General features: G+C 51.9%; 71 protein-coding genes and 2 non-coding genes across 73 annotated transcripts; 33 read left to right on the top strand and 40 right to left on the bottom strand.

Annotated features, from left to right (window-relative positions):
- Nucleotides 1–2,219: 2,219 nt before the first annotated feature.
- BDP81DRAFT_494718 (uncharacterized protein) lies at nt 2,220–3,261 on the bottom strand (the record flags this gene model as incomplete). The annotated part of the gene is made up of 3 exons (XM_060595390.1): nt 2,220–2,827; nt 2,858–2,933; nt 3,000–3,261. 3 exons carry the CDS (start codon nt 3,259–3,261, stop codon nt 2,317–2,319), a joined length of 849 nt encoding a protein of 282 aa, XP_060442079.1. The 3' UTR covers nt 2,220–2,316.
- A 1,373-nt stretch (nt 3,262–4,634) lies between these two features.
- Nucleotides 4,635–7,957, bottom strand: BDP81DRAFT_463227 (uncharacterized protein; the record flags this gene model as incomplete). Its single annotated transcript, XM_060593993.1, has 9 exons — nt 4,635–4,906; nt 5,015–5,378; nt 5,447–5,551; nt 5,621–5,823; nt 5,862–5,974; nt 6,060–6,694; nt 6,965–7,451; nt 7,503–7,717; nt 7,847–7,957. 9 exons carry the CDS (start codon nt 7,955–7,957, stop codon nt 4,635–4,637), a joined length of 2,505 nt encoding a protein of 834 aa, XP_060442080.1.
- A 3,202-nt stretch (nt 7,958–11,159) lies between these two features.
- On the top strand, nt 11,160–12,818 carry BDP81DRAFT_326327 (amidohydrolase; the record flags this gene model as incomplete). The annotated part of the gene is made up of 1 exon (XM_060585055.1): nt 11,160–12,818. One exon carries the CDS (start codon nt 11,160–11,162, stop codon nt 12,816–12,818), a length of 1,659 nt encoding a protein of 552 aa, XP_060442081.1.
- A 997-nt stretch (nt 12,819–13,815) lies between these two features.
- BDP81DRAFT_326342 (cutinase) lies at nt 13,816–14,655 on the top strand (the record flags this gene model as incomplete). Its single annotated transcript, XM_060585057.1, has 4 exons — nt 13,816–14,124; nt 14,178–14,271; nt 14,335–14,414; nt 14,476–14,655. The coding sequence occupies 4 exons, from the start codon at nt 13,816–13,818 to the stop codon at nt 14,653–14,655; spliced, it is 663 nt and encodes a 220-aa protein (XP_060442082.1).
- Nucleotides 14,656–15,116: 461 nt separating this feature from the next.
- BDP81DRAFT_433854 (major facilitator superfamily transporter) lies at nt 15,117–17,619 on the bottom strand. The gene is made up of 6 exons (XM_060590900.1): nt 17,043–17,619; nt 16,548–16,979; nt 16,243–16,470; nt 15,922–16,183; nt 15,637–15,857; nt 15,117–15,573 (listed from the first exon to the last, which is right to left on the bottom strand). Exons 1-6 carry the CDS (start codon nt 17,294–17,296, stop codon nt 15,339–15,341), a joined length of 1,632 nt encoding a protein of 543 aa, XP_060442083.1. The 5' UTR covers nt 17,297–17,619; the 3' UTR covers nt 15,117–15,338.
- An 842-nt stretch (nt 17,620–18,461) lies between these two features.
- Nucleotides 18,462–20,142, top strand: BDP81DRAFT_66830 (oxidoreductase). The gene has a single exon (XM_060596133.1). It carries the CDS (start codon nt 18,561–18,563, stop codon nt 19,863–19,865), a length of 1,305 nt encoding a protein of 434 aa, XP_060442084.1. The 5' UTR covers nt 18,462–18,560; the 3' UTR covers nt 19,866–20,142.
- Nucleotide 20,143: 1 nt separating this feature from the next.
- BDP81DRAFT_452092 (hydroxyindole O-methyltransferase) lies at nt 20,144–21,694 on the bottom strand (the record flags this gene model as incomplete). Its single annotated transcript, XM_060592713.1, has 5 exons — nt 20,144–20,457; nt 20,519–20,976; nt 21,102–21,225; nt 21,288–21,414; nt 21,467–21,694. 5 exons carry the CDS (start codon nt 21,692–21,694, stop codon nt 20,144–20,146), a joined length of 1,251 nt encoding a protein of 416 aa, XP_060442085.1.
- Nucleotides 21,695–22,802: 1,108 nt separating this feature from the next.
- Nucleotides 22,803–24,977, top strand: BDP81DRAFT_433862 (uncharacterized protein). The gene is made up of 6 exons (XM_060590901.1): nt 22,803–23,273; nt 23,348–23,723; nt 23,781–23,898; nt 23,960–24,024; nt 24,073–24,103; nt 24,164–24,977. Exons 1-6 carry the CDS (start codon nt 23,094–23,096, stop codon nt 24,564–24,566), a joined length of 1,173 nt encoding a protein of 390 aa, XP_060442086.1. The 5' UTR covers nt 22,803–23,093; the 3' UTR covers nt 24,567–24,977.
- Nucleotides 24,978–25,203: 226 nt separating this feature from the next.
- On the top strand, nt 25,204–27,153 carry BDP81DRAFT_483102 (uncharacterized protein; the record flags this gene model as incomplete). The annotated part of the gene is made up of 5 exons (XM_060595040.1): nt 25,204–25,530; nt 25,603–25,756; nt 25,795–26,284; nt 26,340–26,524; nt 26,609–27,153. The coding sequence occupies 5 exons, from the start codon at nt 25,204–25,206 to the stop codon at nt 27,151–27,153; spliced, it is 1,701 nt and encodes a 566-aa protein (XP_060442087.1).
- Nucleotides 27,154–27,487: 334 nt separating this feature from the next.
- On the bottom strand, nt 27,488–30,920 carry BDP81DRAFT_452095 (family 2 glycoside hydrolase; the record flags this gene model as incomplete). The annotated part of the gene is made up of 4 exons (XM_060592714.1): nt 27,488–27,612; nt 27,665–30,321; nt 30,370–30,492; nt 30,556–30,920. The coding sequence occupies 4 exons, from the start codon at nt 30,918–30,920 to the stop codon at nt 27,488–27,490; spliced, it is 3,270 nt and encodes a 1,089-aa protein (XP_060442088.1).
- Nucleotides 30,921–31,387: 467 nt separating this feature from the next.
- Nucleotides 31,388–32,395, bottom strand: BDP81DRAFT_452096 (family ergot alkaloid biosynthesis protein; the record flags this gene model as incomplete). Its single annotated transcript, XM_060592715.1, has 3 exons — nt 31,388–31,636; nt 31,695–31,891; nt 31,948–32,395. 3 exons carry the CDS (start codon nt 32,393–32,395, stop codon nt 31,388–31,390), a joined length of 894 nt encoding a protein of 297 aa, XP_060442089.1.
- A 749-nt stretch (nt 32,396–33,144) lies between these two features.
- Nucleotides 33,145–33,738, bottom strand: BDP81DRAFT_473698 (riboflavin biosynthesis protein RibD domain-containing protein; the record flags this gene model as incomplete). The annotated part of the gene is made up of 1 exon (XM_060594662.1): nt 33,145–33,738. The coding sequence occupies one exon, from the start codon at nt 33,736–33,738 to the stop codon at nt 33,145–33,147; it is 594 nt and encodes a 197-aa protein (XP_060442090.1).
- A 2,236-nt stretch (nt 33,739–35,974) lies between these two features.
- BDP81DRAFT_326364 (uncharacterized protein) lies at nt 35,975–37,177 on the top strand (the record flags this gene model as incomplete). Its single annotated transcript, XM_060585059.1, has 4 exons — nt 35,975–36,249; nt 36,328–36,561; nt 36,633–36,707; nt 36,769–37,177. The coding sequence occupies 4 exons, from the start codon at nt 35,975–35,977 to the stop codon at nt 37,175–37,177; spliced, it is 993 nt and encodes a 330-aa protein (XP_060442091.1).
- A 206-nt stretch (nt 37,178–37,383) lies between these two features.
- BDP81DRAFT_354193 (uncharacterized protein) lies at nt 37,384–38,101 on the bottom strand (the record flags this gene model as incomplete). Its single annotated transcript, XM_060586264.1, has 3 exons — nt 37,384–37,500; nt 37,556–37,945; nt 38,045–38,101. The coding sequence occupies 3 exons, from the start codon at nt 38,099–38,101 to the stop codon at nt 37,480–37,482; spliced, it is 468 nt and encodes a 155-aa protein (XP_060442092.1). The 3' UTR covers nt 37,384–37,479.
- A 1,397-nt stretch (nt 38,102–39,498) lies between these two features.
- BDP81DRAFT_66947 (uncharacterized protein) lies at nt 39,499–39,879 on the bottom strand. Its single transcript, XM_060596134.1, has one exon. The coding sequence runs from the start codon at nt 39,780–39,782 to the stop codon at nt 39,570–39,572; it is 213 nt and encodes a 70-aa protein (XP_060442093.1). The 5' UTR covers nt 39,783–39,879; the 3' UTR covers nt 39,499–39,569.
- Nucleotides 39,641–41,449, bottom strand: BDP81DRAFT_433868 (uncharacterized protein). The gene has a single exon (XM_060590902.1). It carries the CDS (start codon nt 41,105–41,107, stop codon nt 39,977–39,979), a length of 1,131 nt encoding a protein of 376 aa, XP_060442094.1. The 5' UTR covers nt 41,108–41,449; the 3' UTR covers nt 39,641–39,976.
- A 1,181-nt stretch (nt 41,450–42,630) lies between these two features.
- BDP81DRAFT_379665 (uncharacterized protein) lies at nt 42,631–44,730 on the top strand (the record flags this gene model as incomplete). The annotated part of the gene is made up of 4 exons (XM_060586824.1): nt 42,631–42,956; nt 43,026–43,089; nt 43,158–44,326; nt 44,382–44,730. 4 exons carry the CDS (start codon nt 42,631–42,633, stop codon nt 44,503–44,505), a joined length of 1,683 nt encoding a protein of 560 aa, XP_060442095.1. The 3' UTR covers nt 44,506–44,730.
- A 1,326-nt stretch (nt 44,731–46,056) lies between these two features.
- On the top strand, nt 46,057–46,932 carry BDP81DRAFT_463239 (cutinase; the record flags this gene model as incomplete). Its single annotated transcript, XM_060593994.1, has 3 exons — nt 46,057–46,503; nt 46,563–46,680; nt 46,748–46,932. 3 exons carry the CDS (start codon nt 46,057–46,059, stop codon nt 46,930–46,932), a joined length of 750 nt encoding a protein of 249 aa, XP_060442096.1.
- A 1,839-nt stretch (nt 46,933–48,771) lies between these two features.
- On the top strand, nt 48,772–50,691 carry BDP81DRAFT_452103 (uncharacterized protein; the record flags this gene model as incomplete). The annotated part of the gene is made up of 1 exon (XM_060592716.1): nt 48,772–50,691. One exon carries the CDS (start codon nt 48,772–48,774, stop codon nt 50,689–50,691), a length of 1,920 nt encoding a protein of 639 aa, XP_060442097.1.
- Nucleotides 50,692–50,785: 94 nt separating this feature from the next.
- On the bottom strand, nt 50,786–51,649 carry BDP81DRAFT_326156 (formyltetrahydrofolate deformylase; the record flags this gene model as incomplete). Its single annotated transcript, XM_060585040.1, has 1 exon — nt 50,786–51,649. One exon carries the CDS (start codon nt 51,647–51,649, stop codon nt 50,786–50,788), a length of 864 nt encoding a protein of 287 aa, XP_060442098.1.
- A 929-nt stretch (nt 51,650–52,578) lies between these two features.
- BDP81DRAFT_494783 (uncharacterized protein) lies at nt 52,579–54,569 on the bottom strand (the record flags this gene model as incomplete). The annotated part of the gene is made up of 3 exons (XM_060595391.1): nt 52,579–54,378; nt 54,415–54,502; nt 54,564–54,569. 3 exons carry the CDS (start codon nt 54,567–54,569, stop codon nt 52,850–52,852), a joined length of 1,623 nt encoding a protein of 540 aa, XP_060442099.1. The 3' UTR covers nt 52,579–52,849.
- An 864-nt stretch (nt 54,570–55,433) lies between these two features.
- BDP81DRAFT_396880 (para-nitrobenzyl esterase) lies at nt 55,434–57,110 on the bottom strand (the record flags this gene model as incomplete). Its single annotated transcript, XM_060588248.1, has 1 exon — nt 55,434–57,110. One exon carries the CDS (start codon nt 57,108–57,110, stop codon nt 55,434–55,436), a length of 1,677 nt encoding a protein of 558 aa, XP_060442100.1.
- Nucleotides 57,111–57,680: 570 nt separating this feature from the next.
- On the bottom strand, nt 57,681–59,067 carry BDP81DRAFT_433873 (uncharacterized protein). Its single transcript, XM_060590903.1, has 3 exons — nt 58,562–59,067; nt 58,269–58,474; nt 57,681–58,202 (listed from the first exon to the last, which is right to left on the bottom strand). The coding sequence occupies exons 1-3, from the start codon at nt 58,995–58,997 to the stop codon at nt 58,053–58,055; spliced, it is 792 nt and encodes a 263-aa protein (XP_060442101.1). The 5' UTR covers nt 58,998–59,067; the 3' UTR covers nt 57,681–58,052.
- A 1,082-nt stretch (nt 59,068–60,149) lies between these two features.
- BDP81DRAFT_326243 (uncharacterized protein) lies at nt 60,150–61,340 on the top strand (the record flags this gene model as incomplete). Its single annotated transcript, XM_060585046.1, has 4 exons — nt 60,150–60,781; nt 60,867–60,940; nt 61,049–61,083; nt 61,164–61,340. 4 exons carry the CDS (start codon nt 60,150–60,152, stop codon nt 61,338–61,340), a joined length of 918 nt encoding a protein of 305 aa, XP_060442102.1.
- A 1,307-nt stretch (nt 61,341–62,647) lies between these two features.
- On the bottom strand, nt 62,648–63,322 carry BDP81DRAFT_326426 (carbonic anhydrase; the record flags this gene model as incomplete). Its single annotated transcript, XM_060585064.1, has 1 exon — nt 62,648–63,322. The coding sequence occupies one exon, from the start codon at nt 63,320–63,322 to the stop codon at nt 62,648–62,650; it is 675 nt and encodes a 224-aa protein (XP_060442103.1).
- A 2,258-nt stretch (nt 63,323–65,580) lies between these two features.
- BDP81DRAFT_396884 (uncharacterized protein) lies at nt 65,581–66,663 on the top strand (the record flags this gene model as incomplete). Its single annotated transcript, XM_060588249.1, has 3 exons — nt 65,581–65,920; nt 65,979–66,589; nt 66,649–66,663. 3 exons carry the CDS (start codon nt 65,581–65,583, stop codon nt 66,661–66,663), a joined length of 966 nt encoding a protein of 321 aa, XP_060442104.1.
- Nucleotides 66,664–67,344: 681 nt separating this feature from the next.
- On the top strand, nt 67,345–68,740 carry BDP81DRAFT_67026 (40S ribosomal protein S7). The gene is made up of 3 exons (XM_060596135.1): nt 67,345–67,589; nt 68,001–68,083; nt 68,140–68,740. The coding sequence occupies exons 1-3, from the start codon at nt 67,431–67,433 to the stop codon at nt 68,504–68,506; spliced, it is 609 nt and encodes a 202-aa protein (XP_060442105.1). The 5' UTR covers nt 67,345–67,430; the 3' UTR covers nt 68,507–68,740.
- An 82-nt stretch (nt 68,741–68,822) lies between these two features.
- Nucleotides 68,823–70,561, bottom strand: BDP81DRAFT_326347 (dynactin Arp1 p62 subunit RO2; the record flags this gene model as incomplete). Its single annotated transcript, XM_060585058.1, has 2 exons — nt 68,823–70,215; nt 70,272–70,561. The coding sequence occupies 2 exons, from the start codon at nt 70,559–70,561 to the stop codon at nt 68,823–68,825; spliced, it is 1,683 nt and encodes a 560-aa protein (XP_060442106.1).
- A 1,045-nt stretch (nt 70,562–71,606) lies between these two features.
- On the top strand, nt 71,607–73,502 carry BDP81DRAFT_473709 (uncharacterized protein; the record flags this gene model as incomplete). Its single annotated transcript, XM_060594663.1, has 5 exons — nt 71,607–71,754; nt 71,840–72,076; nt 72,148–72,518; nt 72,607–72,681; nt 72,894–73,502. 5 exons carry the CDS (start codon nt 71,607–71,609, stop codon nt 73,377–73,379), a joined length of 1,317 nt encoding a protein of 438 aa, XP_060442107.1. The 3' UTR covers nt 73,380–73,502.
- Nucleotides 73,503–73,852: 350 nt separating this feature from the next.
- BDP81DRAFT_463248 (uncharacterized protein) lies at nt 73,853–76,474 on the top strand (the record flags this gene model as incomplete). The annotated part of the gene is made up of 3 exons (XM_060593995.1): nt 73,853–73,993; nt 74,082–74,672; nt 74,723–76,474. 3 exons carry the CDS (start codon nt 73,853–73,855, stop codon nt 76,472–76,474), a joined length of 2,484 nt encoding a protein of 827 aa, XP_060442108.1.
- Nucleotides 76,475–77,255: 781 nt separating this feature from the next.
- Nucleotides 77,256–78,300, bottom strand: BDP81DRAFT_67046 (uncharacterized protein). The gene is made up of 3 exons (XM_060596136.1): nt 77,657–78,300; nt 77,507–77,588; nt 77,256–77,435 (listed from the first exon to the last, which is right to left on the bottom strand). Exons 1-3 carry the CDS (start codon nt 78,186–78,188, stop codon nt 77,336–77,338), a joined length of 714 nt encoding a protein of 237 aa, XP_060442109.1. The 5' UTR covers nt 78,189–78,300; the 3' UTR covers nt 77,256–77,335.
- Nucleotides 78,301–80,161: 1,861 nt separating this feature from the next.
- Nucleotides 80,162–82,080, bottom strand: BDP81DRAFT_67067 (uncharacterized protein). The gene is made up of 2 exons (XM_060596137.1): nt 81,501–82,080; nt 80,162–81,450 (listed from the first exon to the last, which is right to left on the bottom strand). The coding sequence occupies exons 1-2, from the start codon at nt 81,667–81,669 to the stop codon at nt 80,330–80,332; spliced, it is 1,290 nt and encodes a 429-aa protein (XP_060442110.1). The 5' UTR covers nt 81,670–82,080; the 3' UTR covers nt 80,162–80,329.
- Nucleotides 82,081–83,436: 1,356 nt separating this feature from the next.
- Nucleotides 83,437–86,149, top strand: BDP81DRAFT_433890 (uncharacterized protein). Its single transcript, XM_060590904.1, has one exon. It carries the CDS (start codon nt 83,911–83,913, stop codon nt 85,714–85,716), a length of 1,806 nt encoding a protein of 601 aa, XP_060442111.1. The 5' UTR covers nt 83,437–83,910; the 3' UTR covers nt 85,717–86,149.
- Nucleotides 86,150–86,909: 760 nt separating this feature from the next.
- Nucleotides 86,910–89,702, bottom strand: BDP81DRAFT_433892 (uncharacterized protein). Its single transcript, XM_060590905.1, has one exon. The coding sequence runs from the start codon at nt 89,648–89,650 to the stop codon at nt 87,320–87,322; it is 2,331 nt and encodes a 776-aa protein (XP_060442112.1). The 5' UTR covers nt 89,651–89,702; the 3' UTR covers nt 86,910–87,319.
- A 9,151-nt stretch (nt 89,703–98,853) lies between these two features.
- On the top strand, nt 98,854–100,325 carry BDP81DRAFT_326298 (Haloacid dehalogenase-like hydrolase-domain-containing protein; the record flags this gene model as incomplete). Its single annotated transcript, XM_060585051.1, has 3 exons — nt 98,854–99,497; nt 99,557–99,764; nt 99,828–100,325. Coding segments are annotated over 3 exons (1,350 nt in total), but the record flags the coding sequence as incomplete, so codon positions are not given.
- Nucleotides 100,326–100,588: 263 nt separating this feature from the next.
- On the bottom strand, nt 100,589–101,119 carry BDP81DRAFT_433897 (uncharacterized protein; the record flags this gene model as incomplete). Its single annotated transcript, XM_060590906.1, has 1 exon — nt 100,589–101,119. A coding segment is annotated over one exon (306 nt), but the record flags the coding sequence as incomplete, so codon positions are not given.
- Nucleotides 101,120–101,321: 202 nt separating this feature from the next.
- Nucleotides 101,322–102,277, bottom strand: BDP81DRAFT_463251 (uncharacterized protein; the record flags this gene model as incomplete). Its single annotated transcript, XM_060593996.1, has 5 exons — nt 101,322–101,381; nt 101,440–101,784; nt 101,851–101,870; nt 101,932–101,954; nt 102,018–102,277. 5 exons carry the CDS (start codon nt 102,275–102,277, stop codon nt 101,322–101,324), a joined length of 708 nt encoding a protein of 235 aa, XP_060442115.1.
- Nucleotides 102,278–105,891: 3,614 nt separating this feature from the next.
- Nucleotides 105,892–107,870, top strand: BDP81DRAFT_483118 (S-adenosyl-L-methionine-dependent methyltransferase). Its single transcript, XM_060595041.1, has 8 exons — nt 105,892–106,084; nt 106,161–106,207; nt 106,274–106,323; nt 106,369–106,408; nt 106,472–106,538; nt 106,597–106,637; nt 106,722–107,360; nt 107,443–107,870. The coding sequence occupies exons 1-8, from the start codon at nt 106,001–106,003 to the stop codon at nt 107,519–107,521; spliced, it is 1,047 nt and encodes a 348-aa protein (XP_060442116.1). The 5' UTR covers nt 105,892–106,000; the 3' UTR covers nt 107,522–107,870.
- Nucleotides 107,871–108,433: 563 nt separating this feature from the next.
- Nucleotides 108,434–110,380, top strand: BDP81DRAFT_473717 (S-adenosyl-L-methionine-dependent methyltransferase; the record flags this gene model as incomplete). Its single annotated transcript, XM_060594664.1, has 9 exons — nt 108,434–108,595; nt 108,678–108,721; nt 108,774–108,908; nt 109,017–109,083; nt 109,137–109,177; nt 109,266–109,907; nt 109,990–110,006; nt 110,088–110,194; nt 110,264–110,380. Exons 1-9 carry the CDS (start codon nt 108,449–108,451, stop codon nt 110,378–110,380), a joined length of 1,317 nt encoding a protein of 438 aa, XP_060442117.1. The 5' UTR covers nt 108,434–108,448.
- A 394-nt stretch (nt 110,381–110,774) lies between these two features.
- BDP81DRAFT_494810 (S-adenosyl-L-methionine-dependent methyltransferase) lies at nt 110,775–112,352 on the bottom strand. The gene is made up of 5 exons (XM_060595392.1): nt 112,199–112,352; nt 112,052–112,127; nt 111,852–111,989; nt 111,343–111,762; nt 110,775–111,285 (listed from the first exon to the last, which is right to left on the bottom strand). The coding sequence occupies exons 1-5, from the start codon at nt 112,341–112,343 to the stop codon at nt 111,213–111,215; spliced, it is 852 nt and encodes a 283-aa protein (XP_060442118.1). The 5' UTR covers nt 112,344–112,352; the 3' UTR covers nt 110,775–111,212.
- Nucleotides 112,091–112,980, bottom strand: BDP81DRAFT_67207 (uncharacterized protein). The gene is made up of 4 exons (XM_060596138.1): nt 112,649–112,980; nt 112,552–112,583; nt 112,270–112,490; nt 112,091–112,127 (listed from the first exon to the last, which is right to left on the bottom strand). The coding sequence occupies exons 1-3, from the start codon at nt 112,832–112,834 to the stop codon at nt 112,361–112,363; spliced, it is 348 nt and encodes a 115-aa protein (XP_060442119.1). The 5' UTR covers nt 112,835–112,980; the 3' UTR covers nt 112,091–112,127; nt 112,270–112,360.
- Nucleotides 112,981–113,575: 595 nt separating this feature from the next.
- BDP81DRAFT_t255 lies at nt 113,576–113,657 on the bottom strand. Its single transcript has one exon. It is a non-coding gene; the product is annotated as a tRNA-Ser (tRNA).
- A 3,063-nt stretch (nt 113,658–116,720) lies between these two features.
- BDP81DRAFT_326493 (uncharacterized protein) lies at nt 116,721–118,104 on the top strand (the record flags this gene model as incomplete). The annotated part of the gene is made up of 6 exons (XM_060585070.1): nt 116,721–116,867; nt 116,929–116,965; nt 117,020–117,111; nt 117,180–117,553; nt 117,606–117,688; nt 117,746–118,104. The coding sequence occupies 6 exons, from the start codon at nt 116,721–116,723 to the stop codon at nt 118,102–118,104; spliced, it is 1,092 nt and encodes a 363-aa protein (XP_060442120.1).
- A 5,911-nt stretch (nt 118,105–124,015) lies between these two features.
- Nucleotides 124,016–124,495, bottom strand: BDP81DRAFT_452124 (uncharacterized protein; the record flags this gene model as incomplete). The annotated part of the gene is made up of 1 exon (XM_060592717.1): nt 124,016–124,495. One exon carries the CDS (start codon nt 124,493–124,495, stop codon nt 124,016–124,018), a length of 480 nt encoding a protein of 159 aa, XP_060442121.1.
- A 7,905-nt stretch (nt 124,496–132,400) lies between these two features.
- BDP81DRAFT_396899 (uncharacterized protein) lies at nt 132,401–133,708 on the bottom strand (the record flags this gene model as incomplete). Its single annotated transcript, XM_060588250.1, has 3 exons — nt 132,401–133,196; nt 133,253–133,467; nt 133,526–133,708. 3 exons carry the CDS (start codon nt 133,706–133,708, stop codon nt 132,401–132,403), a joined length of 1,194 nt encoding a protein of 397 aa, XP_060442122.1.
- Nucleotides 133,709–135,012: 1,304 nt separating this feature from the next.
- On the top strand, nt 135,013–135,935 carry BDP81DRAFT_396900 (uncharacterized protein; the record flags this gene model as incomplete). Its single annotated transcript, XM_060588251.1, has 2 exons — nt 135,013–135,220; nt 135,274–135,935. 2 exons carry the CDS (start codon nt 135,013–135,015, stop codon nt 135,933–135,935), a joined length of 870 nt encoding a protein of 289 aa, XP_060442123.1.
- A 437-nt stretch (nt 135,936–136,372) lies between these two features.
- BDP81DRAFT_433929 (Extradiol ring-cleavage dioxygenase, class III enzyme, subunit B) lies at nt 136,373–137,444 on the bottom strand. The gene has a single exon (XM_060590907.1). It carries the CDS (start codon nt 137,398–137,400, stop codon nt 136,780–136,782), a length of 621 nt encoding a protein of 206 aa, XP_060442124.1. The 5' UTR covers nt 137,401–137,444; the 3' UTR covers nt 136,373–136,779.
- Nucleotides 137,445–137,936: 492 nt separating this feature from the next.
- Nucleotides 137,937–139,066, top strand: BDP81DRAFT_494835 (uncharacterized protein; the record flags this gene model as incomplete). Its single annotated transcript, XM_060595393.1, has 2 exons — nt 137,937–138,034; nt 138,091–139,066. 2 exons carry the CDS (start codon nt 137,937–137,939, stop codon nt 139,064–139,066), a joined length of 1,074 nt encoding a protein of 357 aa, XP_060442125.1.
- A 360-nt stretch (nt 139,067–139,426) lies between these two features.
- On the bottom strand, nt 139,427–141,973 carry BDP81DRAFT_473725 (family 81 glycosyl hydrolase; the record flags this gene model as incomplete). The annotated part of the gene is made up of 2 exons (XM_060594665.1): nt 139,427–141,640; nt 141,752–141,973. The coding sequence occupies 2 exons, from the start codon at nt 141,971–141,973 to the stop codon at nt 139,616–139,618; spliced, it is 2,247 nt and encodes a 748-aa protein (XP_060442126.1). The 3' UTR covers nt 139,427–139,615.
- A 4,483-nt stretch (nt 141,974–146,456) lies between these two features.
- Nucleotides 146,457–147,872, bottom strand: BDP81DRAFT_408638 (uncharacterized protein; the record flags this gene model as incomplete). The annotated part of the gene is made up of 1 exon (XM_060589052.1): nt 146,457–147,872. Exon 1 carries the CDS (start codon nt 147,756–147,758, stop codon nt 146,457–146,459), a length of 1,302 nt encoding a protein of 433 aa, XP_060442127.1. The 5' UTR covers nt 147,759–147,872.
- A 1,263-nt stretch (nt 147,873–149,135) lies between these two features.
- Nucleotides 149,136–150,471, top strand: BDP81DRAFT_408639 (uncharacterized protein; the record flags this gene model as incomplete). The annotated part of the gene is made up of 4 exons (XM_060589053.1): nt 149,136–149,569; nt 149,674–149,778; nt 149,876–150,270; nt 150,378–150,471. Exons 1-4 carry the CDS (start codon nt 149,366–149,368, stop codon nt 150,469–150,471), a joined length of 798 nt encoding a protein of 265 aa, XP_060442128.1. The 5' UTR covers nt 149,136–149,365.
- A 744-nt stretch (nt 150,472–151,215) lies between these two features.
- Nucleotides 151,216–156,685, bottom strand: BDP81DRAFT_326095 (acyl-CoA ligase; the record flags this gene model as incomplete). Its single annotated transcript, XM_060585033.1, has 2 exons — nt 151,216–151,996; nt 152,046–156,685. The coding sequence occupies 2 exons, from the start codon at nt 156,683–156,685 to the stop codon at nt 151,216–151,218; spliced, it is 5,421 nt and encodes a 1,806-aa protein (XP_060442129.1).
- A 2,605-nt stretch (nt 156,686–159,290) lies between these two features.
- Nucleotides 159,291–159,824, bottom strand: BDP81DRAFT_433942 (uncharacterized protein; the record flags this gene model as incomplete). The annotated part of the gene is made up of 1 exon (XM_060590909.1): nt 159,291–159,824. A coding segment is annotated over one exon (179 nt), but the record flags the coding sequence as incomplete, so codon positions are not given.
- Nucleotides 159,825–160,156: 332 nt separating this feature from the next.
- BDP81DRAFT_326382 (acyltransferase family-domain-containing protein) lies at nt 160,157–161,823 on the top strand (the record flags this gene model as incomplete). Its single annotated transcript, XM_060585060.1, has 2 exons — nt 160,157–160,439; nt 160,499–161,823. The coding sequence occupies 2 exons, from the start codon at nt 160,157–160,159 to the stop codon at nt 161,821–161,823; spliced, it is 1,608 nt and encodes a 535-aa protein (XP_060442131.1).
- Nucleotides 161,824–163,252: 1,429 nt separating this feature from the next.
- BDP81DRAFT_433946 (uncharacterized protein) lies at nt 163,253–164,075 on the bottom strand. Its single transcript, XM_060590910.1, has one exon. The coding sequence runs from the start codon at nt 164,059–164,061 to the stop codon at nt 163,330–163,332; it is 732 nt and encodes a 243-aa protein (XP_060442132.1). The 5' UTR covers nt 164,062–164,075; the 3' UTR covers nt 163,253–163,329.
- Nucleotides 164,076–165,371: 1,296 nt separating this feature from the next.
- Nucleotides 165,372–166,275, top strand: BDP81DRAFT_433948 (uncharacterized protein). Its single transcript, XM_060590911.1, has one exon. The coding sequence runs from the start codon at nt 165,404–165,406 to the stop codon at nt 166,019–166,021; it is 618 nt and encodes a 205-aa protein (XP_060442133.1). The 5' UTR covers nt 165,372–165,403; the 3' UTR covers nt 166,022–166,275.
- Nucleotides 166,276–170,095: 3,820 nt separating this feature from the next.
- On the top strand, nt 170,096–172,096 carry BDP81DRAFT_396910 (cAMP phosphodiesterase class-II; the record flags this gene model as incomplete). The annotated part of the gene is made up of 2 exons (XM_060588252.1): nt 170,096–170,161; nt 170,588–172,096. 2 exons carry the CDS (start codon nt 170,096–170,098, stop codon nt 172,094–172,096), a joined length of 1,575 nt encoding a protein of 524 aa, XP_060442134.1.
- Nucleotides 172,097–172,473: 377 nt separating this feature from the next.
- Nucleotides 172,474–173,439, bottom strand: BDP81DRAFT_326416 (nitrilotriacetate monooxygenase component B; the record flags this gene model as incomplete). The annotated part of the gene is made up of 2 exons (XM_060585062.1): nt 172,474–172,611; nt 172,687–173,439. 2 exons carry the CDS (start codon nt 173,437–173,439, stop codon nt 172,474–172,476), a joined length of 891 nt encoding a protein of 296 aa, XP_060442135.1.
- Nucleotides 173,440–176,356: 2,917 nt separating this feature from the next.
- BDP81DRAFT_433956 (uncharacterized protein) lies at nt 176,357–179,997 on the top strand. Its single transcript, XM_060590912.1, has one exon. It carries the CDS (start codon nt 176,506–176,508, stop codon nt 179,938–179,940), a length of 3,435 nt encoding a protein of 1,144 aa, XP_060442136.1. The 5' UTR covers nt 176,357–176,505; the 3' UTR covers nt 179,941–179,997.
- A 1,664-nt stretch (nt 179,998–181,661) lies between these two features.
- On the bottom strand, nt 181,662–183,352 carry BDP81DRAFT_326078 (glycoside hydrolase superfamily; the record flags this gene model as incomplete). The annotated part of the gene is made up of 5 exons (XM_060585031.1): nt 181,662–182,258; nt 182,322–182,935; nt 182,999–183,113; nt 183,180–183,221; nt 183,299–183,352. The coding sequence occupies 5 exons, from the start codon at nt 183,350–183,352 to the stop codon at nt 181,662–181,664; spliced, it is 1,422 nt and encodes a 473-aa protein (XP_060442137.1).
- A 2,310-nt stretch (nt 183,353–185,662) lies between these two features.
- BDP81DRAFT_433959 (glyoxalase) lies at nt 185,663–187,159 on the top strand. The gene has a single exon (XM_060590913.1). The coding sequence runs from the start codon at nt 185,882–185,884 to the stop codon at nt 186,749–186,751; it is 870 nt and encodes a 289-aa protein (XP_060442138.1). The 5' UTR covers nt 185,663–185,881; the 3' UTR covers nt 186,752–187,159.
- An 83-nt stretch (nt 187,160–187,242) lies between these two features.
- On the top strand, nt 187,243–188,479 carry BDP81DRAFT_433960 (uncharacterized protein). Its single transcript, XM_060590914.1, has one exon. It carries the CDS (start codon nt 187,298–187,300, stop codon nt 188,093–188,095), a length of 798 nt encoding a protein of 265 aa, XP_060442139.1. The 5' UTR covers nt 187,243–187,297; the 3' UTR covers nt 188,096–188,479.
- A 334-nt stretch (nt 188,480–188,813) lies between these two features.
- Nucleotides 188,814–189,203, top strand: BDP81DRAFT_396916 (uncharacterized protein; the record flags this gene model as incomplete). Its single annotated transcript, XM_060588253.1, has 1 exon — nt 188,814–189,203. One exon carries the CDS (start codon nt 188,814–188,816, stop codon nt 189,201–189,203), a length of 390 nt encoding a protein of 129 aa, XP_060442140.1.
- Nucleotides 189,204–190,343: 1,140 nt separating this feature from the next.
- Nucleotides 190,344–191,709, bottom strand: BDP81DRAFT_433962 (short chain dehydrogenase). The gene is made up of 2 exons (XM_060590915.1): nt 191,194–191,709; nt 190,344–191,116 (listed from the first exon to the last, which is right to left on the bottom strand). The coding sequence occupies exons 1-2, from the start codon at nt 191,511–191,513 to the stop codon at nt 190,636–190,638; spliced, it is 801 nt and encodes a 266-aa protein (XP_060442141.1). The 5' UTR covers nt 191,514–191,709; the 3' UTR covers nt 190,344–190,635.
- A 1,793-nt stretch (nt 191,710–193,502) lies between these two features.
- Nucleotides 193,503–194,945, top strand: BDP81DRAFT_67522 (uncharacterized protein). Its single transcript, XM_060596139.1, has one exon. It carries the CDS (start codon nt 193,695–193,697, stop codon nt 194,490–194,492), a length of 798 nt encoding a protein of 265 aa, XP_060442142.1. The 5' UTR covers nt 193,503–193,694; the 3' UTR covers nt 194,493–194,945.
- A 30-nt stretch (nt 194,946–194,975) lies between these two features.
- Nucleotides 194,976–197,138, bottom strand: BDP81DRAFT_433965 (general substrate transporter). The gene is made up of 9 exons (XM_060590916.1): nt 196,934–197,138; nt 196,765–196,874; nt 196,584–196,712; nt 196,446–196,528; nt 196,348–196,387; nt 195,570–196,293; nt 195,384–195,513; nt 195,256–195,322; nt 194,976–195,201 (listed from the first exon to the last, which is right to left on the bottom strand). The coding sequence occupies exons 1-9, from the start codon at nt 197,014–197,016 to the stop codon at nt 195,089–195,091; spliced, it is 1,479 nt and encodes a 492-aa protein (XP_060442143.1). The 5' UTR covers nt 197,017–197,138; the 3' UTR covers nt 194,976–195,088.
- A 278-nt stretch (nt 197,139–197,416) lies between these two features.
- On the top strand, nt 197,417–200,087 carry BDP81DRAFT_433969 (cytochrome P450). The gene is made up of 7 exons (XM_060590917.1): nt 197,417–197,559; nt 197,611–197,778; nt 197,840–198,393; nt 198,465–198,735; nt 198,808–199,090; nt 199,150–199,384; nt 199,448–200,087. The coding sequence occupies exons 2-7, from the start codon at nt 197,647–197,649 to the stop codon at nt 199,602–199,604; spliced, it is 1,632 nt and encodes a 543-aa protein (XP_060442144.1). The 5' UTR covers nt 197,417–197,559; nt 197,611–197,646; the 3' UTR covers nt 199,605–200,087.
- BDP81DRAFT_396921 (pectate lyase-domain-containing protein) lies at nt 199,722–204,338 on the bottom strand (the record flags this gene model as incomplete). The annotated part of the gene is made up of 4 exons (XM_060588254.1): nt 199,722–201,224; nt 201,380–201,532; nt 203,378–203,696; nt 203,794–204,338. 4 exons carry the CDS (start codon nt 204,336–204,338, stop codon nt 199,722–199,724), a joined length of 2,520 nt encoding a protein of 839 aa, XP_060442145.1.
- BDP81DRAFT_t254 lies at nt 202,522–202,616 on the bottom strand. Its single transcript has one exon. It is a non-coding gene; the product is annotated as a tRNA-Gln (tRNA).
- A 1,350-nt stretch (nt 204,339–205,688) lies between the features above and the next one.
- Nucleotides 205,689–209,543, bottom strand: BDP81DRAFT_483137 (uncharacterized protein; the record flags this gene model as incomplete). The annotated part of the gene is made up of 4 exons (XM_060595042.1): nt 205,689–207,371; nt 207,408–208,883; nt 209,044–209,047; nt 209,434–209,543. 4 exons carry the CDS (start codon nt 209,541–209,543, stop codon nt 205,857–205,859), a joined length of 3,105 nt encoding a protein of 1,034 aa, XP_060442146.1. The 3' UTR covers nt 205,689–205,856.
- A 366-nt stretch (nt 209,544–209,909) lies between these two features.
- Nucleotides 209,910–212,484, bottom strand: BDP81DRAFT_379747 (P-loop containing nucleoside triphosphate hydrolase protein). Its single transcript, XM_060586825.1, has 2 exons — nt 210,757–212,484; nt 209,910–210,704 (listed from the first exon to the last, which is right to left on the bottom strand). The coding sequence occupies exons 1-2, from the start codon at nt 212,368–212,370 to the stop codon at nt 209,976–209,978; spliced, it is 2,343 nt and encodes a 780-aa protein (XP_060442147.1). The 5' UTR covers nt 212,371–212,484; the 3' UTR covers nt 209,910–209,975.
- Nucleotides 212,485–212,753: 269 nt separating this feature from the next.
- Nucleotides 212,754–214,342, top strand: BDP81DRAFT_433976 (EB1-like domain-containing protein). Its single transcript, XM_060590918.1, has 4 exons — nt 212,754–213,043; nt 213,145–213,216; nt 213,318–213,430; nt 213,545–214,342. Exons 1-4 carry the CDS (start codon nt 213,030–213,032, stop codon nt 214,078–214,080), a joined length of 735 nt encoding a protein of 244 aa, XP_060442148.1. The 5' UTR covers nt 212,754–213,029; the 3' UTR covers nt 214,081–214,342.
- A 1,174-nt stretch (nt 214,343–215,516) lies between these two features.
- On the top strand, nt 215,517–216,626 carry BDP81DRAFT_463275 (PX domain-containing protein; the record flags this gene model as incomplete). Its single annotated transcript, XM_060593997.1, has 1 exon — nt 215,517–216,626. The coding sequence occupies one exon, from the start codon at nt 215,517–215,519 to the stop codon at nt 216,624–216,626; it is 1,110 nt and encodes a 369-aa protein (XP_060442149.1).
- Between the last annotated feature and the right edge of the window lie 3,781 nt (nt 216,627–220,407).

Here is a 220,407-nt window from a genome sequence, read left to right on the forward strand (position 1 = left end):
GGCCTGCTGACTGAAGCCCTTTTTAATCTTTCTGAACAGCAGTCGTCGAGTGTTGTGGTCTGGACTGAGCTCTGTGAATAGCTTCAAGTGGCCACAGAGCTGACCAGCTTTCTGTCTGGCATTGATAGTCACTGCCCCAGCCTCTGCAGTCTTGTTTGGCGGTGTGGATGGGCTGGCGATTATCAGTGGGCTGGTGAGTGGCTTATCCATGTTGATAGGCCATAGTCCAGTTGCCCTCCAGCCACTTCGTATATTATGTGGCGTCAAACTAGCCAAACGAGCTTTCGTATAGCAGGCCAAGAAGTGCCGCTTTCCAACGATAGTAGAATTGTCTATTATATCGTGGTTTCCGAGCTCCTTTCTGTAGGTAGTCTTCACTGGTCCAAAGACTGCTAGATCCAGGGGCTGGAGGACATGGGATGTATGTGGTGGCAAGAAGAGCAAATAGACGTTATTTATAAAGCACTCCCACATAAATTCAGTCGTCGTATAACTCCCATGCCCATCCAGGACCAACAGTCGAGGCTCCTTTCGCTTGTCGAGTCCCCTAAGGGGGGGGGGGGGGGGGCTCAGTCCGGGGCAGGAAGACCTTTCTCAACCATCGAACAGCAGTATCGTCTATAGTCCAGCCATCATCTGTTGCTATGAACTTCCAACCATCGAATGGGGCAAGTTAAGGGGGAACCACTGCTGCTGGACCGACTTTCCCTTGAATATCACCAGTGGTTTAATAGCTTTGCCCTCAGCTGAGATACACTCGATAATCGACACCCAGGCACGCGATCCAGGCTCTTTTTCCGCACTGCTTTAGTCTCTGCCATGCCCAAGACCAGCCCATTAGATCCCTTGCCTTCCAGGATACCAGTCTCGTCCATATTATACCTTTTGGCTTGTTTGATCTTCCTGATCTCTGGTATGTCGAGTAATCGGAACCAGGGCCTAATTACCTCAGTAGTTGCTCCATTAACACGTCTAGAGTCGATGGTTCGACTTCTCTGGACCTTAACTGAGGGGTTTCTTCTCAAGAAAGCTTCGATCCATCTCTTGCCAATGGGATTGTTATCCCCCTGGGCACGCAGAACTCGCTCAGCAAATTCCCTGACTTGTTCATGTGTTGGTGCGACACCCAGAGTGTGCTGAATGCGAACCCATTCAGCCAGCTTATCTTCCTGCCAAGGAGGAAGCCTCTGAAGCTCAGCGAAAGCCGTTGCTCTGTTCTGGTGGCCATTCATACGAATACGAAGTGTTGATCTTGGTATTCCGAACTCAATCGAGGCCCTCTTGATAGAGAGACCGTTTCCGATAGCCTCAAGAGCCTGAGCAACTTTATTTTAGGTATATGCGACCATGACATATCGATAAATAAGTGTGCAAAAAATAATTGTATTTGGACGATTTTTGCAATTGTTGTGGTGGTTTGTACATTGGGGTATGGATAATAATGCGGTGGCTGGGAGGGATTTTTGGGGTGGCCCAATGCAGGGGGGGGCCAAATGTGGGTGCGTTGACTTAGTTAGCGTTATTGGGGGCCCTCGATATTGATGTCGCCAATGATAACCAGTCCACACCTCTGACGAATCATCATGACCTTGAGACGCCGAGGGTTTGCTGGAAAGCCAGCACCAGAAGGAAACGCAGTACCCATGATGACGATGACAATGTCATTTTCTTGAACTTGGTACCCATCGATAGTTGAGGCGCGGGGAGTTCCTTGGCGGGCCTGTGAATTCTCCAACTTCTTGATCATGCGAGAAACAATCTCGGGCGTGGGCTGCCAGGATCGTTATGCGGGACGGATCCACCTGTTTAGGCTTGACCAAGCCGACAGTGAAGTCAAGGGCAGCTCGGACCAGCTCTACTGGCGTGTAAGTAGACCAACAAGTGGCCGTTCTCACAACTCACATCGCCCTCCATGATGTGCCTCTTTCACCTACCGCTGAATATCCTAATGGGGCCTTTCCGGGTCTGGTCAGACGTAGTTGAAAGTCCAGGGTGTTTCGGGACTGTATCAAATACCTTTCTCATCTGCAGAGAAAACGTGTTTCAACGCATTTGATTCCGAGATCAAGCCATGCTGACGATGTTTCGTTGACATGGAGACATGCCATCCACAAAACCGAGCTACACAGATTCATCCTCGTCGTAATATTCCGAGTGGTCGTCATCGTATATCCCCCCCCCCCCCGGTTCAACATCCTCCCCATCTCGACGTCATCGTAAGGGTAGATGCGGGGATCCGGTGCCCCAGATAATGCGTGAAGTCTCATAAGCAGCCACCTGAATTCAAGCAAGTCCCTATCTGGAAGCTGCTCCTGGCTATCGGCCGAAATTTCGATAACGGACCCATCTTTGATCGGGCGAGAGTTGATGGTCCTCCTTAACGAACACATCGCGAGGGTCAGCGGAGAAAGACTTTCCAATCCTGCTTGCCATGCACGTAAACCGAGTCCGTCTCAGCCAGTGAACCCTCAGTCGCATTGTCGCCATGGACGAGGAGTCGTCGTCGAGTGGCTCAATGGGCTCCAAAGCAAAGAGTCCTTCGGACCAGCTGGGTTCCAACCGGCGACCGAGACAGATCATGTTCGTCATCAGGGTCGTGATACTCCCATTACCCTCCTCCTTATGCAGGAGCTTTGCTCTGAGCTTGGTGTAAAAGTCTTCACCCCATCCGAAGAGTCCAGAAACCTGGATAGATATGATAAGGCCGCTCAGTCCCGGGGGCCAGATGATGGGAGCGACAATGTGACAAATGACTGGGTCGAAAGCTCCAGTAGCAATGCATAAATTCCCATCGCGATCGCGTGCCTGAGACGGAACTATTAGTAGGCTTCAAAAAGAAGCAAAGTTTTGTACTCACCTTTGTTTATTCAATTGCAAGTTGAGAATAACGCCAAAGCGCCATGTTACCTGACTCTTCAGCAGGTACCCATTGACTAAGGACTGTTGTCTGATTAGCATGCTAAAGATACGATTCAAATGCTTAGGGTGACACTGCTTACATAGTCTGATAAGCTGCGGGAACGTATTCGGCAAACAATCGAGGATATTTAGGAGCGCTCTCCTCTCCTTCTTCTTCGGAAGAGTTTGTAGTTTGTGCAAGAGGTCCAGAAGCTGAGCAATATCAAGCATCTTGAGAATGGTCCAGAAGCCCACTCTATAGATGCCATAGTAACATGACAACTTCGTGGGTTCGATTTCCTTCCGAATTTGCCGTGCTAGGCAGATTCTGGTTTGCATCTCGTCGTCCACCTTGGTATCCATGTTATCGTGCTAGGCCGCAGCGTATCGGTGACTGTCCTTAAGTGAGTTAGAAAGCTGCGGCAATCGAGAGCAAATGAAACACAGTTGGATGGAATTACCTGGAGCATACGATGAATGAGATACTTTACTTGTAGGCTCTCGTATGATCGCAGTCAGGCTGTCGAGAAGTGTAAGGGAGATAAGCTCGTGATCGGAGGTAGGCAAAAAAAAAAGAGGGTAAAGTTCAACTTGAAAAGAGTACAAACAGCCGAGCGCCCCCTCAACAGACTGGGGCCAGCAAGTAATGATGTGATTGGAGTGTGACGTGACAAAAAGTCAAGAGGAGCGTATTCAACTACACAACCGGAGATGGCGGGTGGCGTAGGTAGTAAAGGTGGTGCCTTATGTTTGTTTGCCAAACTTAAGTCACAAGCAGACTGAAACTTCGGTCAAGGCACTTAAGGCAGCAAGACCTAGAAGCCATTATCATACTCCACCCTCCGTTGCATTTCAATTTCTACGCAACACCGCTTTCGGACTTTTGACGACCTTGTGACGCTCGGGGCCCTCCACCACTTTGAGAACTCTGAAGAATTGGAATTTGTAGCATCAAGATGAAAAGAGTGTTGTTTCTTCGATGTCTCTCTGCATTCAAAGAACACTTTGTGTAGTTGTTACCGCAAAAGTTCCCGAGCTCGTTATCATTGTCCCTTTCGTCGTTCCCTTCATTGTCACGCCTGTCCTAGACGGGGACACAATGATATTTTCACTCCACAACATTCTTTCATGAGTAGATTTCCATCGAAAGGAGAGAAACCATTCAGCTAAGGTTTGACCACACGCATTATTGCACACATGACCCTGCAGCTCTCCTTTCGGCTACCCTCTCCCCCCCTCCGTATGAAACTCAAGGTTTGACTCCGGTGCCTAAAAGTATCCTTATAACCGTTTCACAAGGTCATATAATTCACCTGTCGTCTCCCAAAATCGGACTTGCTCTACGCCTGTTGGCGATGAGAATTTCTTCGCCCCTGTAGGATGGGTTTACAGGCAGGCAACCAACGACGTTTTTCAATACAAGTACTTTACGCCATAAGGTAGTTTGGGTTAATTTCTTAGTCACTTCTAGCCCGTTTTGATGGAGGATATCTGTTAGAAACAATGGTCATTTGCTGGTTCCGTGACTGGGTGTGGGCTGAGCCGCGGTTCGCATAGATGGTCTCATTGCTCGATCCATCGGTCAGTTTTGTTAGACATCGGCCTCTGGATCAAAGTGAACCATGGAATGCGAGATAAAATGAAGTCTAATAATGCTAGTGTAGCAATATTGTCCCCAGTGGACGCCTCCCGATCCAGTTGCCTACCCAGCTCAGTTGGAAGTACCCCAAGCTCATCTAATACTTAAATCGCTCCGCAGCACGCTCCAAGAACTCCAGAATCTCCCGCTTAGACGCCTTCTCACGACGACGTCCTGACTCTTGCTTTTCTGCAAGCGCAAGCATGTAGTCGCCATCCATTGTCGCTCCAATGTTTCTGATATCGGCCGCCATGTCTTCGCGGACCATCTTCAAGCCGTCCTCGAGAACGTCTTTGACGTTTCCAATCGCGTCGCGGAACATCCTGATCTTTCGAATATGGATATAGTCCTCGATCTTGACTTTAAAGCCTTTTCAGTGATCCACGTCCTGTGTAAGTTTGCAGTCAGATCAGTATGGAGTTTCATAAGCCTTTCCAAGAGCAAGAGCTTGTAATAAGTGTCGCGAAATGTACTCACCACGCATCATACCACACTCTTCATAGCCAGGAGCCATTTCTTCGGCGACTGGTGTAGTCAACACTCTGCTGGCGTCTTTCTGAGCATCGTCGACTCCCATCCGACATTGAGCGGTAAGCCGCACAATCTTTTGTCTATGTAGGTCGAGCTGCCGGTTGAGCTGGACGATCGTAGATAATTCATCATGATCGCAGTCTTGAATCCCGAGTTGCTTCATAACATCGTCGTGGAAAGTGCTTAGCAGGTTGGTCGGAGAGACTGTGAAATTGTCGAGTATGCCAGGGAGACTGAACTGAAAGAAGGATTCCCAGGTCTCTGTGAGGTTTTCCTTGATGGGCTTCAACAGATCTTCGTTGGAATTGTGCTTCCTCATATGCCGTGGCGACGATACGTTGCTTTCAGCGTCGAGTGATGAATAGAGCCTCAGCTAACGGCGGTGGGTACTGCCGCACGACTGGCTACGGTGCTCAAGCGATTCATCTCCTCGTACAGAATGGTCTCTGCTGCCATGTGCAATTTTTCGCGGCAATCCCTCGACTTCGCCGTTCATATTCTATCGAGTGTTATTTCTTTGATTTCATTCGACTAAGAAGGAGGCGCACTCACGGCATCAAAGCGTGTCAACATCCCCTTCAGTTGCTCCCCATCAATTGTTGCCGTAGTCCCGGCCCTCTCCTGCGCCCAAATTGCAATGAAGTTGAGAACTTGGCATATGCCATTCAGCACCTCTTGGTACTTCGTAACTCGAAGTTCTTCGGTCAGCTTCTGAGCATGAGCTTGTAGCTGAGGAATTTCCGACGTTCCGTGTCCTGCTCGGTATCAAAGCCAGGAGTCTCGTCATCGTCACTGGCCACGAGGCCTTGCATCTTCTGATATACGAGGCTGCTGGTGCAGAAGACAGGAGTCGATGCGGACATTTCATCATAATCGCGGCACTCCCTGACAACTTGGCCCTGTCCACTGGATTTCGATGTATCTTGCCGATCAAGACTAAACGGGTAGTCAGTAAGTTTCCAATGGCCTTTAAGCTTCCCTGCTCACTCACTCTTTGAAACTTTTGGCGAGGTGTCTTTTGACGGCATCTCGGCAAATCTCGTTGCGTCTTCGAATCAGACGTGCATGGGCCTCATCCACCAGCTCTCCCTTTTCCTGTCGCAATTCCGCGAGCTGCTTATGCTTCTCGGCATTTGGGTTAGAGTCGATGACGGAGTCCTTGGTTAGTTCGGTGGATGTATCGAATGCCGATTTCTCCGCGTGCCTGTTTGGTGACTCGGATTGCGCTCTTTTGGCTGGGCGGTCCGCGTCAACGTCATTAGTAGAGGCGCGAGATGTCTTACGCCGACCCCGGACGACCATGAGCTCCTTCTCCAGAGCTGTTATGCGGCGACCAAGGACTTGAATCTGGCTCCATGCTGTCTTGGTATTCTTGTCCAGTTTCGACTTCATGCTGTCCATTCCAGAGCTAATCGTCATGTCATCAGTCTTTGAGCAAATGACGGTCAAAGCCGAAAACGCTCCATCAAGTTTGAGTTGACGTTTGATGGAATTGCTCATGATGTCCTTTGCCGTCTTGTTATCGACGGCTCTGTTGATTGGGGCCACAACCCAGACTCCCGAACACGACTTGATGTACTCGCTCGCTACCGCAGCTCTAGCTGCATCCCAATCCTGGTGGTCGGGCTACCAAAGCGACTGTTAGCAGCACTCCATACAACCGGGTTGCTGTCAAGTTGGGGTGTTGACGCAGGGTGGAAGCTCTCAGAGGCCAACTGCAGTTAGGGGTAGAATGATGAATCACTGAAATCTGCTCCTCCCTCGACGTGTACTCCCTGCGCTGTATATATATATCTTAGCTACTCCTTTGTTGCTTGGACTCCTTAATACCTCTAACTAGCCCCTGTCCGGGAGGGCTCTGACAGTTGCCCACAAAGTTTGACATATCAGTTCTACGATTGTGACACCGTTTACGAGCACTCTGGCTTTGGTAAAAAGTCTGACAACTTTTACCAATGGCCAGTACGCTGCGGTATCGTCGTCTTTGTCTTTGGAGTCAACATAAGGCTCGAGTTGCTCGCGCATCTCCTGCGCATTGTTGCATTTCAGCGTCATGGTTGTACCCAGAAAGCCACTGACATTTTGATGGGTAGCCAACTGGGCTGAGGTGCTGCTGGCCAAGTCTTGGGGGGTCATTGACGGATACACCGCTTCAATCTTTGATTGAGCTTTAGCGGCATCACTCTCCGGGTCTAGGTCATCCTTTTCTGCTGCATCTTCGACGTGAAGATCCATAAGCAGTATGTTGACCTCCCTTGACCACTCATCTTGAGAGATGAACTCGATTTCCGCGCGGTATGGGTTCTCTTGGTCTTCATCATGGTTGTAAGAAACCTCGGTGGCGACGGCGGTACATCCACGCATGCAGTTCGTGGGAAGCAAACTAGAAACAATTAGTTGAGTTCAGTCCTCCGAGGCCAGGATCCGCGAATGCTTCTCTTCATCCAGCAGGGCATTGATGGTTGAGCTTTTGCCATCCCCGGTATTGCCTAGAACGCCGATGACTGTCTGCTGGGACCGCTTCGCGCGATCACGAAGATCGGAGATTTGGTCACCCCAGTGTGATGCTGCCGTCTTCAGGGCAGGCTGAAGCTTACGAGAGAAAGCAATGGTCTCGCAAGCGGGCTGAAGTTTGTCCAAAAGCGGAACCTTCTCGTAAAATAGCTGCCAGAGATCTGGGTCTCTGATCTTTCTCATCTTCTCTAGGTAGGAGAACGTCAGTAGAGCTCGCTGCTCCAGAGGTCTCCATTGCTTCTTGATAGGCGCATATGCCGTGACGTCTTCATACCGCTCGCCCTTCACTTCGACTTCTTCCTTGATGGAAGCATCTGTTTTGATGTTGCCATGCTGCTCTTCCTTCACCCCAATGACTGCCTGACTGAGGTTCATTGTGCGACTGTGAAGAAACGTTCCGAGCGTCAATGTAGGTTGTAACTGGTAAGTAAGTGAATGGTGATGCTTTAGAAGAAATGGGGACCTGAAATATTTTTGACCCGTTAGCCAGAGCAATTACCATGGGTCCCAATTGAAATGACGTCGCAGCTACCTTTTGCGGTTTTCATGAAATCGAAAGAAGGCTAGCAGTGCTAGTGATCTTTTATATCATATAGAGCTCCTATGATGAAACGATGTCGAGAAAAGGAAGTTGCTTGTCCAGATGCAAATGGGCGCAAAATCAGAACGATGACGCAAAAATTGCGCGCCGGGGATATTGATTGCGACGCCAAATATTGATGGTGAGGAAAAGAGGAGATAGAATGTTCGAGTGAAGACTGAAAAGAAAGAAAGAGTATCGAAGAGATTGGGGGAAGGTAAGAAGACGGAGATGTTGGGTTGAAGTTGTCTGGGGGAAGTGTAGCTGAGAGAATCGGTGGGGTTAAATACCCGTGGAAGTTGAGAGCCGCCTTCGGAATCTGGCTGGTTGAGAAGGAAAGAGCAAAGAAAAGCAAGTGTGGAGACAAGTCTTCTTGAGTGTTTTGAGAGAGAAGGTTCGCCTGACTTTCAAAAAGACGTCAGAGGGGGGTGTGAAAGAGAATGTCGATAGTCGCAAGCCCGTCTTTCAGTAGAGTCTGGGTCCTCAAATACCAGGAGAGAATCGAATGCGGCTATGGTGATTAGTATTTAGGGTTGACGTCGGGATCCCACTGCACCTAGCTGCCACCTCCCCTACTATTATCCACCTCTGTCTTGATAATACTGGAGTTCTTAACTTCATCTCAGGGTTCGGACTCTCTCCAGCTAGCTCGCAAGCGGCTATGCTGGAGATAGTCGACCCTTAGCAGGTAAGGGATATTAAATACCACTAGACGCCCGGATATACCGGGATACCTGGAAACGAATTGGCTGATAAGCTCGCTAAGGAGGGAGCCGTACTCCCGCTACTATCCCATCGAGTGCCAATTGGCAACAGATACATGCCCTTGAGGGGAACTGACCACTCAGGAGACAGCCAAGACTTCTTCTAGCCAACCAAAAAGCCTAGATTATGGATACTTCTGTTGTCTATATACTCTGACTATGAAAGAGGTACCAGCAATCATCCGAGTTACAAAGCGCTACTCCACACTGCAGGCACCCTGACCTCGTCTTTTTTCTGTGGGATCGTGAGTGTTGTTGAACAGGGCCTCGTACTGCGGCTTCATTGGTCCACTGTACCCACGATTCAACCAGCCTCAAAGGCACATACTGCTGAAAAAGCTCTAAAGGGGTAGTAGATAGACCCCGTACTGTTGCGGCGCGGTAGGGCACGTCGAGGGGGTTGAATTGGCCCGGTGTGCCCCTTTCTAGCGGAGGCGATTCGTGTGGGCGTACAGTTGCGTTATCACACCTCTCGGGCCTACATTGAGCTGTACAGGCGCTATCAAGGTCTTCGGGAAGTACTGCGACGGTGATATGTGAAAGCGCTGACGAATCAGACGCATCAGAGTCGCTTGAGGACATCGCGACAGTTGCCCATCTGTAGAAATGTTAGTTGTGGTGGTGAACGCAGCTGGGAAAATATAGGGGTTGATGACGTACCGTCATGTATTCCCGCGGTGAGGGGGCAAAACTGGGTCAAAACTGGGCATAATGTACCTGTTGCCAATTGGCACTCGATGGGATACCCCCTACTGTAGGCCTCTTATGCTGGAATAGCGAAGATGGTTTGCGCTAGAGCCTGCGAATATTACTCGAGGTAGTGGCATATATCTAAGTAGAAACTCAAGTTTGGCTACAGGAATACTAACGCCGCCCTCTGTTGCCTACCGGAGTTAGACCTACCTCGTCCACTGTTGCACCACCTGCTCGCTGCCTGCTCTAGCCATGGCCACTTCTTCGCCTACTATAAGCGTTTTTAGCACGACGGGGACTTTAAATATAACTGCAGACGGAAATTATCACCTACCTATCCAGTATATTACGTAAAAAACCGCCGTACGGCGGTATTATGGCCGATTACCGGGACTAAAAAGGATCCGGGCCCCTTACCGCCCCCGAAGGGCTAGACCGAAGCCTATTAGTACGCCCTAATTGGAGATCCGGGCGCCTTTGAGAAGTTCGAGCGCTTGATACGGTACTTCGAAACGTACTCCCTGTGAGGGGATAGCGAGCCCGAGATAACACGCCTTATACTTTATTATATACCTACCGATACCTCTTGGGCTATAGCCCTACCTCTACCCTCCCTCTCCCTCCTTTATTTTTCCCGATATATTCGAGATAATACTGATAAATCTAATACGCCCGCGAGGGCCGGCCTTTTTGTTATAGCCCGTCGTCTGTGAACGATGTAGGGCTACTTAAGGCCTATTCGCTTTTGCCGAGTTAAGAAACCCCTGCTGGCGTGCTTTTTGGAACTGAACGGACCTTAGGGATTAGCTAATAATCTCTACTGCTTTAGGTACGACAAGAAAAGTGTATATTATAGATTGTCTGACTTGTCGTATGCTGTTTAGATAGCGGTACGGCACATTATATGCCTAAAGGGCGCTCTGGTTGATCGGGCTTAGTTAGTTAGATAGCTAGGCTCCTGTCCCTGATGTTAAATACTACTACTACTACTACTACGACGACGTCGGGATCCCTAGAGATGGAACGAAGAAGTCGGAATAGCCTCATTTCAAGTGAGGCAAGGGCGGCAAGTAACGTTGCCGCGATTGGCTCTTATTCGGCCCTCTGCAAACTTGCCCAGATTACTACCCGCGGTTCTTTCCATTTCCAGCTTCTCGCTACGCAGTACTTGAAGGGGAAGGCGCCAATCCATTCACCTCGGTGAAGCGAATCCTTCACCACGGCTTGACCGAATCCACCGAGATAAGGCAGTAAAGATAAGTGACGAGCCGGACAGGGGAAAAGACCTCATATCAGATCTTATCAGATCCTTGCCAGCGCAACCCCACCATACGAACCCCGCGGTCCGCAATCCGCAGCGACGCAGGGCGAGGCGGGCTGCCCCTCACCAGCAAAGCCGACCATATCCCTCTCTCACACCACCCGAGTCAATAACGACACATTGCAACGACACACGCAGGCGCAAACGGATTTCCTCTATCGCAAAGCATTTTTAGCGTACGAAACTGGGCGCAAACGCAAGGAAAGAAACATCACAGTCATGGCGCAAGTTGAAAATCAAGTGGGAGGCGCAGGGGAGCTCTTCATCAATGGGCGCATCTTCCTGCACAACGCCGAAGCCGGCCTCGAGACACAACCCACCTTTGCCGAGAGCATGTTCGTCGCCAACGGCATCATTGAGAACATTGGCACAACAGAGGACCTCAAGGCGAGACACGCATCAGGAGAGGTCACCACACACGACTTGGAGGGCAGGACAGTCCTGCCGGGCTTCATCGACGGACATGTGCACCTTCTCCTCCTCGGCCAGTCGTTGCGCAAAGTGAGCCTCGAGAACTGCACATCACTTGAGGAGATCCGCGCCGCCATCAAGGCATACGCCGTCGCCAACCCGGACGTCCCGCGCATCATGTGCAAGCTGTGGATGCACTCCATGACCCCCGACGGCGTCGACAAGACCATGCTCGACGACATTGACCCCCGACCAATCTTCATCGACACAAAGGACCTTCACTCGACCTGGTGCAACACAGCCGGCATCAAGGAGCTCGGCATCGAGAACATGCCGGACCCGTCAGGAGGCAAGATCCACCGCGACGCCGAGGGCAAAGCGACGGGTCTCCTCAGCGAAGCCGCCGTGCTCACCATCGTGTGGCCTCATCTTGCCCAAGTCGCCCCCAAGCGAGATCGGATGGACGCCATGAAGGATGCCGTGCAGACCTACAACGCATCAGGCTACACAGGGCTGATTGAGATGGCCATGGACGAGCCAGCATGGGACGCAGCGTGCTCGCTCCGCGCCGAGGAACCCAACTTGCCCATGCGCATCCACGCATACTGGCTCATCAAACCATCCGAATCCGAAGAGGAGCGCTTCAAGCAGGTCGATCGGGCCATCGAACTCCACAACGAGCTGAACAAGACCACCTCCCCCGACCTGCGCATCGTAGGCATCAAAATCATCACCGACGGCATCATCGACGCCTGCACCGCCCACCTGTCCGAGCCCTATGCCGAGGTGGGTTCCCCCCCGCCCTTCTGGAGCGCCGAGTGGCTCGGCCCCGTGGTCGCGAGGGCAGACGCCGCCGGGTTGCAAATCGCCTTGCACGCGATAGGCGACGCAGCCATCAAGAACGCAGTCAACGCCCTCGCCAACCACGCCACACCGGGCCGCCGCCACCGCCTCGAGCACATCGAGATGGCATCCCCTGAGGACGCAAAGCACCTGGGCGAGCTGGGTCTCACGGCCTCGATCCAACCCGTCCACGCCGACCCGGCCATCCTCCGCGCCTGGCCGCGCCTCATTGGCGCCCACCGCTGCGAGCGCGCCTTTGCCTACCGCGAATTCGCAGACCACGGCGCGCTGCTCGCACTCGGCAGCGACAGCCCCACGGCTCCCTGGGCGCCGCTGCAGAACGCCTACGTCGCGACGACGCGACGGTCCGCCAGGGAACCGGGGTACGACGTGGTCGTCAACGAGCACTTCAAGCTGGGCGTGTGCGAGGCCATCACAGCGGCCGCATTCGGAACTGCAAAGAGCGTGTTTGCAGAGGATCGGACGGGTTCTTTGCAGATTGGCAAGCGCGCGGACTTTGTGGTGGCGGAGATGGATTGGACGCCGCAAGGCCTGCTCAAGGGCGAGATCAAGGCCACCTGGTTTGACGGGCGGAGGGTTTGGGCGTCTTCACCCGATGCGTAGAGTGTTATTGGGGAGATGGGAACTGCCTCCATCCGTTCATGTTCGAATCAGACTTTTTTCTTTTTGGCCGCGGTCGCTGCTATTGACTGCTGCATTTCAGTACATATGCCCCGTATATGCAGCCGAGAGGCAACATCAAAGCCAGCCAATTGGTGGTGTTCGTGTACAAGTATTTGTCGGCTCCCACATGTTCAGATATTTGTAAATAAAGGTTCGTGTGTGTGCTGTGCGTTTGTGTGTGCCTCTATGCGAAAGAGAGAACGCAAGTCAGTGTGAATTATGTGAGTAGGAGTTGTTTGTGTGTGTGTAAGTCAGCATGCCAGCCGGCGCAGTATTCTGGGAATAGTTTCATCCCATCTCGTGCGTGTTTCCGGCTCTGCGGCAAGATGGCACTGGCCGCTCCCCAGTCCCGCAATCCCCCCAATCCCCAGTCTCTCTCACGCAATGCCCCGATCGGGGAAAGGTTGCAAATCCACACCAACTCGGGACAAAGTCGCGCTGAAGTTCTCCAGGGGTTCTTCGTGAGTGGCTTGGACAGTGGGCACGTCAAGGGTGTTCTCGGGAGGAAGAGAAAGCTGCCTGCCAAAGGGCAAATAGCAAAACCAGACAGGGATCATCCCGTGTGCTTCTGCATGTCTGTGATATCAGAGATTCCAAAAGAGGCTCTGGCAGCGGATGTCAAACCCCCCATTTCAGCACATGGAGGGTGTGGTGGTGGCCCACTCTCGAGATGCCGAGGGATGGATCGTTCTCTCGTCCCAGACTCTGGATGGTGGTCAGTACAAGAAGACGGCCATGGCCCCACGAACTTGGACGGATCGGGCCAACCAACCTTCTTTCTCCATTCCGATCTCCTTCTCGACTTTGATCCTTCCAAGGAAACACACGGACACATTTCACATCCTCTCGTGATCCACCTAGTCTGTTGAAGCACAGCCTCTCATAGCACACGATGCAGCCTCAAATCAGCCTGTCGGCGCTCGCCGCCCTCGTCCCCATGGTTCTGGCCCTGCCCCAACAACAACAACCTCCTCCTCCACCGGGTCCGCCAGCCGCTTGCGCACCGGTCAACATCATCGTCGCCCGCGGTAGTCTTGAGGCGCAGGGTGCCGGTCTCTTGGGCAATATCGCCATGAACGCGTCGATGCAGATTCCCGGCTCCGTCATCACGCCGTTGGTGTATCCGGCACAACTCGATCCGTATCCGCCCTCTGTGTCGGCTGGTGTCATGAACATGACGACTCTTCTCAACCAGCAAGCGCAGCAGTGCCCCCAGTCAAAGCTCGTCTTGATGGGATACTCTCAGGTATGTGGTTTCCGTGAAATTGACGTGTTGCCATTGTGTCTGACGTACTGTAGGGCGCACAAGTGTCACTTGATACCCTCTGCGGTACCACGGATGGCCCCAACTTCAACACGACTGTTGCTCAGGCACCCATGGTCGGAAGCAAGAGTAAGTCCACGGAGTTTCGATCCCGCGTGACAGTCATGACCAGTTGCTGACATGGCTCAACAGTCGCTGCCGTCGTCCTCTTCGGCGACCCAACTTTCATCGCTGGCCAGCCCTTCGCCAAGGGAACCTCAAAGAAGAATGGCGTATGTATTCTTGACATCGATCGTTAACCCCGTCCGCGGTTGACTGACCATTGCCTCGCAGATCTTCCCTCGCATGGATCTCGGCCCATGCCAGGCCTTGCAAAGCAAGTTCGCGTCCTTCTGCGACGACACGGATCTCTTCTGCGCCTCGGGCCAGAACTTGACCGTCCACCTCGGCTACTTCTCAAAGCAGGACTACATCTCCCAGGCATCGACCTTCATCGTCCAGCAGACCAAGTAAGCCAGACGTATAGACAAATGTATGTGAGTAGTGTGACACCAGAGAAGCTGGCGACTCGGGGAGTGCTTGTCGATTAGGCCAGGCACCTAGAATGACTACGGGTTGTAATGCTTTTACGATTCTTGACGATAAACTTTCTTTTCTTTCTGCTGCAGTAGCATTTTCAGTCCGGTCTTGATGATCGACGCATGGAGTTTCGCGGTGGAGGCAAAAAGACACACTAGTTGTAGCGTTTTTTTCTCTTACATATCAGCAGAGGCCTTCGAGCCAGAACAACTTGAATAAACGAAAAGATTAATTATCAAAGGACTGGAACAATTGTTGTCTGTGCTCGTTTCGTCACCGAAGGATGTGGGTCCACTGCAGAGAAACAGGGTGGGGGCGATGCACCTGCCTCCTAGCCGAATGCGGAAGCGAGATGGTAGTCCGTGTGTCATTAGTCATCGCTCACCGAACGATCTCACCGAGCACACCTCAAGAACTCTTATCGGTACTGATAAAGGGCCACAGGCGATAAGCAGCGATAAGCAGCCACAGTGGCTTCCGACGAAGTCCTCGTCAGATTCCTTGCAGACAGTTCATAAGCTCACTCGAACGATCACCCATCAAAGTGCCAGGTGCTCTGATTCCCAATTCGATATATAGGCAAGTACCTCGTCTCGCGTCGATATATCACCGACTTTCTAGTACACAAAGATAAAGTCCTCGTTCTTCAGATCCGTCATGTCCTGCAGACCGTGATCCTCCTCAATCGCACGGTGCTGGTGTTGAGGGTCCTCCTCAATCTCGACCGCCTTGCCCTCCTGCTTATCCTTGTTTCGCATCATCGACTCGTCAACGATCAACGTGCTCTTGCCGAGTGCTATACGGCGCTTGGCGTGCTGAACGTTGAGGTACTTGAGGTAAAGAGGGATCAGGCTGTACGAGGACCAGTCAGTCAACATTGTGCAACATGGAACAGGGATAGGGAAGATGACTTACGCTCCCATGATGGCTACGAGGACAAACATGATGAGGTTGGAAATCAGACCAGGGCGGTATACCGGGGCGTCATCAACGGAGTACAAGAGCGGTCCGATGATATTGCCCGTGCACATGCCGATAAAGACGACGGCAGAAGTGGTCTTCTTCTTGGTGTCGCCGGCGGTGTTCTGTGCCTGCCATGTGAAGATGAGAGGCGTGATGGCAGCTAGTGCAGAGACCTGATTATCGCAAGTTAGTACGTTGCGCGCATGCATGTTGTTGCTTCATCCATTGGAACCTTACCAAGTAGTACCCAAACAGCAGAACCCCCTTGTGCTCACGCGGTACGGTGAGCATCAGGACGGTACCGATGGTAGGGATAATTGCCACGCCTGCGATAACGATGCCCTTCTTCTGGATTCGAGTAGCGATCCAGCCGCTTCCCATGATGGCAATGATCTGGATGGCACCGAAGGGGATGTTGAATAGGATGGTTGTGAAACTGCTGTATCCGAATGACTGAACAATCAAGTTACCAAAGGTTGAGATGCCACCACTGGCGATGCTGTAAATAACTTGTTAGTACCGCAACAGTACATGTAGAAGATGGTCCGAGAAACGTACGAAATGGCGATGATCAGAATGAACCAGCACCATGTCTTCAAATCCAGGAACGTTTCCCAAACGTGGTCCCAGCGCCAGACTCCAGACTGAATACCCATCTGGTTTGCACGGAGTCTCTCAACCGCAATGACCTTTTCCCTCTCGGTCAGGTACTTGGCAGACATGGGCGAATCGGGCATGAATATGAGGACGACAACGGAGTAGGTGACGGTGAGCAGGCCGCAGAACCTATGTCACGGGCAGCATTAGCAAGGCATCCTCGGCGTCGAAGCTATCCGCCTCAAGATCCTTTTTTCATGACTTACAAAAAGATAATCTGGTACTTGTAGAGCTTATCGCTATTGATGTGGCCCAGACCGTAGGTAAAGAGACTTCCGACGATGAACGTCACGCCGTTCATGGCGTTCCAGGAACTCGTGACCAACGTCTGTTCGCTTCTTCTCCACCAGGTAGTCGTGACAGCCAAGCATGACGGCGCAATCATGGCTTCGAAAGAACCGAGCATGAACCGCAGGCCGAGAAGGGATTTGAAGTCTGTGCACGAGGACATGATGGCCAGGGAAGAGCCCCATAGGAAGATGGCGGCAGCGATGACCTTTCCGTTGGGCAGCTTGACGAGGATCCAGGCGGCGACGGGTTGCATGACGAGTTGGGCGATGTAGAGGATGGAGCCGAGCCAGGAGTACTGCTTCCCGACGAGGTGTGCGTCTTCTTTGATGCCGAAGATGGAAACATAGCTATTGGTGTTGACCTGTTAGTAACCTGCACGCGTTGGACGGCCTAAATACGGATTGACTCACCTGAGAGAACTCTTGTCCATCTGCTGGAAGAAATACGCTCCGAGAATCAAGGGCAGGATACGAAAGTTGATCCTCTTCAGAACGGCTTGCTCTTCCTCGTACGTGAAAGTCGTGTCACCACCTCCGTGCTCAGCAAGGAACTTTGCCGCCTTCTCTTGGACCGTGTTCGCCGGAGCCGGTGTTTCGGGGACGGGCTCGATCGCGTCGACGGTAGGACCGCCGACCCTATCCTCGGCCGGGGCTTGTGATGCCATGTTGGATCTTCGGTCTCGCACGAAAATGACCCTAACAGGTGTCGTTGAAGTAACGATCAGAAAGGTAGTGCCGTGCTATTGGTACATATGTCGAGCACACCGTTTAAAAATGACACTGCAGCACCTTGATGGGAAGAAGGAGAGTAGCAGACACCTGACGTTGTGGTTCGAACTCGTTCATCTTATCCGTCATATACCCTCAAGCGACAAGCCCCCTTGTCCGCCCCCAACAACCGGTTTCCTCTCAGGCTCTCAGCCGAAGACGAACTGGAAACCCGAGCTTGGAGGCACAACATCGATCTACCTTGGCAACACCTGACTCCCGCGTTGCGTATGCCCATCGTGTGGTGTCTGTTCATCTTTCTTGCTAATAGCCGGAGATTAAGTCTGCCCTCCAAGTCGGATGGCACGTTGCCAAGATTGCTTGCCGGTTGCTTGACAGAACCCAAGAGATCCTTCGGAAACACCCCAGTCCAAATTTCAATGTGGTTTCTCATTGGAGGGAAAACTTCAGGCAATATGCGAAGCCGAGACATCATGGGTCTCTGTCAAATCAAATCTCAGCCCAACGCCTGAGGGTCATCGTTTACCTTACGAGTCGTGCGCAACCCTGCCAAGTCAATCCAAGTCTAGTTCAAAAGAGTCTGGGGTAACGATCTACCGTTTACGAGCGGGTGGCTGGAATAGCCAAGTTGAGAGGACCAACAAGGGGCTTTCTCTGGGCTGACGTTGCACCCATTCCCACTTCTACCCCAAAATCTCTCCGCACGCTACTCTCTCGAGTCTCCAGTCCTCGGTTTACCCCAGTATCCCCGACATTTCCGACAATTGAAGCGGAGAGCCACACCCGCGTTCCGCTTCATCGTCTCCCCGCATTGTGGGGATCGTGAGCGTCGAGTGACTGGTTCACGAGTCGGGCATTCAAACCCCCGCGCCCAGAAACGGGTTGCCATTTTGGCTAAATTCGGGCGTTTGGGATATCTGATCCCGAGTGGGATATCTGATCCCGAGTGGGATTCTTGCCGGGGGCCGGGACTGCATGAGATCTCGAGGATTTTGAGTGCCATCTGCCGAAGTCATGACGACTCCGATAACGCGGGTTTCGGTCTCTCAATAAACTCGCTGTGCCCGTCACAGTCCAGCGTCAGTTCCATTCTCTGCAATTTCAAGGCAGTTTGTGAACTTCCTGAATCCGACAAAACCTTACCCTAGCACCTCGAAGCACAGCAATCAACACGAACCGAGTACATACCTGACCTCCACAATGGGCGAGACAACACAGAAGAAGCGGTATGCCATCGTCGGCACCGGTGGCCGATCGGGCTTTTTCTACACGGCCATTGCAAAGGACTACAGCAGCACTTCAGTCATTGTCGGTCTCTGCGACACGAACCAGACGCGCATGGACTATGCCAACTCAAGGTTGAAAGACCTCGGGCACGGCGAGGTCCCGACCTACATCGCAGCCAACTTTGACCAGATGATCAAGGACACCAAGCCGGACGAGGTCATCGTCACGACCATGGACCGTACACACAACATTTATATCGTACGAGCAATGGAGTTGGGCTGCAACGTCGTCACTGAGAAGCCAATGACCATCGACGCGCCCCGGTGCAGGGAAATCTTTTCGGCAGTCGAGCGAACAGGCCAGGAGGTGCGCGTAACGTTCAACTACCGCTACGCACCGCACAACACAAAGATCTTTGAGATCATCAAGTCCGGCGCCATTGGCAAGGTGACGAGCGTGCACTTTGAGTGGATGCTCAACGAGAACCATGGCGCCGACTACTTCCGTCGCTGGCACCGCGATAAGCGCAACTCAGGCGGCCTCCTTGTGCACAAGTCGACGCACCACTTTGACCTCGTCAACTTTTGGCTTCAGACGCGGCCGCAGACGGTTTACGCCCAGGGCGATCTCAAATTCTACGGACGGGAAAATGCCGAGGCGCGGGGCGTGACGAAGTTCTACACCAGAGCGCACGGAAGCGAGGCAGCAAAAGACGATCCCTTTGCACTGCAATTGGACCAGAACCCGCAGCTCAAGGCCATGTATCTGGATGCGGAGCACGAAGATAGCTACTACAGAGATCAGAGCGTGTTTGGCGACGGCATTAGCATTGAGGATACGATGAACCTGCTCATCCGGTATCGCAATGGCGCGGTGATGACATACTCTCTGACAGCATATGCGCCGTGGGAAGGATTCCGCGTCAACTTCAACGGCACGGGCGGCCGCCTCGAGGTTGAGGTTGTCGAGAAGAGCTACGTGAACTCTGGAGGTAGTCAGGCTCTGGAGGGAGCTATTGAGAAGCGGACGATGCTGCTTAGGCCACTGTTTGGACCTCCTCAGGAGATTGATCTGGGCGAGGCCAAGGGTGCCCACGGCGGTGGAGATCTTGTGCTGCTGGCGGATCTGTTTGGCGAGCCGGTCTCCGATGAGTACATGCGGGCTGCCAGTCATATTGATGGTGCCGCGTCGATCTTGACTGGTATTGCCGCCAACCGATCACTGGCGACAGGGCAGGCCGTTAATGTGGATGATATCCTGGTGGTGCCTAAGAAATGAGAAAGATGGAAGCGGGAGTCAACGACTGAATGTGTTGATAAATATGCAATGGAACAGGATAGAATGAACCAAAAGTAGACACGGATTCTAGCAATGGCACTCACTTTTAATAACAACATCCTCTGCTGGGACTGGTGAAAAAACAGAAACCAGATAAGATGGCAACGTCGCAAGAATAGGACTATCTATCATGGCTTTCTAATCACCTCTTACCTGATTTGGAGGGATAAACGAACGTCAAACGCGGGATATTGACTCTCTGTGGTGATACCTGCATGCTATGCCAACTCACATTCGATCAGACTTTCGACGCCATTTCCACCACCGTGGATGTCCAAGATTCTCAGTCCGGCCTTCTCTAAGAGACTCTGCCACTCCACGCGTGTACGCTCCTTGCTACTAACCAGCGTCAACATCATGATATCCTGTCCTGTGTTTTGCCAGTCGGCACCAGTATCGGTGATGCAGTTCTCATTGACCAACAGTTTGCTGTATCCGGGCTTCATCGCGGCCGTGGTGCGTGCCAGGATCTCCTCGCACTTTTTATCCGGCCAGTCATGGAGGACCGAATGCATGTAGTAGGCTCGGGCACCTGGGTACGTGGCGCGTTAGGCTTGGATGTCTGTGACCAGAGAGTGAGGGGGGTTTCTTACCTTTTATCGGTTGTTCATTGAAAAAGTCATGTCCCATCCTCTCAATCTTCTCGTCAAGCTTTTCAATCTGGCTGATGACAGTCGGCAGATCCTGGACGACAAGCCTACCAGGAGCCTGAGGGTGCTTCCTCCGGAACTCATCAACGTCATGACCAAAGCTCCCTCCGACATCAACCAGAAGAACGCCGTTCTCAGAGTCGTCAAACCCGTCAACCAATCGTGCCTTCACCGGGTAAATGCCTTCGTCCATCCAGCTAGGTCGGCCCTGACGGTATGCGCCCATGTGCTGAGCGAATTGCATCTCGTATGGATGGTTTGCTGCAAGCCAGCTGAAGCAGTCGAGTTTGGTGTTATATCCGTACTGTAGGGGTCCGTTGAAGACATCGTGAGGCTCGCGGTAGTTGGTCTTCTTGGCGAACTCGTGAAACTTAGCCAAGGACTCCATGCAGGCTCCGGCGCTGGTTGTTGACGATTATCAGCTTAAGTAGGTACAGGATAGATGTTTGTTAGGGTATGCGCCAAAGAACATTGGTACTTTGATATTTCGAGTGGGCTGGGTGAGTAAGAGGTAGAGTTGACTTACACACAGGGGTAGCCAGCGCCCATGCTAGTGATCGTGAGCGCATCCGAGAAGTTGGTCGATTTGTACTCGTCAGGTCCGGTCTCAGTGATATATAGCATCGCGCCGAGATGCCTCATGATCCGTCCTGTTGTGAGGAAAAAGAGTAAGCAGTAGCCCAAGAGTCTCATCTCGTGGGATGCGACACACCCAATAAAGCAGGATCGTGTCCTAGTTTCAAAGCTAGGTCGGAGACTTTTTGAGACTTCTTGCTCTGCGCCAACAACGCAAAGAGACCAGAGTCAACTGCGTACGTAAGGGCAGTGAAGGCGGCTGGCTGTGGCGATCTTTAGCAAATTTGTTGAAGGTTGAGAGAAAGGTCGCCTTACTTGTGCCCAGCAATGTTTGATCATGGTCTCGCGCGGTGTCTCCAGTGCATGTACGAGTAAACGGGCGCTCTGTAGCATGCTTAGACGTGCTGTGTCGTTACCTTTGGCGACTGCGCCAGTGAGGTTGGCAATATTCTCTACATGTTGTTCTACGTTTGGAAGGTCGCACGCAGCCAAAGCAACAGATATGTCAACCTCGCGGGGTATCTCGCTCGGGATAGAACCCATGGTGTTGTATGATGAAGGTGATTTTGGAGGAAGGCAATTGCTCAATCGTTCAGGTGACGGGCGGTTGTAGGGTAGCAGTATGAAGAAACCAAAAAATAAATCACCGCAGATTACTAGGTAAGGGATTAAAGTCCAGTGCCCTTCTTTCGGAGAAATGGCTGGGTGCCTTAATATGAGGAAGGATTGACCAGCAAGTTGAGACGCCTCCCCAGACATTTCCAATAACGTATTATGCAGAGGGGATACACCAACCTCGAACTGGCGAGACTGGTGCACAATGAGGGAAGGTACCTGGCATGGAGTCACAAAAGTCACAGGGAGGCGAGGAGGGACTAGGCCAACATGGGCCCGCAAGATGATGTGCACCTTCGAATCGTCTACTCACGATCAAGCTCTGCTAACCTTGACGTACCTTAGTAACAACTGGTCAAGACTCCGGACCTAGGGTCAGAAATAAGGGGCTCATGGCCACAAATTTGTCTGTTGGAGACACTTTCGTGTCCTTGACCCTGTTCCAACAGAGCACGATTTGAGTGGGGATGAAATCGTCTTGTCCGACAAAAGTACCTGATCAAAATGAGAAGGCGTGTGACTGTCCCGAATCTCTCGGATTGGGCTCGTAGTCCACTCATGCACAGATGGGTTCTCTCACTTTGTTCTTCAAGGGTGCTGTAGCCTGTAGGCCGAGAGTAGATTGTTGTTCGCCGTTGGTTCTGAAGTCTGTCAACAAGACTGTCTTATTGGTGACGAAACCCATGCCGGGTGGAGAGGAGCGAGGGTCCCTAGAGCTTTCGGCGGGGCCGCCGGATGATGTCCACCACGTCCGGGCCGATATTGCGCAACAAACAGCCCACAATATCCCTTGGATTTAGATCCAACCAACAAGACATTTCTGCTTTAGGCAGATTCTGTTAGTTGGAAATGGGTATCACTATCGACTTCGGTCGCAGGCACAACAGATGGACAGCAATCTGGCCGCGCGTTACTGCAGGATGTAGTCTCGATTCTCGACTTCTAGAGATAGCCAGGGGCTACGCTATCTGGCCCTCCATGCTCTTTGTTGGAAACATCAGTAATGTTGTGCTTTCTTGTCTCTCGTCAAGGATACACGGGCCGGCTCAGGTGAGCGTACGTGCGTCTGCACGAGGAGTCTGGGGTGGAGCTCGTCGCCGGACCCCCCTTGATGAATGTTCGTGCTTCCAACTGCGGCACGACATTTTTCGAGTCTGATCCGACACCTCCTTGGCGCATATCTCTGCAGAAGGTCATCAGCGGGAAGCGCAAGCCATTGGCCTCCGCCTCCTGACTAAGACCATAGATTCATCACCCAAACGATTCCACATGCCTGGGCGAGTTTTCGACTTCATCTTTGGCCGTCAAACAATCACCATTCTGGAAGATGGCGAGTGATAGCTCGACAACAATATCCTACTCAACAGAGGATAAAGGCCCTGGGATTATTGTTGCAATATGTATTATTGTTGGAATCAGCACTCTCTTCGTTGCCATGCGGCTATTTGTTCGCATCAAAATCCTTGGTCAAACCCATTTGGATGATCACCTCACGGTTGCATCTTTAGTGAGTTCAATTTTTCTCCCTTGGATCCAGCAGCTCTACTCTCAAGATCAAGAAGCTAACACATCCTGGCGTAGTTGCTCAGCTACGCGACAGTAGCTCTCGAAATTTGGGCTATTCGTTGCGGCAATGGTCGACACGCCGACACGCTTTCCCAAGACCAGCAATCCGCCGCAATCCTCTCCACGATTTCAGGATTTCCTCCGAATGTCCTTGCCTATACCATACCAAAGTTCGCCGTCGTGGCACTACTCGTCAGGATTCTGAACCCAGGAAGGAAGCATCAAGTTATGCTCTGGTGCATGGCGACCGGATGCTTAATTCTGGTGTCCCTCTGCATCATCATTTTGTTTGCTCAGTGTACACCGACTCGGGCTCAATGGGACTTCACGGTGACTGAAAAGAGCTGTTGGAGTCCTTGGATTCTCGTAAATGTTGCTATATTGACAGGAGGTAAGCGCTGTGTCTTTTGCTTCCGAAGTGACTATTGCTGAAACCAATCCATGCCAGCTTATTCCGCTGCCCTGGATTTATACCTTGCAGTCTACCCTGCCACAGTTTTGATGAGACTTCAGATGAACATCAAGAAAAAAGTCATCCTAAGCACTGCCCTTGGCATTGGATCCATGTATTGAACCATGATTGAACGGGGCTGTTCTCAGTTTAAACATGTCTAACGAACCCTTCAGCTCTTGCTTTATCTCCATCTACAAAAGCACACGCCTACCATCTCTTGCAAGCAAAGACTTTACTTGTAAGAAAACATTACTCAGCGTCACCGCTTTAGCTAACAGTCGAGAAGATGATAGCGCTGAGCTTGTTGTATGGACCATGTGAGTACCGAAGGAATTTGACCGTGAATGTTGAGTACGCCTAGTTAACGCTCTTGACAGTGTCGAGGGCAATACTTTAATCATCGCCGCCTGCATACCCATCCTCGGGCCCCTCATAGAACTCGCGCTTGGGCGTCGCGTTCTAAGTTCAACTGACCGAAAGTATCAGAAGCAAAGCGACCCGGCGGGATTGCGGTCAGGCGGAATTGAGATGAACGGGTCTCGGTCAGTGCCGAGGAACGGAAACGCCGTTGGCAAGACATCGACAACTATCAGTTCAAGAATCGACTTGGAAGATGCGAGTAGTCAAGATAGTATTGTCGGAGCGGAGACTGGGTCGAGCTCTAGAGTTCCTGGGATCATAAGGAGGCAAGACATCACGGTTTCGTATGAGAGGGCAGGGGCAGGCTGTGACCAGGAACATGAAGACAATATGAAGTCTCGAAAGTGGGACTCATTGTAGAGCGAGCTGCTGAAGGCTGTTGCCATGAGAATCCAAGTCGCTCAAGGATTTCTGGGCTTTCCTTCTTTGCTTCATGATACTAGGTGGCCCATTTCCGCCATCTGAACATTTGCATCTTTCGATTGAACATATCTAGCACGGCCATGGATCTTGGAGCTTCTTACGTTACGGCCGTGCCCAAGAATACAGGCACCATTCTGACCGTTCCCGGCCATGAAGGTTCATTGATGCAAAGGCTAACTGAGTAAATAGCATGATAGTCGCCAATGTTGAATGAGCCAAGGCAACTTAAGGTTTTGATGGAGAAACTATGCCAACACGCCAAAAGTCCCCGGCTTCGCCTTTTGCCATTGGCCGGTGGGATCTTGTATATGACCAGACTCGGCATTTATGAGAGACCTATGTCGTAGGGTATATATGGCGTTAATTGCTGCCCGTAATTAACGGCGTCGTTTTTGCGACAGCATCCAATTTCAAGAATGCGTGAACATAAATAAAACATCTGCTTTTTCATGGCCCTTTATCCTTTAGCGCTTCCTTCTGTCTTCTTCCATCTTAGTTGACATCGCGACTGACCTCTTGCCCTTGGACCAACTTACACGACCTCAGACCCACAAGTTCAGCTTAGCCATTTTAAATGCCGCTCCGCAACATTCCCTTCCAGAATGTCCGTGTGTCATCGCCCTTCTGGTCCAAGGTCCAGCAAAATGTCCGCGATTTTACGGTGCCGTCCATCATCAAGGCGCAAAAGGAGGAGGGTCACTGGGATTGCCTCACCTTGAAGAAGGGCCACCAACCGCAGCCCCATGCCTTCTGGGATAGCGATGTTTACAAGACAACAGAGGCAGCCTGTAACTTGCTACTCACTGATCCAAATGAGAATATGCTCCGCGTTGTGGAGGAGACGGTCGAGATGATTCGCGAAGCCCAACACCCTGACGGCTATCTCAACTCTTTCTATACGGTACGTGGCGTTGAAAGCCGGTGGACCAACCTGCGCTACCTCCACGAGCTCTACAGCCTTGGCCACCTGTAGGAGGCAAACGTAGCCTACGAGATGCTCACGAAAATCGGACGCCTGCTTGAGGTGGTGATTAAATCCATGCATCACCTGGACCCGGTCTTTGGACGTGAGGAGGGCAAAAAGCGCGGGTATCCGGACCACCAGGAGATTGAGCTGGGCTTGCTCCGTCTCTACGATATGACGGGCGACCCACTAGCCCTCAAGCCAAGTGCTTCATTCTGGAGCGAGGCACACACAACGACAACGGCGAGACATGTTTTCATCACGAAACATTTGGGCATGGTGCTGATCCGTACGATGGGCTGGGTAGCGAGGTCAAGGGCTGGTTTCATGGACCTCCAGATTACGCCTACAATCAGGCTGACCGGCCCATCCGCGAGCAGACCGAAATCAGAGGGCATGCCGTACGCGCAATGTACTACTACACGGCTGTTGCGGACCTTGTTCGTCTCGAGGCCACGTCGGATCCCGAAGTGGTCGAGTGCAAGCAGGTGCTCAAGCGGCTTTGGAGGGACATGGTGAACTGGAAGATGTACGTCACGGGTGCTGTTGGCGTCTACCGTCAGACCGAAGGGTTTGGCGAAGCCTTCGTACTCAACGATCTCGAGATGGAGGGCTGCTACGGCGAGACTTGCGCATCCTTTACTCTCATTGTATGGTGTCAACGGATATTGCAGATCGAGCTCAGATCCGAGTGCGCCGGATGTTATAGAGAAGTGCCTGTACAACGGCTTCCTCGGCGCCATCAGCTCAGACGGCGAGGCCTTTTACTACCAGAACGTATTACGCAACAGAACGGGACAGCCCAAGGAGCGTGAGCGCTGGTTCGGCGTCGCCTGTTGCCCTCCTAATGTGGCCAAGCTCGTCGGTTCGCTGGGTTCCCTTCTCTACCTTACTCGACCGATGATATTAAGGGTCTCGTGGTGGTTCATCTGTACGTACAGAGTGAGGTTGAACTGACGCTGGCAGGCAAAAGCGTAAAGTTCTCCGTCATGACCGATGCCATGGTCGGGCGAAGTCATTATCCGTGTTGAGGGCACCACGAGGCTGGCACTGCGGATTCCTGACTGGATGCAGGATCAAGGGTACACATGCTCTCTTCAAGGCGAGCTCGAACAAAGTTATCTGCACATCACCATCGTCCTAGTAGACACCGAGGTCCGCCTCTCACCATCGACAACAGCCCACCAGCTGTATGCACACCCTAGGACGGACAAGGACAAGGTCTGCCTTCGCCGAGGACCGCTAGTGTACTGCGTGGAAGATGTGGACAACGTGGGCATCGATATTGACCACATCGCTCTGGAGGATGAGCGAGCACTGAAGGAGGGGTTGCCCGTATCTATTGCGACCACGCATGGTGTGACTCCCCTATTGGTCACGGGCCGGAAGCTGGCGTACATAGGCGTTATGACGGGCAAGCCGAATCGGCTCCACGGACCCAAGGCCTGGGAATATGAGGTCGAGCCGCTGCAACTCACAGCCATTCCGTACTTCCTCCGTGCCAATCGCGGTGGGAACGGCGCCATGCGGGTCTGGACGCCAAGGTGCAAGGTCAGGTAGTGTGAGATGGGTAAGTAGAGACAGCTTTCCTACTTGAATAGGCAGATCTATTACACAATGCAACAGTTGAAACAGGTCAAAGAGACAAGGCAGGAAAGGTCATGATTAGTGTGATAGGCTTTATTTGGAACAGATCGCCCGGGTGTCGAGACAAATAGTTGTGATTAAAAACAACCAGTTTAGTGCTCATTATCGGTGTGAAGGCTGAAGTTCTAGTCAAAATAGTAGAATTACAAGGATACATCACCAAGAACGCCCATGACCATATACCATACAATTTTGTTCACTCTCCTAACCGCAGTTGATACAATTCAAGGCTGAGGTACTTAATTCTTTACTCGGCCAAGACAATCCAATCTTCACTTCCTGCAGCGGCATTTGACTCCACGATCAAGGAAGGCTTTTCCAGCACTCCTGTAGGCTTCAACAGATATTCCTCGCTCCAAGCCCAACCACCAGCTGTTGAGAGTCATGTCAGCAACTTACTTGCCATTAGCACCGGATAACTTACTTCGCCACTGGTCAGGCCAGCATCCAAAGACTCCTTCTGTGAGATGGATATGACCAAACGAGTTGTACCGGTACCCAAAGGCCGTAATCGAAATCTCGTGCTTGCCAGCTTCGAGTTCCCCAAGATCCAGCTTCCTTGGCTGTAGCGCGATGTGTCCGCTCTTTTGCTTCCATTGCACCTTGATGACCGGCGTCGCAAATTGCGGAATCGAGAGAGTGACGGCGGAGCGGGACTTGAGCGAGAAGCTGCAGTTGTATGTTACATTGCCAGCATAGAACGGGTGCCCTTGCTTGACCACGTCGCCCCAGCCCAAGCTCTGTCTCCGTTCGCAGAGTATAGGCAGGTTGTTCTTCAGCTCGACGCTGAAGCTGCCCAACAAGTATATCCTCTCCAGATTGGTCAGCACGCCGAAGGGCATACTGAGTTCGATAATATTCTTTCCCTTGCGAATCGTCCTCTTCGGGACCGAAATCGTCTTGATATCCTCGTCAACCCACCAAGAAAGTCTTTTCTCCTCAACTGGCAGCTTGTGGCCGTTAATGGTGATCCTTGCGTTCTCGGGATTCTCCATTGCGAGGTAGGCTGGTGTTTTAACAATGACGGTGGAATCGAATTCGAACCTAAGGTCAACGTAAACTTTGGCCGCTCGTTCTGACTGCGGTACGCTCCAGGGCTGTTTCCAAGCGGAACCCTTTGCCGGGATGCGGAGTCTCGCTCGGATCTCGTTGTCGATCTTGAGGATTTCCTGACGGGCAGAATCCTCCCATGGATCATCGTCGATTCTGTACAGCGCATAGTCAAGCATTAGGACGTTCGGCTCCGAAAGCACGACCTCGTCGAGCTTAAGTTCCGTAGATGCGTATTGAGCCGGAGCTAGCGCTACTGCGCCTTCAATACTGACGAAGGACAGATCTTCCCCAGGTACAGGATAGAGTCTCAACAGTAAACTTGCGCAGCCCTCGAATCTGTGGTCGAAGGTGGTCCAACCACTTTCATAGCGAGCTTTGTGGTGATGGGTTGCACCGGTAAAGGTATCCAAGATTTCTACATCCCAGTCGCCCTTAATGCTAACCAGCGTGTCGTATGGGTTATTTCTGTCCGTGTTGCAGATGAAGACGAACCTCTCTTCTCCATCCTGGCGCATCTGGTAAAGTAGGGTATCGGTCGGCCCCCCGTCCTTCAAGTCAATCTTCAAGTCGCAGTCTTGAGATACAGCAGAAAGGATATCGCCTTGACCCCAAGCAACCTTGACTGATGGCTCAATATCGAGGCTGAGATCTGGCGGCGCAACCTGAGCATCAATAAGAATCGGGGCGTCACCGGCAATGATAACAGTACCCCCGGCCGCGGCGAATTTCTTGACAACATTGAATGTCGACGACCGAATGGTCCGCAGGTTCGGCAGAATCACGACGTCGTACTCGCACTGGCCAACCTTGAGGGGCTTCGACACATCTTCGCTGATTTGGTTCGGGAGAAGACTCTCGGAAATGAAGTCAAAATCCACCAAGCCATGTAGCAGCCAGTTTGTGAGCTCCGCAAATGCCTGGTCACGGCGACCAATCTCATCGTCGCCGCTGTTATTGGGTCCGAAGCACAACCAAAAGCTCTCAATGGGGTGAATCACACCTACTCGCGTGACGGCCTTGCCGCGCGTCAAGGCGACACCAACACGGGCGAAATGGTCCTCGACGTAGCCGTACTCCTTGTACCATGGGCTCTGGTAGCCGATGCTGGCGGGATAATCGCGCTTACCTTCACCAGCCATACTGACCCAGCTGAGGTGCTGCACGCGGAACGTGATGCCCAGAGCCGCATGCCAGTCGCCGCAGCCCTTGTGCCCTTCGAAAGTGAAGTACCAGTGGGTGCACCCATAGATCTCGCTCATGGCGCCGCGAACGCCGTTCTGGCGGGCCACACTGGTGCATTGCTTCGCGGTGTTGTATTCGACCCAGTCGTTGAGGAGGTCCATGCCCGGAAGCGTCTGATTTCGGTAGCAGCGCATTGCTTCGCCATGGGCGGTCGTCTGAGAACGGAGGGTGGGCTCTTCCATCATGTGGCCGTTGAGGATGATCTTGTTTTTTCTGCACCAGTTTGCCAGCAGATCGAGGAATGAAGTCACAAATCTTTCGCTAACGTGGTCGTGGAACCGGTAGCGGGACAAGCTTGGTGTGTCTCCCGGAAGATCCCACAGTAGTTCCGGGATGCTAGCGACGAGGTCTGCATCTTCACCGTACGTCGCTCTGAATGTGTCGGGTAGATCTGCTGTCCATGGTAGAAAGACGTCTTCCACTCCAGTCGGGCTCGAAAGTTGTGTCTTGATAGCCACTTGGGGCTCATCGGTAAAGATGCAGGGCACCGTAGTTCCAAATTTGTCGCCAATCTTATCCTTGTAGACCTCATGCGTGCTCTCCAAAAAGCGGTTCATGGCCTCGGTGCTCATTGTATCGATGTAGGTCTGCCCATTGAACCAAGATGATGGGGGGTTAATCTCGACATACGCGTACCATACCCTTCCACCTGGTTCCGCATCCTCTCCCTCTTCGAGTTTCTTGTTTGACTTCAGGCGGCCATTCTCATCAAGTGTGATTGAAAAGCGTGCCAAGAGGTAACCCTCTTCACTCCGGCAGGCCTGTGCTGAACTGGGAGCGCAGCCACTAAAAGTTGTGTGAGATGGATATGAGAAAGATATCCTGGGGACTTACCCGCCAAGCTCAACAGACCCGTACGGGTACGGCGTGAACAGAATGTGCTTCGTCTTATGCTCTGGGTATTGCTTGACGACCTTGCCCCCAGCAACGCCGGAGGGCCACCGATCATCGTCGTATCTGATGTATTTCATCAGTAATCTCATCAAGAGAATTGAAGCATCGAGGGTTAGGAATTCTTACAAGCAAGCGAGCATCCCCTTACTCTCTGCATACTCCACGCAGTCCCGAACGCGATCCATAAACTCCGGGCCCATATATTCGGTGTCCAGTCCGGTCCGGACATGCATGTGGAAACCACCCATGCCCATCTCACTGAGATGATCAATCTGCCTGAGAAGCTTCTCCTTCTCCAGCTTTGTATTCCATGACCACAAAGGACATCCTCGATACTCCGACGTTGGGTTCTTGAAGAGGTCCTGACTGAAGGGTTTGGCCGCCTTGGGGTACGTCAGTGGGTTCGCCGTCTCCTCCGGGCTCCGGGCATCATCCCCGCCGGCGGCCCTCCCCGGCCTGTCGTCCTCAATCGCGACAAATGATGAGTCCATATCGTGAGATTCATGCACAACTCATTCGAGCTGTAGCTTGGGCAATCTGATTAGATGTTGTAGTGAGGATAATGACCTTGCATTTCATGCCGCAGACTTTTAGGCACGCAGGGAGGCTTTGTGATCTCATGACTTGTTTCAACCTTAGCGCACATCCCCGCACGCGAAGACACGCCGAAGCTTTCGGCTGAAAACGGCGGCGTTTGCTGACTGAAAACGAAACCTTTTTCCCCTTCTGAGCCTTTCTTTTGTGAGGCTGTGAGCAGGCGACATGGAACAACCGCCAAGAATGAAGGTCTGGTGGAGAGACCAAGTAGTAGGAGCAACAGCTGAAGGCATCTGACAGCGTCACTAGCACACCCACGGCAAGCACCCATTCTTCATCTGAGTTCAGTGAGCCAACACTCACTCCAAGCCCCGAAAACCGAACGTCGACGTCGAACGTTTTGAACGTATTTTCATGCAATTTAGGCCCAGACTGTCTTGTTTCTCTCAGCAAACTCACGGAACTTTTTGGGCTGCCTCCCAGTCACCGCAAGGACAACGCTGTTCGTCCGGTTCTCGCTCCCGTTCTTGATGGCGGTGTCCAACCCACTCATCATCTCCGCGTAATCCCGCGGCATGCCCTGAGCGACGTAACGGTCCACCAGCTCCTGCGCTGAAAGGCGTTTGTGCACAATCTTTCGACCCAAAACGTCGGTGAGTGTGGCAGCGACCTGCCGCAGATGATTAGCAAGACTTTCGTATACTTGAAAGTAGGGTCGCTGGGCTCACCTCATCGTAGCTGAGTAGTTCTGGGCCAAGAATTAGATACTCATCATTCGGCGCGTCTTCCTGAGTGAGTAGCTGGAATGCACAGGCGGCGATGTCCTCTGTAGCCACCCAAGGAATCCTGCCGTCGGCCGTGGCTGAATACATGGTGCTCTCATTCATGATCGCCAGGCGGTGATTATCCTGCTCTGCAAAGTTTTCTGCTCTCTCATCAGCTCACTGACATCAAATTTGTATGGTGACTACCGAATCTCACGTTGAAACCACGTTGGTCGCAATGCAGCCCATTCCACTTCGCCCCTGTCACCGAGCTCCTTCAAGTACGCATGCGGCCGTCCCATCGCGTACCCATTAATGTCAGGCTCAATTGGGCTTCCGCTCAGCAGCACAAATCTCGTTGTGCGACTCTGAATCCTTGCTTGATCGATGAATGACCGCATCGGCGGAAGCATGTCCATCACCGGCGGCGCTACAAGGAAGATGCTGGTGGCGCCGACGCCGAGTGCCGCAGCCCACGTCTGCTCATTCTCCCAGTCGAATGCGACGGCTTGAATGTTATCGGCATCCGGCTCCGTTGTGGAGGCCGCGCTCCGGGAACTTTGGTAGACGGGGGTTGATGTGCGTGCGAGCAGCTTCGTGATCTGGCGACCAACCTTGCCTGTGCCGCCGAGAATAAGAATCTTTCGGGTTGTTCTTGTCGCCATCTTTGAAATGGTGGAATTCGTTTGTGAAAAGAATCAGAACACCTAAGGCTACTGCGGCATTATTTATGAGCCTGCAGGTCAATCCTTAGGTATGATCACGGCCAAATCGAGGGGATTAGCGGAGCTAAGGGAAGAATCCGTCGCGGATTTAAGCCGCTTGAGTGACCAGACGCGAAGTCGAATCCTTCGAGACCTGTGGGACTCTGTCGTCAGACTTTGAAACTTTGATATGTTGTCGATCCCGCTTGTCTCTCGATATTCACCTACCTATGTAGGTACCTGTGTAGGGATCAAAGGTTGGTAGAGAGCTAGCACTGCGCGAAGGGGTTCTTTTCATGCCCTTCGTAGATCTCCCGCACGTCTGCGTCACTTGCGTCGTGTTCATCTCCAGCTTTGGCAATGGGAAGATGCAACCTCGCCATCTCCAAACAGTAACGCCTTGCAAGCCAATGGCATAAAGACTGGCGTATGAGATTCGCGATCAGTTCGGGACCATTGGCAACGGATCCATCGCAGTCATGCGTTTTTGTCGGCCAAATAATTCTGTTAAAGCCCATGGAATGCGCACGTCGAGTCCCTCTGGAGATGACGACGGTTAAGGAATTACATCAGAAAGTCCCAAGCAAAAATATTCTTTATTTTCGTATAGATGATTCAAGAAACTTTTAACCAGCTTTTCCTAGTGGTTTGATGGACTTTACCACGTGAGGGTATCTCGGAGCCTCTTCTTCGTATCCATAGCCTCCATTTCAACAGAACGACAATGCTTCACCCAAAGACGCAGCCATTCCCCTGCTGACATTGTACTTGCAGTTCACAATGCCGCTCGTTTCCAGCTTTTTGCAATCCACCAACTCCAGCTTGAATCCCCCAAGTGGCGTGAGCGCCGAGTCCGGCAACATTCTGGTCCCTTTCCTCAGCATCACGGGCATGATTGCCGTCTCCACGGAGTCTAGGATCCCCGCATCTAGACACGGCCCCGCCAGTTGCCCGCCGCCCATGAGCCAGATGTCCCGGCCCTCCGCGTTTTTGAGGTCTGCCACATAGCCGGTGAAATGTTGTGATATGATTGTCACGCTTGGGTGATCTTCGCTTCTGAGAGTCCTACTGACGACAACCAGGTTTTGTTTTGGATATCCCCGTAAAGGGTTCTGCTCGCCCATGGCGAACATGCACTGATACGTCTTCCGGCCCATTACAAAAGTGTCGAACTGGGCATAAAGTGCTTGGAAATCGATGTTGTCGTCTTGTACGATCCAATCTGTTGATCCGTCTGGAGGGGCAATGAACCCATCGAGGGATATGGCAACATTGTATCGTAAACGTCGCTGCGGTTCTTTCATCTTGAAGTTTGGACGTCAAATTGCGTCAGATACTATCACGATCTAGATACTCTCTGACAAGGAAAAGAGGAGAGACCCCTTATAAATGCACGATCGTAATCTGATCTCTCGTGGCCTTTTCAAGCCGAAAACATTGGCAAAGAGACGGTGAATCAGATGCCACACTTGGCAAGACAAACGGACATCCGAGTCCCAGGGTGCCATGTGATGTCATTTCCTCCAACCGTTCGTGCGCAGCCTCCACTGATTTGCGAGGCGGACCGCGACGATCCGAGTGTGGCCGTCGCCTACACCCGGCTTCCGCTGCCGGATGGAAGACTGGGCAAGAGGAAATGCGGAACGTGACGGGCATGCTTACCTGGGATTTCCAAACACGTACAAGGTGAAATATTCGGTGAGAGTCAGCCCTACTCGCGGCCGTTTCATCTCGGCGGACAGCGGAGGGTTGTTTCATGATGTGTAATCTCCTTGTGGCTTAGGCATGAAACTTGCACGACCGAAGTCGCGACGTTGTAAGCCCGATTATCGGCTGATATCAATGTCTTATGAACTACTGGTCTGTTGCACGGCATAAAGACCTTCTGCATTCATACTCCTTTCCAGTTGTCAATCGCTCTCTTTCAATCTCAGCCTCTTGAGGTTTAGGCTGCTACGGCTAGGATCTTCATGCCATATGCGATGTACTAATTCATAGCTGTGACTCATTAGCATCAAAGCTCTACGGGTAACTGTAAAATGTTCATTGGGCGTCACAAATGTGCGATGTGCGATGAACGGTGTGCATAATACTCTGCATGTAAAACGCAAGGCATTGTTCTTTGTGTATTTGTGATGGATTGTACCGACGCGAAACAGTACGACTGATTGATATCTCAGCGATGATATCTATTCAAGCTTGAACGACATCTCCGGCCTTTTGGACTACGCTTGAACATTTTGACGGAATGACTACGTTTTCTACTGTGCTTGATGTAGTTCGATAAGATCTATGCTGTTCATCCTACTAAGCTGATGCAATATTAAGCATCTGAGAAGTATTAGTGGCATAGACTTCTTCGAGTACCGGAAATCTGGTCTATGTGCAAAGTCAATCTCCGAAATAGAAGCAGCGTAGTATTAAGCTGTGTCACAGTGGCTCAGGCTTCAAAGGCTTACTTATCTGCAAACGCGTTCCGATTTCGAGCGACATAAACTAAGCTCTAGAGGCCGATACTGTAATACAAATGCTGTAGTAAACATAATTTGAAACTTTCTGAGTTGATGTAGTTTCCAGGGCGTAAGTCCGACAATTGCCGACGATTTGCCTCACTGTATGGCGTAGGTCTGGAAATGTTCTGAAGCAAACGCCATTTGTAGAGCAAATCTTGGTATCTCTTATCTAATATCCTCTTCGTCGAGCAACACCTGGCTATCAGGCAACTCCGATGAACCTCATCGACAGGTGTGAGCGATGATCACAGTCAATCGGAAGCAAAACACGCCCGGGTGTTGTAATCTTGACTAATACCTAGAATTATTAATCGCCTGTCGTGTGGTCACAATGTGGGCATCGAGATGTGTGATAGAGAACAGTTATCCATTGAAAGTAGAGAATAGGTACGAGGCTCGCTCTGAAATTGATGATGATGATGATGATGTATTTAACGTCTGGTAACAAAAGGACGTGCCGGGCGCTATGCCGACATGGTCTATACTAATCTAAACTATGTTACAGGCTACCGTCTTCACCTAACGTTCCTGTTCAATGACTCGGGCAAATTTCGGAAAAGAAATTGGTCTCCTCTATCCATTCGCATAGAAGAGAGAAGGAGCGCGGGATGATGATGATGATTCCCCAGTGGCATACCAAGGCAGAAATCGCTCAAAAAACCACCGTGGTTGCTCCCGCCGAAAGGTGTCCAATCAAAAAGATCTTGTTGCACAATTACGGATGGAAAAGTGTTGTTCCTTCGGGAGTGACACAACGAGCGGGGATGTCGGATGCATGGGAATCATCACTAACATGACGAAGGTGGCACGGTGGCTCATGCACCTCGTTTTCGTTAACCATAGCCAGGGAAGGTCTCCGTAGTCCCACCACCAAGAAATACCAATCTTCTCTCTCGTAAGGTCTTACAGACGGTGATCCGAGTGGAGGCTGTGGAACAAAGACGTACACTGGTGATTTGATAGATTAGTTGGCACACTGTCCTGCGTTTGTTCGACTTGTCCACGCGAGTACAAGTAAAGTAGTTATATGCTACTTGACCAATTCTCGTTTCCTGAATATCAGCAGGCCTCATTTTTCAGTCCCAGTATACCGTCTTTCAATCGTATTGCTATCTACGGTCATCGAGGCTGGGCCAGCTCGAAGATAACTGAAGCCTTGATCGCTTCAGGGGCACCGATCCGAATTATTTACCGTCCAGGATCCGATATCTCGAGCCTACCGTCTTCCATCACTAGCGTCGAGGTGGATGTTGAGGACGAGCAAGCACTGGTTAACGCCCTACATGACATTGACATCGTAATGTACGTACCGTACTCATCGACCTCGAAACACCATTCAGGTTCAAGTTAGCCCAGACAAAAGCTCTGACATTTCGGCAGCTCTCTCGTCGGACACGAAGGGGTTGAGCGACAGCATGCCTTCGTCAAGGCTATACCAAAGACGGACGTCAAGCTTTTCTCACCATCGGAGCTTGCGGGTAGATACGACGAGCAAGGCTTGAAGATTGGCGTCAACAAGGCTAAACGCCAAGTTGAGGAAGCCTCTATCGCTGCTGGCATTCCAACTACGCTGGTTTTGCTTGGGAACTTCGCCGAGTTTGCACTGAATACTCCGTAGGTTTTCCTCGAATATCCTACGGTAAGATTTATGTTCACCTTGACTGACTCAAACAATTGCATGTTAGTGGCATGGGTGTAGACTTGCCTCGTAATAGAATTGTGTACTCGGGGAACAGTGCCGAGGAGAATGTGGACTTATGGTGAGTTGAAGCCGAGATTTATAATTGATCTACTTCAATTTCTTACTAATGTGGCGTTCAGTACGAGCAGCTACGTGGCCGCGGCATATGTAGCTATCTTTGCTTCGACGCCAATTCCTCAACTCCAAAATAGGGCGATCTCGATCTCAGAGTTGAAGGCCACTGGTAATGATGTTGCCACTGCGCTGAAACAGAAACATGACACTCCTCCTCGAGTTTCCGTTTTGAGCCTCGACAAAGTCAACACCGAAGTTGAGGAAGGGCTGAGATCAGGCAGTCTCTTTACCCTGGCTTGGTACTGCCGCAAGATTTGGGGCACCGGCCAGCAAGCCAAGATGGTCGGGACCGATATCTGGGATGTTGAGGGATACAGAAAGGCTACTCTTGAAGACTTAGTCGTCGGTGGAAAACTTGAAGCTTATCGCCAACTCCTACCACAGGTTTCAGAGTACTTTCGGGGCACATTCTGATCACGCGAGCGCTTGGCTAACGTATCTCCATATGAGGGACTGGGAGGGAAATGGCATCGGGAACGCTCACTTGAGCGATAATAACCACCTTGCAATAGCAAATTTCGATCGTGGTCTTATAAAGCTGGCGAAGATATATGTACCTAAATAGACTTCAAGTTTTCTTGTACAACATGTTGGCTTCTTTACAACCAAGATTAGAAGTGCAAGTATTTTCAATTACTCTGCCTTAAGTCAATGGTAAACTAGATCTACGACCCTTTCAGACCGAAAGCCGTTGTTCTTCAACCTTCACATGTGACCTAGTTGAAGTTCTTCTTGGCCTGATGGAGCGGTGTTAGTGAGAATCCTTTAGACATTGAGTGGGATACAACTTACCTCCTTCAAATTCTCTTCATTAGTCTTCTTTCCCTTCTTGAAAGTAGCATTCAGGTTGTCTAAGGATCCCTTATCCTTCTTAGGGTCGCCAGTCAAGCCATTGACTGTTTTCTTCGCACCCTTCTGCGCATTCTCAACTTTCCCAAGTCCCTTGGTAAGAGCGGGATCCTTGTTGCCGGCGATCTTCTGGTTCTTCTGACGGTCCTTAGTCGCCTCATCCAAGGCACTATTGATCTTCTTTTCATCTTTCTTGAGACCCTTGGCATCGTTCTTCTTGGCAGCGTTATTTGCCTTCTCAGTGGCAGAGATCTCCTTGTCGCCAGCTTTGAGGTTATCTTTGATGCCCTTCTCAAGTTTCTTCTTATCCGCAGAGGGCTTGGTGTTTGTTGCCTTGGTCGGTGTCTTGGTCGGTGCCTTGGACGGTGCCTTGGTGGTTGCCTTGGTGGTTGCCTTGGTGCCAGGAGATTTGTTGTTTGCTGGATTGGCCACTGGAAGAGCCACAGTGAGGGCGACCAAGAAGAGAAGGAAAGCAAGTGTAAGACGCATCTTGACTAATGTAATGAGTTGAATGAAATGATTGTCTTATGAAATTAAGTAGGTACAGTGATAGGGGATCCGAATCCTGTCGGATGTTATGGAAGAGATTGTAAAATAATGATTGAATGGTGTGATGGCCGGAGTAACAGACGTTTATCATTCGGAATTGTTGTCAGTTTTATACTCATGTTCTTTGAACAACGCACAATGGTGAATAGGATCTCAGGTAATTATTACTCAAGAACCAACCAGATGAGGTGGTCCCTGATGAAGCGGCATCTCAGACGAAGCAGACGTCGCAGTCAAACCTAGTTTACTTGACTGGAAGTTTCCGACACCGAGTGGTAGTATAATCTTGATCATGCCGTTTCGGGCTCTTCTGGTCAATGAAGCTGTCATCGGCAGCATCAAGGGAGTCATATGGCTCGCACTACGACTCGTCCCCAGTTTCGGGGATCTGCCATTGCCAAGACGTACCCTGCGATCAGCGGATAATCGCCAACTCTAATGTCCGTTGGGGAACACCCAAGAGGAATAGACTTCAGATGATGGCAGAGCAAGTTGTTTTAGGATGAAACTGAGGATCATATGTCATTGGCGGGCGTCGAGCTGGAAGGGCGTCCAGATGCAGGAAGCTGGAGGATGATCGCTACAAGCATGAGTCGGGGGATCCGAGGGCGCCGGAACCACAGCCTTGGGACTGGTGAGGATACGCGTAGGCATGTCAAGCTTGGAATGGTGTTTACCAAAAATTCCCGAAAAAGTGAGACCCTTATTAAACTTTTACTCGGGAACATGTCGCACTCCAGACGGGAAGAAGCCGCCAAGGCTGCGACACTGGACGAAAAGCATAAATCCAGCAAGGGTTCGAAAGCCAAGTTTCCGAAGCGGTAGTCTCAACCGAGACCATTCAGTCCCCAGATGCTTAATTCAAGCTTGACAGAAGGGCACCACAAATTGCTCTGTTTCTACTACCGGATATCCCGCAGAGTCACAGGATACAAGCTCCTCTCGACGAGTGGGCGTGATTCAACTTACTTCTGCATGTCTGGTTCCTAGATTCTCCATGGAGAGGCTTGAGATGAACAAAGTGAACAGTGAAGCCACCGGTCAGAGGGGTCAGTGAGTCCAAATCCTAGCGTGATAAGCAGATAGAGGAAGTTTGAATCGACTTACGGCCTGATTATCGGAAGAACTTCATCAGAACTTCGTCTGAAACGATTCAATATGTAACAAAGCTGCATTATAGATGCAAGGTCAAATTCAATATCAACTAGCAACCCACGTATCGGCTATTGCGACCTACAAACTATGGTAATACACGTCTATTCGTGAATCACGTTCGGATTCGAAATCAAGGCCGTGGTCATGAGTCCGAGACAGGGAGCATTTCAACACCGGCTGTTGGAATATTGACGGCAGAAAAGGGTGGATTTGGAAGGTGGTCTGGGCCGTTGCAAACGGCCCTTCCACCTACTTACACCCAACGGAGGAATCGTGGGCTACGCCCACCAACTTCCTCCTTACATAGATATACGCAGTTCAATACCAAGATTATTGAGCTTCGTACCGGCCCACAAGGCCCCTGCTGACGTGTATACCAACACCGGCATTGGCAGAGATGAACCCATGATTTCGTTGGCCATCTGAATCGTTTGACGTAAACATCCCTGAAGCCAATGCTGCTCATCAGATCTGCGAGTCCAACAACATTTCAGAATGGGCGTCCAAACATTGCAGCAGCTTCTTTGGTCATTTTAGATGACTTCAGCATTGCGGAATCTCCCCTCAATGTTCTGTCGTCGGATGTAGGAATGATGTCCAATTCGTTCAGTTGCAGGTAGCCGTCATGATTCAAATTGAGACATTGAAACTTTGCTCCGATCAACTTGTAGCAAAATGAACGCGGCCTAACCCAGACTTTCTTCCACACGCCCGTTGCAACTCCTGGGGAGGATACCACTGCTTGTCAAACTTGCGACCACCCAGAAAGAACCATCTAGGGCAGCTTGCGTTTTCCTCGTCGAATGATTTGCGTCCATTGAGCTGGCTTGCACCTCGATTCGGTTCACCGGGTGCAAAATACAGCATGTCCAGAGGTGCCCTAGTTGCCGTTGCCGTGCTGCCAAAGTGAATATCCATCCGACGTAACGACGGCATCCTATCAACAGCAGCGACGAATGATGTAGCCAAAGGCGTAAACGTCTTTGACTCGGGTGTACATCTAAACCATCTTCCAGGAAATTGTCCAGACTGTCTAGACCATTCAAAATCTGGTAGAAAACCCGAGGTGTCGGAGTCATCCGAATCAAAGGCGGCAATCTTTTCTTCGTGCTCGAGACCGTACCCACCATCATCGGCCAAGGCCTTGGTCTGGTCGCCGGTAAGCAAGTACCTGCCGTCAGGTGTTGTTGTTGAACAGTCGACATAAAGGTACTCCAATGAAGGACAATGAATCTCTGGCTGGTTTTGAAGAGACCCAAACGCTGCTGGTGATAAGATCCAAAGGGTTTCCAAGTGCAGTCGCCGAAGGGTAGAAATTTGACACAAGCGACGAACGCCTAGGGACAAGATATTGTCTTCATGGTCGTCGCCCATCAACGGTTCCATCTTGAAAGTCTCATCAATGGGATCCTTATCGTCGACTTTGATTCTGAACTCGACCAGGCTCGAGAACGATGTGTTGAGCAACGCGTTTCCAAGGGCAGATCTGATTTCGTTGCGAGTAGACATTAATCGACGTGTCGGAAGCCTGAAACTCCATTCCATCTTTCTCGCAGAGACAAATGCGCTTGAGATGGCGGAAATCGCGTCCGGGTGGAAGTTTCGTCCACCGGGGCCCCCGTCAAACTCGAACGCGGACACACACGGCACCTGCGGCAGCTTTTCCAGGCCCGAATTGGATGGCGGCAAGAGGCTGTGGTCGAAACGCAGGTAGCGGAAGTGGTCCCTTACTTGCCACATCGGCGCAGTCCGGTGATTATGGGTGTTCCTCAGCTCACCATTCTCCTCCATCTCCTCCACCAGCCTGTCTGTTAGTGACTCCACCAGAATCTTCAGGTTGATGCCAGGGCCGTATTGTTGACGTTCCCACTTAGCCAACCGACCGAGAAAATTCACAACAGCTTTCGTGAAAATCGCGTCATTCTCTGACGCCTACTTTCTGCTCTGGATCTTCCTGATGCGTTTGTCACTGATCGCTGGCGAAACAACATGGATGTCGATATGTTGCACATAGGCCCTTTGCTGCGGGTCTAGAAAGGCTTGGTTGAAATGGGCGAGACCCTCGGCGGTACTGGGCACCTGTACCCGCACTGACGGCCCGAAGTCGTCAATGACAAATGCATCGAATTCGGCATTCATCTCCATCTTTGATTTATGTGTCGTTGGGTAGACGATGGAAGAAACCGTTTCTAGAACGGATCAGGGGCCATGTATTTCTCGCTCTCGCAATAGTGGGGAATTGTGTGATCTTTGCTCACAGTCATACCACCTCAACCTCACCCGGAACGTTTTCGGACAAACAAGGTAGCGAATCGGGAATTCCAACACTATTAAAATCCGTGTTCAATTTCTAGTTTCTATTAACTCACCCGAGACTATCTAAGCATATCGGTATACAGCATGAAGGGGGTTCTTAATGTTGGGTACCAAGGTAGGTGACATTAAAGTGGTATTTTCCAGTATCATGTTATTCCCCGCTCGTATTAAGATTCGCTTCGGACTATTCTTGTCATAGAAAGAAACTTGCAGGAAATGCGAGAGTGACAGTCCAAAGATAGAGTTTTTCGCTCTCTACCTAGTATGAAAGATCTAAAACTTGGCACGCCCGGATATCGGCCGGTTCAGGGTCGGCGATAAAAAAGATTGCCGAATGTCTCCTCAATCTCCAGGTCAGTGTTATCAGTTAGTAAAATCAAGTTGAACCGTCTTCCTCGTAGATATCTCCACAGTTGATCCGCGGGGTATCCATCTACCGGCTTGTCAAATGTCGGTAGTGGCTTTTGTTAAAAAGACCAGTTCGGATTTCCCACCGATCGGGCAACCGGCCCGGGACCGTCCGGTGTACCAACCGGTATTTCCATGCGGGAGCCCGAGCATTATCTGCCGATCGCAGGATTCTAAGCTAAGACCAGAAGGACCATTATCGCTATCGTTTTGCTCCCGGTAAAGCGGCATGCGTGTACGAATCGCACTTCGAGCCAACACGAGCACACGGGTGCTAATCGGAACGTCGAAATCTGCACATCATCAGCTAAGGGCGATCCCTCGCCATTAACGATGCCTCCACAAGCCCCCCTCTCCGGAGTGACAATGACACGTACTGTGAGGTGACGATCCGAGATGTTCGCTCTTTGAGGACGACGTGTTCATGCCGAAGCCGGCACTGACCTACGATACTGCTGTACCGGTCTTTACCGGAGCTCGTAGCTTATAAGTGAAGATGATGAACAGGAGTAATTAGATGGATCTATAGCACTTGGATACCAAAGCGCGGCTCTCACGTAATTCTCAGAGATATCGGAGTTTTGTCCACGATGTGGTTCTCGACAAGGAATCTCATTATGGTGGGCTTGCTCAGCGCCTTGGGCCTGAAGCAGCAGACCGCTGCAGTTGAGTTGTCAAGCTTCACAAAGAACTTGTTCACCGAGTCCATGGACTTTTTGGATAAGATTTACGACCCTGCGGCCGGCTACCTTTATTTTTTCTACTTCCCACTTGCGGCAGGCAAGCACGAGACGCGATCTTCGGTCTGGTATGCAACTGGCCTCCTGCAACGCAACACTGGCGACGATGTGGAGCAGGCTACCAAGATCATCAAAAATGTGATCGGAGATCAGAAGAAAATACGTGAGGAACAATGGTGAGTTTCCTCCTACATCGTGAGTTTCAAGATCAAATTCCACTTACACCAGAGGTTCAATTTGTTCAGGTATGGAGACTACACTGTTTATCCAGAGGAGCCAACTGTTGGCACAACGGCATATCCTAAGAACGTAGGCATCTCTTTTCTCGATGTTCTATCAAACCCCAACAATAATGCTGACCTACCTCGTTCCCAAAGATCTACAATTCTTGGGATCCTAATTGGCGAGGCTTCATTGGCACAACTCTCATCGTCATTTATGAAGAGTTTAGGCACCTTCTTGCGAGAGACGTTCAGGATCTCATTCTCGAGAGCCTGTACAACAACACCGTTGGAGACAGCTACCGTGTCGGTGGAGTTGATGACGACAATCTTTACCCGTCATACAGCAACCCAGCCATCATGCGTGCCATTGCGACCGGGTGGACTGGTCGAACTCTCAATGACTCCAACATGACAGCTGCCGGCGAACTGTACGCCAAGGAGATTTTAGACTTATTTGACCGCAACAACACACTCTCTGAGTTCAACAGCCCAACGTACATCGGCGTCAGCATCTATTCGCTTACCCTATGGGCCAAGTACATGCCTAATGACTCGTCACTAATGGGCCAGCATGGTGCTCGCATGATCAAAGCCATTTGGGAATCCATCGGTTCCATGTACAACGCCAACCTCCGCAATGTCGCTGGACCGTGGGATAGGACTTATGGTTTCGACATGAACCAATACGTCGCCATCATCAACATCTACATCTGGTCTCTCGTTGGTAAGGACAAGGCACCCGGCATCTCACAAACATGGAGCATGGCGCACGCAGATGATTTTGAGTACGCGCCGCTCATCTCTGTCTTGGCACCTTTCCATGATGCCCTCATACCATCAGACGTTTTGGAGAAGCTCAGCACATTCCCTGGTGAGCACTTGTTTGAAACTGCCGCTTTCTCACCCCCTCACGATTCCGTGCCTCGAAACATCACAACCTGGCTATCTGCCAACCTCACCATTGGAGCTGAGTCATATGACGAAGATACTCTCGGTGGGCCCCGCGAAGATCCTTCTCAATGGTCTCCTGCGGTGGTGCAGTGGGCTAGGAACGACGGTAGCGTCGGCTACATCGTTCTCCATGGCACTGACGAGACTTTGGATGTGGATGTTAGCCCTGGGCATCTCAGCCTATCTTACCCCCACGGCAATTCTACCAGCATTTTCACATTCCTTGTGAGCTCCAATCCCCTTGGCGGCAAGAGAGACATCTTCGGATTCGAGGACGTTGAAGGAATACAAGTCAGCGTCGGTGGCTCAGTAGTTTCACAACCGGAAATTGGATTCTGTGGCCTTGTTGGCGGCACCTGTTCCATCATTCAGTGAGTCTGAACAGTTTCCAAAAGTCCCTCGGAACATCGTGCTAACATTAAGTAGTGGCTTTGAATTTTGGAACATTACGTTTGTGATGCCTAGTAACTCAAGTGCAGTTCCCTCGATTGAACTTGACATCAAGAGTACAATTGGGGAGAGTGAGCGGAGATCGCATCGTACCTTGTAGTCAGGATCATCAAAATGCGGTTAGCAACTTGTCTCATGTTGAAGTACAGGTCCGCAGAGATGAAAGTTGTTTCCTGATCGTTGAAGATAGTGGGCTTTTTGGAAGCTATTTTCAGATTTCAACTTGTCATTTACACTGCGGCTCTGGTTACTTTGTGGATTAGTGAAACCTTCACCAAAAAAGCTTCTTGTCTGGTTCCAGGTTCATTAATGTCCCACCCTAACCTGACCTGCAACTCTCAAAGACTACTAAGTACGAAGTGAACCCCAGGAAAGCCACTTTTATTACTTTACTGCGAAAGCTATGAATTTCATAGTCAGAGCCGCGTGTTACTCTTTTTTTTTGTCCTGTAGTATGTAATCAATGCGAAGCTTTCGGCGGGTCCCGATGTTTAACTTTCAGCTAACTCCCAAAGAGGCCATCAATTACGCCAGTTAAGCAATTGATTCCTATTGCCAAGCTGCTTTACCGCCCGATGGTTGTACGGAGTACATCATTATTCATAGCTCCCACCCTCAAGCTCTTGGGGACGGGACTCCACCATCAAAGTGGAAGGTCAATATTCGGGTCGCAACCCACGTGTTCTTCGTGATATCCAATCCCCAACCTCCTATCACAAGCGCCTCGATTACCCCGCGATGAGCGACAGAACTCCGTTACGATTCAGGATTTGACGCCGACATGCTTACCTTTAATCGGCCGACATCCCCGAGGCGATGTCACATTGGCTCCGTCTGGGAGCCGGTCAGCGCAACCCTTAGCTACCACGGGACTCAATGACAGGTTGGTGGCTTGGTGGGCGCCCCCCTGGTTCCGATATTTACTGCGAACTGCCGGGCCTATCAGGTTGCATCATGACGCCATGGGGTCACTATCAAAGTCACGATGATCACTTCCGACTCGAGGACTCACCTACAGCTGTCATCCGCGCAGGCCGTGGCCGCCGGTGGCCCCTCGACGATTTCCTCAAGACATCCAAGAGCTTTGACAACTCAATATCAGCTGCACAAACGGAGACCGGTGCGGGCCGAGGTGCTGTAGTGGGCTAGTCAATCTGCAGGACAAATTGGGCAAACTTGCTTCAGTCGTCCCAGCTTCCTCTTCGAAGACCGACGTTCCTGGTATTGCACTCGTCTGACTGGTCAATGGGGCTGGATGACAGGCGTCAGGAAGACATGCACTGGTCGACATGGGGCTCGGGCCAAGCTTTCGAGTCGGACTGCTACACCGTTGGTGGACACCAATGGTCGATGCTGGTCCTGGCCCTGCGATGCATTGCAAACTGGAAGAGGGACTGAAGCAAACATCGACAGCCAGGCGCTTGGCCCAGCAACCCTCTCGGCGCCCGAGGCGCGTACATCTCGATCATGAACTGGTGCGAAGCCCCGGATGGGACATGGAGCTAAGGGCATATAAACTAGCTCTTGTTCCCCAGCATCCAGTATCACGAGAGATCTTCAGAGCTCCAGACTCCCAAGCCCGACAAGTCCCACCTCCTGCTTTTCAAAGCAACCCATGTCCAGCAGCTGCCATCGTCCCCGAGCCGTCACAATGAAGGCCAGCCTCCTCTTCCTCGCGGCCTCCACGGCCCTTGCCGCCCCTCTCGAGAGCGTCCCCGTCGCTCGCAGCGAGATTGGGTCTTTCCCCATCGCCGAGCTTGAGGCTTACTACAATGCCGCCTACTCTGTCAAGCCCGAGGAGACCGCCGCTCTCAGCCCCGCAATCTCCAAGCGCCAGTACAACGGCGACACCTTCAATCAGCTTACCGATGGCACGGCTTGCCGCAAGGTCACCTTGATCTGGGCCCGTGGCACCACGCAGTCCGGCAACGTTGGCGAGGCCGGTTCCGAGGGACCCGTTTTCTTCAACGCCCTTGCCGGTCTTGTCGGAACCTCCAACTTGGCCGTCCAGGGTGTTGACTACTCCGCTAGCATCCTTGGCTTCCTCGCTGGCGGCGACGCAGCGGGCAGCACCACCATGGCCAACTTGGTTGCTCGCGTAAGTTCAAGACCCTTCATGCAGGGTATTTCTCCAAACTAATAATGGGTTTTCTTCAGGCCGTCACCCAGTGCCCCAGCACCAAGATCGTCATGTCCGGCTACAGCCAGGGTGGCCAGCTCGTCCACAACGCCGCATCCAAGCTCACTGCGTCCCAGACCGCCCGCGTCTCTGCCGGTATGTCTACAGAATCCGTTGTCTGGAGATCCTTGAGACCCGCTTGTTGACAGCTTGTACTATGCAGTTCTTATCTTCGGCGACCCGTTCGATGGCCAGGCTGTTGGCAGCATCCCTGCCTCCAAGGTCAAGGTCATTTGCCACGATGGCGACAACATCTGCGACGGCGGTATCATCATCACCGCCGACCACAGAAACTACGAGCAAGATGCCCCAGCCGCGGCTGCCTTCGTTGCCGGCCTTGTTGCGTAAAGAATTGTAATGACTACATGTCCAGGATGAGGCCATGGAGAGGACCAAGCGAATTATTGTTTCTTCGTTCAGGATCACATAGGCACCAATTCAAATGACAACATAATGCTAACAAATCTGTCACGAAAAGTGCACCTGATTATTGGGCACTCGTATCACCGTGCCTAGAATGAGTGGTCGTGCCTTTAAGGTGCTAGCAGACATTCTGCTGCTAGCTCCATTCGGTCAACAACCTACGTTCCTTATGTAGCCTTTGGCAACGTGGAATAATTTGCCGCGAGGAACCGCCCACCCCCCACTCCCCCTTCTTGTTCTACAAGTGATAGGTGAATGACTTGAAGATTACATCTTAACGATAGCTGATGCCAAAGGTATTTGTTGCGTAAATGTACTACGTTGTATGTACATTCAAATCACTAAATTCCTGCCAACTTCAAGATCAAACATGCTTTCCTGCCTTGGGATATTGGTGCAACTTACTCTCGATAGCCGAATCCGTCTTCTTGTTACTGCAACTATTAATTCTGTGATCTTTTCTTGAAGGAGATTAGCAGTGGGCGTGACAGGCTCAGCTAGTCCGAATGCTTCTCCGGGAACTTAAGATGCAATTCTGTACTTCCAATGTGTTTCAAGGTACGTTTGCGCAATAAGACAGCTGCTGTATTGGGTAAAGTATGATACCGTTGCTAAGTAAGAAACATTTGTAATCTGATGAGAGCCAGAGGTCCCTGCTCAAAGCCTGTGGGTGCTGAGGGTTCGTACTCCGTATTTATCAGTCAAAATAGTTCTCTCGGCTTCCTGCTCCATTACTAAATGAGGAGAGCAGTATCCGTAGCTCTGAGTTGATTCTATTCTTGGAGCAAACGGGCCTTTTTGTTTTTCACTAGCACTCTCATGATGAGTAAGAGTGCGGCGCGGATGGTTGCATCTCTCTGCTCCCTCGGAGGCGTCGATCATTTTGTACGTGGTTGTCCGCTCACCAGCCTTGTGATACATACAAATCTCACCGCCAACTTCACAGTTCAGGCTGTGAGGCCCTGCAGTGCGGGAAGCCGCAGCACACTCCCCGTCCTTAATTTTCCAGATAAAGTATCAACACCAGAGCATCCTCGGAAATCAGAACGTTTCTAGAATAGTCTCAGAACTGTTGGGTCAAGAGCTGAGCAGACACGGCAGGGCATAGGGAAGAGTCGGGTGGGTACAGACATGCAGGAGAACATATTTGACCCTCGCTTGGGAACATTGAGGACTCCTATGATGCCATCGATGACTAGAAATGACCAACTCAGCCAGACTCCGTTCATGTTTCTCCGTGTGAGACCCTGAACCAACTTGCATGCAGCTCTACGCTGCAGCCTGCCAAGATGATACAGACCGCCCGGCTATCAGCTTGCTTTTGCGACTTGAGCCTGTAGACATGATCATCAAGTACTATTTGTGTTGCACAGAGGACTCAAGCTACCCATGATGTTGGTCACACGATGTGCAGGCCCAGCCATGGTGATGGGGCCGCGGGGCGGCCAAGGCTACTCCGCCCAACCAACAACTTTGTTTGCTCCAACATGCATATGCAACTCAAAATTATCCTAGCAACATCGCCTTTGAAGCCTGATGTAGAATGATAGACTATTCGGTCGTTTTGAAACGGAATACAGATATCCCTGTAGAAAATTCTTCTGAGCCGAGAGGTGACTTATATTTTGCCTTGTTGGTGCGCCCCTTTGAGTCCCTCCTGGGGCAGTCAAAGGAAGTTCCACCATTCTCTCTCTTTTCATCAACTGTTGTTGTCTGGTAACTGGATTCTTTGTTCCGGCGTTCTAGTCGACTTCCTCTATCAAGATGCGCGTGGGAACCTTTCCGGTAGTTATTCTGTTGTGGATAACATGCGTCAGGAGCCAAACGCGCCGCCTTTACTGGTCGACCGACTCAGAATTCGGGAGCAATGCACGTTCATTTGGGCCAGATGGGCCATGGCCAGCGATAGGACTATCCGGCGAGCCAGGGTCTACTGATGTCGAAAGCATTTCCCACTTTCTCTGGCCGACAGGCGGAACCGACAGCATGATGATTTCCGTGGAAGACGGCGGGACTTATAACAGCAGCGCAACTGGAAGCACTGTGGTATCAAATTCCAGCAGCGTAACATTCAAGAACGACTGGCCTCTCGGACTTGAAAAGAATGCTCTGAGCAAAGTATACCGCTACACCATGAACCTCCTTTCACTTACGGGCAACACAACTAGTAACTTTTGGGCCGACATGAGTTTCGAGATATGGGTTCCCGACTTGTTACCCACGGCGTACTCTAATCTTTCGACTGAGGCCGCACGCATCGGAACGCTTGCCTTAGGCGACGATAGTACACCATACGACTCCACCTCTGGTAGTGGCGTCTACAGCGTCACTGACGCACTCAAAGCGGAAAACTTCATCGGCAATGGTTCGTGGTTCATGCATATGGGTAGCGTTGCATTGGGTCAGCCACCGTCGTTGATAATGGGAGGTTATGAAGAAAACCGTATCTTAGGAGACGTAGCGACGTTTTTCCTGGACTGGACCCTTCCTCGAATATTCCTTGCCGATGTTCTTCTCGATTTCGAAACAGGAGGGTCGCCATATAACACGACTATTGGAAGTGTGTGGAAAAGTGCCAACATTGCCAACTCCGCCCGGAGTATGGTCAGGCGGTTCAGTGGTCCTGCCGAGTCGGTCATGATACATCCAAATGCAGCTACCCCATATCTGTATCTCCCCCCAGAGGTTTGCGAGGCTGCTGCATCTCATCTGCCCGTCCGCTGGGTGTCAGACATCGGCCTGTACGTGTGGGATTTCCAGGCGGATCCGATTGGAACAGCCCGGTTTGTCAACTCTCCGGCCTACATGGCTTTCGTGTTCTCGGACGAAAAGTCAAAAAAAGTTACCATCAAGATCCCTTTCAGATTACTGAATCTTACTATAGACCGCTTGCCCTCAAGAGAGAACTATGTGAACTGTGAGGTGGATTCTTACTGGCCCTGCAAGCCGTGGACCGAATCGGACCTCGATGCTTCGTTATCACTGAGCCGATATACATTAGGCCGAGCTTTTCTTCAAGGTGCCTTTACCGGATTCAATTATGATCGTGGGATATTCTACATGGCACAGGCACCGGGGCCGGGAATGGCAGAACGACACATCGTCACAGATGACACCTGGGACTTGCCGTCGCGGTCTGGAAATACTTTTGCTGACACCTGGCGGGGACATTGGACGGAAGTTGAAGCAGGAGCTGGAGGGACTGGAGGGGCTGGAGGGACATCAGGCACACCTTCCGAGACCACCAGTGTCAACTCCACCTCCACGGACGGACTAGGAACAGGTGCAATAGCGGGGATTGCCGTCGCGGGGGGAGTTGCGATGGTGGCTATAATATGGTTCTTCTGTTGGCGGGCTCGGAGGAAGAGAAATTCCGACGAAGAACACAGAACCGACAAGGGAAGCGGTGGTGGTTTGCATGATGCAGATATCTTCACTGGAGGCAAGGCTGAAATGGATGGAAAGGGGGTGCCAATCTCAGAACTAGAGCACCATGACCGGAAGTCCGCATTGGGCGAGCAACAGCCTCAAGAGTTACCGTCGCCTTTCAACTCGCCCATGAACAGCATCCCTGGGTTTAGCGACATGGTTTTTGAGTTACCTGACGGCAACTGGGTTTCCCATGAGAAAGCAGAGAAGGCAAAGAAGGAAGAGAACAGGGGCGAAGATGAGAGATCAAAATAACGTTAAACAGATAAAGTAGACATCTAGGAGTGCAGGGAAACAGACCAACTTTTATTTATCAATCCCTTTTGAAAAGCCCAAGTCTTTTTGACACCTAATTGAAAACAACCGTCTTCGTCTTGTTGAGGAAAACGCGTCCCTCCGCAGTCCACTTGACCGCGGCAGCCAGAACCTGGCTCTCGATGTTTGATCCCTCCTCGACAAGGTCTTTGGGGCTCATGCAGTGGTCAACTCTGGCGATGCGCTGCTCAATGATCGGGCCCTCGTCCAAATCGGCCGTGACAAAGTGAGCCGTTGCGCCAATGATCTTGACACCACGCTCGTAGGCCTGGTGATAGGGCTTCGCGCCCTTGAAAGACGGCAAGAAGGAGTGGTGGATGTTGATGATCTTGCCGGACATTGCTGCACACAGCTTGGGGGAAAGGACCTGCATGTAGCGGGCCAGAACGATCAGCTCAATGTCGTTCTCCTTGACCAGGCGCAGGATAGCTTCCTCCTGCTCAGCCTTGGTGTCCTTGTTGACGGGCAGATGGTGGAATTCGATGCCATAGTTGCCAGCCAGGCCCTGGTACTCGTTGTGGTTGGAGACGATGAGGGGAATGTCAATGGGCAGCTGGCCCGACTTTGCGCGGAATAGCAGGTCGTTGAGGCAGTGTCCGATCTTGGAGACCATGATCAGGGTGCGCAGCTTCCGTGCGACGGGCCGGATGCGGTACCAGTCCAGCTGGAGATCGGCGGCGAGGGCGTCGAACGGGCCCTTGAGGTGCTCCGTCGACTCGGACTCGGTCGGCCCAAAGTGCACGCGCATGAAAAACTTTTCCGATACGGGGTCGGAGAACTGCTGCAGGTCCAGGATATTGAGCTTCTCGGCCGCAAACACCCCCGTCACGGCGTGGACAATGCCGGACTTGTCCGGGCACGAGAGCGTCAGGATGTGGTCGTGAGAGGCGGGAGCCATGTTGAATGTCTGGTTTATGGGTTGGTTGATTGGGTTGAAAAGGGGCGTTTGGTCGAACTTGAAGGGATGTTGACTCTTTCACGCTCAGAAAATCTCATTAGTAGCCCTTGGTTTTCTCACTCCTGAAAGCGATGAGTCAAACACTAAAAACAGCCGCGGGGCATCAGCTCCGTCTCCAGAGCCCCTCCGACCTCGGGGATGTCTCGGAGACCCGCAGCTAGCTCAATTCATTTCAGATGAGACGTTTTCAATCATGGACCGTGGAGGTTTTGAGGTAATAATCATCTGGAATAAGATGATGTGTGAATCCCACATGAGTGCTTTTAGTAGGAGTAAGTAAGGTAGACAGTGGAGGGTGAGAGAAGGCGGGATGGGCAGCTGATGAGACACTCAACTGCACGTTTCATCCAACCCAAACACGTGCCTGCAGCATTCAAATGTCGCTTCCCAGCATCGCGCCGCCCATTATTACAGCAGTCCCCCATTAGCCTCTCAAGATAGCCACCAATACATGTATCATGATCCTATCATCCTGCCAACTCGACCTGCGAGCATTGAGGCTATCTGCACAATTAGGAAATGAGAATTGCTCGGTGTCTCTATGTGTGAATTACGAAATCCTAACGTGCGATGATGCTTCCAAGCAATCGGCGGTCCGCAGTGCCTCGCCTGCAATTCAATTGGTCAATCAACACCAGCCCAGCGACCAGACTTCAATAATTTATGGGTGGTCATAGCGGCACTGGCATCTGGCCTATAAAGCATGCCACGCTATACGGACCACATGTGCAGTGTGCTCTGGTTGTCTACCACGTGGCATTTCATATGGTCAATTCCCTCGTCACAAGGTACTTAAACTTGACTTCTCGGTTTTCTGCTCGTGATGAGTGTATCCTTGAACTGCCTACTTCACAAGACCATTCAACGTGTAGCTCGTTTTGAGTCGGAAATGACCTCAACATTGTATGCCTCATCCAAGATTAACTCAGTCTAGGACGAGCCGAAAGCTCCCGCATGCTCTTCTACCTGGACAAGTCAACACACGGTGCCTTTATACATAAGATACCTCTCAGCTCAATACAATTCAGCGTGGTCTTCTATCACGGTCTACATTCTCATGCACTGGGCACCGGCTCTTTAAGGCAAACGTGATGACAAAAGGCTGATGCTGTGTCAGGGTTATGCTGCTCACCCTTGCAGTTAACCGCCAATGTGTTCCTCCAAATGGGCTAATAGGTCCCAACTCTGATCACCAAATACTGATATCTCACCTACCACCGTAGGCCAGTTGTACGTCGTATTGGATTCGAGGTCCTCGGCAAGGCAATGGGTGTAAGCCGCTACAGGCTTATCCAGTGACTCCTGCGGCATGGAGTTCTTTTGGGTATTGTTGCTTGTTTCGGAGACAGGCGCGAAAGCGATGGTGCTTTGACTCCTCTCACTCGCACCGTTGCTCTCTATCCCAGTCTTAGCATCCGAATTTGACGTCTGTTCTGACGCTAACGAAGCCTCCTGGAAATGGTGATTTGTCCTAGAGAGAGTAGCCGCGATCTGCGTTCGGCAGGACGCGAGCAGCTCCTCTACCACGGACTCGAGTGTCTCAGCCAGCAAGCTCTCAAGCTCGCCATTCCCATCGAGCCGAGGTAGATCTGACACCAGTCCCCGTTGCCTCAGAGCACGAGATACCAGTGATCTTCCACTGGCGCCCCAGAAGTCATGAATCATCACCATAGATTCCTCGATCTGATTACCCAGATGTGGTGAGTCCGGATGTGGAATGTCAGGAAACACAATATCCCACACAGTGAACCATTGCTGTTCTTCCGATAGTCGTCTGTCTGCCTTGCGAGTGAGCTGCCTGCTTTGCTCCTCTGAGATACCCTCATATCGAGCTTGTTCTTGCCCAAGGCAGCCGCGTTGTGCAACGTGAAGGTCTCGATCCGTCTCCTGGTCAAATATCATCCAGCAAGTTGGACAGTAATACGACGGTCGTCTGTGCTTCCGGTTGAGATGCTGTTTGACGTCTTTCATCCTCTTGAGCTCGATTCTGAGGCATTGAAGGTGCTTCAAATGATTCTCCTTGTAATACGGACAAGCAAATATAGTCTTCTTGCTTTTCTCGGGCTGTGTCACTGTGGAGACCCCCGTCGGCCTGGGACTTAAGCCTTTCTCCTCGTCTTCTGTCTCATCATCATCTTGACATTTTTCCTTTTCAGATCGCTTCGATCTTTTACTTGGCTGCTGCACTTGCGCTGATGAAACGGTCGCGGGCCGCTTGTTCGAGTCTCTGGGGCAGGTTTGCCACTCTGTAAAGCGCGTGAGACAGTCCTTTACGCATTGCTCCTTGGCCCATTTAATTTGATGGCCTGGTGGCAAAGAAGGAGCGAACGATTTTTCCGAGCTTGAAGTTTCCGATACTGATGAGCTCTTGTTGTCACTTTCGTCGGTGATTCCTGAGAAGTAGAGTTCCTGCCCGGCGTCCATAAGCGTTGGGGAAATGCCACAAGCTTGGGACTCGAGAGGAAGTGCACATGCTGCTTCGGAGACTTCATTCAAGGATGACTTAGATGTAAAGCCAGGTTTCTTGTTATCCGTCGGAGAATGCCGGGTGGACAATCTTGCTAGTAGAGCTGCCAAGTACTTTTCATCGTCTTCAGGTGTGCTTTTTCCTTCAGGGGAGCTCTTGGGCATCCCAATCTTTCCTCTGAGACGTGTCGTCAATAGCCTGCCTGTCAACCATATGCGCATAAGCTACTTCAACTTACCAGATTTTCCCTGGGCAATCCTATCTTGAATGTCCTGGCCCCTTATCCGCTCTATCAGACGTAGCAGAGGTGTATTAAAGGTCCATATCTAGTAAAACGAGGGCTTAAAAATAAGTTTCCAATATGGGATAACTCGAACTTCCTTTAACGTACATGCATAGCGAGTGGCCCACCTTTAAATACCCTCCAGCCATTTATATAAGTCAATCAAGCCACATCGTACAAAATCAATTAGAACTACTCATTAGCCTCTTCTTTAGAGGTCTCCTAAACTACCTAATAATCTCGTATATTATATCTAGTCTTTCCGTAGTTACTATATCGCCGCCCGCGTGATTCTGTTACGGCCTAAACAGTTAGCCCTGTCATGGCGTAGCTATATAATGCAGAACAAGGGAAAATGATGCGGAGTCATCATTATCGAAGCTTGTGCTTTGTGCCACAGTTGGTTGCCTTGTCCTGCTCCTAACAATTATCTAGGTGAGGAAGTGACTGTGAGGGTATATATTGACGTATTGGCAAGCTTGCCAGACTGCACAAATGTGCTGTTGGACTTCCTGCAGGTGACTCCGCGCGAGACAAAGTGCAAAAATCGGAACCGTCCACTCCAATCATTTGGAATTCGAAACCTTTCATTGAGAGCCAATGGACTATCACGGAGGTCACACATAGCCTGTCCAATGCACGTAAGCAACGAGCGTTGCTTTTAGCTATTGTTCCCTGCCAAGCTCGTGTGTCGTGATCACCCTCGACTTCTGTGGTCAAAAGCAGCGCCAACCAGTAGCTGTTGTCATCTAGATGTGCCCAGCTGGCTGCATATCCCAGCTGGCAAGAAAAGCTATCAAACCAAAAATCTCGGGGTAGTGCTTTCAGGACTGATTTGGAAAACACAATTGACATTCCTTGGGATCATCCCTTTGCATGCGGGCAGGTACTCCATTACATAAACTACACCACGCTCAATCATGTGACATGGAGGATTCAGTATTTGCATCGATTGCTTTTGACTTCGTAGACATCTACTTATTCAGACGAGGAGCTCTCTCCGGATCTCTCCAGTAAAGGCATGCCTCCCTCCGAATATCATCCTTCTCAACCTTGGTTCCGTTGTTAGGCTGGACGATAAGCTGCAGCGCAGGCTCCGACTCAAGCCCGTAGCCTGTAGGCTTGTACTGAGGCCACTCGAGGCTACCAGGATATCTGAAGGTATTCGGGTCGCCAGACAGAACGAAGCTGGACAGGTATCCATGGTAAATGTGGCTGACCTCGGGGTACTGCACAACCGGCTCGTCCCAGGTGTACTTCGTGTCGGCGGTATGCGGAATACCCCTCCACGCAGGCCACGAGTTGTTCGTGTTGAAGTGAAGCTTCCACGTCGGCACGCCAGCAATCGAGGCGCGGTACGCCGTCTCCTGTCCAGCGCAGATATACGCATAGTCGCTCCATGCGGCCGAGAGGCGGTTGTACTGCGTGCTGTTGGGAGAGTTGGCAAAAGGTGAGTCAGGGTGCGTGGCGGGGTCCGGGTAGAGGTCCTCGAGGATCTGCAGGTCGGTACTGTTGAGGGCAGGGGAGATGTTGTGGAGGTAGTCGAGGAACTCCTGGTTTGTCTCCTTATCGCCGGCCATGTAGTACTTGGCCTCGTCGTTGACGTTGGACGTGATGACGGGGACCTTGAAGAATGTGCCGTCGTAGCCTGACTGCGACCCAAACTTCTCCAGCAGAGGGCCGCCCTGCGTGGGCTGGAATGGCCAAGTCAGAGCCGGGTCGTAGTCGTTGTAGAGCTTGGTGCTGATGTTGCGGATCGCATCAACGTCCGCGGCACGGAGGCAGGCCAGGGTCGCGGCGTTGTCGGCGTCGAGTGGGCAGGAGAGGTAGTTCATGTACTCCTCGTACTGCTTGATGTAGAGCGGGTATGTGGCATTGGGGAACGCGCGGGCGGTAACGGCACCGGACTGGTGGATGGCCCTGGCGAAGAGAGGCTTGCCCTCATCCTCGTTGTAGTTGTGGAAGTAGAGGATGCCAACGGAGTGGCCGCCAGCAGAGCGACCGCCGATGGTGACGGAGTCCGGGTCGCCGCCGAATGCGGCAATGTGCTTCTGCACAACCTGAAGGAAGAAGTGCTGATCGCGCATACCAAGGTTCAGCAGACCCTCCTCGTCGAAGAGAGCCGAAGGCAGGAAACCCAGCGAGTTGATGCGGTAATGGAAGTTGACGACGGTGATGGGCTCCTTTGATGAGGCGGCGAACGCAGCGCCGTCGAAGCTCTTGTAGCTGCCCGCATAGAACGCGCCGCCGTGAATCCAGACCAACACAGGCGTCTTCTGGTCGAGCGGGATACCGCGCGTACGGTAGACGTTGAAGTTAAGGCAGGCCTCATCTTGGGTGCTGACATCGGTCGAGGTCGGGTCCTGGACGCAGGTCTTGCCATACTTTGTGGCCGCCTTGGTACCGTTGAACGACGCGGGCCAGGTAACGGGGTTGAAGCGGCCCTCGCCGACCGGCTGCGTTGAGTAGTCGATGCCGAGCCAGGCATCGACGGGGGCGGGGAGAGCGCGGCCGCTGTAGGTCGAGTTGACGACCGTGCCGGTGAACTTGCCGTAGCCCTTGAGTTCGACCGGGTTGTACGCGGCGGCAGCTGGCGCAATGGCGACTTGCGAAGCCGCAAAGAGCGTGTTGAAGGACGTGGAGAACTTCATGTTTAGCGACGTGCTCGATCCCTCGTCTCCGGACACTGCTGCCGCTTGACTGCAAGAGAAGATGGTAAAAAGAGAGCACGCCACCACCGAGAGGCAGGGCCGGTCATCGCTGAGCTTTAAACGCATTTTCGAATGCCCTCGTTGTCGTTTTGCCCCTCCTCTACTTGCTATCAAGGAGACAATTTCCCTGCGACCCGCTCAGAAAGCAACCTCTCGCCGCTCGACGGAGACAGCGTTAACCCATTAGAAGCATTGATCGGTGAAGATGAGAAGTTTGACAGAAGTAGAATCCTTGACTCAGGCACTCACAGAGCCCGCATAGCGGAGAAATCCCGAGCGACTGGGGCAACGAGCACGCTAGAATGGCGCAGATCGATGTCATTCAGCGAGGGGAAAACAAGTCGGGGTCGCTCCGATATCGTCAGCCTTCACATCTGGGGTCCGGGGACCCTGGGGTTTTCTCAGTGAATTCAGTGTGAGCAGCCAGTTGAAAGTGCTTTAATGTGATAAGAATCGTAAATGACTAAATCAGCTAACGAAACATTCACCGAGGGGCCCCGCAACGTTATCCTTGATCAATGGGCCCAACCTCCCCGTCCAAGATGCTAGTCAACACAGCAGTTGGGGAGCTCTGGCTTGGGTTTGTGGGGTTGAAGCCGGCTGTGCTGTTGAGAGAAAAGATAGGAGTTAGGACATGATAACGAGGTCTTGCCAGACTTCCGTCATCCGACTCTATCTTCCGCGATCCGATATCTTTCACCATTATCCTTCTCGGTTGAGAGACATCTTGTATGGCTATCGATGAGACAGAATTCAACGCCCCGGAACGAAGCACGTCACCATGGCCGTGCGCTAGAATCACCATCAATTGGTTGCTATCATTGGCCAACCAATTATTTCATGTCTTCAAGCTAAGGTCAGGCCCAAAAGTCACTGTTCTATCTAGCCCGTCATCTCATCATCCTCGTCGTCATCATCATGTCCTAACCCAGCCTCGATGAATGTCGCCCGAGTTCTCTCCACGGCCTGAATGAACTCTTCTCTGCGGAAAGCGTTGGGCCATCCGTGCTCAGCATACAGCCGTTTTATCTCCTGAACGCAGTGAGAAAATGTCTTGATCAGTCGCAAGTCTGGGATTTCAGTTGCTGATGAACTCACCTGGCCTTCCTCGGTGTACTCCTCGACTACTCTCGCCTCCCACGTTCCAGAGCGGGGTGCTGGCACAACATCCAAGTTGCCGACCTGGGCATAGATCTTGTCAAAGTAGGCCTGGATGGGAACGGCATCCACAACAAGCCACTGCTTGTCCTCGGGAACATCCTCCTCGCGCTTGTCGAACTCGGTCCCGTAAGGATAGATGCACCCTGTGAGAGCCTATGCGTCAGTGTCAGAGCACTCGGAATGCCTGAGCTCGGCAAGCAAAGCTTCACACAAAGCACGAGGTAGCTAACCTTGGTTCGTATCAATCAACCACCAAGTCCCCTCATCCGCATGCGTCAACGAGACCATATCGACCGGCACGGGCCCATCAAACGGCGCAAACCCCAGGTCCAAAAGCGGTGTATTCGCAAACTCTTCACCGCTACCGTTGCTGCCGCCGCCGAACCACCGCCCGTTGCGTAGGTACCGCAGCGGGAATGTCTCGGTGTACACCTCAACAGGGTCCGACTCCTCGTTCTCATGAACGTAGGGGATATGCCGCAGGAGATCGATGACGGTCTCGGAGCGGCCCATGGCCCGGAGAGCATCCACGCGGAGCTCCGCGTCGCTCCAGCCGGCGGCGGGAGGGAGCTCGACTGCCGAAACGTCCATGTAGCCCATGCGGACCAGGAGCTCGTAGTGCCTCTTGAGGCACTTGACAACAACGTTGCGGTCGTAGCTGGCCATTTTTTTCTGATGTTTTCCTGTTAACGAGTGTTTGTCTTCGCAGAAAGTATGAGACTGTTGCAATAGGCAAACAATGAGGAGTTGGAGACATGCAGATGAGATTTTCACTGAGCGGTCCCTGTGTGGGGCGCATCATTCGAGGCCGAAATGCACTGGTCCCTTCTTGAGCCAATGACTTGATTCAGCAACTATTCTTTCCTGTCTCCATTTCATTGCATGGTGTTTTGAAAAGTCCTCCTCAATCGATTCATCACATTTCATTTGGGCACGGTGAGTTTCATCCTGACTGAGATAATCTGCCGCATCATCTTCTACGCAGGTGAGCTCACGATTGCACCGCGATGAGAAGGGATGCATGGATAATACCTGTAAGCTTGTAATTCGAGTGAAGAGGATGAGCTGAAGGCTGTCATATATGGACAAGAGCAAGCTTGAAGCTTCACCAATCCGCACAACCAGCATTCAATCGTCGGTTATGAAGATTACACACAACAACCATAGCTTACCTCAGTGTCCTAAAATCTTTCACGGCTATGGTCGAGGGTTGAATGTGAGATTCCACTCACTAATCACCCACGTGTCACCCTACTTGTCCCCAACGGTAACGGAGGGGATTTTTTTTCCTCTCGTTCTTATTCTATTCAACTGCAGCGCATAAGCCCGAAAACATTCTCTATATTCCTTTACACCTCCCCCTTGTATGATACCGTCAGTGAAGTTTGAGTGACTAATTGCCCTTTTTCGGCAGCATCTTACATGAACTCAATCAATCTAGCCCAGTCAATTGCTCCACAGCAACTAATTCGAACCATCTACAAATACCAGAGTGATGTTGCATGCACAGGAAGGCATTTGCATGGATCATGAGATTATCTTCCGAGGGTTCAGTTTACCGGCAGTGTGGCGAGTTGAGTCGTAAATATGAGTCATTTCAATCAAGAGCTGCCTCAAAGAGCTGCAGCGCCATTAACTGATGCAGTGCAGCGACTAGCGGATATTTAATCAGCCGATTTTCGCATCTCGCATATCTCGCACATCATTGCTGCAACACGCGATCTCGTCATACACAAGTCTTGAGGACGAAACATCGAGGACCACGCTCTCAATTATATCACATACCTAGACAAGATCTCGAGTCACCGCATAGTCAGAATGGCAACGACACACACCTCCGTGCCAGAAGGCCTCATTCCCCTCCTCGAATCTCACCTCCCAAATTCCCTCGTCCTCCTCCGCCGCCTCCAATTCACCCGCTTCAAAGACGGCAAGCGCCCAACAGCCCGCATCATCCTAGCATCAGACGCACCACTCCCTTCAACCACCTCATACCAAGACGGCGAAACATCAGACCAACAGCAACGCAACTTCTGCGCAGCATACCTCGACTTCGGCAGCACCAAAGAAACCCAACTCTTCATGTACTCAACTCTCGAAGACACCCCCAACAAATCTCTCACGGACGAAGATAAGAAGACAGCCGAGTCCCAAATCACGGCAGTCCTCGACGCCGTGACACAAGTAAGCAAAGAACAACCAGACAACAGAACCCTACCCGGCGCAGTCCTCGTCGGGACCCTGGCCACAGCCACCCGGGACGCCATGCTCCGGGCCAGCGTACGCGTGACGCCCCGTCAGGATTATGAGTATGAGAAATGGTTGTTTCGCGTCGATGAGATTCCCGATTTTGAGGATGGTGTGACGTTGCCCGAAGGAGCTACGTGGGGTCCTGCTACGGAGCGAGATTGTGAGATTGTAGTATCGAGGACGGATATTCCGCGTCAAGTGTGAGTTTGTCAAATTTTTCTCCATGGCGAATTCGAAATGGAGTTCGACTTTTGAGATGGAGAGAATGACTGAATGTCTCGATAGAAAGACACTGTTGTCTTGGCCGAGTTTGATTGTCAAGCTGGAGGATGGAACGCCTATCGCATGGTCATTCCTCGGTGAGTGTTCAATACGTTCGAATTATTCCGTCTCGCATCTTTCGCTCCCGCCGCGATTTGTTTACATATTCCTATCGCTCCTGGACAGCATCACTAATTTCGGCTTAGGCACTGATGCTTCTTTGTCAAGTCTCCACTGCGAGGTAAGTTGCGCAACATCCTATCATACCGATAATGAGAATACTCTGTATCCTTGTCTTTTGGTCTAACAATCCCCCCTCAGCCACCATACCGACAGCGAGGATACGCAAAGGCCCTTGCATCGAAGCTGATGAAGCGGAGCTCCAGCGAGTACGGCGGCGACGGTTGGGCGTCCGCCGATGTGGCACCGTATAATACGGGGAGCAAGAAGATGTGCCAGAGTCTCGGTGGGAGGCATACGTGGAACGTTTCGTGGTGAGTCACTTTCATCTCTTGGAAATCATGCTCAAAGTGCTTTATCTGACGGCGAATCTGATAGGAATGTTATTCATCTCCACGATGTATGAAACGAGATTTGAAGGGAACCGTTCTAGAAGTTTGCTACACGTTAGATGTTTACATCGCCTCTTTAGGCCCTGATCTCCTCGCGTACAAAGCCAATTGCCAGTTGCCAGTGCTGATGTAATCGGTGCATAAAAACAACGGAAAACCCTTTTCCGTGATGCCAAACCTCTTCTTGTGCAATGTTCTTTTCTGAATCAGTGGCTGAGACAGGCCGGAGATGGTATAGTTGTTGCCAAAAGGGCTGATTCCGTGCTCAGAACTGGTTTTCTGAGAAGCTGTGCCTGTTGCCAGTTCTGTTGCCAGAACCCTTCCCGCCGCTGGAAACACACGTATCCCCCCCCGAGGCTCAACGGCGCCCCGGCAGCGGCCCGGTGCTACGGCCCAATACGGCGGTACAATTGCTCTGCGGGGCCGTGGCACTTCCAGTGGCGCTGTATCCTCTGGCGACTGGCAGTTGGCCTAGGCCGCGAGGAGATCAGGGCCTTACGCTGATGTAGACCTAGATTAAGATTTAACTGAACATCCGGATTAGAGCTGCGACAATGCCCTATGATCGATCTATGTTACTCAGTACAAGAGGTTGACATTCTTTTGCAAATTCTCAGTAGAGAGCGTGCTGGGTAATGAAATATTATTTTTGTGCTTTCCCTTGATATGTCCTACTCCGAAAAGGTGCCAGCTTCAAGAATCAAGTCTTCTTGGCTATGTGCACTTCATGTCTTCACCAAGCCTGCTCCGGTCCCCAAGACCTCCCGCATCCCATTGAAAAAAAGTCAAATCCTCAACTCCGGTACAATCCGCCGGTGACAGCTGTATGATAAACAACCTCTACTACCACCTCTCAATCTTTCCTCCCTCGGAGATGCACGGCAGTGGGGTCCCCGGCTCGTTGACAGCTCCAAGTTCCCACTAAGCTAAACCGGATGAACGGTTGTGGTGGGGTGGCATGTCTCGGTCAGAACCTAAGAGTATTGCCAACCAACCCCATCCGGATCTACAGCGGGTGTGGAAGATGCCGCCCTCAACAAGAAAATTTTCCCCATCTCGCGATGGGCGCATGCAGCGCGCACACAAACGGCAGCCGTCGAGAGCCGAACTCCATCCGTGAGTCACCCGTGGGCAAACGCTCCGGTCCACCCCTCTTCCCATCTCGCCCGTCTCCGTCAACCCCGCACTGGGACAGCGTACAGCGAACGAGCGTCCCATGTCGGTCGGTTGCACTTAGAAGTCGGCACCGGGGAGGTGGTAGAGCTTCTGAACGTCGTGGAGCATCTTCTCGTGATCAATCTCCAGGTCCTTGAGGAGACCGTCGTTGAAACCAAAGACCCAGCCGTGGACGATGGGGAACTTGTTCTTGGCGTACGACTGCTGAATGGCGGCCGTCTTGATGACGTTGCGGCACTGCTCGAGTACGTTGAGCTCGACGAGTCGGTCGTAGCGAGCATCCTCCTCCTTGATAGCATCGAGCTCGGCCTCGTGCAGGCGGTAGACGTCGCGAATGTTACGCAGCCAGGGGTTGAGCAGACCGAGGTCCTTGGGTGTCATGGCGGCCTTAACACCTCCGCAACCGTAGTGGCCGCAGACGACGATGTGCTTGACCTTGAGGTGGCGGACGGCATAGTTAATGACGCTCATGACGTTGAGGTCAATGTTATTGACCATGTTGGCGATGTTGCGGTGGATGAAAGCTTCACCGGGCTCGAGGCCGGTGATCTGCTCGGCAGGGATGCGCGAATCGCTGCATCCGATCCATAGGTACTCGGGAGCCTGGCCCTGGGACAGACTGACGAAGAAGTTGGGGTCCTGCTTCTTCTTCTCCTCGGCCCATTTGCGGTTGTTCTCGAAGACGCGGTCGTGCGTCTGCTTGAGGTACTTTTCAATGTCGCTTTCAGCCATCTTGCGGTCGGGTCTGAATGAAGGAGGGGTAGACGATGATGAAGGTGCGCGTTTGTAGGCGATGTGGGAGAAGTTAGATGTCTGGTGGCTGTTTAGGTGTTGTTGCTGAGCTCCCAAGGTGGTGTTGGTGAATCTGAGGAGAGGACGTGATGGTTGCGCAGGGGAGAAGAAGAGGCGGGAAGGGAGGGAACGCGGGAATGGGTTCGCTTTAAACATTAGAGGAGATTTATTTATGGAAAGATCGAGAGAGTGCGAAGCTAATGGAGGAGTCCTAGTGGAGGATGTAGCTCGGTGTTTGCTGCAGGTAAGCGGACCTTTCAGCTGGCGGGAGCGTGGTTGTCAGATCGGAGCAATGGCAGCCAAGGAACCCAAGATGAAGGAAATGTCGCACCTTTCCTTCTTCCCACGGAAGATTTGTTGGGAAGGTCCGGCGATCGCGCACCGCTGGCGGCTGCACGCGCTGCCGCTAAGAGAGGAACCACAAGGAACCACAGAGACGTCACTGCGCAGCCTTCAGGACGGTGTCGGGGACGGTGCGTGAACGGTGCGGCCTCCTTCTCGATAGTCCGGCGCTCCGGGCGGGTTGTTGGGGCGACGGGCAGGCTAATTGCACTTCAACTTGGGTCAAGATCATCGTGGATGGGGACCTCAGCCACGGTGGATGACTCGAAGTCTGTACAGTGCAAAAAGGAGAAGAGCTGGGGGGGAGAGAGGTGAATGCCGGCAGATACGATCGTAATCTTGACGAAACGGATGAACAAAGGTTGATCTAGACTTCTAATTATACCCAGTCAAAGGCAAAAGAACAGGGGAATGATCGATCTCGGACGGCTAGATCTGATTGATTGTCTTCCAATTGACGCCTGTATGGATACAATTGGGGTGCAGAGCAGCGATGATCCTGCCGGGACATAGAGAGCAACGGCCACTCAAGTTTCAAACATCTCGGCTGCTAAGTTTCGACTGCCACTCTCGATCTCTTGGCTTATATCGTCCGACGGAATATTGTCCGGCCTTTAATCCAGCCAAGACGGTCAACTCTCCTTACCTAGGCTGGCCTTGATCAATTGGTTGACATTCAATTCGCATGTGTCAATCCCGGATCATCTTTCCGGTTAAGGCAGGGAAATAAACACATGCAAACTGTTTTCCAGCTGACCAGGGCTATGTGCGCATCAATGCGGCACGATCCCGAAAACCCGGCACAACGGCCCCCGAAGAATGCCCGGCGTGTCCCCACAAATACCGAAAACCCGGCGCCATAGGGCACCGGCCGCCGCCCTCCTTGGTCTGGTCGCCAAACCGTTCTATCTGAAGCACCAACTCGACTCGCCAGAGAAATTCCATCAAAGTGCCGAACCTTGCAGATGATACACCCCCATATCTCAAAACTCAACGGGTCGCCGCGGACGTAAGGACGAGCGCAAGGAAGGGGACCCAGCGCGTGCCAGCGCCAAGACCTCCATGGGCACAGTGCCAACCACTCCTCCCATCATCACCCAGATCCCTCCGATCAGCTCAGGCCCCAACGGTCCCCGGAATTTGTGCCATCACGACGGCACGCAACCACACAAACCCAAGGGTCACGCCAGCAGAGCCACTCTGCGCACCCGGTCTGATCACTCAGTCCAGTGAGAAACGAGACTGCTTTTCCTCATGAAACCGGAGCCAAGGGGAAACCCTGCATTGTCAGTGTGCCGGCGCCGGTAAGCTTGTTGCCTTTCTCGGCCGACGCCACCAGTGGTTCGTCTTGTCATCCACCAAGAGCCTCACAGAGCTACAGGCACATCCTTCCATCCTAGGAGGATCTAACCAGCTGTCATGAAAGACGGCGGCATCTATGGCGGGCAAAGATCAACTATCGAGACATCTAGACCCTACAAGATGCTCACTTCCTGCAGTGACAAGATAATGAAGATTAAAAGCTGTTCCTTATTCGCAAGACCGTCGCAATGAAGTTTCCTGGTTGCATTGCAGATCGCTCAGGTTGAAGGCAAACTCATCACCGTTTCAAGACGAGGAAACAAGGCGTCCCGTGAGCGTAAGTCACGCATGATAAGCATTCGTCGCATTCTTGCATGCCAGTGTCCAGTGCCAATTCCTGATACATAACTATGGCAATCCCTCTTTTCCACTTCCTGGGCATAGCTGGTTCCCCGAGTGAATTTCCATTTCCTTCATAGATGCCACCAGTTGGTATTTTGTAATACAGCTCCGTTCTGGTAAACGAGTCCTTTCTCTGGTATACGAACAAAGTCATGGTTGCTTTGGACTTCTCAAGAGGCCTCGGCCTGGCCGCCGCCATCTTGGCCCTGTCACAAGCAGTTGACGCCGCCATCCTTCCTCGGCAGAGCAATGATGCCCTTCGGCCTTGGGTGACGGTCCAAGCCGACGGCGCAGCCAAGACAATCACCCCGACCGTCAACGACGGCAAAACCACGTCTGCTTTCACTGGCAGCTCGACTCTCCCCACAGCAGACGCCAATGGCGCCGGTTCCTTCCTTCTATGCAACCAGGCTGCGGGAGCCAACGGCGTTAACCAGCCCTTCTGCTCCCCTAAGGCCGACAGCAAGGTTGATGGAGGCAAGACCTACTGGAGTAAGTATCATCTTCATGAACAACACTTAGCTCATGGACACCACTAACGCGGAACTAGTAACATGGGACACCAGCCTCTTCCCCTTGCCCAACACTATGGTTCAAGTCCAGGGTGACTACGGTGTCACCAACGCCATCGACCCAGGCCACGGCTTCACGTCCCAAATGCTCCCCGCATCTCAGGGTCACTTCGCTTGGGCCGCAGTAGGCTACAACATGGCCGCCAACGAATCCCTCACCGTTCAAATCTTCCTCGCTCTCCCGCAGACCAACGGCTCCATCACCGCCCGTCACCCGGGAGCTAAGGTCAGCATCGTCAACCGGCCCCAAAACGACAAAAACAATAACCAGAGACGACGCGGACCGAACGTATTTGGTATCGTTCTTCCCATCGTCTTTGGCGTGCTGTCTCTCGGCGGCATCGCCTGGTTCATATGGTGGTACGGCCGCAGAAAGGGCATGTTCTCGTCCCGTGGCGGGGGCTACGGCGTCGGCAAGAGCCGCGGCCAGAGGACGGCTGACGTTAAGATCGGGCTTGGAGATAATGCGTTCTCGTCGCCTGATCGCGGTGTCGAGATGATGCCGCCGCCGCCGAGACCGCCTCCGCCTTCATCTTCGGAGGGCAATGTCTTCCGCAATGAGATGAATAGGCAAGACAGGAACGAGAGGGTGCAGACTATGATGTGAGGCTATGCTTAATTGTCCTTGAAATGATCAAAGACACTCAGATTGTGCGACTATGAGTTAGATGCACACTCGTTAGGTCCTGTTTGGAGAGTTACTGTGCGGCGAACCTGGAACCATACTTTAATCCGACGTAATACCCCTTTATCTGAAAGAACAACCACATAATTACCCGAGAAAAATCACTAGGAACGTTAGCTAGAGCAAAGCCTAAATTCTGTAGTGAATATATTGAAGATTCAGTATCATATATCATACAGCAACTACATTTTCTAAATTTAGAACCAGCGACGAGGGAATCTCAATTATTTGACGCTTTCCTCTTACATCCTCCGGTGGCTTCTCCTTCACCACCACCGCCAAATAGCTCGAGGCTTACGGAAGAAGTTGAGAGTTGCTCAGGATACATACTAAATTGTAACTATATACTCATTAAGATGGAGAAGTTCCATTGCAGGAAGCCGTGCTGAGTTATTATTGTACACATCACCCAACTCGATTCTCATGGCCTTACCGAGACCCTCACCGAAGACGATTGACCAAAAGGAGACAAGCGCATACTGGAGGGTGGATACGATGGTGGGTTTGTCGGTCCACTCAGAGGCTCTCGAAAAACTGCAGAGAGATACCGATAAGCACAGACCACCCAAGGGTTTTCAAACCCCAATCACTCCCGGACCCACCCACCGGAAATTCTGGCGGCGCATCTCGAATTGTTTGTGTGTGTCTGCCGCGATCGACTTTGAAACTTTTCCTCCCCTTCTTGACCCCGTCCGCTCGAGCATCAACTAACCCGACCGTCCATCACCCAACGACAACAGTCAAGATGTCCGCCGCCTTGAACAAGATCGCTGCCAACAGCCCCTCGCGGGCCAACCCCTCCGAGCTGGAGACCAACATTGCCCAGGCTCTGTACGACCTCGAGAGCAACACCGCCGACCTCAAGGTCGCCCTCCGCCCTCTGCAGATCGTCTCTGCCCGCGAGGTGAGAACTACCTGAAGCGACACATTCCAAAAGTCCTGAAGACTTCCGACCCCCCGCGAATTCTCCGGAATCGAAATTCCTGTTCCCAGCCGCCACGGAAATCCAAGCATGAAGAAGCATCGAACATGGGCAACACCCCCAATTGACGAGCGCGATGTGAAGCAATGGAATCCCCGAATCCTTTCTCTCGATTGAAACACATCAGGGTTGAAGAGGACCAAAAGGGAAAGAAATTGCTGGCGTTGGAATCGCGCGTTGAAGTCTTGGGAGGTGCTCATGGGCTGTGTCTTCAGCTTCACCGTGGCGGCGGAGATTTGAACGCTGAAAAGAATGATAATCTCAGGAACAGGACGGGAAGCGGTCCAAGGCATCGTCCTGGAGCTCGCATGCTGACTTGTGATCTTCCTATAGATCGAGGTCGGCCACGGCAAGAAGGCTATTGCCATCTTTGTCCCCGTTCCTTCCCTGCAGGGCTTCCACCGCGTCCAGCAGCGGTAAGTTTTCTTCCTCTCTCAACCCACCTTCACCAAGATACTAAGACCATCCACAGCCTCACCCGTGAGCTCGAGAAGAAGTTCTCCGACCGCCACGTCTTGATCCTGGCTTCCCGCCGCATCTTGCCCCGCCCCAAGCGCTCCGCCCGCTCCCGCAACAACCAGACCCAGAAGCGCCCCCGCTCCCGCACTCTCACCGCCGTCCACGACGCCATCCTCACCGACCTCGTCTACCCCGTCGAGATCGTCGGCAAGCGCCTCCGCACCAAGGAGGACGGCTCCAAGCTCCTCAAGGTTATCCTTGACGAGAAGGAACGCGGCGGTGTTGACTACCGCCTCGACACCTACTCCGAGGTCTACCGCAAGCTTACCGGCCGCGGTGTCACCTTCGAGTTCCCCCAGTCCGGCTCCGCCGAGTACTAGATTATCTGTCTAGTGTCTTGTGCATGGGCGGGTGTTTGGTGAAAATAAACAAGGAATCATGGTCAATGATGGGTTTGGCATTTAGTCTGCTGCAATGAAGGCATGACAATGACTGGTTGGTCAAAAGGGTCTGGCGTCTAAAGGGATATAGCTTGGGCGATTCAATTACAGGCTGCCCAAAAAATGCATATACCAAAACACTTGACCGCTCCTTCTTAAATAATTGTTCCCAACATCGTGTGACCTATGATCTTTGCTTGAAGCCATTGCTTGATGTGTAAATTTGGGGGGTATCATTCTTCATTTGACGTGAGGTCTAGTCCTGGTTGATTCGTCCAACTCCCAAGACACACCAATAAGCCAGCTCCCTCTTTTCCCTCGCCTCCTTCTCCCTGCTTGTCGCCGTTCCGACATCGCCTTGAGCCTCTGTCTCCCACTCGATACGCACAAACATGGGTATCTCCAACACATCCTCATCCTCGCGAAGAGCGCCGTCGCCACCACCGCCGCCTTGCTGATGTTCAGGTCTCAATGAAGCCGGCACAACCTCCAACACAATACTGACCCAATTGCGGCCACGCTCGTAAATCTTGCCCACCTCAGCCTGCTGCATCCCGCCCTCTTCGCCCCTCCTGTGCTCCTTGTCGCCGTCGTCCTTGAGGGCATCATCCCACATATCCGTGTTGGCATCAATCTCGAACTGCGGGCACAGCACCGTCACAGTGCTGGCGAACCGGCCAGGCGTGCTCGACGGGGTGGCCAGCGACACCTTGACCGTCTCGAAGATGGGGTTCTTGAAGGTCAGGAGATACTGCACGGGCTTGAGTGGCGTAAGCCACAGTTCCTGGGGTATCGGAGGCCGAGCGGTCGAGGGGAGGTTCTGGACCTCCGACTGCAGCGGTCGGATGGTGATTGTGGGGATGTAGCTGCCGGCCACAAGGCGGATGCGGAACCGCGTGTTGGAGATCTTTGCCTCCGGCTTGCTGATGATGTGTCTGCAGAGCGGGCATCTCTTGGACCGCTTCGTTCTCAGGAGATAGGGGACGGGCCGGAGCTCGTCTCGGAAGCGTACGTGGTCTTGCTGTAGACAGTTCTGGGCTAGAGTGGTTGTATCGTCGGGATGCGTGTGCCTGAGTTTCTCAATCTCTTTTGACTCGTCCAGATCGGTTGTCTTCAAGCCCTCGTCAGGACTGACGGCCTCCCTCATGATCTGCACCTTACCACGGGCCTGTTTGTTACTAAAGTTGTTCCCGGTATACAGACTCATGATGCGTGACAAGGAGCCAGGCGAGTTGAGGCCTAGGTCACCCAGTGATGATAGCCCACCTGCTGAGGGGTTCGAACTGGCCATCTGGTTCTGATAGAAGGACTTGAGCTGCGCAAACTGTAGTTCGGCATCCATGTCCTCTGGATTCAATTGGTATTCCCCATTGCTCTCCTTTTTCCTCTCCTTGTGCTCCTTGGGAGTCAGCTTGGGCTGGCCTCCGTTCTGTAACTTGGCCAACTGCCCGTGAATGCCATTGGGTCGGTCGAATTTGATGCCGATCTCGGTTGAACTCCAGTTGCAGTATGAACATGACAGGACGTAGGAAGCGCCTGGAGGGGCTGTTCCATCTGCCGTAAGAAGGTTGCTCTCGGGCGGTGTATCGAGGGCCGTAACAGCGAGGGGGCCAACGCAGACGGGACATTGGAAGCAACTTCGTGTGCACCTGCGATGGTGTTAGCAACCGCCGCAACTCTCGTCCGACGCAAACCTTGTGCATACCTGTTGCCTTCGCTTTTAAGGTTGCTGCTGGGAACCTCAAACAAGCAATTGGGGCAGTAGTAGGTGACAATCTCCTCATTGACGCATCGTGGGCACCGGATCTGGTGACAGTCTTCGCAGTACATCAGATGCTCCAGAGGGTAAAGGCTGAAGTTGGCGCGCGGGGCGCGCGGGTCGAATGTTCGCTCATCGTCCTCTGGGCTTCCCGGCGTTGACGACCCGTCCTCGCTGGACTGGTGAGTCTCGGAGCAGGGGCAGCGGATGTAGGTGTAGGGGGTCAGAGGTGCCATTTTCGCTCCGACATGGTGCTATGCGGAGTGGATTCCGGATTGGAAAGGTGTGGTATGCCACGAGGAGGAGGGCGACTGTGCCGCGCAGTTAGGCTCGAGGAAGGGCGTTTGAGAGTCTGCACGGAGCTGTCTCCCGGACGCGACAATGCTCCTCACCGAAATCCCGCGCGGCCAGAGCCCAGGAGGGCGGGCTGATAAGACCGATAAGAAGGTGAGCCTCTCGTTATCGTTACCGATAAGGACATCACAAGTTCACCATTGACGCATACTTATGTAAGCGGCGACGAGCTATCCCACCCTCCATTTCGGTCCCCCAAACTCGCGACTTACATGGAAATCAGCTTGGTCCCTCCAAAGGCTGTTAGCTTTCCATCCATCGCCTGTTGATGCGCTCGACTGCATGAGAAAAATCGCCTACCTTCTTGACCGGAAAACTCTTTCTATGGACGGACGTTATTGATCAACATGCTTCGAACTTGTCAAACCCACGCGAGACTGAGAGCCTGTTCTTGTCAAACCGGTTTCTCGCCAAGGACGCCCTGAGGGCGCTGTCACAACTGTCACCTCGCTCCTCGCCACGGGCTTAATGTCTTCAACGATAGGCTTCGGTGTCTCCGGTTGGGGGATTCGAGAGGCTTCCCGCATCTGGATTATATGACTTGCACTTGTCTTAAGCTTCTCTCTGCCGGCCGCCATGCCGCCAGCCAGCCTCGCTTGGTGGACCCCATTTCGTCTGCGGTTTCCTTTTACCGTTCACCGTGGTCCCACCGGGCTGGGTCTTCTTTCTTCAGCTTCGACGTTTTCGTTGCGGCCCGGCGCTGCGCTATTTAATAGCGGTCCAGACCTCCTCGAGTGCGACAGGACGCCAAAAGCCAGCCGCGGGGTCTAGGTCGTGCAAGCCCTTCCGAAGCGAGCGAGGGCTGAGTCCTCATGGCTGGGCCTGTCTTGCCTCCGGTCCGGTGCTGGACGGGAGCCCTTGCCAGGCGGTGGGATCCGCCTCCGGAGCTCCTTTGTGCCCCATGACCCTGAGCCGATCTCTGGAAAGATGACTGTCGCCCCGCGTGAGGGATGGCTGGACTTGGACGAATATGGCCAGCGCGGCTTCTGCCGTGCAGATACCCTGCATCTCCTCTTGGAGCCGCTGTTCCACGCAGGGCAGAGGCCCGTCAAGGTGTCGTTGACTGTGCCTGTGTGTAAGTAGCCATGTCCTTCTTGCACAGCGTAAACGCCAGTGTTTTGGGCCCCGAATGCCTCGCAGCTTTCGTCGAATCTGTTAAGCGAGGCACACCGATGAGGGAAATCTCGGTTCGGAAAATATCTATCTGAACTCGAGGGAGCGGCAAGCAACAGTCCTGAAGCTGGCCCCAACGACGGGAAAGAGAGCTTTTCTGTCGGCCGACGGCATGAAGCTAGGGAAGCCAAACGCACGCTCATCGTTCCATGGCGATGGTTCTCTAACTTGGTCTATCCTGGTAGATCCCGAGCACCGGCCATCACTAGCGACCTTCTGGCGAGGTAGCACAATATCGGTCGCAAGTCACCGAGAGAGAGAGGCGAGAGGTTTATCTTGTCTGTGCTACAAACAGTAATTACGGAAAGCGGACTGATCTGGCGACGACGAAGACTACATGGCGGCCGACCTTTCGAGCTTCACACTCACGCCATGGAGTTTCCCGCCGCGACGAATATCCTCATGCGGGATGACGCTCTTTGGTCTCGAGGGCTGTCTATCAGCAGGTCTACCTACGTGGTTGCAAGACCTAGATTCAATGTTGCCTCTCAACAGGACGAAGACGGTCAAACCTCTATCCACACCTCCCGGATGCGATCGTGGTCGTTATATCACATTGGGATGACTTCACATTATGGCCGCCGTGTGACTCTGATGATTCAGCAAAAGAAAGCCGATTGCGATCGTCCCAAGACAATTAGCAAAGGGAAACCCAGCTCCCGGTGGGTTAGTCGCCAATTTTCATGAGACATTGCTCAATCGAGCAAGCGGGACGCGATTCTGACCAATCATTGAACTTCTTTGTCGATGCAAGCCAACGCCGAAGTATGCATCGAGGACGGCGATCCCCAAAGACAAGCACAACAAGCCCCCGGACTTTGGGCTGATGGTGGGCAGAGGCGAGCCAGCATCGACGCTTTGCATCACCATCCTATCACTAGCATTCCCAAAGTGTTCCAGGGAGAGGAGACTGCATACGCAAGAATGCTCATATCATTGAGAAAACAAGTCACAACTGGCCTTGCCGATCACTTCAACGTCGATTTCGGGTTCCGTCACAACAGCGTTTGTGGAGACGCAGAGACTGTTTGAGACCTCCAGACATCATACGTCGCCGTTGAAAGGCAAAATGATTCCTCTCGCCGCCCTTGTTTGCGAGAAGCCGGCTCACGGACGGGGAGCCTGCAGTGGCACAGCCTGGAGCTGACGGATGCTGCTGCAGCAGTGTTCCTCAGGAACAGGAACAGACTCATTACTCCTGTATGCGTATGCTGCTGCACGGAGTCTGAGAAGTCTGAAGAGACTGCCAACGCATCAGAGCTGTGGATGACAGGCACATTCGCTTGGCCAACCTCGAAGAAGCTGCAGACCAGGGTAGGATCCGGACTGAGGGGTTCATCCATTGCTCTAGTGGCGGCCCGGTCTAAAACATGGCTTGGAGCTATCCCTCTGTCTCCCGCCGCGTCACTCGACACTCTTCGACAGGCAGCTCGGACCGTGGGCAAGCTGGCGGGTCTTTGCCAGGACGCCGGTGTCCCGCCCAGTCCCGGATTCTGGGTCAAGTTGTTCTTGATCCGGGACAAGTGAGATAAAGCCATCCACACGCCCACCCGAAGACGTTTCGTAAGGTTTTCGGCGTCCATTTCCCCATCCAACCAGAGCTCTCTCGCCCATCTGGACCGGCTGCTTTCGACCAGGCTCGACAAGGCCGTGGACAAGTGACGATCCGAAGTCATTGTTCACTGCTACGGGCGTACTGGGTACCCCCGCTAGTTGCCGCAGTCCCTTCAGTGATCTCCGCAGATCTGACAGGGGTTCCTGTGGACTATTGGCGGTCCGGAACACCTCCTCTGCAGTCATCGGCGCCATCCACTGCTCTCAATCTGGGTGAATCTCTCTGGCCGCATCCAGCTGGGGTGTAAGGCTTCCCGTCACGGGAGCTATTCAACGATCGCACATATCAACGTCCCTATTCCCGCGACTTGTCTCGCGCTTGACGTCTCACCATGTACGGCCGACGAGATTCTCGAAAACGAATGTCTCTACCACCGACTCGCACAATGTCGACAACATCAACACAAGGCTGGACGCCTAAGACGCTTGGAAACCCTATTATTGAGGGAAGGATGCCTCAAAATTCAAAAGTCAAGAGGTGGGATGGTGCGGCAAGGTCTTGCAGTTATTGGGATAATCTGAGAAGAGTGAGTCAATCCAACCCATCATCGTGGAAGAAATCTGCCGGCACGATGTCTCTTGACTTGAGGTTGTTCGCTAACGTTGATGTCTCAGGACCCTGAATTATGGTTCCGCGGCGGAAATTGCTTCGTACATTTGTACGGTAAAGGGCAATCCCGCAGGGGACCTGCATTCAAGGTACCATTCGGTGCTTTGCTTTCAGCAAACTGCCACCCGTTTGTCAAGAGATTTATGGCTCGCGACATGCCTGAGACGCCAGGTTCATTCCATGACCAGTATGATGACTTGGATCGGTGGAATGCTCTCAACCCAAATGAGCGAATCGAGCTCTACATTCCAGCACCGCCAATGGCCGACAAGGAACAGGCGTTTTCTTACCATCTCGCAACAAGAAACTTTTTTGCATGGATCTTCCGCCGCTCAGTGGTGGGCGAGCATCTGGGCACCGCGCTCATCGGCCTTCTCAACAGCATGGCAGAGTTCAGAGGCAACGAACAGGACAACGTGTCGGATCTTACTTCTTACCTAGACGAGGAGGGTTACTACGACATCAAGGGTCTGCCGCAACACGCACTCGCTATGCTGCATTTGGCTGAAGTCTTCCAATTGAGAGACTTGTACGTCGACGCATTCAGCCACTGCGTTGGAATGAGCGAGGAGCTCTTCTACAGCCCCGAATACCAGGTATGTTTCGCTCAATTTCAACGGCTGCACGTTTGACTTACAGAACGTAGCACATTGGCTCAGTTTCCAAGACCCTGATTCGAAGGGCCCGGACTGAGATGAACTCACGGCTCAGCCAGGCTGGTGACATGCTCAAGAACTTTCTTGAGGAAGAGCTCTCTGAGAAACATCTTGGTCTCCCAGCAGGCGGACGTGCCCACTTGGACCGATTCCGGTCCTTCATCCAATCATTTTACACGACAAAGTTCGGCTACTACCCGCCACTATCGTTTGACACTCGGAGCAGCACCATATTCGATCCTGAGATCTTTAGCACCATGTGCAAGGACTTCAAGGCCGTCTACGACTTGCTCGTAGATGAAGAGTTCACGTCAATCGAGAGCAGCCCGTTGTTAGCGCAAGGCGGGATCTGCGCCGTGCAGAGTGTCCAGGAGTTCGATGACCGGTGTAACTTCAAGTCTCTGAAGCATCCGCTGCCGTTACTGCCCGAGACGGCTGGGGACAAGGCATCCCGTCGCATCTCGCTGCAGTGGTTGGCGAATACCGCGCGAGGCGACAAACTGAAGCCGGACCAGCGCCTGGTGGCTCACAGTGCCATGATCAAGGCGATGAACATGCGCGACCCAGCATTCCTGGATAATGAATTTGTCCGGGCCTACCGGAAGTTCGAAGAAGACTCCGTGTCACCCCTTATCCGCGTCGACAAGGCCGAGAAGATTAGTCTCGTCGACGCCCGCAAGGTGCGATGGATTCTGATTTACGCAGTCTACCAAGTGCTTCTTAGCTGTACGCAACCTCCACCAGAAGTTCGCGATACTGTCGATGCGGACTATCATCTCGCAGTTTCTTCCGAGAAGTTGCCACCGTGGAAGGAGGGACGTCAACTGCAAACCCTCCTGCGCAAGCAGACAGATATGGCTGCCGATACTAGGCGGTTGCAATCCGTCACTGATTGGGCAACGGGATGCCACGGCACACCAACTGTCATTGTGTCGCCGACTATTGACATCCGACCAGACGTCGACTACACCGCCAGATCTCGCCGTGGCGAAGTAGCTTCCCGTCGACAGTCATCATGCGGAGTCCCAGCCGCCGCCGCCCCGGCCCGCTCACGAAGCCGCAGCTTGTCCCGTAACAACCCCTTCCGGCGATCTCTCAGCATCTTCCGCAAGCTGGAAGAGCAGTGCGCACCGGCACCCCGCAAGGCATCTTACTGCGAGATTGTGGTCCACGGCTACGGCAACGGCACCAACGCCGTCAAGAAATGGGAGGGTCCTCCCGCCGAGGTCTCGCCCCGGACGTTGGTCGCCCCGCGCTCCTTCTCGACCTCTTCAGAGTCTAGCGGCGCCTCCGAGGCTCCGTCGATGGGCGGCCACAGTTACGCGACCGTCGACTCCACGGCGCCGCCGACCTCCCCCGACGCGCCGTCCAAGAACTGGCCCAACCAGGAGTCGCCTATGCTGAGCCCCGTCCCTCTGCGAGGACGTCGGCGCATGAGAAACGTGCTCTCCTTCGCGGGGACGCCTCCCCGTGCCAGGTCCTCGGAATGGACGGTCAATAACCGGCGCCATAGTGTTATCGGCGCCGGCGCTGGTAGCTACGCTCACGACTACGAGGAGCTGATCAAGGAGCAGAAGGAGGACTTTCACCGCCATGAGCTGGAGCCTCTTCCCTTGCAGATTCGCAAGTCTTCGGTACCGATTCATGAGTCTCCAGTCTTGGGGCAGATGGATGTGCAGCCTGTGTGGGAGCAGTTCAAGGACCTGGGCGGCCTCACCAGCTGTTCGCCTTTGAATATCTAGACTCGACTTGGTGTACTGAGTACTCCGGTCGGGATGTACGAATGATAGCGGTATGACGCCACTTGTGTTGTTTTCTTTGTATGTATTGATTTTGGAAATGACGAGATACCCTGTCGCACCCTCCTTATCCAGGCCTTGCGCATGGCGATGATTGATATGGGCGTTGGGGTTGGTAAAGGTCTGGAGTTTAGGCCGGGAAATGCCATGGCACCTTGTACAATATTCTTACTGGAAAATTCGAAGAAAAGAAATGTGATATGACCCAAGTCTCTTTTTCCTATTCACTTCAATGGTGACTTGCACAGTACAGATGACACAAATCAAGCGAAGACACCTATACACACCACCATGTTTGTTGCAAAGTCCATGTTGACAGGCTATATAGACTACCTTAGTATGGACTGATCTCCAAAAAACGTGGAAGCCTTTCAATTTGCCATTGATCTTTGAGGTGCATGTATTGTGAGGTGTTGTGGGCACAAGTGCTGACCGCAATGGCCTGTCTGGTCCGCCCCTCGACGTTTGATTTGCATGGTACCTGCATGAATGCAGCCATCGTGGATGTGGATGAGCACATGTTAAGAATTGCGCGACCTATCGCACGCAATGTCAAATCAGGATCGACGCCACCCAGAAGAGGGTAGATGAACTTTTTTTCGTGTCAAACATTACGCATATTTCCACGTATATATACATCTCATTCTTACCAGTCCATCGGATTCCTTGTCCCCTTGTCGTCTTGAAAAATGCATGCGGCCTGCAGCGCCATTTGAACAAGTGTACAGGACACGGATACCCTACCTTATATTTATTCTCGCACAAAGAGTCAATCCGCGTAAGGCGTCTCGAGCGCGACGTGCATTATTCAGTCTTGGTAGTCTTCGACGCGAGAGCCAGCCCGTCGACGATCTCGCTGCCCATGGAAAAGATCATGTAGCCTGATCCGAGGAGCCATGCGCCGCTGTAGTTGCGATTCTAAGTCAGCTTCTCACCACATTGCGATTAACCCGGCCATACTGGGGAAAAGCTTACTTAGGAATGATCCAGAGGAAGAGAAGGTCCAGAGGGGGGTTGTGGCCGATGTTATCGAAACCGGAGAAGTACTCGTTCGCCCCTGTCGCATCATCACTGTTAGTATATCATCGCTTCGCAGAGCTCTGGGCGCAAAAGGGTCGCGCTTACAGTACAACACCGTCTTGCTCAACGTCATAACAGCCGCGCTGAACCCAATGACAATAGCCAACGCGCCCGCCTTTCCGCCGACAACCTTCTTCAACCCAGCCGGTCCATCAACGGCGCGTCCCCGCGAGAAGTACAGCCAGTAGTACGCAAGATACATGACCGTCTCAACAGCATTCAACGCGCCCTGCGCAGACGTGAAGCCGTTGCCGGCGTTGAACGCCTTCCATCCATATACGTGGTCGACCTCGCCGTAGAGCTTGTAGGGTGCCCAGACAGGCCAGTGGAGGTGGCCTCCCGGCATTGTCCAGGGACGGAGGAGGACGTAGCCCGTGTCCCAGATGACGAGGGGCAGGGAGACGAGGAGCCAGAAGCAGGTGAGGGAGGTTGGCGCGTGGGACCAGCCTTGTGAGGTGGATTTGTTTTCGGGGTGGGTTGTGGCGGCTGTGACGACGGCGCGGGCTGTGGAGGGGATGCTTGGGGAGGCGTCGAGGCCGTTTGGGAGGGCGCGGGAGGAGGAGCGTGTTGAGACCATCTTGTCGTATGCGCTGGGGTCTTTGGATTTGGGTGGGTTCGTGATGTGAGTGTATCGTGGAGGAAGGGTTTTGCTCGGTATGGTCCGTCGAGTCGTTGACGCGTTGTTTGTCGGTGTAGGTGTCTTCGTGTGCGTGTGTTGTCGTCAAAGAACACGAGGAGGGAAGCTTCGGAAAGGTTAATTGGACCGAGAAGGACAAGGACAGCTAAAGCAACGCGGACCAAGTCAATTAGACTGCCCGTCCCACTGTCCCAGGGGACTGCTCAAACGGTCAGGGACCACAGTATAAGTGATCCGTGCCGTTACACTCCACACAGAGGAACTGACCGGCAGTCCTGGAGGGATCGAGGCTTGAGCAACGGTGGGTGGCACCCGAATACGACAGGGTGACTGGCGCAGCGGTGCCGTTGTGTCGCAAAGCTTCTTTGGCCCCTCGGCGCGGACTTGTGCAGTCTTCCCGAAACGGTTCGCGTCCATAAAGGCCGCGGTGCGATTAGTCAACCCGAGTGCCGCGTCTCCACATTTTCAACGGATTCCCGGTGATCCGTGCTTCCCTAGCGAATTGCGGGGGAGGGGCAGGTTGAGAGAGGAAGGGAGGAAACAAATAATGACACAACTTACCTAGACCCAGAAGCGTCTGCTTGTGTTCAGAAATGGCCCAGAAAATCAAGACTCGGGTGGAACTTGGGGGCGATTGCAGCAGGATTTAAGCCGCCTTTGAAGTCGCGCATCAAAAGTCAGGATCATATTCAAACACCAACAGCCTCTTACGACTTGCCCACATATAGTATAGTACTTCTTAGGGAGCTTGTAATGTCGGTTTAAACTGCAAATAACTTGGACTGGGCATCAGTTTCTCTCCTTTTGCTATGTTCGGTTAATTAAGTAACATGAAGGGAGACACATATTAGAAGCATTGACAGTTGTGTCATTTCTTCATGTCTCTTCAAATAGGTAACTTTCAAGTACGCTAGATGTGCAACAATACCTTGCCGTGCTATTGCTCCTATTGAGATCAACTATCCTTCTCTTGGTGTAGGAATTCATCGACCACAAAGAAAAGTCAGACTAAAGCCGAAGCTCGAGTTTGTTGCAACACAACGTTCAGAATCCTTCTAGTATGTCAGCAGGGACTTGCCAGCCGGACTTATTGCAGGATGGAGGCTCAAGTGCAACCAAATACAAGTCGGGGACTATGAATACTTACTGCTTGTGACCAGCATCAAGTCTGGCCCTATCGACTGGTCGGCTAGGTAAAGTACGCTGGTTGCCACTGTTTATCGTGTACGCAGGCCCAACCCTCCACAGAGCCATCTTAGCTCAGAAGTTCCTATCCACACTCCATGTAGCTTACGCACATGGCCTTCCATCACTGATCACTTTCTAGCTTGATATTGAGGGCTCAAATGGCCTCGAAGTGGACACAGGGCGAGCCGATGTTCGTAACCAGTGCTAGATACTACCAGTACGTTCCTATTCAAGGGAAAAGCGGCTTGCACATAGTTATAGTGTTACTGGGCGTTCCTGCAAATTCAGAAGAGAAAGAACAGCATGTCTGAAATCAGGGAAGTATTAAAGACGTATTGGGTATATACCGATGTTATTAAGCAAGGTATCCAATGAGACTTGTCGCACCGGCGATTAGAATACTTTCCGCAGTCAGTGTTCAACAACAGAGGGGATCCTCCCCTCTGAGACCCTGATACACCTATTTGAGATTGGCACGGATCAATGTGACACAAATAGGCTCGACAAAAGCTCTGATTACACGAAGCTTGTAGACATAGTGTAGTCGCCTTGTCCATCTAAACTTCCAATCACGCTGCGTCTTCCTTGCAACTTTGACTGTGAGTACGAAGGTTCCATGGGAACTGGAAGACATCTGTCAATTAAGCTAGACTTGGAGAGATTCATCAAAGTGAGCTGCTGACGCTACGTAGAAAATAGTGGAATTACGGAGCTTTATCGAAAAGGCTCAATCCATCAATCTAGTGACTCTCATGAAGTGCCCTTGAAGACCTGATGGCACCTCACCCCCAATCACCTAGTAAGATATTTAGTAAGTAAGTCCCCGCGGCGATGAAAAGAGCATTTTACCTCAATCTCAAGAGTCCTAAATCGTTGGTTAGAAAATATCGTATTCACGTTTCCGGATTCCTCCTTGCACTTCTGCGCTTTCTATCGATTTGCCTCCTTGAAATCGGTCTTGCGTTGCCTGGACTCTCGGTCTTGACTAAACATGTCATCTTGTCACTAACCTGCAATTTCTCTGAATCGCAAAGATTGGTTGACTCTGTACGCAACATAGAAGCATGACCGAGGGCAGGCGCCGAAAAGCCAGTTTGTGCAGTAGGAGCACATCTTCCGTCAACATTGCCTCGGGGAACACTGACTTCGGCGAGCTTGCCCAGAAGCCGCAGAAGATTGTCCTCCGCAGGCGTCCCCGACGTAGAACATATAATTTGCTCCGAAAGCTCTGCATCGGTTATCGGCCCCGCCAAGAACGGAGCATTGCCGAGGGAAGACATGACCTTGGACCTATTCTTCTCCCATAGCTCGCACACGGTAGAAATCACCTCCTCAACGTCGCTCTTGAGAAAAGCCGAGGCCAGAGTCGGCCGCCCAGGAAACAGAATCTCCCAGATACTGTACCAAGAACGATCGGCTTCCCTCGAATTCATCCTCTGCAACAGCTCTTTGACCTGATCCTCGGAGAAACCCTCCTCGATTCCAGTAGGCTGGGAAAACCCGGCCCCAGCTTGGCACTGCTGGGAATTGGCGTGTCTCCTGCAATTCTCCTCATCCTTGAATCCCTCGTGACAACCGTTGCAGTGAAAGCGATGTTTGCGAAGAAGATGTTGCTTGACGTCCTTCACCCGCTTTAGATGGAAATGAGCACAGCGAAGATGCCTGACCCGATCAAACTTGTAGAAAGGACAAGCGAGTCTCTTGCTAGGCGGCGCATCTGCCTCATCATCCTCTGATTCATCCTTCGCATCTCCCAACTCATCAAGAGCGGCGTTATCTCCCTTCTGCCGACCTGATATTGTATTCCTGGTTATCTGGGACCTTCCGCGCTTACGGTTTCCGATTCTTGTTGCGTTGGATGTCGGATTTGAAGCCGGTCGGCTCGTCTTGTTGTGATTGGCATCGATGCTCAGCCCAAGGGAGAGGGGACTTCCGCCGTTAAGTGCATGCGTCGGCAATTGGGCAAAACTGGCTACATTTAGGCTTGGGTCGGAAAAGGGTTGTGACGCTATATCTGAAATGTGTCAGCCCAATCTTTCGACCAAAGTTCGATACGATCCATACCCCAGATCGGACTTTGCGACATTGGGTGTTGGTAAATTTGTCTGCCAAGATTGAAGTCTTCAAATGAAAGGGATTGATTTCCCTCAGGTCCCACATGGATCCTATCAATCATGGTTGAGTGCGAGAACTGCGTGAGAGAAGGATCGATTGACGCGGTATCTACCATCATCCAGTCGTCTTGGGGTCGGCTTCGAGATGGTGGTTCTGATTGCTGCGCTTAGTAGATTCCATCACGCATATCTGACTGGGGATTCTCACCGGAGTATGCGACATCTTGGTCGATATCATGAGGTGAAAGCCACGGATCATCCCAGCATTGTCTGTCCGGAAAGGGGATCTCGACATATGGACCGGATAGCTGGGAGTTCTCCTCGGGTTTGTAGTTTGCAAGTGATGCAGTCTGGAAACTCGTCGTCATGTTTGAGCTCTTGAGCTGCTGACCATGTAGATAGCTGTGAAAAGATTGAAGTCACAGAACACGTTTCGCGATCGGAGCGAGAATGTCAATGGTGTGCGGAGGCATAGACTTATAGCCAGCCCTCATCTGCAACTGGTCCCCAGGTACTTACTTAGGACTCATTCGCGTGATTCAGCGGCGTCTACGTCCAACCCATCCCACCAACTCGTCTATTGGTTAAGACCACACCCAACAGCGCCTATGGGAGCACAAGTACCGAACCTGAAATAATATCTAGCACAAATGACGAACTGGATTGGGACACGGCTATCAGCCGAATGGGGGTGGGCTAAGTGACTCTACACAGCCCCTCGGGCAGATTTGGAGACGCGTTTATGCCCCATCTTACAGGCGCGTGCGTGCATGGTGTCCTGCGGTGGACAACAGTAGGGTCTAGCAGAATGCATCAACCCTTAAACCGATACAAAAGGAAGCTCAAAACAAGGTATTCGCTGTCGGTATGGTTTGTATTGGGTATCATCTTCACTCCTTCCTCCTCGCCTGCTCCCATGCCCGGTCAAATTTCTTGATCCCCGAATGTGCTCCCTGCCTCCTGCTAATTGTCTGGTTGAGGCCGTAAGCCGCGAGTGGGACTGGTGGCCCCTCTTTCATCCAAGCCTCGAGCCTGGTGGTTCGCATAGTTTGTTGGCTGCTTCTGACCGACCTTGAATAATGAGTATGACGAAAGGTGCCGCGGGGAAAGGGACTCACCTCATGTCTCCTGTCTGAAGGGATTGTGCCTTGTAGCTCGGCATCTTGACTGGTTTGTTCATTGGCCGTATCTTTAAGATTGAACGATTTGTGCTTTGGACGATAAGGTAGTTATTACAATTATTTATCACTGTAGAATACATCAAGGTGACAACTTGTGTCCCAAATTCCATGGACCTTTTCACGTCTTTTCTATCTCTTCTTGAGAAGTCTACTCACGAGTTCCGCCATAACTGCGCGTTTCCCTCGACCATCGCGCAGCACACATTTGCGCATTTCTTAGCGATTTCTTGAGCAGCGGCACTTACTCAGTGTACTGCGGCCCTGCGAACCGGGGGGTTTGTTCTTTTTTTTTTTTTTTGGCCCTGCGAACAGGAAGAATGGTTCGCATCAGGGTGGGGGGGGGGCGTGTGCCAAAACTGGGCGTGCTGTCACGCTCCATTGACGTGGGCATAACGATGGTGGGACGGGCAGTCGCGCGTTTTGAAATGGGGAGTTGCCCGCCCATCGCGCGCAGCTGTCCACAACTGACGTAGGTATGGAAGTTGGCTGGTGCTAAACACGGGTCTGGCTCCGACCCGTAGAGGCTTTGTGGGCGCAAGGCAACATCTTCCAGGTTGCCTTTCGCATGGGTATTGGTCTTGGGTGGCTCAGAATTTCACAGCTTGCAGCTATGGCTTGACGGTTTGGCAAATCAGAAGACGGACTACGGAGTCAAGCAAGGGAGGGCAGATTTCGTTGGAGCTTGGGGAGACAGTGCAGTGATTATTTAGGCGTGAGGCGTACTCACTGCTGGCCAGCTCGACGGGAAATATGACTGTGAGTATGCCCTGGCAAGCCCGTACAAGGCAGTGCAGTATGAAGACATATAACAAGTAGTAGCTGGCCGGGTTGAAAGAGGGGGCGAAGACACACGCTCGAGAAGAGCCGCACCAGGGGTGATAGCGCGCAGGAAAGCTGCGCGAGCGGAGAATCGTCAACCAAGAGACGGAAAGGCATCCGCACTAAAAGCAGAGGAGGCGGGCAATTCATATGGATGATGGGAAGCCTACCTACCTTAAGTTCGTTCGGACTTCTTCAGGTAGATGCTGTTGCTGTTTTCTTCCCTCCTGTCCAATCCTCCCTCCTTTCTTCCACAATTGCACAAATCAAAGAAAACACTCTCTATTTCACATACATGTTTCAAACGCTTGCAATTCAATAGCTTGAAAGCCTTACGCTTGGGACCAAGTGTTTCTATCGATGACTTTGCTACTGAGGCTTTCAAGTCTATACTCCCCGGACACTGTGGAAAACCGGCTACCGACCCTCGGAACGATCAGCTTGGGCCACTCGGCGGGTGCTGCCGCAGCCGACACCCTGAGTAACTGTACGCCTTTCTTCGATCCATTGTTAGGTTCTCTTTCAAACTCGTCGGAGGTCTACCTTGCCCATGCCCAATTGACTTCAGCCGGCATTTCGATATTGCAAACGCCTTTCGATCAAATCGGGTTTCCCTTCAAACAGTATACATGCTCTCAGTGGCTAGTCCTTGAACACGACGATTCTAGGCTTCGCCATGGTTTTCTCAACTTCCTTGTGGCCTGTGGCACTGGTCTGTACCTTCTCAAGCCTGTCGCTGCCGCTCTGCTCGCCGAGTGGGCGCCGGCAAACCCCTGTTACAGCCAGAGTCGAAGGCCCCTGATCAGCGAAAAAGGGTCCATCACTTGGTTCCCATTCAAGACTATCCTCGAACGTCCGCCAATTCCTCAACTACTTCGAGAGTGGATCACCAGCATCGGGGACCGCCTTGTGCAGATTGGGGCGCGGCGACGAATACAAGGGAACAACACAGCACGCGGCGGCAGCGGTACTGTGGGAACCTCAAAGGGCGTTGGAACGAAGCAGCGGGGGAAAAGAGACTCCAGGCCCGGCGGGAGTTCTCCTCCCAGCGATACCGGCCACACGAAGAACGATCGAGGCGGGAAACGCCCACGTATCGATGTCGAAGCCAAGAAAAAAGGCACACAGAAAGGGAAGCCTTTCGCGTGCCACTTTTACGCACATAACCCTCTCGCCCACGTCAACTGCCAGCACTACCAATTCGAGTACGTGAAGGATGTCAAAAGACATCTCACGGAACCCGGTAGAGGCGATCATCGTCAACCCATCCATTGTGTCATTTGTTACACCACATTCGAGACGCATCAAGATCACGTGGCACACACGAGAGCCCAAACATGCAGTCCTGGCCACTGTGGGTTTGATGAATATCGTCTTGATCAAGATAAAATATCCGCGATCACATTGTTGAGGAAGTCCCGCAACGAGGAGGAGTCCGAATTTTGGTTTAATATTTGGGACGTTGTCTTTCCGGATGAGCCGAGACCCGTTTCTCCTTACTCGGGCGACGTCGAAGAACTTGCAATAAGACAAAGGGTCGAACCCAGAATGGCTGAGAGAATGCGACAAGTTGGCCAACGCTATGGATGGAGTTCCCAACTCCTCGAAGAGGTCATAGGTGAGTTGAGCAGCAGCTGGGCCCCAGGCCCGGCGGAGTCGCTACCTCCAGTTGAGCGCCGCAGCTCTTCACACACTCACCCCGGCGCCCAGGGGCAATCGCTTAACACTACATCGCAACCCCCGACTTCCGCTTCTAATGGTCCCGCAACCGGCAATCAGGGTTTACCCGTCGACCTCTCCATCGCGTTGGCACCACACGCTGATAACCTGATTCCGCAGCCTGTAACTCCCATTGCCAGTCAGACCGACTGGTCATCAGACACAATTAATCCCTCGATGTTGTTTCTCAACAATAATTACTCCATGTTCGACAACGCAGACACAGGGCAGAATCAACTGGCTTATACCCCGTCAGGGCTCGAGTTCAATACTCATCCTCAAAGAACCAACCATCAAGGGAACATCACGTACCCAATAGCTTCAAATTTCAACACGCTTTACAACGAAACGCAGCTAGGCCATCAAACAACAAGCAATTTTCCTCCGGCACGACCTTGTCAATGTCGCGGTTTAGGAAAGTCGAACGCATGTCCTTTGCATCCATAGCTCGGTCGTTTGCACCTATCCCTTTCCCCTGTTTTTTTCTCTTCTCGGTATGAACTGTGCTGGATCTGGTTACGTTGATATTAGGGCGGTGGTGCACATGGCGTTATACCTGAATCAGCCTGTTTAGGAACCTGGAAAGTTTCTTTTCCGAGCCTCCGCTGGAAATTATCTTCGAATGCTGGTATGAAATACCTTATAAATAGATGGCATGGAACGATGCAATCCCGCAGGCCATTTGATGCATACATATTGATCATGAAGCACTCATTGTATTAGTGGCTGAAACGTCTCAGGGCTACGGCCGGCTTTCTCTATCCTGGACATGCCTCGCTAGAACGTCTTTACCGCTCTGAACTCCAGTCTCAGCTTGGGAACGTACTCTTACCACCGTGTTTCTCGGAGCAACCAACTTCAAGCCTGAACATGTATGCAGTCATGGTTTAATGTTGTAGATCAACCAAAAGCGACGAATTGAATTACGGACAGCACCTGGCACACGTAGAAGGTGCATGTGGCTTTTGCAGGGCTTTCACCAATTGGACACTGACGGTCTGAGGATTTCGTCGCTTCCTCTAACCCCTTGTCCTTCCTTATATAACATCAACTTCCCTATCCCAATGACCAGAAATACTCAGTTTTAAGAGCGGAGGACCGGCTCCGAAGCACCTTTGGCGTTGCAAGCGACTTGGGAGATTGAAAACAATGGGCTCTCAGAGACACGCCACCTGCGTTATAGCATAGTCATCTCGACTTCATCTCGTGCGTTCATCACGATAATTTACAGACAAGGCTGAAGATGCGAATGACCACCCCCCCTTAAGTATAATGATCTCCTAATGACCGACCATTGCGTACATGCGAAAGTGTTGCCGAATTGAAGCACGGGGAAAGACAAGTATTAGAATACTGAGCATTGAGCAGGACTGCAGGAGGCCATGCAAACAATCTTGCATACCTACTTCCATCTGGAAGGAATCATTGGGATCTTGCGCCCGATATCTCCTCCTTCCACACCAGATAGCCACAGTACAGTGTACGATATTGCGCATTCCGTCCCCGCTGGAAGGAAGCCCTGCTGACGCATTTTCCAATGAAATGAATCACCTATCACATGCCCTAGTCTTCATTGTATGTATACAAAGCTCAAATCATCGGCGTTTTGGGAACGACTTCCGCGAGGCGTTCATCACGACTATTTCAAGTTTCTGAACGTGTGTCGAGTTCAGATGGCGTCTTCCCGATAAACATAAAGTAGTTTGCAGTAGTAGACCGGCCTTTCACTATGAAAAACTGCGTGTATGAATATATCAATATGATGCGACGATTTCCTTCAGCACATCTAACGAGCAAAAGAAACAGATTTTCGCCGAAGGCGGATTCCTTTGGCCGCTTGAAAGTCTCCCGTGCAACAAAGGGCCCCGCCCTACTCTTTGATAATCTTGGGCAACAGGTTTCCATCTTGGCCATCTCAGGTGCGTCGCTCACAATGACACCTAGACCACAGCCTATATGTACCTCAGAAGTCTGGGTATACAGTAGACCTAGTTCTACTCCCACTACATCAAAATTGCCGCCTGTTGTAGCCATTGCTGCTTGACCAAAATCAGTGATCTACACAGCTGTCCATACTCGGGACAGATCCCAACATTCCATCCACCAAAGCATTGATGGCTTCGCCAAGCACCATTGAGTGAAGCGCCGTTGCACAATTCCCTCCTTCGTGGTCCAATTCGCCCCAAAGCTCCTCGACAGAGCTTCCGATCAAAGCCAATCCCCTGGCTTTAAAAAAGGTCCTGAAATCACCTACCTCAGAACCAACCGTGTTCTTCACGAACGCAGACTTTGGCCGCCGGTCCTCTCCCGGAAACAGAATATCCCATATCGCGAACCATTGTTTCTTGCTACCAGGAATATCTTGAGTACGTGAAATGAGATCCCGTTGGTCCTGTGTGACACCTTGAAAATTCGGATAGTCCTTCAATCTGCAATCACGTTCGAGGATATGTTCATCTCGCCTAGCAGCAGACACAAATGTCTGGATGCAAACTGGGCAGTGGTAGGGCACGCGGTGTGACCTCCAAAGATGGTCTCGCACATCCAACATTGTGCTTAAAGCGTCTTCCCGCAGACAATCTAGATGCTTCCAGGGGTTCTTAACCAAGAAAGGACACGCAAAGTCAGTAGATCCAGCGAGGTCGGGTTTTCGTTTTGTGGCATGTATCCTATGCCGCCGAAACCTAATTGTCTCTCTCTTCATGTCGACTAGTGGCTTCTGCCTTCCCGTCCTCTGAAGGTGGATTTGCTGAGTGTTGCGAAAGTTTTGAACAGCCTGCCTGGCTAGACGCCTGACAAGTGTCACATCACCAATGCGTGCTGCGTTACGAGTCGCAATTCTGTCCGTTGAGGTCGCCATTGTCATCCTGACAGAGCCAAATTCGGTCCCAGAGACGGGTTCATTGGAAGCTTCGGAGATTTCACCGTCAGAGACCAATAGCTCTGCGGGGGTCTCTTCGTGGATGAAAGACATGAAAGTGTCGGAGTCGCTTTCTTCCACTGATGTTTGGTCTGCCCCCTGCTGGGATGGACCAAGGCGGCCCGAATTTGCCCAAGGCTCCCCTACATGAACCCAATCAGCATCGTTCCCTTCGGGCAAAGGACTCTCGATGATTGGATGTGGCTGTAGCGAGTGGCAGGAGGTCGATGATTCATTATTGGCGAAGCAGCTGCCATTCGATGGCGTATGGCATAGGTTGCTCGTCTCTATGGTATTGTTGTTGTTGTTACTGTCGGGCCGCTTTTGGCGAGATGTCAGGCTCCATTGAAAGGTGGCATGTACTTGATCATTGAAGGTTTTGACGGTGTTGATATCTCCTGCTTCGACTATGACCCGCATGACTTCGGCAGATTCGTTTGTCAGTACCATCTGGGTCATGCTTGAGGACACGCGAAAGTAGGTCCCGCATGGTCGTCTGCGTATTGAGATACCGCATCGTTTGGCATGACTGTTCTCCTTTCGTGGCATCCCTAGATCGAGAAAGATATCCCCATTCGTCTGCAGACATTTGCTCTGAATCAGAACGCCTCGGCTGGTTAATTCAGCGAATCCGTCCAAACGGAATGGAGCAGAGGCAAGCTCTGTTTGTCCAAAGCACTTAAATTCTTCGACCGACCTAGCGAAGATGCCTCGTGGCAGGGTCTCGTCCAAGCTGGTCCATGCGAACAAAGTCGTGTCGCTGGTCGTTTTAAGGATCTCCTCCTGAAGACGCCGAAAAGCGGCATCTTCGCCTTCGCCGTAGATAATCGACAAGCGAATGCCGAAGATGCCAAGAAGAGCGTATGACAAGTCTTCGGCGCGGAAAGATCTTTTGCCTACTGCCCATGACATTCTCCGTGCAATCGAAATGCTGTGTAGGGTGCTACGTTTAGCTAGAACATCTGCATCGATGCCCGTAACCCGTGACAGCAAGGACGAGAATGCGTCCGAAGAAGTGTCTCCTTTGAGGTGCCATCTTGAATCATAGAAGACAATTCTCGGGGCGAAGACGAGCACTTGGAGGCTCCAGACTCGAGACCAGTACTGGGATTGTTTCCACGTTTCTTCGCTCAGATGAGAGGGCCCGCAAGGCAGATCGAAGAGGTAGACCATACAAAGAGCCGCTGATTGAAAATACTTCCAGCTAGAATTGATAGCTTCAGATACATCTGCGCTCGAATCTTGATCGATGCACAGTGAGTCAATCCATATGAAATGCACTCCATTCTGGAGAGCAAGAACGCAGGCTTTGTCGATAATTGCTTGCACGCCGGCCGAGTCAGACGCATGCCACCCGTCGTGTTCATGAGCAGCAGACGAATGAGAGAAAGTGGCGTAGGAAAATGGTGGAGGAAAATCAACAGACTGTAGCTTCCGGCTGATGGTATTGAAAACATTCATCTTGAGAAGTGGCGGGCCTCGTTAGTGACGGGCAGAAAGTGTGGTGAATGCGTCTGAATGCGTGTCGAGGAGCCAGATGGAATTGGGAGTGGGGTATTGGGATCCTTGACCTTTAATCAAGATCAGATTGCGGCGCCTCGGACAGCTGATCCAGGCTCTGCACCTTTGTGCACGGGGTGTGGACTAACGCAGCGTTAACGCGAGACCGTGGCAACGCTGATGGTTCGCTAGAGGTGAGAGCTAAGTGGCACCTCAGCCTGCATCAAATCCTTGGAGAGATTATAAGACGTAATACTGATGGTTTGACAATGCCTTGTCCGAACATGGCGCAAGCTTTATGAGGAGCCTGTTCAAGATATTCAGCATCTCAAAGACAGCAGGCAGAGAGATGCCTACTTAGCTAAGTACTAAGCTTCGAAAGCTGGCTGCACCGTGTATGCACTTACTTCAATAGACTCGATACCAGCATTGCCTCGACAAAACGATGCGGTATTAAACTGTAGATTTATGCCACTGCTCACATGCTTTCTCCCAAAATGTAGAATTCACCTATTCTTCAAACAGGAAGTCCTGAACATCCGCTCACAAGACATAGTGCACTGTTCACCTCGGTTGTGTAAATCTAGATGACGATAGCACAAACCCCTAGCCACGGTGGACTGTCGCAAAAGCACGACACAATTACGATCCAGTCTCTAGATAACATGATGAGAGTCATGGAGTTCCTTCCTACTCCGAGAGTCATTCCCGTATAGGTATACATCTCGAAATATATTAGTGCCGCCGAAGCAGACGTTGAGCCTTGCACCTCCGACATCGGCCATCTTGCACATTAAATCTTCAATGGAGATACGCATGAAACCACAAGCCAGGACGAGAAGGTTCTTCAATTTGCATTTACTTAACAGTCACTCCTGCGTCAAATGAAGACTTTCAATGCTAAATCGTGCTGAGTTTTTGATAGAGCGATGAGCTAGGTCGCAGGAGAAATGCGACCCTATCATGTGTGTGACAACGTCAGCATAAACATGTTCGGATGAATAAATTCTCAACGATGGTATAATCGAACTCCAGCCACATGATTACTAAGTAGTCTACAATTTGAAATTTGCAAAGGATCAGAGGCAGAAAAAGAGAACACTTGTGTACCAATGTCGACCCGCAGTCGAGAGGATCAAAGCCTGCACCGAGTTTGTGAGATATTCGTGAGTTCGGTCTAGACGAAGCTTCCGGCAGCTGGTTCTCAAGATAATGATGGTGTGCAGAGGACGAGGAGTTTCTGGACATCTGCGCAACAAGGCACAGTCGCAACAATCCTGGCGATGCTATAGACAGCATACCGCAGCAAGCTCGAAATATGGCGGGCTATCAGGCAAACGAATCACAGTCATGTTTGAACCGAAGAGGTCACCAAGCTGGCCCCGACGTATTGGGACGTCGGACAGGCCCTTGAGAAGGAGGACAAAGACCTATATCAAGTAAGGATACGCTATGATAACAGTTTGGGGGCCACGCGCGCAGATGTGTTCGTAGCGCACCCTTGTGCGGATGGACCGGGGTGCCTGCTCACACCGAAGGCCTCGTGATGCAGCCCTCCCCGCGGGTAGCCGGACGTTCCACATCAGGACTCCCCAGCCCCATCTGCCTTGGCCAATTGATCAGGATCACTCACTATTTGCACGTAAAGCTGCAGGCTAAAGCTGACTTGAGCTTTGATGCTTGATCGAACGGATTAGTCATTGAGGCTAGAGCCAAGGACTCACAGGTTAGCTGGAAAATGAATAGAGTGACTCGAAATTTGATCGAACTCAATAAAGCTCTTTCCACGCCGTTTTGTTATATCTACCTTAATTACGGCACGTTGAAATCTAGCAATGAACAGAGATTTTCAGGTACTGTATAACGATGTTCACAAGCCTAAAGAGACAGCTTAATCCATTGAGTTAGATCTGGACTTATTCACGAATGTCACCGGCACCAGGAGTCATCTGCGTCCTTGACTTGATGTTGTAGTAACCCCGACGAGGTGCTTTTTGTGCTCGCCAGCGGGGCAATGGAATCAACTCATCACACTGATGTCGTCGCCCTGGGTTTACGCTGTTGCTAGACAGGCTCGGGTATTTAGCAAGCACATGTGAGATCAATTGACTTTCGATGTTCACGGCATGGCCTTGCTATCGATGGACTGGAAAGAGCAAAGTTATGATTAGTGAGCGATTTAGTTACACATGACACATATAAGGGTCTATGTAAACAAATTAACACTCCCGAAGAGGCTATCGTTTCTGAAGATTCATTGCATGGAAGGTATTCCGATTTGTGCCGGGCTGGTACTTTTTCCAGGTCAGAAATTGGAAATTGGGTGTAACATGCTGGTGCTGCTGACGTAATTTTGCACGGGAGTCCGAACGAGTGTAAAAAGTACTTTCTTCACAGCACCGGACATCTTATTCGAAACGCCCACAAAGGCGACCCACAAATGCTAAATGCTACACTGACCATTCAATGTCATCGTCAATTGCGACCGCCCTGCTCTTTAAAGTTGATGTCACTTCGAGCTACCACTGATACCAACCATGACTATTGTTGATGGGGCACATTCCAGATACCTTAGCTAGTAAAACCTAGCAATCTCTCTTAAGCATTGCAGATTCCTGAGCTGGTGTTTACCTAACGTAGGCTGTGGCTGCTGGGTTAGGCATCAATAGCCAACGTGTGAATGGCCAATTGCGGTGAAGAAGCACCTGACCATGAGTCACACATGAAGTGGCATGATGAGTATTGTAGCATGTGCCATAGCGCCAATACCAGAGCAGCCAAGGCACCCCTTATCGTAGGCGCCAGCATGCAGGAATGGAGCGCTTCGCCTCTTTGACTCTTTGCAAGAAACTTGGGGACAAATCCCCAGATGCCCCGTTGCGACTAGACACCTACAGTACTTTACTAAATATGAAGACAAATGTGGTTATTACTGATCCGTCAATATTAGAAAACTGATTTTACTTATTAGCTCTTATTAGCTATCCAATGCTACTTATCCATAGTCATGTGTATTGCGGTTAATCTACACTCACTTTAATGGAGATTTCTTGCAGATTGTTTTGATACGCACGTCTTTTCTAGGTGCCTTTCATCCACTAATACCTTAAAGCTATGCAGTACGCAACCTACATAGAATACGACCTGCAGAGCTTGAAATGTAGTAAAGATGAAGTTCTATGGGGGAATACGCCTTCCTGAACCATCTAATAGTTGAACAGGCAATGTGTCAGGCGACAGTTTGGCAGCTAGCAGTAATGTGCATATTGGTATATTCCTACTTAAGCGAGTGAGGTGTTGTTGTTGTTGACGTTGTTTTAACTTCAAACAAGAAACAGAACAAGGTTTCAAGGCCATAATGCCTATATCCCTTATTGCAATAGGGAATCGAGCATGGGTTGAATGCATGACTCGACCATGGCGTTGGTTTTGACCCAATTGTACTTCAAAATACCCTTCTGAAGCTCCTGGCGAAGCCACAGATTGTTGATGTTGATATGTCGAAGTTTGCTTGTTGCTTGAGGCCTCTCAGCTGTCAACAGCCTCAGGGTCTGCTGGTTATCACACCACATGATGTAATCGTCGTCAAGCTTAAGCTGTAACTCCTCCACAAGTCGTATCGTTGCAAGGTATTCTTTGGTTGCTTGTGTGAGAGCTATCAATTCAGCCTTAGTGCTGGAGGTGACAACCCTTCGTTGCTTTGAAGACTTCTAAGTAATCGGGCCTCTAAATAGTATTATGACGTATCCTTGAGTGCTTTTGCGGGTGACCGAATCGTCTGTAAAAGAAGCATCTGATGCGTAGTATAACTTCCCGTTGTCTTCGCAGTTAAATTTAATGGCAAGATATCGAGTTGAGTAGAGGTATTGAAGGCACTGATTAGCCGCTTTGTGGTGGGCTAGTGATGGGTTTGTCATAAACTCTGCAAGTCTTGAGCAGGTCCGAGCAATGTCTGGTCTGCCCATGATAGCTGCGTAGTTAAGGGAGCCATCTTTTCGTTGGTACAGATGGATCTCTTCAGCTGTTGCTTGCCCTTCGTTAGGCATGAGGTTATCTGATGCCATCGGTGTTTCCACTCCTTTCTTCGACTTTTCGATCTTGAATTCGTCGTATATCTTGGTGATGTAGTTGTCCAGGCAAAGCCAAAGCTTTCTTTGATCGCGATCGCGGATAATCCGTACTCCTAGGAAAATGGACAATTCTCCCAATTCCTTCATTTCGTATGTTCCCTTCAGTCCGTCGACGATTCGTTGGGCTTCGGACTTATGTTTCTGGAGATGAATAACAGCAATGTCATCCACGAAGACAAAGACAACGACGTTCTTATTAATAAAGATATAATCGTCTTCTTGAAGTCGCTTGAGACCCATAGATTCGAGGGTCCTAGTGAGACTCTTCTGCCATAGGAGAGGGCTTCTCCTGAGACTATACAAGGCCTTATGAAGTTGTAGGTAGAATCTAGACTCGTTGAATCCCGGTGGGAACCATACGTAGATTAGTTCGTCAAGTCGGGCGTTGGTAAAAGCATTGACAGCATTTAACTGTATTGTATCTAGGTTGAATCTGGCGACGATTGCCATTAGACTGCGGAATGACCTTCCAGCGAGAGTTGAGGCGTAAGTGTCGAGTCTATTTGGTAGTTGTAAATCCCCTCTGACATAGATTCTTGCCTTGAACTTCTGCAGGTGTCTGTGCTTGTCAAATTTGTATGTAAACACCCATTTGAGCGGCAAGATTTTGTTGATAGATTGGTCTACGTCAGACAATCGTATCGCTTTAAACGTGCCCTTTTTCCAGACTGTCTGGTCCTCGACGTTCATAGCTGCAAGCCATTTAAGCCGGTATTCGTGGGTTATAGCCTCTGCATAATTGGTTGGTAAGGCGGGCAAATCGTTTCGATGAATCTTTACTAGTCCATCTGTTAAGCTGTCTGTCTGATCTTTCTCCTTGACTGTGTCTGTAGATTGTAGGAAGTTGGATGTTGAATTGGTTCCTCTCAAGCTTCTGGATGATCTGGTAGTATTGTCTGGTTGTTGATTGAGTTGGCTGATCGAGATTAGACGGTTGTAGATATTATTGTTCTGACTGCCCCTTGGCCTGCCATGAGATTGGGGTTGTTGAGCGGGTTCTGGTTCAGTAACCATAATTGTTTCCCGAATCTCTTCCTCAGGTGTTGAGACTGGGGTCATTCGATTTTCTTCTGATGATATGTCATCTGCTTGGAACCCTTGGTCCTGATTTGTAGCCTCATCCCCTGTTTCTACCCCCTTAGCCGAGATAGATTGCTGTTGAGACTGGGTTTCTGCTGGAGAAGAACGAGATGAGGTCACTTGATTTGGTTCTCGGCCTGCAGGCTTGTCTTCATGCAGCCGAAGAGAGCTGGATTCCTGTCCATCCTATAGCGCTGAGTCCATAGGAATTTCTTCTCGGATAGGATCTGGGAATAGGATATCGAGGCGTGTAAATTCGATCTCAAGTTCCTGACGATGTAGTAGACTTGTATCCTCGGCGTTAGGGTCGTACAACACCCCCTCATTGAATGTGACGTCTCTGGTCCTTAGAACTCTGTTTAGAGATGGAATCCAGATGTGGTAGATGTTCGTGCTGTCGTAACTATATAGGTAGCCTATATGGGCTCTAGGCTCCGTTTTATTGGACTTTTCCTGACCGCTTTTGTATGTTTGAGTAAGAGGGTATGCTCTGTAACTATATCTTTTTAGATGTGCCATCTGAGGTAGCTCTGGGCGTTGATGAGTTGCCCAGGGTTGTGAGTTCAACCAAGCGTTTATTAGGCCTTCTGGAGTCTTCTAGTTATGTCGTTTGCGGCCTGATCGATTGGTAAAATAAACCGCAGCCCGGACTAGCTCAGGAGCTAGAGACTCGGGGAATCGTGATTGGAATCTGAGGGTTCTCGTGATTTTGAAGATGATCCCTCCGACTCTCTCTGCTGGGTTCTGAGCTCCTGTGTAGTCTGCTGACCGTTGTACAAGGTAACCCTCTGCGGCTGCCCAAAGATCGAATGCGTTGCGTAGCGCTGTTTCCCAGTCAAGTCTCATAATGCAGACCTTGATGTGATATTGTCTTTCTAAAAAGGCGATCATGTGTTCAATGGCCAACAGTCCTTCTTTTCGTGACCTGAGTGTTCTGACCCATGTGAAATTGGACCACCTGTCGCTAATGATCAGGAAAACCTTTTCGTTGTTGTAAGCCTTGCTTATGGTGAAGAAGTCGATAACAATATAATCTCCTGGAGCTGTGGGCCAGTGATCTGGAGATCTTCGAGAGACTTGTCGAGTTGCCTTTCCAGTTGAACATGCTGCGCACTCATCTTTTGTAATACCAGCCAGTTGGATTCCAAGTGAGGTTTTTACTAGTTTCTCCAGCCCTTCAGCACTTGGATGACCGAGTCGTTCGTGCTATAGCCAAGCCTCTGCCTTGGACGCTGATCGATGTTCAGTTGTTTTCTGAAAGCCTACTGCAGATATATCGAATTGTACTGCCTTTTGGGTCTGAGAAGTAACTTTTGAAGTTGTTGTAAGCGTGTTTGAAGTGGATGCTGTACTTGACGTCGATGGCGGAGCTGCCTCCACCCCCTCAGGTGGGTGGTGTTCCAATAGATATTGCCTATGTTTATGGGGAGTCTCGTACAGTACCTTGCCTGTCGAATCCTCGAGACCTGGGTATCGAGTGTTGAAGTAAACTTGCTTTTGCTTGAGCGGTTCTGTAGCTACGAGTGAGACTGGATAGTCGGCAGTATACCATATAGATCTGATGATCATGGCTTTACGTCGTTTGCCTATGTTAGGCTTAACTACTATATCACCTTTGCCTGTGGTAGTGATATTCCCCCCTCCAGTGAGTATATCCTTTGAGACTGAGAAGTCTATATGTGGAGGCAATACTACTGTATTGGATCTGATGATGATGGGAAAAGCTGAGCGCTGGCTGGGCTGGATATCTGGGCAAGGTGTAGGTGGGGCAGCTCCGAGATGTGAAGGAGCTGCCTCACGTGACCCACCTGCACCTGCCACACTATATCCCTCATAAGGGATAAGTCATTGCAGATGTGGCAAAGCAAGCATTGATTTCTTGTTAGGTTCTGCTAAGGGAGCCTCTCTTCTATGCGAATGGATAGAGGAGACCAATTTCTTTTCCGAAATTTGCCCGAGTCATTGAACAGGAACGTTAGGTGAAGACGGTAGCCTGTAACATAGTTTAGATTAGCATAGACCATGTCGGCATAGCGCCCGGCACGTCCTTTTGTTACCAGACGTTAAATACATCATCATCATCATCATCAATTGCAGATGTGGAATCCAGTCCCTGAGTCCACAATAACCGTATTTCGTAAAGCAAAACCTGTAAATAGGCTTATATCCGGAGCAGTGTCCAGAGTGAAGAAGGATGAAGAAGAGCCCTCTGTGTCGCTATTGGACCTTTGGCCCCAGTATGATGTGGCTTGTTTCTTAGCTTCATCTGGTTTGCCTTCTCGTTGTCGCCAACTCGCTGATGAGGTACCTGATGAGGTTGATGGCTTAGAGTCTATAAGCTTCTGGATCGTCTCTTTGACTCTGTGATTACTATCGAGCCATTTTTGACCTCTAGCAATTGCTTCTTTGTTTTGAGGCGACATTGGATTGTACCATGATGGTCTTATGGTCGGGTTGCAGTGGAAGTAGTTTTTGACGAAGTGTCTTTTTCTAGGGCATGCTGGGCAAAGAGGGATGGGTCTCTCCTTTTTTCTATTCTCACCTTCCCCTTGCCATGTAGCAAAGCTGCTGGAAGTAGTGGATTTTGTTGTATCGTTGGCTGAAAGCTATGTTGGGTAGAACGTCCGTACCTATTGCCTGAAGCTCTGTGCTTGCTTAACCCTAGGGTAAGTATTGCCCTCTTTTGTTTCCTGTTTCGTCTGGCGCGAGAAGTCGTATGAGGCACCAGTATAGTAGTCTGGGGCAATCTCCTTGATGGTGTTGAGAAAGTCAGAGACTTGAGTCCTTGAGTCTATGAGTTGAGGGACTTTTGCTGAAATTGCTTCCTCTATGATCTCTTGATATATGATAAGCTATTCGGTTAGCCTGGTTCGTTTGATTGACCGCCTGTGAGCATTGTATCTCTGTAGAACCTGCTGTTGTCTAGCGAAGCTGTCTTGCTCCAGTTGGGCCTTCAGGGCCTTGACCATGTCCCTCACTGTTGGTTGGCCTGTGACTTGACCAAGATAAACTTGATTAACCGTGGAAGTAACCTATTCAGCAACTTTGATGATTCCCGTCTTTCTAGCTCCATTGATATCAAAAATTAAACGAACACTCTTCCAAACAAAAAACAGATGAAAACAACAGAGATTCCTTCTTCTGAGAGATGTAGGTGATGTGTTTCAAGATTTGAGGAACCCCCCAATCCAGAAGCTCGAGATGGCACCGTTCGCTGATGTGATCATACTATAGCAGAATCATGACGTTTTATAACTCTCGCACTTTGAACCAATGGCAGACAGAGGCCGAGCCACGGGGCTGTCTGCCCACATCATTTCAAAGCTCACGTAGAATTGTATGTGAGCTGACGTTAGATCCCCAACTTGACGTGCTGCTCGTGCAGTCACCCACATCAGCGAAGCTCGCTTGACATTGCATATTAGCTTGGCGAAGAGCCGTTGACGATCGTCGAAGAAAGGTAGTTAAGTAGATAGAAACTTTTGACAAGCTCGTACGGGTCTCTGAAGTGGCCAGGGGCGATCTCTGTCAATAGTCTGATGCAGGTCAACGACGTCGAAGCTCTTGACCTGCCCCATCGCGACGTCTATCTGGTCCCAAAAGGGGCTGTCTACTGTATCTCCGTCGGAGAATATATGAATCGCATAATACCGCCGTCCACATCTTCATTCGTTAAGAAAACTCAGTTTCTCATTAATTCCATATTCTGTCTAGACGCTTTTACTCTCTGCATGTGAGTTTTGATACTATGACCAAATTACAGCACTCATAGCCCAGCGGAATTCCACAAAGCAGCCCCAAGGTATTACTCGAGATATGAAAAACGCCAGAGATCCTGTGAGTAGCCTGCTGACTTAGCATTGTACCAGAAGGGTGGCGTGGATGGCAGGCCCATTGCCTTGATGCTAGACATCGGCGGTGTTTTCTGCAACTTCTGCTGTCCCAGACGCTCCGATTCCACCAAAGACATTCAAACGTGTTCTTGAATCATCCGAATGGCATAACTTGGAGTCGGGCAAGGCGACAGTATCAGATGTGTATCCTGCCTTAACGAAGAGGTTCACACTTGAGGAGGGTGCCCTACAAGGAACCATCCAGCTGGCATCGTCGACCTTGACGCTCAACGAACCCTTTGTTGTAGCTGTCAGAAATCTCAAAAAGAACTCTGGCGGCCAACTACGCGTAATTGCTGCAACCAACATGTCTAGCGAAAGCTACGACACGGTTCGCTCCAAGATTGGAGGCTGGGACATCTTCGATGATGTTTACACGTCAGCCAGCCTGGGTGTACGAAAGCCGGAGCAGGCATTTTTCGATCGAGTTCTCAAAGCTGCGGGGCTAGATACAAAATCGACTGTCTTTGTTGATGATCGCCCGGAGAATTTCATCTGTGACCAGTGTCGCGGGATGCGAGGAGTACTGTTTGAGAACGCGGATGTGGTGATCCAACAACTGAACAATCTCTTTGGCGACCCCATCGAGCGTGAAACATCATGGCTGCGAGCTCACGCAAAGAACATGTGGTGTATGTCCAACACTGGCATCGAGATTAGTGAGCAGTTCCAACAGCTTCTTCTGCTGCATTGGACGAACGACTGGTGCGGACTCCCCCCAAGATGATTCGTTCGATTGAGATGCTGACAAGTACTGTTCTTAGGGGACTTGTCGATATCGCCCAGCTGAATCCCCCTTCCGGTCACTGGAATGTCTTTTCTTACGGGCCTCCAGTGCTGACAACGGAAGTCTATCCTGAGGACCTCGACACTACCTCTATGGCCCTTCTCACGCTTGATGTTGATTTCGATGTCAAGCAAAAGACCATGGATGATATTCTCAAGTATCTGAGTCCAGATGGATTGGCATATGTAGGTCATCCTCCATAAATGTACTCATGGAACCTACATGTACTAATGTCTGCTGCTATTCAGTGTTACTTCGACCCAGGCAGACCGCGGCTTGACCCTTTCATCTCAGCCAATGTGCTCCGGGTCTTCTACGCCAGCGGACGAGGTCATCAACTCCAGCCCGCTCTCCAATTTATGGGAGACATGCTGCGCACAGGCGCATTCGAGCATGGCACTCGCTACTACCACTTGCCGGATTTCCTGCTGTACTATCTCAGTGAACTGTGCTCCAAGTATCTTGATGCCAATGAACTTGACAGCTTGCGCGATCTGCTCTGTCGGCGTCTAAAAGAGCGCATGGGCTCTACAAACGATGCATCAAGTGTTGGCCTCCGTCTGCTAGCTTCGAACAACATGCGCCTAGCCAACGGTTCAGATAGAAGGCTCTTACTGGATTTACAGCGCAGTGATGGCAACTGGATGGGATACCTGTACCGCTATGGGTTTTCTGGGATCATCATTGGAAGCGAAGGGGCTATTACTGCTTTGGCAGTGAAAGCCTTGCAGGGCGCCCATCATTGAAGCCATGCTGTGATGAAAGAGGGCACAGATCAGGGCGAAAACATTCTTACAGCATACACGTACTTTACAATTCGAAATGAGATGTGACTCTTCATATACCAGTTGAAGAAATGCTCGCATATGTACGACTGACGATGGGCGACTTTGATACTGGAAAGGGCGGTACACGTTACAACTTACCTGGGTCTTAACTTAGGTAGGTAATCTAAGGATCAGAGAGGGAAAAGCTTTAGTTACTTCAGTAGTCATAAACGAAAGATCAACGCATAATCAATTAAGTTACAATCATCGTCTAGTGGGGAAAATGCTTGCCGAAAGAACTATGAGTTGTGCAAAAATTATAGTTTTGTTGTTTGACAGTGAACTAAGGTAAGAAGATCATAGTCCTATGATAACGCTCCTTTTCCGCTTAATACCTTAATCTGCGTGACCGCCGCTTTTCCCATTCCTTTAACTCCTTGGGTATCATGATATTCCGGTCTCTCCCATTAAACATACCACGCAACATCCTCATCCTGGCCCTTTACAGTGCTACTAGAATCCTGACGACTAGTCCTCGACTGTGGCGTCATATCCAGCCCAGGTATACCATTCGGTTCGGTGATGTGACGAGAGAGTGAACAAGGGCGTGGCACAGGTGCTGCGTTTGGTTCTGTTGCCCTTCCCGAGAAAGTGTTGGCCTGTACACCAAGCTCGAGTTCTGGCCCTGTGGTGTTTCTTTTAGGTTGAACATTCTCCGAGCTCAACATCCATCTCCCAGTTACGTAGGGCATCGAAAATCTCCTCGACCTCGACTTCGATAACGAGTTCTTGTTCGCGTCTGGCGCTCCGTCGTTGCTATCTCTCCTTGATTCGGCATGAGGTCGCATGGGGTTGGATGCCTTAACAACCTTTGCAATCAAGTCTGCCATGCCCATTTCGATGTGTAGTTTCAGTAGGTAGGCAAGCGGATGGAATTGAGCATAGCTGTGATGGTCAGCAATTATACAAACCCATTCAAGTCGGGAACACATACATCAGGGTATTCGGGAGGGACATGAGTCCGATGAGAACGACCTTTAGTGTTGGTGATCAGCTGCGGGGTCAACTTTAGTTGGAAAGCAATCGAACTTACATCAAGTGACATCGAGACTGCAATCATGGCAAGATTGAATCTGAACAATGCCGTGTATTTGGTCAAGCCACTGGCAATTAGCCGCGACTTGACGAGATAGATGAAGGTAAGGTTGAGACCAGCATCGACAAGAAGAAAGATGCCCTTTTCTATCCTATCCCAGATCTCGTTGATTTGGATATAGGTATCGTTTATCTGGAGGCGAGCTGGAATCCAGATGCAGAAGACGCTGATGTTGACCGCCAAAAGGATGCCAAAAACTCCCCATTTCAGTCGTGTGGCCTGTGCAGGTATCGGCATCAAGATTGCGATTCGGTTGACGATGATTTGCATGAGACATTGAACCTAATGGAGCATTGATCAGTTGACATCCAAAAATCAAGGATGCTCGATTACATGTTCGAGATTTACCTGAATAGTCCATAACACAACTTCAATTGAATGTCGTCAGTAAAGGAAATGGCATGTGAGCTGAAGCTACGCAGCACTTACGTAGGAAAAAGAAGTATTCAAAGCTAAAGAATTCAAAGTTAGACACTGGAATCACTTGTGGTACATGGACAAGGAGAGGGGCTTACCTTGGATCAATGATAGATGTCAAATAGGACCAAGATATGATGCCGATGACTATACTGGCGATCCATTCCGCCCAGATCAGCCATATGTAGACGTTGACTCGGTGTGTCCTGTTCCAACTGGCTCTACTTTGCCGATAACCCTTGACTCCGCTCCAAAGGCCAACCCCAAGTGTGAACCCCCAAAACATGCTCGCTATGTTCTGCTCATCGTTAGTAGGTGTTGAGCCGACATACCACGGAGGTATAAGTGTTCCCGCCATCGTAGAGCTAGGTCTCGTTTCTCATCGGACGGCGGCGGTCTCGGTGGATTCTCTGCTGTTGCTGTTCCACCTTCATCCCCGGCGGTAGGGGTAAGATCGAGTGGTGGAGGAAAAAATGACAAGCTTTTCGATGAAATGTTGGGGCAGGGCAGCCAGTATGAGGAACGTGACCCATTGACCGCTGCTCTCGTCGGAACTTCAGCAACCGCACTAGTCGCGATGGCGGGCAAGTAGCAAGCTAAGGCATGCAACGGTGAGTGGCAGCACGGGGGGAGGTTTATTTTGAAGGTTGGGCGGAGGGCGGCGCAACACAAGCGCTTGGAATAGCCAACATGTCCTAACCCTGACTCGGGAACGTCAGACGCTGGGGCCCAAATTCTTGACCTTTGGACCCTGCAGGCGTCAACTTGTCCGGTTCTTCATTTCTCCATCCGTTGGACCCGGTTTGCCAGACCAGAGTTCGTCGTAGAGTTGCCTGTCTGCATCGGGGGTCGGCATTTGAGAGCTCGTTGCCAGAGGTGCTCTCAACTCTCTGGCCGGGCAGCCGATTGCCGGCTCCCACTCTGGGGGTTTGCCACGCCGTCGCAAGTTTGAGGGTGGTAGCGATGATCTCTGGATAGTTACACAAGGGCCCCCTGAACCGCATATGGGGACTGCCGTAGAGAACATGGCACGGGCTGGATATTGGTAATGGCGCGGAGGCAAAGACCGTGGTCTGACTGACGGTGCGATGATCGGACTAAAAGCTGGGGCAACCGGTCTCCAGCTAGTCCTCGATTCTTATGCAGCCGCAGCTCCTAGTTTGCAACTAGTAACGGTATATACCATAGTCGCGAATTATTTCAATTATAGCTTTGCCTAAGCCTTGGGAGCGGTGTGCTACCCGTTCTGTGCTTACCCTTCTCACCTCTAACATGGCCGGCCCGAAAACACAGACATCTGGATTCAATCTCTTCAGGCCATGGGACCCCTCACTCACCCACATAAAATAGACTGTTAGTCCGCAGGAACATGCGTCACTGCAATCAAGATCAGCTAAATGCGAGTCAGGGTTTTGCATTGTCGTCGTTGGTGGCAGGCCACTGAAAAAGAGTTCGTTGCAACGCGTCCGTCCGGCGGCACCACTGCGTTTCTCAGCGGGAGAGAGACCGAGACCGCGCTTCAACGGCTGGTGGGGGATCATCCGGCCAAGCTTCATTGTTCGTTTCGCGTTGTTTTATTTGTTTGATGGTCCGGTCTTCACAAAATAGACTCTAGAACATTATTCCTGTAAGAATCAGGTCTCTGTGTAAACCAAAATTTCCATGACTCAGAGCAGCTGTGATGACTTCAGAACGTCATATTCTGCGGAGAGTTGGATATATCTCCACGTGTAGATCTAGGGCAGATAGATGAATGTCCTTGACTTTTGAGGAAAGATAGGCGTTTGGATGGAGCGCCTAATCGAATTCCGAGGATCGGCCTGTGAAGAAAAATCCGTCCTACCTGAGCGAGCCCGGCAGCGTTACGAGATGACAGAGGCTGGCCACGACGGCTCGTTTCTGCTGTAAAACACTGGGTTCAACGGTGCCAACAGGCTCGTGCGTCTTTGCGTCTGTCATCAGCCTTCCATTGCCAAGATCGAAGCCCACTTTCCAGTTGTTGTGGTTCATAATGAATGATATCCTGGGCCCCTCCCATGATCAGGCACTGTCAGACCACAATCCGAAATGCGGAGTGAAGGAGCTATCCCATTGACTGCTGCTTAACGTCAGCGGAGCCGGACCCATATTAACACCCGCTTTTACCCCGCACTTCAATCGGTACAAGACGAAACATCATTTACCCCTATGTTTTTTTGACTTCTATCACCACCAAAACCATCATTTCAACCAATGTTACGATGTCTTCCAGTGATTCTGATGCTTCCGATGCCTCTGTAGCTACCGATACCTCTGTACGGAGCTGTATATTTGTTGAGCTCCTTCCCGAAGACCTTGAAGTCGGCTGTACTGCCGACTGTACCCCGGAGAAGTGCGATAATAGCACAGTCCGGCCCCATGAGCCTCCGGCTGAGCCTGGCTTGCCCGGCTCCTTTATACCATTTGATATACCGGCCCGGGACCAGCAAATACAGGACCTACCGGAAACGCCGATTAACCTTTTCCTCCGATACGTTCCCCGGAGCCTTGTTGAGCAGTGGGTCCGGTGGACAAATGCAGCGCCGATTTCTGAGGAGGGCCCTCAGCCTAGACACTCAAGAGTGTACAAGATATCCCTTGGGGCAAGATACATTATATTCCTACTTTAGATGGGGAGGTATAGTGTTATAAAAACTACCTTTTAAGGATTTTTATACTAATCAGTTCTTCTAGGTCAACCAGTTTACCTGGAAAGACAATGCTATTGTACTCTTCTTGACAACGGTCTTCCGAGAAGGCCAGGATGTTGTCCGGAGCCGGCGCCGACCGGCCGGAGATACTGCTGCAAAGCGGGCTGCCCGGAAAGTCTTCGGCGCCGACGTCCTGAAGAACCTGCCAGTGCCGGCACCAATAGACGGGTATAATCATAAGATGAACGGCGTTGATATTAGTGACCAGATGAGGTCCTATTATCAATGGGGCCACCCTATCCGGCGAGGGGGCTGGCAGGCAATTGCTTGGGACTTTCTGCTAGAAGTGATCGTTGTGAACAGCTATCTGCTGCAGCTCTGGGGCAAGCCTAGTTGGCGATCTATTAAAAAGCAGTATCAATGGCGGCAACTGCTTGCAGCCCAGCTTATCCAGCAGTTTGGACCATTAGCAGGGGGTCGGCAAAGATCACGACCTAAGCAAACAAGAGATAAAAGGAATACCTCTATTCCTTGGCAGCACCATCGCAAGGGATCGAGAAAGTCCTGTTCGCCTTGCTCCTATTATAGCAATACAACAGCCTTACGATCCCGCCAGGCTCTAGGCGAGATATCTAGCAATAACCTCAGAAAGCTGCGAAGTTATACTCGAAAAGGCTGCTTAGATTGCGATGTATCGTTATGTACCGACCGAGATTGCTGGTACCTTTGGCATAACCCAAATATATAGACAATATAAGTACCTTAAAACGTGCCTAATTATTGGCTGACACAGATGAGCCTGTATGCCCTTATTGGCTGTACCCCGCACAAGGGCTCCGCTGACGTTAAGCAGCAGTCAATGGGATAAACCACCTGAAGGCTCCTCATTGGCCAGTGTTCGATTCGTTCTATCTGGGTCTTCGGCGCGAACCGCACGCGGGACAACGTGCTCCTGGATTCTTTGTCTGTGATTTACTAGCACGCAATGTCTTGCATTCAATGTTCCATCCGGCTGGCTGGACAGCGCACAACCATATCTTTCTTTGTTTCCCGAAGGCGGCGTCTATTGTTGCTGTAAATGTTTCTTAGACCTTCCGGAATGGGTTTAGACTCCACCACGACAGTTGAGAAATCTGGCTGGGTTCATTCGTCTGGGTGGATGCTACCGAAAGTCTTTGAGTGCCTTGGATTGCTCCAACACAGCCTGCAGAGCAACAAGCAGGCCGGAACGGGATGAAGGCAAACCAACAAGACCAAATGAGGGGTCATGGTTGTGTTGGGTTTTTTGCATCAAAAATCGTGTGACCGCTTCTTAGTCCAGGATTTCTCAATTTTTTATGACTTAAATCCGAGTGCTTCACATTTGCTCGGTTTCCAATCCGCTTTGGCAAGCAAAAACCAGGAATCATATCATGGCCGTGTCTCCAGAGGACACGGCAGGCTCCAACCCTCCCATTGCGAGCAGCTCCGAGCCTACAGCAAATGTGATTACTGTCGTATGTTGAGGAATTCCACTCCCAGGAGGGATCTCACCTGCCAAGTGCGGCCGCAATCTAAGTCTTCTAATTACAGGATCCCGTTGTTGAAAATGAGGATACAACAGATGCTGAGATTAAGAGGTGAGACTGAAAAGGACGATGGCTGCTAGCAGAAAACACGTAGTTCTGACTGACGGTACCGTACAGTATTCATACGTCTTCTACCGCCTCTTTGAGCGAAAGCATCACCGAGTATCGTCGCATTCATGGGCGGACTTATACTCAGAAAACCGACTACTGAGGACCGAATGACGAAAGACAGAATGAAGGACTTGACATTGCGTGCGTAATAGTCACTGAGTGAACTTCAACCGCTCCTAGTACTGACACGAATTATTTTTATAGTCATTACTGGGAGAAACTCCTCCTAAATGACAGGTTGTTTCTTGCGCCTATAGGTGAAACCCCCCAGGTACGTAGATGTCTACAATTAGGATTTACCTCTGGAGAGCTCTCCTAGATCGTTACAGAACGTTCTCGATGTTGGCACCGGAACCGGTATCTGGGCTATGTGAGTGCTACTCGATGCTCTCAGTATGATCCGGCGCAGTATGCATATTGTGTAAACATCTCGTTAACGGAACATACCTTGCAGAGACTTCGCGGATATGTACCCTTCCGCCGAAGTGATAGGAGTTGATATCTCACCGATTCAGCCAGGTTGGGTCCCACCTAATTGCAAGTTCCAGATCGATGATATCGAGCAGCCATGGACCTGGCCTGTCAGCTACTTCGACTTCGTGCACATCAGTCACCTCGAGGGTAGTGTGGCAGACTGGCCGAAACATTACGGCCAGGCTTTTGCCCACATCAAGTCAGGCGGATTGATTGAGGTCAAGGAAATAGACGTTGAATTGTGTTCTCAAGTGCTTGCTGAACTGAACGAAGATCACGTCTACAAGAGATGGGGTAAAGTGATGCTGGAGGCCATGGACCGGCTGGGAAAGACAGGAACCCAAAGCCGCAACCATGGTATCGCCAGAGGTCTGGAAGCCGCCGGCTTTGTCGACGTCGTCGAGCAGCAGTGGGCTGCGCCTATCGGTGCTTGGCCGAAAGATCCGACTCTCAAAGAAGTGGGTAAGTGTCATCTCCAGTATCTTGATCAATCGCTTGAAGGCTTTGGTACATTTCTTCTGAAAGAGGTAATGGGATGGGGATACGCTGAGATCGTGGTGTTCATGAGCGAGATGCGGAAGGCCATCAGGGACCTAAAGCTTCAATCCTACATCAAGCTGTACGTCACATTGCGGTGCCCCATCAATTCCCTGCAGCCAACATAAGGTTAACCTTAACCCAACTAACATATCAACTGCTAGGCATGTTGTCATGCGAAGAAGCCATAGGTCCTTACGAGTCAACTTTGCGGCTGTGAGGGAGCAAGGTGGTTGGAATTAGTTGTCGCCCAACAATACACGCATACAAACACACAATCTTTTCGAGGTCTCTTTAGCTCTGTCGGTTCCTAATGTGTTAGGAAGATGGGACCGGCAAATGTGTCTGGGTAAGTAGGGAAGTGATAGACTGCCGAACTGAACTCGAGAAACGGCGAGGGTCTTTCCAGAATCAAGTCAGTCTCGTTAGAACTGAGGACCAAAAGTTATAGAACCACCATCCAAACCATTCAGTGTCGATAGTTATTCGACGAAAACGGAGACCGCATTCCACCAAGGCAGGAAGGAACAAATGTTAAATTGGGCCTGTGCAGGCAACACAGAATCAGTGACAACCAGCAAGATGAAGCAGGTAAAGCTTTTCTCAAAGCGCATATCAGACCGTTTGTGTCAAGGGAGGAAGATGGTGGGTCTTTGCAAGCGACTCAGCTGGTACCTGTGGATTCCGGGTCAAGATACATTACACCAACGTGATACTGCATGTTCCACAGATCATGGATTGAGAGACACCTAACGTCTATCACTCTATATAAGTAGGAGGTGACCCGCCGAGTGAGTAATAAGTTCCTACTCTGTGCGACACGGGGGAAAATGAATAGCGGTCAGATCAGTGGACGATGTGGAAGAATCGCTATCGGATATTGGGAAAATGATTCTTCTATTCGTCCGGGGAGAAGGGCTCTCGCTAGAATACTTGGCGGCTCCGGCCCAGGTTTGCAGCCACCAACAGACCAACCGAACGCGTGTTCGGATGCAAGATGAGCATCCATGTCGCAGAACCAACAGAAGAAAAAGAAAAGTCGTTGAAAAGAGGGCTTAAGCCTAGTTTCGTGTCTTGAACCTCACAAACTCTGGATGATTGCCGTTTATTTTGAAATCCTGCCCACTGACAGATCTCATTATTTTACACGAAAACTTTACGAGGATCAACATGGCATCAACTGAGAGCGCGGAGCCGCAGGTCTCCGTGTCAACACCGGCTGCAATGAGTCTGTCCGCGAAAGGTTCATCGCCACCAGCGGCAGCGAGCTCACCTGCTGCCAACGCAAATGGAACCGAGGCAGGCCCAATCGCGGCTGTGAGTTGAATCGCCGTGTTCTTGATGTTTACATAGCTCTGGTGAAACCAAGAACTTCGGGCCGCTAACCCTTTTATAACAGGACCCGGCCTACGATGAGGACTTGACTGAAGCGGAGACGGAGAGGCGAGTCCTGACAGAACACATGCCGAGTAATAAAAGCTGACTCGAGGAATAGCATCCACACGTCCTCGACGGCTTCATTGACCGAAAGCATCACGGAGTACCGACGCATCCTTGGGCGTACCTACACGCAAAAGGTTGACTACTGGGGGCCAAACGACGAGAAGCAGAATGAAGGGCTCGATCTTGCGTACGTAAACACCATTCGTTTCCATGACACACACTCTCCACGATAGAAAGCGTGCCATTTTGTTCCCAAAATTAAATACGCTACTGATTAGTACTTACTTGTTTCAAGCCATTATTGGGAATGCGTCTTCTTTGACGATAAGCTGTTCTTGGCGCCTATAGGGGACAGCCCTCAGGTTAGTTGGCATGCAGGTTCCTGATACGAATGAACCGCTGGAACTATATACAGAAAGTTCTCGACATTGGTACCGGAACGGGTATTTGGGCTATGTGAGTTTACATCTTTCCATTTTTTGTATCAATCTTCGCTCTTGAACCAAGAGAAAAGTTAGACACCAGTCTCACAAGTTCTAATCAGCGACTTTGCCGACGAATTTCCATCGGCAGAAGTTACCGGTGTCGACATTTCACCTATCCAACCGAGTTGGGTTCCGCCCAATTGCAAATTCCAAATCGACGACATTGAGGCGGAGTGGACATGGCCTACTGAATTCTTTGATTACATTCATATTCGACATCTGGAAGGATGTGTTTCTGATTGGCCGAAGCTCTACTCTCAAGCATTTGAGCATCTCATACCTGGCGGGTATATCGAGGTAAATGAGCTAGACCTTGAAGACTACTCTCAGACACTTGGCGAAGATCTGCCCCATGATCACGTGTACAGAAGGTGGGCGAAGATTATGTTCGAGTCCCTGGACAAGCTTGGAAAGACCGGGAAACAGACTCGAGATCACGGCATTGCGAACGGCATGAGAAACGCTGGATTCGTTGATATCGTGGAGAAAAGCTGGCCGATTCCTATTGGAGGGTGGGCTTCAGACCCCAAGCTCAAAGAAGTCGGGGCTGTCAACCTGCAGTACATCGATCAGTCTCTAGAAGGTTTTGGAACTTTCCTTCTACGACAAATGATGGGATGGGAGGATGTGGAAATTCTTGTTTTCATGAGCGAGATGCGCAAGGCGTTGAGAGACCTCAAACTTCAGACGTACTTTACATTGTGAGTAAATTCCTGGCGATCGAAGCTCTTAACCCTCGTCTTTAGTACTGGTAGGACTGTCACAGCTAACAAAGCTCAACAGGCATGTTGTCTACGGTCGTAAGCCGGAAGAGTCCGATGAACAAGCACCGGCTGCACCTGTAGCTTGATCAGACGGAAGTTATGCCTCGTATTTACTAGCATTCACCTCTCGTAGTCTACATCGTTTGTCAACATCAGTAACACGTACAATTGGAGACGTCAGTCTTGCTGCCATGCTTCTTCCGAATATGCAATCCATTCGTAAGGTAAGGTAGTCAGGTCAAACAATCAGAGAATGTAGACTTCAGTAACCTATCACTATCTTGCTTGCTCAGGTTTTTGTTACAGACTTGGACAACTTGATGGCTGATTGGATGAAGACCTTGATTGTCTTCTTTCGATGGAAGCAACCCGTCCTTCGAGAGTATCCCAGTTTGTTGAGAAGTTTGTGAAGACCATATCGTCCCAAGTTTTCGAATAAGTCGTTTTGCAATTAAATTATTCTTAGCTTGTTTCTTTGATAAGGTAGACTTATAGCCTCCTCAACTCTATCTCGTTGTTCAAGTGTATCTCAAGTTTTCTAGCAATACTTGTACTCCACTGGAAGGCAATGCAGCTGGCTTGTTGAGACTCATGGTTGCTGAACTTCGTTGCATGAATATCAGGACTTTGGCAAAGACATTTGCTAAGTTAGAACTGAATTGTCCTTGTGACACGCGGTTGAGATTGACTAAGTCAGCAATCTCTATGTCTGGATGGGGGACGTCGATTGTACATATCTGTGGAACCACCAGAAAACCATGAGAATCCTGGCTGATGTTTTCTTCTTCTTCTACTTAAACTGGAGTTGGCAGTCTCGCGGTCTAAGAGCAGATGAGCTATCTTTTCATGCGTGGCCTCGTAGTACCTTAGTAGAGATCGATGCTGTCACTGAGATCGATCCATGACCGGCTGCTCTCTGATCAGCGCTGTCTCTGATCGGTATTGGCAACATTTCTTTCGGAACGCGAACGTTTGAACACGATAGAGAAATGATTATAAATTTGATGCTGAAGCAATTTTAGAGAAACTTGCTAGCAAAGTGTATCCATACGAACAAAAGTCCATGGAACTGTGCAACACAACCTCAACATCGATACATTGGCATGAAGTAGGTTCATCTAGCAGGCTACGATATAATTGCACATGACACCTAAATGACCCCCGAATCGCATTCAAACACATCTAGTTTCGGCCCGCTGTTAGTGCGCCAAAGTACAATGGGAGACTACCTTACTACTTAGTCTAAGCATGATCTACCCAGAGCGTCGAGGATGAGGGTGCCTCTGCTAGAGGCTTCTGTCCGTAAACCACATGGCTTGCAGACCGTCAGTAACTGCTCGAAACTCAATCATTTGTCGGAATTATCACTCACAGGTCATAAATGCCATGGTAGGCACCTTCCTTCATCTCCTTGCGAACCTCCGCAGTCTCAACTAGCACCTCTTCCTTGGTTCTGCCGAGGACGCCACAAAAGACTCTGAGAGTGAATCCTTCCAGACCTTCGAGCATTTGGGCCAAGTTGAGCATACCCAAGTCCTTATAATGTGGCTCCTTGGGCCAGGGGCCGAGGGGGGCTTTGAAACGCTGGTGGAAAATGTTTTCAAAGCCAGTGTCCGTCACCCAACCTTCAAGCCTCGGACCAGGAGAGGGTTCCCGCCCGATGCTCCTCATTGTCTTCAAGAAAGTCTGATTCCAGGGCCAGGTGGCATGCTTTTCAGTGTATGTGCCATCATCCGAGTAAATCTCGGGGTCCATCTCGTGGAACTCGGCCCAACCTCCCGGGTTCAAGTGACTTTCAATATGCATTAGTCTAATTCCACATGTGGCGAGTGCAAAAAGGAAAGGGCTTCTCAGAAGAGGTTGGGGGAAATATCAACTTACTCGTAAATGTTCTTGACTAACTTCGGCCAGTCCGCTATGGAAGCGGCCATGAACCGACAGAAGATGAAGTCGTATTTTGTTTGATGAAGCCATGGGCTTTCAACATCATCAATTTCGAATCTTACATTCACAGGAACCCTGGAAATAATGTTAGCAACAAGAAGGTCGAAATATGCTCGGAAAGGTGGTCATGAACTTACCAGGACGGCTGGATAGCGCTAAGATCAATGCCAATAACCTCGGCGTTCTCAAAGATGTCGCCAATCTCCACAGCCCCTACATAAAGGTCTGTTAGCCATGCGAGAGAGCGCCGAGGATGAAGGAAAGAATTCAGGCTGAGCTCTTACAGATGCCAGTGCCAGTGCCAACATCAAGAATTTGCTGAATCTTTTCTTTCTCGAGCGGGGCAAGAAACAACCTATTCTTGATTGCCTTGACCATCATGGCATGCGTCATGTCAAGTCTTTCCATCTCTACTTCATCGTTCGGCATGATATAGGCTACATAGATTAGCTAATATGATTCGCAAAAATCCAAATTCGGCATAACATACATCCAGGCCGGAAGGCATGGTATCGTCGGCCGTACTCCATAGGATAATCAACGACACTTGAAGATAGAGAGGCAGTATAATTGGAGCTGTGGGTGAGGCCCAAGTCAGTCATCTGTTTCACCAAGTGAACGTATTTCGAAAGCTTACATCCGCTCATCAATGGTTGACGCACTGTCAGTCTGATTTATTATTAACAAATGTTCACAGTGGAGACGATCATGGTGAGTGCTTAGACTTGACTTACGGTCTCTCCTTCATCTGCCTCAACAGTCACATCGCTGGCAACTTGTGGCGTATCAGCTGGCGGGCTAGTAGGCGGGCTTGCTTGATCTTGGACTGGGGGCGATGCGGCTTGTACAGTTGGCATCGTCGCGGCTGGTGCAGCTGGTGTCTCCGTGGCTTGACTCTGGCTGTTCGTCGTCTCAGTCATTTAAGGCGGATCGGGGATGTTCAGGTCGAAATAATGTATATACTGGCCGCCTAGGCGTCGAAGACCGAAGTCACAGGGCTGTCGAGTTGAAGCCGATTAAGTAGACTGGATGATGGGCAGTGTTCACAGTTCATCTGTCGGGGAGCCGGGCGATTGTCCTGCCTTTTTGTAATTACCCCTCCATCGTTCGTCGTTCTCTCTTTTGGTTTAGCGAACTTGGCATGTTTGCTGCAGACGTATTTGTTCCTCCTCGTTGGTGCCGTGCCTCACAGATGCATTAAAATGGAGAAAATCTGCAGCCAGAGATTCTGAGATTGGTCGCAAGTCGAGCTCCCAGAAAGCTGCTTCGTGTTTTGGTAGGGTCCGCATCATTGTTGATAGGCAATCAAGCCAATTAGGTGTAAGCGCTTAGTTCTCGCCGGATATCCGGCCAAATGCGAACACCAACCCCGGAACAGCTATGCAGCCATTGCATGGGAAAATAAGTGTTCACAGGCACTTTTGAGGACTCAAGAAATGCTACCAACAAAAGGTCAAAAGATGCTTGAAGTCTCCGGGACCTCACGGGATCCAAAAGATTTTGACTAAGGCTGGGAGGAAGTCCGGTGCGGTGAAAGAAAGAGAGAGGAGAGGTAAAAACAGTTTCAACATCACACATCAAAATTACCTGCTCAAGCAAAGAGGCTAGGAGCGAAACCGCAAACCACTCGCACTCTCTTGAGCAAAAGACTACTGGTAACTCGACGTTGGCCTGATTCGAACAGACGCTCCCGAAGGAACAAGATTTCTAGTCTTGCGCATTAGACCACTCTGCCACAACGCCGCGATCCACTGAGGTGGAGTTGAACTGAGCAGATCAGGTGCAGGTGATGATCGGTTCTCGGCTAGCAACAAGGGTGTGACTGTCATTCTGCATCGTGCGCCCGCCAAATAACGCCGTTAGAATAAAGTAGGCACATCGCTTGTCCGCAAATTTAATCAAACCTACCTATCATGCTGTTCTAAGTTAAGTAATTAGGTAGGTACTTGGGTGAATGGCCAAAGACAAGATGTTATCGCCTTAGGTCGGGTAAGGAGTTGTCCCATTACGGTACCACCCAGGCAATTAATTGGGCCTATTCCGCCGAGTCGATCCAATCATTCCTAATCCACTTTCAAACCCCCCGGAAAATCCACAAAGAAACAACTCGATTCCTTTGGTATCCACACATATTGGCTGGTACAAAGGCATCCATAATGAGCCCCCAAGAGTCCAAGTCTGGGCTCTTGACTACAATCCTATTGGATACCGAGGTACCGTTACCAATAGTGTCTTGGGAATTGCGAATAACCCGAGCATCGTCTTCGTCACTGAAGCATCAGTAGGAGCAAGAAAGTTCATTCCTCAATGGCAACCAAAATGAACATGTAGCCAGTATCCGTAGATCCAACAGGTTTCTTATCACATATTGGCAACAGCTTCATGGGCGTTTGAAGCAAAACTGAGTACCGCCCGCATGCTCAGTACGAGCCCCGTATTACTGAAATGAGATTCACGTTCTGCCTCACTGCCTGCGACATTGTAACCTGATTTCGCCCCCTCGTATGATCCAGGTAGTATCCACTTGCGAGTTTATCTTGAATCTTGATTGATAATGACAAGTCGGCCTTCTTACGCTTTGCGATGCACCAAATCCTCCAAGCCAGGATCACGCAAGATTGAGCATTTACGCTGGCTGTTCATTTTCTCTCGAGCTCTGTTCAACATATGCGTCCTAAGGCAGTTGTGCTCTAGAAGATCAACTTGACAACAGATGAGAAGTATGCCCCATAGATACGATAGGCATGTCATCGGCTATAGTTGGTTTCCAACTCATTGCGGGGCTGCGTTGGCGCATATGGTGACTGGCTTTCTTCAGATTTTCAAGAAACGTTGTGATGCAAAGAGCTTGGTTCACAGAGGCACTAGGGTCGCAGTGAGTATTTGAGATCGTGTCCGGATCAACTAGCCCCCGATCGGATGAGTTTTACTCACCGCTGCTGATGCAAGATCCAAGCCAGCATGTCGAACACCCATGCCCTAATCTCCGAAGTGACGACTTGTACGGATACGGATACTAGCCAAGTGAAAAAGGGGTGACTGCAGTACAGCTGAGGCCATATCGAGGAGATAGAGAAGATCGCCACTGGGAAGGGCTCCATTCTCCACACCATGGCCAGACGGTATCAATCCGGTGACCAGTCAATGGCTGCGACAGGCCAAGCTCTGAGCTTCCGAGAACTTCATGCTCTACGGAGTACGAATAGTCAATCAATACCAAAGTTTTCAACCAAGAAGAGAATTGGCCTGGGGACACTCAACGGCAACGCGTACATGTCCGTCTGGTTCTCAGGCTCTGACTCCATACAGCTTAGCTTCTTTTACCCTCACATCAGGCTTACCATAAATGAATAAGCTTTCTTCAAAAGAAAGACGACCGCGGGCGACACCATCTGCTGGGATCGCGCTTATCGGCATCATATCAGCGCGGTAACCGTCGAGAGAGTGACGCCGGACGGTGCTTTAGTGACCACCTGAACTTTCTTGCGGCCCAAGCAGGGAGTCTGGTACCTGCGGTATTAGTTCGCCTAGCCTCCATCCCATTCGTGCAACAAGAACGCAAATCAGGCCAACCCCCATTTGACTGCTACTGGTTCAAGACTCGGCCGACAAAGTTTCATAAGTCTTCCCTTCCCTTACGACGCACCAATGCATAGTTCCCCCCGAAGCCTCTCGAATTATTCCGTGGGGGTATGCAGGCTGCAGCTGTGCAGGTAGGTATCAAGGTGCGTGCGCCATGCCAGGGGTAGAAAGGGGGATCATTACGAGATATATACTCCGTACCCCGTACCTCTGCACACATAGCATATTTGCGCTATTACTAAAGATCATTTGACAAATGCTGTAAAATGCAACAACCCGCGGATCGCGGAAAAGATTTTTGTTGGTACTGGCGCCCTGATCGTTCTAGGTCAAGAGGCTCGCCTGTTTCTGTGACCAAACCATTACGAACGTCCAACCTGATAACCATGGCTCCGGAACCAGTGTCATTTTGACTATCGGTCATCCCAAGTCGCAGAAGTCTAAATCACCGAGTCTCATCTCGTCCGGCGGCAAACGGAAAATCATAGGCAAATGTTCTGCTCGTAGCTGTGACCAGTTCAGGAACCGTAGCCCGAAAGGAGGGTTATTAGAGTTCACGGTATTTCAACCCCCGGTACGGCGGCGGGGGATCACGGTTTTCTGTCACTCGCCGTGCCTCTGGACAAGGGAACGAGTGGGGCTTAATCAGTTCGCATTGCAACGTCACGGCCTCTAGCCACGCTCATCGGGGCAACGGGGGACAAGGAACCTGACTCGGGGCGTCCGAAACACAGGGCATGATAACCAGTTCTTGCTGTGATCAAGGACGCGCTCCCGCCTGGGAGAACCTTGAGTTTTATCAGTGGCAGATAACTTCTTACCACCTGCGGCCTTGCCCTGAGCGCTTTGAATGCTATCCTGTTTTATCATGGTAGTGCTACTGCCACTGCGACGCGGTAAATGCCACATGCTACGCCAGCACTGGATGGAAGGGAAAGGATCTCTCGCGAGAAGACGACTGTGACAATCTGCACTTGTCACAGTACTCCGTACATCTTCTTGTTATCATCATGGACAGGATGCCGCCTCAGATCGTTATGATACATATCTCACGACATCTCCAGTGACATTTCCGCCTGTGGATTGTCTGCTGTTCAGGTCAAACACGCTCCCTGCTTGCAGCCTTTACTCTTCCAGATCATCTTACGGCGGCGATCAAGATTCGGCGGAAGTTTGTGATTTCATCACTTGGCACACAGCCTCAAGCTGCCCAACATGGTGACGATGAACCATGACTACACCAAGGGCCAGATGATCGGTCTGGCCATCGGATTCATGATCATTCCCATCGTGTTCTATGGGCTTCGCGTCTGGGCGAAGCTACTTGTCAAACGATTCGCATGGGACGATTACCTGACCGGAGCAGCGCTCGTAAGTCTAAAGATGGGGCTTGAAGCCAAAGAATATGCTGATCGGTGCTTACTTTCGATAGCTGGTATCTATCACCTGCTGTACTCTCCAACTGGCTAGTAGGTCTTAACTTCCGATGATCACCTATCAGGTGGCTCTGACATGAGGAACAGCTGCAATTCACGGTCACTTGGGACAGCATCAGCCCACATTCCCCGACGGCTCCCCCATCATGGACGATCCAGGGTTGATCTTCTTCGAAGAGGTGAGCTTGACTTTCCAACGCACCCGCGTCACAATTTGCGCCCAGCTGATAAGCTTTTCACACATCAGACAAAGTTTGCGCTCAACATGATTTCTATTCTCGGCTTGGGACTGGTCAAATCATCCATCCTCGTGTTGTATTACACCCTCTTCCCAAGCCAGAGGTTCCGCTACGTCGTCTTTGGTGTCCTTGCCTTTGTGATTGGATGGACTGTCAGCTTCTTCTTTTCCCATCTCTTTACTTGCTTCCCAATCACGGTGTTCATCGAGCCCTACTATGGCAACTCGTGCGTTCAGACGGTACCAATGTTTCTCGCGCTTCTCTTTACCGACGTCATCGCCGACTTTGTCATCCTCGTGCTACCAGTCGCGAGGGTTCTCAAAGTACAGATGCCCCTTAGGAAGAAGCTTGCAGTGATCGCAATGTTGGGACTTGGCGCTGCGTAAGAATTTAAATGTCATATGAGAAGAAAGAAGCTGCTGACGAGACTGCAGTGTGTGTGCTGTGAGTGTCACGAGAGTGGTAGCTACATTCGCTATCGCGGAAGAATATGTCAAGCACCCTAACGACGTCATCTGTAAGTCAAATCAGATTTGCTCACAACTGCGAGTTTCTTCCTAACTCTTGCATGAAGACTACACCGCCCCTGTCTTCTTCTGGACCAACATTGAACTATCGCTGGCTATTGTTTGCGCCTGTCTCCCAACACTGCGGCCTATTTGGGTGCATTTCTTCCCTAAGCCCATTACAACAGGAAACGATTCCTACGAGTACGGATCATCACGACGCATTGGAGGAAAGAACAGTATTAGAACGCTGAGAACACCATACGAAGAGCTGGATGAATTGGAAATGATTCGAAACGATGACAAGACACGCTCAGGATCCCCCGAAGGACGAGATATTCTCAGAGAGACAACGATCCACCAGACGATTGAGCCTGCGGACAGTTCAAGTACCGCTAACTTAAGAGCTAATGGTGTCGGACTATGAGGAGGGGAATTGGTTTGAGAGATATTCCTATGAGCGTTGACTTTTGACATTTCTTAGTGCTTCTATTGAGACCGATTCTTGGTCTTTCTTTGATGATACCTCTCCTGCGATATTGCTGACTGCGACCGAGACACCGAAACTGAGTCAGACTTTGTTACCTAGCCATTTTATTAGATTTGACGGGCCTAACAAATGCATAGTTCTTGGTGTGCTTCAGATGTCCAAATAACCTCTTCATCCACAGCCTCCGCAGTACGGGTCGGCGGGGCCAGAGAGGGGATGATTTTCTTGCCGACGGGGGTTTTCTCTTTCGGCAATCGGTGCAGCGGGCCCGTTGGATATCGTATGTCCCGCAAAACAAGGTCGAACCCGGCAACTAGCTCCACCTGCAATGCCAGGGTGACCGGACATCACCATGTCGTGGTCGGGATTCCGTAATCTCTTGCCAAAGATGGGATCGTTTGCGTCGTTTTCTGTAATGGACTTCTATCGCCCTTATCGTACGATGGCTGGATAGTAATATTCGCCCAGAAGTCCGCCCGTTAGTGGCCGCAAGCTCCGAGATACGACGGTTACATTAGACATGGACTGAAGAGAGGACTTTCCCCTCTCTCCTCTTCCCCCCTTTGATAGATCATGGTGCAGACCAACATAGAGAACCTCATCTTCTCTTCGAGTGCCACCGTGAATCCGACGTGAGTTGAACAATGGTCTGATATAGTTACAGGGAACTAATGAGGACTCAGGTACATTAAATTTGCTCACGGGATGGGGAGCTGCAAGCCATCTATGGTTCAAGCTTGGATAGACTCAAGACTTTGAAGAAGAAGTTCGATCCTTCAGGGGCGTTTAGTCAGTGGTTCAAGATTGCGTGATGACTCTACCATGATTTCATCTCGAAGGGTTGGTAGATGTAAGCCAGTGTTGGTTTCCACCCTCAAGTCGAAGCATAAGGTACTGTCGGATTGGAAGTCCAATTCGACCGCGGATAAGGGCAAGAGCATGGGCCACTCGAGGTGGTACAATTAGACCGCGACTACCCAACCAACCTACGGTTGGAATCTCCCTTTTACGCATTACGCAGAATCAATCAATACAGAGATATTGATACTTCGTCACCCCCAGGACCCTACGGTTCGAACCAACTTCCCTGTGATAGGGATACCAACAGGTACCAATTTGCAAAACTTTCGATAAGGTACGACATGCATCTTTGTCTCGAATCTGCACTTGTATTAGAGTCAGTCCAGTACTTGCCGATATGGAAATAATCAAATGGTCATCAAATATGACAGAGAGAAGGCACCTCGCACCATTTGGTACTCCATGTCGTGACTCGTCTCGGCCTACGTGTTGCCAGCGCTGCCGCTCGTTCCAATAAATCCAATCGAGCCTCGATTTGACTAATTTGACCACTTTTTCCCCAGGATTGGTTACGTTGAGTAATTGGCCAATCAACTAAGCCAAATGTGAGGGCACGTAACCCTTCTTATCACTATTATGTTACCCGATTAGGTAATAAGTAAAGCTATTTATACTAGTATCACGATCCTAGTACAAATAATCCAACGTCTCCCCCAACAGGCAGGATCTTCCCCTTCAGCCAGTTCTTCGTCAGCTGTAACTAGCCCATTATCTGAGGCTATATTAAGTGCCGTTGAGACGTCAGGGTTAGCTTTACAGTACTAAAAGCTCTCTCGCAGTTAGCAGCCATGGCAGGGATGGAAAATACATCAAGGGTAAGCTTGCTAAGAAAGGGGTAGGTTAACTAGTAATCCTTCCACCACTTCACAGGGTCGTCGATAGATTAAGGAGGCAGCCGGAGGTAAGTCTCAAGCTCATCCTATTGCCGAGGAGCCTCGCGACCTCGCCTGCTCTATACCTATTATCTAAAGTGACTATCTTCATAGGGGGGTAATATGATCTCTAGAGTAACTACGGCATTATTAGGAGCATTCTCTAACCTATACCAACGGTCAAAGTAGTCCCTAAGCCCCTTTTTCGCATCACGAACCCACTCAAGCTAGACTCCTTCATCCCAGACTACTTTAAAGTAAGAGATACTAAGTGAGGGGTAAAGAATCACAGATGCAGGGAACAGAGGAGACTCCCATAACTTTGTATAGTAGGAGGAGAGCTTCTGCCAGGCCAGCTCAACAGAGGTACGAAGGTGCTCCTGGTACATAGGAAAGAGGCCTCTGAATCGAGTAGTACGTTACCTCCAATCCTCCCTCACATATTGGGGGAGAAAGGATGCTTGATAAGGCTGGCAATAACTATTTACTACTGGGCGAAGGGGGTGCCCTGAGCGAGTCTGAGAAGGTTAGAAGTCTTCCTTAGAGGTCAAGTCAATCTCCAGAGAGACTTCTCGAGTAGGAGGGACAGCAGGATAGATCATAAAGTTATATAGAGCCTTCTACTCTTCAAAATACTCGAGGAGGTACTCTATACTAATCATCACCTCTTAGAGACGACTATGACTATCCGCCTTACCCTAGCCCTCTATTCTCTTCGTCTATAGGTAGAAAGGCTCGAGGATAGACCTGACCTCGGCAAGGACCTTCTAGTCCTCTAGGGAAAGGGGGTCATCGTCAAGAATCCTCTTTATAATATCATCCTCATCATGAACCCAGTTGACGTAGGTCTCAATTTCCGCCTTCTTTTAAAGAGCTCGATTAATCATAAGGTATATAGAATTCCACCTCGTCTCGTTATTAGAGAGGAGGTGAGTCTCTCGAGAGCCCTAAGTAAAGAGCTCAAAATCTAACCTAGCATCAACCTTATAGGATACTTTCTTAAATCGCTCGGATCGTTGGGGTAAAGCTTTGATAAACTTTACGATATTTGTGACATTTCCTATCAGCACACTTGGTGCTACGGTCACGTGATAAGCGTGGCCTCTGTACTTAAGACGGTCTGACCGTGACCCTCCACATAAGGGGGTCAACCTTGAAGACACACATCACCCATGACCTACCATTGACGTTCACTTGCTCTTTCGCTTTGCTCTTTCGCTTGCTCTTCTGCGCGTGCTTCAATCGCTTTGCTCATTTCGCACTCTCCTGCCCGTACCTACACGGTCAGGCCACAGTCCTACCCCCTCTGTCAGAGACGGCTCTGTCAGAGAGACTGTGTCAATATTTCAAAGCTCATTAATAAGTCTAGTCTTCCTTTAGAGCCTAAGATCTTCCTCTTTATAATTAATAATTTAATAAAACTGTAATTTAGCCTCGAATATCTTACGATCCGTATTAAAAAGAAGGGTTTATATTACTAGGTTAAGTGTTACGCCCGCCGCAACCTGTCACTGTGGGCGCGTAGCTATATAATGCAGAACAAGGGACAATTGTTACGCCCGCCGCAACTTGTCACTGTGGGCGCGTAGCTATATATGCAGAACAAGGGACAATGATGACCGGAGTCATCATTATCGAAGCTTTTGCTTTGTGCCACAGTTGGTTGCCTTGTCCAGCTCGTAACAACAATGATGCCGGAGTCATCATTATCGAAGCTTTTGCTTTGTGCCACAGTTGGTTGCCTTGTCCAGCTCGTAACATTAAGGATATGGCTATAATACCTTATTCTCCTAGCCTAATAATCGCTGTAAGTTATAGAGGGGTAGAGTCTATTAAATAAGAAAGAGATATAACTAGGTATCGTTATTGCTAGCATTATTATATATAACTGTTGGTATTGTTGGTATCACAGGCGTGATACATTTCCTCATGAGGGTGTATCTTCGGCAACAATCACGTCGATGTGTTACGCCCGCCGCAACTTGTCACTGTGGGCGCGTAGCTATATAATGCAGAACAAGGGACAATGATGCCGGAGTCATCATTATCGAAGCTTTTGCTTTGTGCCACAGTTGGTTGCCTTGTCCAGCTCGTAACACGATGTCCGTGATAATTGCTGTTGTTGTTCTTCTTCCTATTTACATTGTGGGCAGGGGTCGGTCGAAGTAGGTGGTGACGGCCTGGGTGGTTGCCCCACCTTAACCGGCCGTGGTGACTAAGCCAGTTGTCCCACTTCGCCTAGGGCAGGCGCCAGCCAGCCCACGATACCTGCCCATTGCTCCTTATCAGCCTTGCCGTTCCGACAATAACAGTACCTACTTAGCCGGTGATCTCCCATTATTAAAGAGTTTTGTAAATGTTATTCGAGAGGTTGAGACCACTGTGGTCGCTAATTATATGGTTAAAGGCGATAAGGCGAGACTGCTGTTGACCGAGGTTGTTGAGGAAGTGGGTAGTAACTATAAGGTAGGCATAGTTATTAGGTGATGTCCATAGATCGAATCCAATATGGATTCTCGTGAGGGCGTTATGAAGCTTAGCCTTGACGTAGGTCTGACCCCTTGCGAAGAGGATAGGAAGATGATCTATCATCGCAGTCCTACCCCAAGGTACTTGGTTAACTAGGGATGAATCGTGGAATCGTAGGAGGTGTTGGACAAAGTCGTCTTGGAAGTGGCAAAAGGAGAGGTCATTGATGATGATAATCGAGAGGCAGAGATCCCTGATGGTACCGATCTTCGCCTTAGGTATACTGGAGACCTTCCTCTTCTTCCGACTAGTAGAGAGGTTCTCAGACCTATAAAGAGTCTCTTCTATACTTAACTCGCCAAATAATAGGTCCCATTATGTAACGTAGTGGCATCTATACGTATTAGCCATGGTCATTAACAAGAGGATGTAATCAATAGGAGGATATATATACCTACGAAGGTGGTCTATAGCGGAAGAAAAAGTAGCAGCTAAGTAGAACTCTGGCCTCCCCTTCTCGTCATATCATCGATAACACCAGAAGGTAGAAGTAGGTCTAGCAAGGCCTAGCTTAACAAGGAAGAATCCATGGTCCTTGATCTACGTTTTCCTAGGTCTGCCCCCTTTCCGAGCAATCTGCTCCTCCACAATATATCACTTATTATACCAGATAATTATAGGAAGGTCGGTGATCGATAGGTTCGAGGGCAAAAGGGTAGAGAGACTATTAGCAACCTGGGTAGTAACTTAAGGAGGGTGGTGAAGTTGTTGGAGAGCGTTAGTGGTTAGGGGGGTAGGAGATAACATCTATAAATGCCCTCGTTAGCCATAAGTATTCTGCTATCCCTGGAGTATTTAAGGAGGGAGGTAACGTATTGGTGAGGCTATTATGATAAAAGTAGGAAGATTTAGTAATGTTGTGGATATTGACTGTTGAGGAGGCATAAGGAGGAAGAAATGGTGAGGCAGAGAGAGGGTAAGTCTAGCCGTTTTATACCTAAGATCGAGGTCTCCAGGAGTCACAGATCACTTAGAAGCATAGCCTGAAGAGGGAATTTATCAAGGGAGTAAAAAGAAGCGTCGCGAAGCTATAAGAATTAATAATGCTACATATAAAAAAAGCAAGTTAATACGCGATAGGAGTAAGTGTTCGCGATAGTGGCGTCTTATTGGCTATATGGCTGATTACTAAGAAATATAGTCAAATCAATCCAATCTATCAAATCGGAGGGTTCTAGGATTGGTTATTTGACTGTTGAGAATAGCCTCAATTGATTGCTTTATTTGAAAGTCGGTTTATTAGATTGGATTTAGCGGCAGCGCTGCGTGTTGCCGCTCAGTCTCTTTGGATGATATAAGGTATCAGTATCTGGCACGACCAATTGTCGATTCTCCAATGTCAAAAACACAGCTTCAAGCACCTTGAGAAAAGTAATAATTTCGATAAGATAAGTATGTGTCTGATTTCTATTGGTATGCGCGCTCTCATGCCTTCATTAATAAGTTGCAGCAACCTCGTCGACGAGGTGGAGAAGTCAGTTGAAGCCCCGAGCTATGCAAAGTCCGTGCACGCCCATGCAGTAATGCTCATCCATCGTTCCAAAGTCATTTTTAAAAGGCCACTGTCTCCCAACGGTAGTTCCATATCAAGCCGAGCAGGCGAAATTGTACGAAACTCCGCTGAAGTGATCGCTGCAAGCTCCGTATGTAGACTGGCCGTTCAGCGAGACAGGGACGCACGTCTCCACTGTCTTGTTCGTCTTCGTATCGACGACCGCGGTAACCTCAGGGTTGGCGTAAAGGGGAATGTTATCGTCCACGCATGCCAGCTCCAAGTTGTAGTATGTGGTGTTTGTCACAGCGTCGGTGACGTTGAAGGGGTTGCGGCAGATGGGCTTGAAAACGTAGGTGTTGTACGCGCGGATGGTGGTCCACGTCGCGGTGCCCTTGACGGCGCCACGGGTGTCGCAGACGTCGGTGATCTCTTGTGTCGTTGTGGGAGTGAAAGGGGACCACGCGACGAAGAGATTGCCGTGGGGGTAGCTGAGGTAGCCCAAGTTGATGGGAGGGAGGGCAGCCGAAGCCGCGGCGACGAAAGAGGCGCCGAGAATGGTGGAGAGCTGCATTTTGGAGGTTTGGTTGAAGCGAATAGTTATCACTAGTCGGATTGACAGCGTGCAAGAACAAACGATTGCGAGAGAAACGAGGGTGGTCTGGCTCATTGAATTCCGGTACGATCGGTCTTTTCGTATTGCTTTTAAATACTCAGAACAAGAGCCATGGCAACCCCTAGTAGCTGCAGGTCTAGAATCTCGTTTCTTGCAGTTTAGTGGTTCGTTTGCTTCGGTCCTCACTTCCCGACACCGTCCGTGCTGTCATAGTTTCCGTGGACCTTTGGTCGGCCTAGACAAGGGCGCTGCAGGAACATTTCAGCCGTCGAGCGATCATACCTTGTCTTTTGCCCGATGAATTGCCCGCGCTAGAACCAAAGTCCCAACCCATCAGGTTTCTCAGGCAGTCGGTCAGGTAGAAAATCTCCTTCGCTAAATTTCTACCTAGGAAAACAAAGGGAATTTTCCTATGCGTCTGGAGTGGACGGTGTGAGTTATTGGCATTGACCGGAATCAGAATGCAAAAGCCGTATCCTAAAGCCACGAGGAACAGGTCAATAGCCAATGGCGGATACTACGTGACATCATTGCTATACATCTAAACCCCTTAGATCGCACTAGAGCGCGGCACAGAGGCGGCAATTGTCAGGCGGAACAGGGCTGCAGATTCAGCGGTGAAATACGAGCCGTTTTGCTGCCTAGACACGGAAGCTGACGGCACTTAGTGGGGATGTCATGCAATCCTTCTCGTGTTGTCGCCCCGATGGTTCCACAGGACAGATCAGAGGCGATCATTTCTCCAAGCGGTAAATGGGATTCTTTATTTCAAGATCGAACTGTTCCGCGAAGGCAATTATTTTCTTTCTTGAGACTCGAACCCGAGAAAATCCTTTTAAGCATACTTTTTTCGCTTGAGTACCTAGGGGTACACAGAATTTCCTAAAATAGACAGCCAGCTACTTGGGCACAGAGGCCGAAGCTTGAAGAAGTCCAGTCTAATCAAGCAATACTTAACATGCAGAGAAAGGGAAAATCGACCGAAAGTAGTCGATCTGACAATACATGTAGGCGAACTTTCTTGCTACCATGGCGGGTAGAGGTTGTCACGTAGACTGACATGAGAGTTCTGATCTGCACGGGATCAAAGGAGGCAGGCGCGGAACAGGGCTCTGATGTGACAAACTTTCTGCCGACCAAGTCACAAGCCTGACACTTTTCACTAAGTCTTATTTGTTTTCAGCTACTCTAAGTCGCTCATGTTATAGAGGACACATGCACATGTATGATCTGTTTCTGTATCCTCGAACTAGGACTTATTTCTCTTCTACTTGAGTTTAGAGAAGAGTCATCGTGCTACATGATCTTCGACAACTCTTTTGCTGAAGAGCTCTCAGCTGAGAGCTCGGTACTCATGAAATGCAAGTTCTCAACTACGTGCCGACTTGAATATGTGATGAGTTATCAGCGCCTTCCACGGAATCTTCCCCAAAGGCATACAAACCGGCGTTCAACAGCCCGTCAGCGTCACCAGCACAGAAGCGTCACCAGCACAGAAGTACATCCTATGTAGCCTGGAATTGGAGCGATTCTATCTGTACCGAACAATCCTCAGAATTCACTTCCAAATCTCCAGGGGACTCGGGAGTTGAAGGACTGTAATCAAGGAGTAGAGATATCCTAGCATCAGAACTCAGTGCTCACATGAATTACCTGCGGCTTTTCGAAGCGCAATCAAGGGCCTAGGGTTTTGAATCAAGTATCCATGAAGTCAAAGTTTTTACAAAGCACTCGAACTTGCTAGGAGTTGTTATCTTGGAACCCGTCTCATTTTCGTGTTCACAAAATCTCTTAATTCCGTGGGGCCCATGCGCGTGCGCTCAGCCTGCGCCGACATAGAGACATCTTGACTTAGACTTTGCGGAACAATAGGCATTGGCAACTGCGTTTTCAGTCTGTCGCAGCGCCACACGTGGCGCTGCCGGTTACTGCCGTACGATACCGCTTTCCACAAGCCGATTACCCGTCTTGTACGGTATATAGATAGGACCCTCATACGGGTCTTCCACTTAGAGGAATCAAGCCACTTTCTACCATACAAGTCTTCCACTTGCTACCTCGCTTTGTAATAGTTATGAGCCCAGCTCTGACTTGACCACAAGCAACAGAAACCCCTACTATTGTGAAGCAGGCTGCAAGTGCCTACTCTCTCTCTCACATACCCCTTCTCGTACAAAACGAAACCATCGTACACGCAACAATGACTACAGTCTCGCTCCCTACCACCAGGAAGCTCAACAGTCCTATGACTATCAATGAGGACTGGCTTCCGTGGTGGAATTCCCTTCGCATTTCGGCTCGCGAACGAGCCGTCTGGAAATATATCGACCCCGACGGCACCGACAGCATCAATTTAGTACGATTACTTCCGTCAATCGACCGCTATGTCCAGGAACGCAACGTACTAGCCGAAGCCGAATTCCTTAAGGCGAAAGCAGACTACGATCAACTCGCAGACAAGACAGGCCATACAGAACCTGCTAGATCACCTCCACACCAGACGAGTCATATCAACATCGTGAACGAATACGTCCTCCTCATTCAGAACCAAGCGATCGAAAACGGAGATCTCAAGCAGCAAAAGAACGATCTGAACCTACTGTCAGCATGGGTTGAGGCTACCGTCGCGTCGGATATCCTCCAGCCCATCCGAGCTGAGCTCGCCGACAGGAATGGAGACAAGAAACTTGAGCTACGCCAGACGATACAGGCCCTCAAGGACAGGTTCGCTCCGTCGAAAGACGTATCCATGGATCTCGCTCGCGAACGATACCTCAAGGCGATGAATCTCGCAGCGTCGACCGTGGACCCAATGACCTGGCTAAACGAGTGGTACGGCGCCTTCCTGAACGGACAGGCCTATTCCATACCAGAGGTTGAGGGATCTCTCGCGGTCAAGACGTTCTTGCGAGCCGTCCAGCAGCGAATCGCCACATCCTGGGCAACCAGCGAGCTCAACGACATCCACAAACAGGAGCGCCTTCAGACGGGAGTCCGTTTGACCTTGAAGCAGTACGCGGACCTTCTCGGAGACCTCCTACGGACAGACCCGCCGAAGCTCCGTAAAGCGACAGGGGCATACGCAACGCTTGGCAATCAGACAGAGCGATCAAACAAGAGACCCAACCAGAAGTGCCCCTGCGAGCGTAATGTACACCCATGGACCCCGGCCGAGTGCGGATTCGTCGAGTACGCCTACCGCGGCAAGTCAGCGGCATTCCGAGGAACTCTGAGCGACGAAACTCGAGCAGCTATCAGAAAGCGGGTCGAAAAGGGGCATTGGGCCGATCTTCGCAAGACAATCAAAGCAAAGGGGTGGACCAAGGGACAGGGGAGCGAGTCATCTACCACCGAAAGCATGCCAACAAAGTTTGTTGCAGTTACGATCTTACGGAACGACTTTTCCTCATCCCTAGTAGCCTCAACCCCATTCGTGCGAGGTTCGTCTCTTGGCGTATTCTCGACTCCGATTCAACCCGCTCACCCACTGCGCGAATCTACTGTACTGGATAATTGCGGAGGAACCCATCTTGTGAACGACAAATCCCTGCTCGAACCAGGCTCTCTCAAGCCTCCAGGAGACACGCACTTTGTTGAGTCCGGAACGACGGCGTACCCCATCGAGGGATACGGCACGCGCGTGATGAAAGGCGTACTGAACGGCATCGACCTCGTGCTTGAGGACGTCGCGTATGTGCCTGGATTCCACGTCAACATCGCGTCGGAAGGGCTGATTAGACAAAAGAGCGGTCTCTGGTATACGGGATTCGACTGCTCGCTGCGCTGGGGACCGATGGAGAAGCAGAACAACACGATTCTCAAACTCCAGCGTGAAGGAAACCTAGTCTTCTTGCAATACAAGCCGATCTCCCCCTGTCCACAGTCCCCTACGATACGTGACAGACCACCAGTCAGCCTCGCGGGAATAACGCGAATCGACGTGTTCTCAACCTCGTTCCGTACCTCCCGTCAGCCTCCACCGGACCGCGTAGACGACGGATGGCTTTGGCACCTTCGTACCGGACATTTAGGCCCTAAAGCGCTCTCTCACCTCGCCACCAACACTCGGGGGGTGAGAATCCGTGGTCCTACTCGTATTGAATGCGAGCACTGCGCGAGAGCACACGCCAGCCAGGTTATATCGCGTCGTACGTCAGAACGACGCTCAGTGAGACCGTACTACCGCATCTCATGGGACCTATTTGACTTCACCAGAGGCTTTGACGGCTCTGAATGGCTCCTCCTCATCCGAGACGAGTACTCCGGACGTATCTTCGGCAGCCCACTCGCGAAGAAGACCCACGACGAGGTGTTTACCATCCTAAGACGCTTTGAGGCATGGGTCAGCACACAGCGAGGCCTCCAGATCTGTAAGATTAGGTCAGACAACGAAACTGCGGTTATTGGGATCAAGGGAAGTACAGAGTACGAACGTTGGGCAGCAGACCAAGGGATTGAGCTCGAGCTACCTCCACCCAACACGAAGGAACCTGTCGGCAGTGGCGAACGAACCGGCCTTGAGATCATCACAAAGATCGTCAAGATGCTAGACTCGTCTGGTCTACCATACGAGCTGTGGCCAGAAGTCGGATTCGCAGCTATATACACATACAATGCGAGTCCAATCCAACGGAACGATTGGATATCTCCAATTCAGACAGAGGAACTCTGGTTCCGACAGTACTTCCGGTGGTGGGCGCCAGCGTACGCAGCGGCGCTCACAAGAGATCTGCGACCACACTGGGGCTGGACCTACGCATACGGCTGTAGAGCGTACCCGCTCATGAGCGAACGAGAGAGAGGAATTAACAGAAGAAGATTCAAAGTAGAACCACGCGCCCATATCGGATACCTCGTAGGGTATGTGCAGAACGCGCACAACCTCTACAGGATCTGGGTGCCCGCGCTGCGAAGGGTTGTCATCACACGGAACGTCAGATTCGACGAGACGAAGTTCTATACGAAGAGCGACGCCAGCGAAGCGATCCAACAAACCGAGGCACAAAACGTGGTCTCCGTCATACAAGAAGAGGACCATGTAGCCGACGCCTTCGCCGACATGCTCGGAGTAATCAGAACGATCCAACTGACCTCCAACACGACACCCTCACAGCCGCAAGCTGAAGCCCCTCATCCCCTGCCAATAGAGAAAGCGGTACAGGACGCTGTCCGCTCGAACGATGGTCAGGCGGAACGAGGGCAAACAGGGTTCCTAACTCCCGAGTCAACACCGGCCCCTGAGGACGTACAACCTCTCGCCGAGTTGACCGAAAATCTCTCACTGAACGAGGTACCCGAACACGAAAGCGAACGGGCAGTGGGACCTCGCGATGGAGAAGACGTCGAAGGCCAGTTCGACGTGTCGGAGCCAGGGCACGTAGAAGAACTGGTTGAAGATGTAATTTACGTCCGCGGAAGCTCTCCTTCCGACGACGAGACGGGTCACTCCCGACAGAACGAGCTGGAAGAGTCAGCCTCTCAAGACCTCGCGCGGCCACGCGACGGAACCGAGATCCCACCTCCAGACTCGACGTCTGACGTGCAGCGCGCGCACTCAGACGGCGGCCCAACTAGAAGAAGCGAAAGAGTCAAACGACCTCCCCAACGATTCCACGGAATAGTCGACCAACCCAAACGGAAATCTCGCACCGTAGACTCAGGGGGTGAATCGTCAACTCAAGCCTTCTTCACGCTCCTTCGTGGCGAGCGATACGAGGACTCCATTCTCTCGATGTTCCTGCCTGATCAGCAGCAAGCACGAGACGAAGCCTCATACGGGCACTTCACCCTTCACTCCATGGTGATTGCTGCCATAAGACGGATCGAACGCCGACTACCTCTGCCTCCACTAAGCGTTCGACTCCATAGAGACCACGCCGTACGACCTCCCAACTCTTGGAGAGAGCTTCATAAGCTCCCAGAAGACATCAAACAGATGTTCCTCGCAGCAGCACGGGAAGAAATTGCCGAGCTGAAGCGAAAGGGCACCTGGAAGGTCGTACGAAGAGAGGACGCGGGCGACTCTAAACCGCTCCCTCTCAAGTGGGTGTTCTCATACAAGTGGGATACAGACAACTACCTCTCACGCTGCAAAGCGAGAATTTGCGTGAGAGGCGATCTCCAACCAAAGGATCCCCTTGAAGACACATACGCCGCAACTCTTGCGGCGCGTACGTTTCGTGTTACCATCGCTCTCGCAGCGAAGTTTGACCTCGAGCTTAGGCTGCTCGACGTGATCAACGCTTTCCTTAACGCGAAACGAGACCCATCAGGCAAACCAGTCGTTTGCGAATTGCCTGATGGGCACAAACTCCATGGCATGGTGGCCACCCTCACACGCGCTCTGTACGGACTGAGGGATGCCCCCCAACTATGGTACACAGAGTTCTCATCAACCCTCCGCAGCCTAGGCCTCGTCCAGTGCAAGGAGGACCCGTGCATCTTCAGGACGACGGACTCGAAGGTATTCGTCGTCTTCTATGTGGATGACATCCTCGTGATGTACCATAAGAAAGACGAACACCTCGGGAATGCAATAATAGACGGCCTGAAGAATACCTACGAGATGAAGGACATGGGCGAAGCCAACTCGTATCTCGGCATTCGTATCACAAGAGATCGTGCTGCCGGGCACATCTACCTCTGCCACGACCAGTATATCAAAGCAATGGCAGCAAGGTTCGGTCTCGACGACGCTTTCGCACCGGCCACCCCTCTTCCGATGGTCGACTTCGTACCGAACGAGGGAACGGCGACCAAGGCTGAAGTGAAGCTCTACCAAGAGATTGTTGGATCAATCCTGTATACGTCAATAATGATCCGACCCGACGTCGCCTTCGCGGCATCTCTGCTGTCAAGATTTCTTACCAATCCAAGCGAAACTCACATCCGCGCTGCCAAACGAGTGGTCAGATATCTCTACCACACCGCGTACTTGTCGATTCGCTACGGAATGGAAGACGGCGCTCATGTCCTCCTCGCAGCAAGTGACGCTTCGTTCGCTGACGACTCAACTCGTCGATCTTCACAGGGATACATCTTCCTCCTCTTCGGCGGAGTCGTCCAGTGGAAGGCGACGCGCCAAAGTACTGTTACTACGTCTACGACAGAAGCAGAGCTTCTGGCCCTCGAACATACTGCGAAAGAGACGATGGCACTCAAGAGGCTCTTCAGGGATATCACCCTCGATCTCGGCGACGTCTGGAACGTGTACTGTGATAATCAGCAAACGATTCGTCTCGTAGTAGGGGAAGGGGAACGTATCTCAACCCGACTCCGCCACGTCGATATCCAGAATATGTGGTTACGACAAGAGCACGCAGCGGGCAGCTTCAAAGTCGTCTACATGCCAACGAATGACATGCCAGCAGACGGACTTACGAAAAACCTACCACGAGCGAAGTTTGAACACTTCCGAGCACTTCTCAACCTACAGGATGTACGGAACGCATCGCCATGCACACCCAGGGGCCAATTATAACGGAACACAACAACCACGACTATTTACTTTTTCATTTGTACTTACCGCATTCACTACAGATCGTTTTGGAATCTGACGATATCGTATTGCAGCCGCGCCCTCGTTCCACACGGGCGCGACTGAGGGGGTGTGTCGCAGCGCCACACGTGGCGCTGCCGGTTACTGCCGTACGATACCGCTTTCCACAAGCCGATTACCCGTCTTGTACGGTATATAGATAGGACCCTCATACGGGTCTTCCACTTAGAGGAATCAAGCCACTTTCTACCATACAAGTCTTCCACTTGCTACCTCGCTTTGTGATACAGTCATACATCTATCTTGGCAGAGCATACTCTAATCATAGTCTAGCCAGCTAGCAACAAAGACTCTAGTATCTTAACTCATTTATCATCAGGGTATTGGTCAACGAAATCCGCCCTTCCTTCGAGAAGCGCATCGGCATTCAGACGCACACTCCATCTCACCATATCCGTCATACTAACATCTCTGAAACCGTCACCATGATTCCCAATGTCGCTCATCGCACTGTTGGGGCCAGCAGGCCGGTGATGGTGGAATAAAGCCGGCTGCGTCGTCAAGCAGTTGTGTGGTTTCCGCCCCTTAGCGCCCTCGCAAAAGAACCTCAGGAGGATGTCGTACGCCTCACTGACATCCTTCAAAGCCACCTCGTGTAGGAGCTTCCTTGCTCCCCTTTGGCTAACCGCGTAGCCTAGCGTGCAGACACCCTCCTGGGCATGGTGATATGCCCGCGTGTGCTCCGGGTATGTCTCTTTCAGAGTGAACGGGATGTTGAATGTCCATAAGTTCTTCTTGGGAGCGACTGTTACGTCGTTGGAGCGAATGATACGAGCTTTCGGTATACTCTTATTGTCTCGGAATGGGAAGTGCATTCCGCAGTGGCCGATCCAAAGCAGATCCCAGTCGTCTCCGTACGGTGATGTTTTCGGTGCTACAGTAGCTGGTAGAAAATCAAAAGGAATATCTGGGACGACCTCTGGCGAGTTCTCAACTGGCCTCGGGTATGTTGGGTCCGCGTAGGTTGAAGGTCCATCAGGAAGGGGCTGAGTAAGGGTCTGAGCCGAGAGAGCAAAGTCATGCAATTGTTGCCTGATTCTGATATCCCAGTCGACATCGTCTTCGAGGATGAGAGCTGAAGATAGGTTGTGACGAACGATTCTTGAGGACATGGTCAGTGGACTGAGTGTTGTGTAATTGGCGTGAACTCGACTCACTCCTCGAGCGCAGTCATGTGGCCGCGCCAGCAGCCTATGGCACCATCATGCAAGCGATCATGCTCGCTTGTCTTTGGTATCGCTTTATCAGCAACGGTGTTGCCGGGCACACCGTCAACAAAGTTGATGTCAATCTCACTCAGCGCGGCCTGAAGTATCATGCCATCTCTGCGGTCTGTACGGCTTGGAAGGCCGACGACGTAAATCTTTTCAAACTACAGGCATATCAGTGTGAGATTGTGGTTCCTCCAGCCAGCGCTTGGGAGGACTCACGCCTAATGTGCTGTTTTGGATCGCGCCCATCAAACCTGTTGATGAAGCTTTTGAACCTCTGCCTCCCGGCCGAATAAGGTGGTCAGGGAACGGGTTATGCAGGAATAATACAACCGTGACAAAGATTGCTGCGATGATGCACAGGTCCCTCTTGGAGGTCGGCCTGATGGGTAGAAAGTGCATCCTGCTCGTTTTGTGCATTAGGAAAGGAGAAGCAGAACGCCAGAAATTTGCAAATGAGAGTATTAAAGACAACACCAAGCGGAGTGAATCTGTCGGGGGACAAGCCTTATGAAAGAAAGAGGACAATCAGCTGGGAAGCCAAACCGTATCCGACTGCATGGTGGGTTGTCTAATTAAAAATCTCGGCCGGCGGCGGGATGGGTGAGAGGGGGCACAATGCAATTTTCAGCCAACCCCCAACGGCAATACCAGCATCCACCTGGTTGCTTACTGACTGGTAGGATGAACAGCTTCAGAAAGGACAGAGGATCTTCCTCCAATCTTACGGTATATGCTCTCAGCCCTGCAAACAGGCAACTTTGTTCCAGGTGTTCATCGCACTTCCAGACCCGAGGTAGCAGATCTTGGGATGGGGGAAGAAAGGGGAACAGTTCAGAAAACGCTCAAAGCTGATTTGCCTTTTAGAAAGGGCTTGGCGTTGGTTGGGACTTTGGATGCACCACCCATCACAGCACCTTGGCAATACGAGGCAGTTGGTTCGTGTTTTATTCCGCAGTCCGCGCTGAGTCCTCAATGACGGCGGCAAGGAGGCGGTCGATAAGAAATTGGGCGGCAACTTTTCTCGCGTTATGATTGGACCCTTTTCGACATCCTTGACTGGCAGAAAGCCACATCTCAGGGTCAGGGGTAGACCCTGTTTCGGCCGAGAGCAAACATTGATACCATTGAGGGACCGCCATGCTCTCTTGGTAACTGAAGCTAAATCCTATAGATACAAAAGCCTTTACTTCGGGCGTTGTGTTTCTTGTAGTTTAGACGATGTTTCCAGATACTCTGGTATTCGTCGTTCCAAGTATTTTGTGAAGTCTTCTTGATGATCTACGCCAATGCAGTACAAGACTTTACAGCGTAAAGAGCAATGCCAGGGGTGCATGCATGCAGCATGAGCGGCAAAATTGAAGAGTGATCAGTGACTGGCGGGCTACCGTACCCAGCCATGCCGGCCTGAAGCAGGCCCTCGAGAAGTTGGCCCGGAAAACTTCGCGATTTCGAGGGCGAGGCAGGGGCAATGTGGCAGGCTGATTGTTGGAAGTCCAGAATCCAGCAGACAACTGTTGGAAGCATGACAAGGGTTTGGAACACGCCAGTGGGCCTCCGAACCACAGTGCTGGGTCGGGCGTAGCATCCGCTGGCAACGGCCAGCCTTCGGTCTGAGTCTGATAATAAGGAAGCAATATCACACTCATGGTCGAGTCAACGCCACTTCGACTTGACAATTGCGCAACAACAAACAGTTCTCCAAGATGCTCTTCGCAGCCCTGCTATCGCTTTCTCTTTTCCCTTGCCTCTATGCCCAGTTCTTCAGCCCCGTTCAGAACAGAGAAACATGGAGGATTGGAGAAACAAAGAATATCTCTTACAACACAAAGTTCAAAAACTACACAATAGCACTTTGGCAACAATCCCTGATTGGCGACTCCGCAGACGTTGGGGACATTATATTCTCAATCCGTAAGTTAAAGAAAGACATTGAGTTTTGCAGGCCTTGCTAATAGAAACTTCAGAGGATGGCTCAGGTCCCGTTAAAGAACTTACATGGACAGTCGCGACGAACAAGTTAGATTTGGGCTCGTCGAATGTCTTCTTTCTCTGGCTATTCGAAGGAGATCCGTCTCATCAGGGAAACTTCGATTTTCAACAAATGTCCTCGGCGTATTTCAACATCACCGACGAGCCTGAAATTCCCACATCGACCCTATCGTCGTTAGTAGCCACGACTGTGATAATAACGCCATCCGAGCTTCCAACAAGCACCCAAGCCCTTCCATCTGTACCTACAACAGAAACCTCGACCCAACAAACGACTGTCAGTGATGGACAGACCGCGTCTGCTGGCACACCTACTGTCAGTGCCAGCCAGAGCAGCATAGCTGAGCCTTCTGGTGGTGGCGGCGGTGGTAGTGGTCTGCCCGTCGGAGCGCAGGCTGGGATCGGAGTTGGTGTCGGAGTCATCGGGATCACTTGCGTGGTCTGCGCCATCACATGGTGCAGGTACCTTAAGCGACATCAGAAGGCTCTTGACAACTTGCAGGAGATGGCACTATCACAGCCTCCTGCGTACAACCGCGACTCAGCAAGGTTACAACCGGCGGTGGTTGAGGCGCCCCAGTCACTGGCGAGATCAAACGGCTTTTACATCAGTTCGAAACCTGTTGAGATTGGTTGATGGAAGTCTTGGGCAAGGGCTAAGGTTGCATGATTTTATCTAATTCTTTTCTCTGGGAGGTGGGCGATTCAAAGCGACGGCGCACGGCACATAATCAGTGACCCACGAACGACCAATACATCGGTTTAGTGCAATATTTACTTGTGTGTAATAGCACTGTAACATCAATTAATGAGAGACTGAACTCAGCGATGCAAATTTGCCCAGCTGCCCGAACCGTGCCTTGCCTTGCCTTGCCTTGCCACGGTCCCCTTCCAACACTCGCTTTATCCAAACTGCCAAGCCAACACTTCTATCATGTAAATATGTCACGGAAGCGCTGAAAGCAAGCCCCTGTTGGCCTGATAGCCTTTGGCTCGTCAGGTTCTCAGCAGGGGTGAGGATGTTTGCCATTGGGGGCACAAACAAGTTGGGCTTAGGCTTTTAGCCAGCCCCCCCCTTGGGCAGCCGCTACCTCGCGTGGGGACTCTGGAAGTAACACCTTAATTTTATTCCCTGGCGAAGCAAGCTACTTGGCTCCGTATGAATGTATGAAAAGTACACAGCCATGGTTGTCCAAGAACCAGAGCTAAGGCACGCGCTGCCAACCAGTCACCTTTGTCCACCCCTCACCATTGTTTACCACTCGTAGAAGCTCATGGGTACGCCCTGAGATAGGAGCTTGAGGATTTGCTGCCCAGCAGTGTCTCCCCCGCTGCCAGCTGCAACGAGAAACGGCCAAAAGTGTTCAGCCTCAGCTTTCACATGAGACACAGCTCGACGGGGTTTCTCGCCAGCGCTTAAGCGCCTTCTCGCGAGTTCTTGCGTCAGAGATTGCCGCCGTGGACTTGAGGTAGTTCTCAAACTATTCGGCCCCAGAGGGAAGCTCGCCAGCCCCTTGGAACACGTCTTTCATGGTCAGGAAGTCATGGTATGACCCACCGCTTCCCATGATAGTGTACCCGAAGTCTCGGAAGTACTCCAAGGCGCGACCAAGACTTAGGTTCTTGTCTGTGGCCTCCTCCTCGTCTTTCCTAGTTAGAACAGACACTTGGACAACCGGTATGTCTGCGTTTGATCGCATGATCTTGAGCGGGACAAAGACACCGTGATCCAGGCCTCGTTTATAATCTAGGACCGGTTGAAATCCGCAGTCCAGAAGGCGCTTGTTGATTTCCGCGGCTAATGCTGCGTTTCCGAGGATAGAGTATTTGGTCTCGTAGGCCTCGGGTGGCACGAGGGCTTGGGCTGCGGCTACATTTCCGTAGTCGAAATAGAGACCAGAGTCCTCAAGGGCAGTGATTTCGGGCTCATTGGATTCCCAATGAGCTGAAAGGAGGATAATTCCTTTGACGCCATCGAGCCTGCTGCCCAATTTGGCGACTTGCTGCCGGAAATCCTCCAAGTCTGGGTGGATGAGTGGGAGGGGGCCTGCTCCATGGCTGATGAACAGGGATGGGGCGCGGTGTGTCTCTGGAATTGCCATGATGATAGAAAATAAGTGTTTTCTGATGATTATGATAGATCTGCGAGCAATGAATACAGTTCTGGTCCTTCCTCGAGTATTTTGGCATAAGGTATGTAAGGGGAAAACTGGGTTATTTATGGCATTGGCCCCAGGGTCTGTAAAAAGTCCGTCGGCGAGCCGTAAAAACCGCTGCCAATGGTTTCAATAGTAAATTAAATGACCCATCAGGAGGAATGGCCTTTTATGGCAAGTGCATGTGGTCTCAGGCTGAATATTGCAGCCCCTTGAAGGAACATCGTAGCATTGCTGGCACCAGACTTCACTTGTCCGACACTACTCCGGCGGGTTGGCCCGGTCTTGGCTCTGCCAGTGGCGGGTCAGCGGCGGACTAGCGGCGGACTAGCTCAATGGTCAACCCGAAACAGTTTGTTAGCAGCTCGACTCTTCAGGAACCACCCGCAGTATGAAGTCTTCTGCGGGTTGCTCCGGAACTTCACTTGGATCGCTTCATTGTGTCGATTGTCGAGATAACTTAGTCCCGTACTAAATACAGCATGTCAACAGGTAGTTTGGCTCCGAACGCTTGCCATTCGTGCTCGACAAAGAAGAAGGGTTGCGATCGGCTACTACTGGCTTGTAGTCGGTGCATAGAGTAAGTAGCAGGGGCGTGTCGTCTTACAAGGAGTTAAAAGTACTGATGCCGCATAGTCACAATAGCATATGTCACTACGGCTCTTCTCAGAAGGAGGAACATCAGATTTCTTCTTCTCTTCTAGGACCAATCTTAGCAGGACGCCAAGACTATGACTACTTGCTAACAGCACACCTTTTCGCCACGCTCAAAGTCCTTGACCTCGGAATAGAGGTAGTGGTGGATGGATACTTGAGGTCGATCCACGAATGGATTCCAATCATCCACCCAGTCAGCTTGAGTAAACAAGCAGGATCATTGCAGAGCAGACCGTCTGCCGAGCTCGCTTGTCTGCTCTTACACATTTTACTCATCACCCCGGTGATCCCCTCTGCTTCGGCGCCATACAACGAACCTCTCTTACCATCGCTCTATGACGATTGCAAAACATCGTTTTTACTATTACAAACACGTTCTAGAGGCCATCTGCAGACCATTCAGTCAGGCCTACTGCTCGCTATCTACGAGCAGGGTCGAGGCCTCGTGTCTGACGCGTACGCCACCCTGGAAATATGTGCCAGTCTTGGCTATATCAATAACCTGCACCAGTCCTTGGACTCGGCTACAGTGTTCAACGAAGAGAAAATGCGCGTATGGTGGGCCATCTACTTTCTCGATAGACTTGACTCCTATTCCACTGGGAATTCTGAACGAGCACCACTCATTCGCGATGCTCGAATCGGTACGATGCTTCCCAGAGAGGATGAGACGTGGAGTAAAGGCCTCGATCTCGGCGGCTCGTTTCAACTGCTTGCGTTTTCCGCAGACGATGCTCAGACCGGCGGGGTCTTCTCCAGCGAAATACAAGCGCTGTATGCGCTACAAAGTGTTATGCAGCTTACAAGAGATCCTTCTGTCGAACTGGAGACACTCCTTGACCATGGATCATGGAAGCTCGACATGCTGGTGCAGAAGAAAATTCGAGAAACCCTGATCATGACGTGGAAACGACTGGAGCACCAGTACACCGTGGTAACCGTCTATCTTTTGTAGGTAACCCCCTAGTAATCCAACGTCAAGGATCAACAGCTGATATGGAGAAGGGCACTGATAAAGCTCCATGAGAAGAGGCTGACATGCACGGACGGGGGAGAGCTTCCTTTCTTCGTAAAAGAATCGTCCATTGCAGCTCTTGAAATGGCTCTTACCATTGCGCATGATCTGATGCGTATGGAGAAGACCGTGGACATTCTCAAGCTCGACAGAATGCCTCTCACTGCAGTCATCTTGTATAAAAAGGTTGGATTAGCGGCAATTCTACTTGGAAAATACTACGGTCGTGATACCGAGGCTCTGTTACGGGAGGTGATACAAATGCTCTCGGAACGAATTTCAAGAAGATGGAAAATTGCTCGTAAGTTTTCAAATCTTGCTCCTTGAGCTGCTACACTTATACACGAACATGCGACTGACTTTCCTAGTTCAGATCGCATCTCAACTCCGCGAAGCCCTTCCTTTGGGTGAAGATATGAACATGGCTTCGGAGATCTAGCTTTTGCTGATTCCGACTACCACCTCAAAACAAACATCTGGGATCTCTCTTCAGACCGCTCCACTTGTTGAGTTCAGCGTAGAGTTGGACCCCAGACTGCCTCCCAACGCCGCCGTGTAAGCGAGGTTCCAAGTCAAACTCACCCCGTCGAGGTAGGGGCTGCTAGGAGTCTGCTTCTTCATGAACTCGTAACTTTCAACGGCCCCAGCCTTATCCGCAATCGCGAGGTTCGCATACACATGGCCCGCGAAACCGCCGCTAGTGAGAGAACCCGACTTGTTGCCAGCAAAGTACTGGTCCCATTCCTCACGCACAAAGGAGGCCTTGCGTACGCACGCGCTGCTCGGCACAATCGGAAGCATGTGGATGCCCTGAATGTAGGCGATCTCGTCGCCAAAGTATGTCGTGTGGTTGATCTTCCTGTCCCAGAGAATGCCCGTGGCGCGGTTCCCGATGAAGTTGGGCGGTTGCACATCGTTATCGCTTGCCATGAGGAAGTACGACTGGAGACTGCGCGCCGTCACGGCAAGTTGAAGATTGCCTCGGGCCTCGAGCTTAGCGTCACCAATAACTTTGCCCCACATCTTGATCGCGTACGTCGAGAAGGCATCCTCGGCCGAGGACTCTTGATCCTTGCCGTCCGGCGCCTCGAGTACGCCTCTGGCCCAGCTGTGGCCGTGAAGCCAGTCGAAATTTCGTGAGAAAGGAAAAAAAGGGTCTTCAGTCGATGGGTTGGACCAGTCGCGGATCAAATTGTTGACCCAAATTTTGTTTAGGCCGTCATTCTTCGTCAACCAAGATGGGTTAAAGTGGGGAATGATTGCAGCAGCATACACGTAGTAACCGTAGTGAAAGTTATGATCGTTGTAATACGTGTTACCAAAGTCAATCGAGGAGTCGTTGTTGCCGTACGATCCCGAAGAGACGAGGCCTTTCCACACGTCGTCGTAAAATAGAGGGTTTGGTTCTTGATTGTTGACATACTTGTCAAACGCAGCCTCAAGCTTGGTGAGTGAGCTAGCTGTGAATGAAGTGTCTCCGGCAATGTTGTTGACAGCATAAATCGCCCTCGCGTATACTGAAAAGGCGATTCCAGCATAATACTTGGATGTCAAGTTGGTCAGGGTTGTAATGTCCCGAGCAAGCTCGATCTTTGCTGCACTAATGATTGCTGTTTTAGCGTCTTCTGAAACGGTTGCCGCTGAGCCCTCGGATCCAACTGATCCAAGACGAGGTGACCACGGATCGAAGCCAATGTCCGTTGGAAGGTCCTGTTCCACCATGGTGAACTCATCCGCAAGCGTAGCTGTGGCAATCCCCTTGGTCGTACTGGCCAATGTAATATTCGTTAGACCCCTGGCTGTCTTTGTGTCAAATGACTTGACATGATGCGGTAAAGCAAACATGAGAAGTGACCGTTGCTTTATCCCCTTCTTTTCCCACGCCAGGGTGTAGGTTCCAGTCTTGCCAGAGACAGATCCCGATAGCGTGGCGCCAACCGGGTATGCTCCAGCGGCCTTGCTGAAGACGTCGATTCCGGCTGTGCCTGCTGGGTTCTTGGCAACTTGAACAGTTCCAGTGAACTGCCTTGGACCCAAAATGGTTCCTTTATCGGTCATTCGAAGAGTTGGCCTCTCAGACGTAAAAGTTGGATTAAGGTAGATCAACCAGTTCGACCCATCGCCCAACCGAGCATTCCACCCATACACTGTGGCTCCAAGGCCATGAGGACTCAAGCGAAGGTCGGTGATGTTTGAGAACTGCTTTTGGGACTGAATGAGAACAGTGCCGTCGTTGTAAATGCCTGTAACGAACGCCATCCCCTGAACTACGGGAAATGAGACAAGCGGTTTGGCGCCTTTCCTCGTTGCAAGATTGACATTAGCGGAGAATGCTGTTAGTGAGTCCATAGTCAAAACCGTCCCACTCTGCAGTTCCCGCGCCGAAAGCGCGATAGACTGATCAAAGAATGGATCCTCGAAAGACTGGACGGGCTCTCCAGGCCCGTAGATAAAGTTGCGCCGATCCGTATGAGAAATTGACAACCCGTGGCCCTGCTTGACGGTATCGTTGGACTACCAGACCGAGTAAGGGTGAGTCCATGTCGCATTGTCTTGGTTGTTTGCGAAGAAGTTCGCGTAGAACTTGTTGGTTTGGATGGGGCTGTCTTTGTTATCGACTCCCACCGGCTTCTGGGGATGATCTGCTCTTGACGGGACTAAAATTGGCCGGTCATGGGAGATCTTTACAAAAACGTTGTCTGATCCTCGCCTCGCTGCTTCTTCGTCTGCCCTTGGGCTATGTATGATTGAGCGTCTCAATTCTCCATGGCTATGGAATCCATGATGCCGGTGGGAGTGAACGCCTTCGAGCAGGAGGAGGACTGCAACGAGGGTTTCGCTGAACATTGTTACAGAAGAATGACGATAACGAGTGACTTGAAAGGCCCCTAAACGAGGCTACGCGACAACTGGAGAAGATGATTTGTGAAGACACCCAGAAGACAATATTTTGGAGATCCATCTCAATTGTAATATCTGGTTTTTGGGGCGGGAGCCGATGGGTATTGTCCGTTGAGGGGCCATCAGGGGGCTTTGAATTTACTACCATCAACAGCTTTATGCGGCACTAATTTCGAACCCCGGTGAAGTCAAATCTGAGTTTATATCCATGTCTTGCCTGTCTCTTCTCATCCACTCAAACCGCGATGCTTCGTTTTACTTCAGACGACAAACGTCAAACGTTAGTAATCCATCCGATTCGCCGATTATAGAAGATTTCATCAGTCAAATTACTACAGCAAACGATTACTCAAAGTTCTTCACCCGGTGCACTGATGCCAGCCAGGTAGGGGTTGGGGAAGTTGACTCGGACGACTCTCAATGAGTTTTTTGAGCTGAATTTTGGTAACAGACATGGCTCATCAGGTCCATGCAACTGCCCAAAGCTTTTCTCTTTCCGTTTTGAAACATTTTTACAACTCAAAGTTTGGTTAAAGTCTCTGATTCACGATAGTAGAATGGAAAGTCTCTAATGAGCCCGGAGAGTCTGGTACGTGGGATGATGGGGTTTAATGTGTCATGAGCTGGGCATAATATTACACATGAGTGACAGCATGCTACAGTGGAAAATGAGGTCAAGCAGACGCTTTCCCTACGAACTGTATCATCAGGTAGAAGGTACTGAGGACTTCAAAACTGAGCGGCTCTCTTCATGAAGTCATCATCTAATCGTTGATAACTGTTATTACTACATGAATACTTTGCGTTTCTTTGATTCGATGATGAGAAGTTCCAGACTTAGTTTAAGTCTGGTACAGTCTTGATCTGAAACAAGTGCCTATTGGATGAGAAAATTGAAGGTCATAGGAAGAACAGCACATCGTATGACAGAGATACGCGATGAAAAAAACACAGTAACACTATTAGTCAAGCTATAGGTAATTGACACAATCCGTCACGTAACTCATTTGTACACCCAACTGATACCATTCTCAAGTTCCGTTCACCTCGTCTCTGCATACTTCATCCAGAGAGGCTCATGCAGCAACCTATCCAAGCAGTTCTTCTCAACTCCCACCAGGATCTCCATTCCACCGTCCGGCAGAATGGGCATGACGACCTGCAACCCGTTGATCACACCAACATGCGGCGCAGCGCAGCATCCCATCCAAGCCGAATCAATCAATCAATCAATCAACCAATCAATCCAAGGCCATTTCCCCATTCAATCAGACAAGCCTACAGCGCCGAAAGCTTGGCTGACTTGATCAAGCTAACGTTGCCCGGAAAAAGGAAAATCTGGGCCCCTAGACTAATCATAGTTCCTGAAATAACTTTCAAAAAATAAAAAAAGTCCATCCGCGTATGTTACGGACGTCGAGTTGGTGATGCCCTCACGTTAACAGGTGGCCAAGTGGGGCCGGTACTTCCTGGCAGTACTAACCTGACTGCTAGGTCCTGCCAGGAAGTGCCAGTAAAACGCGCTTTTTGCTATAAGGCTTAATTAACGCGTTTTTGGGCCCCTTGTAAGGGGTTGAAAAACGGGGTTTTTCGACCCCTTCTGCCAGCCCTTGAAAAACGGCGCTTTTTCGACGTCACCACTGCCCTCGTTGACGACGCCGTCAATCCCTCGAAAGCCTACCTATACGCCATCGTCAACGCCTTCTTTAACCCCTCAAGCCTTGCCCTGATGCCTCTGCCGGCCCGCAATCCATGTATTCATCACTTCGTCGGCCGCGAGGCCTCGACTCCTCGCGGGATCGCCGCTCAGATTCGCGTGTCATCTACTGCTGCCAGCAACGCGTCGACAGCCGACCTAGCCACGCGCAATACTCTCGACGCCTTACCTTACGCCATATGGAAGGGCCGGCGGTTCGTCAACGTTGACGCCATCTCGAGGAAGGGTAACCGAGGCCGTACCTCTTGGATCACAAACGAGGGCATCTTCGTCTACGAGATCCTTGCCAACGGCGTGAGGGGTAATGCCTACTGGGTTTGCCGACGCTGCGACGAGGCAGGGTTTCTAGACCAGCCCTTCAACGCTAACGCCACATCTGCTGCTGCCAGGCATCTCGAGAACGAGCACTCCATCTTCCGAGGTGGCAAGAAGGCTGGCTATACGTCTTCTGATGAGGCTGACGACCCTGGGCCTCCATCCAAGCGCCACCAATCTCTTCCTATCGCCATACCTAAGCGGACAACTACCCAGATCGAAGAGCTAGCTGTGGGATTCCTCGTTGATACCAGCAACCCTCTCACAACGTTCAGCAACCAGTACTTGCAGCACATGCTCAGCCTATTTAATCACGACGTAACGCCCAGATCCGGTGGTCGAGATCTAGCCAGAGGGAACAACTTCGACGACTCTACATATCCAAGAAGGAACAGATCGAGACCGAGATACAGAGGGCAATCTCGAAGATCTATATATCGTTTGACTTGTGGACCTCACCTAATCGATACGTTATCGTCGCTATCTATAGCCACTTCATTAACTAGTCGGGTAAATAGACGCAGTACCTCTTAGGTCTCCGCCGCTAACCTGGTGCTTACTCTGGTGAGAATGTTGCTACCACGATATATACTGTTATGAAGGACTGGGACCTACTTAATAGGATTGGTGTGACAGTCTCTGACAACGCCAGTGCTAACGACACTTATATCAAGGCTCTTTACCCATCTCTATCACATTTATATACAGAAACTGACGCTCAACAACGTCGAATTCGATGCTATGGCCACATCCTCAACCTCGTTGGCCGTGCCATCATTCATGGCGTTGATGAGGAGGCATTTGAGGAAGAGTCTGACCGTCTTATTAACGCTGGAAGAGTGAAAGAGGACCTAGCCTACTGGAGGACTAGGGGTCCAGTCGGCAAGCTCCGGAACATCGTCAAGTATATCAGATCATCGCCATAACGTTCTGAGAGCTTCTTAGCTATTAGTAACGAGGCTGCTGATGATGATGATGCCTTTACTCTGTGGGAGGAATCGTCACAAGAGCTGAATCTGATGTTGAGTAACACTATTCGATGGAACTCGATATATAACATGATCAACCGGGCCCTACTCAAACGTACCTAGATCAATGGTTACGTATGCTATACTCTGGGCCTCGAAAATGACGAAGATTATGTCCCAAGTGAGGATATCCTCACTAACGAGGATTGGCAAGTCCTCGTCGAGTTGAATGAGGTTCTCCAGCCCCTCTATAAGCAGACTAAGAGATGTGAGGGCTGGGGCAAGGGTGACGGGCATGGTCGACTCTGGGAGGTTCTGGCAGGCATCGAGTATCTCTTGGATCGACTTGAGGACTGGCGCAAGCTCTACGATACCCTTACTACCAAAGAGATTAACCTCACGGCTACCCAAGTATCTCAAAGTCTTTCATCACAGCTATCTCGACCAGCAAGGGCATCGTATCGATCTGCCAGAACGCCAGTCTCGCAGACCCCATCAATCAACAGTATCCCAACTCATACCCAGTCTGACTATATCGCTACTTCGCAGCAGAGTCAACCGCGCCACCCCCAGGGTATTAACTTCGACTCTCACGGATACTTACGCCTATCGATTATTAATGGTTGGCAAGTACTTAACAAATATTACCTCAAGCTTGGAGAGTCTCCTCTCTACGCCGCAGCAGTGATCTTACACCCTGGCCGGGGCCTACGATGGCTCAAGAAGCGTTGGAACACCCCAGAGACGCGAGGATGGCTTCATGACGCCCAGGAAGGACTTCGAGACTATTGGGAGCAATGGTATGCCGAGATGACTACCCGTCCTAAAGAATCAACCTATCCAGAGCCTCCTCCAAAGCCTCCGCGAGGCTCTTTTGTATCGATCGCAGTTCCTCCGAGGGTTGAAGACTCTGACTATCGTCAATGGTTAAACAGCAGCCTCCATGACGCTACTATCGACGAGGTTGACGAGCTGGATCGATACTTCACCCTCTCAGTTGCCCAGCCCGTCGACGATCCTATTCAGTGGTGGATTTCACATCAACAGACCTTCCCAACGCTCAGTAAACTTGCCCTCGACGTCTTTGCTATCCCAGCGATGGCGACCGACTGCAAAAGGGCATTCAGCCTTGCCAAACTTACGCTGACGTCACAGAGGCTATCCATGAAACCATCACTGCTTGAGGAGACACAATGCCTCTAGAACTGGGTTCGAGGGGGCAGCGTTGCTGTTGGTGGGCATTACTTCAAGCGGAAGGGTTGACGGAGGGCAGGATGACATCAGAACATCAGATAATGTAAGTTTCTGACCCATAGAGACATCGTGAGAGCTTCACTGACTTCCTAAATAGGTAATATTAATCAATTCAATCCAAGCCAGTCAAATCAAGCAAGCTTCTTGTGAAAAATCAGTCAATCAGACAAGCCCGTCACCCAAGCTTGGCTTGATTGATTGGTATGCAGCGCTGATGCGGCGCGCGGACAGCCTGGATCGTGTCGCCGAGCACCGGCCCCCACTGCACATCGTAAAGCGAGAAGTTGACCCACGACGTCTGAATGCAGTTGATACCCGGTACATCCAAGAGAGCGGTAGGGATAATGCGGTTCACATCCTCCACAGTATCAATGAGCGTAGCCACGTCATCGACAAACTGGTTATCCGCGCGGATCAACGCCTGCCGGACGAGGATTGCCAGGTCAGCTAGGGACGCCGAGCCGAGCATCTTGCGGATCGGCGCCGACGCCGCTACGTAGCCGAGGAAGCAGCCCATAGTCTCCGGGTGCACCGGCGGGTCCGTACGCAGGGGGGCGTCGACGGCAATATTGAAGACGGATACGGGGTCGCCCTCGAGGGTTTCGAGAGGTGACTGCACCGCCATGACGGTACGCGAGAGCAGCGCCGAGAGCGCGTCGTTGGTGGAGACCCATCTCTGTTTCGTAGGCTCCGTAGCATTTTCTGGGGAAGCTTCGGCCTTGAGTCTGGCAAGAGCACCGGACGAGAAGTAGAAGATTTGGCCGCGGTGGTCTTCGGAGAGGATCTTTGGCGGCATGCCCTCTGGCGTGAAGGGGATGATGGTGTACTCGGGGCGGTCTTCCGCGCGGCCCGGGTTCTTGCCGGTCGGGCTCATGATGCGTTGCCGGTCTCTGAGGAAAGCTTCATCGAGCTTGAAAGGGTCTGCGATTTCAAGGCCTTGGGCCCTGCGGCACTCCTCTGCCCAGATCTTGGTCCAGATCAGGAACGTCTTCCCATCTCCGAACATGTGAAAGATACACCAGGATAGAATCATGCCTCCCTGAATGAAGTTGGCTTGAGGAAGGGACACGGGCAGCCTTTCATCCGGAGTTGCCCATACCGAGCGCCGGCAGATTGTGTTGGCGTCAAAGGAATCCACTGGGAAGTTCTTGGACTTGAGTTCCTCGTACGTCATGGGGAAAGCACCGGGAGCTCGGAGATCCTTGACTGTGATACCTTCGATGTCTCCATGACGCAGTCTCTGAAGCTTCAAGACACCAGCTTGCTTGGCATCTGGGTTCGGGACAGCTTCACATCCTAAAACAGCGATACGCTGTTGCGCAGCTTCATACCCTGCGCGCAGGACAGAAGCAGCTTGCTCGAGGTTGTAGTCTTCGGGGAGCTGGAAAGGGAAGACATATCGAAGGAACCCTTTGGGTCCGATACGCTCGAGGGGCGTAAGATCCGGGATCTCCGTGAAGCCTGATAAGAACCCCATAGCTGTTGATGTACTAGAAGTTCATGCTGAAGTTCATGCAGAAGTTCTGAGCTGAGATGAGCATTGTGATAGCAAAGGTACAAGAATGGCGAGTGTAATTATATCAAACCCTTGTAGTCCATCGCTGTGTCTTTGTCCGTACGCTCCAGACCACCATGCGACAAATGCCAACCACGCCGCCCTCGTACATTCAAACCAGGTCATAACATATCGCAATCCTCCAACACCGAAAGCAATGACTTCAGGGGACCTGCATGAAGACACTCTTCTCAGAGACTTGGTACCAAAAAGTGGAACTTGCCGAAGTCCTTTTCCCTGCCTCAACGGGATGAGATACACCGTCAACCACGTTTTGTCTTTTGTGATCCTGGTTCCAACAAGAACCAGAATCGACTTCCTTCATCCCACATAGAGCAGGAGCCGCAAGAACGGAGAAGGCACATTTGTCCTGGAATCATCTCAAGGCGAAGATGCAAAACTCGAAAGTATTTCGCGGAATTGTCTGACTCTCGGTCAATGTAGATAACATTTTTGTACTTGAAGAAGTATGTCAATAGACTTTTTTCCAGCAACAGACCCAATATCCTGATCATGTCCGTCATATTTGATTCCTCGCAGGAGACAGGAGTGGACCGCGAAGAGGAAGCCGCATGTGATATTCTAATCCTTGCATTGCGGGACTCGTACCCCTTGTTCCCCGAGACAAAGCAGTTAGACGGGCCGTTGGTGAAGAACGACAGGATCAGCGGCTCCACGACGTTGCAATAGTCAGACTTCAGCCATCTTCCTCTTTCAGAGATACTCGTCCCATCGCATTCTCGAGTCACCATTTTACGCTTTGAAGCAAACATGTCTTTCTGACGACGAGGATATTCTGTCACATCCACGGCTTACTGGGTACTTCAACAAGAAAGCAATCGAGTAGTGTTGATTGCCAGAAGTCTGGGTATCACTTTCATTCTGGCCAGTTCATCAACTCCCCCTCATTAGACTCTCGTTCCTGCATGCGCGGGACGCGCACCAACGAACATGGAGCATCAAGACTACAGGGGAATTGCGGACACAGAAACCCCCCACCAACACAGAGCTTCCCCGTCTGTGCATATAATCCTTGAACGGAAGAAATCAGAAACGATCCACATTGTCGCCCTTTGGGGCCTTTGGCGAGACCACAACTGGCAGCATCACGCCCTCTCTTGACAAGCAAACAAGACGGAGGAGGCTGGCACGACTGGGCACTAACAGCGTTTCCAGGCCCATTCTTCATCCCTCTCGAGCCGCAGCATAGAGGCTCTTTTTGGCAAGACCGTTGGAAAATCCGAGCAGCATGCCTGTCGATGCGAATGCAACGGGTTTACCTGGGTCGAAAGCACATCCGACTCCTCCAACATGCATCATATTTCCTTTTTTTTCGCGCCTCCTAGGCACCAAACTGTGCCGCAATGATTCTTCGACCCAATTTTGAGATCCCATGAAGAAAATATCACTCATGGGAAAAGATGTCACCCAAAGAAACTGAAAGCTGCTCGTAGTCCTCTCATGTGGTGGTGTTCCGGTTCCCCTTCCCGCTTCACACCACCACCACTACACCCATCTGGTCGTCGATAATGGAACCTGATCCCCATATCGTCGCCATATTCGGTCCCCCTCCAGACGGCCTCGACATTTCAGAAAGCAGCGTCGCTCGCAACAATGCCGCCGTTATAATCCTAGCCGTCCTGGCTTCCGTCGCTGTGGTGCTGCGGCTGATGGCGAGGTTTCTTCAAGGACATAGTCTGAAGGCGGATGATTGGGCGATTCTTGTCTCACTTGTAAGTAACAGCTACAGCAGACCATAGTCTCTTCGCAACTCCCACGAGTCAGGCCCCATTGTTTCTCTCCTCCATGGAATAGTATTGACGATGCTTTGCTACAGCTTCTCGTAGGCGCCACCGTCGGCCTCAGCATCGCAGGCGGAGCCTACGGCGCAGAAAACCACGTCTGGTTATTCACACCTCTAGACCTAACGCAAGTCTTCAAAGTAACTTCCCCTTCTCCCTATTTCTTGACGCTATTCTCATCACCATAGAAAGAGTGACCACAACTTCACACTTCATACTTACTCACACAAAACACAGATCCTCTACGCCTACACCTTCATCTACGGCACAGCCTGCGCCGCCACCAAAATCTCCATCCTCCTCTTCTACCAACGCATCTTCCTCCTCTCCACCGCCTCCTTCCCGTCCTTCAAAATCTCCCTGACCTTGGGCTACGTCCTCTCCATCGCCTACCCCATCATCATCTGGGCCACCATGGCCAACGCGTGCCGCCCAATATCCTTTTACTGGAACCAGTTCGTGGGCGAGCAGGGGAAATGCATCGACATCAACACCTTCTATCTGGCGCTCGCCATCATCAACATAGTCACCGACGTCATCGTCCTCTTGATTCCCATCCCGCAGATTCTAAAGCTGCAAATGTCGGGGAGGAAGAAGGCTGCTGTTTGTAGTATCATGTTGCTGGGAAGTTTGTAAGTCAACCCCCCTTGTCTCCCCTCACTCTCACTACCACCTATTTCCCATAGCAATCATTACCGATACCCATACACGACATGCATACTAACCAACCCCCCCCCAGCGTCTGCGTAGCAAGCATAGTCCGAATAACCTACCTCTCAACCTTCTCCCACGCCCTCGACATCACATGGCAAATGGGCCCCGTCTTCATCTGATCCGCAATCGAACCCTCCATCGCAATCGTCTCCGCCTGCCTCCCGCACCTCGCGCCCCTCCGCCGCCTCGTCCGCCACAAAATCTCTTCCTCGCTCGGACGTTCCTCCAGCGGCGGAGGCGGGGGTGCCGGTGGCGGCCCCTCCTCCAACAGCGCACCATGGAGATCCAAATCGGGCACCGGCGGAGGAAAGAACAGCAGCTCGCAAAAGGGGTCGGGCGCCATGTTCACGTACGGCGGGCCGAGGTTTAACTTTGGCGGTGGCGGGGATGGGAAGATGAAGTTGGGGGAAGGGTCGGATGATGAGATTGGACTTACGAATCGTATTACGGCTGGGTCGGGCGGTGTCAAGGATTTGTCTACTGGGTCCGGGTCGGAGGAGAATTTCAATGGGGGGTCGATCGTTATTCAGTCAAGCTTCATCCAGGAGAGCATGAGAAATTCGCGATAGTTAAGAGTAGATAGATCACCGGAACGAGAAGATGTGCATAAAGTCACACATGAGGCAACGTAAAAGTGAATAAGAATGAATTAACAATGATCTTTTCTCGAGGTTCGAGTGAGTATGCACAGGGGAATCCTCTATCCAAATACTACCTCCTATACCGCAAGACCAGTGCATCCATGAGTCCAAGACGCCCAAAGACGCCCACAGCTAATACCTCCCAAGACCCGTGTGCTTACAAAAAGAAGGAAAAACAATCAACATAAAAAAGAAAAAGTCCTGTTTAAAAGACCGCCTCCTTCAATGCTGCTGGCCCTGTTTTCTCTCCAGGTCGTTGGCAAGGTTCATGTGCATGAGGGCTTGGGCTGTCCAATTCTCGTCGCCCTGGCTACCGCCGCCTTGCTGATTCTTCCACAAATCCATGCTCTCTCGGCCGTCGACTCCGGGGAGGTGGATCGTCGGCGGGGTCTGGCCCGGCTTGGCACCTACAGGTGGGGGACCGCCGTCTTCGCGACCAAACGAATCAAAATCTGGCAAGACGTAGCCGTGGCCCGGCGGCGCGTACGCTTGCTGCGCGAATGCAGGGCCCTCGTCACCGGGCATCTCTGCAATGCCGTCTTGGCTCTGTTGGGGAAGAGCTGCCATCTGTCCGACCTGATGCTCGAATTCTTCCTGCTCCAGAATTTGCGGTGCGTGTTCGACGTTGCGCAGGCTCGAAGAGCCAGGGGCCAAGCCGCTCATGGTCATGCTCCTCTGGCTACTAACAGAGGCCCTATGAGGATCGGGTCCATCTGCACCAGGGTCGCCACCAACAATGCTGTTGGGGTCCATGTCTCGAATGGCGAATTGTGCTAGGGTACGCATCTTACGGGTGACCCAGCCGGCCAAGATCTTGCCGCGCTGCTTCTCGCCGAGACGCGATCGTGGGAAGTCGCCCTTGTTAACGAATGCGACAATATCGACAATGATCTGGTGTTCGTTGAGGATCGCGTTGACAATGACTGGCACGACGGAACCGAGGTAAGCCTTTCGAGTAATCTCCGCTAGTAGAACGACAAGACCACCGGCTTGGAAGACGGCGCTACGTGTTGTTAGCATAATCACAGTACTGATGGGAACCGCCAACTTACCATCCACCAGTCACGATGTTGCGGTGGCACCGTTCCACAGAGGCCTCGATGTCCATGGGGAAGTGGCTGAGACCGTTGATCTCAAACGTCTCTCCAATGTTGCCGAGAACGAACAAGACCTGCATATCTACCTGAGCGCCTCCAGGGCCGATAGGCCTGCTGACGTTATGCAAGAAACCCAAGTCGCCCGTGCGAACGTACTGGATGCTGGGATCACCATCTACGGTGCGACCATCGAATCGCTCGGCGTCAAACACATCCTTTGAGCCGTAGAATGCCTTGACACAAGCCTCCGAGTCGACCCAAATCTCTCCGTACTCGCCATCGTGGCAGAGCAGTCGGCTCTCGGGGTTCACAATAGCGATCTGTGTAGAGACAGGCACCATACCGGAGTCCTGGAGCAGAAGCGCTTTAGGATCCTGCTCGGGATCTACGGGGTAGATCAGACCGCGGCGCAGTGCCTTTGTGTCTAGCCAGAGCTCAATAGGCTCGATGCACATGTAAGACCTCGACGCGACCATGGGGTTGAGCACGTGAGAGTAGACAGTGTTGATGGCGGTTCGGTCGAGGCCAGTAGCCGCGAAATGAAGCCGTACCTTCTGGAACACGTCCACTCGTGGCCTGCTCTCGGCCGAGATCATCATATTCTTGAGCTCGTGGAGCGTGAATCCCTTGCCCTGCATCGTGGCCATGGCGTGATCCAACATTTGTGGCGTCGCATAGGTGTCCTTGATCTTGTACCTAGAAAGAGTCACAAACAGCGACATTGGGTTTTGCGCAAACTCGACTGGCGAGAGGAGATATGTGGGGGTGCCAATATAGATGCCCATCAAGCATGAGTGAATGAAACCCAGACCAGTGGTGCTACGCACGCATCCCAGCACGGGGCGGGAACTCGTCATTTGGCAAGTCTCCTTCTGGACCTTGCACATGCCCAGGATGGTGTCGTGTCCAAGCTGAACCGCAATACGGCGCTGGTCGGGCGTCCAGTAGGTCCAGATGATTACAGGGTATCCAGTCTGGATCCAGGCGGGCTGCATGGTGATGCCATTATCGCGCAGGCCACTGCTTTGCTTTGGCGGCTTGGTGGTATTGAAGTAATTCGGCACACCAATCTTGAGAATTGAAGCGGCTTGCTTGACGTGGTTGGAAACCAGCTTCAGCTTGACCAAGTGATCAACTTCGTGATTGATCAGGATAGCCTTGACACGGAAGTCGGCGACGACATGCAAGAATGCCGGCACGTCCTCGTTAAGGCGGTTCTGATCCAGAGGGGCCAACGGAATGACGACCGCGCCCAGGTTGATGCAGGCATGGACGGCGTAGACAAACTCCTCTGAGTGCGTGTACATCAGAATCAAGTGGTCGCCAGGGCGAATCTTGACCTTGTTCTTCAAGTACAGTGCCACGGCCGCAACCTTGGTATCGAACTTCTTCCAAGTCACGCCCTTGCCTTCTCTGCCACGACCATCAATGGTGCAGTATGCCAGTTCCTCGGGCTGACGGGCAACGCGCCATTGAATCAGGTCAGTAATGCAAGAGAAGTTGTTCAGCGGCGTTGAGGTGCGATCGTCAATGACAACTTCTCTTCGGTCGATACCCGAGTATTGCTTGTCGGATGACATGAGAATCCCAGCACGCGAATCAGATGAAATGGGAGACCAAATGCCTCCGATAGGATCAACTCCGATGGGGAGGTTGAGTACTGCGTGCTCAACACCAAACTTGACGTGAACACAGGGCAGGTTGCCCAGGTCAAATTCTCTTCTGCAAAGCATATTCCCGATGTCCCTACGTCCGTTCTTGACTACTCTGGGCAGAGAGTTTGGTGCTGTGATCATGACGCAGTAGAGCCTCAAGTGGTGTTCTTGCATCAATACGTCCATACATCTCTCGGCGAGGGAGTCGAGCAGTGCAGTATCGAGTTGCCTGGGCGGCCCGCCTGAAGTCAGAGGCGCTGTGGATGCAGCTGGTGATTCCAAGACAACAATGGGTAGATGCTCCTCGTTGACAAACACGTCAAACGCAGAGCAGTCGTAAATCTTGGGCACATTCTTGACGATGCTGACAACGAGGTGCTGAACAAAGAAGTACCGGTACTCCGCTACCTCGGTGCCATGCTCGACCCATTCGACCTTTTGACGAATGCGATCTTCGTAAAGGCCAAGCACAAAGAGCTTGCCTTCGATGACCGTGCCCAGCAGGCCAGTCCTCAAGAACTCGGGTTCTACAACAGTGGGCGTTGGTTCGCCGGGATCAAACTTGTAAGGTCGAGCGTGGAATATTTGCTCCGTGTGTTTTGGCAGAGCCCAAAAGCCTCCTGATAGTGATGGCGAGTCCACCCAGATTTCTCCAACGGAATGTGGTGATGCCAACAAGCCGGTTTCCGGATCGACGACCGCGAGGGTGGCATCGGGTATAGGGTATCCAAAAGCACCAATGCGAACAGTACCCTGTTCGGTAGCAGCTCGTTTTCGCGCTTCGTCTCCGATTGCTACTACCACAACTTCATTCGTCTTCAACGCTTCTCTGTCGAGGAGCACCTCACTCAGTTCGTTCTTAGCGCGCTGCTCTGTGGTGGTGGTGCCGCCGCCTCCCAAGAGACTGCCGAAGCCATTTGAGGGTGCAAGCTTCACCTCTTCCTTCTCTTCCTCGTCGGAGTCAATGTCGGACCCCATGTCCAGCTTCAATGGGCAGCCCATCCGCTCTTCGCCTCCTAGCCAGTCACGAATACTGATCACCATGCCACCATGCTCAGGCAGGCACAACATTGGCGCGACTACCTCGCGAGCTCGCGGGTTTCGCAGTGGCCTCAGCCATCTGTCTGCCAATACTTCGTGGAATTCACCGTCAACCGTGAGGGTATCGATCAAACACAGTTTGACCGTCTGGAAGTTGGGCTCCATGCCCTTTTTGAAATTTCGTGTCGTCATAGGATCTGACTGGTAGTTGTAGGCGGCACGCTTCAGGCCGGGATAGTCGGCAATCATGAGTGTGGCCTTGTACTTCGTGATGAGATGAGCGTAGAGACCCGGTACTTCGACGGCCTTGTTCTCAACCCAAACAGTCGTGTGACCTCCGTAAACGGTGAGAAGGACACCCAGAATCATGCCTATACCCTGTCGAGGATCCAGGTATGAGAGAAGCGTCTCGCTGGTCGCTCCAGCACCGATGAGCCGGCCGTTCTTATCACGCAAGGTTCGACTAAAGGTATCACCAGGTCCGTTTCCTGGCACTGTCGTAACGACGGCACTCAAACAAGCCATCTGGTGCATGACTGTCCTGTGACTCAGGACCACGCCTCGCAGATCACCCGTGGGCGCCCGCGAGAACTCGATATATGCCAAGTCTGGTACCGTCAAAGGCGGGACATCGTCTTTGCGCTTGGGGTGGAAACTGCCAAACTCGTTCGTCTTCCACCATTCTACACCCTTGGGCCAATTAAGCTTCTGTGTTGTTATGTCGCGCTGGAAGGCCTTGAGGTTGTTGTCGGTCGTGAGCGCCAAATGTGCCTGCGTCGAGGTGAGGATCAGGTTTAGCTTCTGATAGTCTTGCAAGTCATTGATCGGCACGGCGACGACGCCGGCAATGAAGCAACCGAGCAGAGCAATAGCAAAGTCAATGACTTCAGTGTCGCGGTAAATCAGGGCAACGCGATCGCCGCGATACAGCGAGCTCTTGTCCCGAATGACCTGTGCCACCTTCTCGGCTCTTGACGCAAGTTTGTCCCACGTAATGGAGGCAATTTCTTTGCCCTTGCTGTCCAGCACCCAGTACGCGGGCAGCTTTGCCATCGTCTTTCCCCTGTGTCTCAAGACTGCGGCGATATTATCGAACTTGGACATGGGGGTGTTGCTGTCGTGCGGGTCGGAAATCGCAAACGGAAGGTCGCGGGGCTCCAGTGGCATCTGGTACTCGAGCACTTCTGGCGGGGGCAAGTCGTTTGCTGTGAGCATAGGCGGCGCCATGGCGGCCGTTGGCGAGAAAGCCTCTCCTGACGAGTATCTGTGTCCTCCGCCGTATTCTTCTTGGCCATTCTGGTCGTAACCCTGTTGATCATAACCCTGTCCTTGCTCGAAGTTCTGTCCGCCAGTGAAGCCAGAGAAGTATCCAGTCGAGTCGAGCATCGTGCCCGTCCGGCTATCGTATGGGTTCTGCCCGTGCTGGTCCATGTAGTGTCCTTGCTGGTCGGGATTAAAGGCGTAATCGGTCGAGACCATGGTGCCAGATCGAGTCGGCGGCTCGTTAGTAGCGCCTAGGAAGAGTGAATCGCGCTGCTTCATGTTCGGGCGTTGTTCGGCGAGGGGGCCGCCAGGTCGGAGGAGACCGGCAGGGTTCATGTCGGGGGAGGTATAGCCAGCTCCGGGTGATTGGTACCCAGGCGATGCGTAGCCACCAGAGCCATGACCGGAGCCGTGGCCGGAGCCGTGGCCAGAACCATGACCGCCGAATGGAGACTGTGGGCGGTAAGAGCCGGGAGAGGTCGGGCTTGTGGGATCGGAGTCTCTACCGCCGAGCGCGGCGAGAGCTGCTGCGCGGTGGCCATCGCTCGAAGGGTGTCCGGGGTTATCTGGGTCGTGTATGCCCAAGCCGCCTCGGGGTTTGGCAATAACGGGAGCGCCGACAGATCCAGGGGCCATGTATATGGAAAAGAGTTGCGTCCGTCGCTTCTGGTATCTGCGGGGAGAGGGAATGGGTTAGCCGCTGTCGCGCCGTTCGCAGTAAACGGGGGAGGGGAAGGTCATGATGGAGGGGTCAGCACCAACCCCTTCTCTGTAATGTCGCCTTCCTATAGTCACGAGAATGCGTCAGTCAGTGCGACAAAAGGAACGGCGAGTACTTCAGTCAAGGCTGCGGGTGCTCGGGCACGATGCGCGCATGCGCAAGGCCGTCATCTCGAGGTGGAAGTAAAGTTGTGCGATTCCAGACGGTGCCAACAGAATGGGGACTGGAGGGTTGCAAACATACCTCCAACTCCTTCTCCAGCTCCTCGAGCTTGTCCTGCAATTCAGGATCTAATTGTGCAGCCATGACGGGCGAAAACAATGCTGGTAAATATGCACAATGGAAGCGCAGGATGCAGCAGCGACAGGACAAGGAAGGGGAGAGAGAATAGGGTCTAGAATGTAGAATGGGCCGAGACCCCCGGGGTTAAGGGGATTGTGGAGAGTGGGAGGTTCCGTTTGTCGAGAGTTTAGAGGGACGATCGCAAGATGTCGATGTCTCTGTGTGTCTGGTCGGATCCCCTCATCCAGTCTTGTCCAGGTATTGTCTCGTCTTGTCTTGGTGATCGCAGCAGCAAGTCGGTAGAAGTGGTGCTGGCATCCTCCACCAAGTCAAAGAAAAGTCTCGTGACGTAGGTCGGACCAGGACAGCAAGAAAGTGCGGTCGCTTTGCCTGGTTGGGTCAAGGATCGAGGCCAGGCAAGGTTTGGTCGAGTTTGTTAAGATTAAAGAGGCTGGTGGGCGGGTAATTGGGGGTGGGCGGGAGAGGAAGCCCGAGAGGAAAGGCGGCGACTGCTTCAGTGCTAACTTTGAAGGTACGAAGTACCTTTCCACACTTTCCACCCACCTTCCTTGAACTTTGGGACAACTCAGGGAGTCCAGGGTTCCGGGCGGGAACACGGGGAATTTGGTAGTGCGGCCACGGGCGCCTGCCTACCTTACTGTGTAGGCACTGATGTGTGAGAATCGACTGATGTGCGAGAATCGGGTGTGGTAAATGATTATCGGTGCAGCATGTACTTCGTGTTTCTTCCAAGTTTAGAACGAGGGGGGAGATCTACCCCGAGAATCCCAAGAATGGCCAAGGAGAAACGTCTATCACGGTGGCCGTTATTCTCTGAGTGTGTGTGTGTGTCCAAATCTTGGGCATTCAACTGACCTACGAAAGAGAAGAGAATCATGCCGGGAGACGCGCATCAACAAGTTCATCCTGGCGGAGCCGACAGCGGGTGTCAACTCATGAATTAGCATCGAGATCCCGGAATCGCAACCCAAACAGACTTTCAGCCTTTTCAGGTACCCGCAAGGCAAATCTCACACTCACTCTGCCATCCTGTTTCTCACTCTCACTCTCACTCTCACCCTCAATCTCATCCTCACTCTCACTCCCACCCCTCACCGTCAGTCATCAAACGCACAGGCTGGCGGCGGGTGGATACGATGAGAGAGCATCGAGACCTCTATCGAACCCCAGGCTTGGGATTAATACCTGAAATAAGAAAACGGCAGTCAAACATATCGTCATCGACGCCCAGCATCGCCCAGCGTTATAACCCAGGCCTAGCACCGTTGACAAGGACCCCGGGATGTGGCCGCTTAGGAAACCCCGAAATCAGGAAATCGGCCCCAGGACGCTTGACGGAGGCATACCCAAACGGGAACAGAATCCCCAACTGCCATGCCCTGCACCCTCCCAATGCTCCCATCCCATTGCTCTCCCCTGGGCCCTTGCTCCCCATTTGAGCATCACCCCTCTTTGGTCTTCGCTTTCGAGGGAATTGAGGATTCGAGGCAAGTTTCCACCCGTTGGGTATTGATCTTCACGTACCATTGCGGAATGGCACACACTTGCGGCACCCACCAAAGGTGCACAGTGACCACCAGTGGCCAGAAGTGGATGATCGGAAGAGAAAGGCCAGAACACCAAGGCAAAGTAGAGTGAGTTATTTCTGTCGGCCTGCATCCAGGGACCACATTAGACCGTCCCGACTCTCCAGAGCTTACTTGACCCAGTGGAATTCTCCAGCAATGCAAAATCCGCCCATGATTGTCTGGCTGCCACGGCTGCTAGCCTGATAAATGAGCTTCCAATTTTCCATCTGGCGGGTACGAATTCGGGGAAAGCAAGGCCAATAATTGATACTTTACCGGTCGGATGAAGTCGCAGGTCCCTGAATGCTGTCATCAGAAAGATTCTCGTCGCCATAACTTGGTCGTATGATGAGTCCAGGTTGATGATCCGCTGCTTCTGGTACTCAGGTAATTAAGTCCTTTCTCTTCTGCTAGGGACTACTTGAGAAGCTGAGATTCAGATGTAGAAGCTATCTTCGAAAGATACAAAACCTCCGCGGATGTGGCTGGACCAGCCGGCCAGGTGTGGCGCACCATGGCTGTGGCTGAAGCTCCAGCCCACTTCTACTCTAGCTGGCCAAGCCTGTGACCTTCTCCCGCTTCCTCCAATTATCACACTTCAGTCACTCTCAATATATTGAGATTGCCCCCTTCCACAACGGATAACATGAGTATGATGAGCTACAATGATTCTCTGGGCTCAGTCCGAATATCCAGCACGGATAAGTCCGTGCAAGCGGCAGCCCACTAATCATACGTTAAAGATCGACCGCACCACCGTTTCAAGGCCGCTTACGGATGCTGCGCAAACCTAATAGGCGCAGTTAACTCACATCAGACGACGGGAGATTTCCAAATTACTCGGTATCTGCCGAGTACCGTAGAAATATTGCCGCGACCAGGGTGGCTAGAAACATTTCAAAGAACAGATTATATTCAGTCTCAACCTAAAGTACCGCGCGTTGTTCAACGTCTGCGGGCAACACGTAAGCCCATACCAGGCGTTGACTTCGCACCCTCTACTATTACCAACTAGGGTTCTCCTTCAAGCGCATCAGTGACAACATCTTCCAAACAGTGCAAAGGTCAAATCCCAAGGCTTCGGGTCGACGAATGAGAGCACCTCGTGTCTCGCGATAAGACTTTCCAAGGGGTCGTCTGAACTCGTCTGCCTCCGGATCACCTCGAACTCTGATGATCATGAAACGCCTCTCCGAGTTACCGCATCTGGTATGCGCGTGTTTCTCACCGGGCGAGTAAAACATGGTGGGGGGATACTTACTCCAGGAAGCCCATCACACTTAGACGCCGGGCAGCTCGGTCTCATCCCTTTAAGTGGTGACTTACACCCAAACCTTGGTTTGTCTGCACTGCATTAGCTCTCGGGCAACCTTTCAGCGCTCTTACAACATCTGCTTTCGTCGCTCATCATCATTGGAAATCACACAGGCCCAGTGTGACAAGTTCATATTTCTTTGCTCATCTATCTGGCTTCCAGTTCGATATCGTTCAAATCGAGCTCGATTGCGTGTGGCTATGTTGCCCTCATTTCTTCGAGCAAACAATGACTCCGGCGATGCGGACGGCCGGCACGCGTACGCTCCGCTGGGAAGTTTCGACTCGAGCAAAGAATACAAACCCGCGGTCGATGACGCAGAGGATGACTCAACATTAGAGGCGGAAGACTCGCTACTTCCCATCAACAAACGGCGGCGAGATGCCTGGAGAAGACTCTCGAGGGCTGCCTCCTTTCTGGTCCCAAGTTTCCTAGGACCAAAAGAAGACAAGGCAAGGCCACTTCGCTCTACGGCTTGGCTAGGTAAGAAGGACTACCTATACCAATCAACTCCACGTGCTCAGGCTAACATGTTGCCAAAGACGGCTTGCGAGGTATTGCAGCGTTATGTGTTGTGTTCGTTCACTGCGGTCTAGTGTGGTTCTCGTGGGACATCCAACTAGCATGGACACCGAACCCGCCTCGAAGATGGTGGCTCTACCAACTGCCTATCCTACGGCTCGTCGTCTCAGGCCTCGCCCCCGTCTCCGTCTTCTTCGTCGTGTCCGGCTACACAATATCACACCGCGTCCTGACGCTGGCTCGACGGGGAGAGTTCGACAAAGCAGGCTCGGCTATCGCGTCGTCCGTCTTCCGCCGCCACACCCGGCTCTTCCTCCCAGCCGCCGTGGTCAGTTTCGTTGTCGCTATCATGACTTGGCTTAACTTGTTCCCCGACCAGGGGCTGCCCGGCGTGGCCTACCCAACGAGGGTGCCACCGCACTTTGACTCTCTGTGGGACCAGCTACGGCACTACATCATGGCCGAGGCCATGACCACCGACCCCATCGGCCAACCTCATGTCCGGGCCGATTCCGACATACCGGAACCTATATACGATCCCCACCTCTGGACAATTCCGCTTGAATTTATCAGCTCCATGGTGGTATTCATGTTCCTGACGGCCTTCACCAGAGTACATAACAGAATCAGGATGTTCTTCGCGCTCAGCTTGGCGATCTATCTTGAATGGTTGTATGTCTATTTTGGCATGTTCCTGTTCCTCAGTGGGATGTTCTTGTGCGATCTGCATCTCGAGCTCGAGGAAAGGCAATGGCGGTGGCCAGCCTCCCGCTCTGAAGCACAGCACCGGGGCACATCGCCCTTGGATGGGGTTGCACATCGAACGGAGAAGCAAGGCAGCACGTCTCACGGCGTTCTTGGACGGGGCGTCGGGCTTGTCTCGTTCGTGATCTCGCTGTGGCTACTCAGCATGCCCGAAGACATGGAGCAGGCAGCGCAGGCACCAGGCTACGTGACCCTAGTATCCTTGGTTCCAGCAAGATTCCAAGAGTGCCTCGTGATACCAGTTGGTGCAGTGCTAACGGTACTCGTTGTCGACCACGCCACATTCCTGCAAATTCTCTTCACGAATCGTTTCTCTCAGTACATGGGCAAGATCTCTTTTTCACTGTACATGATCCATGGACCACTCCTTTACTCATTAGGCTTGGTCCTGGGTCGGTGGACTGTTGGTCTTGTCGGCGGCGGAGACTCTGAGATATCCTACCTATTTGCCATCCTGTTGGCATTCATGCTATGGGCGCCGGCGGCGATATATCTTGCCGATCTCACTACTACCTTTGTAGACGCGAAGGCGATAGAGTTCTCCAGGTGGGCATACGGGATGCTTTTGAGAGAAGAATGATAGATGATAGATCAGAGACCTGCTTGGTCTGGAATCGGATAAACCCGGCCTACCTTGATACCATCACTCGCTCCCACTCGAGTTACATCATTGGCTCGGTTAAATATCCCGATGGACTGAGGTACCCTTCCCAGAAAGGATTAGTGCCAAAAACACGCACGAAGGAACAGGGGTTCGTTCCTTCCCTCCAACGACGTCAAGAACGCACGGCCCAAGACAGGGCCGCGGGGCCCTCTCATTCGTCGCCGACCTTTTTTGGCCAACTTCCTCCACGTTTATTTAAGCGCGACCAAACAAAATTTTCTTTCTTCCTTCAGCCTCACCTTACGACAGTTTCATCAGCCGTCTGCCATCTACCTAGGCTGACACCTCCGCGTGAAGCTGGTAATAGAGGATGGTATGCTGATAGAATAGTCGAGGCAGCCGTCGGCTTCTAGCTGGTGGTGTCACGCTCATTCGCAAGCAATGTGGAATGCAGCCACACCTTCCTCGAAACGCGAGGCGGTAGACATCCTCTCCATTCACGGACCCAGATGCCCTTTCATCCCCTGGTGCTTCCTTCACCGGATGGCATGGCCTGACCAGTGGTCAGGCGCAAGCCGTCTTTGAGCATCGTTTACCGCCCGCATTCAGGGATCGTCGAGCTCGCACGACCACGGGTTCATTCCCTGGCGAGGCTACGGCCGAAGCGACGCGACAACAGATGGGCCTGTCGAGGTCTACACCACGGGACACTTGCGAGCCTAGACTGTCGGAAGTCGACGGCGCGCTGTCAGTCTCGCCGTGCCTTGCTAATCCGGACAGGCAACTGATGTGAATCATCTCATGATCCATCCAACCTAGTCAAGTGGTATGTCAACAATTTTCATTTTCACCCTCAACCCATCAAATGATGAGACAAGCATTTATTCACAGACCTGTTCGGAATTTACTGTCGAGGAACAAGCAATTACTCCTGATACCAAATCCATACCAAAACATTTCTTCAGCATCTTGATCATGCTTCAGTCGCTGACGAAACCCCAGACAGGAATCTCTGCATAGCACAAAACTGGATTGGCCGCGGTCGAGTCCAAGAATGCCGTTATCGAGGAACAAGAGAAGCCTATCTCTTGTTCTCTCATAGCCAAGCCCCTTGTCTATTCCCGCCAACGTCTTGTTCTAGCAATGTTTCCTTCTCTTCGCACTTTGTCCATACCAATCAAGTATCTATAATAGCAATATCAACCTTTGTCAGCCAGACAATTCTCAAACACTTCGAACAATGTCGCCTCCCCGCGTTCCCGTTGTCTATCACTGAACCTCTTTATGCACGTCCTTCTTCATTGATCTCGAGACTGCTCTGCCACTGTGGAAGGGACGGCCACCACACCTATGCATATATATCGTGTTGTGCGCCCACCCTCCCCAGCATCCTTACTCTCCCCGACCTCGGACTACCTAGACAATCGATTCGTTTTCACTTTTGCGCCGTACATACTCACTTTTAACTACAGACAAGCTCAACTACGGATCTTTCAAGTACAGAGATTCAACTACACGAAACATTAGACCTGATTTCATTCTCGAAGAGGACCGCAGGAAAAGTCGAGCAATAAGGGACGAACAGCACCGCCGCAGACTTCCAGCCTTGACTTTACACAACACTTTAGGAGATATAATGGCCATGGTACTGTCCACCCCGGTGATGGACAAGTTCAGCCCAGACCAGCTCCCGGGAACCCTCTTTAACGACGCCAACGACTCCTTCGGTGACGTAGACTCCTTTTTCAACTTCGACGACGCTTGCGTCGAAGGGCCGGTCCCCGAAGTCGAAAAGGAGACTACGCAGATCCCAGAGACTACCATCGAGGAGGCGATAATATCACAGCTCTCCGAGAGCCAAATCTCAGACGGCTCGCTTTTTGGAGGTAACGGCGACTCCAATAATGGTTCCCTATCCAAGTTCGAGCAGGAAGAGGTCAAACCCGCGCAGGCCGCGACGATAAACCCGAACGTCCTTTTCATCGCACTACCAGGAACACCACCACCGCTTAAGCAAGAGCAGCGCCAACTAACACCTCCCACCACCGCAGACGACATACCCCTCGTGCTATCGAGCATAGAGCCAACAGAGTTAAAACAAGAACTCAGGCCAGAGTTCCAGCAGGACTTCCAGCAAGACTTCAAGCAAGAGCCTACACCCTTCGCCGATGACCAAAACCTCCAGGCCCTCTTCGACGAATTCGAAGGCCCCATCGCTGAAGCTCTCCAGCTTCCCACCGCGGCCCCGATTCCGGTCCCAGAAGCAGCACCATGCGTCGCCACATCATGGCCCTCTCCCCCGCCGAGCGTCCCATGGCCCTGCTTCGACGGTCTCGAGTCCAGTGGTGACACCAGATGGGACCTCCATTCCGACCCGGCTGCGGGGCTTGGCGGTGGCGGTGGTGGTTATGGTGAAGATCTCTTTGCTTCCCCTCCTCCTCCCGACATGTTTGCCCCCCAACGACCGTGCGGTGACCGCCCGTCTTCTGCACTCGGAGACGCCCGCGAAGTCTTTGACCTCGACACCACTGGCTTTGACAACTTTAAGGGGGAAACGACGTATGACGGCCTCGAATCCTTCAGCCCTGCCAGCGTCAAGCAAGAAGCCCCAACCTTCGACGGCTTCGACTTCGGCAACATCAAACGGGAGCCCACCTCCTCGACGAGCTTCTTTCATCCCTCACCAAAGACCACCGACGGCATCTTTACCGCCCCGCCGCCGCCGCCGCCGCAATCTCAACACCATCTGACCCCAAAGCCCGACCTCGATCCCTTGTTCCCCGATTTGGCACCCGTTTCGGCCGGTCAAGTCCCTTTCAACTACGACGACGACTCGGTAAACTTCCTTTATTCCCTCCCTCTATACACACCTCTGACCACTCCACAGTCCATTCCTCGCAGTGTCCCAGCTGCCACTCCCACCGTCACCGCCATGACAAGACTGGTCCATCCCAAGCCCAGATCACCACCTTGTCCAGCCGACTTCATTAACCGCCACAGCTTATCAGGCGGACCAGCAGATGTGACTCCCTACAATATCCTCAACAGACAGGGCCTTTTTGAAGCCAACACCCCTATCCCCTCATCATACCTCACTCCCGCTCACACTCCATCCAGAGACCTCACAACCCCCGTCGTGAACGGAAAGATCCTCAAGCGTATCCCCAAGCCCGCCAAGGCCAAGGACGTGGACGCATCAGACTGGTATGACTCCCTCCGCGAGGCGCCTGCCCCCTGGGGCGGGCACGACCATACAAAGCCCATGTTCCAATACAACAAAGAGGGCGAGCTGCAACCGAGTCTGCGCTTCACCCGTGAGCAAATCCTGTACTACATCAGGGAGCGGAAGCAGCGAGGACTCCCCCTGACCCTTTGGATCCAAAACGTTCCCCACGGCTGCAAGACACGAGTGGGCGACGACAGACTGCGCGCGTGCCGCTGGTCAGGCTGCCCGGCCTACAAGGGCACCATCCTAAAGGGCTTCTGGCGCGTCTGCTTCGACGAGCGGTCCGAAACCTCGGGGAAGCAGCACGATCCGTATCATAACGCGGGCTACATGCACTTGTGGTGTATGGACCGCTGCTTCGATCTCCTAGAGATTGCCCAAGCATTCGACCTGAAGCCTGATACCCGCTACTTTGAAAAGGAAGAGCGCAACCCCATGGCCATGACCCGTGATCACGACGAGCTGGTGATGGAGTTTGAAGAGTGGCGCACATCCCAGCAGGCCGCTTACGAAGAATGGCAAAGGTCGTCAGAGACCAACAAGATGATGGGACTCCCCATCCAGAACCGCCAGGTCGGCCGAGAAGCCAAGCTGTGGTACGTGCTGACGACCAAGCACCTGGCGCTGGAGACTCCGGTGCGGAGCAACATGCGGAAGAAGAGAAACGGCATTTCCATTGATAAGCACAAGGGCGATCTCGACTGGTACGTCGAGAGAGTCAACGAGAAAAAGTTTTCCAAAAAGGGGCAATCCGTCATCGAGGAGCTCGACAGTGACGACGAAGAAGGCAGACAGACTGGTGCGAGCAGGGCGGCCCGTCCGAGTATCGATAAGAGAAAACGCGAAGAATACGAGTTTGACGACAATGACAACGCCTCTCATTCCCAGACAGCCACTTGGAACAAACGTGCGAAACAGTCGTGCTATTCACCCGTTGAAAGACGTTGATCATTGATGCCTTTGTCTCTCCCTTTACCAGGTGGTGAAGAACCATGCGCCTCCAAAATCTTTGTAATTCTTGGCCACATTGGGATGTTTGTTTTCTGAGCCGGAGCAAGGGGCTATGTTCACACGAATGCGGTTAACATAGGATTGATACCCCATATTAGATATAGATGCACCAAGAAGGCGGGGTGGAGACGAGGAGAAGAGGAATGGAAACCTCGTTGGCAGCCTCAACGCAACGAATCAGAGATACAGACTTACCTAGTATCACCATGATTAATAACAGATCTCTAACCCACGACTTGAGCGCATTTCTCGAGTGACAAGCGTGATTCCTGACTCACAATCCAGGCTCATGCCAAGGGTCCTGGAGCTGGGGCAGGCGCGGCCGCCATGCGACGGTTCCAAACGGTCGGGCGGCAGGCTGCGGCCTAGAGCACGCGCCCGCGCCAAGTGGCCTCAAGCCGACCCCCGGAAGATGGGAAAGCTCGGACAAGTGCTGTTTACGGGTGCTAGGAAGCGGGCGCGAAAAGGGCCGGATGAGATTTTGGTTCAAGAGCCATGGTTTGGGGCACTTTAGTTGCGGAGCCATCAACATAAGAGAGTTTCGATTAAGAGAAGCGGAATGGAGGGGCCGCAGAATGAACTGGGGATGACCGGAAGCGGTGACATGGTGTGGATGACCTTTTTTTTGCTTGGAGGATGGAGACCCGGGCAACGAATTGGCAACGCCGTGTTCCGCACAAAGTATCCCGGTCTCTGTAGATGGGCAGAAGCTGAACATACTCCAGAGAGACATACGAAGAAAGGGCAGGTCGGCCAAGGTGAAAGCGGGCCGTAGTGTTGGTGCGAATGAGTCGTAGCTCTCGCGGCCCCGCGGGTAGTAAACGTTGGCGTGCGAAAGCGCGGCGAGGCCGAGGGGAGTAGGGGCGCTAGTCCTGAAAGGAGATGCTACGATGCAGGAGGGCGCCGCGCAAGTAAGATGGTATGGAGTGGTATCGTCTCAACAGAGCCGCTGGCTCGATTCCTATTGAACGGCTTATGGTCCTCGTGCTCCTCTGGGTGTAAGGCAGGGCTGAGGGGGAGAACGAGGAGGGCACTATGCTGCGTGCGCGTTGGCGGGGGCGGAAAGTCGAAGCAGAAGAGCCTGGCGGCTGAAAGAGCTGTCTATCTGTGGTGTGTAAGGTATGTCAGTCAATGTTGGGGATGGGACAATGCGAGGGTGTTGACCTCAAGTGAAAGTACAAATAGAAAGGCGAGTTACTCGCAGTCGTAGTTGCAGTCATAGCTGATTATTTTCTGCCCATCCCTGTGAAAAGAGAGTCGACTTGGAGTATTGTTCTCGACGGATTCGATGAGGCAGTTTTGACTCAGACATTGACCAAAGTAAATCTGGACTGACTTATTACCTTGTTTCCTCCCTTCTTCCATCGTTCCATTTCTGTTCTGCGGCTTGGCAGTTTGCGACAAAAAGCAAAAGCCAGTCACGATTTATCGCATTGGTATTCTGAATACATCCAACGGGTAGCACGGCGGTGGTTGCCGTCGGAAAGAGGGCTCCAAGTGCCTGATTCGCTTCATCCCGTTATCGAGCTCGAGAGGCAACTTGGGATTGTCTTGGTGCGGCATCGAAGCCCGCTCATCCCCGCGAGCAGTCGGCGATCGGACATTAGACGGCACAGAGCTGGAACACTGGGCTGAAGCTTAGCCCTGGAGGGCATCGGGTGATCTTCGACAGCGTCTTGGATGGGTACTTGCGAACATTCGACAAGCATAAAATTCGAAAGCCGAAACAGGATTTGGCAGCATTGGCCGAAAAGGGCGTTGTTGGCATCACAAAAATAGCCAGGGGAGCATCTGGGCTGCAATTGAGCTTGTGGTGACGAAAGAGAAAGAGAAAGGCAGATGCGCAGCCGAAGGGCAAGATTGAATTTGGAAAGACAACAAGCGAGAATTGATGCGACGAAACCAAAGACTAAGAAACCTCACGACACGTCGACACCACGTTGCGCAGAGTTGAGAGTTTGCGAGCAAGGTGCTTTGACACGTTGCGTTACGAGTTGCAACTTCCTGTTGAAATTGGAAGGCACCTCACGGACTGAGGAAACCACCAAGAGAACGAACCTTCCTATCTCACTTCACTTGCCTTCAAGTACGCCTTGGAGTTTTGGGTAGGACTGGAAGGGCCCGTCCGTCTACAGATACCTAACTAAGGTATCTTGGCCCGATATCCGATCCGATATCTTACGGGAAGTCACAGCCGGAAGGTTGGAGTGTCACTGTCAACGTGCTTTCCTCCTTTTTGATTGTTGATTCCATAAGGTACTTGGGGAAGGTTGGGTACCTTGAGGGAGAGAAAACAGACAACAAGCAGAAGGAGCAGCACAGAGATCGTGCACGAGCCAAGTGAGCACCTACCTCACTCGGCCTCCAAGTACCTTACTGTACAGTAGTAAGGTGCCTCTACTGCAGGTGCGGGCAGCGCGGATCACCAGGTTGACTTGCAGGAGGCAGGAGCAGAAAGTAAGAGCTGCTCTGTCATCAAATCACGTCTGGGATTAGTACTTGCGAATTCTCGTTATTGAGGTGGTGTTTGTGGTACCACTTCCCACGCATCTCGACAACACTCAGCAAGCACACAGCTCCTGTTGTCTGTGAGAGAAGTTGCTGCCGCAAACATTTGGTGGGCAACTCCACGCTTCCTCCACGCTTCCTCCACGCTTTCCACCACCTCACCTCCAAAAGTCATCATCCCTCCATCCCTCCCCCCAAATCCCTCCACCTGGGCATCCATCCCACCCAACACCACCCCCCTTGACTCCCTGAGTCCCTGACCCATCCACGTTCCTCATTGTCACTGCACGCTGCATGCCGCACTCTGCACACTGCAGCTGCAGCCGACCGAGGTCGCTTACGCTCACTCTCTCGCACATCGCATCGAATTCGCAGCTGCAACTCAACTGCACCGCGCACCGCGCACCGCGTTGGCTTGCCTTTCTGTCGTCACGTCAAAGCAACTCGGTCTGGACTCTTTTCGTCTCCCATCTATTCGATCCTGAACAATCCCAAAGCAACAAAGCCATTCAGAACCACCCTGGCCATCGGACTTAAACACCACACGACCGCTACCATCCGCACCGATCCATCCCCACGCGCGCGCACTATCCGTACGGATACCAAAGACAAGACCCGACCAGCTTGCTCCAGCTCCAGCTCCCAGAGCTCTCCACTCTCCAATTAATACCGTACAGAAGCACCGCCGGCTGGGGCACCAGTCAAACCCACCTATCCCGGGAGCCACGACGTCGGCCTTCGGAGAAGCCGTCCATCTCATCTCGAGATCCATCCGCGTCCCTTTTTTTTTCTTTTCTCTTTCCCTCTCTGGCCTTTGCTGTGGGGGAACACCGCCAAAAGGGAACCTTGAAAGAGACAAGATCCAGAAACCGCAAAGGGGGTGGTGGGCGCAAACATCAGACCTGACGAAAGCCCCAGCCCTGTTTCGTTCCGACCGACCACCATCAAGATCGCAAAACTGTGTCTTTCTCCTGTCCATCGTCTACCTTATTCTTTCTTTCAACCTTCTTCCATACTTCCTCTCCCGGCAACCTTACGCACGTCATTGCGTCTCGGCGCACCTCGCCATCCAACCCACCAAGCCTACCGAGTACCTACTTGCATCTTATTGCCGACCTACCTTACCTACCTAGACGCCGAACCAACCACTCACCGACGACACCCTCACCCCGCGCTCACCGACGATCTCACTCACTTTGCAGATTCCAGATCTGTCAGCCCCTGCAAACCAACCATCAAATCCCACCGGAGCGCGCGTCTGTACACTGCGACTGATCGCATCTTCCCCACCAGCTCAGAACGAAGACCGCCGCTGCGTCGCATGCCAATTCCATCTGCCGTGCCGTTCCGTCTTGTCTGCCACAGGCCCCATTACCTCATCGTGGCATTGGCTGCTCGTCTAGGCGGGGTGGTGGCTTTGTAGAGGCGGCATTGGCTGTGCTCTCGGCATTGGGAGGAATCCTAATTCTATCAATCAACTCTCTCCGCGTCTTATTGTCCGTCATGGAGGACACAAATGGGGAGAAGTCAGAGAATTCCCGCCGGCCGGCCTTGCAGGTCATTGTCCTGGTACGTTTCACTCTCACATCTCTGATGCGCCTCACTGCCGACTTTCAACGTCGCAGATCGCGCGTGTCCTCTTTCACATTCCCGAGGCTTGCTGGGCCTCGACGTATCGAGTGTCTCTCATGAAGGGAGGAAAAGTCCCCCACGAGATCATCCCGACCCGGCCGCCCGGCGCATCCTCTTGTCGTTCATGCAGTCGACTTTTTCGGGTTGCGCCAACCGCACCAAATGGGAAATCCATGGAACCTTTTGCAAGTGCAGCAGCCTTGGGCGAGGGAGAATCGGCAGTTCTTCTTCAACGCTTTGCGCATGCGATCAGGACTGGAGACACATCTTTCAATGCGACAGAGTGACCTGTCGCTTCTTGGGCCGGGATCCCCTCAAAGAGTGCCCCATCATGTCCGCACCTCCGCTAACCCAATTTTCTAGGGTGCTGGCGGCGGTCCCCAGGAATCCAATACTACCGCTCTTCTGGTCCGCTCAGTTGCCTCGGGGTGGACAAAAGGCTCCATTATCGCCGTAGATGCCGGTGTCCATCTCTCCGCTATTACACGCATCCTTGAGGAAACGGCACCTCCAGGCCTCGGCACCCAGCTTCCGCTCCCCCACACCCTTGCCTCCGGGCCATTTGCAGGCCTGCAGCTTACACCAAACAACCAGTTGGAGGTCGCAACAGGCGCAGTGTACCCAACGGGCATCGCCTCATTCATCACTCGCTCTCTCATCGACACTTATGTGATTACTCATCCTCACCTCGATCACATATCCGGCTTCGTCGTGAATACAGCGGGTCTTACCAGGCCAAAGCGCCTTGCCGCATTGCCCTCAACGATCAACGCCCTCAAAACCCACATCTTTAACAATGTGATTTGGCCCAACTTGTCTGACGAAAGTAATGGGGCGGGCTTGGTCACGTATACTCGGCTTGTCGAAGGAGGGTCCCCAGCCATTGGCGATGGCGAATCCAAAGGATATCTAGAGGTTGCGGATCGCCTTGCCATCAAGGCGTATTCTGTTTCACATGGCCACTGCATCGAGAGGCACCCACATCGTGGCTCAACCTCCTCCACCGCAACACCCCTCCGATACCCTTCTGTTGATGCCGCATCCATGGCATCACCCCGCATACTACCATACGGCCTAGCTTCAAGCACCGCGCCTATCCCTCGAGCACCATCGGTTGCCCCAGAGCCGCAGGCTAGTGTATGCGTTTACGACTCTTCGGCTTACTTCATTCTCGACATGGCTACTAATCTAGAGATACTCATCTTTGGAGACGTCGAGCCGGATTCCATGTCACTCTCCCCTCGCAATCAAACGATTTGGGAGGAAGCTGCACCAAAGATAGTAGCTGGCCAACTCGCAGCCATTTTCATCGAATGCTCATACGACGACTCGCACTCTGATGATCGCTTATTTGGTCATCTGAAGCCCCGTTATGTGATGGAAGAGATGCACGCACTAGCTCAGGCTGTTGAGGAGGCGCGAGGAGACGCCCATGCCTCCCGGAAGCGGAAGCGTCTAGCAGAACCCGACACGATACCACGACGACGGACAGGAGGCGCCTTTTCGCGCCTTGCAAGTGGCGACGAGTCCCCAATCAGCCCCAAATCCGTGGCCAAGCGTGCTGTGTCTGCAGATATTGGCCACGTACCACCACTGCCACCCGCCGCTACATCGGTAGAGAGCCCGCATCTGACAACTCCTACACAGGAACTGTCTCTGCGTGAGATTGAGGGATGGAGCGAGACGGAGGATGGGCACTCCAAGGGCCCACCTCTCAAGGGTATTAAAGTTGTCATCATCCACGTCAAGGACCGCCCGGATGGAAGGGACCAAGGAAAACTAATTTTGCAAGAACTTGAGGCATACGAAGACGATGCCCAACTGGGGTGCGAGTTTATTGTTTCTCACGCAGGGCAGAGTCTCTACCTTTGAACGAGTTTGGCTGGCGTTTGGGCGCAGGATGGCTTAGATGCCGAGTTCATGAAGATACGAATAGCATGAGGTTCTCACGATGAGGATGAGTGCGATGGGGTTATCTGGGAGTTTTCCATGGGGGAGACAAGTGGAGGCAAGGGTACTCCGTATATATACCGTGTATTTTCGCGCACCATCTGTCGCATTCTATATATCCAGCGGCGGCCGTGATGTTGACGGACCGCCGAGTCTTCTTTGATTGCCACCTAATTTCTATATATTATTTCTCTGGGCCGAATGCGCATTGCCGTGTTGTGGATTCTCTTGCGATACCACCTTTATCTGGATAAACATGTGCGCGTGTCGGTTCTTGAAAGAAATTTCGTCATGAGCCTCTATTGCTCGCCCTTCTTGAGCTTCTCGTAGCCTTCCTCGCCACCAATGTTGCTATCCCATTCCGCTCTCGGGATCTCCAAAACCTCGGTGGTGCGGCCGTAGGTGATGCCTCCTAACCTGCTGACAGGGCGAAGTACCTAAGGTTATCAAGTCAGATTTGGTGTTCTTCCGTATAACCAAGAAGACGCACAGGCGAAAGTGGAAAGACTTACAGTAGGATCAACAATGTTCTTCTGCTCATTGATAGCATCCTCCCTCACCCAAAAGTTGACACCCTCAATAAACGCAGTGACACCACTCTTCTTCCCCGGCGTAGCGCGCGAATCCCACTCCTTTACAAAGTCCAACTTTCCCTCGACGCTGAAGACGGCCTCCTTGACGCGCGCGGCTTTCACGTGCTTGCAGTCGTACACGGGCGTCAAACCGCTGACGTCCCATTCTGATTTCCCATAGGGCGCGTTGACGGAGGTGGAGTTTGCGGCCTCGAGGAAGCCCTCGGAGATGATGTTGATGACGCACTCTTTACTCTCCAACAAGCACTTTAGCGAATCCTTTGGCTTCTCGATGGAGGCGGCGAAGCCGACTACGAACATTGGCGGGTCGTGGTTCACCATGTTGAAGTAGCTAAAGGGCGCGAGGTTTGTTACCGTGCCGTCTGGGGAGCGGGTTGAGAGGAAGGCGATGGGGCGCGGGGTGATTGCCGAGATGAGGAGTTTGTAGTTGAAGCCTGCTGGGCGGCCTTCGGCGTGAGGGTCGATTGCTACGTGTGGTTTTGAGAGGCCTGGTTGGCCTAAGGGGTTTGCGCCGGAGCCGAAGGTCCAGGAGGGGGATATTGTTTTGGTGAAGGTGATGCTGGCGTCGGTGTTGAAGGGGGGCCGGGTGGATTCTACGGATTTGAAGTCTGGGTGGGGGTTGTGGGTTGCTTGGGTGCCGCCGGCGAATTTGGAGTTGTTTTGGGATGTCATTGTGAGGGTTCTGGAGGGTCTTCTTGTCCTGATGCTGCTGATGGTTGGGTTGGTGGTTGGTGTGAGGTTGCGGAAGGGGATGGTGGGTGCTAGACGGAGGACGGCGGTGCGGGATGGCATTGTGGTTGACGGGAGGTAGTAGTAGCTTTATAACGTCGGGATTACGGAACGGGAGTGGGGGAGGGGAGGGGGAACTAAATCTGCGATTGCGGGATGCGGGAATCCACTTTGAGTGTTCTTGACGGGGGAGATGGACGTGGAAACTTTGGGTTTGTCTCCCCTTTCTCTCTGTCTACTTTACTCGATCAAACTTGCGGCAGGTTGCTTACGGATGCTTGCTTTGCTAGCTTACCTGAAGACCCTGAGCCGGTTCCCTGTCTCGGATGGTGGAGTAGATGCCGAGGGGACGGGGTGGTGGGGTGACGTGGAGGTGTCACCCAATTCACGCTGACAATTCCATACAAATTCACAACTTTTTGGAGGGGCAGCAGTTGGAGGGGAGGAGGGGTAACACGCAGGGATCGGGGGGTGCTCCTTGTCCTAATGATGCAATTGACTTGTAGTTGGTCCCCCCGTGCTCCTGAAGTTGGGGTGGTCGCTAGATGCATTACCCGGCACCGGGTATGATTTTGACTGGTTGATGATATTTGGAAACCATTTAACGTCGGTTCCGGCTCTTTTCTCAAGAACGTCGGTGAATCGAATTTCTGGTCATTGACGAATGACAAATTGGCAATTATCGTTCCGCGCGCTGGGATTTGGAGCACGGAGGAGACTCGGGGGATGGAATTCGGAACTCGGAAGGGATCTTGGGTGAACGGGTGTTTGCATGTGGAGAGCAAAAGTGACAAAGACTTGGCTTGCCTTGAATCGTGTGGAGGAAGTCCGTGCTTCATCTACCAGCTCCGAGGTGCTGATAAGATATGCTTATCAAGATAAGCTTTTTTGTCAGCTGTCAGGCACACTCTCCTCCTGTGCAAATACTTTCAACATGGAACCTTCAGTCACACTTTCTTGAAATTGAAGATATAAGGTAAACAGTCTGGTTATAAGTATGCGTAGGCGAGCCAGACATGGTCCGATGTCTCGATCCCAGAGAATGCCAAACACCCCAGTCTTTCCCATGTTGTTGGAGCGATTCGCGATCAACCATCGCCTCTTGAAGAATTTCAAAGCCCCTGATTCTGAGTTTACACCACTGCCCTACCTCTGAGCCCTGACCACTGAGCAATACAGTTTGGTTGTCTCTGTCTCTTACCTCTTGGGCGCACAGGTAGGCACTGGGCTAATCATGTTGTTGGGGGCTGGCTGTAGCGCGTGTGCGCATCTGCTCTGAGATGAAAGTGTCTCAACGGCTGAGCGCGGGGGTAGGTAGCACGGGAAATGCCAAGCGATGGTGTGTGTACAAGACATTCTCCTTGAGACATGAACTCGATGGCATACCATACTTCCCAGTTGAGATTTGCGTTGAGAGGCGAGGAAGCAGAGACAAAAAGATTCCTTGCTGCACGCTGTTGGTTATGCTGATCAACCATTAAGAGAAGCTCCGTGGGGGGACGGAAAGCCTCCTTTTTGAAGCTCAGGTATTCTGCTATCCTCTCATTTAGGTACTCACCCACTCACCGTGTCCCTGGCGTGTAAGTAAGTTACTTTCCCCCGCCATTCCCACCGACACGGCGCGTGGCATGGCGGCCCTCCTCCGCAGCGGGCATTGGCTCTGTTTCGCATGCAAGGACGCACCGCGGCGGTCGATGGAATGCCTCCGGGTGTTTGGCCAAGCCTGTGCAGGAATGGAACGCTGCTCTCTCCTACGCCTAGATAGGTACTCTGATTTGCGTGGGAGCAGGTATGTGCGACCTCAACAATCCGAGCGTGCGTGCAGGTGTAGTATGGGTCAGAATGAGAGATATATATATATCTCAATGGGACCGCCTTGAATCAGCTTTCACAACAAAAACCCGATAGAAGGAGTTCTTCAGAGTCCATACTATCAAGAAGAAAAGGCACCATAAATAATCACAGCCGTCAAAACTCAACTCATCACATCATGAGCGCAATCCGCTCCTCATCCTCAGCCCTCCTCCTCCTCGGAGGCGTCGCAACCCTCCCCGGCGCCGCTTCAGTCCGAAGCCAATTCCCACAACGGAGCAGCACCACACTCTCCACCACCGCGGCAGAGCAAGCCGAGCTGGGGTACATGCAGCAACCACTCGGCCCCGCCAGCAGCGGCCGGACGACGACGCAACAGACCCACACCGCGAAGCGCAGCGGTCCTTCAGGTCTTGGATGGCATGCAACACAAGCCTTATGACTGCCCCGGACGGCGGCGCAGGTTGTTACCATGTCCACGATCCAGGCAGCACGTCCTCGGGGGAAGGACGGTGGTGCCGCGGCTGCGGCGGGGTTTCGGTATAGGTCTGCGGAGGAGGTTGTTGCTGTTGTGTTGGGGCGCAACCAGCAGTATCAGAAGTACTCATCCTTACGGCCTGTGATAAGAGACTGAAAAGTGGTTGATTGGAAGGATGACTGGATAAGAATGCGGTCTTTGGTGGATGAAAATTGCAGCTCAGGGACGAAGGGAAATAGGCGGATCATTTGGTCAAAGAAGGCTACATTTGGAAAATTAAATATCCAGCAAGCGAGGCCAGATCTTGACTGGTGTTATTTCATGGCGTTGGAACTATTGATAGGATCAACGGTTCGGGACTCACAATAGATGGGGAAATGGGAATGGGATTCACGATATCCATCTTGCCTGAGGGCACACACACTTCATGCTCTGTCGCATTATGTAATCATCTCGGAGATTTCGTCCAAGAATCACGTGCACCTGATAAGCTCTTATCGGCAAAGGGTCGTCTCTGTGGAAAGTTTTTGGGCCGACTGCAGTCACTCCCCGTCGCCGCAACAGTCACCAGTTCCAGCCAGTCAAAGTCGGTTTCTTTTTTTTTCGTAGCTGCACGTTGCCCTTCTCCGATGTGTTGATATCCACCAGTTAATTTTTTTTTTGGTCGCCCGTTTCCCTTTTGTGAGCCTTTCCTGCGCTCCCCACACTCCTTCAACTTCATGTACCGCCCGTATACCCAAAGGCATGTGGCGCAAACATTGAATAATCGTTTCCCATACACCTCGCTGTTCCCCCGGAAAGGATCAGCCAGAGCTTTGCCATCTCCATTCCTCGTCTCCACTCGACTGTCCTACCACAGCAGATCCAACAAGAAGACTTCAGATCCCTTTGCCGACGCCTTTGAGTCAAAGTTTGAGGACAAGTTTGAGTCCAAGTTCAAGTCGAAGATTGTCGATTCGCGGCAGGCAAAGACTGGTTTCATCAACAACAAACACGAAGCCAAGCGTCGATTATTGAACAGGGACGCCCCGCTCGCCACCTCGAATCGGACCAAGACACCGTCCGCCGCATTTTCTCGACGAGAGACCGACTGTTTTCCCAGAGAGGCCGAGTCCTTTGGAAGAGACGTAGAACCATTTCGCAGAGACGAGCCAGTTCGCAGAAGCACAGAACACTCCGGTAGAGACGAGCCTTTCCGCAGAGACGACAGAGACGAACCCTCTCGCAGAAATAGAGAACGCTTCCACAGAGACGAGCCCTTTCGCCGCGACGAGGAGCCTTTCCGCAGAGACCAGCCCTCCCGCCGATACGAAGAGCCCTTCAGCAGAGAACGTCGCAGAGATAACGAGCCCTTTCAGCAAAAATACGCTCTGTGTACAAACAAACGCGGCACACGCCCACTGCCCACGGCAGATTTCTTGGCCTCAATCGTAGGGCACAAATACCCCGGTGGTGTCGCCAGGAGAAGCGTCGTCCGTGGTGATCCAGAATCGTTCCCCAACAAACGGGTATTCTGCCTACCGGCCAATTGGAACAAGGTCTCGGCGGAAATTAAAGACTCTTGGATCTACTGCGCCGACTTGATTCAGGGGCCAGAGACGAAACAGACAGAGTACACAAAGCTAGGAGAGCCTGGAGTCCGTGCCGCCATGACGAACTACGTCCAGATCGCGGCGACGCCGACGGCGGATACGGGCCCGGCCCTGATGCTGCACTTTGACCAGCGCCGCTACCTATTTGGCAACATTGCGGAGGGAACACAGCGAGCGTTGAGCCAACGTAAAGTGAGCTTGGGCAAGCTGGAGGTCATGTTTATATCGGGCGCGACCATTCAGCAGAACACTGGCGGCATGATTGGCATGATGCTTACGGTTGCGGATGTTCTTGACGGTAGCAGGAGAGAGGTGCACGAGAGGAACCAGGCGAGGAAGGGCACGGGAAAGAAATTGATCGCGCCCAAGGGTCCCGGGCGAATCGAGATCCACGGTGCCCAGAACCTCGCATACTCCGTCGCAACAGCGAGAGGTTTTGTGTTCAGGAAGGGACTTCCGATTCGCGCCGTTGAGCTGTACGAGGATCCGAGAATCGCCGACCCCGACGCCACCATTCCTGACTGGCAGGACGAGCTCATTCAAGTCTGGAAAGTTCCCATCGCCTCCGATCATGTCAACAAGTCTCGTAAGAGAAGTCACGAGGTCATGACGGCGGAAGATGAAGGCCTATCGAACCCGGCTGGCGCTGTTTCTCCCGAGGAGCAGGCTCTCATTGACCGGGAAGCGATCCAGGGTGTCGTCGAGGGCATGTTCAACTCCAGCTGGACCATGGACAAGTTGTACGAGACGAAGCTTTCCCAGGTCAACCTCCCCGCCACCATCTTCGTCAGAGAGGACGGCAACATCAAGAAGTACGAAGGCCCCATGCCGGGCGGCGATGAACCTGTGCCCGACCTTGACGTCCTTGTACGGTACCCTTGGCCGGCGGCCACAGTTGACAAATTGCCCGCCGCCTCCATCTCAAACAATGCCGTCACCTATATCGTCAAGAACAAGGGCCGAAGAGGCAAGTTCAACGCGGCTGCCGCAAGGGAGCTGGGCGTAAAGCCCACTGACAACAAGAAACTCACCGACGGCGTGTCTGTCGAGGGCAAGGATGGCATTACAGTAACTCCCGAGATGGTCCTCGACGCGCCGATCAAGCCTCAGGGCTTCACAGTCATCGATATCGCAGACGCATCCTACATCGACTCGTTCCTCGGCAGATCAGAATGGCAGAATGCCAACTTGATGGATGGCGTACGAGTCTTCAACTGGATTCTTGGGCCGACCGTCATCGACGACCCGAGAATCCAGAAGTTCATGAAGGAACGACCGGACGTCAAGCATCTCGTCATGTCTACCGACACCAGTCCCAACATGCTGGCGTTGGAATCGTACGCCATCCTCCACGGCTACCTGAGACAGATCGACCCTGATCGCTTCCCGGAACTTGCCTACGACAACAAGGTCCGGGACCTTTCGTATATCGGCCCCAACGTGGAGACTGCTCGCGTCGGCATGAAGGCGAAGCTATCACCTGTTTACGAGCTCGTCGAAGATGAGATCGTGCCCCCAATCTTCAAATTCAAGGGCCACAGCATGGAAGCGGGTGTTATAAAGCTTGCCAAGGAAGCCGCGGACAAGATCAAGGAGCCTGCGTTCCTCAAGGAGATTGAGGAAATTGAGCACGATATCCCTAATCGCGACACAGAAATCATCCCTCTCGGCACTGGATCTGCTGTACCATCAAAGTACCGCAACGTCTCGGCAACCCTGGTCCGGGTACCGCAGTACGGCAACTACCTCTTCGACTGCGGCGAGAACACTCTCGGCCAGCTTCAACGAACATTCGGGGCCGAAGAAACAATCAAGATCCTCCAGGAGACCCGCTGCATCTTCATCAGCCACATGCACGCCGACCACCACCTCGGAACCGCACGATTCCTGCGCGCCTGGAACGAAGCCACCATCAACCTCTCTCCCCAACCCTACCTCGGTCTCATCGGCCCTTGCGCTATGCAGTACTTCCTGATGGAGTACAGCCGCATCGAACCCATCGCCTTCGGACGCGTCAAGATCATCAGAAAGGGCCACTTCTACCCCCACGACGAAGGTCACCTCCCCGCCGGCTGCCCAACACGCCTCGCCTCCGCTCAGCTCGTCCCCGTAAACCACTGCAAGGACGCCTACGCCGGCGTGTTGACCTGGCCCTCGGGCCTCAAGATCGCTTACTCTGGCGACTGCCGCCCCAGCAATTATCTCGTTAAGGCCGGCAAGGGCGCGACGCTGCTGATTCACGAGAGCACTTTCGACAATGACAAGAAGGGCGACGCGATTGCCAAGAAGCATAGCACGCTAGGCGAGGCCCTGAAAGTGGCGAGCAACATGGGCGCGCGCCGCGTGCTGCTCACGCACTTTTCGCAGCGGTACGCTAAGCTGCCGCTTGTCGAGGATCGCAAGACGGATGATGGTGCTGATCAGGCTGTGTTGATGGCGTTTGATCAGATGAGGGTGAAGTTGGGCGAGTTCCGCCAGGCGCAGGCTTTCTTGCCTGCTATCAGCCGCTATGTGGAGTATGATGCCATGAGGCAGGATGGGGATGGGGATGGGGATGAATAGACAAACACACACCACTCTTAATAGACTTGGACGAACGTGTCCTTTTACGTTTGCGTACCTCACTCTCTCCAAGTTCCTATGGTGATGTAATGACGACTAGCTAGGTAAGCAAAAGTCAAGAGATCCAGACTGGCAAAAGAGTTCACCCCGCCTCACCACCCCTCACCCCCCGGTGCTGAACTGGGGGCTACATCTCTGGTGCTCATGCTGGGATTCGAACTCGGGTACTCGCTGAGCCTGTCGTCGAGTAGGCTGGTTAGTGTGAATAATTGATTGTTGACCGTTAACCATTCCACCATCCACGCCACAGTTTGACCTGACCCCCGGCCTAGGGGGCGCCTGCTGTGCTGGTGACAGGAATTGACTTGGAGGGGTATATGAGGGCTTCTCTTCTCGTTTATTCGTGTGTGTATTCGGGTGGTGGAAACTGAGAGGGTCTTGTCGGGGTTGAGGCAGGTACGTCTCGTCGAGGAGGAATTTGGGAAGGAGCGATGGGACAGCCCGTTTCTGGTATCCCTAGGTACCTAGTACTTACTGCATCGTGACTTGGGACTTTGCCATGGGATTCTATAGACATTAATCACGTGGTGCTCGCTTCCCCTTAGGTTAAGTTCATAAAGTACTAGCTAGTGGAAGTAGGCGCTCGGGAGTTTAGACCTCTGAGCTTGGTTTGGTCTCTTGATTCTCGGCTACCAGACTGGTCAAAGTTGCTTTTCAATGAACAAGCAAGCATGCGTTTACCTCACTACCTAGCCCTCTCCTACTTCAAGAAGTTGTCTCAAAGAATGTTTGTCAGGAACATAACCAGATCATTACACACCAGAGAGGGGAAACAACCACCGCAGCGTCTTTGATAGCTCACTTCCAAGACCAGGGGTATCTGTCAATCATGTCGGTGACGGGCAAGGCGACGAGGCTCACATTGTAACCCACAAGCTAGACTCCTACTTCCACCTTCGAGCCCTCAGAGTCAGATGTGGAGTATTGAAGGTCTAGAGGGTTTGGTGGCAATCCTCACTCAAGGGGAATGCCATCCTAGCGATGGATTCCACCATGACGGAAGGTCCCTTTTCGAGGTGGTGGGCAGTAGGCTTGATTCGCGGTTACGTAGTCGTACACGACATGCTGGTTACGAAGAAAAGGAGAAGGCGTGGTGAAAACAAAGAGGATGAGGAAGAGACACGATTAGTTAGCTTCGGGGTAGGATATCAAGGTACCGCAGGTTTATAAAGTATGCCCATGGCGAGCGCCACTGAGCAAAGAGGAAGCCATCACGGTTGCACAAAGACCATCCATACTCCACATTCCCTATAGCTCAACAAGTTGGAAGGTCTGTCGGGGTGGTTGCGAAACGTCAGTCTTGGCCAAGTGGTTAAGAGTGTGACCTCATGACCACAGATCGCAAGCTGAAATCAATCTAAGACCTCGACCCCCGGCGTCTGGCCGAGGCAGACATAATTTGCCATTTTGCCAATTGGAGTCTTCTTTTTCTTTTGTGAAACTAGTGATTTCCTTTTTTTTTTTTTTTTTTCTTTCTTTGTTAAGCTCTGTGATATCAATGGCTTGGATTCTACAGGGAGGAGACGACTGCCAGATATTCTGCCATTCTGCCAGTTCGAATCCCCCTTTCGTCACTTTTTTTCTTTGGTGCTTGATGGTACTCGGATGATCTATTTTCTTTTTTTCTATCTGCTAATCTCCGTAACATAAATGGCTTAATTCTACATGAAGAAGGCCACTGCTAGGCCAAGTCCTAAGAGACTATCAATTCCTCTCAACCTCGACCCCGCCGCCGTTGGAACAGACGGCGAGCTCGTCGTAGTAATCGTCCCGTTCCTACTACCTCTTGCTCCCGTTGCAGCGGGTGGTGTCGGCGTAGAAGGGTCCACCAACAGCGTGGTCGGCATGCTCACAATCGTCGTCGGCGGCGCGATTCCCTCCTCATCACCACTGCTGCTAGGTTGCGGTGCCGAAGTCGGAGCCGAGTTCGGAGCTGTAGGGGCAGCCGCCGACGCGGACGGGGTGGTAGCCGGGAGCTTCGTCGGCACCAAGGACGCGGCGGGCTGCGATGCTGCTACCGCCGATGATGAAGCCGGGGGCGTCGCGGGCGTCGAGACGTTCTGCTCCGTGTTGGCCCACGTGTCGAGAACGCACTGCTTCATGAGGTTGTTATCGGTGTAGGTGTTGCCCGACTTCTTGGGCGTCAGGCTGAGGACGTAGTCGGTGCTGAAGCTACCGGCCGCCCAGCCTACGAGGCCGATGAAGACGTCTGAGTTTTGGTTGATGAAGGTGTTTTGGGCGCAGAAGCTTGTGAAGCACTGGTTTTCCATCTGTTAGTCTGTGCCGTTCTCCTAACAAGAATGAGAAGATTGTTGGCTTACTGTAGCATCACTCGAGGCGCCCGTCTCGCTGACCAACCCTTTACGCCCCTTGGTCCTCAAGAACTCAGCCACCGTCCTGAAGCTCTCGACGTTGTCCGTCGTGCAGGGTTTATGCGTGCCACTGTTATCCTCATCGAGATACTTGTGCACATCAAGAATCAAATTATCCGTCGTCCCATCGGGGTTCGTAATCGCAGCCAACGCCTCCGCGCTCCCACTGCTCACGAGGAACTCGGCCGAGTTGAAGTTCGTGCCCGGCAGCAGAATCATATGCGACGCCGCGCCAGCCCCGCGAATTGCAGTGACAACCTTTTGGCACGTCGCCGCCCAGAGCTTGACGTCGAGGTCGTGCGGCTCGTTCATGAGCTCAAAGACGACGTTGGCGTTGTCCTTGTACTTTGTCGCGAGCTGCGTCCATAACGAGACGAACTGGTCGTCTGTTGGGCCGCCTTGGCCGATGATGCCGCCGTTCCAGCGGGCAAAGTTGTGTATGTCGAGCATGCAGTGCGCGCCAGTCGCGAGGCACTTTTGCATTACTTGGTCGTATTTGCCAAAGTTGGCGGCGTTGAGTTGGCCGCCTGCTTGGTTGTTGACGAGGAACTGCCATCCGACGGCTGTTGTTTGAATGTTAGTATTATGACTCTTGATGGGTAAGAGAGATTAGGATTTAAACTGACGCAGTCGGAACATGTTGAGCTTGTCGTTCTGGGCAAAGTGGTTCATTTGCCCTTCGCCATCGCCGCCTCCCAGTGAGCTGAGGGGCAGCTGGACTTTACCCAGTGGACAGCTTCCCTGACATCATGTCAGTCTTGTAGTCCTCGATGAGATGCAGACATTGTTGGAGGGGACGGGGCCTACATCAATCTCGCAACCAAAGTCGCCGCCTGAGATCGCAACTCCCTGTTAGGTAAAAAAAGGTTAGACACATCGGTCCGAAGTTCTGTCGTAGATCATGTGAGACTTGCCAAGAACTGCACCCTAGCGCATACTGCCGCCGTCAACCCCAAAAGTGTAAGTGTCTTCGACAACATATTCGATACCTAAGCGAATGGAAAAGAAGCGAAAGTGAAAACGATTTGGTGGTTGTCAAAAAAAGAAAAAAAAGAAAAAAAAGAAAAAAAAAAAGAGACTCTATCCGAAGAATCGAAGAAAAAGTTGCGGTCCAAGAAGCGAAGGGCGGCACGAAGCAAACACGAAAGGGGGGCTCGGTTTGTAGGAAGTCCTGACAAAAAGGATCAAGAACCGTTTGTACATATGGCAGCGGGGAGCCGCATGACATATCTACTACCGGCAGGCTATCGACAATGCGACTTTGGAAAAGGGAGCGTCCAAGAATAGCAGTCAACCCATGGGCTATATGACATGACACCAGCGAACGGGAGGGCGGGACCGAGAGGGTGAGATGTGGACTTCTCTTCTTCCCCATCATCCACAAACAGCCCAGCTGGGGAGGCACTGGGGGGGGCAGTGAACCTGCGAACAGCAAGTCAGCTGTGAGCAAATGCCCAGCCTGCCATCCGATGGTCGTTTCTGTGCGACAAGATTCATGCGGCGAGCGCCACGAAGCCTGGTCGGACGAGGGCCTGCATCAGACGGTGGTAGTTTCATGTGCGGACACCAAGAGGCTCCCTAGGGTGATCCGCGTCCCGTTACCACCAGGATCCCAGACACGCAATCGCCGGGGTGGGTACTCCAGAATGCAGCCCATTATGTGTGGGAATCAAGCGATTGGGGAGAGGGTCGGGGTAAATGTGATCCGGTACTACCGTACTCCAAAGTCCAAGTTGGGTCGTGAGCCTCAATGAGAAAAGGAGAAGGGGGGGATGGGGATCAAGATGGGACGCACGGCCTCGGGAGCGAATGGGAAGGGGTTCTCGGGCTGACCGGGAGGCGGAGGGTCGGCGTTCCATTGCGTCGGTTTTCGATTGAATGCGGGCTTGGCAGAGGAAGATTGCTGCCAGTGTCGAGCCTGCATTCACAAACGGCGCAAGCCTCGAGACACGCCACAAGCTTCGGTAGGAAATCGTCAGTCTTAACGCAGGTATTGCGCGAGTATCACGGTGATCGGCCGAGTATCTTCGCGTTGGGGCCGTGGTACGGGGTCACTGCCGGCGCGCCGTTGCGTAAGGTACTTATGTTTTGAGCAATAGGAAGGGCTCTGGTAACAGAACTGGCAGCTGGGCGCCCTTCTGCTTTTGTTTGTTGTCGGCCCAGAGTTGGTTCCAATGCCAGAAACTATGCCATCTCCAGCCTGCCTAAGCTACCAATTCAGAAAGGAATTTTGTTTGAACTTTGGCATGGACGAGAGATCCGGTTTCTGTAGTCAAACTATAGCCAAAAGCAGTACATCAGCGCTGGCCACTGGCAATTGACAACTGGCGCGAGAAGATCTGGGCCTAGAGCAAACGCTGGCCGTACGCGTTAGAGGTCACTGCTTTTGATCACTTAGAACTCGTAACAGAGATGCAACAAACACAACTCGGGCCGATGGTTCAGGTGTCTTAACTCGGGGTGTTGTTTGTCTGGTTGCCCCTCCGTCTGAGGTAACGTCGCACAGCAGCAATTAGTGCACCATTCGAACGGCACCGTTGACCAACCTTTATTCCATCATGGATACGTCTGCTTGTCAGCTTCGTGTCTGGCAGAGGGCTAAAAATCTGAGGCCTGGCTTAAGCGCCATCACTTGGATCCGGCGTCTTTTGGTGGACATCCAGGGACGGCCCTGGGATCCTTCGACAGAGCTTCCAAACTTTAGTGCGCCAGCACTGACAGAGGGTCAAAGAGACGTTCCATTGCCGCGTAGGATGTTTCTTTTGTGAGTTGAACAGGACGTGCGGCCAGGAAATAATGAATGATCAGAGTCCTTACAGCGATTGTCGTGAAGAGAATTCGGCTTGTCTGTTGGGTAATCCCATTCGCTGGGACGAGTAAGGGAGCAGTTTCTGGTAGGCCTGCCGCGTGTTCCAGAAGCCCCTGAGAAGCTGACGGGGTAATCCACGCAAGTCCCATTGACCAGAACTCGAGTGCTGACGCAATGCTTGAGCTTCAGAGAGAAGACACTTGTTTATATTCAGCGGTGAACCGCATGATTTGGCAGTCTCAGGGGGAAGTGCTCGGCGTGCTTAAGCGGCCTGAAAGTGAGAGAGAGCAGAGGAGTCCACCCTCTAGACGGACACATTTGCAACGAGACCTGTGCTTGATTACATAATGCCTCTTCAGCTCCATGAAGTGGGCACGGGAACGAGTGCCGGCCACGTGCCGGAGCTCTCGTCGTAGTTCCGGCATACGTTGGAAAATGTCCAAAGACATCTGAGGTATTTGCGAGTAACTTGGCAAAAGACTCATGTAAGTTGTCGACCGATAGCGGACATGATACATCCGCGTTTCTTCGCAATGACTATCAGCAATGGTGACATTGTGGGGCCGCGCGGGTAACAGAACGATAAATACCGGATGATGTCCCCGATGCTTCACATCACATCTACAGCAGATCTCAAAGTAACCGGCATCACTGACAACCTGTCGACGTTATATAACAACCCAACTACGAACGTGACAACATGTCATCTACTCAGAGCTCAAACCCGCCTCTCCTGGATCACATCGTGATCTTGGTCCCCCACCAAGTCCTCGCCTCCCTACCCACCTGGCTCTCAACCGAATTCACCATTCTTACAGGCGGCCGCCACGCCGACGGCCTCACAGAGAACAAGCTCGTTATCTTTGCAGATGGCACCTATCTGGAAATCATCTCCTTCGTCGCGGGCATCAGCCGGGAAGACCGCCTCAAGCACAAGTGGGGTCCGAAACCGGACGGCACCATCATCGACTGGGCCTACTCCCTCAAGGACGAGTCCGGCTTCGCCGAGATCCAGAAGCGGGTGCACGCCGCGCAGTCGCTGGCCGTGTACGAGGATCCCGTGCCTGGCGGGCGCATCAGGCCGGATGGCGAGGAGCTGAAGTGGGCCGTTGCGCTCCCGGACGGTGCTGCCGCCGGAGCCGGAGCCGGAAAAGTGGAGAGGGGCGAGTTGCCGTTTTGGTGCTTTGACCGGACTCCTCGCAAGCTTCGCGTGCCGGATCACGTTCCGGAGAATGTAAAGCACCCGAATGGATCGCTTGGAGTCCACTCGGTGTCGATTGACGTCAGGAGCGAGGATTTCAAGAAGGCGTATGCCGGCATTAACGACCGGGCGGCAGAGGAGGGCGACGATGGTGTCCGACGGTGGACGTTTGATATTCCCGTTCGTCAGTTTGAAGATCCTAGGTATCTCAACATCAAAACCGTCTCTGGTGAGAAGGGGCCTAGACAAGCTATCCGATTCGCTCTGTACACCGCTGCGGGTACGACGAAGCGGTCTATTGGTGGCGACCTTGGCGGAGGCGTCTCAGTTGAGATTGATCTGGTTCCTGTGTCTGGTGGATCCTCCTGAACGTTCAGAACCAAGCGCTGTGAAGACTTGAGACATGTTTATGTAACACATGTCTCTAAGTACTTGTTAGGTTTGACTTTCCAAAGAAAACTTTTGTAGAGTTGATCATGGGAACGAAGAATCAAACGCCTGAAACATTGTCATGTCCCGAAATGTAGCCTAAGCTTGAGGAAAAGAGTTAAACACCACATCAGCTTCTGAGACCGATCATACACCCGCCTACTATACACCGTCTTGTCAAGGCTTACGGGCCTCAAAGCTCTCCTAGTCAGCGTGAAATATCCAATTCTCATAGTCAAGATCAGCAACAGCGGCAATGTACAGGGTGTAGGAAAGGTGTCTCGGCGTTGGTGGTTGGCCGACAATTGTGCACTCTCACAATTTTTGGCCCCACTTTGTTGGTTCGAGGGACAAGAGCAACGACGAGTGACAAAGCTGTTGGATCTTGTATCCAACCTTGTACCAACTCGGATGGGATAATCGAGCTATTGACACCTTCTTCAACGGCGAGGCAACGAAGCGTCTTTCTTAGCAAGGTTGGTGATCATGTCTACCCAGGCGCCACCTGCGATGGATCATATCTACGACACATCCAAAGTTGTCGAAGGCGTAAAGCTGCCAAGCTTGGAAGTTTTAGAGGGTTATGACACGTGTCCGGAGGCCGAGTTTCTTGTATGGCCCGGCCCTGGGTCGCTTCGCGACATCGCGGTCCTGGACACCGCGGGGCTCCCAGTTGAGGCCTTCGCAAGACGGCAGCCGTTTGCTTCTTTCGGCCCCGGCGATGAGCCCACGTCCTTCCATCGTATCGCATCACTACCTGCAGTGTACCCTCTGGTCTCTCGCTTGACCATCGATGTCGACAACCTTGAGGAGCTTCAAGACACATGCTGCCGGATGGCCGAGGAGCACGACTTCGATCGCGACGACGGTGCCGACGAAGATGATGAAACAGACGAGTACTGTATTTGCGAGGGCTGCAAAGAACACCCCTTCAGGTACTACAAGAATCTACCCAAGCTCCACGTGGAAGCCAAGGCGAAGCCGTATGTCACTCTTGGCGACGTCGTGCTCGCCGTCAACGACTGGCTTCCCAAGATCTGGGACGACATACGCCTTGCCGACACTATGACCAACGAAAGTTGGGGTGACCAGTATCCCTTGGCACCCGCGAACACCAAGTTTTGGTTGAATGGCGACTCTCTCTGCTCTTCGGTATACCTCATTCGACAAGGGCCGGATGGTGCCGGAAATCAGGAAGACAGAGAAACACATTGGCGGGAGGTCGCCGCTGGAGTGCTGAAGTCCAAGAGAAATCTTGGTCATAAGGCTGTTGATACGCAGTAGATAGTACATGTAACATGTAGAGGGAAGTGGGGGTTGGGAAGCCTATCCCGTCAACTGCTGGAGATGGCGTGACTACGTCCGTCTCCAGTGACTCTCTAACTTCATTATATTTCGACATTATCGATAGACGGATATGACTGAAATAGGGTCGATTTATCATTTCCCCCCTTGATAAAAGCACGTATCCATGTACTGGCGCTATTTAGCAGTTGATGGGATAACAGTAACTCTTTCCAAGCTTTAAGTGGGTTTGACAATCCAACCCCTAGTATCGAATCGGATACGTGAGACTCTCAACTGGCTTAAATTATTTCTTGTAAATCGATGGTCCTCAACTTTGATATCTTTCAAAGCTCCCGTAATCCCAGCCTTTCACAAGTTCCCTAAAACGTCGAAAAAGGGGTTCGAACTTTGAACACATGGGTATCCGTACGGACTAGGATCTTAAAGAGAAGCTTGTGATTGAAGAACTTGGTTATTTCGGGAGGTGTGTAAGGTGTGGTATGGTTCAGATCCAAGGGGTATGAGACTTGCGTCTTTAAATTGGTCGGCGATACCGTGATTGAAAGAGGACCTTGTTGGATTCGGGAACGTATATAAATAGCCATGCCATAAATTCTGACCAGCTTACACGATCTACCCCAGAGAGTACCGCTATTTTCTTCTTTCAATTGAGCACAATTCCCTGTTAGAACGACTTTAGCCTCAAACATTTAATATGGAAAGACGGCCAGAACCGGTGGCTGCCTTGCAGATGAAACTCATCAAAATCTCCGAGTTCACTCCTGAAGCACCCTCGAACAGTCACCAAGAACCATCGGACTCGAAAGCTGATTCTAAACCTGGACTGGATAAGAAAACCCCGACACCCCTCGCCGAAGCACACTTCCAGGATTGCCTGGACTCCCAAGAGTCATCTCGAGCGCCGACCCCGACCAGCTCGGAAACACCTTCCCTTGGAGAAGCCTTCGGTAGCCTCAAAGAATCGTCGACCCTAGTTATAGTCAGCGGAGACAAAGCCCTCGACAATGACGACGAGACATTCTCACCACCAGCACTGGTCACCATTTTGACGATTTTCTGCCTCTGGTGTGTCTTCGAGTTCTAGGCCAGTTTCTCACAGAAAGTCTTCACCAGCCACTGGTCTGAAATAGTCTTCATTGTTGCGACAATGGTTGCGCTGGCGTCAATGTTCACCCCGCTTAATACCTGGACCGGCCTTGGTTGTGTCGCCTATACCACACTTCACTTTTGTCTACGAAGGCACTATTTCTGAGTAATGGGTGATTGGAATCGTTTTTCTTGGGACTTGAAGGTCATCTGCTTCCTTAACGAAATTGATCACATTGCATTGCAAATCCTCATTATGACATGCATGGTGGGTTGGTTGGGCCCCAAGACATGTCGGGTCGCCTTAAAGAGACATCTACCAGCTTGGACGAAGGAGTTGTTTCCGCACTTCATCGCCAAAAATCTCTGAGAAACGCTGCCGGTGTTTATTGGAGCCTCGGAGTCGTGATGCTGTTGCGAAGGAGAGGTTGGAGGGGTGGGCTTCCGTCATTGATGAATTGATAGGCAGTCTAGGGAGGAAAGACATCACTGTTACTGGCAAATCATAATTATTTGCTGTGATTACTGAATTCTAGACCAACTTTGAACCTGAGACTTATCGACAACACTTTTAGTCATATTGTAGCACTGCTGGCGGCTGCAGCCATTACGTGTATGCGATGCTTGCAAGCGAAAGTACGGTAGCTCATGACTTCGTTCTTCTAGTCATCTTCATTAGTCTGGTTAATTTCAATCATGTTGGCATTGGAATGAATTGACTGCGCATTCAACAGCTCACCTCGGAAGTCTGAGACTCTGGGTGCGGAGTTATGTTTTTGCGTGAGATTGTGTATTTTCTGACGTGTGACTTTGGAACGAAGCTTCTAAGTTCCCGAAACTACGAATCAATTTTGATCACACTATCATGGAGGTTTCAATGGAATGGAGTTGCAGCGGACCGAGCCCAGGATCACGATTTGGGATGGCTCACGGTAGGAAGATACAACGGGTGGAGTGTTCACGGGTAGTCCACTATAGGTAGCTAAGAAATTGAGGCTAAGAAAATGGAGCCAGGAACCAGATCATGTCATCACGCATACATCATCACTCATGATTGCGGGGACATGATGCGGCGAGACAGGAGAAGCTTACACGGCGAAAAATATTCTTTTGCAAGGAAACCAATGGATTTTGTGGGATTTGGTTGAAGTGCTGCATAAGCCTTCGTATCTCCAAAATAAACGATGTTGCTTGACTGCTGTATTACCTTCGAATGGTGTTGCAGCATTGAACTGTTGCGTGAAACCATGAGGCAAAGGTCGGGGCGCATAGCTTGGATCATCATATCAATCGACTGAGATTACAATGTTTTTACTTTTATGTCTATTATTTTTAACTAGTCATAACATCATATCCAGGATTAGAAACCTTTTAGTCTTCCTATCCATGTGCTGTTGCTCCGCCCGCTTCATGAACAAGAAACGAGGCATTTACCGGCAGCAGTAACCGCCGTCAATGACGATGTCGGCACCGGTGGTGTAGGTGCTAGCATCGGAGACGAGGTAGACGTAGGCGCCCTTGAGCTCCTTGGCGTCACCGTTGCGACCCATGGGGATCATGCTCTTCCACAGATCCTGAACCTTCTGCTCGACAAAGTCGGACAGACCAGTGTCAATGTAGCCGGGGGAGATGGAGTTGACACGGGCGAAGTCGCGCCACTCGTTGGCGAGGGAGCGGGCCATGTGGATGCAGCCGGCCTTTGCGACGTTGTAGGAGGTCTGCTCCTGGGGGTAGTTGGCGATGTGGCCGGACATGGAGGCGGTGATGACGAAGGAGCCGGAGCCGCGCTCGCGGAAGTGGGCGCCGACGGCCTTGGCGCAGTACGCGGTGCCGTTCAGGTCGATCTGGATGACGTGGTCCCAGGCCTCCTTGGTGCCGTCAATGATACCGGCGTCGGCGGTGGCACCGGCACTGTAGAGAACATAACCATCAGCAACTTTCCTCACAATGAAGAGTCACGCGGGGTTGAAGAGAGAACTGGGACTTACTTGGCGATGAAGGCATCGATCTTGCCGAAGTCGGCGATGATCTGCTTGGTGGTCTTTTCAACCTCGTCGTAGTCGCTGATGTTGAGCTTGTAGATCTTGACCTTGACGCCGTACTCCTTCTCGAGCTCGGCGGCGTTCTTCTCAGCACCCTCCTTGCGGGAAGAGTAGGTAATGGCCAGGTCGGCGCCCATCTCGGCGCAGCCGCGGGCAGCCTCAATGCCCATGCCGCGGGGACCGGAGGCACCCGTGACAACGACAACCTTGCCCTTGAGGCTGAAGAGGTCCAAAAGACGGGAAGCGGTGGGAATGGACTGAGGCATATTGAAGGATTGGTGAATGTGGCTTGGATGTAAAGGTAAAAGAGGCGTCTGCAAAGATTGAAGAGAAGGCTTTTTTGGGTATCAAACTTTTTGGAATGAGAAAGGAGAAGGGAAGAAAAGTTAGAAACGATCAGCGGGAGAAACGCGGCTTTGAATAGCTGGGAGTACAAGGTGCTTCGAGCCCAAAAAAAGACCGAGGGGTCAATAAGGTGGCATGATGGAGGGGTAGCTTTGGGAATTGGCCGGCCGTGACGGCATCCCGGGAACCCCACTGATGTCATTGATACAGGCACACGGACTAGACGCCGGGGCTAAACATGGACCATTGCTCAGCAATGAGGTTGTCAGGAATGTCTAGATACATGGGTGAACCCATGTTCACTCCCATCAAGTGCCCGTCAGTCTGGTGGATCTAGATTAATGGGACCCGGATGGGCCGCAGGTAGATACTGAGACAGTATTGCCGAACTGCTACGCATACCTAATAGAGAATAGTCTCAATACTTGGAAAGTCTGCGCCTCTGTGCCTCTATTGAAGTATTGCCGTACTCCTACGCATACCTAACAGAGAATAGTCTCAATGCTGAGAACGTGGAACAGTACTGTGTACTTGTTATGTACGAATCTGTATCTGAGTAATCCCACATGCGAGGACTGCAGCAGTATGCGGCATGCAGCTTGGACAGCTCATCAATCTGATCTTGGTCCTCGCTTGGCGCAACCCTTTCCTGCCGACTACTAATCCAACCGCACTGACCGGGAATCGGGTAGGATTTGTCGAACTGCATTATTCGATATCTTCAGTCCGAAAAAGTGTAAATAGCTACGTAAGTACAGATGCTCGGCGAGTTTGTTCTTAGCTTATCACAAGAAACCTGGCAACCAAGTTCTAGGCCTCAATGGAAAACCACGACGCCCAATCGGTCTCAGAAACTACATGGTTGCGGCCAAGAGTCCAGCTGTGAGATCCACAGAAGCCCACATTCAACCCACCCCGGCCCTGCAGCGCGCGCCATTAGTCAAGGCCTGCATCGTCGATGCTGTCTTCAAGTCCCAGCTTCCAACGAGAGGGGCATTTTTACCGCAGATAGCAGCGAGGAAAAGGGGGTCAACCCGCCCCGCGCCCTCGTGGACGCGTCGTGTCCAAGTACTCCTCGTGTACACTCCATCCAAGTCCATCGAGTCTGGGAACTCCTGTTGGTGCGGAGCTGGGCAGCCGGGCGCGGAGGCATGTCGGTGAGGGGGAAGACACGGAGTATGGAGCGTGGGGTTCGGGTCGCTGCGGGAGGACTACGGAGACTCTGAAGTTTGACCCTCCAACCACCGGTCCGCTGCTTGCTTCACCGTTCGAGGCTCTCACCACAGTTCCACATCACACCAGACACATGGTGTTCTTCGCACAGTTGCGGGTATCGACTCTGCACGGTTGAGGGGGAAAGATGTTGGAGATTTGGAGGGGAGCATCCAGTCGACCCACGCAATCCCGGGGAGAGCTCAATTACCCGCGCGGGATGTCTCGTAAATGAGCGATATTCTCCTCAACGAGAGGCCCTCATGGCCCTCTGATCTGATCGCCGGGACAACCAATTCGTGTGCATTCGACTCTCAAGCTCCACGTCGGAGAGAATCCGAGCCGACTGCAACTACACGTGAAGTCTACAGGCAGTTGGAACCGCAGACTTTCAAGTCGTTCATGTCGAATTTATCGACCAGCGTGGTCCGACCCTCTCGGCCCGTTCGGAGACCGGGCGAATTCAGCTTATCGCGTGACCTTGAACACCACTTCGACCACTATTAGCTACAAGAACCATTCAACGTCCCTGAAATGGCTTGAACAAGAAGAGAGAAGAAACAATTCTGTTGTTCCCATTCATTTAATTATAACTCCATTCTTTCCTCACCTTTTCCCAATCCCAACCTTTTAGCAGTCATTGAGAGGATCCTAAAGCAGCATTCGATCCCTACACACGATTTTGAGTACCAATAAAAGTCAATAATGTCTATCAAGGTGGAATTAACACACGGCCACTTGAACGCCCCCAAAGGCTTGAGTGGATGTACATAAACTCTCTTGACGCCTCATCGATTAAACTCACATCATGACATTCTCCGGGATAATACGTAGAGCAGATGCTTAAATAAGATGACTCTCCATCATTTGTGAGACGATTGCGACTGCTGATGAATGAACTGTTTTCCAGTTTTGCAGCCTCAGATATCTATGACTCTCTCAGCATCACCTTTTCAAAATCTCAAACCCGGGCAGAAAGCACCAAAATCTCCTCATTTCCATCCTCCTTCTCGAAAAGCCCAGCAATGCCTTTCTACAGTGCTCCTCTCGCCCGGGCAAAAATATGGCTCCGCCGGCGAAGAGAACAACCGTGGCCACCGCGAACAAGTCTCATGGGCGAAGCCAGTTATTCAGCTACAGCACTCCTCAGTATATTCCTCCTCACCACAATTCTGATAGCGGCCACCTTGATGAGAGCATCCTCGGAGGCTGGCAAACCCATAACCTCCATGGTGGACCTCTTGGTCATCCTGATTCTCACGCAAACTGGTTACGCAGCGATCTTCAGCATCCACAAATGCATTCTTCCTCCGCCTGGCTACATGGGTGGTCAAATCTACTTTTACTGGGCATTCTGGGTGATCACGCAGGTTGTCTGCGTCGCCACCGTGCGGTACGCGTGGCACCGAGACTGGTCGCAGCAGACCGACTGCGTTGCCCTCACGTGGCTGTTCTCGAGCGCAGGTTCCATCGTCTTGTGGACGTACGTATTAATCTGTATGACTTTAAGGAGACACAGACGTAGGGGGACGTCGCGGTATGCCTCGAGACCGGCTGATCCGGAACCGGCGGTGCAAATGGTGGCGAGGGACCGAGCCGTTGATGTAGAAGCGGCCGTGAGCCCGGTTCAACTACCGCCGCACGTTGCTGTAAGAGAAGTGAAGAACGAAAATGTGCGATTAAGCTGAGTCGAAAAGCATTGGAAAAGGGCTGGATTTCGGAAGTAACAGCGAGGATGATTGATATATAACGACATATGAGCTTGGTTGGCTTCTTGGCTTGGACTAAAAGTTTCTTTCCAAGTTTTGGTACGCATGAAGTTTTGATGCACAAGTTTTAGGAAGTACTTCAGTGAAGTCAATGTGATGTTGCGTACTGAGACATCATAGTACCTTGTTCGTGTTCGCATGGGGGAACCTTTCAAGTGGGAGTAGAGCAGTTCTAGGACGTTCTGTCAGCTGAACTCTGTTTTCAGCAAGCTGTCACTCGTAGAACGTTCAATCGAAGCCAGCATTAACAGAAGAATTATAGTACCCAAATATCTGACAAAAACTACTCTACCCTTTCAGTGTCGGTCTATCAATAGTCCTCCACAATCTTGTACCTGGATGTCTCGGACTCTCAGCTGAGGGCCCACAAGCAGATGAGTAGGTCATTCGTCAAACACGAAATTGGACTGCATTGCTCATAGATTGAGGTCAACTATCTCTCCTATCAATATGTATCTACCCTACTAGACACACAGTTCTTGCCCTTGCCGTCATGTCAAAATCCCGCAACTTCCTCATTTGCGCTGGCGAATTTCGACTTCTTGAACTCCAGCTTTCTCGGCAAAATCAACATCACGCACGATCTTGACATCGCCAAAAATCTCGTCGATTTCTTCCAATGATTTTCCTGTGAGTCAGGTGTTAGCTCATGCCCATGGACGATGGATGACAAGATTTATACCTCTGGTCTCGGGATAGAAGAACGCAAAGACGATAGCACAGAAAGCGTTGGTTATGATGAATAATATCTGAGACATCAAATTAGAAGACGGAATCAGTTGAACGCAAGTGGAAACAAGTTCAACGTACATAATACTTCCAGCCAACCGCAGCCAGCGCGATGGGTGAACACTGCGTAATGATGAGACTAATGGAGTAATGGATGACCTGGACTATGGCGTTTGCTTTGGCTCGGAGCTCCGTAGTGAATACTTCAGGTCTATACTTGTGTGTTAACGTGGCTGTTCGGGAAGTGATACTCGGAACAACACTCACGGAATAATCCATGTCATAGGTCCCAGGAGTGCGGAATAGTTGGCCGAAACAGCGAAAATGCACGCAATAAGACCGCGCTGAGCCGCCTCGTTGGTCGGAAATCCGGGTCTTGCAGGGTATACTGCTGCTAGGATGGTGATGATCAAGTAACAAAGTGACAACAGAGACGAGCTTATGATGAGAATCTTCTTGCGGCCGATGCGATCGACAAAGAACAACGAGATGAAGCAGGCCACGGGTGCCACAGAACCATAGAGACCACTAACGAGAAGTTGTTGATCTTGGCTGAACTGCAGTGTAGCGTAGATGGCCGTCTGGTAATACTGAACAAACGAAATTCCGGAAAGCATGGCAGCAGCCCAGACGAAAGAGCCGACAAAGAGCCGCTTACGGAATGCGGGAGTCTTGAACAAGTCGCCCCAGGAGAGCTTACCCTGGGCCTGCAGCTCCTCTGCGATGTTGACCTGGATAATGGTGAACTCGTTACGGCACCAGTCGTCGTTAGATCCGTTGTAGTGGTAGCTGCGGAAAGCTTTCTCGGCTTCCTCGTGTCGACCTTTAAGGCAGAGCCATCTGGGTGACTCACCCAGGAAGAGAACGCTGATGCCCAGGAACAAGGCAGGGACACTCTGGATGGTGAAGCCGAGCCTCCATTGGTTGTGGTTTTTCCATTTGCCTTCACCAACGCCGGTCCAGAGAGCGACGAAGAAGCCCCAGGCGACCACTTGATCTTATTAGCATGCATGAATCGAGACTTTCTATCGACAGTTCGACTTACTCATCTGGTTGACAGCTGTGATTCTGGCTCTTTCATGAGTCTGGGGAAGATTAGCTTCTGGCATCTTCGTAACTCGTTCGTGGAGCAATGCAACCTACCTTAGCGATTTCTGCTCCAAAGACTGGAGCTACGCCAGTGATTGTACCGACTGCAAAGCCAACTAGTAGTCGACCCATAATGACTGAATCTCATCTTAGCATTTCTTCTCACCTTTCTCAGATTTGAAATTTACGCACGCATGGCGACGTGGGCAGCACCCGCCATCAGAGCACCGCCGATGACACCCCATATGCAGCCAAAGGCAATGGCCTTACGGCGGCCAAACTTGTCACTAGTAACACCAACAGATGCACTCCCAAGCCATGCTAAGAATACTATTAGATGAATATCTGTTGCCGTTCTCAGGACACGCCATACCTCCAGCTTGATATACGGAAACGATAGCACCTCGAAGGGGAGCATCAGGGTTTCCGAAATAGGTGAGAAATGACTTGAGTGCCAAACTTGGTGTAATTATTCCCGAATCGCTATGCTATAGCGTAAGAATGTAGTCGATGAAAGGTTATCGTTGCGTAGAAAGACTCACTACCCATAGAGAAAGCCTCCTATGCCAAGGAGGATCGACGTCAAGAAAGGCTTGCTCAGCCAACCGGAAGAATCAGGTGTCATAGTAGAGGTGAAACTAGAGCCTAAATTTACAATCCGGTCAAAGATTCAAATTCCGAAGTTCCCTGAGTAGTGTACAAGCAAGGAGTATCGTCTATTTAGATTCGGGCCTACAGGGACCTCCTAGACTTTGTACCTCTTCGCCTCCCATGCTCTTCATCTCTCTCGAACAACTGCCGCGGTGATGCTACCAAAGACCAGGGTATGATTTTCCGCTGTCCAACCAAGGCGTTTGTAAGTTTGGAGTCAGCAAGAAGCATGCATGGGCCGCTTCGTTTCGGGGGTGGTCCCCCCACACGCATCTTGTTTCCCCCGCGTAACCCACGTGCAGCTCCGACCCAGACTGCGGGGTTATCAAGGAGACTTGTTCGTATCGTGACTTGATTTATCCATGACTATTGAGCGGGAAGGATTGAAAAGACCCAGTTGTGGCTTGCTAAATCGTGTTCGCCAAGATCGGCAATTGTTGGAAAAGTCGAAGTTGAAGCGCTAGCCGCTCGACTGACCATCGAAAAATTGAACAACCTCGGGTTTGATTACTATCTTGTACTGTTCCCCCCTCCAGAACCATATATATCCCCGGCTAAGTCTTTTAAGATAACCGAAGAAGGACTGAAGACTCAACATCTATGTATGCGTGTGTTGAAGTTACGCACTTGTTATCCCGGTCTACCAAGAGTCAACCACTCCACCATGCTGGTCAACATTCTCGTTTACTTGGCGGTAATAGCTGGAGTTTCGTACCTAGCTCTCATATTCCCCCGGGTAAGAAAACTTCATTCTGACATGCTTTATTCGCCACTGTCCTGACATCTTCAATTCTTAGTTACGACAAGAATGGAAACTCTATTCACACCGTTCACAACTTCCCCCCGGCCCCAAGGTCATCAAAATAGGCATTCGGAAGCCATGGCTCTGGTTTCAGGAACTTGGCAGGGAGTACGGCGACGTCGTTTACCTCCAGATGGGCCCGACGCCGACCATCGTGCTGGGCTCGGCTCAAGCGGCGTGGGACCTCCTCGAAAAGAAAGGCTCCATCTTCTCGTCACGACCGCGCTTCATCATGGGTGGCGAGCTCCTTTCCGGCGGTATGAGGGGTCTGATGGCCTCGTACTCTCCCTTTTGGCGGCGATGGCGAAAACTCCTGCACAGCGGCTTCATGCAGCGGCAGAGTGAGACATACCGGCCGGTGCAGAGTCTGGAGTCCAAGGTGCTTATGAATGAGCTCCTCACGACTCCCAGAGATTTCAGAAGGCACCTTGAGCGATATGCGGCATCTGTCATTGTGACGGTAACATACGGTAGGAGGGTGGAGGATATCGCCACTGACATCGTTGTCCAACGCAATGCTGAGTCGATGGGACGTTTGACATCGGTCAAGTGAGCTTCTCCGTCTTCTTCTCAACTATCCTATGAACTTGGTGTTTCTGACGATTTGTGTCGGCATTTAGTATCCCTGGCAAGTTTGCTGTAGAGAGATACCCTGTTCTCAAATACGTCCCTAGCTTCTTGGCTACGTGGAAGGCTGAGGTCTTGAAGCAACGACAGAAGGACGTTCAGATGTACACTGAACTCATGGACGAAGTCCGTGACAAAGTTTCCAGGGGCGTCGCGCCAGAATCCTTCGCAAAACACCTGCTCGAAGAACAAGTCAACCTCGGGATGTCAGACCTCGAAATAGCGTACACGGCAGGCTCACCGTTTGGAGCTGGCGTTGAGACGGTGAGACACATTCCCCTTTCATGGTTTTCGATCATGCAAAGCCTCGACGTAACTAACCACCACTGTCTCAAGTCGGCCGGGTCTCTAGCCAGCTTTTTCCTGGCTTGTGCCAAGTTCGGCCCACAGTTCATCCCGAGAGCGCAAGAGGAGCTCGACAGAGTTGTTGGAGGCGACCGGTTGCCCACGTTTGAGGACCTAAACAGGCTCGAGTATGTCCGCGCCATAGCTTCGGAGACGTTACGCTGGCGACCTGTCGCAGTGCTCGGTGGCACTCCCCATGCAAGCACTGCGGATCATGTCTACAAGGGCATGTTCATCCCAAAGGGCAGCACTGTCATCGCCCCTCTATGGAGCAGTACGTCGAACCTAAGACGCTAAAAACCTTGTGTGATGCTCTGACTAAGTACGTTCTAGTCCATCACAACGAAGCGGACTTCCCAGAACCCCATGAGTTTAGACCTGAGCGGTTCTTGACCGACCGCGAATACCCTGGCACATTCGGCCATAGTGCTTTTGGTTGGGGCCGCCGGATCTGCCCCGGCATGCACCTTGGGTCTGCGTCCGTGGCCTTGAACATCGCGAGAATACTCTGGGGATTTGAAGCCAACCCTGAAAAAGATGAGAAAAGCAGAGATATTGATGTTGATATGTGAGTCTGACGCCTTGCCCCTTGCGCGCACATGAGATGTGAACTGACTTGATGTACACGCAGCTTCGCGTACTCAGATGGCTTCAACTCCAGTCCATTGCCATTTCCTTGCTCGATAACACCTCGGTCTCTCAAGCATGCTCAAGTGATCGAGCGTGAGTATGCAGAAGCTTTAGAAGCGTTGAGGAAGTACGCAGTTGCTGGGAGCAAGTTGTCTTGATCCGTTGAAAGGGTTCGACATTTGTATCACTTAGGTCAGAGCTGCAGTAACATATCCGAGATCAACATTTGACTTCATGTTCACAAACTTCCGATTTAACATTACTTATACTCATCTTCATCGTCCTCTACGCCACCGCAAAGTCCTCAATACAAAAGGTATCTTCCAATACCTCAAATCGTCAAACTCCGTCTCAGAGATATACTCCCGCGTATTAATCGTCAAAGCCCAGTCAACATCAGGCCTACTCGACGCAAAAGTCCTCGCCCCAACCAACGTCCCATCCCGCTCCGCAAACGGCGCCCGACCGCCGGTCCCGCTGACGGCGTGTGAGCCGATGAACCTCGCCACCGTACCCGCACTCGCCGCAAGCGAGAATGCCCCCGCGCACTCCTCCTTGATAGCCCCGTCGTCGCCGTACGGGCCCGGGACGAGTCGGTACGCCTGTGGTTCGCGCGGGTCGTAGCCCGTGTACTTGCTATCCTGGACGATGCGATCCCCGGCGTGCTTCTTCGCTGCCGTCTCGTACAGACGTACGTCTAGGTCGCCGAGGATATTGGCCTTCAAGAAGTCGAGATAGGGCGTCGCTGTGATGTTGCTGACGATGTAGCTCAGGAGCATGGTGCCGTAATTGGAGTAAGCGTAGTCCGTGCCGGGGGCGAAATCGAGCGGGCGGGCGACCTGGTACTCGATGACGTCCCGTAGCGTTGCGGCGCGGGTGCCGTTCAATAGGTCCATGGCGATCTCGCGGAACAAGAAATTCGGGTCGCCGGACGTATCGCGATTGTACCCTGATGTGTGCGCGAGGAGGTGGTCGATGGTGATGTCCTTTGCGCGGGCGTCTGCGGGCTCGTTGTATCCATATAAAGGGTATGCAGCCGTGGAGTAGTTGAGCTTCCCAGCCTCGATGAGGTTGAAGATGGCCGCGTGGACGAAGATCTTGCTCACGCTGGCGAGGAGGAAGACGTCGTCCGTCTCGACGATGGGGCGGTCGCTCTCTGCCCAGGTATACCTGCGCTCGGCAATGGTCGAACCGTTGGACGCGATGGCGAGTTGGGCTTGGCGGACGCCGTTCTTCTTCATCCAGGTCTGCATGGCGGCATCAAAGGCCGTTGTGGCACCCGCGTTATCCTTGAAACCGGTGAAGGAGCCGGTGGCAATCCATTTTCGAGCCTCGGGAACGTCGCTTTCGGCGAAGATGACGGCGAAGCGGATGTCCTGTCCAGAGCCACCCCCCTGGAGGTCAATCGGGTGTAGGCCCTGCTGCTTCTGGGATTCAATCTGAGAAGCAAGCTCTTCGGTCGTGAGATCATTCATGGCCACCCATTTTCCAACGGAGGTGTCCACGAACTGGGGAGTGACAACGTGATCGTCTGAGCGAAAGAGGCGAGAAGGCCTCCAGAAGCGCTTCGCCGTCTCAGACTCATAGATCTTGGGATAGTCGATGGTGTAGTTGCCAGACGAGTAGAAGATGGTAGACATCTGATTCCCAACATTTTCGTGGCCCAGAACGCAATAGAGGCGGTCCGAAGGGGAACCGCACATGTTGAAGTCCTTCACAACCATGTCGATACCATTGGTCGCATTATCAAACGCGTAGGGATTGTTAAGGCCGCAAAGCTGTGTCCAGTCGCGTAGATGGCGCTGCCAGCCAGTCCCGTGACGGAGATGTGCGTCGGAACATAGCCTTTGGACTTCCACGAGTCGAACCAGTCGTCGTAAGTCGCCTCGTCTGCGCCTTAGATGACTTGAAACGGGTTTCCATCCCGCCGTACCCAGACGACAGCATACTTTGCGTCCGGCGCCGTGCCATAGTTGCTCAAGGATATCAAGCGGTAGCCTTCACCAATGAGAGACTTGACCTTGTCGTCGTGCGCTGAGCCATCTAGATTGAAGTATGTCTGGACGTCAGCAGAGGTGTCGTTGGCCTGGCGTCGTTCGGTTGGGATGGCATGGGCAATAGAGCAGAACGAAAGGCATAAAGTCAAAAGACCCAAGAATGAGTGAGGGTACATGTTCGAACGAGGGAAAGCTGCCCAGTGGCAAACGAACAACGAAATTGATTCGGACGTTTCGATCAAGCGCTGTCAAGACATCTCCCCTAAACCGCATTCCAAAGGGCCTTCTTCACGTCTTATTCACTATCTGTAGATATCCACATGATCCCTATTATTAGAGTGTCACTTTGGAGTACCGTGATCCCCTTGCGATACGAGATGAACCCCGTCCATGCCCCCCACAATGCCGCGCTCGGCAAAAGACGGACAGCCGACAGCCCCCCTTGACCCCGGTCCGGCCTCCATAGTAACCCCGGTCCTTTCGGCCGCATTAGGCAATCAGGCCATGGCGGGCTTCGAGAATGACTTCTCCCGTGGTGACATTGCCTGATCTTCCCCTGCTTTCCCCGTATTCCTCAACGGCATGGCCGATCCTTCGCCCTTGATGTGAAGTAGGACTGCATTCAGCTTGAAGTTTTGGCAGTAATGAACACAAATGCTTTTCTCTTCACTCAGACTCTTCCAAACAAAGCATAAGGGGGTTACGCGTTGCCAAGATAAAGTAATTTAGCTTTCGAGGTTGAGGTATCTCAGCAATACGCCCCATAAATCGAGTTAAACTCGACGTCGCCGTTTCAGCACCGCGTGCACATTATCTCTGTTTGACAGATCTTAATGAAAAGAAGCATGTATACAAACATAATGCCACAGCAAACAAGCTAAACTTGACCCTTATGTCCCAAGCACAAGCGCTTACCAAGATCAGTCCAATTCTTGGCTGCACATCGGCGCAGGTACATCCAGAGCACCATGTTTCAAACACGATGTGTGACTAGATGAGAGCCAGTCCCAACAAAAGTTCATATGCCTTCTTACTTACATCTTGCAAGTTCAAGAGCGCTCGGCGACAAAAGTAATGAAGGTCCATCCAGGATTCGAACCTGGGCTTACGGAAGTCCATTGAGGCGTAGCCATCATCAGAATCCGACGTCCTAACCAACTAGACTAATAGACCAGTGAAAGCGAGATTAACACGCTCAGCGGATGTGGAAACGGCGGCTCAGAGTTGTAACTATGACGGGCGAATTTCTTGTGGGAAGAAAGACTCTGAAAGCCCTCGTTGTGGATGTGGTGGGGATCATAAGGGCGGGGACTGTCAATTAGTTTGGCGGGACTCTCGAGTGTAGGCCAGAGGGATACCCTGGTCATGAACCCCACGTCCTCGAGACCTAGAGACCATGAGGACGAAGCTCTGGTGTCTGTGAACTTGAGAAGGGGTACTAAATCTGGTTCATGTATCATTCACAAGAGAAATGCCTCACGCAGCAATGTGAATATGAAGCGGCGAGCAAGGTCCAAGTCTCGTTTCAAGCCGAAGTGAAAGGAGAAAAAACGAGTGATATGAATCTGAGAGATGGCGAGAGTCACGTCAGAAAAGAGAGACTAAACGTCTCCATCAGCATTGACAACTTCAACTTCACAGTGAGTGAATTTCGTGACAATGTGGATGTATCTACAGCTTCAGCCTAGAGCTTGACCCAAATCTAGGTTGAGTCAAACTCTAAGCCGTTTCTAGATCATATTTGCTGCTTCAAAATATAGACAACGGAACCCAACCTTCTCACAGGAAGACAAGCAAAGCCTCACAGAGACCTCTACCATTCTTCAACACCCACTCGTCTTCACATTCGTAGCAACACACAACTTCCCATCCGGCCCACTCGAAACAAGCTTCGGCTCCGCACCGCTACTATTCCCCTCAAAATTATCACACACCTGCGTGCCGCCCAACACGCACGAGTCCCTCACAATCGTCCCATCGCCCAAGTTCCCATTCACACCAGACAGGACCTTCCCGCCGTCGAGCCGAATATTGTCAAAAGTCGAGTGCCGCGCCACCTGCGTCTTGCAGTTACCGCAGCTGCGGTACATCTTGCTGCAGTTCTTGCAAAAGTAGTTTTTGACGGCGACGGTACCGCCTCCGTTGTGCTGGAGGACCTTGTCGGCTGCGTCTTGGGCGCCGCCGCCGTTGACGTAGGATGTGCCTGACGTTTGGCGGAATGTAATAGCGTCTTCGCAGACTTTTTGGAACCACCTGTTCCAAGGAATATCAGTAAAAACTCATGGAGGGAATATGGCCATAATGGTATACGCGTGGGGAAAGGGAGGAGGGTGGTGAGGTCAAAACTTACACGTTGTTAATAGTACAACTCCCCAAACAATGAATCCCCTCACCATTATTAGGCCCAATAATCACATTGCTAATCGTAGCCCCTTCCTCGAGGATAAACACGGCGTCCTTATTCCCGCCCTCGGTCTGGCCCTTGCAGGTACTCGGGCTCCGATCCCACATCACCATGCCGCCGTCGAACGACTGGTGTGCAGCAATGGTTTTCACGGCAGCAATGTTCTGCGACCCCTTGGCCGTCGGGAACGTCGTCTGTAGTTCCGTGTTGGCGCCGCCAGAGGTGGTTCCGTTGTCTGCCGCGGAGCCACCACCGCCAGTGCCAGCACCACCACCGGCAGCGGATCCGGAACTCGGCGCATGAGCTGGGAGGCTAGAGTGCGTTTTCCCGCCCTTAGAAGATCCACCCTTATGCGAAGTCTTGGAACCGCCCTTAGAAGATCCACCCTTATGTGAAGTCTTGGAACCGCTCTTTGAGTTGGTCGTAGGCGATGCCAGGCCTAGGGTGGAGAGGCAGAGAGCCAAGACGAGGAGGTTGTTTCGGATGTACATTATCGGTCTAACTCGTAAAGTGGACTACTTCGAGATTATATGGTGGTATTGAGGGGGGGAGGAGTGGATGATAGCGTCTTGGCTATGACGAAGAAGCGGTTGGGATGAACTTGATGAAGAGGCTTGGCTCTACTATATGGGAGATTTTTGGCGTGTTGATAGAACCAGCTGTCATATGAGACGACCCAGTCGTGAACGCAAAAGATGTAAAACGGAACGAAAAAGAGTTATTTGTGATCTTGTTGGGAACAGCTCTTGAAAGCTGTTGATGATGATCTGAATCCAAACCCAACAGACCAGCGAACTCTATCATCTTTATATCTCTTTAGAATTCTCCCGCCCGTTTCTTGTCTTCCAACTGCCCGCTGTCAATCTCAACGAACCCCGATACTCTCAGTTTCTCTCACCCAAAGTTCAGTCAATAGACCATCTTTGGGTTCAACGTCCGACTGCCCCGCGTGCAACGATCACAATGCGCTTCATCCCCCCCAAAAAGAGAAGCACGTTCCCCGCAAGAATGGAAAATCTATCCAAGAACGATGGCGCGCTTCACGTAAGGTACACGTCCCCAGTCGTCTGAAACCTGTGCGCATTAAGCTTTCTTCTGGCAGTCAGATAGACAGAGAACCAAGGTGCCTACTCCATAGTCCAAGTACGCAGACCTGACAACCACAACCCGGGGGACCTACCATCTGGATGAGATGGTACTATGAAAGAGCGGGTTAACAATCAACTCAAAAAAAGCTTATGCCAAAACCCACCAATCATCCTCAGCCCCTATTATTCCCAATGCCATGGAACACTCTGCAACATAGTCCCGGCAAATTCCAATCTAAACGGCGTCTGATGTTCTTAATGCAAGACTCCTATCCCACACGGACCTCCATCGCGTCCGAGACTACTCATCTCAGCCAGGGATGAACCCCCCAAGAAGCCGTCAACTCAGCTGAGTAAGTCAGGCCTCGGACTCCGGGACTCGTGGGAAGTAATAGCTAACATGTCCCGTTCATCTACCTCAAAAAAAGGACAGAGGGGACGTGCAGAAACTCTGAAGCACAACCCTAATATTCTTCAAACTGCCTCTAGTGGATTCGGTCAACATCCACCCTCCTCCTCGCGGTCCAATAACTCGGGACAGCTATCCGAACTATTTGCATGCTGTTCTGGTGCTGACCTCGTGGGAGGGGAGAAGTACCATGTGGGCGCCACACATGCCATGCGTTCTTCTTCATGACGCTCCCCATCAACCGTCTCCTTAGTCCGTGCTTCCCAAAGACCATGTCTCCTTGCTCAAAGCATGAGTTGTTGATCATCATGCCGAACACCTCGGAACATCAAATTGCGTGGTTTGAAAGAATTTCAGATTTGATTGTAAAAAACTATTTACTTGAATCAACCAACCACCCAGCGCCTTTATTATTCCGTTTCCCCGCTCCCCTCCCTTTCGGCTTGCCGCTTTCCCCCAATCACGCCTCCTCTTGCGGTTATTCCGTTGCCATCCAAGGAATCTCTAGACAATCACCGCCTTTGCTGATATGACCCTTGTTGATATCCACCCTGCTGTTGATGCTGCTGTTGCTGCGACTGCTCCCTCCTAATCTGCCTCTCAAACCTCTTTCCCTCCGTCTTCGCATCCTTCTCCCCGTTGAGCCCAACCCTCTTCAGCTCCTCCTTGACCATCCCCACAGCCTCGGCCACTACGTCGTCGCCCCTTCGCCAGGTATACAGCGCTACCCCGTGCGACTCCAAAATCTCCTGGGCTCGCTGCAGTCGACGCATCCACAGCTCGTGCTTCCTATTCGGAGCCGCCGCCGTCGGTCCCAAATTCGGACTGCCGTATGTTGGGGATGTGGATCCGGACCTGAGACTGGCCGTCTGCGCCCTCACAAATGTCGGCGGCTGAACCTGCTGTGGCCGGGAAGCCGCGGACGGCGGTGGTAGCGCTTCGAAGTCGATGTCTTCGTTGCCCGATAGTCTCCGCCGGTTATCGACGCTCCGAGGACTTAGACTACGGGAAGTGGAAGGGGTGCCCCGACGCCGAGGCGGTGGAGGCGCCGGTGCAACTTTGCTCGTCTTACTTGTGTCGTTTTGCGATGTGGACGCTGATATCTTGGCCGTACTCGGCAGGCTCCTGTTGCTTCCAATTGTCTGCTGAGACGAATTGTGCATTTGCGATAGAGGATGAGGATTGCCCCTGTCTGCGGACGGCTTGCGAGCACTCGGCATTGGGGGCGGCGTAGCGCCCATGCTGTTGACCTTGATCGTGGGCACATTCGTGTCAGATGGAGCGCCGCGAAGTGCAGCTGGCTTGTTGGGTCGTGGTGGAGGGGGCTTGCGGCTAATGGCAAGATCGGTAGCGCTTGAGTACGGCTTCGGTCTGGCCTGGATCTGGGCTAGTGCAGCGGCGTCATTCAGCGTGGTCTCCTCAGGTTCGTCGGAAAAGTCGATGAGATCGCCCATGACAGGCCCGACCGTCTTTGCCTCACCGCGTGGAGGAAGCCCCGGGCGATTCGGTGGAGCATCGCTGTGGTCGGTGGCCTTGGACATTGAGCCTCTCTGACGTGCGCTACTAGTCTCGAAAGATGTATCAAAGTACCCGGCTTGCTCCGGCGTTGTGACATCGCGGATAAAGATGGCGATGATCCGTCCTGGGTGGGCTTCCACCAGCTCTGTGTAAACCTCCAAATCTGCCTCGCCGCTGTCACCGACTAGGAGAAACCTGCGTTCGGGGAAATCGTGCATGAGCCTGGTGAGGGTACTCTTCTTCCTCTCCGCCACTGGCTCAAAAATACCCTGGAGCATGCCACTGTACTGCTTCAGATGAAGCGATCCAGGGGGTAAGCCAGCTATCATGAAATAGCTGGCAAGCACCGGGAATAGTTGCCAGGGACTGTTCGAGCAGTAGTGCATGCTGACCCCCATTGAGTGCAGCTCGTTGTACCATTCCCGAACACCTTCCACCGTCAAGTCCTTGAGCTCACGGACGAAGGTGTTGCGGAAGATCTCCTTTGCGCCACCCGATATGTTGGATCGCTTAATCGTGTCGTCAATGTCACTGATCAAACTCACACCCTTCGGTTCGATGATCTTGACTTCCTGGGTTGCCGACAAGTCCTCATTAGCGAGAACTCGGACGTGCGTAGGGACAAACTCCAAAGCGGCGCGCAGGATAAAGTGGCCCGCATCGTTGGTCTGCACAGTCCGGGACGCTGACTTCTCGTCATTGTAGAAGAAGACAGTGATGGGCAGCTGAACCAAAGGCGTAGTCATGAACGGCGCTATTCTTGCCATGAGGTTGGCATTCGCAACAGACAGCTCGGCATCTGTCAAATCATTCCCCGTAGTGTTTGTCCTCGTCGGTGCCAATTTGGGAGAGCCAGGAGCTGTCATTGGCGTTTGTGTGCCACTTCGTGACCTCGATCTCGCCCGGTATATACTATTCGCATCATCGTCGGATCCGTCCTTCGGCGCTTCGCTAAAACCACCCTGATACGCTACGCGTCGCTCTTCTTGGCCTCTCTTCTCGATTTCTGCGGCCTCTTTCGCAATCTTTTCCTGCTCTCGTCGTTCCTCGTGTGATTGGTGTAACGCAGAGAGATTATCCGGTGCGGGGGCATCCTGCCTGGGAGCTGGGATGCCGCTTAGCTGGCGCGCAAGGCCGATGAGAATACGGTTGCGCCGAGTAATCGGTCCTTTATGCGGGGAGTAAACCCATCCCCTGACGTCGATGTCTACGATGGCTTTCTCGTCTTCATTACGCTCCCACTCTTTCCTCCAAAACTCTTGGTCCCTGGCGCTGCCCGGCTCTTCCTCGAAATGCTGTTGGTATTCCGCCGTCCAATCCTGCTTGACATGTCGCTTTGCGTATGATGGAAAGATGACCATCTGGTCGTCTCCCTGGACAGTGATGGCGACGTCGGGGAATGATCCCGGGATTGTAGTCCTCGGCATACCTTCCCCCGGCTCCAAAGGCCGTACCCGCGTCTGCGCATAGCCCTCCCTGATCTCGTTGACTCCTACCGCAGCGGCTCGGTACATGCTCCCCGCCTTCGCAGCCAGCCATTTCCGCCGGAACCCTCTCTCGCCTGGGGTGGGCGGATCTTCTGCCGAGCCATATGCATAGCCATTACTGTCATTATTGGCGCCTCCTGCACCTCCGCCTCCACCTCCACCATAGGTGGTCGTGTAGTCTGAGAAAGTGGGCATCTTCTTGCCTGTAGTACCTCCTCGCTCCCTCGCATGCCGCTTTGGCCTGACCGAGGGCGGACCCAGGAGCAGCCGGCGACTGTGACGCGCAAAGACGTCGACGAGCCTCGACTTCTCGTTTCGCTTGCGCTGGCGCTCGAGGATGTATCGGTAGATGCTCGACTGAAATCGGTGTTTGAACTGCGGAATGGTATGGAGACGAAAGTTGAGAACGCGCTCGCGGTATCGATCCCGTACGCTTCGTGGAAACAGGTATCGGAGGAGACTCGTGCGGTTATGAGGATGCGGACGCGGCGGACCAAATCGCCCGAAAGGAGCCAGCTTGTTCGTAGTTTGTGCCTTGGACAGGAGGTCCAAAGACGAAAAGCAGCGGTGCGTGGGACGTCGCTAGGTTTTGGGTGGTATGGAGGGAGGTAAGCTTGAGAAGTGCGAGAGGTTTGATTAAGCTCGTGAAAGAAGCCGAGGCGAATGAGGTAAGGCGACGGGTGCACGATGTTACGAGGCTGGCAGGCGACAGCGTCTTCTGACCCCCACGCTCTACAGCTGATGAAGGGACGACAGAGGGTGATGGAAGCACATGATCTCGCGCGGCTCTGGGTGGTTGTGAAAACTGGTGCGAACTGGTTCGTGGTGGAAGGGAGCGGGAGCACGCGGCGATGTAGAGGAGAGGGTGAGCTCGTGACGTCGCGGGAGGGCGAGGTCTCGGAAAGCCAAGCTAAGTTGAATTAAGGTAGGCGTAGGTAGATGCCGCGGTGCCGTGCGGGTTTGGTTGGGGCTCGAGGGGCAGATGCGACAAAGTGTCAGAAATGGAAGCGATTTATGCGGAAATAAGCAAGGTTGTAAGCTCTCTCTTCTGAGCTAAGGCATCCCACATGCATCTCACACTCACAGTGGAGGGTTCCAGCCAGCTTTAGCCTTCCAAGGCACAAGGCTCCTCTTCTGTCGCCGAGCTGACTGCTGCTGGGGCCCGGGGGACGTGCTCCGGGGCGAAACGGGCATTACGTCATCCGCACCTCGAGCTGCATATGTCCAGGCCGTTGTAACGTCTTCTCAGCATAGCTTCTACCTTGCTGGCATGTGCTGCTAGCATGCATTTAAACACAGCTTGTAGTGATGGCAGGTGCACCTTTGATGATCGGCCGGGGATGACATGGGACAGTTGCAACGTCGCTTGGCCCCCAACAGAAAGCACAGACATAGATGGCAGCTCTACGGAGTACATATCCGCAAGATAGGTACTTACGGATAGGTATCTAGGGTATGCAAGTAGGCTAGGTAAAGATATCAATAAGTATGCGAGATCAGAGTTCACTCCCATTCATAACCCATCAACACCTTAACATGAACAATCTGTCAAGAAATGAACTGGTATTGTAACATGGTATTGTAGTCTAGACTTTTGGACACCGGGGCAACATTCTTTTTTCAAAATCACCGCTTCTGGCGCGCCAGCTTCGCCCTGGTCCTCCCCTTGGCCGGCACATTCTTCTTCTTAGGCTGCTTCTTCAGGTTCAACATCGCACCCTGCCCGTCGCGCTCCGCCCTGCCCTTCTTCCACACCTTATCCCCGCTCCTCATCTCCTTGGCGTCGAGCTTCTTCTTGTCCTTGTTGCTCAGCTTCGGCTTCTTGCCATTCTTGGGCCCATTGAGCTCCTCCCGCCCCGCAATCTTGGCCTTCTTCTTGTCCTCCTCCGTCTCGAACCACGTCCGCTTCGGCCGCGCCTTGATCTCGGCCTCGTGTTGCATGATATTCTCGCCCTTTTTGAGCTGCATCTCGGCCTGCTGGAACTGCTTCTCCTGCTTCTCCTCCACCATGATCTCGTCAATCTCGTCCTCCATCTCGTCTACCTGGTCCTGCCACTTGTCCGCCTCTGTCGGCTCGATGATGCGACTCAGGATCTTGGCGCCGTTGGCCTTGCCGGCCTTGACCGCCGCCTTGACGACCTTGCGGTCCGGCTCCGCCGCCAGCGTGATGGCCACACCGGTGCGGCCGGCACGGGCGGTACGACCGACTCTGTGCACGTAAATCTCAATGTTTTGGGGTGCTTCGTAGTTGATGACTGTGTCGACGCCCTTGATATCGAGACCACGAGACGCAAGATCCGTCGCCAAGAGGTAGTTGACCTTGCCATCACGGAAGTTTTCAACACTGGCAATTCTCTGCAAATTTGGTTAGCAGTTATTTTCAACTCAAGGACTCATTAGAACTCACCTGAGCCTGGTTCATGCTACCGTGAAGCTCTGCGCAAGACAAGCCAAACAGTCCAAAGATGATTCTCGCTCGGTGAGCATCCTTCTTTTGGCGGAAGAAAATGATGACACGCTCCGTGTGCATCGTCTTGCAGATATGCACGAGGTAGCCCATGCGCTTCTCCTCACGACCGGGCCGCAAGCGGACAAACTCCTGCACCAAGGTGGTGACGGTCTTGTTCTTTTGCGAGTCCACCATGATTCTGGCGGGCTTGTTCATTCCCACGCGCACCAGCCTGTCGACGGAAGATGTCATGGTCGCGGAGAACAGCATCGTCTGTCTTGACTTGGGCAAGGTCGTCAGAATCTCGTTCAACTCGTCGGCGAAACCATCCTCGAGCATACGATCAGCTTCGTCGAGAACGAGAATCTCCACGGTGTCGACATTGAAGCTGGCAGAGTTCCTCATGTGGTCGATAAAACGACCGGGTGTGGCGATGATGACGTCTGGCCTCAGTCTCAGCTCGACTTCCTGAGCCTTGAGACTCAGACCACCAACGGCAAGAGTGAACTTGATATCGGTGAACGCGGCAAGCTTGGTGGCGACAGCGTGGCACTGGATAGCCAATTCACGAGTAGGGGTGAGGATGACGACACGGCTAGTAGGAACCTTCTTGGGCCTGTACAGGAGACGTTCAAGAATGGGGACCACAAAGGCGGCCGTCTTTCCTGAACCAGTGACTGCACCACCGACAACATCCTTGCCCATCAAGGCAATGGGCACAGTCTTGGCTTGAATGGGCGTGGGCTTGGAGAAGCCAACAGCGGCGAGACCTCTCAGGAGAGGACGCGAAAGGGACATGGCCTGAAATGATGATGCCGTATCCTTCTTGCCGGGCTTTGCAGGCTCCTCGGGGGCGAAGAAAGCGTCACGCTTCGCTTGTTCCTCTGCATCTTCCTCCTCTTCATCGTCTGAACCACGGTCGTCGGGGTGATCCACGGGTGTCGCAACGGAATCGTTGTCGGATGCTGCTGCGTCGTCATCATCTTCGGCGTCCTCTGCATCTTCTGCGTCGGATCCCTCGTCGTTTTCGGCTTCAGAGTCCTCGGCACCAGGGTCCACACCCATGCCAAAGGCATCGTCGGCTAGGACTCCGTCTTCGTCGTCGTCAAGGTCGATATCCACGTCCATGTCGTTGTCCACCTCGGCGTCCGCCGCAGCCTCCTCTTTATCTTCCTTCGACTTCTCCTCGCCGCCCTTCTTTGCCCGTCTTCTGCGAATGATTTCTTCCAGGTCAACGCCTAGAGATGCATTGCTGTTCATGGACTTCTTTGCGCCTTCGAAGCCCCAGCCCTCGAGTTCCGCATCGCCGAATTCGATGGCGTTGTCTTGCGCAAACTCAAAGTCCGAGTGCATGGCACCATCGTCTTCGTCCTTTTGGCCCCAGATACCCTCGGCAACTTCTTGTTCCGGCGACTCCTCTCTGGCGGCGGCCTTTTTCGACTTCTTCGTAGCCTTCACCTTCTTCTTGGGCGGCGGTGCCACGGTCTCCTCCTCGACAATTTCCTCGTCATTGTCGGAGATGGTGTGGACGAAGTCGTCGTCGATCTGCTTGCGCTTGTGAGAAGGCGCCATGTTGAGTGGTGGAATGGTTGTTGAGAGAGACAATTGTCGGGACCGCGGGGTATTGTAAAGCTCACACACACGCACACGCCTGTCTTCACACTCGCGCAGTGTTCCCAGAGCCAGAAATTTTTCTGGACGGACGGTGGAGCTAAACTTTTTCTGCCGTCTTCAGAGACCACCCCCCTGTCACAGGCGGTCAGACGGGACACTACTGCCAATTGGGACTGAGTGGGGGCGCTTGGACCTTTAGCTCATCAGACGGAAGGAACAAAAAGATACGTACTGACACGACTGACCAGACGCACGTGACGATGTTTGTCATCAGCTTTTAGGGGCAGGGGCAACTCCCGATACCCCACCATGGTTGATTGGGCGACCATTTTATTGGCAACAATTTTGGCAGCCTTCACGCCGGGCGCCGACAAAGCAACGAGATTTAATTTCTGCCCTGTTGCTCTACAACTTGCCAATTTTGGTCCTAACCAATCTCGGCACCTTACTACTTTCCACACGTCCTCCTTCTCGACCTCTCAACCACCACCAACACCACCATCAACCGCGTCTCTGCTTCTCTTGAGCGTCGTTAACGAATTTCCTTTCCACATCCCGAGCGCGTTTCCCGATTGTCAACACAGTTCCAGCCGCAGAGGCAAACACACACATACAAAATGGGCGAATCCAGGTGGGCAAGCTTCCATCCCCTTCCATCGTGGTGCTTCGCGCGGTAGCATCTCAGACGTTTGCGCGTCGCAACTCCTCGCTAATACGGCATGGACTTTCTAGACAAGAACTCATCCAGTGGCTGAACCAGCTTCTCTCCCTCAACATCACAAAGGTCGAGCAATGCGGTACCGGGTACGTTGCTGATCGGATACCCCTCCCCCGCCATGTGTTTATTGTGGGACCCATGATGATTTTGATGATGGTGGTTGCTGATGTTTGGTCTCAATCTGCAGTGCAGCTCTCTGCCAGGTGTTTGACAGCATCTTCATGGATATCCCCATGTCCCGAGTCAAGTTCAATGTCAACAGCGAATATGCGTACATTCAGAATTTCAAGGTGCTGCAGAGTAAGTTTGCGCCATCCTTCGCCGTTCCATCTCGATATCCAACTCCTTCCCATCTGTACGGGGAAGACAAATACGGAACGTACAGTCATGGCTGACGAGATCCTACCTGAACAGACTGCTTCCACAAGCACCAAGTCGACAAGCCCATCCCCGTCGAAGCGTTGGTCAAGTGCAAGATGCAGGACAACCTCGAGTTCCTGCAATGGACCAAGAAGTTCTGGGACCTGAACTTCCCCGACCAAGAGTACGACGCAGTCTCCCGGCGAAAGGGCGCCCCCGTGCCCTCTGGCGGTGGCGCCGCCCCCCGTACCGCGTCCGGTACCGGTGCCGCTGCTGCCAGACGGGGTGGCACCACACCCCTCGGCGGTGCGCGCGTTCCCAAGGCGGCAGGCCCCGGCTCAGCTGCCCTGCAGCAAGAGAACGCCACTCTCAAGGAGACGGTTGTCGGCCTCGAGCGCGAGCGTGACTTCTACTTCAGCAAGCTCCGTGATATCGAGCTCCTGGTGCAGCAGGCCGTGGAGGAGGACCCCGAGCTTGAGAAGCAGGAGGACGGCCTCGTCAAGCAGATCCAGACCATTCTGTACTCGACGGAGGAGGGATTCGAGATCCCGGCCGAGGGCGAGGCTGTCGACGACCAGGAGACCTTTTAAATCGGGAGGCTTTGAGGCAGGGCGACGATGACACAGATGGGAGAGGTTGTATTGTTGGATGGGAGGTTGCGTTAGGGGGAGTCGAGTGGTAAAAGCACATGGGTTTGGCGCTAGTACAAATACCCTGCGGCACGTAATAATCAGTATACTGGCGATGAGGCTGAGCGGCCCTCGGACTGTCGAGACAGAAGTCGGTCAGAGCTTGCGGCAGTCCCGTCCCACACGAGCAGTCATGATAGAATCCAAACATTTTGTCTGGGAACTTCGAGTCAGTTTTTGCGAGTGAGACGAGGAGAGTATGAGAGCTTGAGCCACGCGTCCAAAACTGCATTCCACTCTGGCCGTCCTGTTTATTTTGGTGGGCGTGGTCCTGATTCTACATGAACGATATGTTGCACCAAGTTTAAACTGCACCTTGGGTTGTGTTTACTATCAAGGTCGGATCTCTCCAAGTGTGCATTGATCGACTACCGAGAGACATTTCCCTCTATACATTATATTGCCATGCAAATCACTACAATAGTATCCGTATTGGTTGGGGATATTGATCGACCGTATGGTGAATTGGATCGGCCTCGACTTGGGTTGTCAGCATCGCCCAGTTCCTGGCCTGAAAGACCGGGCAGGGGCCTGAGAACGCGAGGTGCCACGGTGCCCAGCTGAGCATGTCCCAGAAATGCGGTCATTCCTGCCGCCGCCCCAATTTAGTGGTTCCACGCAATGCGCCACAGGCGTCAACTTTCAAGCAGTTAGCGGCACACGACCAGCGACGGTCATCGCCATCCCCAGTGCCCAAAAGTGCTACCTGAGCCCAGGCAGGCGGCCGTGTTAGGGAAGCTGGAGGTGACAGGGGACCTCGAAGGAGCAGCCCAGGTCCATGGGGCGCTGAGGTACTGCACAAGCGGACCTGCACGGCAAGGTACCTTCGTTGCATTGACTCTGGAAACCTGAGGTGACCGCTCTCTCTCGCACACTCCCGTCTCTTTCCCTCCAGACGGACGAACGAAAAGAGAGACAAGAACCTCAGACATTCCCCCGAAACCTTTTTTTGGACCTGACGCAAACAACTGACCAAGGCCATCATTCCGACCACCAAACACGAAGTATTACTTGACCAGTACGACGACTGCTTTTTGTTATTTCGCTAGCCATTCCATTTCCTCAACGCCATCTCGCCAACTGCTCCAAGAGACGACCTCGGGAAGAGCAAGCAAAACACCAAAGAACCCAGCATCGACTCCCTCCCATCTCTTCAATCCGCCATCGACGAGGAGAGCTCCGACACACACTACCCAGCTCATCCGAGCCTTCCTCCCGCCTCGTCCAAACCCGACAAACAATCCCATCCCCCGCTCATCGCCAATACCCAAGAGGAAAGAAAACTCTCCTCTCTACACATTTCCAAGCCTCGATCAACCAACAGCAACCTTCCAACAATGGCGCCTCCCGCCGAAATCTCCATCCCCTCAACCATCCTCTCGACCGGCGAATCGAAACCCTACACCCTCTACAACATCACCCTCCGCCTCCCCCTCAAATCCTTCGTCGTCCAAAAGCGCTACTCCGACTTTGCAACCCTCCACCAAACCCTCACCTCCCTCGTCGGCGCCGCGCCCCCCAACCCCCTCCCCTCCAAATCCTGGTTCAAATCCACAGTCTCCTCCCCAGACCTCACAGAACAGCGCCGCAAAGGCCTCGAAGCCTACCTCCGCGCCATCGCAGAGTCTCCCGACCGCCGCTGGCGCGACACCTCGGCCTGGCGCACCTTTCTCAACCTCCCCAGCACGGGCGTAGGCAGCACGGGGAACTCGGCCGCCAGCGCCCACGGCCTCGTCACCAGCGGTCGCGCCGGTGCGGCGGACCCGACGACATGGCTTGATCTGCACCGCGAGATGAAGAGCTGTCTCCACGATGCGAGGAATCAGCTTGCGAGGCGGGATGGCGCCGTGGATAGCAATAACACCTCTGCTGCCGCCGAGGCCGGGGCCGCTGCCAAGAAGGCGCTGGTCAAGGCTGGTACGCTGGTGAGCACCCTCACGGACGGACTGAGGGCCATGCAAGAGGGCGGACGACTCGGAGACGGGGAATTACGACGCAGAAGGGACCTGCTCTCCTCCGCTCGCGTCGAAAGGGAAGGGCTAGACAAGCTCAGCAACAGCATGGCGCAAGGAAACAGCAGGAACGGCGGCGGCGGACCGGGCGGACGGGAAGGGTGGGCCTCGGCGGGCGATAAAGCGGCACTACTCGGCAGAAGCGGCGGTGGGGCGAGGACGGGCGGACGGGTCCTAGGCGCCCCGCTGCCGGAGACGGAGCGGACGCGGGAGCAGGATAACAATGGGGTCGTGCAGCTGCAGCGGCAGATGATGAGCGAGCAGGACGAGCAGGTGAATACCCTGGCGGCGATTGTGCGGCGGCAAAAGGAGATTGGGCTGCAGATCAACGGGGAGGTGACGGAGCAGACCAAAATGCTGGACCGGTTGAATGAGGATGCTGATCGGGTTGGGGGCAAGATTGATGTTGCCAAGAAGCGGATCAAGAAGTTTTGACGCGGGACGCCGGAGGAGGAGGGTGAGGGTGAGGTTGTGGTGACGCGTACGGTGCCTCGGTCTACGGCAACAACAGCAACATCATCGCCGTTGGTTGTCGCGGGTGGTTTCGCTGCTCGGTCCGTGGTCGCTGTCCTCAGCGTTGTGGCGTGGTTTCTTTGGGTCGGCAGGCGGGTGTTGGATTCTTTTGCGTGGTGCCTGGAGTTTGGTTCCGTCTTGTTGGTCGCGCAGGCTCGTCGATGAAATTTCTTGCTACCCTGTGTGCCGGGAGTTGAAGTTCTTTTGCCTTGACAGTACAACAACGTTACGTACGCGAGTACGATGGGGGCCTTTTCTTTTTCTGTTACATTTTACATACCTTTGCAACAAGAGCGATTCTACTCATTTTCTTTTGAATTCTTGTCCGAATTCTCTCTCTTTTGTTTATTTCAAGTTGAGATTGGAAATACCAGTGTATCGTACCTATGGTAGTTTTTTAACTTGAGATCTACTTATATCCAGATTGGTACTCTATTCGTTTTACGGCTGCATTGTAAGTCTAGAGTGATTACAATATGACTCTGTACCTGAACAAGAGTGAATGTAGTGTTACTCTTGAGGGTTGGTTGCCAACGTAGCCTCACCCGGGGTACGTAACTTATTCACATGCTGGACTTCTAGACAAAAGCAGTCATGTTCATTGACGCGATGTACACTAGTAGACCGGCCTTGGTCGAAGATCCGGACCATTGGGCTTCAAGACAGCGTTCCAGACACGTCGTCATCCTCGTGCGGCGGAACCGGGATTCAAGGAGAGCAGCCCGGTAGTCGTAGAATTTGGAATCGTGGGCTCCGTTGAGACGTTGGCTATACCTCTGACTTTGCCAATGCGTGAGGATACCTTGGAGTATGAATAATCGTTCTTACTCGAATTACGCGTGCGGGGCGCTGTTATGGTGGCTTTAGCTCGGTTGATGGTGGTGTTCTTCCCAGAGCGCATTTGCTACTTTTGAGGTGAACAGCAAGCTGCGTGCCTCAAGTGGTATCGTCTTTCATACAAAGTCAAGACCACAAAGTCAAGAGACTGTCATCCCGCGCCTGGCTGAGCCTTGTTGAGGGAAGACTTTTACTCGGACCGAGCCCCTTTGATTGAGTAGACAAGAAGATTCTCATCTGAGAAGATCCGATAGGCCAGTTACCCGCTTGGAAGACGGCACACGCCCTTGATCGCGATTATTGTAAGCCTGTCGCCAAATCGCGTATCATCATTTCCTACAGGCCCGATGGATTTGTTGCGCAGCTCTGGTGCTAGATTGTAGTCGTTCTTGTTGCAATGGTGAGGATGAACCAATTGATTTCAAAGAGCTTCAAGATCCGGTTGCAAGAGGGGCGCTTCTAGCCGTGGATGACACCCTCACGTTTGCACGTAGGATTCTCGTTTGGGCCAAGACAGCATGACAGACCGATCATAGCCTGCCTCGGATGCTGACCTATATCGCCAGCCTTACTGCAGCAGCCACGTTGTGTTCGAAACAATCAGCGATGGGAAGGACTCGGGAGTCGGGAGTTGGAGTAGGGACGCGACGGTGTTTCTCTCGCGCCGGACCGTTCCTCATGCACATGCAGACGGCGGTTGCTTACGGACGGGGACCCCCCTGCCGTTATGGAGCGTTGGGTTGGTCGCATGCAGTTGCCGTCACATCGCCTTGAGTTCTCCCGTGTTCGCCTCGTTGCAGGAAAAGAAATGTGAAGCACAATGGCTATTGGGTGACGGGACTGGGGAGGGGCGATATAAAACTCATCGCATCAACAATCTGAAGTGAAGGCATCGTCAGTTTAGGTGCCATTATTCACGACTCGAGTCGAACCTTGGCTGCCTGGACGTCGTGTAGAGTTATCTGTAACCGTACAGCCAGAAGTTGCCGGCCGGCAGAAAGACGTTTAGTGTGGCACAGTGGGTGAGTGGCACGTTGTGGCCGCGCCCACTTGGTGACATTTGATACGTCACCCGAGCGCCGGGATGGGGCACACCGCACACGGTGCAAGGGACTTCCCGCGGTTGCTGGGCAACGATTGTGAGGACCGTTTCCGGGAGGGGAAAAGTTTAAAAAAGTGTGAAAGAAAAAAACGACAAAGAGGCAGCAGAGTCGAGACAGAAGCACCTTGCTCCACAACGACCGTTGAGATGAGATGACGCCGCTGTGTCACAATTGGCGCCCAACGGTGCCCTGCTCGCCCAGCCTGGCTCATTGCAATGTTGCAGTCGCAATCGCAGTGCTCGCCCGATCATCCGTCGTATTCGAGCCCATCGAGTGCTGAACCTAATCGACCCAAGGGAGACCCAGTGAGCTGGACGAGAGGAGCAAGAAGACGAACGTCGAGGTGATTGCAACGGTGCTCGGCGCGGGACTGGCGGAGGTCGTGTGGACTCCGTCGACGGTGGCTCTCTCCTCTTTTTCCCCTCCTCGTTCTCTTCCGTCCTCTTCCGCACCGCCCTCTTACACACAGAGTGGATGTGCTGGCGCCGAGGAGGGCCTGCCGCCTACCGGGGGAAATAGCCTCAAGACCCGCGATTCGCTGTCATGACATCCCAAGTGGACCTGTCCCCCAGTGATTTCCAGTGATTGACCGCTCAGACAGACCGCAGGCGACTCGGCGGATAGCCTGTCATAGGCAGGAGATTGAGTGAATTCTTGGGATTGGACCGTTGGAAGAGGGGAGGAGGGTCTGAATCGTTTGCGGTTTGCTCGATCGAGGTGGGCGAAGAGGATCTTGGTGGGCTCGGCAACGGTGATTTGTTATGATGATCTGTTGGCAATGAGAGGACGGAGGTCGTTTGCCATGCTTTGGTTGGCTAATGTTCTTCCGACGAGAGGTTGATGATCGGAAGAGGGAAACCAGAGGCCATCTCGTAGAAGATTGTAGGAAGCCTCTGGATCTCTATTCGCAGAAGAGAAACACTTATCGCAGGGTCTGCCACGAATTGGGACTCTGGAAGCGGTGGCTGGAGCTTGGTCATCCGGTGGTTTGGATTTTTTTTGTCTTGTTTTTTCAGGGTCCCGTTGGTTGCAAGGAACATCCTCTCAGCCATGAGGTGGAAGCTAGGATGGCAGTCTTTTCCTGAAGAACGCTCAGTTGGCATTCCAGTCCGGCCGAGGACATTACCCCAGGCGGCCACATGCAGGTGCAACGGGTCAAGAACAAAAGGTTTGAAGCTAGCGAACTGAAAGCAGAGAACAGGAGAATCGAAGAGATGGGGTTGGAATGGAGAGAGAGAATGAGACGGGCACCTAGAAGCATCTCTGAGACACAAGATACATAGTACCTTGGGCGAGGTAGGTAGTCCAGCTGGTGGCAGCACCTGCCATTCGGTATCGGGTCTGAGTGTCCCAGTGCCTTCCTTCCCTTCGGATCAATTTGCAGCTGTCAAAATGTCACCATTCCTTCCATTTGCTAAGAGGTCAGTGGGTGTTTAAGTGGGTCTCTTATAGCAATGGAAAGAGTCCCTTCTTGTTCTCTCCATGCATTCCAGCGCCCAGAGATACCTGAAGAGACCTCGGTACGTACTGCTGAACACTAGCGCCCAGTCATTTACCCCCAACTTTTGCTCCCCCCAATCCCACCACCGCCAGCACCACCAGTCCACCACCACCACCGCCGCTACCTCTCTACACCCGGTCGCCCATGAGAAATTCCCAAAGTAAACACAAAAGAATTCCTGGCCCCTTCTCGTCCCCTTCCCCGTCACATTTTCCCTCAAAACCATCACCAAACCCGACCTCCACCAGGAACGGCGCCGTGT

The sequence above is a fragment of the Colletotrichum phormii genome, assembly GCF_030913505.1.
Source record: "Colletotrichum phormii strain CBS 102054 chromosome Unknown BDP81scaffold_17, whole genome shotgun sequence".
Taxonomy (NCBI): domain Eukaryota; kingdom Fungi; phylum Ascomycota; class Sordariomycetes; order Glomerellales; family Glomerellaceae; genus Colletotrichum; species Colletotrichum phormii.

Bases quoted from the DNA above. Each gene is read 5' to 3' on its own strand.
- BDP81DRAFT_433854 (XM_060590900.1), bottom strand. From the start codon at position 17,296: ATGGCATCACAAGCCCCGGCCGAGGATAGGGTCGGCGGTCCTACCGTC. The intron at 16,980-17,042 runs GTGAGTCAATCC...CAACACCAATAG, and splicing joins ATGGACAAGAGTTCTCTCAG to CTATGTTTCCATCTTCGGCA. The intron at 16,184-16,242 runs GTACGTTTCTCG...AGTTATTTACAG, and splicing joins ATTCTGATCATCGCCATTTC to CATCGCCAGTGGTGGCATCT.
- BDP81DRAFT_66830 (XM_060596133.1), top strand. From the start codon at position 18,561: ATGGGCGAGACAACACAGAAGAAGCGGTATGCCATCGTCGGCACCGGT.
- BDP81DRAFT_433862 (XM_060590901.1), top strand. From the start codon at position 23,094: ATGGCGAGTGATAGCTCGACAACAATATCCTACTCAACAGAGGATAAA. The intron at 23,274-23,347 runs GTGAGTTCAATT...ATCCTGGCGTAG, and splicing joins ACCTCACGGTTGCATCTTTA to TTGCTCAGCTACGCGACAGT. The intron at 24,104-24,163 runs GTGAGTACCGAA...CGCTCTTGACAG, and splicing joins GAGCTTGTTGTATGGACCAT to TGTCGAGGGCAATACTTTAA.
- BDP81DRAFT_66947 (XM_060596134.1), bottom strand. From the start codon at position 39,782: ATGAGCAGCATTGGCTTCAGGGATGTTTACGTCAAACGATTCAGATGG.
- BDP81DRAFT_433868 (XM_060590902.1), bottom strand. From the start codon at position 41,107: ATGGAGGAGAATGGTGAGCTGAGGAACACCCATAATCACCGGACTGCG.
- BDP81DRAFT_433873 (XM_060590903.1), bottom strand. From the start codon at position 58,997: ATGGCCAGCTACGACCGCAACGTTGTTGTCAAGTGCCTCAAGAGGCAC. The intron at 58,475-58,561 runs GTTAGCTACCTC...AGGCTCTCACAG, and splicing joins GTTGATTGATACGAACCAAG to GGTGCATCTATCCTTACGGG. The intron at 58,203-58,268 runs GTGAGTTCATCA...CACTGCGTTCAG, and splicing joins AGTACACCGAGGAAGGCCAG to GAGATAAAACGGCTGTATGC.
- BDP81DRAFT_67026 (XM_060596135.1), top strand. From the start codon at position 67,431: ATGTCCGCCGCCTTGAACAAGATCGCTGCCAACAGCCCCTCGCGGGCC. The intron at 67,590-68,000 runs GTGAGAACTACC...ATCTTCCTATAG, and splicing joins AGATCGTCTCTGCCCGCGAG to ATCGAGGTCGGCCACGGCAA. The intron at 68,084-68,139 runs GTAAGTTTTCTT...GACCATCCACAG, and splicing joins TTCCACCGCGTCCAGCAGCG to CCTCACCCGTGAGCTCGAGA.
- BDP81DRAFT_67046 (XM_060596136.1), bottom strand. From the start codon at position 78,188: ATGGTCTCAACACGCTCCTCCTCCCGCGCCCTCCCAAACGGCCTCGAC. The intron at 77,589-77,656 runs GTAAGCGCGACC...ATGATGCGACAG, and splicing joins GAGCAAGACGGTGTTGTACT to GGGCGAACGAGTACTTCTCC. The intron at 77,436-77,506 runs GTAAGCTTTTCC...TCGCAACTACAG, and splicing joins TTCCTCTGGATCATTCCTAA to CGGCGCATGGCTCCTCGGAT.
- BDP81DRAFT_67067 (XM_060596137.1), bottom strand. From the start codon at position 81,669: ATGATGGTAGATACCGCGTCAATCGATCCTTCTCTCACGCAGTTCTCG. The intron at 81,451-81,500 runs GTATGGATCGTA...GACACATTTCAG, and splicing joins GTCGCAAAGTCCGATCTGGG to ATATAGCGTCACAACCCTTT.
- BDP81DRAFT_433890 (XM_060590904.1), top strand. From the start codon at position 83,911: ATGACTTTGCTACTGAGGCTTTCAAGTCTATACTCCCCGGACACTGTG.
- BDP81DRAFT_433892 (XM_060590905.1), bottom strand. From the start codon at position 89,650: ATGAATGTTTTCAATACCATCAGCCGGAAGCTACAGTCTGTTGATTTT.
- BDP81DRAFT_483118 (XM_060595041.1), top strand. From the start codon at position 106,001: ATGGCCGTGTCTCCAGAGGACACGGCAGGCTCCAACCCTCCCATTGCG. The intron at 106,085-106,160 runs GTATGTTGAGGA...TTCTAATTACAG, and splicing joins CAGCAAATGTGATTACTGTC to GATCCCGTTGTTGAAAATGA. The intron at 106,638-106,721 runs GTGAGTGCTACT...CATACCTTGCAG, and splicing joins GGAACCGGTATCTGGGCTAT to AGACTTCGCGGATATGTACC.
- BDP81DRAFT_494810 (XM_060595392.1), bottom strand. From the start codon at position 112,343: ATGCCGAACGATGAAGTAGAGATGGAAAGACTTGACATGACGCATGCC. The intron at 112,128-112,198 runs GTAAGAGCTCAG...ACCTTTATGTAG, and splicing joins TGGCACTGGCACTGGCATCT to GGGCTGTGGAGATTGGCGAC. The intron at 111,990-112,051 runs GTAAGTTCATGA...CATTATTTCCAG, and splicing joins AGCGCTATCCAGCCGTCCTG to GGTTCCTGTGAATGTAAGAT.
- BDP81DRAFT_67207 (XM_060596138.1), bottom strand. From the start codon at position 112,834: ATGACTGAGACGACGAACAGCCAGAGTCAAGCCACGGAGACACCAGCT. The intron at 112,584-112,648 runs GTAAGTCAAGTC...ATAATAAATCAG, and splicing joins AGGCAGATGAAGGAGAGACC to ACTGACAGTGCGTCAACCAT. The intron at 112,491-112,551 runs GTAAGCTTTCGA...CCTCACCCACAG, and splicing joins TCAACCATTGATGAGCGGAT to CTCCAATTATACTGCCTCTC.
- BDP81DRAFT_433929 (XM_060590907.1), bottom strand. From the start codon at position 137,400: ATGGCAATTCCAGAGACACACCGCGCCCCATCCCTGTTCATCAGCCAT.
- BDP81DRAFT_433946 (XM_060590910.1), bottom strand. From the start codon at position 164,061: ATGGGGCCTTCGAATTCGTCGAAGAGGGCCTGGAGGTTTTGGTCATCG.
- BDP81DRAFT_433948 (XM_060590911.1), top strand. From the start codon at position 165,404: ATGCACTTGTGGTGTATGGACCGCTGCTTCGATCTCCTAGAGATTGCC.
- BDP81DRAFT_433956 (XM_060590912.1), top strand. From the start codon at position 176,506: ATGTACCGCCCGTATACCCAAAGGCATGTGGCGCAAACATTGAATAAT.
- BDP81DRAFT_433959 (XM_060590913.1), top strand. From the start codon at position 185,882: ATGTCATCTACTCAGAGCTCAAACCCGCCTCTCCTGGATCACATCGTG.
- BDP81DRAFT_433960 (XM_060590914.1), top strand. From the start codon at position 187,298: ATGTCTACCCAGGCGCCACCTGCGATGGATCATATCTACGACACATCC.
- BDP81DRAFT_433962 (XM_060590915.1), bottom strand. From the start codon at position 191,513: ATGCCTCAGTCCATTCCCACCGCTTCCCGTCTTTTGGACCTCTTCAGC. The intron at 191,117-191,193 runs GTAAGTCCCAGT...TGTTCTCTACAG, and splicing joins ATCGATGCCTTCATCGCCAA to TGCCGGTGCCACCGCCGACG.
- BDP81DRAFT_67522 (XM_060596139.1), top strand. From the start codon at position 193,695: ATGAATGAACTGTTTTCCAGTTTTGCAGCCTCAGATATCTATGACTCT.
- BDP81DRAFT_433965 (XM_060590916.1), bottom strand. From the start codon at position 197,016: ATGACACCTGATTCTTCCGGTTGGCTGAGCAAGCCTTTCTTGACGTCG. The intron at 196,388-196,445 runs GTAGGTTGCATT...AATCTTCCCCAG, and splicing joins TTGGAGCAGAAATCGCTAAG to ACTCATGAAAGAGCCAGAAT. The intron at 196,294-196,347 runs GTAAGTCGAACT...AATAAGATCAAG, and splicing joins CACAGCTGTCAACCAGATGA to TGGTCGCCTGGGGCTTCTTC.
- BDP81DRAFT_433969 (XM_060590917.1), top strand. From the start codon at position 197,647: ATGCGTGTGTTGAAGTTACGCACTTGTTATCCCGGTCTACCAAGAGTC. The intron at 197,779-197,839 runs GTAAGAAAACTT...TTCAATTCTTAG, and splicing joins TAGCTCTCATATTCCCCCGG to TTACGACAAGAATGGAAACT. The intron at 198,736-198,807 runs GTGAGACACATT...CACTGTCTCAAG, and splicing joins TTGGAGCTGGCGTTGAGACG to TCGGCCGGGTCTCTAGCCAG.
- BDP81DRAFT_379747 (XM_060586825.1), bottom strand. From the start codon at position 212,370: ATGGCGCCTTCTCACAAGCGCAAGCAGATCGACGACGACTTCGTCCAC. The intron at 210,705-210,756 runs GTGAGTTCTAAT...CCAAATTTGCAG, and splicing joins GTAGCATGAACCAGGCTCAG to AGAATTGCCAGTGTTGAAAA.
- BDP81DRAFT_433976 (XM_060590918.1), top strand. The intron at 213,217-213,317 runs GTACGTTGCTGA...CTCAATCTGCAG, and splicing joins GTCGAGCAATGCGGTACCGG to TGCAGCTCTCTGCCAGGTGT. The intron at 213,431-213,544 runs GTAAGTTTGCGC...CTACCTGAACAG, and splicing joins GAATTTCAAGGTGCTGCAGA to ACTGCTTCCACAAGCACCAA.